We start from the raw sequence: 256,800 nt of genomic DNA, 5'->3' as shown, positions 1-256,800 counted from the left end.
GTAAGCTAGCTAACAAACTGATTTAGCATGTTAGCTTTAAAACGGCTCAAATCCAAGCTAACATCTCTGTCTTTCAGATCAGTCTCTTTTGTTTAAGGCACTAACTTAAGGAAAGCTCTCACTACAGAAATAACCCAAACATTAAAGTTTGGGAAAAGGCATATAAATAATTCATCATATCTTCAGTCTAAATGAGAAAATTATTATTGGAAGAGAAGAGGAATATCAATACACATATCATATATCAGTACCAGCGTACAGCGCCCTCTAGTGTGGTTATAAAAAGCAATGTGATAAATTACCCCACGTGACAAATAGCCCCGGTCTCCCCTACTATATGGCTCATTCATAGAGAAATCATCTCCAAACACAATTGACTCTACACCAGGAAAACAACTTGCTTTGGAGGATTTGTCTTTTTGTATTGAGAAGTTATTTCTCAATGGAAGAAGTCTTTACCCCCGTACTAGATAATTCCCAGTGCGTATAAACTAAACTTTCTTTTCTTTTCTTTTTTTTCTTTTTACCTTTCGGAGATAAAAGGCCAATGTGTTTGCAGAAGGCAAAGCATTTTGAGTTCATATTTTGAAGCGTCGACGCCATAATGCCTTCTGAGTGGAGTTTAGGCATCAAACTTCCGCGCCGGGGAGTTCAGTTTTATGAGGTTATACGACTTTAATATCATCCTCTATATGTGATTGGATTTTTTAGTTGCCCTCGCCGCTGTCTTTTATAGAATCAATCTTGAATTCTGCAGCCCACTGTATTGTAAATAGACCTCATCTCCTCGATATCTGTGCACCCCCGCCACAAACAATAAAACCAACTTCCTGTCGGCAATTTTCAAATTAAATAATAAAAGTGATTAGCATTGATCTCTCTCCTCTCCGGTCAGATCGGGTTGAATGGCTCAGAGAAGACGGCAAAAAGGAAATTATGCATTTTAGCATTCCAAGCGTGTTCCGTTAACCTGGCTTATTGGATATTTTGCTCTGCGATGACGTCACTGGAAAAACATCTACTAACTCGTCAACATTGCTGAAAACAGAAATAAGATTCTTAATTCAAATCATTCAAAATGTAGGCATTCCTTCCCTGGACAGGAGTGATATAATCATGTTGGACAACACTTAAGCACAACTTTATTGATCTGTTTTGCTACAAGTGTATTTTGACCTGTTTTTGTAAGAGATTTTGCTTGGTTTGTCCCATTTGTCTCATTTCAAGCGGCATATTAAGCAACACTGTTTGATGTAAAGAATCTAAACAAAGAAACAGCTCAAAATGTGATAAATATTCTGAATGCAGATCATGCCATCAAATAGGTATTGCTTCTCATTGACACAGAAGAGATAGAAAGGCATGTCTGACCACACAGATCTAGTACATCTATCAAGAACAACATAGAGGCGATTCGCTCCAGTGGCTGCTGTTGTATTGGCTGGAGGCGGCCGCACTCACCTGTGATGTGTGGCTTCGTGTTGTTGGATTATAGAGGTTCCACTTCATTGAGATCCTTTCAGGTCAAAAACAGTAATGGAACAAAGAGGTGCCGCGCCAAGTTGGAAACACAATTAATTACAAAAAAAGTACACGCTAGCTTTGTTTGAACTCACGGACTGTGTATTATTGATATGGGTTGAAAAAAATCCGAAAGAGGATTGTTTTTGTGTGCCATAAATCACTGAGCTGTAGTGAACAATAAAGCCGGACCACTACAGCTAATAGATCACCGATAGGACGACCACAATGGTATATTTTGACTCTTGCTAAAGAGTTAAATATCTAGATGAAGAGAGGAGGACGATGGTTCTCCTGGTTGATTTTAGAATCTAATCTTTGCATTAGAGCTTAACCTATTATATATTTATAGTAGTAGGGGAAACCAAGTAGAGGAAACTCAGGCAGATGCAGGGACATATAGACGGACCCCATCCAGCCATGAAAAAAATCAAACATCGGTCCTTCTTGCTCTGCGGAAGAAACTTCTAACCACTATATTGGTGGTGGGCCGATTTTCTTCATCATCAAAGAGACCATGGCCTGGACCATCCAATTGTAAGCCAAAGTAAAGCGTCTCTTTCTACAGATGCCACTATTGTACATCGTGGCCTATACATGGGTGTTCTGCTTTGAAATTTTAAAGGAATTGTCTGTATTCTAGAGGAAAAGAGGCAGAGTGCTCGCCTGGATCACCGTGGTCAGATGGTAAATGCTAGAAGATAGCAAATACACTTACAAAAGAGGTGCTCTTCAAGCTTGTAGGGCCAGGCATACCAAATAGCTGAGTTATGCTATTAAAAGTTTTTTTCTGCAAATTCAGAGTGTTCAATCTCTTTTGCTATTTGAATTGTCAGTATTGTTCACATTTTTCGAGTACCATATTTTATGGACTATAAGTCGTACTTTTTTCATAGTTTGCCTTGGGGTCCGACTTATACTCAGGTGCGACATATATCAACATATAAAATCCCACAATGTTATCTTCACACTGACAGCCGCAGCTAGAACAGCTTGAACAACGTGCTGCCGGGAGAGGCTTGTCAACGGTGCAGTTACGCCTCCATGCTCAGGTAGTTGCCAAGGCTGGTGCGACTTATAGTCCAGAAAATATTGTACTTTAACAGCCATTTAATCTCATTTTCAAGGCCAGAGGTTAATGTTGTATAATAGCAATGGAAACAATATACAATGTTAGTATTTTCGGTGCGCAGCTATTTGCAACAAACAACAAAAAAGTGTTTAAAAAAAAAGTTGAATTAGCATAATATGGACAGGATCTTCATGCATGCCACGTTTTTTCCCTGTGAGCTATAATCAACATAATAAACAATGCATGTACAATTCCAAAAGTCATAGTAAATGAAAGCATTCGTATAAACAACATCACACAATAATTTCTCCACAGATCAGCCTCGCTCTCTCCTTCAGCTATAGAGCTATTGTGGCTCTGTCTGAGGCTATTTCCACCGCTGTCACAATGTCACAGTCGCCACTTTCTCCGGTGACATGACAATTATCTGCCCCAGCCGCCAACAATACAGGCAGGCCATGTCATCTGCAGCAGGTAATTTTACAGGCCTTTGCCATTCGGATGAAACGCAATGGGGGAAAAAAGCAAGGCAGATGACGGGAGAGAGGGAGTGAGAGAAAGATAGTGAGAGAGAGAGAAGGGGGGAATGTAATTTTCATGACAAAATTAGCATTGGATTTTGACTTTGTGGCAGTGTGGATGTCGCTTATAAAATCTATATTACTTTAGGACTTTGGGGAGGTGACGCCGGTAGAACGCAACTATAATTTCCCTCGTAAAAGTTTTAGTGTCAGTTCAGAAATCCAGGCCGGCTTTTGTTATAAGAAAGCCATACTCCCGCCAAAGCTTCTTCATGGCTTCTTTGACTTGAGGAAAATGACAGTTTCACAAAATACAGCTATAGACAGACGCACTTTGGCATTTCCACCCCACAGGAAATTGGCGAACATCGTGCAGGCCCTGAGTAATCACATCTGGGCGGACGACAACAAAACAGAGAAGCGGAAAAAAGGTTTGGCAGTGATTCAAAAGGGGGATAGACAGGAGGTAAGATGCATTTACTTTTTTAAATTTACTCATTGCTATTGCAAAATGGTTTGGCAATAAGGCTCTACAATATGTCGCCAAATTATTGTTATTGCAGTATTGGGTGATGAGCAAAAAAGAAGTGTCCACCTGGATTTAACTCACTGTTATGATCTGGGGTTGCTGCAGTTGGTCAGGTCTGGGTTCTGCAACACTATGTGCCCAAAGAATGAGCTCAGCCTGAACATCCTGAAAGACCAGGTTATTCCATCAATGGATTTATTCTTCCCTGATGGACATATTCCAAGATGACAATGCCAGGATTTATCAGGCTCACATTCTGAAAGAGTGATTCAGAAAGCAGGGAGACATCATTTTCACTCATGGATTGGCCACAGAGTCCAGATCTTACCCCCATTGAGAATCTTTGGGATGTGCTGGAGAGGGATTTGCGCAGTGGTCACACTCTCTCACCATCAATACAAGATCTTGGTGGAAAATGAACGCAACACTGGATCTTTTGACAGACATTGCAGAAGCTTATTGAAACAATGCCATATGCTGTAATCAAAGCTTAAGGTGGTCCAAACAAATATTAGAACATGTGACCCTTTTGGTCCAACTCTGACAGTGTATGTATACTGTACTGCTAAAATGGTCTGTGAAAACACTGCAATATTGTTACTGCAATATACAAGGCCGTTCTTGAATATCACAATTTTGAAGATGAAGTGTCGAACATTTCGCCTCTCATCCAAAAGGCTTCGTCAGCAACACTAAAGTTTCAGCCCAGCCCACAGCCCAAAGATAAAGACCATAGGGAGGAGTTCAGCTTGGCTCAGTCCTTCTCCTCTTTTAACAGCTACTCTCACCTGTACGTAAACATCTTTGTAGTTATAAGTCTTTGTAGTCCTAAGTCCTAACGACCCCGTGTTAAAACGTTCAAGACTTCAACTACAGAGTACAGAAGATGATTCAAGAATGAGTTAAGAAAGATGGACAACTCCTGTATGACTGATAGCCTACACAGACAAATAATTAAATACTTTTTCATAAGCAATTCGACTACTTATATTTCTACTGTTTGTACAAAATTCTATTCAAGTAACAAAACTATGATTTAGGCCAACTTTACTAATGTCTGGAGTTTTCACAGGGGACATTTTTTCCCTGGCGCTTCAAAAAAGGCTGTAAAATAAAAGGTAATTTTGAAATCTATTATGTGCTCAGTTGGATTATTGACTTTTCGCCAGCTGGTCATTACAGCGTGTGAACAGCATGACTTTTCTTTGGAACTTCCATTAATTTTGCTGAAATGGAACACTGTGCTGCGGCTCACACAGAGATCAATGGAGAAACCACAGAAAATTCCAGATTGATTCCTCCGACGCAGTGCACCTCCATGTGCTGTCCGTGGGCCGTAACATAATTAGGATTTGAGACCGATTTGAGCAGAATTGCTGAACGCAGGTTACTTTTGCATGAGTTAGATTCATGTTCAGAGTAACTACTGTATATTAATTAAACAAAATGAAGTATTCTAAAACAGAGGCTATCAGGTGATCCTGGTGAGGTCCTTTGATTATTAGCACCATGCACAAGGCAACAGATGTTTTGTGTTTGTTTTTTGAGAAATATGATCTCATTAAGGTGAACAGGTGAAAAATTAAATATGAGGGGGGAAATGCACGCCAAGTTTTCTATAATTTTAAGTTTCCAAATACTGTATTAATAATGGATGGATTCTGGTTTATGGTTTTATTTTGTTGACATGCTAGTTACAAAGACTAGCTCTGAGGGTTTTTTTTTGTTATCTCTTGTTTAGTTTTTGGATAAGCCAGTTATTATTGGAAACAAGTTGCCTTGTTTTGGGGGGATTAAAACTCAATGAACCAGGCAGGTATTAGATTTAGAAAAATCCCTTCAAAATATTGTTCTGTGAAAGAATGGAATTTTGTTGTTATTAAAGTGGAAAGTTGGTTTTAAGAATGTAATGAGACTTTTGAGAAAACTGGCACCTAAGTAACTCATGCCCCTAGAGGCCATACACGCCACCGCAGGTGTCGTAGCATGTTGTTGTTTTTTACTCATTAATTGTCCGTGAGAGTAAATACTACACTAACAGAAAAGACAAAGGGAGAGTGGAATATTGTACATCCAATTACACAATGGAGATTTTAAAAAATTCACTCAAACTTAGCTGTTAATACAGCTTAAGTGGCGCTAGCCCGCAGTTAGCTTTGCCCGTTAGCCTGTTAGCTTCCTCTTTCAGGATTCCAATAGTGTGTATTGGTGGCTCCGACCCGGTGGCAGGAAAGTTGCAATTGTGTTTTTCTGGCCAGAGACACCAGGGGGAGATGAAATACTCTCCAATCATCCTTTTAACACTTGTATTACCCCCAGAGGGCCCACAAAAAGGATTTATTATGCTAAACAAATTACTTAGTACTGCTTTAAGTTTTGTAACATACAGATTGGGAATGTACAGCAGACTTTTGCGACTGCCATCTTTCCAAAAGGAAATGACCATATTAGCATTACAGAGTCTTGTCAAGCTTTCATGTGCATCACCTGGAAAACAAACATGTCAGTATAGGGGTATACGTGTGTGAAAACAGCGTTCGACCACTGTGATGGAATAGTAGTGACTTCCTGACCTAATCAGACACGCAAGCTGACAAAATGTCATAAAATAAACATTATTAAGGGAGAATTTGGTCTGTTCTTTTGTTTTCCATTAAAGACACTATTTTAAAGCAGTACTAAGTAACTTGTTAACCTTAATAAATCCTTTTCGTAGTCCCTCTGGGGGTAATACAAGTGTTAATGGGATGATTGGGGGGTCTTTCATCTCCCCTGGTGTCTCTGGCCAGAAAACCACAATTGCAACTTTCCTGCCTCTGGGTAGGTGCCACCAATACACACTAATATAATCCCAAAGAAGAAACTGGCAAAGCAAACTGTGGGCTAGCACCACTTAAACAGTCTTTACAGCCAAGTTTGAGTGAAAAATATCATCTCCATCGTGTAATTGGATGTACAATATCCCTCTCTCGCTTTGTCTTTTCTGTCAATGTAGTATTTACTCTCATGGATAATTAATGAGTAAAAAACGTAACATGCTATGACACCTGCAGTAGCGCTTATGGCCTCTAGGGGCATGAGTTACTTAGTACTGCTTTAAAAGAATCTCAAAATTATCCACTGCATGAAAAATGTATGTTTTCTCCTGCCGAGAGAACAGAAAATATGATTAATTACTTTACAAATGTTCCTGGTGAAGACTCCCAGACCCCATGTTTGGTACCATGTAATCGGACATTACCATATATACTAAACAACGATTGAGTTTGGGTCAACATGGGGAAGCACACTTTCTACTCATTTGGCTACTGTATCTATGTGGTGACATCACTTGCATTCCCTCTCAAGTAAAAAGGTAAAATGTTCTCCAGAAAGGGTTAAACTATCAGGAACGGTTTGGCATATCCCCTTTCCTGACAGCTTTTGCAAAGAAACTCAAGTCAAACAAAACCTGTAATTGCGCCTCTATCTTGCTCACACTTCTATTTTCACCCGTCGCAAAGTCCAAGTTATTACACCCATTTCCATATAAATCACAAAGGAAGTGTTTGCCCAATGCAGAGGTTTGGAGACTTTTTCCCCATTACTCATTCTGTGAACCATAAGACTTTTGTTTGTTGTGAAAATAGCAGGTGAGAAGCATCAAAAGTGGCAAAAACAAATCTGAAAATGTATTAAACCATCTTCAATCACAGGTTTCTGTCGGGTCTGGGTTGACACGTGGCAGAAGGATCACATTTGGATCGGCTTCACCGGGACTGTAGAGTTGTGCTGATCTTTCTTTATGTAATGAAGAAAACAGAGATGTGAACCCTGACCTGAATGTCTTTGCCATCCACTTTAGCACTAAAGTCTGAAGATTGGCACTAACTTGGTTGGAGACATGGTTGGAGTGAGAAAGAATCTGTATTTAACATTCATCTGTAGCTTACGATAGTTTGTACTTTAAAGGGGCTAGATGCAAGTTGGCCATTTATACTCACTACTGCCACCTTAGGTCATACTTGTAACTGCACCTTCTATATTAAGCTTGTGCATGATGGCAATTCAGACCCGAAGCAACCACTTTTTGAGTGACAGTGCAGGGATTTTAGAGGCAGTTGTGGTGAATAGGCCTGGGCTCATACTACACCTTAGGACATGGCTGGAACATGTAGGGGGAGGAAAATACTTAATTTTAACATTTTTAATCTCTGTATAGTCCATTTAAAGTTTGAAATACACATGGGGGTACTTTAACAAGAGGTTCTACAGTATCAGCAAGTAACTCAAGACATGTGTGCGTAAAAAATGCACTAAAGACTTTTTGCACATATTAGTTTTGCACATGAGAAAACGTAAGTGACTCCCTTTCAGTGTATACTTCATCTTACTGTATGTCTATTTATTTGACTTTTATTTAACCAAGTTCTGCTAAGAATTCACAAATCAAAAGAATTCTCTTTTGGGGAAGTTGTAGTCCCAGAGATGACCCTATTGTACATGTTTTAGTTGTAGGGGAAACCGGAGCACCTGGAGGAATCCTTCGCAGGTACAGAGATAAAGATCAGACCTGCAGAGTGCAATAGGGCAATTATTTTTGTAATTCGATTAATCTACCAATTATTTTACGATTAATCGCTTGGCTTTGAATGTTGTATGAAAATTGTGTTTAAAAAAAAAAAAATCACATAACTCAAAAGTGGTGCCACTTGAGGACATGTTGATGGAGTAAACCTAAAGTAAATGTTTGTTGGAGGCTCTTAGTGCTAATTCTGCTTTCTGATTGGATGAGACACAGGCAGATATGAAATTTACAATGTACAAAACACTACAGGGCCTCACTATAAAAGCAAAGTAGGTTTTCATAAAAAAATACACAATTGTCAGGTCATTTTTGCTCTGAACCAGATAGTTGTCAACTATTTCAATAATCGATTAGTTGTTTCAGCCCAGAGTTCAACTGTTCCATTTACACTATACAATATGCTGTACAATTTTATGCAACTGTGAAGCACTTTGAATTGCCTTGTGTATGAACTGTGCTCTACAAATAAACTTGCCTTGCCTTCCATTTTGCTTTAAGAAGAGGTAAAGATACATTATTTTTCCTGTAGGGGAAATTTGTCCTCTGTAATAGCAGCGGTTTGCAGTGACTGCAGTGCAGGGATATATCTCTAGATCTTAAGCGAGATTCATCGTCAGGAGCTCCAACCTGTGCGTTGTAAATGTTTTAGGCTAAAGAGGGACACAGTGGAAGAACTTGCAAACTCCACACAGGACCAGGAATTGAACCTGGGACCTTCTTGCTATGCGGCAAGAGTGCTAGCTTATGTGCAGCAAGTTTATAATGCAACAGGTGTTTGTAGATATTCATTAAATTCCGTATACATTCACCCCATGAGGTTCACCACCTTATTCTGGAGAAGCAAACCAAACAAGATTCATTATTAATTATATTTTAAAGTAGAGGTCAACAAAGGAAAATAAGTTGAAAATCCATCAAACAAAAACGCTTTTTTCTAAAAGATTACCCAGTCTTTTGGCGTGGTGTTGTTATTAATAATAAAAGTGAGTTCTTTTATGATTCATTTATCCACAGAGAGCTACATTTTTCACCTGGTTGCATCACTCCTTTTCTTTCGCGTCTGTCCTCAAGGGCTTCCCGCAGGAATACACAGTGTTGACAAATAGGAATAGTCACGCCATCTGGGGATTTTGCCACGATTCATAATTTGTGTCAGATTAAATAATGTACTAACCAGCGTTGTTGTGCGGCTGACCTTAGCCGCTGTCGTCCCTGCGCGCTGATCCATGGCTCTTCTATTGGGGCAGTGCATTAGGTGATATACAGCAGGTGATAGCAAGCCAACGCTGAGTGAAATTAATTTGCAAAAAACAAGCATGGACACAAATCACGGCTAACACATCGCCGGAGTCTACAATGGAGATTTATCAAAGGCGCTCTTGTTGTTTTGCAAAAGGAATGGACTTCATAATGTGAAACACGTCTCACTTGAAGAAGAATGCGCACTTTGTAGTTTAGACTGATTGGCTTTTTAATCTGATCGGCTTTTGATATGAGTTTATGAAAAGAGCGCTGCAGGATTTGTGGAAAAGAATATCTCGAACAGGATCAGTGCCCACAGCAACAAAGATTTATATGTAAAGCAAATATTAAACATGTCCATTTGAAAGGACAAGGTCAACATAAAAGGCTGTTCTGTTAATGGGGATTTGTATAAAACAGCATAAGAGTAAAGAGAACTTCTAGCGAATCATAATCCTTGAAAGCAGTCACCAAGTTCAGTCTTCCCTCAAAAGGGTTCTTCAGCTACTGAAATAGTGGGGATTTAAATCATCATCAATTGAGTTGAGGATGTTTCGCTTCCATCAAAAGTTTTGACCTTGACCTTGACCTTGACCTTGAGGATATTTTCTCCAGTTCTGCTTTACGCACATCTAAACCCACATCTCTGGGCAGGACCCTACGGCCTTAGTGTAACGTCTCATCTGAAAGCTAAGACCATCACCTTCAAAACTGATTCTTTTTTTAAGCGTTTTGTGTGTTTTGGTCACTTTTTGATCGCATATTTTTCACCTTTGTGTTGCTCTTTCGTGGCTTTCTTTGTCACTTTTTTTGTTGCTCTTTTGCCGCATTTGTTTATGTTCTTTTTGTTGTATTTTACACTATTAAATCACGTTTTCTGCTCTTTTTTAATTGTGTTGTTTTTCCAGCATGCTTTACTCACACTTTTGTCACTTTTTTTTGCTTTTAGATTTGGGTAATGCCAAACTGGAGAAAATGTGCTCATTGGTTCATGTGGGGGTCAAGAGGTTAAACACACTGAAGGTCTATTTAAGCTCTAGCATCTCCACTGGGGGAACTATAAGAAGTCGCAGACAATCTCAGCAGAGTCCCCTGAGCAAAGATCTCTGTCGGGACTGGTGTTAAATAGTAACACTGGTGAATCTCAATAGTCTTCTCAGGGAATGCAACACAACTTAGATTGATGGATGTTGCTGCTTTTTGGGAATGCGCAAAGTGCCGTATAGAAGCCAAGACCAAATTGTAAGGCACTTTGCCCAAATATACATTAACGCAAGGCCAAGGCAGACTGATTGTACTGAAGTAAATCATGTCAGAGTGAACTTTTGTTGAATTCTTTAAGACTCTCGCATAACGAACTTTAAACATTGTCGTTGCCTAATGACTTGTAGCTGGGGACTTCACGCTCTCTCTGTTATTTTAGCTCATTTCTACCTGATAAAGTGCGGCCGCCTGTCACTGCTAACATTGATTTATTCCCACAGGTGTGCATTGCTTTCCGAGCCGGTCCTTTTTATGGCCCACTGCCAGAGATTAACTACGGCACATCAATAACCTTCTATAGAGACATCCCCGCTACGCAGCTTTACCGTATACTGCTCATTTCGATTGGATTTACCGGAAAAGTCAATTTCTCTGTCGCTTGCTGGAATTTAAAGAGCAAATTTTAGGTCACAAATAACAGGGGTAAGAGCTGTTAAGTCATGCACATAATTGTTTAATTAAGTTTTCCATAGTTTGTTTTGGTGTTTACAGTATTGAGTGGGTCTGAAGTGATGGGGAGAGATTTCAATTAGTGGCCAGGATTATTTTTGTGTAACCAGGTGGTTAAATATTGTTTTACTGCGAGTTTCAAAGTTCCTATCTGCCCGTGAACGCACCGCCACTCTCCGCCCGTGCTACTGATTGCGCGATTACAAAAAGGTGCGCGCGTGAGTTGGTTAGTGTCGGGGCTGGTATGCTGGCGTGTGGGCGCCTTTTTCGTGAGTACTCTTCCACCTTGTGTTATTTTAAAGCTATTTGTTTGTGCACTGGTATAATTTAAATTGTTTGGCGTTTGTTCGGCAGGATCTGGTGAACCAAGCAGAGTGTAGTTTTAATTTGTAGAAGAGCTGTTTTGGTGCTTGTAGTGTGCTTTATAGCAATTTAGAAGTTCTGGTAAAACTTTATAAAATTCGGAGCTTAATTGAGCAGCAGCTGGCGCGCCGTGGGACGGGGTCCGAGACCTTCGGCTACCGACGTCCATTCTACCAACCATGGCGGAAGAACTACAGCAGCTCCGGGACCGGATCCGCGAGTTGGAGACCGAGCGGGACCAACTACAACAGGAGCGGGATGTCGCCCAGGCAGGGCCTAGTCAAAGAGGAGCAGAAAACATGGGAACTACGGACCGGATCATCTACCTACCACGGGAAAGAAAGTGCCCCACGTTCCGAGGAAATCACGGTATCGGGATTGATGAGTGGGTTGAGGAGATTCGTGCAAGCATGCGTGTCAGGCATGTTGGACTGGCTGATCAGCCTGGGTTTATTTTTGATCATTTGGAGGGTGAAGCGCGGGATGAGATCAAGTACAGAACTGTTGGAGAACGTGAGAACCCTGAGACTGTTTTCAAAATTTTAAAAGAGCTATACGGGTGTCAGAAGCCTTATATCTTGTTGCAAGAAGACTTTTTTTCTAGAAGACAGTTAGAGGGGGAAACTTTACAAGAATTTTCACATGCACTGTTTTGTCTAATGGAAAAAGTGGTTGCCAATGCTCCCCATAGAATGACCAATTCACCAACATTGTTGCGCGATCAGTTTGTTGAAAATGTCAATAACCCTAATCTACGGCGAGAGCTCAAACGCTTAGTCCGGGAAAATCGAAACTATACGCTACTTGATGTCCGGTCAGAGGCCATTAAGTGGGAACGTGAAGGGGGTGTTGTTGATAGTAGGGCAAATTTCCATTCGGTGCCATCCTTGTGTGCGACTCAAAGCGCTAAAATGCCACCACAGGCCCCCTCTACTGCCGATACTGTTGCGCAACTGGCCGCTCTTACTGCTTTAGTTCAGAAGCAACAGGAACAACTTGCAGAGATTACTCAGGCCCTTACTGCTGTAAAATCGCCTCCACCGACTTCTTTGGGTCCCAATAGTGTTATTTGTCATCGCTGTCAGCAGTCAGGCCATATAGCTCGATACTGTAATGCCCCTTTTCGTTCCAGGCCCCCTCCTGTTTATTCCTCTCTGGCTGCAGCCCCCACTACCCTTCAGCAGACGGAAAACTAGCACCCCCTACTGTCAGGAGCCAGACATTAGGAGGGGGTGGGTTAGGCTCATCAGTCCCAGTGGTAGATGTAGAAGTGGAGCATTTAATTGCCCCTTGTCCCCAGGTTACAGTCAAATTGGCTGGGGTTCCTGTTCCGTGTATCCTAGACACTGGGTCAATGGTTTCAACCATTTCAGAGTCCTTCTTCAGGCAACATTTTCAGGATAAATTAAAGTCATGTAATTGGCTTGAGTTGAGGGCTGCTAATGGGTTAGCTATCCCCTACCTGGGTTATCTTGAGCCTGATGTAGAAGTGGGTGGGAGAGTGGTCTCTAGAAGAGGAATCTTGGTTGTAAAAGACCCCCCAGGACAGGATAGCGCTACTTCTGTGCCAGGTATTATTGGCATGAATGTCATAAAAGCGTATTACCAGCAGCTTCATCACCAGTACGGCCCTGATTTGTTTGACCTTACCCTTGGGTTAGGAGTCCCCACCCCTTGGTTACCTGCTCTTCAGTTGTGCCAACAGGTCACGGTGCAGGATGGCTCAATTCGAAGTGGTTTAGCAAAGGTTCGGGGTCGGAGGCCTATCGCTATCCCTGCCGGAACTACAAAATTTGTTGCCGCCACTTGCTCTGCGGTAGATGGGTCTACGGTTGCTACCCTTGCGGAACCCCTGGGGTATGGGTTTAGTCTGCCACCCGGGCTGTTGGTGTCGCCCACCCTAGTTAGTGTTGTTAGAGGGACTGTTTATGTACCGGTGACCAATGTCGGAATGTCCACTGTAACTTTAAAGTCTCGCTGTCCCTTGGCCCTGGTGTCCCCTGTTGAGGTAGTTAGTCTACCGTCGGGATTGCATGAAGTTCCCGGTGAGCGCGAATCTACTATTGCTACAGTTCGGTCTCACACAGCGAAAGAGGGTTCGGTGCGGGAGAAAATATTGGGGCTTGATCTTTCCATGTTAACGGAGGCTGAGCAGCCAAAGGTCAGGGCGCTGCTACTTAAATATGTGTCAGTATTTTCCGCGTTCGAAGGCGACCTAGGTTGTTCTGGGCTTATTTCTCACGAAATCCCTCTTTTGGATAATGTTCCGGTGCGTCAGCGCTATAGACGTATTCCTCCATCAGAGTATGAGTCGGTTAAGGCCCACATAAACCAACTGTTAGACGCCCAGGTAATCCGAGAGAGCAGTAGCCCCTACGCCTCCCCCATTGTCATCGTACGCAAAAAGGATGGCAGCTTGCGCCTCTGTGTGGACTATCGGCAACTAAATAAGAAAACCAGAAAAGATGCATTTCCACTGCCCCGAATTGAGGAGTCCCTGGACTCGTTGTCTGGAGCCCGGTGGTTTACCACCATGGACTTGGCCTGTGGCTACAATCAGGTACCAGTTGCAGAAGGCGACAAACAAAAGACTGCTTTCTGCACCCCCTTTGGGTTATTCGAATTCAACCGAATGCCCTTTGGGTTATGTAATGCGCCAGGGACTTTCCAGAGGCTCATGGAGCGAATGTTTGGCGCCCAGCACGGCCAGTCACTTCTACTTTATTTGGATGACATTGTTGTTTTCTCCTCCACTGTTGATGAACACTTAATGCGTCTGGAAGTTGTGCTGAACCGTCTGCAGCAAGAGGGACTCAAGGTGAAATTGGAGAAATGTGAGTTTTTCAAACAGGAGGTGCAATACTTGGGACATCGCATTTCGGAAGAGGGAGTGTCCACTGATCCTGGGAAGGTTTCTGCCGTGTCCAACTGGCCCCGTCCTGAAACTGTCTCTGAGCTGCGGTCCTTCCTTGGCTTTTCCAGCTACTACCGAAGGTTCGTGGAGGGGTTTTCCAAGCTGGCCTCCCCCCTTCACCGGCTGGTCGCGGAGCTGTCTGGTCCCAACAACCGTAGAGGAAGAAGAACTCGCTTGCATGACGCCTGGTCGGAGGAATGTGAGGGGAGCTTCCAAGAGCTGAAGTCCCGCCTTGTGAGTGCACCCACCTTAGCTTTTGCTGACTTCTCTCTGCCATTTATTGTTGAAGTAGATGCGAGCCACTGTGGACTGGGAGCGGTACTATCGCAGGAGCAAGGAGGGAAAGTGAGACCTGTTGCCTACGGGAGTCGCAGCCTGCACCCTGCAGAGAAAAACTATAGCTCCATGAAGCTGGAGATGTCGGCCATGAAGTGGGCCCTGGCCGACAAATTCAAGGACTACCTGTGGGGCCACAGCTGTGTCGTATGGACGGACAACAATCCGCTGAGCCACCTGGACACTGCCAAGCTTGGAGCCACGGAGCAGCGCTGGGTTGCGGAGCTGTCTGCATTTGACTACAGCGTGAGGTATCGGCCAGGACGGATCAACCAGAATGCGGACGCCCTCTCCAGGCAACATACTCTTGCGGGTGGTGATGGGGTCGAGTTGGAGTCCTACCTACCTGGCACCCGGGTTCCGGAATCCATTGCAGAAAATGTCTGCCAGCGTCCACAGTGGGAGGCCACTCAGTCTGCCATTACCGCTCTTCCGTCCCGCAGTCCAGCCGACCTGAGAAGACTCCAGAGGTCGGACCCGTCCATCAGTGCTTTCCTGCCCTTCTGGAGCCAACAGAGGGTACCGAGTCGTGCCGAGCAAGAGAAGCTAGGTCCTGGAACGAGGGGTTTGGTGAAGCAGTGGGACCGTGTTGTGCAGAAGGAGGGGCTGCTGTACCGTCGTCTGCTGAGACCCGATGGAGGGGAGGAAGTTTTCCAGTTGCTGTTGCCGGAGTGCCTGCGGCCAGAGGTGTTGCAGGAGCTGCACCAGAACCATGGCCACCAGGGGATCCAGCGGACTACGGAGGTGGTGCGGCAGCGTTGTTACTGGTCAGGAATGGACCGTGACATCAAGGACTGGTGCCAGAACTGTGAGCGCTGTGCGGTTGCCAAGGACACCCAACCAAAGGTCCATGCTCCCCTTGGCCACCTGCTTGCGTCCAAACCCAATCAGGTGCTCGCAATCGACTTCACCCTGCTTGAACCAGCCCGTGATGGAAGGGAGCTGGTGCTGATCATGACTGACGTATTCTCCAAGTTTACACAGGCTGTACCTACCCGTGACCAGAAGGCAGAAACTGTGGCAAAAATGTTGATCCGAGAATGGTTCTACCGGTTTGGCGTCCCGGCACGAATACATTCGGACCAAGGAAGAAACTTCGAGAGTGCATTGGTCCAGCAGCTGTGTGCATTGTATGGGATCCAGAAGAGCCGCACAACCCCTTACCATCCGCAGGGTAACGGCCAGTGTGAACGGTTTAATCGGACCCTGCACAACCTGCTCCGCACCCTTCCCCCGGAAGAGAAGTCCGATTGGCCTAATCACCTCCCACAACTGGTGTTCAACTATAATGCCACCTCCCATCAGACCACTGGTGAGTCGCCTCACCTATTGATGTTCGGACAAGACCCCCACCTACCTGTGGATTTCCTCCTTGGCAACCTGCCCGAGCCTGAAGCCGGAAGAGTGTGTGATTGGGTGGTGGAGCATCGGAGGCGCTTGCAAGTGGCTATGGATGTTGCACGGAGTCGGATGGAGTGTGCAGCGAAGCAGAGGAAGGAGAGGCATGATGACAGAGCTTTGTGTGCGTCACTGGTGGAAGGCCAAAGAGTGTACCTCCGGGGTGTGGGCCCGGGACGCAGAAGAATCCAAGATGCCTGGGGTTCTACCATCTACCAGATCGTGAAGGCTCCTACCCCTGGAGGTGTGGTCTACTCCATTGCCCCAGTGGACGGGCTAGACCAAGTAAGGCAAGTGCACCGTACCGCCTTGAAGCCTGCGCTCCCCCCACCAGACACTGACCAGGAGGTCTGGCCACAAGGACTACCTTCAGAGGAGGAGGCCAGTGATGATGAGGTTGAGTTGGGGGCTTGGCTGAGGGTTAGAGAAAGGGTCAGTGCTCCATCCACACCAGTTGAGATGCTCACACACGAACTGCCTCAAATTCCACCTCCATCGGTTCCCGGCGTGCCTCACAACTCTGGGTCTGCACCAAGGAGGTCAACACGGACGACCGCTGGACAGCATACCAATCCGCATCGCCTCCCTGCTCCGGTCCGGGGTGAGGAAAATGGGGCTGCTGCCTCTCGGACCCAAGGTGCTAGCAGCCTAACCACTGCAATATTTCGCCCATGGTCATAGGTCATTTTCTAATCGTTGGGCCACCGATTCATTTGGGGGGGGTAAATGTAACCAGGTGGTTAAATATTGTTTTACTGCGAGTTTCAAAGTTCCTATCTGCCCGTGAACGCACCGCCACTCTCCGCCCGTGCTACTGATTGCGCGATTACAAAAAGGTGCGCGCGTGAGTTGGTTAGTGTCGGGGCTGGTATGCTGGCGTGTGGGCGCCTTTTTCGTGAGTACTCTTCCACCTTGTGTTATTTTAAAGCTATTTGTTTGTGCACTGGTATAATTTGAACTGTTTGGCTAGGGTTTATTTTGTGGAGTTTGCTGGGCTGATGCTGCTCCTCAGAGGTGCCCTGAGCCCCCTGTTTGTGTTCCTCCTGTCTGCCTAAGGTATGTGTCCGTCTTACAGCCTAGGTTTGGCCAATTGGCAGTGAACTGACGTTTTTCTATGCATTTCAGTCATGTCCACGCTGCTCAATTAAAGCTCCGAATTTTCCAAACAAACGAATTTTACCAAGAAATAATCCTGTAACTTAAAGCACTACAGCACCTTAGCGGGTTTTTGGGGGATTTGTTTGAGTTTGTTTCCTATTAACGTTTTTCTTTTGTTTGAGTTGATTTAACGTTTGGTTTGTTTTTTTTGTGAATATTCTCTATTTGGTTTAAATTCCCCATTTACTTTAGCTACGTTTTAAGTGTTTGTTTTTTGGGTTATTCGAGGGTTATGTTTTAAACCACTTTAATAAAATTGAACTACAAATGTAAAATAAAAGATTTATATTTTTACTACCTCTGCTTTGGTTCCTTTGTTACCAGACTTACCTCGGGCATTGGGTTGGTTTAAATGGGGAACCCCTAGCCTAGCCCTGTGGTTACATTTGTTTGTAATTTTGCATTAAAAATCAAAAAGCCATTCCCAATTCCTTGCACAGAATTGGTTATTTGTAGGAGTTAGTAAACCATATAATGTTGACTGAAATAATCACAATAGAAATCTAAACAACTAATGAAATTCCTAATTCTTACACCCATATGAATAGTGAGAAACCTTTAAACAAAAATTTAAATGAGCTGCTTTAATATCTGAACATATTTAGATATTTTTTCCCCCTCAAAGTAGCCTCATAAGATTGGATTATTTGTGGAAATTAGCTATTGAGCATAGTTAATCATAGACTATTAATGATGAACTTAAAGCAGAACTAAGTAACTTTTTTACCTTAAAAAATCATTTCCATAGGCTCACTGGGGTTAATATAAGTGTTAATGGGATGATTGGGGGGTATGTCATTTCCCCCGGTGTCTCTGGCCAGAAAACCACACTTGCAGCTTTCCCTGCCTCCGACCCGACAGCCCTAGTACACAATAATGGAAAACTTTTGGCTCGTATTTCTGAGGTTTATGACATGGTACAGGTAAGTCTTGACTGTATTCTGTCAACAGCTTTCGGTTTGTTGATGACCATTTCGCAAAACATTGTTACTTGGTTTATCCCGAACAGAAGAAGCTAACAGGCTAACTGTTTTATTCATTCTCCATTGTGTAATTGGGTTGTAGCACAATGTACAATATCTCTCTCTCCATTTTCTGTCTTCTTTTCTGTCAGCGTAGTATTTACTGTCACGGACAGCTGCAGTGGCGCTTGTGTCCTCTAGGGGCAAAAGTTACTTGTTCACCTTTAACAAAATATGTAGTAGCAAACAACATCTAGCCAAAACAAGCCCTTCTCCCTCTTCCAGCTCACACCCTGATATTCATCAAACAGAAAAATCCACGAAGCTCGCCTGTGTTGTAAGGTCTGCACACCTTCACAACTTCAACTTCGTCATTCCTTCCCCGCGCTGACAAGCATGTTTGCTGGCAGTTCTTGTCTTTTGCACTGCCTCAGCCCTGGACAAGAGAAAGTGCACGTTCTGCCGGTGTGTTGTACTCCACTACTCCACTACTTTAAAACATCTTAAAGGAACAGGCCACCGTTTTTAAATACTGAGATGTTCTTACCTGAGCTCCGACGAGTTGATGTGTACGTGTCTGGTTCTGTGTGCGCTCAGTCACGCAAAGATGTGGTTAGCATTTAGCGTCTCCTCCTCTCCTCTATGGAGCCAAACAGTGGTGAAGTTAGAAACGACCAAGCTCTTCCTAGTGATTTTGTGTATAGTATCACAAAATCAAACTTGTCGATTTTCTAAGCAGATAAAAGGGGTAAGGTGTCTAAAGTGAATAAAGAATCAAATGAAGCTTAATCACAAAGTCCAACTTGCAGCACTCATTCATTGCCTAAGCTCCGGCTGCACCTCACCAATCATCCAATCATTGCTTCATCTCAAGCCACGCCTCCGTCACAGCCTATCACCGCAGTGGCACGTTCCTGCTTCAACCAATCATCGTCCAGGATTCCCCTCTTAAACTCCTCGTTCACTGCCTCGACCGATTCCCAGCGTGCTGTGACCCTCCTCCGCCCCTCCTCCACTTGGCGTCATCTCTATTCTGCTCGAGGCTCATCATGGGATCTTTGAACTATAGTATGGGGTCAGCCGCCTATTTTGCCTCCTCCTGCAGTCACAATAACACAGAGTAATTCCACTGATAATGAGATGTGATGGCTTCACTGTTTGGGATTCAGCCCACACTCCTCTCACTGTCACTGTTCTCAGAAAATTAATCATTCCAGCTGTTATTTACATCCCCACTGTCCAACGTCGTATCGGCTAAAGTATCCCTATAAATCTCACTCAAGTTTCTAGGCACTTTTATTCAGCGGCGAACTTGGCCACGGGATAACTTTGAAGTCGAGATATGCTTTTGTTTTCAATTAGTATGCCAAAAAACAACTCCCAGAAGATGATAATAAGCATTTTTTTTTCCTTCCTCGAAATATCCCGGATAATTAGAATATACCGTACAAGCCCTGGAAACCCGCTATATATGTAGATGCTCGGTATGAAATGCAAATGCTGGCTCCTTTGCACAAGAAAAGCCAAATCTTGACACGTTTAATTGAAAGGAGCAGCTCTCAATGTTTATGTTGTAATTGATTGAAAGTCATGAAAACGTGTTATATGTGGCCTGCAGTGTTAGTGCTCAAGTGTTATTCGAGATGTGAAGATTAATCACGACGAGAACGTTGAGATGGCTGAAGTGCTGTGGCTTTTTAAAAGTTAATTTCCTGTTTGTATTGTTCCCGAAAAATACTGATAAATGAAAATGGAAAAAAATTCAATGTTTCACATGTTTTAATTTTGAGCTGCGGGTATAATTACTGCAAATTCAAGGACTGTCATTCAGCTCGCGAGAGAAACAAATTAAATTTTGTTCAGTAGGGACTGTTTTAGCAGAAGATGCACAGTGCAGAATATAACCAAGAATTCAAGAATTCATTACACATGTAGTGGAATCGGTAGTGGCTTGAATGTAAGATAGAAAAAGGTCTGTCATCTGAACTGCATTGTTTCATTAGAGTTCCTCAGCTTCTTATCTACAGAAGCTGAGGAACTGTACACTTCTAGACCATCTACAATGCTTGATCTAAAATCTGCTCTAATCTTGTCAAATGGTCTAATTGTTTAATCTGTGTTGATGTGCCTGTTGTTCTGAGCTACTTTGTGTTGCTGAATACATTATCATTAATATACATATGGTGCTGTTTGGATTTGGGTCAGAGAAAGCCAAATTAAACTTTTGACCTCCATTTCTGTTGAGCGACTTGCTCTCTCCTCTTCACAAAGATGGCGTCTTTCACAAGTACTGCAGGGGGTGAATGCTGATAGAACATATCAAATGGTTCTGAAATTGCCTTTTATTTTATTTATGTCAAATTTGTTAAAGGGGCTGGAAGCAAGTTTGCCATTTTATACTCACTACTGCCACCTCAGGCCATATGTGTAACTGCACCTTCTATATTAAGCTCGCACATGACGGCAATTCGGGCTGAAGTGACACATTTTTGAGTGACCGTACAGGATTTTAGAGGCAGTTGTGGTGAACAGGTCTGAGCTCATTCTACACATTAGGACATGGCTGGAACATGTAGGGGGAGGAAAATACTTAATTTTAACATTTTTAAACTCCTTATAGTCCCTTTAAGACATGTATATAATATTACAGCCTTTTGTGCTGTGTCACAGGCAACCATACACGATTTCAAGTGGATATGCTTCTCCCCTCTTTCTGTGTCTCTCCCTCTTACTTGACTCGTTCGATTGATTAGACTATATATAGACTGTTTTGTGACTGTGGAGATTTCAAACACCTACTGTATGCATGGAAAGTGTGCTAGTCCACAGTTGGAACTTGTGGGACACCGTTATTGACTCAGCCTTTGAAGAAGCTGCATGTTTTGTGCAGAATTTATGTCAAGAAAATGCAGCCGGTTCGACTGATTGGACTGTAAAATCCCGCCCTCAGTGTCTGGAGGAGGCAATTCCTTTTCGGTGTTTGGGAATAGGAAAAAGTAGCAAAGAAATACAGAAACGTTTCATCCTTTTTGAGTCCTCATGTTGAAAAATCATTTCTTTGAGAAATATTGCGCAAAGAACCACTCCACAGTGCCATTGTGTTTGAAGAAAAATTACTGAAGCATTGAGTGTATTTGAAATTAGCTTTGTTCAATATTTTTACATTCCTCAATACATTCTGGACAGGGCCTGCAGTTATAATAAATGTAGCACGTTTGGTGTAGCTTGAGCATGACAGAATAATAGAGGAAAGTTGAATAAGATAATCGAGGTTGTGAATTTCCTTGTCCTTTTGGGAAGATTGAGTTTTTCCTTTGTGTGTTTAAATGATGATGTTGATGACAGTAGCATTAATATATGCAGCTCATTCATTCTTGCAACAGCAGTACAGTTTTTGTGAGCAGCCCTTTTGCCTTGGTGTTGAGCAAGAAAGCTACTCCTACCGCTACTCCACCAGCTGCTTTGAAAAAATGTAATGTAATATTGTAATTGATCCATCCATCCATATATTTTCTTCCGCTTTACCCGAGGCCAGGTCGCGGAGGCAGCAGTCTCAGCAGAGATGCCCATAGTTTTGGGGGCACCCCGAGGCGACACCAGGCCAGCTTGGAGACATAGTCCCACCAGTGTGCCCCGGGCCTTCCACGAGGCCTTGTCCCAATAGGACATGCCTAGAACACCTCCCGAATGAGGCAACCAGGAGGCATCCGACACAGATGCCCGAGCCACCTTAGCTGACTCCTTTCAACGTGAAGGAGCAGCGACTCTACTCCGAGCTCCTCCCTGAGAGCTCCCTTCTCAGATTTTTTAAATTGTCAACTCAAATGACAGTCAGCATAATTTTCAAGTCTTTAATTTTCAAGTTGAAAACGAGTCTTCATGTGTTTCCTGGCACATGAGCATTCAATGAACCGTTTAGGGGAGGCCGGATAGAAAGTTTATGCACAACTGCGAGCCTCTGGAGGGTCCGACACCGTGATGTTTAGGAGACTCCAGAGGCACCAGCAGCTTTAAAAACCTGTTTGCTGCTTTGTAGCAGCTATTCTATTAATCTGATGTATTTGTCTGGCAGAAACCATCCTCATTGTGCCTTTATCTGCACACACCTGTGTGTGCTCTGAATCAGTCACAAATCTCTTAACAGTACGATGATGAAATATCGAAAGGTTTTCATTCCGAGTCCAAGGCATTTCATCAGCAGAGAGAGCTTGAAAATGATGGTCTGCTTACTAATGTGGAACGACCTTCTTCAGTAGTTTTTCTCTTAACTGGGCTTACTTGACAAACTAATCATCACAGGTGTCTGAGATTGACGTGAGTGATTCAAGGGACACAATGCCATCCATGAGTTTAATCAAAAAACAAAAAATGTACCTTATGACACATGCATACAATTTGCGTAATAATTTGGGATGTCGTACACTTGTCCACACTTAATGTCTACGAATGACTATTTGGTCTAACAGTCCAATTCTGTCTAGTTCCTGTCAAGATGAAAAATTCTCCCTCTGCCTCCACATACACGGCTTCCCCCTTCAGCTTGCGATCCGTGTTTGTGGGGCATGGATTTCGGGCGGAGGGACATTATGAGGATGGACCGTCACAATCCCATAGCGCACAGTTAGACCCACCGGCGCCATGACAAGACTAAACAATAAATCCCCAAATACAACTCTCCTGATATTTTGAGATGACGAGTTGTAATTTTCTCCTCAGTACATTGCCGCATTTCTGCACATCCAACAATTTCGACTTGTTTCTTCGAGCGCTGTTCTATAAAATGACTTTTCGCAAGCAATATAAAGCAACACAGGCGAGCTGTTGTGTGTGAGAAAGAGAGAAAACTATACAGTGTTCAGAGCTATATTGCATTGCTGAAAGTCTAAACATAATATATTATATATTCTCTTGAATGACTGTGATGTAAATGGATTTTTTAATAGCCTTTGAGTCAATACAAAACAGAAAGGAAAAAAGCTGGCAAGAGAATATTCTTCCGCACATAATTTGGACATAAAACCCAGCTCCATGCCCAGGACAGTGCTTGCATTTGACAATGTTGCATCGGTTTTAGATTGCATTATCATTTTAGCCATTGTAACCACTTGTAGCTGCCCTGGATAGGTGGAAGCGAGGTTTTAATACAGAGCTGTTAAAGTACTGGGATGTACTGTAAGAACTCTCTACAGCTCTCATGCCTGGATACTGTCAATTAGTTTTGTGGGGGAAGATGAATCTGTCTGATTCATCTTTTAAAAATATCATCGACAAGAAACTTTGGACAATCTCTTGAACATACTGTCCTTGGAGATGTCTGAGTGCAGAGCGGAGGCAGTAAATACTCACCTCCAAGTGGCACATTCCAGTCATAACTCAAACTGTAAACTTTGAATGACTTTCAATGACTTCCACAATTTAAATACTTTTCCAAGCAGATATTCCCAATAACATGTTTCATAACTGAAACTATCCCACGTATTTAGTTTTTACCCTGGATTTATTTAGCCATAATGGTCTTGTTGAGAAGGAGATTTACTGGCAGGTTGAAACAGGTATTTGAGAGGCTATTCAGTAATGTCTTCATCGATTATTGTAGCACAACTGAAGCATTGTACCTCTCTGTAATTAATTGAAAAAGCCAATGGGGAAATTCTAATGATATCCATAATGGCATGTGAACCACAGGTCAATTTGTTCATTATGTACAGTAGTTAGCATTACTCATAGCTTTCGGCGAATAGGTCATAGGTCATTTGGTCCACAGCTGGGGAGTGCAGTCAGCTCTGCATCATTTAGGGCTGTAGTGTGTCTGTCTTTATAAGCCTCTAGTTCTAACTTCAACAAGGACTGTAATTCTTCTACTTTCTCCTGTCAGCCGCCTCAGCCTCTTCATCTCTATCCCTGCACAAACTTCACTGTCTTTAGACCTCAGGGCAGGGATCATTTTTCCTCTAACAAATAGTTCTGCAGCACTTTTCCTGCATTGCTTTGTTGATGTCCCTATTCGGTTTCTAAGCACAAAATGTTGTCAATTTAATAACAATGGATGCCCGATTCTCAATTTCACATAAATGCGCTTTCTGTTACACTTGTATATCCTGCTATATTTTCGAAAGCGACTCCTGATATTGAACAAATACCTTGACCAATGACTGTGTGAAAAGATGCTGAAATGTCCACCTCAAAAACTCGCTCTGGCTCCAGAAATAAAAAGCATAAATGTTCTCAAATTTAAAAAGTTTACATAACAGTTTGACTCACTCATTTCCAACTGATGGTCATTGGTCAATTTATACTCACTACTGCCACCTCAGGTCTTATGTGTAACTGCAGGTTCTACTGTATATTAAGGTCGTGCATGAGGGCACTTCGGACCCGAATTAATACCCTTTTGAGTGGCATTGCAGGATTTTAGAGGCAGTTGTGGTGAACAGGTCTGGGCTCATTCTACACCTTAGGACATACAGTAGCTGGAACATGTAGGGGGTGGAAAACACATGAACATTTTTAAACTCTGTATAGTCCCTTTAAACAAGTTATTTCCAGAAAAGTTAGAAAATATGAGAATAAGTGAACCATAATAAAATATGTATCAACAATGAAAGAAATACTGTATGAGGAAAAAACTAGAAGAAGAAAATGTAATCATAATCTGATTGAGTTTCAAAGTGGGTCGAACAGTTGAGCTCTAGGTGACAAGGTTGAATCGAGCAGTCAATAACGTTGCCATCCGCTGTGCCACTGTGTTAACCTGCCCCATTATAACCCAACATAAAATAAATAATCTATATTTTTCCCCGCACACAGACTCCTGGATTGCAATGACAATTTTCAAAACGTTAGATGTCTAAAAATCATTATTCCGGAGGCTGCTTATCTGGCCCAAACAGCTCAGTAAATATATGCAGGCAGGAGGCAGGAATGCTCCACTGTCTTCCAGCGCGCCGGCTCGTGAGGGGTTCGAGTCAAATTTCATCTCATCATTTCCCTGGCAAAAATAAATTACACACTCAAGCTAAGAATCTTCATGCCTCGAGTGCAGCGGATATGAACTGGGTAGGAGAGATGCATCTGGCTGCGGGGCTGTGAAACACTCTATCAGGTGCGTAAGAAATCAGGCTAATTCAGCAACCAAAACTTTATGTAAATCGAAAGTGGGGAAAGGTGCTCGTGACACTGGGCTGTTACATATGCCCACACCTGATCTATGAACTACAATAAACACTTGTACACAGTGTAGGATGAAAATAACACAGCAAACACAATGTCACTTGAGGACACTGTTGACCACAGCGCTGGCTCAAGTCAAAGCATTGTTTTAAAATGCGCTAAGGGAGGCTCCCCGTGGTGTTCTCCGAGGCAGCCTTGACTTGCCTCGGGGCCAAACTTTGTCTTTGCCTCCCGCCCTTTCTCCACTTCTGAAATCCTCGGTGTGCGCTGTGCATTGAGAAGTAGATCATTGAACTTGTACCCCGCTGTTGTTCTGACAGCGCGACAGTGTGTGCTAACAACAGGCTGCAGCTCGGCGCAACTTTGAAGCATCCTCATAACTTTTGCTCCTTCCTTGGGAAAGACTCGAGAAGCACAACTTTAACACCAGAATCAACAGAGAAGGTTATGTATACTTGTTTAGATGTCTTCCCCTCACTTCGTCCATCGAGTAATCCTCAGACGTAGAACCAGTAGCGTGCAGGTAACAATGACCCTCAGTCTTTATGCAACAGATTGTTTAAAGCTTGCAGTTTTGTTTAGCATTTTTGAGTCAATTCTTACTTAAAAGCCACACAGTGTAGCATCTTGCATGACATAATATAAAAGTAAATCAAATTCATTTCGGCGTTTTTGATTGGTGACAAAAAAGAGTTTGGGAGATCCGCCATGTTCTACAGACTAACAAACAGTAGAAAAAGAGGAGGAAAAATAAGCCGTGGAACAACTGGTAAACACATCTAACACACAGCATTGTCCAAGTGTTTTAATGTGAACAGTAACTCCAGCATTTTACCAAAATCTCCATTCGTTTTTTGCTGCAAATCTCATGATGCTTAGCGATGTGACATCATGATACTGAACTATATATACGGTACGGTGGCGCAGTGGTTAGCGCTTAAGCTTCACAGCAAGGAGGTGCAGTGTTCGACCCCTGGACGGACGGAGCCTTTCTTTGTGGAGTTTGAATGTTCTCCCCGGGGCTGTGTAGGTTTCCCCCAGGTACTCCGGTCTCCCCTACCACGAAAAACGTGTACAATAGGATGAATTGTGTGTGGGTGGGTGTGTTCTTGTACATACGACTTTGTGAGGACCAGTTTTAGTTTTTAACCAACTGAGTGAGGACATTTTTGGAAAGTGAAGACATTTTGGGTGGTTCTCATTTGTTTGAAGGACTGTTTGAGGGTCAAGATGTGGTTTTAGGGTTGGAATTGGGTTTAGATTAGGGTTATGATTAAGGCTAGGGTTAGGGGTTTAGAGTTAGGGTCTGGGTAATACATTATGCCTTTGAGTGTCCTCACTAAGAAAGAAGTACAAGATGTGAATGAATGGTGGTGGTCAGAGTTTGTCACAGATGGAAGCAGCAGCGCTTCTGTTAGTCTACCCCAGGGGAAACTGTAGCTACAAACGCTGTGTGTGGAGTGAATGAAGTCCAGTGGTTCTCAACCTGGGGGTCGGGACCCCAAGGGGGTCGTGAGACAAATTAGGGGGTTTGCCAGATCATGTAGATAAAATATACAAACTTTTTTTTAGCTTATATTATAATATTTTATTGTTGCATGTGTGATATTTTACCAGAGGGCCATTATATGTTCGTAATTTGATGAATTTTATTTTAGCCATTTGTTTTTTTCTTTGTTTTTTAATAATTATCTAGGCTAGATTTCTCACGGTGTGACCCAAACGGGTCTGTTATAATGGGGGTCGTGGATCCAAAAGGTTGAGAACCACTGCACTGTATGAAGAGCTTTGGGTGACTCGTGTCATGTGAAAAGCGTTAAACAAATACGTTTCCATTCCATTTAATAACAGGTGTCTTCATCTTTCCTCAAACCTCACTCATAACTTTGCTGAGCGCGGTATATCACCAGCTCGTCTCAGTGGAGATGTCGCTTGCTTTGCTTTAACAGGTAGCTCGATATGAGGTCTGAAAACAGTATTCTTCCAATATTATACTTGGAAAGTTTTGCAGTCAGGCTTCACAGGTCAAAGTGATGTAAATTATGAGGGTCATGGCAGGGTCTATTTGCCTCAAGTTATTAAAATATAATACTATACTTTCAAACCCTGATTTATTCTATTTTTAGACACAAAACGCGTTATACCCCTTTAAAGAGCAGAAACTATAAGGCATGCATGATCAAGGATTCAATGTGCTCCGTTCCTTATCTGTAGCAACTTTCAAGCAGCCTGGCGGGTTGTGCTCCGCAGCATATGCAGGCTCCGTCTCCCTTTACCATTCTCATTAGTTTGTAGCACATGACCTCATGCTAAACACAAGAGGGAGATGTGCGTTCGGTGCTCACACTATCTTTCTATATGAAAATGCATGTGGTATCGTTAACTTCCCTCATCCTCGCCCTGGATAACAATCACTTTAAGATACACGTGCTTCGTTCTGGGCCCCAGGCGAGGTCACTAAAAATCCCCATGTACATAAAGCTTTAATCTTTTACTTTGAGCGGGTCACCTTTTCCGTCAAAGTCTTCTCCTGAACTAGAGATGAGTTCGCTGCATTACAAAGGGAATTTTATATTATTTTCACATAGAGAAAAGAACCTTTCTTTTCCAATTTGACTGACAGCTATTGCAGAGACAACCTTTGTTCAACAATTATCTGCAGAACTTAAAGGTGAATATCATCTTTAAAGGCTGGAAATGGTTCTGCTCTGACTTTTTGTCAGTGTAGGACAATGTTGTCCCCTGATGAAAACATACCTGGAAATTTGCTTTGTTTCATTCATGCATGTGTAATCCTGCTCATTCAGTCTGTGTCCTTACTCTCATAACACATGGGCCCACCTACAATGTCATGAGGTGGAGCTTCTTTGTCCAGGAAGCACTATCTTCAGATGCTGGAATTAGTTTGTTTATTTTACACAAAACAATCACAAGTTGATGTTCTTTGCTGACGGACACCCACTATTGGTAGCTGCCTTCAGAACAATTAATGGTTTATTCTCACATGTTGCACTGACTGTGAAGTTCATCCAACCCTTAATGATTCTGCATGATCCCTAATGTGCGGCTACCAGAGCCACATTATCCAATGGGCTAGCAGGGGCTGGAGCCCAGTCAAGGGCCTATCAGAATTAAGGGAAGGGAAAAAAAAGAAAATAGGTGATTTGTTGATTTTCATGTCAATCACTTCACTTTGCGGCATGACTAACCGTATGCGATGATTGCACTGCGCTCCATGTGTGTACCTGGAGTAGGCCCGCCCTACCTGGCCCAGAGGGATACATTTAAGAGTAGCAGGGTTAGGATTTTTGTGGGATTTAGGGTTAGGGTTATAGGTTAGCTATAGGGTTTGGGTTTGTGCTAACCCTACAGCTTAAACAATTTTGGGCCTATGGGTAAATTAAGGTGGGCCTGGCAGCTACAGCATGCACCCGACTGCTATCGATGCTTGATCATGACAGACCTAGCAAAAGAAAAACAAGTTCTTCTTTTAAAAACTAGTAAAGTTATAGTTAAAGTAATAGTTATCAATATTTGACAACAAATCTTATTGGACACTTAGAGCAGAACTAAGTAACTCAAGCCCCTAGAGGCCATAAGCACCACTGCAGGGGTCGGAACATGTTGCGATTATTAATTGTCCGTGAGAGTAAATAATACGCTGACAGAAAAGACAAGGGGAGAGGAGGATATTATATTGTGCCACAACCCAATAACACAATGGAGATCATTTTCACTCAAACTAAACATGGTGGTGCTAGCCCGCAGTTAGCTTTGCCTGTTAGCTTCTTCTTCATGATTCTCTCAGTGCGCACCCAGAGGCAGGGAAGTTGCAAGGGTGGTTTTCTGGACAGGCACCAGGGGGAGATGAAAGACCCCCAAATCATCCCATTAACACTTGTATTACGAAAAACTAGAAGGATTTATTAAGGTAAACAAGTGACAGTTCTTCTTTAAATCTATGTATATGCACAGAGAACATCTGAATGTCTTGTCCCTCACTCCACATCTAGCCTCGGTGCTGTTTCGCTAAAAAAGCTCAAAACAAAACTTCGTTCTGCCCATGTGCACAAGATGGAAGGAAACGTCTGTTTGTACGCAGAAAACAATAATTTCATTGAAAATACTGATATTTCAGCTTAAAGTGAAGCTGCCTGGATCAAAATATCGATAATTTGGTATCGATCTGTCCATGTGCATTCAGCGCTCATGTTGTCTTTACTGAATACTTTGGTGTCACTTTACTTTACAGCACCGTAATAGCAATAGGATAACACAACCTTCATCCACTCCCTTTCTAAGCCTGCAGTAATCACAACTTTTATTTGTGATCATTCATCTGTGAAATTTGGCCTGAATCAATTTGTTTCTTTTTTTAAATCTGTAAAACATGAAATAATGCCAATGCCAAGTAGTACATAGGAAAGCACAAGTATCCCCAAAAGCTTTCTTAAAACGTTTGCAAACATGCTTGATGCATACTAAAAGGGAGTTAATAATGTCTATCAAAGAATTGTTTGTCTTGCTGCCCAATTTAGATGTCAGATAGATTATGCAGAAGCTGTGTAACACTGTGAAAGGGAATTACTTATGAAACCTAATCTTAATGAGAAAAATTCAATGAAATGTTGAAGTAAACAATGGCAAAACTCTACCCACTCGTCCAGACGAAATAGCAGGTTTGTAACTGGTTTAATCAATGCTGAGTAGTGTATTGGGCCTACTTCATGGGCCCTTTGTCGAGATTGAAATAGGTGTAATTTTGCCAAACCACATTATTGGAGGACAAAGACAATATTTGTTCGGTCTCATCAAAATTAATGGAGAGATGGATACGCTTCATTTTGGGTCTTGCATTTCCATGAGAAACATTTCAATAATCATGTGCTTCTGAGAGTAGACTTTGCAACGATATCTTTTCTTACCTTTATCACTTCGAAGTTTATCATTGCGAAGTAATCGTCGTGCAGGTGCCGGTAAGATGTTTTTCAGGTGAAGAGTGCTTTACTGATTGTCAGAAATGGACAGGGCTCAAGAAAGAAGAAGCCACGGGCCGCACCTGCAGCGATGCCTGGAGATAGTGTCTATGAGAGCTGGGCTTCGAGCGAACGTCAGCGAATGAGCTAAGAGCTGCCGCGCGAGAGGGAAACTTCACCAAACCTCTGGATACCTGCCAAATGCAAACAATATATTTCAAATGATTTTACGACCAAAACAATTTTTCGACCACATGCACCCTCGGAGGATCATGAGAACTGTTATGCCACTAATACTGAGGGTGCAAACGTTTTAAAATGCAGATAATGTAAAGATCTGTGGAGATGACAGCAGCAGTGAGTGAACATTTCCTGGCTGCTCTGATAGCGGACTGAGCCCCCAGTAACTCATTAACAGCAGTGTTTCATTAAGACAGGCCACCTCTGCTCTGTAAGTCTGTAGCATATGCAGACTTAACATGCAGCTCCAGCCTCTGACCGCAGACAAGTGTCAACCGCTGACAGTGTGTCAAGCACAAGAGCCTCTGATGAAGCGCTAATCCACTGAGATATGATTGTCCTTTTAAGTGCAGAAGCATCTCTCTATGAGTGAGAGCGCGGTGTGTTGAATAAACCATGGTGAAGGTAGATGTGTGTTCTTTGTGCCATGTGCAGGGACAGTGGTGTTAGTCCCCCGGGGCGCCCTCTGCCTGCGGCGTTTAAAGCTGTGCTCTGCCAAACCTCTCCGAGCTGACAGCAACACTCAGCGCTGAAGCACAAGGTGAACGCTAACTCTCCAACACTTATCTTCAGCTGGAGCTGCCACCGCTAACAATTAGCACGCTAATAGACACGGGCGCATTGTTAGCATTCCCCAAACTCAGCACAACCCAGGCCTGGCTTTCAGCAGCGCTCTCATCTCTAAGTGCAGCTCGGAACAGACGCACAGGGATTCTCCAAAGATTAAAAAAAAATGCTTTAATTGCATGTTGTCTTGTTAAAGAAAGTGTGATGTAATTTACCGCAATCTAGTGCTGCTTTTAAACTGTGAGTGAAAGTTCGTGTTCCGGCTTTCTGATTCAAACATTTTTTTGAAGTTATAATGAGGCAGAAAGAGAAGTTGCTGAAATGAAAGTTATTACGACAACTCGGCATCAAAAGAACCACCATTTCTGCAGTGGTTTTGAAAACCAAGATTGAAAAAGTACAAGTTGTCATAGACGGACTTTTCAAACTGTTCAAAACAAGCAGTTAAAAGCCACAACAGTATTTCAGGAACAAACTGAAAACACGTTTACTTTATTATACACATGTCAGTGGAGTCATGAGTGGAGGTCCTGCCCCGTCATGTACATTATTAACTAACCATGTCAAACTTCTGTGACTCTGTGATGATAACAGACTACATACAGTGCCTCTCGAAAGTATTCATACACCTTGAACTTTTGCACATTTTGTCATGTTTACAAGCCAAAACATAAAGATTTTATTTAGATTTTTTAACTGAACGTTTACACACAAGCAACAGACAACTGTGAAGTGAAAGCAAAATGATACATGATTCCGTTATTTTTCAAAAAATAGAAAAGTGAAAAGTGGGGCGTGCATAAGTATTCATACAGCATTTTCTGAGTGCATTAAATTGCCTTTATAACATTCCGCATGACTCCAGAATGTTCACACCTTGGCCTAAGGTTAAATAGAGGCCACCTGTGTGTAATCTGCTCTCAGTATAATTTCAGCTGTTCTTTTAGGCCCTCAGAGCTGTGGTCGGAGTGTATTGGTCACTAAACAGCATCATGAAGGCCAAGGAGCACCAGAGAGGTCAGGGATAAAGCTGTGGAGAAGTTTAAAGGAGCGTTAAGTTACACAAAGATTTCCCAAGATTTAAACATTTCCCGGGGCACTGTTCAATCCATCATTCAGAAATGGACAGAGTGTAGCATCACTGCCAACTTACCAAGACACGGTCGCCCATCTAAAATATTAGATCAAACAAGGAGGACACTGGTAAGATATACAACCAAGTGCCCCAAGTTAACTCTGGAGGAGCTGTGAAGTCCTGCCGCTGAGCTGGGGGAATCTGTACATGGGACAACTATAAGTCGTACTCTACACAAATCTGGCCTTCATGAACGAGTGGAAGAAGAAGGCCATTATTGAAAGGAGGCCATAAGAAATCCCGTTTGAAGTTTGCTAGAAGTCATATGGAGGACACAGCTCCATGTGGAAGAAGGAGCTTTGGTCAAATGAGACAAAAATTGAACTTTTTGGCCCAAATGCAAAACGTTTTGTATGGAGCAAACCTAACACTGCTCATCGTCCTGAGTGCACCATCCCCAGTGTCAGATATACGGGGGGGAGCATCATGCTGTGGGGCTGCTTTTCCTCAGCGGGGACTGAGGAGATTGTAAGAATAGTTGGGAAGATGAATGGAGCCAAATACAGGGACATTTTGGAGGAAAACCTGCTGGAGTCAGCAAGAGAACTGGGCTGGGGCGGAGATTCACCTTCAGCAGGACAATGACCCGGAGCACAAAGCTAAATCTACAATGTAATGGTTCAATAAAAACATATTAATGTGTTAGAATGGCCCAGTCAAAGTCCTGACCTAAATCCTATTGAAAATCTGTGGAATAATCTGAAAACTGCTGTTCACAAACGTTCTCCTTCTTATTTGACAGAGCTTGGGTTGTTTTGTAAAGAGGAATGGGTTAAAATGTCAGTCTCTACATGTGCAAATCTTGTAGAGTCAGACCCCAAGACTTGCTGCTGTTATTGAAGCAAAAGGGGGTTCCACAATTCATGCTGTATGAATACTTATGCACGCCACTCTTTTCGGTTTTCTATTTTTTGAAAAATAACAGAATCATGTATCATTTCGCTTTCACTTCACAGTTGTCTGTTACTTGTGTGTGAACGTTCAGTAAAAAAATCAAAAGAAAATCTTTATGTTCAGGGTTGTAAACCTGACAAAATGTGCAAAAGTTCAAGGTGTATGAATACTTTCGAGAGGCACTGTATGTGCATGGATGTTTTCTATCTGATGAATAAATTGGAAACTTTTGGCAGAAGTGTAAGCTATTACTAAACTTCCTATTAATTTAAGCATTTAATAAGTATTAATGAGTTATAATGAAGTTATTTGTACTGTAGTTGATCGACTGCAGATTTAATCACTGTGCTGCTTTTTTATTCCACCTGCTCTATTTTCTGTAGTAATATAAATATGTTTGGGGGATCTATCTCCTTCCTTTGAATGATGATGGAGGGGGTGGGAGGAAATCAATGCTTTCAGCCAATATTTTTTAGTTAAAGATTTCTGAAGATGACCTAGATATTTTAAATGTGTTTGTGTGTTTGTTGTTGTCTATGGCATGAATATAAAACAATTTATTATGTAATTAAATTTTGTCAGAGTAATTACATGTAATGTGTCACAAGGAGGCACTAACAGTGTAAAACACACTGTGTTGTGACCTCAGGCCTATAATGAGAGAGGTATTGATTGAGAGAGTTGAATGCAGAAGGAAAATCAGTACAGCTGCCGTCAAATAGAAATGTGCACAATAAGCTAATCTTCCAGCTCTGTGGTTTGTACAAAACAAGCTCAAGATGTTTAAGGGACTGTCTCCACTGCCCCAGACAGGAGGCCTCTGTATCCAACAATTTCATGGGACAATAAAAAAAAACAAAATCAGTTCAACAGCATCATTCTGCTAGTTTACTAAGATCTTACTCTGTTAAGACTCAGAGCAATTTGTCACTGGGGCAAAAGTGGCTCAGGTTAGACCGTTTGTCCACTGATCCAAAGGCAAGGCAAGGCATTTCGTACACAAGGCAACTCAATGCGCCTAAAAGGGTCAGTGAATCCAACTTCGACTTTGACTATTGTTGTGTGTTGTGTACAAGACACTTCTCCCACCCCTGGATAGTAAGTAGTATGTGTGGGACAGTGGTGGTCAGAGGAACAGAATAGTTCTTATTTTTGCCAAAAGGTAAATGTGGCTACAGCAGTCGCTTATCACCATCAAGTGCAGACTAAATTAATGTAATGCGGGTATTTTGAAAGGCAGTATACAGTATACTAAGCAATTCCTCTTTCACTCTTGTCTTACAAAAGGGTTTGTATGGGATATGTGCAGAAAAGAAAACATACACTTGTAATTTTAGTCAAATCGCTATCAAGTGTATGTACAGTGGGGAAAAAAAGTATTTGGCCAAAATCCAATGGAAAGTCTATGGGAAACTGACCAAATACTTTTTTTCCCCACTGTATGTTATGCAATTATGATTATCGCTGCATCTTACTGAACGGTTTATGGGCTTTTTTCGGGCACAAACGAATAGAAAAAGAAATGTGCTTTGAGCCTTAACTCTGCGGCAGATTATATTCAGAACCTGCTGCTTGTATTTTCCATTTCACCACAAAGGGGTTTATAAAATGAGGACCTCAAAGATCTACCGGAGATCTGTCTTTATACTGAACAGACTGGTTTGAACCCATGTAATCCACGTTGGAAAGTATGATTGCGTGACCCCATACAATAACCTCACTCTACGTGCGCCACCATAGCTTGATGTTTGAGGAAAGTGGTGTATTTCGATTTATAGAAAGAGGAAAGTGACAGGGACATTTGCATAATACTTAAATGCCATAACTGCATCTCATTTGTCCTAATCTTCTCACGGAACATCCCGCCGATTTTCTCTGCATTTAGATGGTAATGCATGTTGTTTGAGCACATACACATCACTCAGGAAATGTCAAGAGCAAAATGGTTGTTTCACTGGAGCAACATGTGTCCGACTAGACTTTGTCAAATGTCGCCAACCAACGACTGATTTGAGCCATTTATTGTCTGTTTCTATTTATTTGCACAAGCTCACAGTTACAGGTTTCGTTTTATGATCCTTTTGATGGGTTTAAATGGTAACGCTTATCATCCAGCTTTTGTTTTCATTTTTATTTAGCCATGTGTGAAGGATTAGTGGAGGGGACTCTTACGCCTGTGGTGCCAATAACTAGTGCACAACCAAAAAGCTTCAAAAGAAACAGACAATTTTGTTCTGGAGCTGCTATTTCGTACTTTTAGCCGCATTTCTAAGTTTGGGAGAGGCACGCTGTTACTCGGTGTCCTTGTGCGTCTCTGGTCCTTGCTGCGTCCTCTGATTCCATTCTGCAGTCCCCATTTAGAGGCTCTTGTTTCCAGCTGCTTATCTGATGTCTGACTGCTCCGCTCCTTTCACAACTCTCGCATCGTTTTGCTGCTCAACACGGCTGTGGACTGGCTATTCTTCAGAGTTTCTTCAAGAAATGCATTACTGAATCTGGTTTTGGCTGTGAAAATAAATGTTTTGAATGTGTTGTTGGCATAATGTAATGTACTCAAATTAGTAGTACATAAAAAGCTTTTGAAAATTAATGGATCTGTTCATCCAAGTAGTCAAATAATGGATCCTTCTTAGGTTTCAGCAGGCTCTTTAGAATGTTGTGAGGTCACGTGAAGGCAGCCTAATATGTTTTAGACAAAAAAAAGTTGTAATAGATTCTTCAAAATGGCCGCCATTTACTTTGATTATGCTTTGCACACTTTTGCACTCCATGGGCTTCACAATGTAGTCGCCATGCTTTTCACTTCACAGACCCTGTAAAGAGTGTGGAAAATAAAGAAAAGCCAATACACAAAAAGTGTTTCCAAACTTTTGACAATGTTCAAGATATTTCATTGTGAAATAAGTTTGTTTTTTCTGTCAGTAATGTGACCACAGAGAGAGATTTTGTTGTGGAAAAACCCACACACAAACTGCAGTTCAGAAGTATCCACTACAAAGACGAAAAATGCTGGCAAGATAACCACCCAGACACAAAATCCTGGAATTGTGCTGCGGACTTTCTGCACACGCCAACCAATAAATAATGAAAAAAAGAAAGAAAGAAACTGGCACAATTTCAGAACAAATGTCTCAAGTCAGCCACAAGTAGAAGTCTGTGCTCCGAAACAATCAATAAGGCGATTTGCATTCCTATCTGAAGGCAAAGACAATGATTACTGGGGTGTAAGCTGGAAAATAAGCTGCAAGCTCCGTCTTAAATCCCATACAACTCCGACAACATCAACAAACAAATGAGGAGTTAGACACAACAGATTAAAATCCTGTTTGGAGGCGATAAGCACAGACATCACACAATTAGCTTGGCGTATTTGGAGGCAAAAGAAACAAAACATACTGACCAAACTGATTCATGAGGCGACGAATAGGGGAAAAGAAGATCACGGACATAAGGGGGGGAAGTATTGTGAATTTTCTTTCATTCAATGTTCTCAAGGGCCAAAGATGTACGGCAAAAGTCGGCTAAAATTCAAATTTCGACTCAATAAATTAGGCTAGGGGCTAGATATCGAAAAGTATAGCATGATAGGTTTAAGTAAGACAGGAAGGTTTATGTAGGTGTACACTTTAACATCACTCGTACTGCCATACAGAACTTGGAACCATCATTTCTTCCATGTATATAGCCACATAAACCAGAGAAAAACAAGGTATTTACTGAAAACCCCGGTAGACAAGAGTAGCCGCGGGATAAAAGAGAATTTATAGTCCAATGTGAAGCGCTGGGAGGTTAAGCTGAAGAGACTCTCTCCTCTTCGCTCTGCAATAAAACTTTTATAAGGGCTGCCTCTGACTGCATCACCATCTGCCCGACATTTTGTGAGCAAAACCAATGAAAACAATGATGGGTGAGTTAGCGCTGACACGTCGTAATGCATTGAGTGATTACGGGGGGATGTCCTCTCTCTGGAGCAGCGCTAATATCTTTGACAGTGGAGAAAAGGCATTTATGAGACAGCTCCTTATGAGAGCAGCTAATGTGGCATGTAGTATTCGAGTTGGCGGTTGGCAATGTGCTTTATCAACAGTCTTTACTGAATTGGAAAGAGAGCACTGTATGTAGAGGATTTAATTTGTATTGGATACTTGTCAAGATGAGTAAAATTGTCTACATGTGCATATATTCAGCCTGGAGGACTTTCAGCATCGCCTACCTCCAGCTAATGATCGTGTCTGCAAGGGTCACACCTCCACCTCAGCCTATCAGCACAGAGCCACACCTTTGTCACAGCCAATCATCGCCCTCTGTCCTGCGTTTAAGTCCCAGCGTTCATGGCTCATTCGGTTCCCAGTTGTGCTGCGACCCCCCTCCACCCCTTCACCGCCTCTTCTGTCCATGGCTTCACCCTCCTGCATCCTTCACCGGTCTCCCATACCACCACCAGTGTCCTGGCTCAGGGAGAAGACATCTTTAACTCTAACCTACCCATCCATACTAAATCCAAATATATATTATCCAAACTATAATCTGTATATTGATGTCTACTGCCGGGGTCTGATCCCAAAATATTCATGTCAATAGATCTTTCTAATCGCTGCTTTGTTTCCGGGTCGAATTGTCAATATTGTCGGCATTAAAGTCAGTTTAGAGATTGAAACATGTGGGAGTGGTCATATACAGTAAATAAGTTAGGAAGTAAGTGGAAGTACTTAAAGTTTGCCATTTTACATCAACCTTGTACGTTTTAGATCCGTATTCCCAGAGCACACAACACTTTTGAAAAATCTTTGGACACCTCATTTGGTCTGAACTATTAACAATTTTGTACGTTCTGCATAACTTCCTCTTGTCATAAAATGCATTTTCCAAGTCTACGCAGGTCAACAAAGAACAACAATTGCAACCACCTTTTGCAATTCAGTTTGGTGCAAATGTCAGTGAGTGGTTGTTACGGCCCCAGGCCTCCAGTCTCCCTCCAGTTTGTTTTAGTTTTGGTTGTGTGGCTAATTTCCCCTTGTCCTCCATGGAAACCTGGCTGTGTGAGCCCTGACCTGGGATTGGAGGACTTGTTTCATGCTCAGCTCTGGTTGGCTGCTCGTTCCTTGGTCCTGATTGGTGCGGTATCGGAATCAACCACCTAACCTTTTGGTTAGTTCCATTTTGTGTGTTTAGTTTGAGTAACTTTGTTTTGGTTAACCATTTGTAGATGTTGTACTTTGTTGGGTTATTTTTGTTAACTCCTTTATTAAAGTTACCTTTTACACTACCTTTTATTAAATTACAACTTTTGGCTTGTTACTTCCCTTACCCGAGCTGAGCTGGGTTGTTACAGTGGTCGTCTTCAACTGAGTAACACAGGACACATAAATCATAAAAGAAGTGGCCAAATGAAGGCAGGTTTAATTTTATTTTTTGGCTCAAACTCTTTTTGCCAAATGAAGCCTAGGCAATAGGTGTGTTTGAGATGAGCCAGACGGACGCAGTTTTGACAGCCGACTGCAGACGCACGGTGCATGCCGGTTAGATTTCTGTCCGACTTGCTCCAGACGGGCTCTGATGTCACGGGCACGTGGGGCACGGAAAGATCAGGTGTGTTTGAGATGAGCCAGACGGACGCAGTTTTTACAGCCGACTGCAGACGCACGGTGCATGCCGGTTAGATTTCTGTCCGACTTGCTCCAGACGGGCTCTGATGTCACGGGCACGTGGGGCACGGAAAGATCGTGAGACCCCAACGAGAGCAGCCGACTTGATCAGCCGCTGCATCTCTCCAGAGGCAACTGCAGCGGCTCCACGGCCCCGTGCATGACGGGAAAACGTCCACCTGTCCGCGGCTCGCGCTCAGGTGATTGGATACGAGTCTGCTGTGATCAGAAACGTGCTCCTCGCCCCCTCCCCTCTCCTCTTTAGATCTGAACAAATACACTATGACTGAAACTATTCAAGTTATGTATCGCCCCTAAAATAGAGCTCATGTTTGATGCTTTTCAGAACAAACTCATGATTTAAAAGGACGTATTTTATCTCACAAACTTGAACAAACAAACGAATGGGAAAGTTTTCTCTGATGAAGAATGATGTCTCTGGAGTAAAGGAAACAGAGCAGGAGGTGAATGACTTTTATTTAGGATAAACTTTAAATGAACGCGATATCTGAACGAGACGCTGCGTGATCTGAGGCCACTCTCGCTGTTCTCTGCATGTGGAGCGGTCGGATTGAATTCAGACTTTTTTTCTCCGCCCCCGTTGCGCCGGCTACTCTCGCCGACCATCCAGGCGAGCCGCAACGGCATCTTAAACACACCTAACGTGAGACCCCAACGAGAGCAGCCGACTTGATCAGCCGCTGCATCTCTCCAGAGGCAACTGCAGGGGCTCCACGGCCCCGTGCATGACGGGAAAACGCCCACCTGTCCGCGGCTCAGGCTCAGGTGATTGGATACGAGTCTGCTGTGATCAGAAACGTGCTCCTCGTCCCCTCCTCTCTCCTCTTTAGATCTGAACAAATAAACTATGACTGAAACTATTAAAGTTATGTATCGCCCCCTACAATAGTGTTTGATGCTTTTCAGAACAAACTAATGATTTAAAAGGACGTATTTTATCTCACAAACTTGAACAAACAAACGAATGGGAAAGTTTTCTCTGATGAAGAATGATGTCTCTGGAGTAAAGGAAACAGAGCAGGAGGTGAATTACTTTTTATTTAGGATAAACTTTAAATGAACGCGATATCTGAACGAGACGCTGCGTGATCTGAGGCCTCTCTCGCTCTTCTCTGCATGTGGAGCGGTCGGATTGAATTCAGACTTTTTTTCTCCGCCCCCGTTGCGCCGGCTACTCTCGCCGACCATCCAGGCGAGCCGCAACGGCATCTCAAACACACCTATTAATTCAACCTGGGAGACGATTTCCAGCATCACATACCTCCAGCCAATGATCGCTTCCGAGAGGGCCACGCCTCCACCTCAGCCATCAGCGTAAGAGCCACACCTCCATAGCAGCCAATCATCGCCCTCGGTCCCGCTTTTAAGCCCCAGCAATCATGGTTCGTTCGCTTCCCAGCTGCGCTGCGACTTCTACCGTGTCTCCGCGTGTTACCTGAGAATTCTGTCGTGTCTGGCTTTTGCCTGCTCGTCTCCGCAGTGGGGATTGTCCGGGCGCTGCCGTCCTCGGCCAGGGCCGCTCGGCTCTTCCTCCGTCGTTCGCTCTGGTACGTGTCCTGTACTACTGTGGTTGCGGGCATTCCTCATCGTCCTCTTCCTCGATGGCGTGTCCCCAATGCTTGCTCCTCTGGATTGACGCACGCTGCCCACGACGTGTCCGGTTCTTGCGTGGTTCCCTCATCTGGCTTCTCTTGGACCTGTTTTTCTTCCTCGATGGCGTGTTCCTCGACGCTTATTCCCCTGGATCGACGCACGCTGCCCCTGACGCCGTCCGGCTCTCGTGTTCCCTCATCTGGCGCTTCTCGGACCTGTGTTCTTCCGACGCTCGCTCCCCTAGCTCGACGCACGCTGCTGCTGTCCGGTTCTCGTATGGTTCCCTCATCTGGCGTTTCCACTGGTAATCCACTGTCAATGGGCGCTTCTCGGACCGTGTTCTTCCGATGCTCGATCCTCTGGACCGCCGCGCCTGCCCCTGATGCAGTCGGGGCGGGCGCCCTAGGTGAGCCGTATGTACCCACGCTTGCACGCACGCACGCACGCTCGCTCTTGGCCCTGTAATGATACGCCGTTGACTGGTCGGCCCATTTCTGCTATTATTTTTTTCCATTTGGATTGGTGGTTTTGACTTCTGTTCAAGTACTTTCTGAGTTGCTCATTCACGCTTCTGTCACCCATTACCTCAAGCGTCCTGGCGTGTTTTCTCATATTGAGCAATTAAATCAGGATTATTCGGTTGGTTCGACGTCACGTTAAAATGGGCGTTGGGCGCTATTATGCTGCCTACACACCTAGCGGCACGGACCGCGCTGTTTGGACGCTTGTAAGCAGAGGACAGCGTTATTGCTGCACAATTCTGTGGAAGAGAAGCTCCATGCTAAGATGTGATAACACAGTATCTGATTATATGCTTGTGCTTTGGTTACAGTGGAATAGCTTTCACTGTCTTACATCTCTGACATTTGAGGCATCTCGCTTTTTATTTTTATTTTTATTTTTATTTTTTTTATTTTTTTTATTTTTTTATTTTTCCCCCCTCGGTTATTATGTGACATGTATGGGTTCGAGTGCGTAGTAGCCTACCTGTCTGTCCAGCGATCATGCCACGTTAAAGTTCCCTTTTAAACTTATTTGTAATTTGGCGCCTTGTTTAATGTGCCCACCTATTGTTTCACAAGTTATTCGAAGTTTGATTCCTTTTGATCTGCCTGGACTTGGAAAGGCCGCCCTCAACAGCTGGTGTGTGCTGCGCCAATTGACTCTGCTCATCACCCCCAGGTGTGCGTGCACCTGCATTACTATACACAGGAATCTATTGCCCCCTGCCTTGTGAACAGAGTTTGGTGTGCACATTTATAATAGATCCATGGTGTGCACGCACCATTATTCTACAGTGTTTTGCAATCGTTGTTTTCGTCGTGCTACTGTGCGTTGGTCGCTGTGCTCTCGTGTCTCTAATGTTATTTAGTCATGGCCACTCTTATTCAGTCCTGGTTGCTCTTGCATTGCCTCGCCGCCTGCTGTCCCACGGCCCTGGTGGCCACTGCATTCCTGCTGTGTGTCTCTGCCGGACGCTGTGTCCCCGCTCATTGGCCGGCCGATTGTCTTGGGCCGCCGTGTTCCCACCGTGTCTCGGTCTTGCAGGCCACCGTGTCTCAGCCATGTTGCGCGTGTTCCCACCGTGTCTCAGCCATGTTGCTGCGTGTTCCCACCGTGTCTCGGCCTTGCAGGCCACTGTGTCTCGGCCATGTTGCTGCCGTGTTGCTACGTGTTCCCACCGTGTCTCGGCCTTGCAGGCCACCGTGTCTCGGCCATGTTGCTGCGTGTTCCCACCGTGTCTCGGCCATGTTGCTGCGTGTTCCCACCGTGTCTCGGCCTTGCAGGCCACTGTCTCGGCCATGTTGCTGCCGTGCTCCCACCGTGTCTCGGCCTTGCAGGCCACTGTGTCTCGGCCATGTTGCTGCGTGTTCCCACCGTGTCTCGGCCTTGCAGGCCACTGTGTCTCGGCCATGTTGCTGCCGTGCTCCCACCGCGTTTCTGCTGCTTTGGTTGCTGCATCTCACCCTTGTCAGATGCTGTGTTCCTGCCTCCTGTTAAGGCTCGTACTGCTGCGTGTCCGTCCTCATTGATGGGCGTGTCCTGGCCTCGTCGGCCGCCATGTTCCTGCCCGTCTGCCTCGCTGGCTGCCATGTCCCGGCCTAGTGTCTCTGCATGTCTTTGCCTCGTCGGCCACCATGTCCCTGTCTCATCAGCTGCTATGTTCCTGCCATCTCTCTGCCTTGCTGGCTGCTGTGTCTCTGCCGTGTCCTGGCCTCGTCGGCCGACATGTTCCTGCCCGACTCTCTGCCTTGCTAGCTGCTGTGTCCCTGCCTCGTGTCTCTTCCGTGTCCTGGCCTTTTCGGCCACAGTGTCTCTGCCTCATCGGCTGCCATGTTCCGCCATCTCTCTGCCTTGCTGGCTGCTGTGTCTCTGCCGTGTCCTGGCCTCATCGGCTGCTTTGTTCCTGCTGGTCTCTGCCTTGCTGGCTGCTATGTCCCAACCTCATGTTTCTTCTGTGTCCTGGCCTCGTCGGCAACGGTGTCTCTGTCACTGCCTGCCATGTTCCTGCAGTCTCCCTGCCTTGCTGGTTGCTGTGTCTCGGCCTAGTGTCTCTGCCGTGTCCTGGGCTCATCGGCCACAGTGTCTCGGCCTTGTTGGCTGCCATATTTCTGCCCGCCTCGCTGCCGGCTGTGCCTCTCGGCCTCGCTGGCGGCTGTGCCTCTCGGCCTCGCTGGCGGCTGTGCCTCTCGGCCTCGCTGGCGGCTGTGCCTCTCGGCCTCGCTGGCGGCTGTGCCTCTCGGCCTCGCTGGCGGCTGTGCCTCTCGGCCTCGCTGGCGGCTGTGCCTCTCGGCCTCGCTGGCGGCTGTGCCTCTCGGCCTCGCTGGCGGCTGTGCGCTGGCTTCGTCACTCGCTGTCACCCTCTGCCTCACAAGGTCGCTGTCAGTTTTTGTTTGCTGTGCAGTGTGCTATCTGTGCTCGCCGGTCTTTTGGGGCCAACAACGCGGCTCGTTTTTGGGGGGGGTACCATCTCCTATACTCTAACTATTAAGCTTTTACCAGCACAAGAGCGAGGCTAGACTATCAAGATGGAAGCAGTCCTTTCAATTATGACAACACTCTTTCCGTGTCATATTAATCGGTCTCAAACATTCATAATTGGTCATCACATTCTCTATTTTGAACGCAATCCAGGTGTCCCGTTCATCATTTCAGCTGGCCCATCCAGGCCTGGTCTCGAATAAACTCCAAAGCATTTCATTATCTCACCTACTTGGCATCTCAATTTCTGCCGGGCAGTTATATTTACAAGCTAGTACATCGGTCGGTTAGTCAGTCGTCATATATTGATGTTGGTGGTTGCACCCAAGATCATCTCAACATTTCAAAGCAACCCTCACGCTGCTATTGCCCCAAGTTGCTATTCAGGACACTCATTACAGATGCCGCAACTCGGCTACCGCTAAAGGTGTATCACAGCCACCCAAAAACAGCTGGGCGCTGATTGACCTCAGCATTCGCTCCATACGTTCCTCCATTAGCAGCTCAACGTTCTCTCCATTTTCATATTAAGCTATACACAAATAACTGGTGGTGGTTTTGTCCGTCTATTAACATGTTCTTTGTTATTAAGGTTCCGTCTTCTCTACGCCTCACACAGGCAAGACTTCGTCGCCCTCTCTACGCCTCACACAGGCAAGCCCTCTCTACGCCTCACACAGGCAAGCCCTCTCTACGCCTCACACAGGCAAGCCCTCTCTACGCCTCACACAGGCAAGCCCTCTCTACGCCTCACACAGGCAAGCCCTCTCTACGCCTCACACAGGCAAGCCCTCTCTACGCCTCACACAGGCAAGCCCTCTCTACGCCTCACACAGGCAAGCCCTCTCTACGCCTCACACAGGCAAGCCCTCTCTACGCCTCACACAGGCAAGCCCTCTCTACGCCTCACACAGGCAAGCCCTCTCTACGCCTCACACAGGCACGCCCTCTCTACGCCTCACACAGGCACGCCCTCTCTACGCCTCACACAGGCACGCCCTCTCTACGCCTCACACAGGCAAGCCCTCTCCACGCCTCACACAGGCACGCCCTCTCCACGCCTCACACAGGCACGCCCTCTCTACGCCTCACACAGGCAAGCCCTCTCTACGCCTCACACAGGCACGCCCTCTCTACGCCTCACACAGGCACGCCCTCTCTACGCCTCACACAGGCAAGCCCTCTCTACGCCTCACACAGGCAAGCCCTCTCTACGCCTCACACAGGCACGCCCTCTCTACGCCTCACACAGGCACGCCCTCTCTACGCCTCACACAGGCACGCCCTCTCTACGCCTCACACAGGCACGCCCTCTCTACGCCTCACACAGGCACGCCCTCTCTACGCCTCACACAGGCACGCCCTCTCTACGCCTCACACAGGCACGCCCTCTCCACGCCTCACACAGGCAAGCCCTCTCCACGCCTCACACAGGCAAGCCCTCTCTACGCCTCACAGGAAAGCCCTCGTCGCCCTCTCTACGCCTCAATCAGGCTCTCATTTCTCAGGGTAAGCTATTAGCCTTCCTGCGTTGGCTTTAAAATATTTAATCATTCAATATTTTATGCACTTACTGTACCTTTTTATATCTGCATTGGCTCGACCCCGGCACTCTCTTTTGGGGGAAGGCATCCCTAACTACAAGCTGTTTATCCATACTGACTTTCATACATCGATGTCTACCGCCGGGGTCTGATCGCCAAAACTAATATACATGTCAATAAATCTTCCTAATCACCGCTTTCGTCTGTTTGAGTCTATCCAGGTTGAAATGAAGCCTAGGCATTAATTCAACCTGGGAGACGATTTCCAGCATCACATACCTCCAGCCAATGATCGCTTCCGAGAGGGCCACGCCTCCACCTCAGCCATCAGCGTAAGAGCCACACCTCCATAGCAGCCAATCATCGCCCTCGGTCCCGCTTTTAAGCCCCAGCAATCATGGTTCGTTCGCTTCCCAGCTGCGCTGCGACCCACCTCCACCCCATCTCCGCCTCTTCCATCCACGGCTTCTACCTGCTGCAGCTTCACAGATCTTCCATACCACCACCAGTGTCCAGGCTCCGGGGGAAGGCATCCCTAACTACAAGCTGTTTATCCATACTGACTTTCATACATCGATGTCTACCGCCGGGGTCTGATCGCCAAAACTAATATACATGTCAATAAATCTTCCTAATCACCGCTTTCGTCTGTTTGAGTCTATCCAGGTTGAAATATACCAATGCACGTCTATTACCCAACTCAAATTTCAGACAACTTTGTGTCGCAGCTGTTCAGAGTCATTAAAGTACATGCAAGGTTTCTCTTTCTATTTCGAGCCTGCCTTCATTATAACTGTGCACCGAGGCACCAGGTGTGAAAGATCGCATAAGTGACCAGTTTGAACATGTGTTCTGACCTCATTAGTTACACCTGCACCGAGCACAGGCGCTGGTCTAATGTCACTTTGTTGAAAACTGTATGTATAAGACCTTTCTATTAATGTACTATATTTTTGTTCGCATGTAAATGAGTTCCCAGCAGTAGGTCTATACTGAAATGGTCGAACTGCCAACTTTTGGATTAGTGTCCAAACACTTTGCCATTAGCCGCTACACCTGCTGGTGAGGTTTTATTTCTTTAATAATACGCTACATGCCACAACACTTTGACAAAGAATTGGACTTGTGATGGACAGCCTTAACTTATCATAATAAGGGTTATTCCTTCTGGCTTAAGCTGGCAACCCAAAGCAAAGGCCTTTCTTTCACTCAAGTTGCAAAAGGCCTCCTTAAGTATGTAGAGTCGGTTAGGTGTTTTTGATATTTGTGAATAAATCAACAACTTATTGTTATCAGTAAAGTTAACACTACACGGGGGGACAGATATAAGTTTATAACACCCTCTATTGGGAAACTTACATGTCAAAATATCTAAACTTTGCCGACTGTTGGATCTGCTATATTCTTCTCAGACATACCTGGATCTTAGGGGAGCAGCAGATTATCAGATCTAAACTTGGGTCGACCTCACAACCTCCTCATTACCTCCTCTTAACAATTCATTAATTTTCTCCCAAATGAAATTGAGTTTGTTTTGGAGTCCATTTGAACCACATTAATTCAGCCACGTGTTTCGTTCCACTTCAGTGAATTATAGCAGTGACCTTCATTGATTGTTCTCAAGCGAAACTAATTAACCTGCATAACAATTATTTCAAAACACATCCAAGCCATATGTTTAAAGTTTTACTTTCTTATAAAACAAACTCAATTTATGTTATATTTTGGCTTTTAGTCCAAACTTGAAGCCAATAGAAATGCATGGCCAGTGTTAGTCACGGACTCCCAAAGTAACACAGTGATTTAAATAAAATTAAATAAATAAATAAATAATACAACAAAAATTAAATAATAATAATAATAATAGTAATAATAATAATAATAACAATAACTCAGAAATCTTCAATAATTGTTTTATTTATTTATTTTTAACCTGGTTTTGCGGATACCTGCAACCTACATGCCACGTTGGATCACTATCTCCCCCTACTGGACAAATCACACATGCACGAGTAATCACATGCACCCAAGCATACAAGACTCAACGAAAGAGTAATGTTGAAAAGGTTTTTTTCTAGTGTTTTGTTAAAAAAAAAAAAATGTTTTAAAGATTGTGACCAGTGAATGTAATTTCGAGACTGGATTATGGCACCATGACCCTCCTTGTTAAATAGTGAAGTGTTTCCCTAAAGTTCTGGCAACAGATGTTAATTATACTGTCAAAACAGTTGGACCTGAGACACATTTTACCGATCGCAGCTCGATAGGATAACAAAGGGGAAAGGCCGGTGAAATGATGAGCTGTTTGGAGCATTAATGAACAAAACTGCTGCTGTGTCAAGGGGTGACTGCAGTCCTCACTCACCTAATGAAGACCTGACAGGCTACATCCACGGGACTTGGCAAGATAGATGACACACATGATTATGTTACATTGCACATACATTTAGTTGCTTTACCTTTTTATGAATTGTGAGTTGCACTTGTGGCAGAGGCAACCATAAATAACTCGTCATCTGATGGAAAAAATCATGTATGTAATATCAACATGTACATACACTTCACATTTATAGCCAGGGCCTATTCACACATGTTTATCTCAATACGGCTTTGACAAATTAATCCAATTTGAACGCACATTTTTCAATAGCAGAAGCCCGTGCACCTCATTTTCTAATTCTATTTCACTGCATGCATAGTTTATTCATTAAACACAATCCCACAATTCCCCTTTTTCGGCTATTAAACAGGCATTTGCGCTGTAAGAACCATTGAACTTCGTGAACGCATTAGCCCGAAGGAATATTATATTATCCCCCAGGCAAAACTTTAACACACTCCTCTGTTCAAAGCTTAAGCCTTTAACTGAATTTAAAGGTTACTTGCGGTGAGACAAACTTCATTCAGGACCATATAAAGGTAAAGACAAAAATGATGTCAGCTGCCAGTTGTTCTCCAGCTGTGAGTCATTTTCTACTTCTGGCTCCACTTCTGTTCAATGTGAGCTTCTTATATGGGACACAATAACAAAGACACAAAGCATGAATGAATTATTAGGGACAGGCACTCTTTGGGTGAAAAAAATAACATAATAAAAGCAGGTCACGGATGAAATGAGTATTTGTATGTCTTTTTAGGACCTCTAAAAAGACATGGCATGGATTGAAATACATCTGTCAAAAATGACTTATTGTTGAGAAAGGTTGAGATCCATATTTCAGACCTCTCTCCCGGTTCGGTGCCAACATCTCCTGTGTCCACGCCATGCTTCATATTTGTCTGCTCTGCCATCCATGTCTGTCATCTCTCTCAAACTGGGTCTATTATTATAAGGGGTATACTGGGACTATAAGGTAAAAAACTCTGTCAGCGAAAGAGAGAATGGAACAAATGACAGAAAACAGAGGGGAGTAAACAGAACAGGAACTGACGCCAAAAGCCACCTGTCGCTCCATGTAGACGCCATCGTACGCTCTTTGAAAACCTGGACATCGCTCTCCTCGTGGACTGTGTTAGACACTTGGGTTGAACATCTATTGGTGCCACAATCATTGTTTTTGGCTCAACAGGGCCCATTACCAGGGCTATCTCAGGGGGATAAACAACCCACAGGCTCCTCAGTCCTGCCTCAGGGAGTGGACTGAGGAGTGTTGGGGAGAATACTTTGAAACTTGATTTAGTTACTGAATACTGAATACTTGCCTTAAAATGTATTTTGTAAGATATTCTGTTACTTTGTCTAATCAGAGTACTGTAGTCGGAATACTTTGAATACTTAAAGAATACTTTCACATTGATTGGCATTATAATTAAGGCGTATAATTACAAAAATGAAGGAACTGAAAAACTCTCTTGGCAAATGTAGGAGCAGCAGATCCTGCATCACAGCGTGTGTATGAACTGTGGCATAAGGTGTTTTAAATCTTTTTTTTAGAAGGAACAGGTCAACATTTAAAGTTCCTTCTTCATAATGTGCAATATGGAGCTAACGTTTAATGATTGAGTACTGGGATGTATTCCCTTGATATCTGGAAAGTAACTATATCTAAATACTCTCAAATGAAAGTGTAACTTTTCAGTTACTCAAAATGAGTATTCTAAATACATGTATTTAGTTACCCCCCAACACTGGGAGTCTCAATCTGTGATGGGTCTAACTGACTGAAGGACAGCTTCCTCCACAAGGCTGTCAGGGAGCTGAACTCTCCCCATCCCTCGCACTGCTGCATAAGGCACTCTTCCACAAGCTTTATCTATATCTTTATAGATCAGTCATAATGTGATATAGCAACATGGATAGCCCATACCTGAAGTCAAATCTAGTTATATATGATAATGGGTTTGAGTTTTATTACCTGGAATGTGGCTTTAAAGGCCCTATATTTGACTTTTTGTCCCCTTATTTTTGTAGGGTAACTTCTTTTTGTCGTAAAAGCTGTAATTTGTGATAAAATAGGCCTGATGTGTGAAGTTTGCATTGTATTATGATTTGTTGATGTTGTGTACGGTCAACCCTAATAGTCAATCTGTGACGAAAAGGGGTTTACCGCATTTTTCACTAAAAAGGTATTTTAGCAAAACACCCTTTTAGTCAAAATCTGGTGAAATGGGTAATAAAATTAGAAATAGCCCCCCCCTAATGGAGACATGGTATAATAGAAACGCTTCCTGGCCCTGGCCCTTACAGAAACAGCGTGTCTGTGTGGGATATATTTCTGTGCGGGTCGGTCCCTGGAGGTTCGTCTTCTGCTGACACCACAAAGACCCACAGCTCAACACAAGGCCGGCCCGCTCATAACTCTTTCTGTCTGTGAGGAAACCGTTATAGACCTGCAGCCTTGTTGTGGCGTGCTTTCTCGTGATTACATTACAAACATCTGGTGTACAGTAACAGAGAATTTTATTTTTGGTTTGTCTATCTGTGGCTGAAGTAAATATGTGGGTCATAATAACAAGCACAAGGAATGAGCTAACATTAAGTGAAAGACGAGACATGGGCGAGTCAGGTTACAATAGCAGTTTATGTATAGATGGCTATAGAAGTATTCAGTCTGTTATTTTCCTTATTGTCATCTTCTCAGCATTTGTGTTAGCAATACATTTGACTTGCTGAAAGAAACTCTGTTATATAAGGAAATGTCAAAAAAGCAACAAAACCTGGGACTCGAGGTGATTAATCGGTTGATCAATTAATCGTCATCATCCGCTTAGCCTGATTAAAATAAAGGAAAACAATTACTCATTAAGCTGTATAGAAGAAACAAGATAAAGTACCACCTGAGAATTAACTGCATCAAGGGTAAATAAACACAACATGAAGTAACTGTTTTCTAAAATGTAAAAGTCAGTTTTTGATTATGGTTTATTATTCTTTCTTGAGTTTATGTGAAATGTATTGTCAATGTAATGTCAATCAATGATCTTTCACAAAGGCAACAGATTAATAGTCTTAAGTATGAGACAGACAGAGAGAGAGGGAAGAGGGAGAGAGGAGGAGGAGAGGGACAGTAAGGGAGACAGAGGGAAAGAGAGGGATGAGAGAGGGAAAGAGGACGAGAGGGGGAGGGAGAGGGAAAGAGAGAGAGAGGGAAAGAGAGGAGGAGGGAAAGAGGATAGATAGATAGATAGATAGATAGATAGATAGATAGATAGATAGATAGATAGATAGATAGATAGATGCAGGGGAGAGAGATAGAGAGGGGAGAGGGAAAGAGGGGGAGGGGAGAGACTGAGGGAAAGAGGAAGGGGGGAGTGAGAGAGAGAAAGAGAATCAGAGATTGAGAGAGAGAGAGAGAGAGAGAGAGAGAGAGAGAGGGGTCAGAGCTGGGACTGTCCCACATTGAGGAGGATATAGCTGTGCTCCATGTGAGAGAGGAGAGATGCTTAGCCTGACTTTTCTTTATTTTTAGTCATTTCGTTCATGCCACAATGAGCCGCACCACCTTCTTTGAGGTAAGTCTGTCTGTAATGGATCATAAATGTGGTAACGACCGCTGAGCTGCCGAGTTTGTCTATCTAAGTGTTAATAATTCGATTTATTTATATGCTCTTTATTTATAAGTGTGACAGAGTAAAAATAACCGATGCACTGGTCATTTAGACACTCGCTCTGGAGGCCAAACTTAGAGTAATGTCAGAAGCTACAAAGCAATAAGGCTTATCGGTTTTATTCAGCATTTATTGGTGCTGGGAAAAAACTTCAAGAAAACTTTATGCTCAACTTTGCATGTGTTTGATACCTTATGTTATTGGCTGCCAGCAAGGAACAGATAAAGGAAATGTAAACAGCCCAGACCAGAAGAAGTGTGTGAGTAGATTCACAAGTTTACAAGGCACCTCCACTGTAGCTTGTTTAGAAACTTTTGTCCTTGAATCAAAACTGCCTTGAGTGTTGTCAAAGGAGAGACCCAGGAGAATTCAGCCTGTTCAGAGCTGTCAGTCAAACTCACAGCATGGAGGCGTCTCATGTGTCCCATCTGCACAACACACTGTACAGTAGAGAAAACAAGGTCACAGCATTCGCACGTGTCGTGGAGATCAGCAAGAAACGCTGCAGTCACTATATGCTGATTAAAGAGGTCGAGGGGCCCGGAAGTGGGGCACCGAACCATTCTCAGTGGGTCGTGAGCCTTGACCAGGGAACATTTCTTTCAGCATTTATCTACTGAAAATTTGAATCTGTTCAAATGTCCTTGCGTAGCGCTCTTTTTGACCATTATTTCAGCCTTACAGGTGTATTTGATGCTTAAATAAACACAAATCGGGTTAATACAGTATATTAACAGGATTGTACCTTTATGGGTTTCAAATAAATGATCTTATTTGGGTCGCGGTACTTCATAATTGGGTTATGATGAGTCCCAATGCCAAAACAGTTACGAATTTTCAGGCTGTGACCCCCAAAATGACTCAATCAACAACTTGGGCCCCCCTTATGTAAAATGTTTAAACATTTAAAATCAGGTTCAATGATGCAGTATTTGGCTAAATTTAAAGCCACACCACGTAAAATTTTACCCAATACATAATTTTGAAATACAAGCACAAATTTTATGACAGATATTTTCATCATTAAGAAATGCTTCAAAATGTACAAACAAACAAGAAATTACTGTAACTTTACCAGAGTGGGTATGTCTCCAGCTCGTCTCCATAGAGATGTTGAGTAAAGTCAGCAGAATCTGAGATTTAAGCAGGTTAGATCCTCATCCAAATCCATTCTTTGATTACTCACTGCAAAAATAGCATTTTCTGTGTTGAGCTGGTCATGGTGCATGTTTTGTGTTGATGGCAACAGTATAGTCCAAAATGTTACGCAGTGTGCCTTTAACTAAAATATTGAGTCTTCAATCAAAAATACATCAGATTCATTGTATAAAATATCATCTTGTGACCCCACGTCAGTGCCCCGCGACCCCCACTTTGGGAAACACTGGCCAAGGGTATACATGCCTTCAGTGATGTGACTTTTGTTGTTATGGTGGCCATTTTGAATACTATAGTATAATTACTGAGCTGTTGAAGCTAAATGCTAACCGGTAGCATGCTAGCGTCTAGAGCAGCTTAAACACTGACTCACTGGTTTCTTCATGTGCGTCTCTGGGACCGTTTTTTGCTCTTATCTTCTTGAGTAATGATTGTGAGTACACAAAAATACCACTGTCAATCAGTTGTCTTTCATTTTCATCGTGAATAGAGATATTGCTACATGTTGTAGTACTGCATAATGCTACTTCGGTATTCAAAATGGCCACCGGAACTATGCGTGTTGTCATTGGAAACACATGTATACTTAAAGCCACACTGTGAAATATTTCACCCTATGTACAGGATAAAATACAAAATACAATCAAGCACGGGTGATTTTATTGGTGGAAAACACCCCTAAATCGAGCGTCTTTATTGAAAGTGGGTTTGCTTCTCCTCAGTGACTTTACTAAAGCGGGTAATCGCTATAGCTCGTCTCCATGGTGATGATGCTGCTTTGCACTGAGTCCTGAGAACCAGTTTATTAGCACCTTTTTCAAATACTTTATTATGACAAAAAAAGTACACCATGACGGGTTTGGGTTTTGGGACAGGACCTCCAAACCACGCACAGTGACCTATAGCCTGCTTCTATGATTGAATTATGTAAACAATGTGGTCTATTCCTGGAGTACACATATTTAGTACTACTTTCAGCTTAGGTCGTGTTGCCAGCGTGGCGCATGTAGTACTTTGTCTGATTAAATGTGGGGTGTCTGCTTTGAGTGACCCCAAACTCAAAGAAACAGCATCTTCATTAGCTTTAATTTACTGTTGAGAGCAGCGACTCGGTAGTGCACTGGTCAGCTTTTACACCCAGGCCAAGATGTTAAAAGCCTGTGCAATAAATAAATGTGTGGAAGTAAAAGGATTCAGTGAAGGTTTAAGTAGAGCAAAGAGTGAAGTAAGTAAAAGTCCTATTTCAGACTCTGCATAGTCCAAGATTTGTTATTATTGTACAAGCAATTTTATCAAAACAAGACATAAAAAAATTCTAAATCAGGAACAAAACAAGACCAAAAAAAAGAAAAGAAAGAAAGACATTAGCACAAGGGCACGCCTGTAATGACACTCTCAGGGCATCAACATGTGCCTCCACTGCAGCAGATGGAGAAAGACTGCAATTCCCACAATGCCTTTCAGGGACATGTCAGAGCATCCTAGAGAGTGATTGGGTCCCACAGGGCATGAGCATTAACCAGACACAAGGCATCTTTCGGAGATTTGAGAGGCATTCAAGTGAAGATGCCGTAATTTGGATCGACTAATTGACAGCCTAAGGGGGCACGTCGACAACATGCCCTTGGTTCAGATCTAAAACTTTCATGTAATTATACCAGAGCTGCACCATTTTTTTGGGGAAAGGGTTATTTTCAACTGGAGTGATACGTGTTCCAGCAGTTCAAGAATGTATGTACACTTTTGCGTTTATTAGTGACTTCTTTATCAATATGCCACGGCTTTAACGTGCATAAACATATAGTTAACACAATTACATTTACATTTTTTTTTTTTTTGCAAAAAACTTTACCCAGCTTTCTTCAGCATGACATTTTTTGTGATGTTTATCGTGCCACTTTCTTATTGGGCACTAGGAAGTGACATAGAGGCAAATAAACTGTTGCCGTGCCGACCATGTTAAGTCGATGGGAAATGAATGAGTCAAACTGCTATAGATACAAACAGCATCTCGTCATAGGAGGGGAGTGGCCTCACTGAGGGGAAAATAGAATCTCCAGGGAAACACAATTTTTCACTCTTTTTAGGCATTTTCTGGAGAAATATAAACAAATCTATCACATACAAAATAAAGTCAAGTCTAAATCAGGTCCACGTGGATGTTTATTCACAGCAGATTGTTCTGTAGAAGTGGAAAAAAGGGCAGTCGTAGCTAGTGCTAGCTAGCGTTAGCACGATGCTAACATGAAGCACCATGTTTGCATTCTCCGTTATTTATGGATTTATGGAATGCTGAACCACTTTGCTCCTCCCCATGTCTTTCTTTGTATCTTTATTTAGTAGACAACTATATTCATAATTCAGCAGAAAGTTTAGATTTCCTTTACTGTTTTCAAAAATGACCATATATGGGCAATTCCGGAGATGCCTTCTGTATTTGGAACTTTACCTCTGTCTATGTCACTTCCTGTCTGTAGCTTAAAAAATATAATACAAATAACTTTTCTGCACAACATTTCTTCATTAATCAATTATCACATCCAACAGTTGTTGTCTATCTAAATAAGTCATATTTTCAAATGCATTAAAACATGACATATGCACTTCAACCTTTTATTTGAGATCCTAATTAGTCATTCTAATCCAATGCTATGACCTATTAACTCCTATAAAAGATGTGAAAGCTCACAGATCATTATGAGGTTTGTAAAATGAAGGATTGAATGAATAAATAAATTACCATGGGGTCACTGTATAGCTAAAATGGGTATACTGTATATAATTGCTTGAGTGAGATAGATGGATCTTCTCTGTGTGAGCAGCATTAAGTAAATTAGTCTTAAATCCTCAGAGTTGTTGCAAAAAGTCGTGAGTCCAGGCCCTCTCTGACTGTACACTCAGCAAATCTTTAGGCATCCATTAGTGGCTTATTACACTGTCCGGTGAGGAAGCGCTCAGTACCACGTCCAGGAGGGGAGTGCTTTCGAGGCAACAAAAAAAAAACTGGGCGTCTTGAACAGTCAATGCGCCTACCCCTCCAAACGCTGTACATCACCGTGACAGGGGTAATTAAGATGGAAAAGATGGAGACCACGCAGCAGCAGGGAGGAGGACGGCTCCTGCTGCCCAAAAAGGCTTCTTGTTTGTGAGATTGATTGGATGATGCCAGTCCAGAAAGTGTAACAAGTTTATTTCAGAGTATTAATTGAGGAATATTTTTAACTTGAGCTCTAAAACCCATGAAAATCAAAATCAGATCTGAACCAAATCCAAACCAGCAGTAAGCAGTAGTAACATTTTTTACATTTTTTTTTTAATCACATTTCAGATTTTGTTTAAATACTATTTCATACTGACAGATATCATTGAAAATCCTGAATGGATGTGTCTTCCTCAGGTGGAGATACTCGATGCCAAGACCAAAGAACAGCTTTGTTTTTTAGACAAGGTATGCACATGTTTGTTCTGCCTCATTGACCACAATATAATAAAGATACTTTTCTCTCTTTTTTTCTGTCCAAACAGGTGGAGCCACATGCAACTATAGGAGACATCAAGGGCCTTTTTCACAGATTATGTAAGCATCAGGCAATTGGTTATTTAGATTTAGCCAATTGTGCATTCTTAACTTCTACAATATCGATCCGAGCCCATTTCTCTAGTTCAGCTTTACCCAAAACCATAAGGTTACAGCCTATAAGCCAGAGTGATGCCTCATTTGAAAGGTAAGGCCTACAAAACTAATCCAAATGGATAATTTTTTCTCTCGTTGAGGCCATGTTGATGTCACCTTCTTTGGCATTGTTCTTCAGCGATTTTTGTCACTTTTTCATCACTTTATTGTCACCTTCCCATTACATTTTTGTCACTTTTTCATTCAATTTTTGTCACTTTTTTATCACATTTTTCACACATTTTTGTTGCTTTTTTGTCACTTTTTTATTACTTTTTTGTCACTTTTTCATAAATTTTTTGTCACATTTTCCTTAGTTTTTGTCACTTTTCCATCGTATTTTTGTCACTTTTTCATCACATTTCTGTCACTTTTTCATTTCATTTTTGACACATTTTTGTCACATTTTCATCCTCGTTTTCATTTCATTTTTTTTTCACTTTTTTTGAAGACACTTATAGGTTTGGGTAAAGCCAAAATGAGCTTGGTTCAGGTGGGGGTTAAGAGGTTAACAACAGCCAAAACAAAACTCAACAGGAGTCAATGTTATGATCTCTTCTGAATCCCATTCATATTCACCCTTGCATTGGTACATCCGTTTGCTTTACATCCTCAAATGACAAAATATATCAGGCTCTGGTTGGAGAACAACTTTTTTCCAGAGGTACAGTATTGCCACTTCATATTTTGCCAAGGTTATTTGCGGGTATTAGACAGCACCAGCTCAACTTCATCCCATTGTGATCAATTATTTTGGGGCCAGGGGCCAAAACGCTCTCTCTCCGAGTCTGAGCCTGTGTTATCCTTTTAGATCCTCACTGGTATCCGGCCAGACAGGCGCTCAAGCTCGACCCCAGTAAGTATTCATGCATGCTGCTTTAACTAAGAAGTCAACGGAAATGAAATCCAGTTTAGATACGTAACACTCTAAAGGTACTGCCTGCTGCAAGCGGAAATCTAGTAAAAACCAGGACTGAGTGATGAATTCAAGTTAAGCTATGCAAAATAAATTACACTTTGACTAACTGAATCTTATTGAAGGTTATTCCAACATTTAAATTAAAATCAGGACTGTGAATGAAAACCTGCATGCTATAAAAGAGGCTTATGTACCACACACGGGACCCATAACGCAGTTTGAAAACCACTGATCCAGTTTGATGTTTTATTTGTGAGTGTGACGCAGCGTTTTTCAAGGTCCCTCTGTTCGTATCACAATGCAACCGAATCTGGGACAGTTACTTGTGAGAATAGTCTAAAAATATTGTCCCATTAGTAGGTTGCCTCGCCCGTTCATGCGCTGTCCCGTCATCATGCCAGGACACGGTTTCACTCGTAGACAATGGTGACACATGGCCTTTTTTGTTAGGCATCTTGTCGAGCAGCTGCACATTATACCTTTCTATTTTTAGGAGGAAAGTCACTGCGGGATGATGAGGTCTTACAGAGCCTTCCAGTTGGGACCACTGCCACAATGTACTTCAGAGATCTGGGTCCACAGTTAGGATGGACCATGGTGAGTACATGAATCACCTGGCAGACTGTCACACTATGTCCCATACACGTTGCCTGTAACTCACTCGTGGGTGAAGTGTCTAAATGGCTTTAATGCTCCCACACTGAAGCCAAAGCTGTGCCTTTATTATTCAACATTTTGGATAAGACGTGCATGAGCATCACTGCAACATCAACTTAAAAAAAAAAGCTTTAAAACAATCATGTAAATCATAGCATTTTGGATAGTTCAGTTTCTCTAGTAAGTGATAAAAACTTTCTCCCCTCTGGCCTGAAATGGCAAGAGATGGGACGACAGTGGAGCAGATGATACAGTGGGTTGTCTTATAACCTGGCTCTTGCAGGTGTACATTGCCATTGTGTCACTGGGCAAGACACTTCACCCAACATGCCTCCAGTGTCTATGAACATTTGTGTGAATGAGAGACTGAATGGACGGGTGTTTCCTCTGCTTTGAGTCCATAATGTAGATCAAAAAGTGCTTAATAAAGACCATTTACGCAATATTAACATCTATGACTATTAGTCTTAACCATGCATGTCCAAAGTGCGGCCCAGGGGCCAAATTCGGCCCTTGTTTTATTGGCACTCATGACCAGAGATGTTACTTTCTACAACGATTTTAATAATTCAACACAATGGGCTGGGATTATGGTTCCATGCCTAAATAAAAGGTGTAGGGCACGGTGTAAACCTCTCACCCAGCTGAATATATGAATGCACTGACCACCGATCTGTGGCCCTCCATGCTGTGTACATGTCAATATGCGGCCCTCTGTGGAAAATGTTTGGACACCCCTGCTCTAGGTTAAAACAATGGCTGAAATCAGGCCAGAAAAGTTGTTGCAAACTTTTATATTTCTGTAACCTCTGGACTAATCTTCTAATAAAACCCATACGGATAAGTGTTGAAAATAAGCACATGGTATGTCTAATGTTGTAATACAAATGAACACAAACCTCACCACTCTATCTTGTACTTTAGGTCTTTCTGGCCGAGTACTTGGGTCCTCTGCTCACCTACCTCCTCTTCTATTTCCGAGTGCCGTACATTTACTCCCACAAACACGCCTTCACCGCCAGCCCGCACCCCGTCGTCACGTGAGCCCCCTCTCCTCAAATGACAATCTCCAATTTTCTCCACACTTGATGAACCTCCCCTCCTCTTTGTGCGCAGATTAGCCTGTGCCTGCCACACCTTCCACTACCTAAAGAGGCTGGTGGAGACTATTTTTGTGCATCGGTTCTCGCACGGGACGATGCCGCTCAGGACAATAGTCTGGGTGAGGATATTTTCGACGCCCTCAGCCAAACTGGGTTAGGAGGGCTGCAGTGCACAGAGAGAATGTCATTGTGATTTTGCTGATAAAACCTGTGCTGTGATGTTTCAGAATTGTGCCTATTACTGGGGTTTCTCAGCCTGGTTGGCCTACTACATCAACCACCCCCTGTACACACCTCCATGTAAGTCAGCCAATCTATCTACCTGTAAAACCATGCTACTTTTTTCTCTGTGAACCGAGGGATATGAGCGATCTCAAGATGTCTTTACTTTCGTTTTGCACACCTCTCCCAACAGCATATGGAGATCTGCAAATCAACTATGCTTTGGCTGTGTTTGTGGTGAGCCAGAGTGTCCACATTTTCCTCAATAATAATAGTTTAAAAAAAATCTTACAATTTGACAGTAAAGGATTTTATTTCTGCAGATGTGTGAACTTGGCAACTTCTCCATTCACTTGACTCTAAATGGTCTTAAAAATGGTCAGTACCAATCACTTACTTACTTTATTGCTTATGCATTTTCATATTTTGGACCGATTTCTTTTGTCAAACACAGGAACTCGGAACAGAAAGTTTCCTGTACCAACAAAAAACCCCTTCACGTGGCTCTACTTCTTTGTGTCCTGCCCAAATTACACATATGAGGTATTGCATTATTACTAAAACATTCAATTATGCTTTACTTATTTCCTCTCTTGCTCATTTTGCAGATTGGGACGTGGGTGGGCTTCTCCATTATGACCCAGTGTGTGCCAGGTACAGTTTGTCACCTGTATTTACTTAATATATTTACTAAATATTTGCCAGTACCATGTTTATGTATTCTGTTCTTGATTTGCAGTCGCCCTGTACACTTTGTTGGGCTTCGTTCAGATGACCATTTGGGCCCGAGGGAAGCACAAAGCCTACAGCAGGGAGTTCAAAGACTACCCCTCTCTTCGAATGGCTATTATCCCCTTAATCCTATGACAAAGGCGATTTCACTTTGGACAGTGGTTCCCAAACAGTGGTGTGGTGGTGTGCTAGCTTTTGAGGTTCTTAAACTACGCCAATACTTTACCTTTTGTTTTATCCACTGACAATTGGTTTAGTCCTGCGTTGGTAAAGTTGTTGGATAAGCTAAAAAAAAAAAATCCTTAAATAGGACATTATTGGGTGTTCTAATTATTCTTTTATGGTCATTTAAGAGGTCATTTATTTGTGATTCACTTTTGTGTTTCTAAAAGTGCAATAATAGAGTACTCAAGCAATACAGCTTAGCCATAAGAATTCAACCAGGACAGACAAAAAATCTGTGAGAATCAGGAAGAAAACTGAATAAGGCTGTGAGAGAAAGTTAGGTTCATTAGAGAAATGATTTTACATGAATGGCTTGACGTGTTGGGCTGGCAGGGACAGACAGGAAACAGGAAGTAAAAACAAGAAAACATGGTCGCCCTGGTTGAAAATATGGATCAGCTTCATTTTACATTCTATGCTGCGCATTGTTTAGAGGTTACTAAACTTGGCTGGCATATTTAGTTTGAAGAACGTTTAATAATCTTATTGACCTCAAGCCAATTTGGAGTCATTAGTTCAGTTATAGTGATGTGCCTGCAATGCTTTAATAGCCTAAAATTAGAAGTGCACTATTTAACTTCTCAGGAGAATGTGGATAAAGACGGCAATGGATTTATGCAATATTAAGGGTTTGCCTGACAAATGTGTTGAAGGACAGGCTCAAACTGTACTGTACTGTCGTGAAGAAAGGTCATACAAAGCTGTATGTTTCATTGATTCTTTTATTTGTCAAAATAATTATTTTATCATTATAATAAATTGTTTGTCTATATACAGTTGACATTATAAGCCAAACACATACTTTTGTGACATACAAATTCAACGTGACAATAAAAGGTTCATAGCAGCAGAAATATTGCACTATAACATCTTTATCAAAATGATGCTTCTTTTTTAATAAAAGTGCCAACACTATCTCTGAGTGCTCATTGTCTATAAAGGCATTAAACCACACATTGCTTGGCAGCTTAAGCAAACACATGTTTAAACTTAGAGCAACTTCCTGTCACAAGCCGACGTTGTTCTTCTTGACATTTGCCTGGTTAAGGGCATTTCCTTGTCAATCAACTAAAGCACTGTTTAATTTGCAAGGCCTAAAGGTGAGCAGAGCGAGGAGCATGACACAGGCACATTAAGCTCCAACCTTTCAAAATAAAAGCCCGTAAAACTCGTAGGAAAACATACAAGGTTGCAATCACATTCTAGGAGGAAAAATGACGTAAATGATGATACGCTCAAACATTGGCCGGGTCTCCAACGTGTAACTTATGAAATATTATTAAGTTGCTGTACTATTAAGCTCAAATAATGTGTAGCAGTTAGTGTACTTGCTTGTACACTGTTGCTTTTATCATGTCTCTTTCTTGTGGGACTTCTTAAGCTGTAAATCTTTTTGAAAAACATTCATTTCTTCAGTCTCTTAAAGGGAGAGGTCATCATAGTCCTTTGTGCTCCGGCGGCTTTAGGGTGCAGCACGATGTGTTCATCCTCCCTCGACTGCTGCTTGGCGAAGTTCACAAACACCTGGTAAAAATCAAAATGCAAAATCGCTGTAACATTTGAGTTCATTCCAGCACAAAGCTGTTTTCAGTCAAAGTGGAAAGAGTGGATACTCTGTGAAGATGGTCTAGTTTTACACAAAAACAGAAGACATGTTTGTATCTAGTATTTGATGTGCAGTCATGTAACAGACTTGGTTTGACATGAGGGAGGAGCCAACTTTGACATGGACTGTGTAACCCAGTGGAAGCTTATTTGAAAACTGAAACGTTAAGTCGCTAAAATATGTGAGACAAACAGGTCCATCATATACAATGTGGGGGCAAAGCACAGGTTTAACCTGTTCATTCCCGTAAAAGTTTTTACTACTGGTCAAATATTACTCCAATACAAGTAAAAGTTGCTCAGTCAGAAAGTATTTGTGGTACAAAATAGAATTAACCTCTAAACCCCCGCCTTAACCGAGCACATCACCTTCAATTTGTCTTTGCCCAAATCTAAAAGCTTCTTGACTGGAGTTTACAGCCTATAGGCCAGTGTAACGCCTCATTTGAAAGCTTAGACCAACAAATCTGATCTGATTTTTCCTCTCATTGCCGGTGCATTTTTGTTGTATTTTTACTACCTTTTTAGCCTGTTTTGCTGTGTTTTGTTGCTTTTTTGCTGTGTTTTTCATCACCTTTTTGTTGCCTTATTGTTGCCTTTTTTGTTGCTTTCCTCACTTTTTTTTAAAGAAGTTTTTAGATTCAGGAAAAGCTGAATTGAAGAAAATGCACTTTGTTCAGGCGGGGGAGGTTAAAGAAGAATGTTGCAGCTTCAAAAACATGAATTCTCCATCTATGGCAACCTGTTTATACTTTTTACTTTGGAGTCTTTTATAGAAATGTAGTGAAGTAGACAGTATTATATTGTCGCAAAGTAAAAGCACTAAGACTCTACAGCTGGTCCCCCATCTCAACTAATAGACCTATAAAATGTTGAAACAGCATCTAAAGCCCAGCGATGCCACTTTACCTGGTCTAGAGTGGTCTGCGACACTGAATAGTCCTCTATGTTGAGTTTCTCCTTGTTCGCCAGCACCATTTGGAAAATTCTCGCAAGCGATGAAGAGGAGATCTTGTACTGCAGCGTGTTGTGGTGTTTTTCTCTTTGGATGCAGCCGGGGAAAGAGCTCTCCATAAAGGCTTCTGCAGGGTTCAGGTCCGGGGCACATCCGGGCTTTGCAGCTCTGATCTTCATAGTGACCACATAACCATCCCCAAACCTATCAGCAACAAACAGGGTAGAGAATAATGCTCATGTAAAAAAAGGTCATTTACTGTTTAGATTATAAGTACTTGTATTTCAGGTGCTGAATCGTCCCCAAGCATTTGAATGATCCGTTGACCATGATAGCTAAGCGGGTGCACAGTGCTTCACATTCCTCCATGCTGATTAGAAACGTAAAGGGATAAATAGATTAGATATCTCACTTATTAATATAGGATTTAATGAATGTCCTTGTACCTGTGCGAGGTGAGGACGACGGCTCTTTTGTCCTGTATCACACTCATGATCGAGTTCCACAGAAAGCGGCGGGACAGAGGGTCCATTCCTGTCGTGGGCTCATCCTAAAATGAACAAACATGGTCAAAAATAGCACTAGGAGTAAGTTATCTTTATTATGTGTCCTGTTGAGAGGGCCTCACCAGCAGCACTAAAGCAGGGCAGCCGATCATGGCGATGGCTGTGGACAGTTTCCTCCTGTTGCCCCCGCTGTAGGTCCCAGCGGTGCGACCGGCGTCCTCTGATAGACCCAGTTTTTGGATAGCCCATTCTGCCACCTGTGCGCCAGGCAAAAGCATCAGTCACAAAGTTTTTTAGCTTTCATAATCTTGAAGCATATTGCATTTATAGAAGACGATCCTGTTCCAAGTTAGCCTGGTTTTACCTTCTCAATTGAGCTCCGTTATCAGGTGGGAGTGGTGAACTTCTTTGAAACGATTGGATCTGATTTTCGCTAGTGTGACGCAAAAGCATAAAAAAACGCGACTAAAAATAACAAAAACACAACAAAAACTAGATGTAAATGAGGTTCAAAAGAGTGACAAAAAACAACAAAAACGTGACAAAAAAGCGACAAATGATACGTAAATGAGGATGAAGACAGCAAATAAAAAATCATCACGAGATCGACAAAAAGGTGCAGGAAAAGCGTCAAACAGGCAACAACGTGGCGATAAATGTTAGATCAGTTTTGTAGGCCTTAGCTTTCAAAAGAGGCTGTAAGTTCCAGTCATGAAGCTTTTAGATTTGGGTAAAGTTGAACTTGAGAAAATGTGCTTAAGGCGGGGGTTCAGAGGCTAAGTCCGGGTTCCCAAAGTGTGACCAGAGTGATGCTACTTAGATTTGTGAGCAATATCTACTTTGATTTCTTTGTGCACTGATACTGTTAATAGTGACCATAGACACCAAAGCAAAATAACGGAGTGATAATCTCACTGCAGATCTGAATGCATTTGATCTTTTTCATGCCAAACATATCCCATGACACATATCGTGGGCACACCTGCTACACAATAATATTACAAAAATAATCTTAACAACTGCTTTCTTTAAGGTTTCTTTAAGGTTTTTATGAATCAGTGAACCCACCCTGGTGATCTCATACTCGGGCACTCCTCTGAGCCGAGCGTACAGGTGCAGGTGCTCCCTTCCCGTCAGCAGTTCATCTATGGCATCAAACTGAGGACAGTAGCCCATGTTCTGGTGCACGTCCAGGATGTTGGTCAAAATACTGTTGTTACAGAACATTAAAAAACATTCATTTATGAACGTTGACACCGGAGGCTGAAAAGTTACCTTGTTTCACATCCATATCAGTAGAAACTTGGAGACAAAGACGCACTGACCTGTAGCCAGAAACTGATGCATCCCCAGAGGTAACCTCGATGTCTCCCGTCAGCATCTTGAATGTGGTGGTCTTTCCTGCTCCGTTCACTCCCAGCAAACCAAAGCACTGACAATAAGAAGGTAACAAATAAGGCCTTTCACTTTGCTATAATGTATACAGTTTAATTACAATAAATTAATTACCTCTCCAGGCGAAACCCCAACGCAAATCCTGTCAACTGCAGGATTCACTGTCCCTGTGTATGTCTATGTAAAATAGAAAAGAGAGAGAGCATAGAAAAAGGTACCATAATCAAGTATTGAATATATCTATAACATAGTGCATAAATCTACTGTAAGATTTGTTACCTTGGACAGGTCTCGCACACGTAAAATGTCATTAGTTTTGTCGCTCCTGTAAATTCGCTGCCGCTCTTCAAACACATCAACATCCTCGTCCAAAATGTGATATCCAGGGCTATCAGAAAGCCTGCCAGGAAGTGCGCAAAGATGAATCACAAATAACATAATTGTACAGTTCTTTATCAGTTTCTACAGCTTGTAGTGAAGACAGTTTACATTTCTGATTTTTATCTTACCAGTGATCTAAGAAGAAGCGATACTGGATGAGAATGTTTATAACAAAGTAGAAGAAGCCTTCAAAGGCCATAAAATACAGGTTCTTGCCCAAGAAGTGCCAGCTGTAGGGGTCTGGACTGTGATCTTCACCTAAGATCAAAAAGAACCTAAATGTCAATAGATGCCCAAATACTATGCTCTATAACATGGCAAGAGGATGTTTCATTTTCATTTTTGTATTATTCATAATCATGTTTATTTCGACACTAGAAATGTCTCCATTCAGAAATTCAGCCCTGCAGCTCGTATGGTAAAAAGAGTTTGAAAAAAGAAGCATATAGGGAACATCAAACTTCCACAACCTCCAGCTGTGAGAGCTCAGCGACTGCAAGTTCTTAGTATTCAAATGAGGAAACTTGTGCTCGTGCCCTCATATGCAGCTGAAGGCAACCCAAGTTCAATTGTAGCTTTTGTTAAGAACCACTGAGAGCTCACCATAGATTTTGACAACATATTCTAATTCAGTTTAGTCAAGAATTCTTCTAATTTGTAATCTAGTTTTAGTCGACAAAAGGTCCACATTGATAAATGTAAATTAACGGGACTATACAGAGTTTAAACATGTTAAAATTAAGTATTTTCCTCCCCCTACATCAGGGGTCCTCAGACTTTTTTTCTCTGGGGGCCACATTATTGTTCCTGACTGTGATGGGGGGCCGGACCGGGTTGGCTATAATATAGAATTGACCAAAATGCCTCTTTGTGAAGTAGAGATGACTCGCCTGCACAGTCGTCCCCACTACTATATCCACAAGATTAACACTTGATTCAGGCACATATTTGTTTCGCTGTAGTGGTTTGCAAAAATAGTAATCAAGTCTTCACACTCTTTTAATTTCCATTTATTTTTATTTTCAAACATAACATCATTATGTAATGTGACCAAAGTAATAACTTCTTACACTTGTATTGTGCTTTACAAGCCTGAGTCACAAGTTTCTGAAGGTACTAGTCATTATTCATTCACTCTGTGGTGGTAAGCTTCATTTACCACGTGGCTATAATGTGTTTATATTCTGATCTCTTATGTAAGTGCCCTCTGCAGGACACCTGTGGAATTATTTTTTATATATTCAAATTGCCCCCTAGTGGCTGGAATGAGTAAATTGGCTATTTAGTTAAAATATCCTAACACAAATGCCTCTAAATCCTGAACTGTCACTCAAAAAGGTGTTAATTCGGGTCCTAAGTGCCGTCATGCACGAGCTTAATATAGAAGCTGCAGTTACACGTATGACCTGAGGTGGCAGTGGTGAGTATAAAATGACCAACTTGCATCTAAACAAGTGACAATGTCATGCTTTTTGTACTTACCGAAGCGTGCAAAGACTTCAGTCACAGCCTGGTTCATGGCCATGTCGATGAGTCCACGGCCCAAACAGTAATGCGGGAAGACAAGCAGTATACATTTGAATAACTGGTTCAACTTGTATAAACCCTACACAAAAGAGAGCACAGAGTTTAGTATCCAGAGAGAAGAGAATGGATTATTTAGACAGTAGTAAAAGGAGGCCAGTCTTACGGAGCTGCTCTCAAAAAGGTCCAGGATAAAGGTGATGGCGCTACTGTTGATGCCGATGAATAGGTTGATACAGGACAGAGAGACGTAGGCCGTGCTCGGGACACTGAATAAATAGGACAGTGGGTACATCATGGGAGTCACCGACCACCTGAATTAAGACAAGTTTAATAAGTAAGAAAAGTTTAATTAGTAGTCAATAAGATTTAAAGACAGTTCAACAATTGAAACAAAAAACAAGGTATACACATGTTCAGAATGTAGTCTTTTCTGGTCAGAGGCCACAACAATGAAACATCTGGCCATGTACAGTCAGTGATTTAGATACAGACGGCAATGCATCATACAAGGGGGCGTGGCCTAGCCAAGGGGGACGAAACCCTCTCATGGGAATCACAATTTTTCACTCTTTTTAGCTGTTTTCTGGCGAACTATGAACATATTTATCACACACCAATGAAGTCAAGCCAAAATCTGGTCCATCTGGACGTTTTTTCACCGCAAATTGTTCAACAGAATCACGTTTGTATGTATTTATGGGCTGTTTGCTCCTCTCCATGTCTCTGTATTATTATTTAGTAGAAAATATATTCATAATTCAGCATTTGTTCAGTTTTTTTCTCTTTTTTGTTTTCCCCTCTGGATTGCTTCGAACATGAACTGAAATAAATATGGGCATTTGCAAAGATGCTGTCTGTACCTATCCGAGTATTTTTGTCACCACAGAAAATGTTGATGGTAATGAGAAACATGGTTGGAGTGAACTGAACCAAGTTTGTGAATTCTTACCCATACAGCATCAGAAGAGTGATCAGTGGCTGTAGATTTGTAGGTGATGTGTAGCACTTCTTATCAAAGAACTTGAAAATTTCCACCACCATCAACACGCTGATGGAGTAATTCAGCTAGAATAAAACAGCAGAGTTCATTAGGGCAAATACTGGCGTTTCTTGAACCTTGTAGATACCAGTAGATAATGCAAGGAGAGAGCACTATTTAGGCAACGCTCAGAAGCATTTACATTCGAGAGAGTTTCCCCCTAAAAACACAGTCTGAATACCTATGAGTGAGTAGGACAGAATTTCAAATATATTGCTTTAGTCATTGTACCATGTCCCAGAGGAAGTTGGCCATCCAGTAAACCAGGGGGCTGACGCCGCTGACAAACTGCAGGTGCTTGGCCTGCGTGACCCGCTCCTGGATGAGGTAAAGGACGAAGCTTGCGGGCACGAAGGACATGGCGAAAATAACGCAGATCGCCACCACCGCATCCAATGACGTGGTCAGGCTGAAGGAGGAAAAAGCAGTTTAGAGAATAACAAATGCCTCCGTTGTTGTGTGAGGATAAATTGCAGAGTGTATCTATTGTTTTGGCCCCTTTCCATGAGCAATTGAATCATTTACTTCTGACACATAACAATTTCAAGGGTTATTTAAATAAAATATGTGCATGCACTGTGTGGCTTGAGCTCACTCACACAGTGATTTCAGAGAGCTGCTCTTTGGTGAGGTTCAGGGGGTGGTTGATGACTGTAATCCCATATTCAGCCAGGACAGAGCTTTTGGGCAGGTTCACTCTGAGGATGGCATTGTTCGCCACATTCAGGAAGGACACCATGGAGTGCCAGCCTTTATTATTGTACCACACCTGCACAACGATAGCATTCAGATTCAATTATTCCCGTTTAGGACCATAATAACTGATCATGAACATTGATAGGGCTATTTACCTTAATGTTGTTTGAGGTTTCCATGTATTTGAGGAATGTCCCGATGTCTTTCAGAGACTGTTTCGAGTTTTGACCCTGTATACAGGCAGAAGGTCAAAATAAATGCTTTTTAATGCCATTTGTAATGCCCAGATTCTATATCTTAATTATTTCTTGAAAAACTAGTGACATAACAGTGACAAAAATGAGACAAGGATGAAAACTCAACAAAATAGAAACCAAACAATAGCAAGAGCAACAAAAAAGCAATGAAAAAGTGGCAACAAAGTGACAAAAACGAAATAAAAAAAAATGTCACAAAAGTAACTAGTAAAAGATCAGTTCAAATTAATTTTGAAGGTCTTCACTTTCAAATGAGGCCTATAGGCTGCAATCTTTTGGATTTGGGTAAAGATGAACTGGAGAAAATACACAGAAACCCTGTTAAAGTATGCACAAAAAGAGGGGGGGAATGTTGTGTTGAAACCTACCCCCGTGACATTTAGTAATCGTCCCAGTTGAGAAGCCAAGTCCTGGATGGTTTTGGGATCAATGTCTAAAACAGGAAGTTGTCCACCCACTGATATCCCTCCATACCTGGACACCATGGATGAACAATGTCAATGGACAGATTCAAATATAAGATATTTGTAATTAACAGGTCGACAAAACTCACCTTTGCTCATTAACCCAGTACTTGCTCTTCAAGCTGCAAAATACAACATTCTGTGTTTAGTAAAAGACTGTGCAAATCCTTATTAAAATGCTAATGTTATGAAATATATTGTACCTGGTCCGGATTAGGCTGGGGTAAGTCTTCACCAAAAAGTCAGAGATGTTTCGCCCTGTTAAGTCCATAAGAACATCTCCAGTCGACTGAATCCTCTATTAGGAAAAAAAAAATAAACAAAAAGGCACACAGAAAGAATATAATCTACTTTTGTGGCTCAGTTGCAGAAATGTGCTAAAACGTCTCCCGCAACACTGTATCCAAACATAAGATGATATGACCAACCTGTGGAGGTGGCAGGCCCCCCGCTCCGTCGGGACACACCGGGAGCATGGTGAGTTTCTTGGTCGTGCTGCACTGGCAGTCCGGAGAGGGTCGGAGAGAGTCCCACTGCGGGGTGTCCAGCATCTCTATCAGAGCAGGGTTCACCAGCGGCATCTCCCACTCCGTTGTGATGTTGTTACATGGAAAATCTCTATCCACAGGGGGGACATTGACGGATAATAAATGAGACAGAAGTTAAAGGCAAATAACACATTTTTTTTGTATAAACAGAGACACATAAACTCACTCAAGAGGCTCGTCCACCATGCATCGAGTCCCAAAGCCAGGTTTGTCCAGCAGCACCTCCCCCAAGTACCTCATATTTGCATCTTTTGGCTGCTCGTTACTGAAACCCAACAAATATATCTCAAGGACATGAAAGTGTTTAATATTCATAGTTGAATTTACACTTTCAATGCATTTAAAGTACCTGAAAAATGTGTACTGTCTGCCATACATCCAGGGGCTTAAGGTCAAGCTGGGATATTCTCCAAAAGGTGGAACTATTAGGGTGAATGTCAAAGCCAGAAAGACAAAACTTGCTGGAAGCACAATCTAGAATGAGAAGGAGAGGAAAGGTTGAACACGGGCACACTATGATGAACTTTACTATATTATTATATTATTTACCTGTGCGAAAAAGTCTTTGTAGGACCTGGTCGCGTGGTGCAGTCGTTTGATGAGGAGCGCGAAGAACTGTTTGAGAATCAGACAGAGCCCTCTGACCTGGTATGACCCTCTGCCTCCAGCGCCTTCACACCGGCCCAGGCCATTCGTCTGCGTAATCCCATCTTGATCTGAAGCAGTAAGTCAGTGACGCATAGATCAGACCAAACTGAATATCCATAAATACAAAATTTGGAAACACTTAGCTCATGTGCAAAGTGGGTGGCACATGCAAAAGTGGGACTACCCTGAGATAAATGCGCAGTGTTGGAATCAAAGTAACTTATGGTTGCTCCACTTTAAGGTAAAGTATATGTGGACTTACTGTGATCAAGTGAGTCACTTAGGCATCCCAAATGTAAAACCATATGGGCCTGATGTTGTCTTGCAGGAGAAAGTAGTGTATAGTATGTAACTGGTGCAGTGTTTTTTAGCACAGTGATTGTTCCAATGACTGACAGTTTCGTACAGTATGTACAGTGTCCTTGTTGAAAGTGGTGACAGTTACTGACAGGTGCATAATCAAACTTGTTTTATTGCGGCAATAGTTTTGGTAATACTTTATATTAAGGTGTGCTCCTTGAGTATTGATAAGGTATTAATAAGCATTAATAATATGCCTGTAAAGTATTCAGTTCACACACTGCTTATTATACTTTAATCTGTTAACATCCCAATAGGCCATTAATAATACGCTTATTCATAGCCAACCCTTAACCTAACCCTGACCTTAACCTTTACCCTAACTCTAAAATGATTACTAATGTTTATTAATACTTAATGAGCACACCTTAATCTACTTCTGTTCCTTATAAATCCAAGATGCACTTATAGCAAGCAATGGCATTACAGCTTTTATGTTGTTACATCACAGATCCCCTCCTGGAACCGCCACCTTAACGTGGTGGAGGGGTTTGAGCGCCCGAATGATCCTAGGAGCTCTGTTGTCGGGGGCTCTGTGCCCCTGGTAGGGTCTCCCATGGAAAACAGGTCCTAGGTGACGGGTCAGACAAGGAGCGGTTCAGAGGCCCCTTATGAGAGACCAACAGGCCTGGTTAATCGCGAGGCCGTCCTTCTGTGGACCTGCCACCTGCGGCAGGAGCCATGGGGGGCTGGTGCAATGTGATTTGGGCAGCTCCAACGGCTGCCCCCACGACCCGGAAATGGAAAAGTGGAAGAAAATGGATGGATGGATACATCACAGATATCATGCCAGCAACAATAGTGCCATAGAACAAAGTGGCATCATCTCCATGGAGACGAGCTGGTGCCGCTGACAGCAAAGTTACAGACACATGTGGGGGATTTTCACATTCATGGTGAAATAATTCCTTGAGCTTAATTCTATTTAATTTGGTTGAATGTTGTGCAGTATGGCTTCAGGTGTATTTAGATCTGCAGTTCAGCCTCTTTTATTTTGCAGCAACAGCTTAGCAACAAAAAGCACATTGCTCTAAAAAAAGTCATGCCGCTCTGAATTGTTGAACTCTGTGTCTCTACAAAAGCAGCTTTGTAAAGGCCGTCAGCTTTGTGCCACTTTCACCTTGCGTTTCCTCAACCTCTACAGTCACCCTGTTGAATCCACACACACTAGCCCGAGAAATCTCCTGCAATGATTTCTTTTCTGCAAGTCAGAGGATGGCATAAAGAAGGTCATGTGAAGAAAGGCAGAGGAGACAACTTAAAACAATACAAAGCCTGTGTGTTTAATTACCGTGTGTCGATTTCCTGTTGGTTGCATTCCCATCAGCAGTGACTTTTAGGAAAACCTAGGAGAGAAAAATAACACATTATTTTTGTGTCGGGACATGAGATTAACAGATGCTCCCATTAATCAAAGCAGCCTCATGAAACAAAAGCTAATTGCTGAAAAGGTGAACGCAGCCAATGACTTTATGACAGATTGCCTTGGTTAATCTCTTGTTTTTCTTTTGTGCCGGCGCCTCCAAATATTTGTTTCACATTGAAAATGAAATATCTGCTTGTGTGTTTTCGGGCGGCGCTGATTTATTGCCTCATTTTACGGAATCCAGGGGCCATAACGCTAGATGTAAGTGCAGCCAAGTTCAGTGATGAATCGCAAAGCACCCACCTCCTCCAGCGACGTGTCCGATACACCGAAACTGCTGAGCCCGATGTCGGTCAGGGTCTCCTCGAGCTCCCTGAACAGGCTGGCGTAAGCTCTGGGCTGGAAGTCGCGGTTTGGGAGCAGGAACGTCACCTCTTGGCCGATGGCTTCAATGAGACGCGCCTGCGGTACGTGATGGTGGACCAGAGCGGTGATCCTGTCCATGTTACCTGAAGGAGGGAGGTATTTAAGTTGTCAGAGACTAAAAACATCTTCAAGTGCGATATGAATCATTTTCAGATAAGAGTCCTGCAATTGCACTCACAAAAACACACTCATTCACACACCAGAGTTCATAGACACTGGAGGCAAGTCAGGTGGTGTGACAAATTGCTTAACCTCTTAACCCCCACCTGAACCGAGTGCATTATCTCCAGTCCGTCTTTACCCAAAACTAAAAGCTTCTCAACTGGAGGGCAACAGTGCAACGCCTTTTTCCTTGCGTTGTTGCCGTCACTCCTCATATTAAAAATATTAATAATAATTAATCGCTTTATCTTTATCACTTTTTTATCACTTTCGTGGCTTTTTTTAATGCTCCTGTATGGCTTTTTTGGTCAAGATTTTTTCCACTTTTTCCTTTGCTTTCTTGTCATTTTTTTGTCGCTTTGATGTTTTTTCTTTGTTGGGCTTTCATCCTCGTTTTCGTCTCGTTCTGTGTTGCTATTTTCATGCTTTGTTCAAGAAGCTTTTAGATTTGGGTGATGACAAACTAGAGAAAATGCACTGGCGGGGGTTAAGGGGTTAAAGACTCACAAAGAAGGCCTTGTGAATTATTATGTTATTACTAGTATTATCTCTGTGACAAATCCACATCCATGACATCTTATCACATACATTATAAATGTTAGTTGTGGCCTTACCATCCATTTGTCGCTCTGGGGCTGCACTTTCCTCCTGAGTCGCTTTGAACTTAGAACATTTGGTGCATTTACAGGAGCAATCCTCAGTGCACTCACAGCTTGTCTGCAGACAAAAAACAAATCTTACAAATCTTTCACATTCATGACTGAAGTTGTAGATTTAGAACTTTTAAAATCAAGATTTAAAACATACTTTGTTAATGAAAGCACTTCAATGTAAAAAGTGAAAGCTTGTTTTGCTTTTTTTTTTTAAATAGCACTCATTTGTTTTTGCAAATGAACTCTTTATGCTGAAAACACACTGGATTAGCCTGACCTTGGGAACATCGTGCTTCATGCGTCGCACAAGCGTGAGGTAAAATCCAGCTCCGAAACAGTTTTTTAGGAAAATGGGAGAACCGCAGCAGAAGAGACGACCCTGGGAGATAATGGCCACTCGGTCACTCAGCAGGTCAGCCTCATCCATGTGGTGAGTGGACATGATCACTGTTCGACCTGTTCGTCAGAAAGGAGAATGCTTGTATTGTTGTGAAGCAAATGTAAAAGACTTTTAAAATAAATATATCTCCTAAATATAAAAGTGGCATTGAAACTGGACTAAGTTGGTTATGAGAAGATACAACCAGGCATGACTTGTCTTCTGTAAAACTAGCTTGACCAATACAGGGAGGAGAGTGGCCATGGAAATTTGCATTCTGGGCCAGCAGGGGGCGGTGTTACCTGCTCGATACTTGAGCAGCAGGTCCCAAATGGAGCGCCTTGAGTAAGGATCAACTCCTGATGTGGGCTCATCCAGAATCACCACTTTAGCCGCTCCCACAAAGGCCAAGGCCACGGACAACTTTCTCTGCATCCCACCTGGAAAACAACAATGAAACAGCATATTTTGATTTATAGATTTAATTCCGGGACAAACATTTAACTATTACTCCTTTGACCTGAGAGGTTCTGGGTGAGTTCATCTCTCTTATGGGGCAAACCAAGGTCCTGCAGCATGTTTTCCGCCTCCTCTTCGGCCTCTGCGACCGGACGTCCCTTCAGTAGCGAGTAAAAGAGGATATGCTCTGCCACGGTCATACTGAAGGCCAAAATAAAGGAGAAATGATCAGGAATTGCTGTAGTTGTGATATGGGGAATATATACCAAATAATATAACATCAACTACTTTACCTAATTGCATTAACCCCTTAACCCCCACCTTAACTGAGCACATCTTCTCCAGTTTTACCCAAATCTAAAAGCTTCTCGACTGGAGAGTTTACAGCCTCAATTTGAAAGCTAAGACCTACAAAACTCATCTAAGCTTCTTCCTAGTTTTTGTTATCATGCTTTAGTCATTTTTGCTGAGTTTTGTGGTGTTTTCATTGTTTTTTTTTACCAAGTTTTCGCTGCTTTTTTGTAGCGTTTTGGCCACATTTCAGTCAAAAAGGATGAAACCGTGACAATCATAACGAGGAAGAAGCTAATATTAGCTTTGTGGGTCCCAGCTTTCAATTCTACATAATGTGACCCATGGACACAGATTTTTGCTAAGTTTGGATATTGTAAATGTCTTAGTGATTTGCAAATTGCACTTTTTGCTCTTGCCTCAATGTAAAGTTCAATTCCCAGATCAGGCCTTCCTGTGTGGGGTTTGCATGTTCTCCCAGACAACCATGTTCTCATTCTAGTTTACCCACAAATCAGTATGTTTTTAGGCTGTGTGTGTCGCGGGCTGAGAGCACATACTATTGAAAAAGGATGTTGTGTTGGGGGCACATTCCCAGAGACAGGCGGATCGTGTCCATGTCCGTGCAGATGTCCTTGCCATAAATGGTGGCTGTTCCTGAAGTCGGAGGGAACATGCCGGTCAAAATAGACCTGGGAGAGAGACGCAACACAGATAAACAAAAAGAAGAAATGTGATAACTGCCATGTGATAACTGTGTTGCTATTTTGGTTGAGAGGACGTACATGGTGGTGGTCTTCCCGGCACCGTTGTGGCCGAGCAGGGCTGTTATCTGGCCCTCGTAAAGGTTGATGCTGAGGCCGTCCACTGCTGGTCTGTAGCTGCTGCCAAAGATTTTGACTAGATTCTGAACGCAAACTCCCTTCTCCAGCTCGAGCGGCTCTGCTTCGAAATACTGTTGGCCTGCACACATCATTCCGCATGACTCTTTTGCACAGTGAGTTAAATCTACCAAAAAATACAAGTAAGGCAAGTTCCCCCTCTCATCTATTAGTCCTTTGTTCTTTAAGAAGGAAATGGCTGGTGACATTATGAGATCAGAAATCAGGAATGTGCACAGTGTAAAGAAGCCAATCACATATTAACCAGGCAGGGACATGAGAAACCATTAATGTGTGTGTTCCCATCTACAACACAGTGCAAACACATACCAGGACAGGAACAAGCACAGAAATCAATCAACAGAACATACCATCGTTTTCCCCAGTGGATTTAGTTTGCGTCTTGCTGCCCTGCTGTGGGTGTTCACATGAAGTTGTCTCCTCCTTGGTTTTCTCATCATCTTTTGTCTCATCGAAGCTTTGTTTCTTTATCAGTGTATCTAAAAGACAACGAGATTGATGAGTTGCAATAATTCATGGGTTAGATTTGGTATTCAAATGATTTTAATTGAATAAGTATATTGGGTTAGTTTTACCTGGTGCTGGAGCCACAGAGTTGAACCAATAATGAGGACGCAGTGGGAAGTAAAATGGTTGGCCAATACCATACTGTCCTGCGGAGCAATATTCAGTCAGTTTTTTTCCTTTAATTTTTCTTAACTTGGGCCTTTACGCAGTGTGTCTTTTAAAAAACTGATGTTACAAATATCAAGCTGACCTGGGAAGACACTGTCCAGGTACCATGCCAGGACTCCGTACAGCACGGAGTCCAGAGCCATCATGCAGATAGAGTTGAGGAAGGAGAACTCGTCCCCCTCCAGAGGACTGGTCTGAATATTGTCCCACTGAAGGCCAAGCCCCTGCTCCTCGTACCGGGACAAGTACTCCGTCCCAAAGCCGAACGCCACTTGGGACAGCAGGCTCTGAACGAAAGACAACTTTACCAGTCAGTGAATTGTCAATGAAAGCGGTTTAATATTGATGCTTGGACAATGAAACATTTGAGTTTTATGGCTGTGCAATTAATCAGATTTAATCAAACTGTGGTTAAATCTATGGTAATATATTGTTGTAGTGTATTGTGGAAGTGGAAAGGAAATAAGTTTATATTTGGCACATAAATGTTTACTGGAGTGGACATCATTTACTTGTTGTTTAAACCCAGGTTTCATGAAAAATATTTGTAAAAGCCATGTTTATTTACTTTTATAAGCCATAATCTGTACTGGATTGTTTTAAAATCATGATTTAATTTTTGCCATGATCTCTCAGACCTTTGCCCTCATCATGTGTTTTCTCAGTACCAACCAAAAACAATTTGTGCTTTCTTTGAATCGGAAAGCAATTCAATAATGTTGTTAAGTGTATTTAGGGAATTAAAACATAACGGCATATTTATTGACTAAAGGCTATCGATTCCTGTTTTCTGGGCATCATGACAGATGCTGAAAACAGGGTAAAGATAACCCACCACGAGCAGTTTCATGTCTTTGGTGATGCGCTCCTGCCAGGCGAAACAGAAGATGTGCGGCAGGTACAGGGTGAAGTAGATGATGCCACAGCAGGCGGCAGCCAGATTGGCCTGATTAAAGAACACACTGAGGAGGAAGCACTGCATGATGGTCGCTGTGGTGAAGGTGAGCAGAAAGAGGAAGAGGATGACTGGGTTGCTGTAGTTTAGCACTCGCCCTCCCTGTGGACAGATAAGAGAGTGATGTTACACTAATTCACCACTAGAGGGCACAACACCACACTTCATTACATTCTCTTTCTGAGTCCACTACATTTTTTGGTAATACATTACAGTGACAATTATTATTATGCTTTTTTGTTGTTCAAAATCATCACAAACATCAATCTATAAAAACAAAACAAAAGAAAGATTTATGGCCAAAGTATATTTAGATTTGCTTTCTTTAAAAAAAGGTAAGATAACATAACTTAAGATAGGACTTGATCTCACAATAGAGAAATTCACTGCTGAGATAATTCCACGTACCCCCACCCCACTATGTGCTCCTGTTGCCCCGGGGGTCCCCGTGCCTCTGGTTAGGAAACACTGATAAAGATATGCAGCCTGCTCTAATTTTCTAATTGGACAGTTGGCAGAACTGAAACAAAAGTAAAAGTATAAACCACTTTAACATGGAACAGTGTGCATAATATTCAGGACAATTGTTTGTTGTCTGTAAAACCTATGTGAACATGTTTAGCTTATCTCTCGGTTCACAAATGGGCAATGTTTATGAAATGTATATTTCTTATTTTTTTAACTCTAAGTATTATCTTTGAAACTATTTGGTTATTAACTCTATAAAGTGATGATGTTGGATTAAACTCTGTAGCAGGAGTAAAACCTGAACAGGATTCAAACCACAAAATCCTATTCCAAATCAGATATTGACTGAAATATGCTCCCATTACTCTGAATTTTCCATTTCAAACTCGAGTGTTTGAATATAGACCACTAGGGGCGCCCCAGCTTGATAAGAACCCGCTATTGTCTTTTACAAGCCAGTTGTTAATCATTGACAAGGCCATTCCTGAAAACTCATTCACAGTAGAACAATGATGTCATGTAACTCACACTGCCTTTGTTGATGATTTGAGTTTATGCACACAGGTGATAGCCACCGTAGTAAAAGATTTATAAATGTTCACACTATACGGCAGGAAATCAATGATACGATGATAATTAGCACATGACTAAACACGGTGAGGATGAGTCATAGAGGAGCATTACATTTAACGGTTGGGTGAAGATTAAAACATGGTACACCGAGTTACTCTGGAGTCATAGTTTCCTGGGAATGGTTTGAGTATTTAATTCGATAGTTCAGAATTATACATATATAGGATTTCAGTGCATTGAAACCGTTCCTCACCATGATAATGGCGGTGAGCAGAGCGGTGCTGGTGCCCATCATGAGGAAGCTGTCGATGAACCATGTGGACCAGATGACGCTGTTGGTGACGCCCATGGCCTTCAGAGTCTCCTTCAGACGCAGCTCCTTCTCCAGAACGATACTCTTCACCACCATCGACACCGAGTAGATCCAGGCCAGCACCATGAAGATCGGGAAGCAGCGATTCAGCGTCAGCATGAACCTAAACAAGTCAACAGGACATGGTTTTACCCTGTGGATTTAGAAATATTCAAGGCTAGGCATTAACACTAACTACAGCCAAACAGAGGAATATTAACCCTTCAATCTTTTTTCTTCTTTTATAAAATCAGATTTAGTAGTTAGTAGCCAAGATGAGATTTTTAACACAGCAAAAGAACATTTATTTAATTTTCCTTTCTTACTTTACAATATTTACCTAAATGTAGGGCTGGGTACTGTTACATTGTTTTTCGATACACGATAATTGGTTTTCAATATATATACCTGAACAATACTTTTTCTACCTTTTATACCTACACCAAATTATTTGTCATATAGAACCATAAAACAAATCAATAACAATTATTAATAATAATTTATTCATTTTCCTTACATTTATTATTTATATTTTTGTATTATTTGTATCATTTGTTTCAGGTGAAACTTCCTTTAATGACAAAAGTTTTTCTTATCCCCCCCCCCCATTTTTAACAACTTTTTTCTAAACTTTTCCATATAAAAAAAAAGCTCCTACATTTTCCCAATTTTGCTAAATTTTTTCCAAATTTTTTCTCACGTTTTATCCCATATTTTGTCTACTTTACCCCCGAATTTTTCATGTGTTTTCCCCCAATTTCCCCAAGATTTTTTTTCAATTTTTTTCTTTTTTTTTTCTTTTTCAAATCTTTTTTTTCCCAATTTTGCCCCCAAATTTCCCCAGTTTCAAAACTTGAATATAAAGATTGGAAATTTCTTTTCAGTGCCTGCTTTCGATACTTTTATTTGTTCAATACCAGTAGAACCTATACCTTTTTTTTTTTTGATACCAGACTGGCATCTTTTAACAATACCCAGCCCTGCCTAAATGTAGGCCGATTTGGTCCACAAAGAGAGGCTGCAACTATAAATATGACTGTATGAGTTGTTTTGCCAAGATAGTCATCACATTTGACTCATCGAGCTGTAGTAGAAATGTGGAAAGCCTTTGGGGAGCTAGTTGGAAAATCACAGATTGGAGATCCCTTGACGCAGAATGGCAGAAAGCATTTATGGAAAACTGAACAAACTTTTCTCCTTTGAATTTTCCCCTCTGGAGTTGACCCAGTAGATAAGCCAAATTTGCAGAGATTTGCATATTCATTTGGCAAGATTTCTGTTTTTGTCATACGCACTTACTGACAAATTAATCTCAAGCACTAACAGTTTTCTGGCATGCGGCCCTTTGTGACTTATAACTAATATGCATGATTTGCAAGTGGAGTCATAATTTGTATATTATCAGGCCAACATGTCTAAGCAAATTTGCATCCAATCCAAAATATCTTTGACTATTCTAAAGCGTTATCACAAATGAACACGCTTTCTTCAAGGATCACAACAACAAAAATCTTGCCACTCACAGGTCGTCTACATAACAGGGGTAAGGCATCTGCTGGAGGTAGATGCCCATCGGCCACTCCTTTCCCGTGTGAGTCTTTACAACGCCATGCTCTATTATATCCTGGAGGTACGCAAAGCCGCCCCAAACGTAACGGAGGTCATCCATCGGGTCAGCCCTCGGACCAGGGTCCCAATACCTGCAATTTACACACAATCAGTTCAGTAATTAGTGATGATGCATCGGTTTATTTTTCCATAATGAGAAATTGAACTGGAGAAATAATGACTACTGTTTGTAGAAGCTGTCAGTCTTAAAGGATTTTTATTGTGGAAAAAGGTTTTCAAATGCTGGCCGTGTACCCTGAGTTGCAACCTTTAAAAAACCTTTCCTACAACAGCATAATATTGATTTACTGCTGGATAATCAGAGCTAGTAAAATGGGCGGCGATACCTGAAATGATCAAGGGACACATGTTTTGTTTCAGCTGTGTTTTGCTCTAAAGCATATCACCTTTAAGCCACATGCAATATCACTTTTTTCCTCACCTGTCTTTGATCTTGTTGGTGCGCTCCACTGAATCGATATCCATGCGTATCTTGAACATGACGTGTGGCGGGACGTTATTGGTCCATGAAAACATGTTTGTGAAGACAAGGCCGGCCCAGAACTTCCCCTCCTCGAGCAGGTCCAGGGCTCTGTGAGTGACGGTGTCTTCATCAGGCATGGCCACGAATTTATCCAGCAACACGCACTGCAGAACGGAGGAAAAGCAAGAGATTTCATGTAAGTATTCATGGTGACAAAACAACATCACTTTAGATTGCAACTTTCCCTTTCTGGCCTTGGAGACCACTATTTCTAAAGTATGACAATCCACAGACCACGATAATGTCAAGAAATATAGGCATATCTTTTGTTCTATTGATTTTGTCATTTCTATTTGGCTACATACTTGCATTTATTGTAATGTGCCAATGTGCTGTGCAGCTGACTTCGCATACATCTTTCAGCTATCACTGCAGCTGCACATAGTAGTAGTAGTAGTCCCTCATCATTGGAAGAACTCTATAATTGTTCCCATCCCATAAATTAAAGCCCCCCAAGATATTGAATGACTTGTGAACTGTAGAACTCACTTTCCTTGTAACAAAATTGTTTGAAAAACTGATGAAGACTGCCTTAATGAACTCTGTGCAGGACAGGCGGGACCCTTTACAGTTTGCTTATAAAACGAGTCAGGGTGAATGGGGTCCAATCGGATGTTCTTTTATTGCCAACCGGATCTCCGCAGGGCTGTGTCCTGTCACCGCTCCTGTTTGTCCTGTACCAAGAGTTTTTACTGCTTCCATCTGGGCATCGTTGTTCCAAAATATAACACCAACAGGTTCAAAAAGTCCATGATCCCAAGAGCGATTGGTCTTTTAAATGAATGAGTATATTTCATGTGTAACATTTAATTTTATTATGTGTTTTTTTGTACTGTGTTGATGGTATGTTGTATGTGACTGCTGGCTGCAAACTAAATTGCCCCATGGGGGATAATAAAGCTGAATTGAATTGAATTGAATGTTTTACCTGTTGCTCCAGAGCAGTGTAAGAATAAGAAAGACACAATTGAGATTTGAGGATGTTATACTGTACCAAAAGATATTATTCTATTGTAACACAATCTGCAGGCATGATTTGACTGGTAAATAAAGTGTACATCATCATTGCCCCTTTACGTTCCCCATGAGTGCCACACACACGCCTCTAGCGCACAGCCATGAGCCATCGCGCCCACGTTCATTATCGCCGCTCCACAGAGGACAGTGGACGGAGTGACAGCTGTATCTAATCGGCCCAATCGCTCCCACTCCACTTGTCACACTCAAGTGCTGTAAAGCTTCAACGTGGGACAAAAAAACAAAACCCAACCAACCATCCACCCATCAATGCCCCCAGGTGCCCCCCGTGTCACCCCCTAGCGCGATAGGCCTCTCATCCCGATTAGGCAGCGCTGGAGAGGGGCCCGAATTTGACATTGTTTCAAATGCGCTTAGCCACTTGCGCAAAGAGGTCCCTTTGACTCAAAAGTTGATGTGTTTTTTTCTTCTTCTCCCAAGCCACTCAATAAACACAAAACAGAACATACAAAACAACCCTTTTTCTTTGCCACTATTCTACCTGCATATACAGTATTTCCTTTTTTTTGGGGGGTTGAATGGCAACACCTGTCTAAATATTTATTTCACTTGGATATAAGTCCATTTTGCAGTCTAAAAAAAGTTAACCTCTCTCAATGAACAATAAATTAAAGCATTCAAATCACGTTAACTCTTTAGTACAAGCCTTCTATCAAATACTTCTTTATTTTCCGTGAATGGCAGACTTTAGCGTATATTAAAATGTTAAAATGTTACATAGAAGTCCCTTTGGCAAACTGAAAAAGCTGACATCTTGTTGCTTTCAAATATTCCCTTATTTTTTTGGAAATAGCCGAGTTAAGTGCCTATGTAAATCTACTTCACATTTGGAGCTGTTTTGAGCCCACAAACGTTACACAACCACCGCATTGAAACCCTTTAAACAGGGGGGATTATGTCATGAATGGGCCTGCCCTTGAACTTGGCATTTTAGGCGCAGTGTGAAAAATAGGCTGCATTCCTCGCTGTCCAACGTGATAAAAGATACTTAAAACATCCCAACAAAGATCGTTCACACCTTATTAAGGCCTGGGGCATCCTTTCAATGCCCAGGTTGATTGGTTGCTTCTACCTTTCCAAAAACTCGCCCACACCTGAACCGTGCGTAATTCCTGCTTCAATGCTACGTATACTTACGTCCCCATACTGGTTGAGCATTCGAATGATCCTATCAATGAGGTTGAAAACGTCCCGCCAGTCAAAATTGGGCACATCTGCGGGCCTCTCCTCTGGCGGGCCGTTGTACAGGATGTTGAGGATGTGTTTGGAAGAAAATGGGGCCTCCTCGAAACTCCTATCAATGAAGTCCATGACTGAAGGGTTGCAGATGATGTCCTAAAACAAGACAAAAGTTACTGATATATTAGACACATTAAATTCAAACTGTTTTCTATTGAGATAATGAAGATAATATAATAATTAAAAAGATGCCTGACAACCTAAACTTACTAAAAAATAAAAGAGCATGTCCAAGTTTTTGCAAAATAACTATGTTTCAGGAATTCATTGCTGTAGACAGAGCAAATCAACAGATACTACTGTAAGATCATATCTCCGAAGAAGATAAAAATAGCACTGGGACGTGAAAGTGTCAAAAAGTTAAATAGCAGCTGACACTGACGGGAAACAGAGGTCATGAAGGTAAAAGATGAATACTGGAAACACAGACCAAAATGGACAGGTCTTCATTTAATTTGGAAAAAGGCTCAACATGAAAGAGAACGATAAAGTGAAAAGGGAAAACTCTGACAGATTCACAGAGCAGGAAACTTTTTATAAAAATAGGTTAAGGGTAAGAGAACAGGCTGAAATAACAAAGTAATTAATCTCTTCTGTGGTCTGGCTGCAACAGGTGTCAGAACAGCTACGTGGACAATGACTTGTCTCTATGTTGTGAAAGTTTTACTTTTTCATAAGCATATAGAGCGATTCATTATAGTTAATTTGACACTTTCTTGTACCCATATACAGTGGGAGGAAAAAGTGAGTATACACTGCTTGGAATTTCTTTCATTTCTGCATACATTGGTCATATAATCAGTGTCTGCTTGAATTCATACCACCCAATTGACCATAACATGAAAACATTCACAGGACAGCATGGAATGAGTGAGAACACCCCGTGGCTAAGGCTCCTCTCAGAACTAATTAGACAATTTTTTGCAACAAGACAATGACCCAAAGCACAAAAGCTGACCAAGAATGGTTTCAGAATGATATAATACGCGTTCTGTCAAAGTCAAAGTCCTAACCTAAACCCACGCAGCAGTTTTGTGAAGAGCAATGGTCCCAGATTCATCCTAATCGTTTTGCACGTCTAATCTGCAGTGTACTCCCTTATTCCTCGCTGTCCTGTGAATGTTTACGTGTTATGTCAAATAAAAATATGATAAAATGTAAATGTTTGGGTGGTATTAGTTTAAGCAGACACTGTTTACTCATTCTTGTGATTTGAATAAAGATGATCAGATAATTTCATGAGCAATTTAGGCAGAAATATAAGAAATTCCAAACACCGTACTCACTTTTTCCTCCCACTCAAGGCAGTTTATTGGACACGACCTTATGGTAATCGAGTGAAGTGTGGGGAGAGACACCAGTACAGTGCCTAAGCTATCTGTGCACAGATCAACTGACATGATTCACTTCATCAAAACAAAACAGTCATACCCTGATCATCTTGACCTGGACACCATCTTGGAAGAAAGCCCAGATTTGTGGAGCCACTTCCTCCCAGGCCTTCCCCAAAACCCTCAGCCTCTCCAGCTCCTCGAATGTAGTGTTTGCCTGCAACACATAAGGACAATATTTCAATCTATGGACAAAAATGAACGGCAAATTAACTTCCGGAATCAGAGCGGTTTGTTAAGCTCCATAAACATTAACATTTAGACACCAGAGAATCCATTCAAAGGCCCTAATCCACTATTCCAGAACAACTGGATGTGTCAGTGTGAGAGAAACAGTGACACAACCGCTCACTTTGAACATGGATTTGTTCCCAATGTCAAGTACACAGACTGTCACACGTATAATCTCCCGCTACATACCATTCCCACATTACACCCGAAAACAGGATTTGCAAAGACAACAGGCACATTCTCACACAGGGCGCCGTTCCCGTGGGCCTGTCCTGATAACCAGCTGCAAAATACTGTGCACCAAACTGTCAAACATTTACTCTGAGGTGTGTAAACCAGACAGAAATTCAAACTGAAGTGCATTGTGGTGTATAAATAGGAGTAATATATATCTAAACAATTCCTGGAGTAAAGGTTCTCATATCATGCAGCACTAGATAAGAATATGATTAAAATAATATCAACAGATGAAGAAAACTCTACACACTTTGCTTGTTGTGGAGGTTACAGTGTTTTGTGGGACCTGCGTTAACTACTGGCTGTTTTGGTATTCAGGCCTGTGCAGTGGGGGATGAAAGCGGCCTAGGAGTACACCCAATTAAACGCCTTCCTCTTGTGTGTGTCTGATTTTGGGTGACAATGAGGACAATGGGGCCGCGGCGACAATGGAGGCGGTTGGTGAAAACTAGGCCCAGACCATTCAGCGAGGCCAGGGCAGGTTCCCACAAGTGAGAGCTTCCTCGTTCCCAGAAATAGTTAAGAACGAGCAAAATCTGAGAACAACATTTTGGTATTTTGGGGCGTTTCTGGTGGTAATTGGCTGAAGGGGGCAATCCTTGACACGAGAGCAATTTTGTCGAATGGATTCAGTTAATTTACTTGTTTAGACACAGATTTACCCATCAATGTGTCTGCATGGTTTATACAGCGAACCGCAAGTCAAATTTTGTGTTTTTTCTTCTTAAAATTTGTAAATATTCCATCAAAAGAAGAATGAGGACAGCTTTTGATATTCAAAAATGCAATACAATCGGCGACTTTTGTAGTTGATCGTGTTTTAGACCTTATGAAGTATGCAGTAAAATTGTTAAGCAATACCATTATTTCCCAATAATGTTCGATTTAATTCTGATTTTAATCTATTTAATTGCTTTGTAATGACATGCCCTGATTTTGGCACAATTCATTTAACGCTGTTTGGTTTTGTTGGATGTTTACAAATCGAGATCATTATCAGGGCCAGTACAGAGAACGTTTACAGGTATTTTGTAATGATTCTTAAGTTATGCAACGTCCTACAAACATATCTTCCTTTGCGCCAAACTGTGGCAGAAGCAAAACAATCCCATTAAGACAAACTCAAGGATTTAATTAAAGGTGTTTTAGTGGTGAAAAATTCTTGTGTCTTTGCTATGCGTGGGTTATGTGGGTACGTTATTTTCTCTTATGAATGCATATTATATCATATTATAATACCACATTAAGAACATGTTTACATTTGCTTTCTTCTTTTGACACAGCGACATGGACAGATCTGCAGTGGGAAGTCCGAAAGACTTTCTGCGTTAAAACTAACCCAGGACTGTTGTTCTTACCGGCATGGAAAAAGGCCTATCAGTAAGGATTTCTGTCGGATGTTCTGAATTAGATTTTCAGCAAATTTCTTACACAACTTCTCTCATCCTTTTTTCTCAGCACCATTAAAGGCTCAAGGGCCAGTAAAACATACATCTGTGTTTAAAAGTACGTGATAACAAGCAGTGGTAGGCTGTGCTGCATTAAAAGCATTGCATACGTAGCTAAAGGTATTCACTCTACACTGCGGAAAACAAGGGCCTTTTAAAGGATATGTTTACAATCTTTTAGAGTAACAGATTAACCTCTCTCCGTCATTACTTCCTTGGTGCAATTAAGATCCCAATCTCTTCCACAAATCTAAGCAAGAGCAAAACAAAGAGGGCATTAAAGGTCGTTAAAGAGGAAACTTGAGTGTGTACGTCTCTTTGTGCGTCCGTCTTTCAGAACAGTCACCACTGCTTACATAACAGTGGAAAGCTATGGCGCCACTGGACTGTGCCCTAGTCGCTACAGCCGATCAGCTTGTGCGCCTCCATTGCAGCTTAGCCACCCATGACCATCTATCCCCTATAGGGCATTGAGAGGCACGGATCGACATCCACTCACAAAAGGGCTGGACATGGCGTGAGGAAAGACGATCCTCTTTTTAGGACAAAATGTGTTGAAGTGTGTCAGCTGATTCAAGCGCGGTGGTGACACTGAGTACAATAGAGAAATGGATTTTTCACCATTCAGGACCACACAGTTGGAGAAAAAATGGGATATTTGATAACTGTCCTCAATCTTACTTTAACTTAGTTTTTTCCATCAAATTGTGAATATACATAAAACTTCAAAATACTACACAGGACCATAGCAAAGTTAAATAGGTGCTAATTAACCTCTTAACCCCTAAATTTTCTCCTGTTTAGCTTTACCAAAATCTAAAAGCTTCTTGACAAAAGTGTCAAAATAGCAACAAAAATCTGACGAAATTGAGGATGAAAATGCAACAACGTGACAAAAAAGTGAAAAACAAGTGAGACAAAATGCCACAAAAACAGTAGCAAAAATGCGGCGAAAAAAGCCATAAAAGAGTAGGAGAAAAGTGACAAAAAAGTGATGAAAAAGTGACAACAGTGAGTGACAAAGACACAACAAAAAAGTGACACAAGCATTGTGGCAACAATGCGAGGAAATTTATCCGTTTAGATGAGTTTTGTAAATTTGGGTAAAGCTGAACTGTTTTAGATAGATTACTGAAATGACAATCCAAGATATTAAGAAGTAAAAAGAGTTTACTGAAAATGTGTTCTAATTTGTTGTTTGCTTCGTATGCCCTCCTCTCACTAAAACTAAAAGTACTAGACCACTAACATTTGAGTTATTTTATGTTACTTTATCCATCGATGGCTAATACTTACATTGACACTGATAGAGACTTACATTCTTTATGATCTTCCTCGTGGCCGGTGAGTCCGGTGCATAGAGGATCTGTCCCATCAGCATCGGCTTCACTGAGTTCCACACGATCCTTGTAGCGGGATTTGACTCTAGTTCTCGCATCATGTCATTGCAGAAAGGAGCTGGAAGGAAGATAGGAGAAGATGAAGTGCACCAGATCATTCAAGATGACAATAACAGATTTAAAGCCAAGAGTTTAGAGTTAGTTAAATATATTTCAGACAAAAATGAAACTATAGGCTATCATCTCACTCGTGCTGTTGTCATAGCTGTACTCTCCGCGGGCACTGCGGCTGCTGATGCCCAGAAAGGCCTTGTAGTTGTTGTCTTCGTACCAGTTGAAGGAGGTGACCCTGGAGAAGGCGCCCTCCGTGTATCCGCAGATCAGACTGGAGGCCGCGGACATCACCTCTCTGAAGGAAAGGTCGCTTTGGAAGAGAGGAGTCAGAACCTGCAGCAGCTCCTGGCCACTGTTCCTCTGGGAAAACTGCCGGGACAAAGGTTGACAAACTTGTACGATCATAGCAGTTTATTCCTACATTCCTACTTCATTTCCACATAACTTGTGTGTAGACCAAAATAAAGGGTATCCAGGAAGACCAAATCCCCTTCTGAAAACCGCATTTGAGTGATTAGCCATTAGTCATTTCCATGTGATCCTATCTGAAGATTTCACTTGTTTATTTTAGCCCTGGTGTTGTCTCCATTTGATCTCATAATGTTGATGTATCTGTTTTGCACGCCACAGAAGGCAGCTCTGGATTTAGCCTTCCTCATACGCACCAAACATGCCCCCACTGTCTGTGTTTACGTAAAAAACCCAGGAGAGAGGAAGCAACTGTTTCCTGAGCGTCTAAAAATAGTGGGAGGTGAACTTCTGAATGAGGCTGCGACCGGCCACACTCACCTCTCGCAGTTTTTCTGAGACGGCGGAGATGACACGCACCCACACGCGAATGTCTATGCCGCTGGAGTGGTTGTCCAGCACCCGGGGGAGCTGAGAAAGACAAATCATGTTCATTCATAGGGAGAAATAATGTGTTGTTTTTGTCTGTGTTTAAAGAGGCAGAGGACAACTTGATTTCGACTAACGAGAGACCAAAGAAAAGACAAATTCTTAAAGCAAAAGTATATGCTTATCTGCACAGGACTTCCCTGTATGCTAAATGTCTGTTACTTGAAAGAAAAAAGTCTCCACACTGTCAAACAAAACAATGAGACTTACACAATGCCTGACCAAAAGAAAGTTGCCACAAAAAACTGTGGCTTTTGCAAAGTCAAAAGATCCAGTGTTGCCTTCATTTTTCACCAAGAGTGTATTGAGTGTGAGCACTGTGCAAAGCCTTCTCAAGCACATTCCAAAGACTCTCAATGAGGTTAGGAGATGTGGACTCTGTGATGGCCAATCCAGGTGTCTCATGCTCCCTGAGCCACTTTTTCACAATAAGAGCCTGATGAATCCTGGCATTGTCATCTTGGAATATGACCGTGCCCTCAGGGAAGAAGAACCTGGTCATTCAGGATGTTCAGGTGATCTCATTCTTTGGGCACATAGTGTTGCTGAAGCTAGACCTGACCAACAGTTAGTTGAATCCAGCTGGTGATTTTTTTTTGGTCATGCAGTATATTTAAAAAAGATCGGGATAGACGGGGGCAGTGGGTGGTGTCCTATAGCTTTCCATGAACCCATTGTAGAAAACATTTATTCATTATAATTCAGAGCATTGTTTATTCTTGTCTACTTTGATTTGGATTAAGCTTATTTGTCATTTGCAATAAAGAATTACAGTGAGAAAAAAGGTGCAAGTAGCTCAACATACACTGTCATGTTCGCACCAACAAAGTAAAGTAAACATATTATGAAAAACAGACTTAAGTTAAATCAGCTAATTATGATAAAAAGTGAAGGGGAAGAAAAGAGATAAATGAACAATTAAGTACATGACCAAAGATATGCAAGGCTGTGTCACACTCTGTCACACTTTCACTCATTAGTGGGTCAGGGTCAGCATTTCAATATGGCGGTATACCATATTGAAACTTGCAGTAAAAAGTATTTACCCATGCCGAAGAACTTGATCCCCGGGCTGTGGTTTGAACACCCCTCGGTCTAATTTGAGCAGATTGTACTGTATCCACTGTATGCATGTTTGTTTAGTTGGACGGTTGGAAGGAAATGACTGAATCCCTCCATTCAAATACTCAGTGTTTGTCCCAACAGCGGGAAACTTTATCTGCTGAGTGGTGCTTTCTCCTGAGGATCTGCTGGTTTACTCAGAGATCTTCCATTGACCGCAAACACAATGGGGTAAAGGTCCAGGAAACAGAGCAAGGCCGAGGGAGAGAAGGACAGGGAAAGACATCCTTCCTTTGGACTTCCTTACGTATATGTGGGAAAGATGCAGGGGCTTCTTCTATGAAAAAGTCCACAAGGTTTATGAGTAAGGTGATTGAGACACCCCGACTTTAAGAAATAAAATGGATTTCAATCAATAACATGCATAAAGAGAGACCTACTGGACCTCTTTTTAAGGAGCGCTTCCCCTTTCCAGTCATTGATTAACTGGTTAATTTTGCCTGTAAAGAAAGAGTAATTGAATGGAAATGTGGGGGATTTAGTAGCAATTGTTCACCAATTTGCACCTATAAAAAAACTTTGCTGTTTTGGCACAACATCCTTTATTTCTAAGCTGTGCACACAATAACACAGTTTAAATATAAACTGATTTCAACCAGATACAGCCAAAACGGAAAATACTAGACACTCTTTTGGCCGATTTCCATTTCATTGTGTCTCGGTGAGGCTGATCCAAAGGGCAGGAGGAGCACAGTAGCCTGTATTTACCATGTCATTACTGAAGGAGTGAGTCTGCGCTAAGCTAATTACAGAAAGAGGGCACGTCTGTTTGCGCGAGTAAAGCCGCTGTTTCACAAGTTCACTGTCACTTATGCCTAACTTTCAGTAATGTTACCAGCCGTTAGACAAGAACCTTAGGTAGATCAATTCTAATTACTGAATGAGTCTTAATGAGCCGTGTTTAAAAACAAATTTCTGCTCTTCTGAACAGACAGTAAAGTAAAATTGTATTCTCTATTGATAGATATGTTCCTGTTTTATAAAGGGAAAGGTGTTTTCATACAGTTTACAACTTTCTGCATTCATATTGCAATAAGTAATAAGTATGCATGCATGTTTGAATCTACAATAATTAAAGTGTTATTATAAGGCGTTATTGGGAAAATACACAGTCCAGATGGGACTCAAACTTTAAGATCTAAGTCAATGCAGCTAAGACTTTTATATCGAAAAGGTAAAACAATGTAACTAAACTAAACTAAACGTTGATATATGGGGACGTGAGATTAGACAGCCCCTAGAATCCATCATTATACTCCTGGTTGAAAACACTGATCTGAATCTACAACAAAATGAATGCCATGTTACGAAATTATTATTTTTCGCTAATAATAATAAAACGCACTTAAATGTTGTGTTTATCTAAGCACTCCTTGTTAACAGTTGTTTTTATAGTTTAACATTGGTCTCACGTGAGTCACAAGCCACTCACAGCTGCTGCCAGTTTTTATGTGTCTTTTGGCCTGGCAAACAGGCCTGTCGCAGCGAGTTCAGTTTTGATATAGAGGGAATCAGTTGACAAGTCCTTGACATGACATCAGACCTGAGCTGCAGCCAGGGCACAAAGCAAATGTCCTAAAACAGACAATAAATATGATCTAAAATGCCATATGGTTGTTATGTTTCATTTGCAATTATTCTGACTTATCTTACTGTGAGTTTTTGGTTGCTACCTTTTGTACGTGATTCAATCTGAACCACTCATGAGTAAAAATAGAAGTTGCACAAAAGGAAATTTGGCTTACGCTATATCTGTTTTCATCATCAGACCACATGCTGCCCATTTACATTTACCCACACTCAACTCAGATTGGCTTAGAACTTCAAGTCTGAGCTAAAAATATTTCTTGCAAGAATGAAAAAAACAACAACAGGGCAGTGGTGCAACTACAGCCTCAATAACTATGGTAATAATGGCTCAGTGATACTTCCAGGAATCTCTAAATCTCAGCCAGAAATGAGATTTGACTAACTGAATGATCTGCATTTGTTCTGCCGCCAACTGCAACTACTAGCTACTGCTTCTACATACAGTACGACTTCCACAGGTCTATAATAAAACTGTAGACAGGATGTTGCCATGGTAATCCAATGGAAATAATGTGCAGCCATGTAATGATTGTCTATTCTCCTCATGAACTCATGTCATCATCATCAAACAAGAGACTTGTTTTAGTGATTTTCTTTTAATTTACTTTATTAATTTGACTTTTATATAGCTTTCATATTAACTGAATGTGTGTTTTTCTTCAATTTAAAGCTCCAAAAAGTCATAATTTTTCCTATGTGGTGTGTATTAGTCAATAATGGATGGATTCAATCAGTGTGTTGACATGCAATGATTATGTAATTATGTAAAGATCAAAGCCCAGTTCTGTGTTAATAAATATGAATGTTCATATTTCAGTGAAAATGTGTCCTGACACAGACAGCTATACTTCCCTGCGTTTGAAATAATATTCCTTCACTGTAATTTCCATTAGAGTTTGGCTAATCAGACTATTCCAAGATGGCTGCCACATATGTCGCAATAACGAGTCTTAATATCTTAATACTATCTCAATTAGAAATAGTTCAATTCTATCTGTCTGTGTGCTGAGAGTGTTGTACTGACCAGCTTGAAGACTTTAAAGAAGTCCACGTTGGCGTAAAACTTGTCCTCTATGATCTGCAGTCGCTGTGGGGTGAGGATGCACATGGCGTTGCGAACAGCGTAGAGGCCTCTGCGACTCGAGAACACGAGAAATCGCTCCAAAAGATTAAGACTGCACGCGATGTCCTTTAGATGGAGGGCGGGAACTCCGAAAGCAAACTGGAAAGTAGACAGAATATACAATATTTAGAATATACTGTGCAGGGCTATATATAAAGTCAATGTGGTGGGTATGTAGAGGGCATGTACTAATTTTCATTGTAAAAAAGAGAGTCAAAATCAAGAAGAGAGTCAAAACCAATAACAATCCACAATCTGCTATAACATTACTTCCATACCCTCTATAACGAAGACAGGGAAGCACAAACTCCGCCTTAAAGCTAACTGTTACCATATAGCATATATCTTCTTGACATGCACTCACTCATTGACTTTACATTTCGAGCATAGTTGGAATACATAACGCTGAAGCCGTTATTGGCACAGAAGAGCTCTTTGTATGGATCACGTCTGTGTGCAGTTTCAGTGTACCTGCTCGGGCCTGATCTCAGCAGTGACCAGATGGTTCACCACGGCCTGCGTCAGAGGGATGTCTCTCAACAGAAATGATGTCAACATCTCGTCATCTTTCAGTATGCTCTCCACCTTCACTCCTCTGCCTGAGAGATAAAGACAAATGCAGATAAAAACATGAAATGATACATCCAGAGGTTCTCAAAACGTGTTAAAGCAAGCACCTCATGAAATATTTGACCTTCCAAATACAATCAGGCCTAGAACAAATCAGGACTAAACAAGATAAAGAGAATAGGCTTAAATCCAACTAAATGGTGTCTAAACTGGGTGTAAACTTAAAATGAAAAAAAAAAAGATCTGGAGATGGGTCCATTGTAGCTGACCTCTGACCTTGACCCACAGGCTTAAAAACACGTCAAATGCAGACGATTTATTTATGATATATGGGTGACAGTAGAGCAGTTGGTAGAGCGGCTCGTCTCATGATCAGAAGGTCAGGAGTTCGAATCCCAGCTCCTGAAAATGCACACTGTCACTGTGTCCTTGGGCAAGACACTTCACCCACCTTGCCTTCAGTGTCTGTGAACGGGACAGGTTCCTTTCCTGTAAAGCCTGATTAAGATAAAAAAAAGTGCTATAAGAGACCATTTATCATAAAGTTTGTGTGGCTTAGCACAGACCTGGGTTGGAGTTACAGCTGGGCGATATGACGCTTATATTTCAATCATGATCTGATTCCTGTGACAATCAGCTAATTTGAAGACTTTGCCATATCGTGTCAGTGTTTCTCTATATAATGTTATTAATGTTTTACATATCACCAGCCCCTAATTGGAATAAACAAAAATAAACTATAATAAGCCTTATGTAATAATACAAGTGTCAACAAACTGTATTTTGGTGAAAGCTGGGATTGAACTGCCAACCGACTTGTAGTACTATTTCCATAGTTTTGGCATAGTACAATGAGAGCATGGGCCTGATCACTAAATGGGCCATTTCATCATTGGTGGATTTTCCAGGAAAAAACAAAAAAACAGTACTTGTACTTGTTGGAAGGTGATTTTATTGTCTTGCAGCTCCAGGAAGGATGGGCTTCTACAGACTGTTTAACACATTGTGTCTTAATAAATCTACGGCCCTTTTTGTAGTTTCCTGTCACTGTGACTGTTTTAAGCTTTCTTCTATTGTCTGCCTGTCTGTTGCTCCGTTGTTGCCAATGGGAGCTGTTATCTGGGCTTTATACCTGGATAAACGCCATACAAGCACTTTGCCTGGCAGTCTCCTTCGTGCATGGACTTGCCACTGGAAACTATGACGCATTTTGACATACTCACATGGCGTTTGCTTTGTGAGTCCTGTTAATGCAGCTGGTTTCATAACGTATGTGCCCTTCACTGTATATTATACACCCCAGGCTTATCCGGGGGTTTTACGGTAACCAGCTTCAAAAGCATTTTTTAATGTGTTGAAATAGTTTAAGATAAGATAAGCCTTTATTGACTCACAATGGAACAAATCATTAATTATGTCTCAAGAACACTGAGGGGGTGCAAACAGAGAGGAAAATAAGCTAAAAGTTACATTTTGGTGCACAAATGATTAGTAAGTTGCTCATCTTGCTCTGTTATCCATCCATTTAATAGCATTATGAATATCAGTATAACAATAAACTTTGGTGTAGGTTCATTGCACAGGCAAATTGAGAACATTAGGTAAGAAATTTTAGGTAACTATAAACTGTCTATGCATAAGATATAAGGCAATTGAGAAAATCAAGCCATCAATTTTGGCATCTGTGGAAAATTTCACTAAAAGGTAATAGAATAGTATTTAATCATGTTACACCCTTTTTTTAAAAATCATATTATCTGTTCTCTCAGGACTGGGGAATGCAGCCGGAAATTTTCCAGTTAACCCTGTTTGCCCAATTGAGTGGCTGCACTAATCATTCACAGATTGGAATGCACCAAGGGACACCATTAAGAGCCATCCAATTCATTTTACTATTAATACGAATAAATATTTACGTGAAAAAACAGGGAAAACAGGTTCTGTAGTTTCTTGCTGCCTGGGGAAAAGAACAGAGCTATGGAGCGTGAGAACCGTTTTACTGCTAAATAAACAACAGAGTGGCCAGAGTAAGGAGCTTAGGTTACGACGAGTCTTTCTAAAACCCAGGTGACGTAATCTGGTTGGGCAGACAAAGATCCAGACAGATCGGTAAAATGAGAGAACAAAGCATGTTCTTATGAAGTGAATGTTTTCAGGCAAGTTGGATAATGTAGTAGAATGATGTAGCGCAAAACATAACCCAATTATTACTTATTTGTTACAGCCCAAAGAAAAACTTGGCAAAAGTGCACAAACGGGCACGACTTAAAAGCTCATCTGTTTCAAAGACAATGCTGTAGCTGAGGTTTTCAATCCGCTGACCTGCCACGTGCTCCGGATGTGTGCGCAGAGTGTCCATGAAGTTACTCATGGTGCTCATTTCCCTCCACAGCTGTCCGAGCCGCTGGAACTCGGGGTCAGCGAAGAGCAGCTCCTGGGCGTCCGAGTACATCCGGGCCAGGCTGAGGGGCCATAAAAATGTATTTAGAAAAAAACACTGGTCAGGACTACCTTGTTGGAGGATAACCCTGTATGTAATTGGGTTGTAGGGGCTGATTGGAAACCCATACGATCAACATGATAACAGAAAGGTCCACAAAATTAGGGATGAAATGATTGCAGTTTCTTTCCCAATTACTTTCATCTCCATCTTACCATAACAAAAAATCTGGTTTCCATTTGTGCTTCTGCATCGTAAAGGTTCTAAATTATCAGACCCAATTTTTGAACACTGCATCCTAATGGTTTAAATAGCGCCACATTTGTACATTTGCATCCCGGGACAACAGTGCAAGCACAATGGGGTTGTTTACATGGAGTTGTTGTAGTTGGACACCAGGCCGGGCGACTCTCCGCGGGTGGGGAACTGAAAACACGGATTGTTGGCGTTGCAGAAGATCCCCTGGATCCACGGCAGGACCCCGGTGGACGGCATGGCTTTGTTTGGGAAGTGGCCTAAAGTACAGAACATACAGAAGTGTCAGCTATCAGTGTTGGACAACCAAAGGTATTCAACAACATTTTGGGAAAGGGTCACATAAGGACAAAGCGCTGTTCCTGTAAAGTCTGGCTTTACTTACATTCATGTTGACGGTAAAGAGGATTCACCCTTCTGAGCCAAACTAGTCCCATGAACAGAATTACAGGCCACAGGATCTCCATTACGAATCGCACCTGTGTGGAAATTGGGCACCATGTTACAAAACTTAAAGCTGCATTACGCAACTTTTGAGGCAAAGCAAAAAAAGGTGATATGTGTGCATATTTTATATTAACTTAGAGTGACCCAGCGGCTGTATGAGTGGTCAGCATGGTGCCTTTACTTTCCATCACAGTGGTATCTGGGACGCTCCGGGATCAATTGTTTGGAAGGTTTTCCCTACTCACCATAAAACCTACAAAACAATTGATCCTGGAGCTTCATAGAGACCACTGTGATGGAAAATAAAGGCACCATGCTGACCACTCCTACAGCCGCTGGGTCACTACAAATATTAACTTTTTCTTCCACATTAAAAGTTGCATAATGCAGCTTTAAACTTTGCATCACAAAACTGAATAAACTGTCAAAATGCATTTTCCCATTTGTGGTTGGCTTTGTGAGGTAAAAATGCATTAACTGGGTGAATATTGATAGCTTTTACCCTCTGTCTCCTGCGCACGGTCCAGTTCTTCCACAGCAGGAGCCAGAGCTGCCCTCCTGCCCCCATGGCTGCCCTCTTCACCCCGGCCGCTGGGGCAGGGATCTCCCGGGAACAACCTATTCAACACGCGCCTATTTACATGCGATATATTGCAGGACATAAACAGTAGCTTTTGGTGTAGGGAGAGCTAAATTGTTCTGCCATGGCTTTAGCTTTAGCGCACACGTCAAAAGAAGGTTACTATTCAGAGAGTAAAGATAGCAATGGCCTAATGAGCTCAAGAAACTTTACATGGCCAATGCTGCACTATTTTAAGGTTTGTTCGTACCGCATTTAGAAATGTGTAAATACAAGTGTCTGTAGCCTATGTCTCTGTTTGCAATAGCTAGCTAACAATATCCATTTACCAGATTTGCATAGCTTTATTACTCAGTTAACCAAAAATGCTAAAGACTAGCCTCCCCATAACTAAAAGTAGGCGCTATTATGTTGCCATCATGTGTGAGGTAATTGCTCACCTCAGAGGAACAGGTGTGTCCTAGATCCCTCCGCGCGCATTTCTTCAGTAAACGTCCTCATTTCTGTGCCTCAGTTGCAGCCAGCTAACACAAAGCATGTAGTGAATAGCCAGACCTTGTGAATAGTTAAGCAGATTGATTTAATCTTCTTTCTCGGTGCAGGCAGTCTCCTAACACCTCTCATCCATTTTGTTGAGACCTACATGACCTAAGCAGCTGCCTTGCCTGGCACTGTACAGTTATTAATACTATCAGAGCAGAAAATTCTGTGCAATAAGTTGATCTACTTTATCAAAAAACGTGACTGGAAAAAAAGTCATTTGCATGATTAAGTAGCCAGAATAAATACTCAAGTAAGAGTAAAAAGTACTTGGAGAAAATGTTACTTGAGTACTGTGAGTATCTGTTTAAGCGTGAAAGGTCTAGTTTCAGTCGTGACATAAATTATGAGAAACAGAACACGTACTAACCACTTCACCCCCCGCCTTAACCAAGTGCATTTTCTCCACTTCAGCTTTACTCCAATCTAAAAGCTTGCAGCCTATAGGCCAAAGTAAAGACCTACAAAACTCATTTAAACTGATCTTTTTCCTTGCGTTTCTGTCGCGTTGTAGTCATTTTTTTGACATTCCTTTTAATTGCTTTTTTGTCACTTTGTTGCCACTTTTTTGTTTCTCTTGTTTTTGTTCCTTTTTTGTCACATTTACATCACTTTTTCATCACTTTTTTGTCACTTTACTGTTATTCTTTAGTTGCGTTTTCGTGTCATTTTTGTTGCTATTTTGTCACTGGTTTTTTCAAGAAGCTTTTAGATTTGGGTAAAGCCAAACTGCTCGGTTAAAGCGGGGGTTCCTAATATTTCCTTATAAAATAGAATGGAAATGTATTGAAATCTATACTGCTCAAAAAATTAAGGGAACACTTGAACACAATGTATCTTCCGAGTGTTCCCTTTATTTATATAAAATAAAGGGAACACTTGGAGTTACATTTTTGTGTAAAGATTCTTCATACTTCATTACTCAAGTAGGAGTAAAAAGTACTGTATGATATTTCAACCTGAAGAGACTCACAGAGACAGACTGCATTAGAGACCCGGGGCGGCCGGTCAACCCGATAAGCAGGCCTGAGGAGAGGCCAGGCAGGGGAGGGGCGGAGGAGGGTCACAGCGCAGCTGGGAAATGGCCGGGGGGCTGAAGAAGGGACCCTCGCCGATGAATGGCTGAAGCAGGAATAAGCAGCTACGATGATTGGCTGACGATGAAAGTGCGGCTTGAGCTGGGGCCGTGATTGGACGATTAGTGAATGTTGCCGTTGATGAGGCGATGAATGAAGGCTGCAAGTACGTCTTCAAGGTTGAATTTGTGCTGAAGCTTCACAACTAATGAGTAGTTTCTTCATCTACTACCCACCTCTACGTGGGAGAGGGAGTGAAGAATGAATACAATGCATAACTGTAAATGAGTAAAGTAGTCATATTCAAGACTATAACGTAATCTAGTCGTAGACATAATAAAATTGATATCAGCAGTTAAAGGTGGGCAATACATCGGCTCCAAGATCATATCGAAATAGCTGTTTGGAAGATAGGCCATACAAATTTACAATATTGAGTCAATCTCCAATGTCAAGAAATGAGGGAAATAAAAATGTAAATAAGAGGAGTACAAGACAATATATCAATATGTTCAGGGCAATTCTCTTTTTGAGCAACAAAGTAATGTTAATTAAGATGTTTGCAGCATATTTTTGCATATTTCTGATTTTTTCAAACATACCACTTCATCTTTATCATTATCAAGAAAGTCCCCAAAAATATTGAGATATTATTTTTTGTCAATATCAATCAGCCCTATTATATCAGCAGTAGAAAATGAAAACACTTTGGGTCAGAAATTGTCAAAGTCTTTTTTAATAAGTTACAAAAGGGTGTGTATTTTCATGTACCTGCTTTTTTACATAGACATTTTTCAACATTTGGCCAAACTTAAAAAAAAAAAAAGACATTAAATTATGCTTTTGATGATACTTACATAGGTCTGTAAGGTTTTTGTTATAAAAACGAAAGTGGTACAAATCAGAAAAAATAACTTTGGCTACATACATACAGTATACATGTGTAAAAGCGAGACAATGCCGCGCTGAAGTCCTGAAAGTGTGATCCTTTTAGCTGACACACGAGTATAAAACAGTGGATGAATTAAATGTAATGCCTTGTGCTTGTTACTCAGCACTGAATGTAACAAATTCAACAAAGGTTATGAGCAAAATGATTAGTTATAACCCAAATGTAACAGTTCATAATACTAATGTGAAAGTATGGCAGGTAAGTGCATCAAACATGTTTTCATATTTTACACTGTTGCAGCTACATGCACTACTGTGATGAAACATACTTTTTTGGTATATAGACAAAAATATCGACAAAACGAGTGAACTATTTACAAATTATACACAATCAAATGTAATAAAAAATTGCACAGGTCATTTAAAAAAAAAGGAGGATTATAAATATTCTGACAGCGCGCCAGAGTGTAAAATGTAACAAATGATTGATAATGAAATGAATAGTTATAATAAACCGCTTTGTAAGTGCATACTGTCCTTTTGAGAACCAATGATACAAAATATACAAATAACAATGCCCACAATTCATCTGGTCTGAAGTCAGTGCAGGATTCAACAGATAACGCACTGTTGCCGGTAAAGTTGGAATAAAATACGCTTTGTTTCTCGTCATGTATTGGAGTGAGTATGGAAACAGTGTATCTGCCTATGGTCATTCAAAATGTAGTTTCGTGGACTTTGTTGAAATGTCGCCACAGGAAAACCTCTAGGATCAAAGTAGAAACCCCCTCAAACTCAAGATATTGCAAAAATCACATGGGCCTTTCATTCGAGTTTTACAGATTTTTGCTGGGGTTAAATTTTAGTCCTAATTTTCCTCATTTAGTCTTGTTTTTGTCCTGATCGGACAAAAAGTCAAATTGCTCATGATTTTCGGAGAATGTACTGTGTTTTGGTATGGTAATATGACCAAGACAGTTCTTGAATATTGCCATTTTTTCTTATTTTCTGCAGCACTAGACCTGATGAAACTATGTTAAAACACACACTATTATTATTATTCCAACTTCATCAGCAACAGCGAATATTCCCAGCTTGTCCGTCAAACAAAGTCCGTACACATCACACAAAATGCGCCTCTCTGTGCTCCACTTCCTGCAGCCTTCGCGTCCGGAGTCTTGGATAGACCGGCTTGGTCTGGTTTGGACCCAGCTCCTCCGGACTCGGACTAAGGGACTCCGAAGAGGCCGCTTGGTCCACCTCAATGTCCTCTTCCCCCTCGAGGGGCTCGTCCACTGAAACCTCGATCTCCAAACCCAACTCTTCGTCTTCTTCGTCATCGTCGTCCTCGTCTTCATCCTCTGCACTGTTTCTTGAATTGAATTTTTGCAACACTTTGCTCACAGACGGGGGCTTGTAAAAAGTTCCCGGGGGAGGCTGTAGAGTCCTAGGCGCCCTAAATCCACTGGAAATATGGTTGCCTTTTACATTGTCGTCCCGTTTTAAACTCCTGCTGGGCCGCACTGCGATGGAGTAAGGTCTATTGGGGTAAATGGTTTGCGAAGAGTCCAGCTTGCTGTCCTCAGTGCTTTCCGCAGACACGATTTTAACAGATCTAGTCGACACGTCGTGGTGTTTATACTGTTTGTCCCAAGTTCTCCTCAGAGTCTGCGTGTCGATAAATGTCCGGCGGTAATGCGACGACACAGTCCGCACTTGGGTGGCCTCCGTTTCGTCGACCTCTTCGATGGACTGGGCGCAGCTTCGGTCGTCCTGGCTGTCGTCCGATTGTATCCGCTCGGGGGGCATGCTGACGGGGCGCGTGAGGATCCCGGAGGAGAGCTTGCTGCGCGGGTGCCGGAGTTGGACCCTCGTTACGGTGACGTGTTGGGAGCGACTCAGGGCTCGCTCTGGAGTTCTGGGGACATCGGGGACACTGGAGGACAAGATGCCGTTGAAGGAGTCCACGTCATCAGCTTTGAAAGAAGAGAACAAGAGAATTAGTCAGAATAATAACTCCCTAAAACAAACAGTCCAATATTGCTGAATTACTGCAAAAAATGTATAGGGGGAGTTCAATCGGTCACTTTCGATCTGGAATCAAAATATATACTGTTTTACATTTTTACACTTTTTGATAAAAGGAACTAATTTCTCATCTTAAAATGCAGTATGTAAACAATGCATTAGAGGGAATTACATTTTTCCTTATTTAATCAGAAAAGTCCTACTGTGATTTCATTTTGGGGGTTTTTAAATCTAGGATGTTCATCTTTTTGGGGGGATGTTTGTCTGCAAGCATGTCGACAATCCGACTAGCACAGGTATTCTGAATTTTCACCTTGAATGGATTTTCTACTGACAAAGTGGTGAGTAGTATCTATGGGAGGGATATACAGTTTGTATTTCCTCCCATAGATACGTAATATTCCAAAGACTGCATGTTTGGGCTTAGCAACCACATTCCTGACAAATAAGTCTCTATATCTTAATGCACTTAATACGTTTAGTTACTTGTTGCAAGTTGGGCATGTGCTGAAACGTTTCAAATGTAATTAAATAAGAAGCACACGCCCTCAGTTGAAAAAGATAGATGATTTGCATCCAGTATTTGTTAAACTGCTAACACATACCAGGCTCAAAGTCACTCCCATCGAGGCTTGGCGAGCTCTCTTGGACTTCAGCCAGGAGGTGTGAAGAGGGAATGATGGAGGAATGCCTCTTGTAGACCTTGGAGCTTTGCTGAACAACAAAACAAAGAACTCTTAGTCATAATATAACACACTTTGTGGCAATAAAACATTTCGTTCTCTATTTGCAACAGGACAAAATGTTCTGTGGCAACATCTGTGATTACCTTCTGTTCTTATCTTTAATAAATCGTAAAAATGTATATGTATCAAATGTTGCTTCCAATCAGTTATCAGGGTTAAAACTGTTTACTTTGGTAGTCATTTTGTACCACACTAAAATGGCTACTTCAGTTGTGTAAGTAGTAACAGGTGCTTGTCATATAATTAGAATACCATGAAAAAGTGCATTCCCTTCTGTTATTCAACTTAAAATATGAAACAAATATATCATATAGACTCACTACATGCAAAGTGACATCAAGTTTGTTATCATTTTGATGATTATTCCTTACAGTCTGTTTTTAAAACATGTTAATTTTCTGAGATTTTTAATTTGGGCTTTTACAAGCTGTGAGCCATAATGATCAAAATGATAACAAATAAAGGCTACATATCTCACTTTGCATGTAATGAGTCTATCATATATTAGTTTCACAGTTTAAGCTGAATAACAGAGGTGAATGCACTTTTTCCATGATATTCTAATTATATGACGAGCACCTGTATTTGTATTGCTGATACAAAACAATTGAAAAGTGTTGCTACCACATGTAAAATACTAATTATCCCAATTTCATTTACCTAAATCCCATTACTTAACTCTAATCCCATCCCAGCTCCTTTAATACGCCATAAATCACCTCCCCTAATTAACCTGTCTTGTCTGAACTACGCGGCATTGTCTTACCTCTTTAATGTCTCCCATTGACTTTGAATGCCGGCTCAGCTGCTGCTGCTTCTCCCGTGGGGTTAGTCTCGGCCGGCCCTTTATCTCCATGGGCGAGCTGCTGCCCAGGGGACTGAGCGGGGTGTCGAAAAGCATCTGATAGTGGCGAATGAGGAGCTCCACTATCAGAGCCTGATAGGGGTAATCCACCAGAGAGGACAGGGAAACCTCCGCGTCCGCCTGCCTGGGTTTGATCAGGGTCGGCCCGAAGATGATGCCGAGATTGCTGGCGGTCATTTTGTTTTCGTCTGATCTTTCGGTGACGCTGTAAGCAAAGAAAGACAACAAACATAAACATAAAACACAGAAATAAAGCAATAAAAGCATCAGATTCTGCTGGTTCTTTATTTTTCTTACCGGTGCAGATGCTGTATCAAGAACTGCAGTGTCTTGTAATGCGTGGGTGGCAGCTGTCTGAGGAGGTCTTTTATTTTGAAGAGGGCTCTGTTGAGCTCTACACTGACTTGGGTCTGGGGCACCGGAGTGGGACTGAGCCTCAAAGCCTCCAGCTCCTCCACAATGATTCTCTGGCTCTCTTTGGCCAAACCGATATAGTCGTTGTAGTAACGAAACAGGATGAGTGGCTCTGGAAGCTGCAGAGAAGAACAAAATGAATGTAGAGTAAATAAACAAGAAAGACAGGATTAGAAATAAGCATTTGAAGTATTAGCAGGGGGCTGATGGAAGCTACTAAAAGCATAACTTTGTGCAGAAGCTTGTACATAAGTAATGCCATGAATCTCGGTGCAATCGCAGTGGAAAAACGTACTCGTTGTGCAACTCTAACTCAAGATAGACCATCCAAAACACCAAATCAACATTTAAAATACTTCATACTAGAGGCTGCTCAATTGTTGTGCCAGTAGCTGACAAAGCTGACACTTCAGAAAAAGTAAGATTAGGAGTTGGGGAAACCCATGAGAATAACTACAGGTTATTAAGAATATGTAAAGCATCATGTGGTTAGCATTTATATATATAAATATATACATATCTGAACCTAATTTGGGGATGGCGTCATGTCACTGGTATGCAGGCATGACCCATAGATAATTCCTGGATGACCCTGATCTTCCCTGACACAAAGACGTTCTTCTAGCTCACCTGTCTAAGGTACAGTTTGAGTACGTTGCTGATGTCGTGGGGGTAAAGTTCGGAAAGCTCCACCAGATCTTTGCCATTTTCAAACGCTTGGCACAACTTCTCCACCCTCGATTTGGCCCCGTTGACCCGATAGATGCCCTTCAAGTAGACCAAAAAAAAAAAGCTATTAGTACAAATGACACAGTTATTCTTCATTCAGTTACCGTTTCAAATGAGTAAATTTACCTTCATGTTAAGCGCCCGGTTCTCAATCTCTGATATACACTTCTTTAAAATGAAAGGGATGCCGTCCGGACAGTTCTTTGCAGCTTGCGTGAAGTCAATGCCAAAGAGGTGAAGTTTTCCCTGGAGCTTCTTATGCCCGCATTGAATAGCCAGGGTTTCCAGACACTTCTTATGGCAAGCCAACGAGCACTAGACACAGACAAATGGAGAATTGCATTGTCAGATATGAATGCAGTTAGTGTGTGGACAGAAGGATATGGCTCTAAAACCATAAGCTGAAGACTGGTAACCTTTTTGAAACCGCTCGGTATAATAATAAGCTCTGGTCACATTCCTATGTCAGTCACTCGTCAGCGTGCAAAAGGGGCCATTGCATAATCTCAGGAATTCCTGCGCCGTTTTGTTGTTGTCTTTATGAAATTTGGACAGAAACTCGAAGCTAAAATAAACAGTTGGGAAGGGACATCGGCGGCGACTCTTTGGGAGATGCACAAAAGGTCCTCAGTTTCCCCTGCCCCTTCACAATGCTGAGAGCGGTGGGTGCATTTTGTGTCCCAGTGGAGCGCGCTTGTGGCCAGATTCAACTTTCCCTTTTATTGGCTTGTTTTGATGAGACGCGAGGTGGTCCGGCCGCTTTTGTTTTCGCTTGATTCCGACTCGACATGAATGAGAAAGAGGCGATTGTGCGCAGCGTTTGGCAATGTTCAATTTAAAGCTTCAAAATCCGCTGAATGCCTGTGTGGACACCTCTCGCGTCCAGGCGGGGGATCGAGATTCTTTTAGCATAAAAAAAAAATAAAATAAAAAAAAAAAACATAGGAAAAAATAAAAGAAACCTTGGTTACCTCCTCGCACTCTGCCCCGTGAAACACCACCAGGCTGTCGCACTCTCGGCACTTGGACGGGGCGCGGAGTTTTCGGAGCTTGTGTGTTTGGGCCGCCTTGGACATCTGCGCGTTCCGAAAGGGTCCCGGGGAGCTGGCAGTCTCGATTACTATGTCATTCAAGCCTGCGAGGGACACCGGGAGCATTGTGAACTTTTGTCCCCGAATTACATAAGAAAACAGCAATGTACAGCATGTGCATTGTAATATATAAGAGGTTAGAATGTGTATGACAATAAATCAAAGAGCAATGACAACAGACTGAGATGCTAAGTGCTAAATCAATACGAGACTTAAGTGCACTTATGTAAGAAGTAGACTTTATCAAACCCAGTATATGAAAGTTAGCACATACTGTAAGTACATGTTCAACAGGGCTGTATACATTTATCTGACAAGTAGTGCGATTACATCTGCAATTTTGTGCTAAATTGATGTTATTTTGTAGATTTTAACCTCTTAACCCCCACCTAAACAGAGCATGTTTGGTTTTACCCAAATCTAAAAGCTTCTTGACACAAAACAAAACTGTGCTGGCAAAGCAACAAAAAAGTGACCAAAACTCGATAGATAAGTGAGAAATACATGGTGAAAACACGATAAAAAAGCAATGAAAAAAGTGACAAAAACATGATGAAAAAAGTGACAAAAACGTGACGAAAACGCTACAAAAAAGCAATGAAAAAGTAACAAAAACTCGATAAAAAAGTGACAAAAAAACGAGAGAGATGATAAAAACATGGCAAAAACTAGACAAAAACACATCAATAATGCTCAAAAAATGTGCCAAATACGTGACAAAAGCTTAACAAAAAGTGACAAAAACATGGTGAAAACACGACAAAAAACAACTATAAAACTCGATTAATAAAGTGACAAAAAAAGAGACGAAAATACGCCAAAGAAATTCTGATCACTTTTGTAGGTCTTTTGTAGGCTTTCAAATGAGGCATTACACTGTTGCTCTCCAGTCGAGAGGTTTTTAGATTTGGGTTCAGGTAAGAGGTTAAACAAATTCGGGGGTGTTTGACTGAAATATTAACTGCTAAACTAATACAAAAATCACATGCATTTCCAAACATGATTTTAGGGGTTAGAACTAAAAAAAAAATCGAGTTCGGTGCAGAAAAAGACCCCATAGAGACAAGATATTTGTGTTTATGTTTTGATTGAGATTGATCTTACTGCTCAAATATTTGATTAACCACTGATGCAACCTTCCATAAGTGTCACGTGCCTCCAGTCAGTGCCACTCACCATTGTCAGACGGGGACGGAGGTTCTCTCTCATCCAAATCATCGGCAGATGACATTGTCCCGGTGGAAGGGGTTCTGGGCAGCCTCCTCTTGAAGTCCCCTGCACAGTACGGCACAACACACAAGTAAGTCCACACGTTGATCTTCATGACTCCTGCAAATACCTTTCCTTCTGGCTTTTGCTACTTTCCACACTGCTTGACAAACTGACCACTGCTCTGAGGCAGCTTTCTGAATTTAATGCTCGGATTTGAGGTGTGGTCTCGGTCCGTGTTGTTGTTAGTCAAATTTGAGGAGATGGCCGGCGATTCACACTTCTACTCACAGTCTGTTGATTTGCAAACTGACTGGATTTTAATACCCATTAAAGGTGCTCATGCCGGAATAGCTGTGGTTGTTGACAGTGGGGGGGTGAGTGATGAGGAGCTTTCTGAACAAATGTAGGGCCTTCTTTTTAACAGCACAATTTCATTTAGTTAGAAATTCGTACAATTGCTATAAAGATATTGGTGATATTGGTGCATTTTCTCCAGTTCAGTGTTACCCAAATCTAAAAGCTTCCCAACTGGAGAGCTTAATAGCCACGTTTTTCATCACATGTTTTCGTCTCATTGGATCGCCTTTTCTATTGTGTTTTCACTGTTTTTTTGCTACATCTTTGTCACATTTTTTGTTGCTCTTTTGTGGCTTTTATGTTGCTTCATCGCTCTTAAGTCACATTTTTGTCGCTCTGTTGCTTTTCCGGCACGTTTTTCTCGCTCTTTTGCCGCCTTTTTATGTTGCGTTTTCATCCTCGCTTTTGTCACTACTTTGACACTTTCTTCAAGAAGCTTTTAGATTTGGGTAATGCCGAACTGGAGAAAAGGTGCTCGGTTCAGGTGGAAGTTAACAGGTTAAAGAGACTAGGCTCACTACTGCCACCTCAGGTCTTACCTCAGGAGTAACTGCAGCCTCTATATTAAGCTCGCGCATGACGGCACTTCGGACCCGAATTAACAACCTTTTGAGTGACAGTGCAGGATTTTAGAGGCAGTTGTGGTGAACAGGTATGAGCTCATTCTACACATTAGGACATGGCTGGAACATGTAGGGGGATGAAAATACTTACTATTAACATTTTTAAACCCTGTGTATAGTCCCTTTAAGTCAACTGACTCTCAGACTATGTATGTCTGAGATAGGACTGAACCAGAATGAAATAGTGGTCTACAGTTCCCCATCATTGCCTTTCCATCAGTATTCTAGCTCTGTATAAAATGCTTCATTAAAAAAAATCTGAAACCAACCAGTAATACCTAAACCACAATTTGGTCCCCCTCTGCTGCAAATCCCCACTTGACACATCGAATTGCAAGGTCAGCACTGTTGTTTTGAGTCTGTTGTACAGTTGCTTAATGTCCCACAATCATCACGGATGTGTTGCTATATAGTTTAGATTCCCAAATGACATGGCAACGTCTGGACGAACACCAAGTTCACTGTAAGTATGTGAACATGCCCCGGGAGCACGTACCGAAACAGTGAGCAATGTCCCACTGTGGTTGTTTTATCAATGACATCAAGCCCAACGCACTTAGTATTACAAGGATTAGCTGCACGACAGGTTTTTTCTGACAAGTCCATGCACATGAAGAATTTGGAAAAAAACGTTCGGCAGCGGCAGGCGTGTGAGATTTAAGTTGATAAACTGTGTTCCTCTATCAGCACGGTGTATGTTTCGATTGTGTAATTGTGTCTTGTCTGCTCGTCACATCTAATTAGTGTCAAACAGAGGATTTATGCGATATTTACCCGGGCTGGCGGTTGGGGAGTCCATAGACCGAGACTCGCTGCTGCCTCCGGCGCTTTCGGAGTCGCTGCACATCCCGCCGCCCTGATTGGTCGACGTCCAAGGGCGATAAGGCGCCTGCATCCGAAGGGCTAGACACAAGACAGAAACGAGACACGGTTTGACAGCTTTAATATTTGTAAAAACAATGTTATCTATTATCTTGAGTGATGATTCGTTAAATATATTGGCAAGCCCTAATGGATCTTAATGACTCAATGCACTACTTTCTAAGCGCTGAAGACTGTTGGGAAAAATGTTGCAATACTTTTAAGTTTGAGAATGAGGACATACAGTAATATCCAGGTAAGTTTATGGTCAAAATTAGATTATTTTTTCCAGTTGTGTACCTTGGATGTCGGCGCTGCTGTTGGATCTCCTCTCTGCAATCTTGGGATGCTGAGCACTGGAGGGACTGTCCACTTCATCTGGACTTAAGATGTCAGAGGTGACCGAGTTCTGGGACAGGTTACTGTGGGACGAATGGCTGCCACTGAGCGACCGCTTGGTGTAAGTAACACTGTGGGAGAGAGAGACAATAACAAGTGAATAATAATATGATGACCACAAATACTGGGAAAAATCCACCAATACTTTTTAGAATCATTTGTGACAGATTTTTTAATGTTATCACCTACTGTACTGTATACACCTACATGGTAAGTGCTTGTAAAATATTCTATATAAATACAGTTTGTAGAAGCCTTGGCCACCCAAACAATTCAACTTTGATTTGCGAAGAGCAATTGGATGCTCCACAGCATTTACTAACAAAATATTACACTAATAAACACAACAACATCAAAGCCCAATCCCCACTGTGATAGGGCTGAGTGGTATGGACAAAATTTCATCTCGATATTCATGGCAGATATCTGGATATTGATTTGCTACGATGTAACTACGGGTTTGGTGAAAACCAAGCATTTTTCAGAAAAACAAACAGCATAATACAAAAGACTGCTTTTTTTTTTTCATGAGAATCGTTTATATATTCCTTTTTCAATATTAATATCTTGAATGTTCATATCTCGATATCGATACGACAACGATACATCTTTCAGCCCTATTGTGAAGTACGGTGCAGGGAGCATCATGGAGTGGGGCTGTTTTGTTGCCTCAGGGCCTGGACAACTTTCTATCAACCCTTGTATAAAGTATCTGGCTGATCCTTCTTTTGCAGCTATAACTGCTTTTCTGTAGTTGCAGATTAGACGCTCACAACGATCAGGATGAATCTTAGACCATTCCTCTTTATATAACTGTTTAGTGAGATTCTTGGGTTCAGTTACTTTTTGCTCCCTGTCCTGTGAATGCTTACTTGTTATGGCCAATAAAAATATGATAACGTGTAAATGTTTGGGTGGCATTAGTTTAAGCAGACACTGTTCACTAATTCTTTTGATTTTGATGAAGATCAGACCACATTTTATGACCAATTTAGGCAGAAAAACAAGAGTTGACATACATTTTATTCCCACTGTATACAGCAAGGTGGATTGATAACAACAATGGGACTACAAAACAAATATTGTTCCACATCTAGAAAAAAAAAATCAGGTACAGTGCCTTTTTATTGCCATTACCAAGCGCTAAGTCAAATAATGTAAAATAATTTAAAAAAAAATCCACATGTAAAGGCTCCTAAATCCCATAATCAGCCCTGTGTCTCCATCAAAGACTGCAATTGATGAAGGCTTAGCGTTGATTAGCAGCTGATGATAGACTGGGAACCGGCTCAAGCCCTGGCCATTCATTAGAGTCACAGAGTCACATGTCACACGTCAGGGCCTGACTTTATCCCACAGTATGTAAAATGTAGGTCAAACGTCTAATTTTAACCAAAGGGTGACCTGTTGCGCACGTGTTATTGTGAACCAAATTTCATTTCCCCTCTCCCAGGCTGAATCCTTTTGATCACTGAGATCAGAGATGGGGGCGGGGATAAAGAGGGAAAACTACGACAAGAACAAAGCGCCCACTCATAAGCGGCTGATGTGTGTGTGTGTTACCGCAAATCTGAGTCCAGCATCTCGAAAGGAAAGTGGCAATTTTGACTAAATGCCAACATGGGTGGGTTAAGAAAATTACAATGTCAACTCTACCGATACGCACGTGAGTCTTTCTTATTTTTAGCCACGGTGTAACTTTAGTTTTTTTTTTTTTATCAAATTGTCAAACAAGGTTATAATTGTACAAAATTAGAAAAATCCTGATTAAAACTGAACTTTATGAATTTGTAATATTTTAACCCCTTAACCTGTTACCCGCTTCAGAAGGGTTAGGGTTAGTCAACCCTAATCAAGATATAATTAGGGTTAAGAACGACAAATGTAACGTAAATTGTATTTCACTCACACAGATCTCACACATATTTTGAGAAACTAGAAGGTCTTGGCTTTCAAATTAGGTATCACACTGGCATATAGGCTGTAAGCTTAACCTTAACCCTAATCCTAACCCTAAGGTGGCAGTTGTGCTTAACCCACACCTTAACCAAGTGCAGTTCAGCCTTACCCAAATCTAAAAGGTTACAGCCGAAAAGCCAGAGTAACGCCTCATTTGAATTTTAATCACTATTTTGTTGCTGTTTTGTGGCTTTTTTGTTGTGTTTTCTTTTGTTTGTTGTAGGGGGGGTAAGAGTTTTGTTTTAGGCTGTGTTAGCCTAAAATGCTTAATGAAGTCAGTTGAAGACTTAAATGATTTTGCGATCAATTTGTGAAACCTTATATTGCAATAATGACGATTATTAGGACTCAAGACGTGGTTTAGTTCCCACTTTAAACTGGTTTAGACACAGCAAAGTTGGACTAGGTTCTTGTCAAAGGGTGCCTTAGTTCAGAGTCTTCTGACACTATTTTCTTTTTTCTTTTAACCTCGGGAAGCCTGTTTTAGACTTGTTTTTGGAGGTACTACTAAGCATCTCAAAAAGAAAGGGGCCATTTCAACTAAATGCCAAACACTGTTGCCAGGAATATAACTGAACAGAGGTCTGCTGTTTTAACCTAGTTTTGAAAGAAAAAGGTCATAATGTGCAATAACAACTAAAAAGGTCACTTTGGAATGGATTTTGTGGGACTAGTCCTGCTCCTCTCTCCCGTGACCAGAGCGTTTCCGCAGGAAGCTCTGACCCACTCGATTGTTTTACACTTTCCAAAACAAACTCGATCACTCCACCTCTCTAAAAGCGGAGTACAGTAAAGAGGTGAAAAGAAAAAAGTCACTTCCTTGATCTGATCTGACACTACCAAAACATAAATAAATGAACAAGAGATCTGGGGGTATTTTGTACTGTAATGTTTACACAGCGTCACATGCGATGGCATTTTTAGCTTGTTGGCCTCACCCTGCGCTGTGTGTGTTGGTGGATTCAAACGAGTGGGGCTCCAGCCGGGGTCCGTCAGTGGGTAAACTCTTTACAAAGTCAATATAGCGCTGTCCCGGCTCGTAAAGCTTGGCATTTTCACACAGGCTCTGATGGTTGACCGGAAGAGAAACCACCTGCGCCTGCTGAAGCTGGAACCAGTTCACCGTCACCTAAAAGGGCATCAAAAACAGATTTAAATTAATATACTGTATCTAGGGATGGGTACCATTAAACGACACCAGTGTGGTATTGCTTTTTAAATTTTATTCCACTGTTTACCCCATTTTTATTTATTTTTTAGACATTTTTTTCTTATTTTTTCCCAATTTTCTGTTGTTTCTTCCCCTCATTTTTGCTCATTTTTTACATTTTCTTCACCCAATTTCCCTGCATTTATTTTCCCATTTCCACCCAATTCTTGACATATTTTCTCCCTCATGTTTTTTTTTGTGTTTATTTATTTATTTTTTACAAAATGTTTCCTTATTTTTGCCACAATTTCCCCCCATTATTATTGTAAATATATTGTAAATTTGCAGATCTTCTATTATTGTTCTGGTTTCTGGATCTAGATGACAAATATTTTAGTATACAGTAGGTATCGGAAAAAGTATCGTTCAGGTATCGGTAAGTAAAGTAAAGTACTGGTATGAAAAAAATAAAAAAAATGCTTTATGCTACCCAGCCCTAACTGTATCAACCAATAGAAACAGGTATCTATGATCAAATAAAAACTTACAGCTTTAAGGGTGAGGTCGCACTGTGAGATCATTTCTCTGACTTGGGTGACGATGACGCTTTTAGTGTTTGCCAAATCGACCCTCTTCACTCCGACATCCACCTGACAGGCTTTGCAGTGCTCTCTGGCCTCTTCCGCCTGAACAAAACAGGACATTGTTAGTAAATTAAACGATCATTTTGGACATAACTCTTAAAAAAACATAGGAAAAGACAGTATGGTTTTATGTGGGCTACTACTGTACTCAATGCCTAGTAAAAAAAAAATATAATATGGTAAGTAGTCTATAAATAAGAAACAATGCAAGCAAAAATACTGCTGTGATAAAAATATCAACTGGAATCCAAAAGGTGGATGGTTGTGCAACTGGTTCGGGAATATATCAATCTGGCCTTGCATCTGCAGACTGTGATAAGCCAAAATATTGAACATTTGTTAGCTTCATTGTATAATTGCAGTCATAGTTTAAGGTTTTCGGGATAATAGGAAAAAAATATGCCAATTCCTCTTAAGAATGACTAGAACAGAAGGTGTTTCTATGGTTGTAACAAGCCTGAAGACAGAGCCGGTGATGTCTAAAGATACAGCAGTGTGTTCATTTTTAGGCACTTTCTCAAGGAGGCTGACAATATGTAACATAATTAAGTTTTACATATGAATATTTTTCTTTCTATACCACATTTACTGACCTTTTGCAGAGCCTCTTCCTCCAGCCTGCGCCTCTTCTCCAGTTGTTTGGCGCCCGCTGCCCCTCCTGTCCCGCTCAGCTCCTCCTCCAGGCGACTCGTAGACCCTTTGGCCTTCTCGTACTCCTCCTGCCGCTGGGCCTGCAGCAGCCGAGCCTTCTTCAAAGCACTGTCCGCCTCATTCTGGGGGGGGGATAAAAAACACGGTTTGTCCATAAACGCTCATGTGACAAATATGCAATTAGTTCTGCAAAAAAATTACGACAAAACAATTTACACGGCTCCGCATACCAGGCTTTATAAGGCCGTTTAAACCCTCAAAGGCATTCTCCTCCTAGTATCTACCGATCAGAATTGCTGACATAGCTAAGAATGATCGTTTTCATGTTTGTCTAAGCACTTAAAATGGCACTCAACTCACCATTTTCTTTAGCTCCCTCTGCCACTGCTCTTTGACCTCTTTCCGTAGTTTGTCCAGCTCATTCTTTCGGGCCACGAGAGGCTAAAACAAACAAAAGAGCGCTCAATGAACCCAGTCACACACAACATATTGCCAGTCATACTTAGATTTCATTAAAGTGGACGTGTCATGCAAAATTGTGGTTGTATGTTTTATGGTTAAAAAACTCAAGGATTTCGATAATGCATGACACGTCCCCTTTAAAGATCTTTCAAGAAATACCTGGATGAACTTGTGGCTTTGCAGAATGGCCGCCGTTTGCAGTACCAGCTGACTATACTCGACGTCGTTCTTGAAGGCGGTTGTGTAGATCTCACGAAAGGGCATGAATTCCTTCAAACATACAAGGAAGTCAACACCAACAGGTAAAGTAAGTCATTTTAATTGACGTCTATTGTGGCGGCACCCAATTTATAATACCTGTTGACTTGCAAGCACCTTGGCAGATTCAGCCATTTTCGCGTAGCTCTTGGCACACTCGATATCTGCAACAACAACAAGCCCATTTACTTCAGTCATAAAAAAACTATAGATATTCTTTAGATACAGGAAATTGTTGCGAAAAGTTTCCACTGTAAACTAAAGAAACAACAAAATATAAAAAGTTTATATGTACAAAGAAGTAGATGAGAACTGTGCAACACTGTGCAGATTCACTAAGTACGTTACTGTATATCAAAACTCCATCATGCAAATAATATTTAACCTCTTAAGCCCCACCTGAACCAATTTTGGCATTACCTAAATCTAAAAGCTTCTTGAAAAAAGTGTCAAAATAGCGTCAAAAACACGACTAAAAAGACTGACAAAACTGTGCCCAAAAAGCAACAAAAACACACAAAAAAGCCACAAAAAAGTGATAAAAAAAGCAACAAATGATATAAAAGCAACAAAAAAGTGATAAAAAAGCCACAAAAAGTGATAAAAAAGCGACAAAAGAAAGAGTCCAAAAAGCAACAAAAAAACGTCAAAAACACTGAAAAAAAAGCCCTACGAAAACTCTACAAAAAAAGAGGAAAACACACACAAAAAACTCTTCAAAATGTGACAACAAGAGGACAACAAGGCAACAAAAAAGTTACGATCACTCTGGTCTAGAAGCTGTAAACTCTAATCGAGAAGCTTTCAGATTTGGGTAAAGCCAGACTGGAGGAAATGCGCTCGGTTAAGGCGGGTGGTAAGGTTAAATGTACACAGTACACAGTTGCAGCAACACTAAAAGCACAGTAGTAGTCATAGTAATATCACTTTCACATGAACCTTAGTTTTGTAGACATACCAGTGTATGCATCCAGCCAGTAAAGATAGTGTTATCAATATAGGCTTCTTGTAAAACGAACAGCCTTGAAGTTGACACTGAACTTTAAAGCAATGCATTACCGTTGTTGCCCTATAATGAATTATAACATACAGTTGCAACGGAGCTCGTCTTACCCACGCTGAGCCTCTTCTCCACCCAGGCCAGCAGCTCCTTGGTGTACTTGGACCATGCTTTGGCGTAGAGCAGCGCAGACTCCACTCCACTGTCCTGTCTCTGCAATGTTTTGTCGACGTCTTCTGGTCGCACTGGTGGAGATGGTCCTATGAGAGAAAACAGTGCAATACAGGGTGAGGATGTAAATGACCTTTTTCCAATTCGTCACCATACAATTATAACTTATAAACTTATAAAAACCTCCACAATTACTACAACTCCTCCGCAATGTGACCCGACACATCATAGAGCAAGTTAGTCAGCAATGCTAAACTGTGATGCATGATTAAGAAAAGGATTAAGTGACTAACTGCAGCTGAGTGAAAGCTTAGATGACTACACTTGATCCAGTTAAAGCTCTTTCTTCCTCATATAACCTCCCAGACAAGGCTCCTATTCTTTCATAGTTTAACGTACAATCTCCCAGCCATAACTATTTGTGCTTTGTAAACGCTTCTAAGAGATTTTCCTGGATCGCTCTGCCCTTGGGCCCTGTCGGAGCGGGAGTACAGTAGCCGTGTGTTAGAAATGAAGCTTCCTTTTACCTGGCGGATCATCTTTCTCGGGACCGGATCCTCCAGATTCCACGGAGAGGTTCTCAAAAGACTGGAATAAGAAACGAAACACAATGACTTTGATTTCCCCTTTAAAGGCTGAAGACACGGTTCAAAAACACTTGTTAAAATTAGCTTATCAGAAATTTGACTTCCTCAAAAGCAGTTATACAACGAGGGGCAGGAAAACCACAATGCATCAAATCAATTCTGTGTGAGCGGAAACTATTTTAGGGACATGCGTCAACCTGCAAGCGCTCACATGAACTTTGAACTGTATGTGTGGTGTGGGTGACTATTCATATCTTTGGCTTAAACAATATGAGGGTTTGTGCGGCGCTTCCTTTATTGATTTCTGTTTATGGATCAACAGAGGTGGAACAAAGTAGTCACATCAGCACTAACATCTGCAACTGCTGCTCATTTTTCTAATACTTTGATAATAAAACAACAAAAACAAAACTTTATATAGGAAGGCATGTGCATTGAGAATGATAGTTTGCACCTCTGTGACTGGCTGCGTTCAAGCAAAAAGCTGAAGCTAATATATATCTCTATATTAAGCTCTTACCGGGCACATTTTCTCCAGTTCAACCTGACCCAAATCTAAAAGCTTCTCGACTGGGGAGCAACAGTGAACATTTGAAAGCTAAGTCCGACAAAACTGAATTTGTCGTCACATTTTTTCATTGCTTTCTTTGTTGCTTTTTGCTGCGTTTTCATCACGTTTTGAGTTACTTTTTCTCACTTCATTGTTGCTTTTTTCTCACTTTTTTGTTGTGTTTTCACCCTTGTTGGTATTACATTCTTGTAGCTTTTCCGACACGCTCTTGACGCTTTTCTGTCACCTTTTTGTTGTGTTTTCATCCTCATTTTGTCGCTATTTTGATCCTTTTTTTTTTTTTAAGCTTTTAGACTTCGGTAAAGCCAAACTGAAGAAAATGTGCTCGGTTGTGCTAATTGAGGCTAAAAAACATTCTGTTAGGTACCTTAGCAGTGATATTTTACATTTGATTATTAGAATAATGTCTTTGTAAAGAAAAGACAATAAGGAGTGAGGGCTGGTCAGTTTAAAATAGTTAAGACAAGCTTTCACTTTCAGTTAATGGCGTGTTTGCATATCAACGGTGCCACGATGAACACACATTCACAATGGCCACAGTGAACAGGATTTACAGGATGACTCAAAACTGTGTGTATTAAGAAATATTCCAAAGTGGCACAAATTGAATTCAACTAAAAGCAGCGTTTTGCGTTTACTATAAAGCCTCGTTTGTGTCAGTTCTCTTACCCTGCTTCTTTTAGTCAGGGGCAGCCCCAACACCGATCCATTCTCTACATCGCCCATAAGGAAGTCAGACACACTGTAGGAAAACACAGATAGTCATCCACAAAGCGGGTTCAGGAAAAAGGTCAAAAAACACAGCTGTATTGGAGAAATCAAAACTTGAGCTTAAAAAGGAAGTCGGCCTATTCCATTACACTTACACATTTCCAAAGGTGAAGGCCAATGTGTCGATGGCTGTGTAGATCTCCCCGAAGAGTTTCTGCTTGTTGTCTTCGTTCACCTCCTTGAAGTTCACTCCTGCGGGGAATGAAGAAGCAAGTTTCAAAATCACTGCAATCAATATCAACCAAACAGGTCTATAATAGGAATCCCCCACAGAGGAATCCAACTGCTCTGTACCATAATTTGGCTGAGATAAGACGTGAATGTTTCGGAGCGTAATCTAGAGAGGCAGTAGTTTCCTGAGGCAGAATCCAAACAAAAGCGAACGATTGAGGACAAAATGAGCCCAAAACGCCAGGGTAAATATCTGCGTAATCAGACCGGACAATAAACTTCCTGCTTTCGACCAAACAACGGGGGAAAATAAACAGGGAGAAAGAGATGCGCCGTGGACCGTAAATCTGTGATGTCACGGAGCTGTGCCCCCGTCATTTCCCCGGCCCTTCCTTTGCACGAACAATGGCGATTTCTCGAGTTCAAAGAGACTTTGAATGAGGAAGAAAGTAGTTAGAAGTAGTAGAAGTAGTTCAAACATTCCAAATACTATAAAGTAGCCTAGGTACTGAATAATTATTAAAATCAATATTTAAAAAAACTTCTATGGCCAAGCTCTTACAGGCAAAGTTTATTCAGTTTTGTCGATTCAGAATAAGCGCAAAACTTGAATAGCTCTGACCGTTAAAACCAACAGAAAATGGTGCGATCAAACATCTTCATAAGTTAATATAAAGAGAATAAGTGGAAAATAAGTGCCTTGGTTTTCAAAATTAGGGCAACAGGTGAAGGGAGGCCTTAAAAAAAAAAAGGTAATTAAGTTTCATTCAACACATAAGTTTGTGTTCATCTTGTAGTAGGCTTGGAAATAATAATATGATCAAATAAAATAGGAGGTTACCAACCAAGGACAGCTTTCTTCATCAATAAATCCAGTTTAGGAAAGAAAAAAAGTCCAGCTGTTAAAAACTGATGACGACCACCAGTGGCCAATAAGATCTTTTCTTGGTTCAAAACTCAGAGCTCAAATGAAAACAGTCCAGCTCAGTATGAGAAATGTTTTCGATCGATCCATCGCCGAAACGTTTCTTCATATGCATCAATTTTGAAGAACTCCAACGATGTCCCCAGGAGCAAATGTCCTCCTAAAGCTCTGACTGTAGCTCGCAAAATTGAACAGTCCAACTCTCCCATCGTCCTGTTGCCTCCTCTGGTGTCCAGCCCCTACCCCCCAACAGGACATCCTGAGGCTCCAACACAATGCAGCAGCAGTGGCTCAGGCCCCAAGCAGCGGTCCCAATGTGGAAGTTACATCATCGGGGAAAAATGGTATTGTTTCACTGGAAAAGCACCAACCACTCTCCAAGCACCCATTAGCTGCATCACTTTGGGGGTCACTTCTCATACATCAGTGACTAATGCGGTCAGGCAGGATACGTGACTAGACACTGGACATCACAGGAAGTACTGCATATCATGTGAAAAAATTCCAACCTATATGAACAATCCAACCATGGAATATTTTTGGCAATATAGTCATAATTTTAATTTGAAATCAATTATAATACAACTGGGTTATCTCTTTCTCACGCTGCTTCTATTGCATTAAAACACTCAATGGACAAGGTAATCTGATATCACAAATACTGTAAAGTAGTATTGGCCCCCTAGTGGCTGACATACATTAGTGCAACCACATAATCAAGATCATTTCATTTCCATTGCTTTAACCAACTATTTTTTGCAGCAATTATGAGCAGTGTTGAAATTGTATTTAGTTACTGAATACTGAATACTAGCCTTAAAATACATTTTGTAGCGTCTTCCGTTACTTTGTCTTATGGGAGTACTGTATTTGGAATACTTTGAATACTTTCATATTGTTTGTCCAAAAATGTATGTATAAATATGGCGTATAATTTTTTTTAAAGCAGGGAAGGGCCTGATCGGTACTTTGGTAACACCAGGAAGCCTGGCGAATGTGGTGAGTGAGTGGCAACCAGTCTGCACGCTTTTGTCAGTCTACCCCAGGGCAGCTGTGGCTACAATAGTAGCTTACCACTACTATTACTACTACTACTACTACTACCAAAAATGAAGACTGCTGGACGATTGTTGGAACACCTGTTATGAACTCATTAATTAGGAACTCAAAATATCTCTTGGCAAATGGAGCCGCATCATGTGACGCACATGTGCAGTGTTTACATATTCTAAATACATTTATTTAGTTACTCCCCAACACTGATTTTTACAATCTACTTCAGGGCAATACAAGAAAAAATCTGATTTTGCGATACATTGACAATGTTCCAATCCAGGCTGAAAACAGTTCTTTGTACCCGGGCATATGACAACTGAAAGTATTTCATCTGCACTCTTAAGTATGTTGATGTTTTATGGATTGATTTTATCTGCTTTCTTGTAATTTTATGCAACTGTGTACGAATTGTGCTCTACAAATAAACTCACCTTTGCCTTTGCCATTGTGGCTTCTTGTGGACATGGCAAATAACACTGCCATAATAATAATGTAACAATATATTGTGTCCAGCCATTACAACAGAATTTACATATTAAAGCATCTCTGTGTACAAATATATAATTAAAAAATATGACAGCAAAGCTGTAATTGCGGCAACATTCCAATGCAATAGACAAAAGTATTTGCAAATTAAAAAGCTTAAGCCAACATCAATGTGCCGACGACAGCTTGAAGAAAGTGCAACTCTTATTAGTACAGGTCAACAGGTTTTGCTAAATGAAAATATGTTGCTTTAATAAGCTGCCCTATTAGTCAAGTTGCTACATGAGCCACAACATGTACACACCTTCTAATTATTTGCAAAGAAAAAGGCGGTATCCACCCATAGTGAAAAGTGTATGGCTTCCGTCCAAATATTTCAGTCAAGGTAAACCACGAAGAAGCAGAGCTGGGCCCGTCTTTGTTCACTTCCCCGTGTCATCGTTGCTTATTAAGCGAGTGCTTTCAAAGTGCAGCGCAGCCCCTCCGTGTCCCTCTTTCCGATGCAAATTGAGAAGAGAGGGGTATACTCCGGGGATTCTTGTGTGGCAGCCAAGTTAAGAATTGACCTGCATGCCAGATCATAATCTCAAAGAACTGGAGGCTCAATAGGATTCCTCAGTCAGTCCCTTTGGACGGCCAGCACAAAGGACACCCTCAGCTTTTTGAATCCGCAACCACCTGATTTTCAAATATCATTTTCATACACCAGGAAAAAAAACAGGTCTCGAAACTCACGCTGTTGCACTTCAAAGCAGAGATTTCAGAGGATGTCGAGCAAAAACTCCACAGGACATCTTTGAGGCATTTAAAACACTTTTGGATAACTTTCTGCCTGTTTTGCATGCTGTTATTCAAACCATGGGAATCCACAGACTTTTGAATATATTTTGTCTAATTCCTCTTTGATGTTTGGTATAGAGAACATAGAGAAACATAGAGAACACAGAGAATCTTTCTTACGTTCGGAGACAATTCAACCTCAAACTATCGAACAACAAAGCACTTAGGCTATGAATCAAATTGCATGTCTCTTACATACCTAGAAAAGTACAATTTCCAAGTTTTCAAAGGGCTCATGTAATTCAAAATCTCCCGCTGAGTTCTGGGACGTGTGAGAAGATGCCAAGTAATAGTTTAAAAAAAAAACAAGACAGGGATGATGAAGATAAGAAGAAGGGAGTAAGATAAGCAAAGACAGAACAGACGCACGGAGGAGTGAAGGAGGAGGTGGTGTAATTCACTGGGAGGCTGTGTGGGGGCATGTTTTGGGAGAGCTCTTTGGCTTTAATATAAGAAAAAACATTTTTGACATGGTCAAGTCCTGCTTTTGAGTGTAGGTTTAAAACTCCACAAGTTGTATTCCAATTATAGACCTGGATCAGCCCGTTTTGACCTGGTGCAGTCCTGTCTTTGTTTCAGATGATGCTTGGCACGAAAAGATCGAGAGCTACGCCCTCAGTGCTTTATTAGTAATACATTTTTGGCAATTTGGAGATTATGTTGTTTGGTATTGGGTTTACAGCCCTGGACAGTTCGTCTCACCTTTGACAGATGCGATGACAGTTCCCGCCGTACTCAAGATGTCCACCGAGTTCAGGCTCTGGTGTTTGTTCATAATGGCCTTTAAGACGCGTAGGAGCTCCCCCAGACGCTCGTGGACCGCGTGGTGGAGGCTGTCCTGGTGCTCTGGAAACACAGAGAAACAGTGGTCCTTAAGAAATCAACCTTCATAACACGGTCTGAAAAAATGAGTGATGTTCTTTGCAATCAGGGGAAACAAAGAACTACAAAATTAAGACATTACAGCAGTGGTAGGCAATGTCAGGTGCTCAAGCACAGAACCTCTGGCCCTTAAGATGATTTCAAGAAATATTATTCCAGAATTCTGAGCTCAAATAAAGGTAAAGTACTCCAAAAATTAGGAAAATCCCTGTCATAACACCCCATTTAGTCATATAGGATGTTCAGCACTGGTATTTGTGGAAAGTGGTGCTTTACTTTGGTCTGCAGTACTTAAACATCGGCCCTCCTCCTAAACAAACCTGCCTATCGCAACATTATACCATCAGCAAGAATTAAAAAAGGTGATTTTCTAGATGTCATGTCGAGATCTCTGATTTGAAGTGGATTTATAATGCCTCCTCGACCTGGCAACGGACGAGTGGAAGAAAATGAATGGATGGTATAATGCATAATTGTCCCTTATGAACATTAAAGCAGTACTAAGTAACCCATGCCCCGAGAGGCCATTAGCGGCACTGCAGGTGTCATAGCATGCTATGTTTCTTTACTCATTAATTGTCTGAGAGAGTAAATACTACGCTGACAGAAAAGACAAAGGGAGAGAGGGATATTGTACATCCAATTACACAATGAATACATTTTTTTCACTCAAACTTGGCTTTAAATACTGTTTAAGAGGCGCTAGCCCGGAGTTAGCTTTGCAATTTAGACCCCCCCAATCATCCCATTAACACCTGTATTACCCCCAGAGGGACTACGAAAGGGATTTATTAAGGTAAACAAGTTACTTAGCACTGCTTTAATTTGGGCACCATAGCATAGACCTTTTTAGCCTGGCTAACACCAGACTAAAATCACAAGTGATATTTAGTCTGGGGACCAACAATTCATTTTCTCGTAGGAGAGGTGTGGTTTACGATCGTCCATACTCGTTTATTGGGCGATACGAAGAAAAAAAAAAAAAGTCTATCATGCGTCTGCACGTAGCCATGGCCAATCGTATCATCGTATGAGATGACATATGACGTACCCGCTGTAAACTTTTGAGCTAAATTATTTAGAACAAGGTCTAAAGCTTGATCGAAAAATACCATTGTGTCTGCTGCTGTCATGTTGGATCCGTAAATAAACTTCTTTTTTTTTATCTGTAAAAAAACTACAAGCTTCCGTATATCGAATAGCGCGTCATCGTCTTGCCGTCCCTCCTCGTTCTGTGATTGGTTCCCAAATCCACCGGAAAATTTGGGCCATGGTCCCCAGGCTGTTGTGCAGTTCGAAATAATTTGAGCGCACACAGCAGCATGGCGTTAGCCAGGTTATAGACTTTTATACATTTTAATATTAATGTATGGTTAAACATTAAGGAGTGAGAGATGTTGTAACATGGGTAAAACCTTTTCTTTCTATGTGTTGTGGCTTTTCCACTATGATCACATGAAGTCAACACAGTCAATATGCAGCGTTGTCAAATTATAATCACATCCTTGGTCAACAAAACAGCTATTTCACGAAGCCAACCAATGTTGTTTAGCACCGGAGCTGCTTCTTTTTAAATGTCCCTCGCTCGTAGTAAACGGTGCGACCTCACTGGCAACAGGATTACTACATGACATTCGTGCTCTGTTGGTTTAGCAGCGTGGCCATGGCAGCGATGTCAACCTGCCGCCATTCAGTGAGCAGTCAACTCCGTAGCAGTCAATGGTCTGTCTAGGCAACTGGACCGCGAAACAAAGACTAAAGCTAAAGTGAGCAAGCCCGTACTCAGCCACTATAAACATGACTAAACCAAAAGTGACCTAATCTGTAACTAGCACAGGCTCATGGAGGAAAACACCGCTGTCCTATGTGAACGTGGTTATTAGCGATGACTTTTATGGAGTGAGTCATACAATGTTTACAATGCCTCTGTGCTATCAGTTAACCTTGGTAATAACAACTTTGTATCATAGCTGGGGAATGAGGTCATGATTACAGTATCAGCTAACAAATGCAATCTAGTTAAATATTTTAATGCAAGGACGACTTAAATTAGGAGAAATTGAGAGGAATGCTAATTGACTAATGACAAGTAATTATAATATACAGTAGATAAATGCAAGTACATGCATGCTCAATCAAGCATGACGGGATTCACACTGTTGTTCTGTGTTATATTGTTATGCCACCATATTTTATCTTAATCTATTTTCATGGATGACCTTATAGTTTCATAGTTTTAAAGTTTTTATAGTTTATTTTTTAGTAGTTTACTATTTATCTACGGGAAGTTTAATAAAACCGATTCTGATCCTGATTCTGAAATGGAACATCAGGAAGGAAACATGGATTAATTTAAAGTACTTAAAGTCACAATCATTTAATAATTGATAGAAAAGACCATTCTTTTGTGTTTGTGTTTATAGGATAGAACTTCAGCGACAGGCTGAACTCTCTCCCTTCCTTTCCCTGTGCTTCCACCTGCATTACAAACAGTGGTTCTTCCCAATGATGCCTCCTAAACCCTCCACTCCAAAATATACACATGTTGCTTGAGAGTGATGCAATTGCTTCTGCACATGCATGCGACTCATTTCAAGGTTAAAAAAATATGACCTCCTTGTTTAACCTGTTCACCGGTAGCCCGGCAGATCGGGCGCCAAATAATTACATACACAGGATTATTAGGATGTGCTCCTAAGCTATAATCAGGCTAAATATACAGTACAGTGGCTCTGTTGTTTGGGTTTTATTCAAATGCCAGTCATGCGTACCTTGTCACGTTTTGCTCCTTATCTTTCAAACTAAAGATTGAAAAAAAAATATTGTTGTCCGCCACAGTCACGTGCAGAGCGTTTGGGACGGTCAAAGCCACAGTTTGTGCTGACGAACGCCCCTGGATTACCTTTTCATGCAAACAGGGATCAGCAAGACTTTAGCCGTCCACTATTTTGTCTTTTATTCGTTAGGCCCAGTTTTTTTCACATGGGAGGGGGGCAAATAGTGTCACCAGAGGGGCTAGTAATGCCTTTGGCTTGGGAGGCCGCGGGGACAATGCTATAGTCCAGGCGTGAATCCGGATATCCAGCCAACTAACCAGCAGGTGACGAGCGGAGCAAACAGGTCAAAACATCACAAAACCAGCAAAAGACACCCAACAAAAGAGTCCATAGAATTAGGCCAGACAGTGCCAAGCGACATGGGACCACACTTAAAGCGTAAAGAGTACAGCATGTCTTCTTATAGGGGTCTGCCGGCGTCGCCCTGATTGTAAAAGACAAAAGAGCCGTATATTCCTGCGATGCTATACAGACATCTTCAATACAAGCAATCAGTGAAGCCTAAATATTAGCCATGCACCACTGGGTCCAAATTCAAAGCCTGCAGTGACTGGCTCTGGACTGGAAAATAGCGCTGCGGCGGAGGTCAGGAGGTGGCTGCAGCTCGGAGCCAAACACGTCCCAAAATACTGGACTATTGCACAGTTACACACCACATGAAGCAAATGAGAAATGGTGAAGCTTTGTCATTTCATTTCATTGAGATAAATACATTGAGGTGCATTTCAAATAAAGTAGAGATCTTTGAGTCACATTTTAGTGCTAATTATTTGCTGTGTGATAAAATGTTTTGACATTTGGTAATCCTTATGCCATGCATGAGTTTCCAGCAACATTTTCACTGCTTTACCCCAGATTTTTTGTTTTGAATTCTAATTGTAATGAAAATGGCCGCTATATTTCATCACTTTTGTGGGCAACTCCAGGTGGTACTGGTGGAGACAAGTTTCATGTTTAGAACTTAAAGAGACTAGACGGAGTTTAAAAATGTTTAAATTATGTATTTTCCTCCCCTACATGTTCCAGCAATGTCCTAATGTGTAGAATGAGCTCAGACCTATTCACCATAACTGCTGCTAAAATCTTGCACTGTCACTCAAAAAGGTGTTAATTCGGGTCCAAAGTGCTGTCATGCACAAGCTTAATATGGAACCTGCAGTTACACGCAAGACCTGAGGTGGCAGTCGTGAGTATAAAAACTACAACTTCGATCTAGTCCCTTTAAATCATGGTTTGGTCCTGATATGGTCCAAGTTTAGAACTGATTAGCCCAAGGTTGGACAGTGTGCAGGAAGTGTCTGGGGACTGGGACTCCTTGCTGAGACTTTTGTCTCCACATATGATGGATAAATAGAGCTGGGTACTGTATTTTTCCGATATCAGTACTTCAACGATACTTGGTTTAGAATACCGATACATGAACAATTCTTTTTTTAATATATTTATACTAAAATACTTGTACTGTAGAACTTGAAAACAGAGCCATAATGTGCATTTTCTTCCATAAAAGACTTTTTAAAGCTGAAACGACCATGTAACTTTCTTTAATGATGTCACTTCTCCCTTGTCTCTAACGATATCATTTTATTTTTGGTACTCGTTTTCGATGCCTTTATTTTTTTGATAACTGTAGTATCTAAACTTTACGTATACAAATATAGTTTAACAGTACAGAGCCCTATGGATAGACATGATTTAGATTTGGTTGTTCTCTTAAAGCCAAATCTTTTCTTTTAATTAATGACTTGTTTTCTAGCTTCTTCAAAATATATAGTTTCCATTGGGCCATTGTAACCATGCTTTTAGCTTCTACTGACACAAAGCTGCAGACAAACCAAGCAACAAACCACGGCTAAAACATAATCTCGCTGATTTAATAAGTGTCTAACTAATTGAGTGAAGAATTCCTAAGTCCTTTAATAGATGATAGATTAGGTTGGTCAATGGACTGAAAAATACTATAAAATTGCATTTTAAATAGCTTTCAAGTTCATTAATTGATCAACAACATTGCACATCCTTCATCTGTTCCCTTAAAACTACACTACCTGCTCAAAGCCAGCTTGCCCCATTACTTCTGTCCTGCCAAAGCCTCTCCACGGGACCTGGAGAGCCCTATTCTCCAACACAGCAACCATTTTAATCTATCTTCATCAGATGTCATCCACAGCTCCTTCCAGCGGTGTCTCTGACGTCAGCGGCCTGTCCTCGCGGAGGCAGGGAGGACAGGCTGTTTCGGACACGGCTCTGCATCAAAGAGACAAGTCCTTTCTGTACAAGTGGTGCTTAAGCCTCAATGTATACAGAAGGAATATATTATGTAACCACTCGAGATTTCCATATCATTACGAGTGAATGGGACAAACAGTGGTTCCCAAACTGTAGCACAGGGTCGTCTGCAAATTTAGACTTTGACACTTTGGCATTGAAGTGTTTTTTCTAGTTTTGTCAACCAATGAGAGTACAAACAAGAGATTTGAGGAGAGGGGTATGAATACTTGCTGAAGGCACTGTAATACATAGAAAGTGTTGATTTAAAACTCTACAATAACACTGAACAAACAAAAATACACAGTATGTCAGGACCCCTTAGCTTTCCTCAAAAAACAGCAGATTCTTGAACCAATTGCTACAATGTTATTTCCTCTCTTCCCTGAAAACAGCTGTCTTGGTATTTTTTAATAAAGATTCCCCCCCAAAAATGCAAAATCACTGTATGAAGTTAAGTTTGTTATTTAATATGAAAACAACCACAAGAAGTTCAGAATACACCCAGAATTTCTTGCCCATAAATAATAAAGTCCTGTTCCCATAGAGAGCAGAGGACCCCAGCTCACAATGATCTGATGAGGGTCACCGTTTACAATGGGCCTTTTCAGCCCCACAGCGCTTAATTGGTGCTGCTCCGTTTAGATCCTATTTGTGGATATTACACAAACAATGGTCTAAATCATCTCCATACAGCCTATACAAGGCATTCACAAAATCCCGTAACCCAATATTGAGTCTGGAAGGCATCAAACATGACCGAGCGGGACATTTGTAGAGCAGTGAGTGAAACCATGAATGGCCATTTATACAGAGGGGATCTTCCATTGGGGTTTTGATATGCAGTGGCAGTGGTGTGGCCCGTTGGAGAATCCTAAATGGAGGCTAATTAGAAAGACATTATGGTTGTGTTCACAGGCCCAGCAGGACAGGGGATAATGCAGAGGCTGAATGTTTAACCCCCAAACTGCCTCATTTTACTGGGGAGAAAATGTATTATCTCCATATAGTTATGTTTTTGTTTGCTGTAGAGTAAATGGGAATACTTTGCTGTGCTTCTTTGTTAGGAAAGAAAAAGCCTATACATTAGTTGTCAACTGTTGGTTTGAAAATCCACATTTATTCAAGGAAACGTCATAATGTCATTATAAGAGTAAGGCTGGGGAAAAAATCTATTAGATTTAAAAATCGAGGTGGTAGGTCAAATCAATTCATATATTTAAAAAAAGTCTTTGTTTTAGCTCACTGCCCTCTGCTCTGAGGAAGAAGGTCCTGCTGTACAAATGTGCCAACAAGAACTGAGCCCACCTCAGGATTTTTTGTTGTTTTATCGCTCAATCCAAATACAGTATGAATAATTTGGACGTTTAACAATCTTTGTTGCACACTGCTCAGTGACTTTCAGTTAGAGAAAGGGTTTGCCTTTGCAATTTTGTTTATGTTGATGCACTTTAATAAAATACAATACATTTATTTACAGATCGCAGTATTTTGGTTTAAATGGTGGAAAATCACTGATTTTTTTTTTTGGGGGGGGGGGGGAATAATAATCAGCCAGGTCTATATGAGAGGCTAAACAATGTTTCTTTAAAGAATACATTTACATTCCAAATAATAATACAATAGCATTAGAAGTAGTTAAAGTTATTAGAAATCAGTCTTCCCCAAGGCAAATCCAACAGTCTCGATTGAGGAATTTGTTTCTTCACCATTGCCCAGGGGGCCAACAGCTTGAGCAGCAGTCGTGCAGTAGTAGTAGTAGTAGCAGTAGCAGTAGCAGTAGCAGTAGCAGTAGCAGTAGCAGTAGCAGTAGCAGTAGCAGTAGCAGTAGCAATAGCTACAATAGTATAAAAGTAGGCCTAGCTCACCAAATGCATTTCTACATGCATTTACCTTTAGATAATTCTAAAAGAATAGTGGAAATTCAACTCCTTTTCTTCAGTTATCATCATCTGGTACCATAATGGACACACAGAGACACGAGTTTCATCAAAGCATTGTAGCTCTCTGCCATTTTTGTTACAGAGAAGTAGGTAACAGTGTACTTTATATATGGTTGGAGACCCCTGTAAGTTGCAGCAGCAGCAGAAGCAGTAACAGTGGTAAATATTAGTAGTTACTAGTTAACAATACAAGTGACATGAGACGTTTGAGATAGTTCTCCAAATTCAAATCTAACACTCACTGCATACAAGAAGACTGAGCCGACACAAACTAAGGGTTAATTTTTTATCATCTTAACATCCACACAATCTTTCCCACTGCAGCGCCCTTCTAATTCACAAATATTAGTCTAACACTATCTGAAAAGCAAAAACACACAACAAGCCGTGCTGAAGGTTGTCTATTTTTTCCCAAGGGAATACCGCCGAGTTTTGAGCCCGGATTTGTTTGAGAGTCTGAAAACTCACTTTTGTCCCTGGGGCCAATGGCAAACAGCGGGGCCGGTCGCCTCATGGGCTCAACACACGAAGCATTTATGGAACAATAAATCACAACGGCAGCCTTTCTCCTGAGCGGGACATGACGGCCGTGTGGATATGCACGTCTTTGTCCGTGCGCGCAGGTCATAGGGGAGGGAGGGAGGGCGTCCGGGAGTCGATCAAGAGGGAGTATGACTGCGCCACTGCAATTACTTCTCTCTGACAGGTATGGTGCTTGCAATTAGATTTGTGTTTTAAAGGCAACATTTTAAATATAACCATAATATAAGAATCACATGCATTTCAGAAAAGGTATGCATAGTTTTTCCTTTAAGAGGAGTCATTGGCAGCCATTCAAATTGCAATTTCGATTCAATTACGAGTAATTGCACAGACCAGGGGAATAAAACGAAATACTAAAAAAAGAGGGGGGGGGGGGGGGTTGTGTCCCAAATTACCCCGGCACCCCACTACTACCCTTCTCCGCAGTGGGGGCTACGCATTCCTGTGCATAATAAGCCGCTAGTGAATGAAGGCTACACGGGGGGATCAGACTATGGTTAGGGGAGAGGAGCGGGAGCATTGCCAGGTTTTTACTTCATCAGCGTCATGGAAACCCGACATTCCTGCCTCTTGTTTGGGATGGGGAGGGTTAGGAATGAGAGCCAGAGGGAGGGGTAGAAGGTGTGTGTGTGTGTGGGGGGGGGGTTCCAAAATGAAAACATGCTGTCAGATTGTCCGCTATCAGGATGACACTTTTGCACCAAAGTGTCCTGCAAATTCTTACGTCAAGACGGAGTAATATTTACATAAACCTGAGAGATAAAGTTGAATTTTTTAAGCGGTTGTTGCCATGGGGATTTTGCCGTGATTGACGTCACGCGCAAAACACACCTTTTAAGGTTTTAAGCTTGGTGCTTTTATTCGCATACCTGACAGAGACAGATGCCAGAAGTGCTGCTCATCCCAGAGTCTGCGGCCAAAAATGTCGTCTAGCCCAATTTAAGGCATTTTTTAGAGATTTACTAGAGGCTAAACAAGGTTATACGAGTCAAACTCTTAGAAAGCATTGAAATTCTGCACTTAAGACAGCCAGCCACTGCTTCAATATATTCCTTTGCCGTCAATTACAAAAGCATTTCACTAATTTCGAACCATCCCCTGACACAATATGACTTGGCAACATTCCTTTCGTCGTGACCCCTGGCTATGCTCAGTCATGCATTGCAAATGATGGGAGCAATGTATTATTTATGCACCGCAACATTTGGGAGAAAAGGAGGGCTCCGTATGGCCACAAAGCCAGTGTGAAATCGCCAAACATGTCACAAGTGGGGCTGGCGGAGGTCTGGCGATCGAATGGCAGACGCTCGCGGGCAGGAGGGAAACGAGGGAAATGGGGACAGGGCTGATGTCAATCCAAAAACCTTCAGTGATTGTGGGACCGTTTTGAGGCAGATCCAAGCTCGGCATTCTTGCAGAAACCTGAGGTGGCAGGAATGACACTTGATGGAAGTTTTTGGACGGAGGGGAATTGGAAACTTCCTCAAGGTATTGCACATAGAATGATCAAATGAAAACATGATTAAATATAAATATCCATTAAATATTGTGCTTTTTAGGATGACATACTATTTTGGTGTCCCTAGTCTACTCACATAATTACTCATGTAAAAGTGTTTGGAGAAAATGTTACTTGATTACTGTGAGTACGAGTAACTGTTCTGGTGAAAAAGTCGATTTATTTTCAATGAAGCCATAAATGGTCTTAAACAAAACTTAAAACCATGTGGAAATCGTGATATTTACAAAGAAGCTTTTTATAGAAAATGGCAGAAAATACAGAAAAACAAAATAATTCTATAGAACAAGGTGCACGAGACGAACTACATCTACTTTATAGATCAAAATGAAGCACTTGCAGCTTTAGCTCTTAACCGAGCGTGTTATCTCCAGTTTAGCTTTACCCAAATCTAAAACCTATACGCCAGAGTAATGTTTCATTTGAAAGCTAAGATGATCTAATGATCTAAATGGATGTTTTTCCACATGTTGTTGCCGTCTCGTCGTTGCTTTTTTGTCACTTTTTTTTACTGCTCTTTTGTAGCCTTTTTGCATTTTCATCTTCATTTATAGTATATGGAGTTTAAAACTGTTAAAATTATGTGAAGAATGAGCCCAGACCTATTCACCACAATTGCCTCTAAAATCTTGCACTGTCACTCAGAAAGTTGTTACTTCGGGTCCGAATTGCCGTCATGCACGAGCTTAATATAGAAGGTGCAGTTACACGTAGGACCTGAGGAGGCAGTAGTGAGCATAAAATGACCAAGTTGCATCTAGACTCTTTAAGTCACATTTTTCATCCCTTTTTCAACTCTTTTTTTTAAAATTGTTTTTTCAACACCTCCTTGTAATGTTTTTGTCACTTTTTAGACATGTTTTTAATGCTCTTTTGTTGCATTTTTATCCTAGTTTTCAGCAGCTTTTATTTGGGCAAAGCCAAACTGGAGAAAATGTGCTCGGTTCAGGTGGGGCGATAATAGGTTAAATATTTAAAAGAAAAAATAACTATGATTTTTACTCAAGTAAGAGTACGGATACGTCATTATAATTTTACTCAAGAACAAGCAAATCGTATGAAAAAAGTACTCTAAGAAGTACAAATTCTTCCAAAAGTGCATGTCAATTGAGTAAACGTAAAGTATTCCCCGACTAACTCCTTGGAGAGACAAATCTGGCCCCACTTTCGGTACCACTAAAGAAATACAAGGGTCTATTTTCATGTTTTAGACTTATAAAAGGGGTATAGAATTCAGTTTAACCAGGATTTACTACGAAAAACCCTAACTTCACCAGCAGAATGTCCTGCTTGGAGGCGCACAGTGTGAATGTGGCTCATGATCGTCCTCGTATTCAACATGGCGTATCGAAAGGTTGAAACTTGATAATTAATCACTGGTTGACACAGTAACGTGTGTTTTGTTCAAGTGGATTCTTATTTAATTGGTGGAGGTGAACCGCCACATTCCTGCCTTTTATGCGCACATACATAAGGGCCTTGTCAATGATGAGTCCACTTAACCTTTAACATCTGGGCTGTTGTCATTGCTATGGGTGGCCTATACGTGCCTGGTCTCCCCTCCTCCCCCCTCCCTCCTTGACCTGCTTCCTGCATGATTCTGGCGCACCTCTTTCGTCAGATCACCGGTGGTCCCCCATCCGGATTAGCAGATTACAAGGAGTCAGGAAAAAAAAAACAGGGGAACTTTGCCTTTTGCGGACCTCAACGCTTATGACCGCTACAATCCCCGCTGCTCCGGCTTTGAAGCCTTCTTTCCCATGACTGAGTGCACAAAAGAACAGGGCAGTTAACCGGAGGGCGCTGGGGTAGACACACACAGCACCTTCTGCCCAGGTGGGGGGCTTTTATGCGCCCCTCTGCAGGCAAGTGCTATTGTTGACACAGGAAACCAAAGGCCAATTTAAATGGCATCAAATTCGAGTTTTGACAAAGAATTTACATCTTAAAATAAGATGAAGGGAAGCATGAGGTTAGCCTCTTACCCCCCGCCTGAACCGAGCGCATTTTCTCCAGTTCGACTTTAGCCAAATCAAAAAAGCAACAGTGTAATGCCTCATTTGAAAGCTGGGACCTACAAAAGCGATCGTAACTTTTTGTCAAATGGTCGCTGTGTTTTTGTCACATTTATTTTTGAAGCGATTTTGTTTTGATTTCGTCGCTATTTTGTCATGTTCAACACCTTTTGTTGATTTTTCACTGCTTTATTGATTTGCTTTAGTCACGTTTTTGTCACCTTGTTGTTGCTTTTTTCGTTACTTTTTTGACGTGATTTCACCACGTTTTTGACACTTTCTGTCATGTATATATATTGCCTTTTTGTTGATTTTTCATTGCTTTTTTGTCACTTTGTTTCTTTGACACTTTTTGTCATGTTTCTTTTTCTTTTTTTGTCACTTTTTTGTCATGTTTCTGTTTCTTTTTTTGTCACTTTTTTGTCATGTTTCTGTTTCTTTTTTGACACTTTTTTTGTTATGTTTCTTTTTTGATGCTTTGTCATTTTTTTGTTTCTTTTTTTGTCACTTTTTTGTCATGTTTCTGTTTCTTTTTTGACACTTTTTTTGTTATGTTTCTTTTTTGATGCTTTGTCATTTTTTTGTTTCTTTTTTTGTCACTTTTCTGCATCTTTTTTTGTCACTTTTTTGTCATGTTACTGTTTCTTTTCTTTTTACTTTTTTGTCATGTTTTTGGTTTTTTTTGATGCTTTTTTGTCATGTTTTTGTTTCGTTTTCATTCTCGTTTTCATCCCTATTTTGATATTAGCCTTTTTATTAAGCTTCAGGAAGGGCATCCAGCTAAAACACAATGCCAAATTAAGATTGAAATCTCTATAGGCTATTGATTACTATTCGCGATGGGAACTTTGAATGGGGAAAAGCAGGAAGGGGAGTAGACAGTTTTAACTTTGGATTTTATTTGGATTTACCACTATACACTTAAAGACCAAGTACAATTTATTGAGCTATACCTAATATTTACCACAGTAATCAAACAGTTTGGTCTTAGAATACATAGTACATGCTTCAGTTCTCCCTCTTGATGCTTCTCAGTGCTGTCAGTCATGGCTGAAGAAATCCAGGCCACCTGTCTATCCAAGATCCCCCCCTCTTGTTTATCCAGTGTGAAAAACCCTGGCATTCCAACTATGCTTCTTTTCAACAAAACTACAAAATGTGCGTTACTTTTAATCTGGCAGCCAAACCGATTTCCGAGGGTCTGGGGGTAGACATTTGTCCCACCAAAGATAAAGGAGGTCCTCAGCAGTGGCCTGGGATGTGGAGAATCGACCCAACAAGTGTGAAGTTGGGCCCCCTTTTGGAACACACCTGTCGGGAGGCGGGACGTGAGGTGGGCCGTAAACACTGTCCCGAGAACAAAAGGATACTGTTAAACTGGAGAAGCATAATCCCGAAAGAATGGCCTCTGTGTGCTTAAACAACATAGGCCTTAAGAATGGAGGATCTAGAACAAATATTTGGTTAACATAAAGGCTGCGGCAAATGATTAAGAATATAATGTGTTTAGAGAATTGCTGTACTGGCTTTGCACTTGACCAGTTCACTTAACATATCAGATTATAAAGTTTTTAGAAATTACAGCACGAAAAGAGAAGACTTGCAATATTCGATAACTAACTTTAATACTTTGATGATGATTTCTGGCACTTTTTTCTGGCTTTTATTGCTTCTTTGTTGTGTTTTTCATCATGATTTTTGTCCCTTTTTCGTGACTCTTTAGCTGTATTATTGTCGCTTTTCTGGCACGTATTTGTTGCTTTTTATTGCTTCTTTGTCACTGTTTTTTATCACTTCATTGCATCCTCATATTCGACGCTATATTGGCACTTTCTTCTAGGGCTGCAACTAACGATTATTTTGTCATCGATTAATCTATCGACTATTTTTACGATTAATCGATTAATCGCTTGGCTGTGAATGGTGTAGGAAAATTGGATTAAAAAAAATCACATGAAGCTAAAGTGCCGTCGCTTGAGGACGTGTTGATGGAGGAAACACTAAAGTAAATGTTTGTTGGAGGCTCTTGACGCTAATTCTGCTTCTGATTGGATGAGACACAGATGGATATTCATGAAAATTACAATAACAAAACAAAACACTATAGACCCTTGCTATGAAAAACAAAGTAGGTTTTCATCAAAAATACTACATTTTCATGTCAGTTTTGCTCTATTTGAGTCTGTGTGAACCAGAAAACGATTAATCGATTACTAAAATAGTTGTCGACTATTTCAATTATCGATTAGTCGTAGATTAATCGATTAGTCGTTTCAGCCCTACTTTTTTTTTTTTAGATATGGGTGAAGCCATATTGGAGAAAATGTGCTCAGTTCAGGTGGGGTTTAAGAGGTTGATATCACCATAATTTGGCAATACATCGTTCAGTCCTAATTTAAAGGAATGCACTGACAATTTTCAGCTTGAAGAAACTGTCATGAAACAACTGCAGAGAATCTCGCCCTAACACGTTATGACCAAAGCAGACTGCATCGACAAAAAACATGTCCACAGTCGTCACCAATCAATGCTGCCGTGTAACAGTCTGTATGGTATGCCCAACTGGCGAGCTTAATTGGGCCAAGTCATGTCTTTAAATAGGTCGGCTGTGACAAATATTTGATGCCCACTGATGCACAAAATTCTAAACAACTGAGCAATGCCTATTGTACTCCAACGGGTGATTTAAATGACACGTGGAAGTATGGGCTGCAGATTTGGGGGCTACTTAAGATGGGATAACTTTGCCATCTGCGTCTCGTATGTCTAATCCAAGCAGGCTGACGCTCGGACCACAACAAATCTGTATCACTGGTCCAGCATCCAATCAATGGTCTGAGTAAACCACCAGCCTATTTGGCAAATACCACTAATTTTGTAGTCTTCTAACTTTTTTTCTGCACAATAAAAAGTAAATCCTTGTCCTTTGCGGCAGGTTCATGGAGTGTCCCTGCACCTCTCTGGCCTCCCCCCTGGGTCCTCTTCTCGTAGCCCCGGTGGTCGTCTGGTGTTTGGCTACTCGTGTGTGGGAATCCTGGACCTAAATCAAAGTGCGCAGCAGACACTGACAGCCGCCTGGAACAATGCAAACCCGAGCAGAAAAACACAAGCGCCCAGGACTGTAAATCTTTCCAAAGAGATGGAAAAAAAAAAAAAAGTAGGGAGAAAGGAACAGGGGGGGAGCTCCCTTGTAAACAATGTACAAATCTGCTTTGCTGCTGGGCTATTAAACTTGAAAAGATGGCATCGGGATCTATCGTGTTGTGCTATAATTGCAGCATTGTGCTTCACTTAAGAAGCCTCTGGTGGTTTGGGAATAAATATGATGAAGGGCTGAAGGATTTGGGGATTCTTTTTCCTTTTAATTAAAGTTCCCAGCGCACATTTAAAATATATCTAGTATTGACATTTGAGAGAATTCTTGCTATTTTTATGTACCGTATTTTCCAGACTATAAGTCATAGTTGGGCTGGGGGTGCGACTTAAACTCAGGTGCGACTTCTATATCAAAATATATACTTACACATGTTCACATTGACAGCCGCTAGAGGGCGCTCTGGGCTTGTGCACCAGTATCTGCTACTCCTGAACCATTGAAGATTTAAAAGACGGCAATCGAGCAGCAGAAAGAAAGTTTGTAGCGAGCGAGAAACTTGAAAAAGCGGAGGTTACTCTTGCAATGAAGAAAGCAAAAAAAAGCTAATAGCGGGCTAAGAGATGGCCACAGCCAGAGGAACGAGTTTGCAGATGAGAGCTTGAACAATGTGATGCCGGGAGAGGCTTGTAAACGGTGCAGTTAGGCCTCCCATGACCAGGTAGTTGCCAAGGCTAGTGCGACTTATACTCCGGAACGATTTATAGTCCGGAAAATACGGTAAGCATTGCAATTATGATTTGTACGAGGATGTAGCTCATAGTTAAGATTTTAAAACTTGTCCAGGAGCTTTAACAAAGAAGAAAGACTGAAATATCAAATGAACAGTATAACCAATACAAGAATCTAATGTAATTTAGTGCATGTTTGTAGGAGTCTAACTGTAGGAATAGCTAAATACATACATGAATAGATTAGTCTTGATCTTTAGGAGGGAAAAGCATGACTAAATTGTAAAATAAACTACTAAGCCTTCTGTTAAAGTTACCTATTTGACAGTATTATGAATGGGCTGTAAACACAATTAAGAAGACATGAGTTCACTGCATATGTAGGATTGCTATGTCAATGTAGCTTTATGTTACATTATTTGCAACAATAGTGTCAAAATCTGTATCAAGTTCAAAATCAAGTTTTGAGTTTTCGAGTTTCAAGTGTGAGCATCATGACAAGCCTAAATTGCACAGTGTGAACTTGTGCTTTTGATTCAATTGTGTAGCCTTCATAACTTTAATACTAAGCGTGAAGGAGACATACAGTAGTTTGCCATGTGCAGATCCAAAGTATTAAACATTCAGACAGAGCATCGAGTTCCACCTTGTACTATATAATTGCATTATCGTGGGTCACTAAACAAAGTCTCAAGTGGTTTGGGAATAATTTGAAGCCTTGTTATGGCGCGGGCCGAGGGGATAAGGGCATACCATATGTCACAATCAAGCACACTTTAATCTGTGAGCGCCAGCCGCGCTGCTACGCTTTTAAACAAGGAGCAACCAAATCGCTTAAGATAATGTAATAAATCCAGTTACGCAGATTAGTTAACAAGATAAGTGGACAAATGATTAAATCTAGAGCTTTTGCAGGGAATTTAATTTGGGACAAGAGAAACGCTAGAGGTAACCTGATCTTCAAAAGATGACTTCAAAGTAATGGAGTTGTCTTAGGGCCTGGTGTAATTTACAATGGCTGGAAAAAGGACCATAAAAGGAACATTTTGGAGGCAAGAAGAAGCTCAAACATGTTTTACAGCAGATCCCAGACCTATTGGGCCAGACTCTCCAAACACAGCATAGTCAGAGTCATTAAGACAGTCTGGAGTGGGGGCAAAAGACCAAGTAGGGCTAATTTTAGGCTGGTATTGCACAAGGGGCACTTCAAAAAACACGGTTGCATTTCTCTGAGGACCCGGGCAAAATCCATTTTCCCACAAACCTTTTACGTCATCCCTGGGATTCAGAACGAAAACAATCATTTTCCCACATCCGGATGGTGTAACCTAAAGGAGGATACCAGGCTTTTTAGGATTACTTAAGGTCTTTCCTTGGAAATGCCTCAGGAGTCAGTAATTTCTCAAAATCCGTGCAGCCATTTAACTCAGGGACAAACGCTAAGTCAATGAGTGTATGAAGTCTTGTATTGCGAGTGTATAGGCGTTTTAATTGTTCAAAGTTGTTACTCTTTGTTTAAATTACCCACACTGTAATGCTAAAGGCTCCAGTTCCACTTATAATCATCACAGCTGCAGCCAAACAAGCGAAGACATTTAAAAGCTTCATTCAATGTCAATGTGCTCGGGTAGGATTCCTATGAGCAACTATCTGGTTCATGGGTATAGGCTAGGTACCTTTATTTATTTTTTGATACCAGTCCTTTAACGATACTTGGTTTTCAATACCAATACCTGAACGATACTTTTTTTCGATACCAGTAGGCAACAAAATTATTTGTCATATAGAACCATAAAACAGAGTAATGTTTATTTATTCATTTTCCTTCCATTTAACGTATTTTACATTTGTATCATTTGTTTGAGATGAAACTCCCTTTAACTACAAAAAAACTTTATTTTTTCCATTTTAACCAAATTTCCACATTTCCCCCCCCCAATTTTTCATTTTTTTTTTCCGGATTTTTTCCCCAACTTTCCCAAAATATGTTTCCCCATATTTTTTCCAAATTTTTATCTATTTTTTCCCAATTTTCCCCTCTAATTTCGCCCCAATTTTTCCTCTTGTTTTTCCCATTTTTTCCCCACATTTCCCCCAAAATTTAAAATTTTCCCCACCGATTTTTTCATTACTTTCCCACATTTCCCCCCCAATTTTTCTCAAATATACCTTAATTTTTCCACTTGTTTTTCACATTTTCCCTCCATTCAAATTTTGATCAAAATTTTCATCAAAACTTGAATATAAAGATGTAATATTTCTTTTCGGTACCTGTTTTGATACTTTTGTTTTTTTGCTACTGGTAGTACCTAAATCTTTTTTTCCGATACCACACTGGTATCACTTAACAGTATCCATCCCTATTCATGGGCAAATCCTCAACCCACAGACCTGCAGTTTTACGCTTTACACCGGTATCACATTCCACTGCTATGAGTCCTGGTGGTCCATCTAATTCAGTCTTAGTCATTATGAAGTGATCTTACATAATATGGCCCCAACAAAGTAACCTTAAAAACCACGAGTCAAGTATGTTAGTCACTCGGCGGCCGATACTTATGTCTTTTATTATTACGAGTGACATCACGCTTTTGGAAAAACTATTTTAGTGACCAACGGTTAATAATTACCAATGTCCAGCTAGCCTCAAAGCCAAACACTGATTACCGAAGGAGGACACTTGTGACTCACCTCTTGTGACAGAAAGAGCAACACGCTGCTGCTGACAGGCGCTTCTTGGGGAACGAGGCGGGAAAAGGTGGGGGGGCAACTTGGAACAGTCATACATCATCAAGGATATATTACAAGAATGACTAATGATGATGGAGGTCTGACAAAAGCGCCCTATTGTGCACACATGGATCCTTCCAAGAAAGACTTTGATTGTGCAATATATTTTTTTTGAGAGCTTTTACAACCGAGTATGGGCTGAAGAATGAGGCCTATGTGTTACGAGACACTATGTATGAATTCCTAGGAAAAAATGTACGATTTAAGCAACTGTTGGTGTATAAGCTCATAAGCAAGAGAAAAACATTTGACAGATTTTAACATGACCCTTAAATTTACTTTTTCTCCCTTTGATGCTGATATACTCACAGTTCATGTTCACTTTTTCATTTTGTTCACCCAATTAAGTCCTAGATTCCATTCCTAGCTGGTTCTTTAATCCGTCTAATCTTTCCTTTAGCACTTCATTCTTGCCAAGATCCTTCCTTCCTTCATTTACCTCTTCATCCAGATTCTCTGCTCCCTCCATCGGTCAATCCTTAAGTTCAATTTTTATTTATTTTATTTATTTTACACGATTTGTTCAAACAGATATCAAAGACTTTTTTACGTTTTGTTGGCTAGAAAATACCTCATCTTGGCTTCTACTTTTTAATAAATAACATTGTAGCTAGAGCAAAGGAGGATTTTACCGACGTTATGATAAACCCATCAATCTCCAAACAATTAGCCTGTCCTTGACTTTGACCTGCCAACCGCTCTGTCGTCATTAACTAATCCAAATATTCAAAAGCTATTAAATGTAATTGCGCACTCCATTCACTGCTCCCTTCGCTCAAAGTCTTGCAGCACCGGCCTTGTTCTTTAATCTCGCTCCTTCGCAGACGTGCAATTGTGTAGTTAAGCCGCTGACACAGTGAATTGGTGCTCATCTTGCTCGGTAGAAGTGAGGCATGAGAGCCGATGACACACCTGTCCCTCCTATAGAAGAGCAGCACTAACAACACGACTAAAAATAGGCACTCTACGGGAAAAATAATAATCAGAGGATCGTCACGCAGGCAGTGACACTTCGTATAAAAGGTTATTAAAATGCTCTGTGTGGTGCGGCCATGAATCATAAAAGTATTTGTAGTCAGTGTGTTTTGGCCAGCAATATCTCTGCAATTATTGAGACTTTACGGCATCAACTTATTTGTCAATATCCAAAATGAGGTCAATCAGACAGAAATCTAGCCCTAAGTCGACTTTGTGTGGCAACAACAACAATATGGACTATATTGGCCACTATATTGTACAAAAAAAGTGGCTCCTATGTGTCAATATATTGTTTCTTGGCATGAAAAATGAACAACATCCCGGTCTAGTAGTTAGAAACAAAAACAGTATAGACCCTCTACTGGCTTGGGCCTCTCAGTTGACATCATAATATTGAAGGCCTTCAAAACAACCCAAGTCAAAACAGTTCCAGCAGCCTGTTATTGAGGGGAATGAAGACATGCTATGAGGCCACATGTTTGGGAGCCTAATCTTATGATGAAGAGGCCCAGCTATTCACCATAAGACACAAAAGGCATGGGGGGGGCACCTTCTCCATCAAAGCTCTCCTGGTCTTCAAACGTCCTCCGTGACCCCGCTCAGAAACCCACCCTCCCAATAATAATCCGCAGCAATTACCGCCGTGCCCGTCACATGCGGTCACCGGAGCGGGTCGTGAACTTCACAATCAGTGTAAATAACAGGGAGGTGGTAATAGCAAAAGCTGACAGTTTTTCCTCGGGCACATGACCACACAGGACGCCATGTTGGATGAGCCAGAGGAAAACAAATCATTATGCTTCATGTGTGGTTGTACAGGCAGAAACAAGTGCTAGTTGATTTTTCAAGTTCAGGAGGTAAACAGTGGACAGACAATAGGTCAGAGTAAAGCATCAACAAACAGTAAACACAGCCATTACAATCAGTTTATAATAATGCCATGCAAGCTGGTAGGATAACAAATGGTAAGTAGGTGCATTGTTTGTTTTTTTTACACTCGAATCTCACAAATTAAAGGAAAAAACCCTGCATGAACCAGGCATCAACAGCTTCCATTTAAGGCTGGTATGAGGAAACCCCAGGGGAGCAATTCAAAAGCTATTTCTGTCTTGGGAATGGAAAATAACATTTTTTTGGAAACTTCTGAAACTTGGCCGATTAGCCACAATGCACTCATTTAGGGAGAGTCTAACTAACTGTGAATGCGGGCACTGATGGGTTCACCGCTCCAGAGACCCACTTTTGCCCTTTGCCATTGGCTCGGTGGAGTTTAAAAGAGGTTTTCCCTTCAGCTGCAGTGAATGACCGGAGTAATGAGCGGTCTGAACTATTGTGATGCGCGGCCCGGACAATATGGCCATAAATTAGAGCCCGGATTTAAATCGCATCCAATCACGTCGCAAACCGGCGGCACTTGACAAGCTGTTAGCGCGCTCTGCTAAAGCCCTGAAGTGCTAAGCCTCGACAACGACAAAGTACTGCAGATGTTTACTCGTGACAATAACAGCTGATTTGCTTAAGTCTGTACTTGACAGGCATTTTCTGTGGGGATAATGCTTTCAAATAAATTACCACAGTATTAAAGTTCTCTTTTGTCTACAGCCTTCCATTGAATACTTAATATCTCTGCTCTGCATGATCAGCACAGCCACTTTGTTACTTTACTTTTGTTACTGCATTACCTGGTCATACTATTTGTAAAACTACAGTACATACATACACCCATCAACGTCAATGTTTTTTATTTTTCTCTTATTTGCATTCCTTTATCATTTTTGTTATTATTATTATTAAAAATGTTTACAGACTTGGATTTTTCTTTACGGAACATAGATTAAAAACAGCAATAATATTAAAAACTATCCAGCTTCAAATGCATATGCATAATGCTAATAATAACTGTGTAATGTAAATCTATGCTAGCCTGTTCAGAGCTCTAAAGAAATGCATTTTATGTGTTTTTAAACTGAATGAAATACAGTGTTGTGAGTCAGACTGTGCATTGTTGTCTCCTTGAAGAAAATGTTAATACTGTTACAGCTTCCAGTGAGAAAACCGGTTCTTAATAACACATTAGGCGAACTGTTTGCTCATGTGAGCGATGCAGTCTTGTTCTATGGCAAGAAGTCAAGGCTGTTTGTTGTGGACTTCAAATTGACTGTCACTAACGTGAAACAAGCCCTGTTGTAATTTGAATGTTGAATTTCAGATGACAAAATGACAACATTGTATGGGCCTGTAAGGTTTAGATAAGATGAGTCTTGCAAACTATCAATGATTGATATGCACATTTTTTGACACACGCATAGCAAACTAATAAATTATCATGTTCAACATTTGTGGATTTTCCGCTTGGACATTTCTAATTAAAATGTGGAAAAATATACAGGAATAGTGGCACCTGCTCCAATCTGAGAATGTGCTCTCAAAATGTAGAATCTATAAGCAACAATTTGATTCAAGTTGCTGATGTGGTCTACACTGATAAAAACACATCGCCATCTCTTCAATTATTCCCTGCTTTGATCTGAAGCTACTGACACAACCCACTACAAAGGCTCTCAAAGCTTAAAAAGAAAGTGCCTGCTGCAATTCCTGCTGTCTTTAACGCCAGCCTGTCCAGCCAGGTCAAGCACCTTCAGTGACCTCTCCGGACAACAATAAGAACGCTCAGGATTCCTGCTTTCAGAGTTTAGCTGTCACGGATGGTATAGAGGCAATGGTTGGAACAAATCTGATGATAAGTCTAAACACACCATATCAGGAATGTTGCAACCACCCACGTTAGGCGCGCGTGGACGAGACAGCAACATGTCTAGGCCCAGTCTGTTCCATTTATTTGGTAATAGTCAGTTGCAATACTATTGTACAAGGCGTAAAAGTCCCTAAAATAGGACCATTGACCCCCAGATCCTGGTTCAAGATCTGGAGATGGGAGTCACTGTGAGCGCAAAGCGATCAACCGTGGCTCCTGACACTCGATGGGTCAAATTCAGAGAGCAAATTCTGTATTAGAGCAATACATTTTGCCAGAACCTAAAGAAATACGCTAAAAGGTCTCATCTTATGCTTTAAAAGAACTTGGTGAGAACCATGGAAAGATTTAGAGCTAGGTTGACTGACCGCAGAGCCAAGGCCACAAAAGGACAAAACTGCCAGATAGCACTGGCACTGTGTACATTGTGGTTAAAGCAACATTATTTACACAAGATTTCGCTAGCAGCAAAATTCCATTAAAAAGCCCTTTGCCCATACTTACACTATTTACATGCTTACTTGCTTTGTACCCGTAAAGAAAAGCCTGAGAACTTAAGTACACTTTGTGCTTCTAAGCTCAAGATTGTGAAACAAATTGTATTCTTTCCAAGGGGGGCAGGATTTTAGCGAGAATTAATCACATGTCTATCGAAAGGAAAACCAGCATCCAAAGCTATTGTGGCATCACTGAGACAGGTTACTCAAGACAGAGATTTTCCAACATACAGCAATGGATACAAAGAGATTAAGAAATGTGCTTTAAACATGAGCTGGCAGAAATTGACTGACAGCTCTGTTTCAAGGTGATTGTGTTTTGAGTTTTAACAATCCATACCTTTGGAGTTAAAGACCTCCTTGAGCTGCAGCAGCACGTCCGCAAACTTCCGCACATCGCTGACCAGCTGCATGATGTACTGCGGGTCCGAGACAGGCGTGTCCGGGGCATCCGAACTGACCGAACCGCTCTTGTTTCCCCGTCCCGGCACCCATGGTCCCGCATTTCCCGAGCCAGAGGAACCCAGGCTGGAGCTGGAAAGCCTGGAGATGCCCAGGGATAGTTTAGTCCCACTCCCACCACCACCACCGCTGCTGCTGTTACTGCCTCCTCCTCCTCCTCCTCCTCCTCCTCCGGATGATCCATTGGAGCTCTGGCGAAGCATTGCTGCCAGCATGTCTTCTGAGTCCAGTGGCCCTAAGGCCGGGTGTGGATTTATTCCAGTATTCAAGCCAACGTTCAGATGCCACGCTGCAACACTTCAGGGGTGGATGACACTGCCAGATGGAGAAGAAAACAAGACTCAAATTTCCCTTGTTGTTGCTGAATGGGGTCATTGTTCAGTGGTGTTATTAAAAGCGCAAAAACACTTCCATATAAGTATGTACGGCTTTCAAAAAACATGCTTTAGAAATTGTACCATGAAACTATTTTGATTAAGTTAAAAAACACATTTGTACATGGGATCATGGTCACACATACAGTATGAATGATAACCCACAGATTGTACAGCTGAATAAAGTAAACAGCCTTGTTACTGATGGTCTATTCTATTCTAGGGTAGACTATAAGAAGAATACCCTGAATAATGTTGAATAAATTACTCCCAGTTGGCAAGGCAAAGTTGGCTGAATCTTTCCTTTCCACCTGAAATCCACTTAGATGCAACACAGTGTAGTTTTCATTAGCAGTTTAACATGTAGCCTACAATTAGGAGGTCGAGCTCGCCATACCAGATTATAAAACGTGTTACTTTCAACTCAATAGACAAACAAATTGACTTTATTCAACCAAAAATAAATCGGGACAGCCACAGGAAAACATTGTGAACTACACATTAAAAGACATGATTAAGTTAAGAATGTGTAAATAATACAGAAAACTACTTTAAGGTTGAGATTGATCACTTTTGTTTGGATGTAACCACGGCTCGGCTCGAAGAAGAAGAAGAAGAGGAGCAGACAACGCGTTTCTTCCATTCAGTCCGCGATTCCTCAACAAGTGTCAGGCAAAAGATTCACCGCAAGCAGGCAACAAATCCCCCAAGTAAGGCGACAAACTTACCTGACGTGTGATTTACCATCGCAGCCCAGAAAAATCCGAGATACAAAAGCGTGTGACCCAAAACCGGCTCAAAACAGAGGTTTAATCCGCGCTCGGTGCCTGGTGTCCCGTAGCCGTGTCCACACTCCTCTCTCTGCGGCTGACTGCGCTGAACAGTGTGGGGCTTCAGGAACCACGTGAGCGCTCTGTGACTTCTGATTGGTCCGCGCGGGGCCCCCCCATCCCCTCCACTTATCCACTCCTCTGGTGCAACAGGTGTAGAGAGCATCCACGTTTCACAAAATAGAGGCTGTTTATGTTTGTTCTTCTTTTCCATTGTTAGTTTGTGTATCAGGAAGTAGCGTTTTCTGACTTTCATGAAATGGTAGCGCTGTTTATACTTTACTCCCCAAGGAAATGTGTATGTGTATTTTTCATCTAAAATGTGTCTATTTTGCAGAGGTGGGTGTAGTACTCACTGAGCAACATTTACGCACAAGAACATGAGTATTTGGAGAAACCATTCAGGACTTTTCACTTCTACTTGAGTAATATTGAAATGAACTATATATTTACTCTTATTTGAGTAAAGAAAAGTTACTTGTGCTACTGTTATGGGGTGTTTTCTTTGGAAATATTAGAATTTTCACATTATTACAAGTTTTGTTTCTCATCATTAATGTCACAACTAAAATAAATCAGAATTTTGCACAAAGTCACTTGGTACTCACAGTAGTCCTACTCAAGCAACATTTTCTCCAAGTACTTTTTTTTTTAACTTTTACTTCAGTATTTATTTTGGTCACTACTTTTCTAAAATAATTGAGAATACTTGAGTTAATATTTTGGCCACTCAACCCACCTCTGCTAACAGGTGGCCTCATAATAATTGTCCATGTGTTATCATGCATCACACTCACGCTGCAGATAACAAGTGATAAAGTCACAATTGGCATGAAGTAGGGATTATCATAAAGCCATAAAGATAAGGGTTTTAAAAAGACCGCCTGCAGTTACTTTAGGGCTGATGTCTGTGTGACTGCCAGTAAGTAAGATACTGTGAAACCTATTTGGCAGATAGGTACAAACAGGCAAGAAGATTTGTACAGCACAGTTTCTGCACATGTGCCTTTCAGCACAATTCTGTGTTAATTACATTGAGGTAAATAATTTTGGTCACTTAAGTTTTTCTAAATTTGGACATTTTGACAAATTGTGTTTCAAAGGCAGTAAAAGTCTATGGTTGTGATCCAGCTACACTGCAATGCATTGATGATGTGACATTGTTATGTTCTGAGGTTATGAGTTATACACAAAACAATCCTGACACCTGCTGGTGAAAAGGTGTAGTGCCATGAAAACACACACCTCAAAAATCAGGAGACACCGACAACCAAAAGACTTTTTCTTCAGTTTTAGTAAACTTAAATTTAGGTTTACTTAATAGGAAGTTATAGCTACGTATTCTGTGCATGTACTTCTTTAAGCTTTTATTTAAACGTCAATTTCATGCTTTTAATTTGAAATTGCCAGTGCACATCCTGTAGTCTTCCTGGTGTTAGATGTGTGCAGATTTTGGAAGTGGTGGCGGCGAGTCCAATACATTTCGATCTCTGCCTCATTTGTTCTAAATAATGCACTTGTGTGTCCTCGTGCTGCTGTAAACAGGCGCAGTCATGTCTGCGCCTCCGAGCGCCGCTGCGGGAGGGATTCAGGGACTTCTCCTCAAACTCCACGAGTCACTTTCGGACGAGGATAAACGCGCTGCTGCTTTGAGATGCCATGATATTGTTGGAGACTTGGGGCAGGAGTGCATGCTCACCCCGACTGACAACGAGCTCGGTAAAAACGATATTATAATAAATCCATGGGTGAAACAATAAAAAGGTGCTGGTGCGCTGCGGGAAATGAAGCCAGACATGCCCCAACTAGACCCGCACCAATACACCTTTATTCTTTTGAAATTATTGGGACTTGTTTCACTTTCATCAGTGATATATTTGTCGGATTACTGGTTTTCCCACAATTTTCTGTTGCTCGTGTATTGTGTATTCAAATAATTTCTTCCGCCAAAGTTCATTGTGGTTACTCGCGCGAGGGGGCGGTGACGCTGTTTTAGATCGTCTGGTGCTAGGTTATCTGGTCAAACAGCTGGCGCGTCAGCTGTGTTGACGATAGGCTACCACGCTACTTAACGAGACTCAACAACGCTTATATTTCGTCTCAAACAACATATCCGATTGTCTCCTCAGTGCTCACCACTCCGATGCACCCTTACCTTGACATCGATTCAGTTAAATGGACGCTGGCGCTCACAGAGAAGCCGTGTGTTCGGTTGAAAGTATACGAGCATGTCCCAGTTGATTCAGCCAAAGGTCTCAGCTGGTAATGCAAATTAGGAGCAAAACAGCTGTTTGTGGGCGTGTCCTTTTGGGCCACCTTGATGAAACCAGTCAATGAAACAACATTTCTTATGTGATCTGTCTGATCATTCTTCCACATTATGCTTCATTAAGAGTGTAGCTGAGTGGCTGCTTCCTTTAGACCTGTGCAATTTCCATTTTCATTTGCAAAGACAAGAAAAACGACGTGTAGAATAAATGCAATTGAGAAATATTGGTTTTAGCCACGCATGTTCTGTTGTTAGTTGGTGCGACAGCTAAGGTCATGGACTCTGATGCCAGAGGTCGCTGGTTCGAAACCAGTAAAGGAAGATCACAAAGATTTATTGATTTCAGATACAGTTCATCGACAATTGGTGTATTTTTCACCAGCTATATGCGAATTCTACAAGCACACACGCGCCATTCTATGCAGGACATCCACTGATATTATTCTTTGTGTTCAAATAAAAGTGCATTTCCCTATGTATAAGACAAAAAAGGGCTCGACCGATCTCTCCCTGCTCTACAAGCATCCACAGCAGGGCACCTGTGGCTGTGTTGCCTGGCCTCCACTCTGACGTCTGTGGGGGTGGGGGTGAGGGGTGCTCTTGGGGATAGGTAAAGACAAATCAATTGTCGATGAACTGTATCTGAAATCAATAAATCTTTGTGATCTTCCTTTACTGGTTTCGAACCAGCGACCTCTGGCATCAGAGTCCATGACCTTAGCTGTCGCACCAACTAACAACAGAACATGCGTGGCTAAAACCAATATTTCTCAATTGCATTTATTCTACACGTCGTTTTTCTTGTCTTTGCAAATGAAAATGGAAATTGCACAGGTCTAAAGGAAGCAGCCACTCAGCTACACTCTTAATGAAGCATAATGTGGAAGAATGATCAGACAGATCACATAAGAAATGTTGTTTCATTGACTGGTTTCATCAAGGTGGCCCAAAAGGACACGCCCACAAACAGCTGTTTTGCTCCTAATTTGCATTACCAGCTGAGACCTTTGGCTGAATCAACTGGGACATGCTCGTATACTTTCAACCGAACACACGGCTTCTCTGTGAGCGCCAGCGTCCATTTAACTGAATCGATGTCAAGGTAAGGGTGCATCGGAGTGGTGAGCACTGAGGAGACAATCGGATATGTTGTTTGAGACGAAATATAAGCGTTGTTGAGTCTCGTTAGGTAGCGTGGTAGCCTATCGTCAACACAGCTGACGCGCCAGCTGTTTGACCAGATAACCTAGCACCAGACGATCTAAAACAACGCACAGGCGCGTAACAACAAACAGCAGGTGTGGAGCACTGCTTACTGTACGTGCAAAGTTGGATAGAGCAAGAATATGTGATAAATGTGTGTATATACTTTGTAAAAATGGATTGTGTGAATGGGCCACATCGTTATCGCGATATCATTTTTTTTTTGGACATGACATAATTTATGTTAGGCTCAGCTCCATCAGAGCAGCATAAACACAATGTAGAACACGGGGACAGGTGCTTAAAAAGTACAAAATGTGAACTGCTTGAGATCATATTTGCAAGCAAATAAGTATGCTGTTAAAAAAAATATAATAATAATAATAAAAATAATAATAATAATAAAATATCACAGGATTAATCAGTGATATTGAATTATTGAATCAGGCTTGGATTATTATATTAAGTAATTTGTCCATTGTCAATTATATCATCAAATATATCGTTATTGTGATATTTCTTTTTATTTCTTTTTATTATTGACGTTTACATACATATCACATCATATATGACATTACAAAACAAAATTTAAGTTGACAAGACATGTGTGGCGGTGTGGTGCGTGTGATTCTGCATGCATTTGGGAGTACTAGGTAATGTACTTCTTACAGTATGGGCAGCTAGGTGGCTTGTGGGTTAGCTCATGTGAGGCACTACTGCAGATACATAGATAAATAAGTACTTTAAGTAAATTGCAGTAAATATAGAAACGAGCAACATCAAATAAATGAGATAGTGGACACATAGTTTTAAGATATAAATGAATAATGATAGGGAGAGAGAGAGATGGTAGAACAACAGAAGATGGGGGGAGGTACAGGGGGTGAAACCAGACAGACTAAAATTATAATTAATTAATGACTAGTAAGCACTCACATTTTACTTAGTCTGACTTATTTTTCCTGTAAGATAAGTGAGTAGTATAAGTAGATTTTGTCTCCTCCATACTACACTGCAAAAAGTATCTGTTGCTTTTGCACCAACCCAAGTTTTTTGTTCACTCTTTTCCTTTCTTGATTTGAAATTACAGCCTTGCAGATATCTTTACTCTTCAATAAAGACTATGGACTGCTTTGCTTCCTTAGAAAAACCCTGTCATCTGATGAGGTAAAAACACCTATCCCTTATGTATTCACTTACTTTCTTTTGGTAACCTGCAAATGTTTTGGCTCACAAATCATGTGTTCCAGCTCCGTGATGCCCGGGTGGACATTTTAAGCTTTTTAGAAAAGTTTTTGGACAAAGTTTCGCCAAAAGTCAGAGGCTGGGAGAAGACCTATGCAGTTGACATCAGAGTAAGCTTTATATTGACTAAACACTGTGCAACAATGTCCAAAAAAATGACATCGTCGCCTTACACTGATGGTCTGCCTTTGCACAGGACACTTGTATGGTTGCGTTTACGAAAGACAAAGTGGCCAAATGCAGGGGTCCCGTGCTAGAGCTGCTTATCAAGGTTTGCTTTCTGTCTTCTCTCTTGATGAAAACTGTGTGCTGTTTTGATAATAATGGGAATACAGTTTCTTTATTTAGCACAAACAGTGGACAATTACAAAAAAAAAATATATATTTTATGGTCAATTTATTGTGCTTTCTTGCAATATGGATCTACATTGCTACAGGTTCTCCAGTCAACAAGATCATCTACTATCGTGGCTGAATTCAGAGTCCCTGAGATTTTTAAGAGGTTTTACAGTGAGCTGTGTCAGAAAAACAAGCTCCCAGATTCAGGTAAATATTTGGATGGTATCATGTAACACATACAGTACCCAAAAGTATTTCCTGTTCGTCTCTTTTGATTCTTTACAGTCCTTGGTAAAATCTATGAGTTGCTGGGAGTGCTCGCGGAGGTCCACCCGAGCGAAATGGTCGATAATTCAGACAAACTCTACAAGGCTTATCTTGGGGAGCTAAAAGAACAGGTGTGCAGTCCATAGGATACAATATGACACTGACTTGGCAGCGATCTAACCTCTTAACCGGGCACATTTGATATTAAAATATGTTTGTTCCAGATGACCTCCTCAACAAAAGAACCAAAGCTAATCGTTGTTGCTGGATGTTTGAGAGGACTAACCGCTTTAATGGTCAACTTCACAAAGACAATGGAAGAAGGTTTGTGTGGTGCAGTAATTGCATTTGAACTTGTCTAATCAGAAATGCCTCTGCTTTTAAAGGGGTGATTGACATTACAAATACAGTACGTGGACAAAAACACATTACTACCAGATTCTCCTATTCTATTTTTCACAGATCCAGCCACAGTCAAAGATATCTTTCAGTATGCCTTTAAAGCCATAAGCCCTCAGGTAAGCAAGATTTCCATATGAGGTCACCAGAGTCATCGTGTCACGTGCTATTGTTTATTTTCTATAACATCTTTTCACTTTGTGCAGATGGAAATGACTCGTTATGCTGTCACATTCGGTAAGTCTTTAATTGACCTGCAATACTAGATATGGCACGTAATTCAGTGGGCTTTACTAAACATGAAAGGTGTGTTAACTTAGAATACATAAAATTACACATAGAACTCAATGATTTTTATGTAATGAACTTGTGCTTGTTATTTAATGAACAGCTGGGTTGAGACTGATTGCCAGACACGCCCCTCAGTTCAACACCTGCCTCATGGACCACTACAGAACAATATTTGAGGTGATGTCTAAACTCTGCGGACACATCAATGCAGAGATGAAGAAGACCAGCTATTACGCACTGGAAGCCTTTCTCAAGCAGGTGAATTTATTATTACGAACGCACATTGGTCGTATTTCTCTCGTCTTTATAGTATTAAGTTGTCGTATTTTCCAGGTTTCTCTGCTGGTGGCTGAAAATATTGAGGAGCACAAAGGCAAACTGAAGTTCTTTATGCAGAAGTTTTGTGGGATTATAAAGACCATGGACTCTACACATAAGGAGTTGTCCATCGCTATACGAGGATATGGGCTATTCGCAGCTGTAAGAATGAATTTACAATAAGTATTTTAGTTAATGCCCCCCCTTTTTTTTATCTTTTTAATGAGATAAACTTACCAAATATTGTTTTTGTGTAGCCATGTAAGAAAGTTTGTCCCCAAGACGTGGACCTGATGTACACGGAGCTGATCCAGCGCTGTAAACAGATGTACCTCACAGAGTCTGAAGGAGAAGACGACTCTTTCTACCAGCTGCCCAGCTTCCTCGACTCCATCGCCAGTGTCCTCATACATCTGGACAAGGTAACACTAGTCTGTAATCTATCCAAAGTAAACCTAGCTTTCAGATTATGTTTGGCATATCCATATATGAAACATCACTTTTTTCAGATCCCAGAGGTGTACACTCCACTGCTAGAGCGCCTCCTAGTGGTGCAGATAGACAACTTCCCTCAGTACAGCGAGCGAATGCAGACGACTTGTTGTAGAGCGATTCTCAAGGTGCTGGTTGCCATGGCTTCCAAAGGACCAGTGCTGTGGAGTTTTATCAGCTCTGTGGGTGAGTTAAATGATACAATTATTTTTTTTTACCATTGCTGCGGGACCCGTCTCAGGGTAGGCATCTGAGCCCCACAGTCGAGGCTACAACAGAGATAGTACGACTGAACAGCTTGACCCAACCCAATCACCCAACCCTAGTGATGATTAATGAACTTCGAAAATGCGGAGAGTTCTATTTATAACGTCACAAAATGCAGGAAGTCCAAACTGGACACTTACCATTTGCATGATATGTGTCCTGTAGTTTATTTTTTTATAATATAATCTATAACATTACTATGATTGATGTTTCAGTTCACCAGGGTTTGATCCGCGTCTGTTCGAAGCCCCTTAAGCTTGAGGTAAATTTACAATGATTGTCTATGTACAATAATTAATGATTAAACATTAATGTGTATTAATAATATTTCAGGACAAAGAAGCTGAAAAAGCATCAGACAGTCAAGTGCGATCTGGAAATTGGAAAGTTCCCTCCAGTCAAAATTACCTGGCTCTGTACAAAACCCTCCTGGACTGTGATGTGTTAAAAGTCAGTTCATGCAATGTATTTTATTTACTTAAACATTCAACCTGGCTACTGTATTAACAAATGGCTCTTCTGCATTTGAAGGATACGGGATTTTTGGATGGCGCCTTCGAAAACCAAAACCCTGCTCTTAGATCTTTGAGTCGCTTGATTTACGATGAACTGGTGAAATCCATTCTTCGCATTGTAGAGAAGCTCGACTTGTCTGTTCAGAAAATCACCACTGGAGAAGAGGTCAGCGCTAAATAATTCTCAATAGCTTATTCCGTGTTTCGCTTTTTTCTCTCGTTAACCATTTTGCGTTGCTAAAATCTATTTACTTTACCTCAGGGTTCTGAAGATGTGGCCCACGCTCTGCCCTCCTCTGATCCTGCAGCGCATCTCTTGCCCAACAAGGTCAAAGACTTTACAGCATTCATCAACCTGGTCGACTTCTGCAGGTAAAGAAAACGCCACCAAACACCTTGATCTGTTCTAAACTAAGCTTTTGTCACATACAGTTACTTACATTGTGTCATTTGTTTGTAGTGAGTTGTTGCAGAGTAAACACGTGGAGTATTTTGAATCGTGGATGTACCCTTTGAGCCATGAACTTATCCTTCACTCCATAAGAAATCCCCTTGTCAGCGGCTTCTATAAACTCTTGTCCGTTACTATGAAAATTGGCCAGAAAATCAGATATTATCAGGTAACCTTGTGTTGCTAGATGGCATTAAACAAATGAAAAGGTAAATTGAGGTATATAATTGTGTTCTTACTTTATTCAGGGAGTGGGTCTTAAGAGTGGTCCCAAAACCGACACTGTGAAAAGTGCCTGTTTTGCACTTTTCTCAAAGTTTGGTAAAGAGGTAATACCACAAATATTTTAAACATACTGTACACTTAACATACATTGGTTAAACTTGACATTGTTGTTGCCAGGTTTGCGTCAAAATGAAGCAGTACAAAGATGAACTCCTGGCTTCCTGTTTGACTTTTGTGCTGTCGCTGCATCACAACATTGTAGCGCTGGACATCAAGGCCTACTGCCCGGCTCTGGAGGTATTTTACTGGCTTTCCAAGCTTTTGGCATCAAAGCCTTTTACAGCTGAAACACTGAACAGAATTTTTTGTAAGATGACCTCAGCTGCGACTCTTCTACTTTCTTCTCTATCTTCTATTTCTTCCCCAAAGCACCAATCTAACCATCACAAAAACTGGTCTCATTGCTCTCTTCTACACACCATACTGTATATCTCGCTAATCCCTTGAAGGTCTAAAACAGGGGTGTCAAACTCGTTTGGGTCATGGGCTGAAATTCAACCCCCGCCACGTTCCGGGCCGCATATATATCATTATGAATGACTGTGGCCTAATAAATAACAATGGCTTACACTTATCAGCCATGTAGTCATTACTCATTCACACCACACTCAATGGCGGTAAGTTACTATTTTATATCCTGATCTCTTATTATGTCAGCGTCCTCTGCTGGACACATGTGGCATTCTTTCCTTTTTTAAAGGGGGGGTATTATGCAAAATCGACTTTTTCAAGCTTTACATCATGTTATTAAGTCATTCCCTCATTAAAAACATGCCTGAAGTGTTGCCTTAGCACATTCACGTATTTTCGAGTAATCTGTAAAAACTCCGATGGCAGCCATTTTAGGGATAAAACGCCTGATTCCTTCAGGAAACGCCTCCGACCTCCAGGATACGCCTCCAACCTTTCGTCACCAGCCGAGTAACCAACCACTGCTCCTCAGCAGAACCCCGTCCCCGCAGTGTCTAGCCCTAAGATGTAAACAGAGTCATCATGGAGGATTAGCTTCATGTGTTGTGAACCGGAGCCACAGCAGACTTTTACAAAGACACACATCAGTGTTTCTGTTACCGAAACACCCAGGATTAAAACCGGTGACAAGAACGCTTATTTCAGTGTCTGGTTCTGCGCTGGGCCTTGATGATGCACAGAGCCTCCGGAGAAAGCTAATGTTAAGCTAAACCTCGAGTCATCACGTGAAAACGAGAAATATGCACAAATAAAGTCAATAAAACCACCACACACATAAAGAACCGTTTAACAATGATCACACACGGAGCCAGGCTTGTTGATTTGGAAGTTTATTGCTCACATTTCATCTACAATGGGTCATAGCCGAGTGGCTTTCTCCCGGAGCTAACAAGCTAGCCGCGACAAGCTAACGGGAAAATTCACTGAATACAAGCAGCATATTATGCATTGAAAACGTCACTAAAACAGGCAACTGCTTGAAGCAGCCTTTATGATGATCACACACTGAGCCTGGCTTGTTGATTTTGTAGTTTATTGCTCACATTTCATCTACAGTGAGTCGTAGCCGAGTGGTTTTCTCCCGGAGCTAAGGCACTATTAGCCACGACAAGCTAACAACCTTCACCTTCACAACATTCATTGAAAACAGGCAGCATATTATGCACAAATAACGTCAATAAAGCAGGCAACTACTTGAAGCAGCCTTTACGATGATCACACAATGAGCCTGGCTTTACACATTTGTGGTTTATTGCAGACTTTTCATCAACAATGAGCTGTAGTCGATTATAACAAGCTAACGGGTAACCTCGAAAAACCACTGTCCACCTGCACAGATAATGTCCGTCTTTTGAATTGTATGGGCTCCTGCAGATCCTGGTGTCGTCCATGGGGGTATAGTTAGAGATCCATAGGGCATGGCAGATGCAAAGAGATAGCCTCCAAACAGCAGTTATTTTTCAGGCAAGAGCCCCTTCCAAGCGTCCGGTGTGGAAGGTTTGTCTCCAAATAATATCCTGTGTGGCCATTGTTCACAAAGTGATAAACAGTAGCTCCTTTCCAACAATAAAAATTAAAATGCACCGATCGTAGTTTCAATACAGTTGAGACAACGAGCGCAGTGTTGTTGTGATGCCACAGACAGCGTGTGGAGGGGGCGTGTCGGAAAGGGTCAGAGGTTCTTAAAGAGACAGGGGCCTATTTCAAGTCTTTCGCTACCGCCATTTTGAAAGAGCAATTTTATACAAGGCAGTTATTCTAATTTACTGCATTGACAGACCAACAGAAGGTTTCGTCATCATTGTAGTGTGCCATAGACTGGTGCTATGTGGCTGAAAAAAGCATAATACCCCCTCTTTAAATTTAAGCTGCCCTTAGTGGCTGCAGTGATGTTTATTTCTTAAAAAGTCCATAACGCTACACAGGAATCGGCTCGAGACATACTTTTTTAGGGGGGGGGGGGTGACATACTCAGATATGCCTGCTCTACAAGGGGCCACATTAAATCATCTCACGGGCCGGATGTGGCCCGCGGACCTTGTGTTTGACACATGTGGTCTAAAATATCTCTCACACCCTGAATTATTCATTTCTTTGTGAGAAAAATGGGCACAAGGCATTATGTCCATGCAAAACACTGTGTCCTTGATCATCCGCTGACAGTTGAAATAAGGCTAAAAACAACCTCGTCATGACATCACCAGGTGGGGGCGGGGCGTAGGCATTTATAGCTCTTTAGAGAAACACAGAATATGAAGGATTACTACATGCAGTTATGAAACAAAACTCCAACCTTCTTTTCATTGACATAAAGAATAACAGAATATGAAACCTTTTATATAATGTCGACATAATGTTGATGCCTGCTCCATGTTACAGGCAGCTCTGAAGCTGGGCCTAAGCCACGTCCCTTTGGCCAACACTGCCCTGGACGCCCTCGAGGACTGGTCCAATTATATTCCTCTGGAGACGATGCAGCCGTGCTACGCAATCATCCTCCCTCTCCTGGACGGATACCTCAAAACCACCTCGAGTGACAGTAAGCTGAGCGTGACAGGTCAAATATACTACAAGATGTTGAATAAACACGCTGAATTTCATTACAGATAAAGATGACAGCAACTGGGAGGTGATCTCTTCTGTGTCAGCCAGAAATGACAAGGGATACAGCCGAGTGATGACCAGACTGCTCAAGCAATCAAAGCAACTCGCTGTGGTATGAAAACTTAACTTTTGTACTTGTGCTTAAGTTACCATGCACTTCAGTTTTGTCTGTTTAAAGGGGGGGTATTATGCAAAATCGACTTTTTCAAGCTTTACATCATGTTATTATGTCATTCCCTCGTTAAAAACATGCCTGAAATGTTGCCTTGGCACATTCACGTATTTTTGAGTAATCTGTAAAAACTGTGATGGCAGCCATTTTAGGGATAGGTTTGCCTGAGTCCTCCTAGGAACGCCCCCACCTCCTGGAGACGCCTCCGAGCTTTCGTCACCAGCCGAGTAACCAACCACTGCTCCTCAGCAGAACCCCCTCCCCTCTGATGCCACAGACAGCGTGTGGAGGGGGCGTGTCGGAAAGGGTCTGAGGTTCTTAAAGAGACCGAGGCCTATTTCAAGGCATTCGCTACAGCCATTTTGAGAGAGCAATTTTATACAAGGCAGTTATTCTAATTTCCTGAATTTACAGACCAACAGAAGGTTTGGTCATCATTGTAGTGTGCTATAGACTGGTGCTATGTGATTGAAAAAAGCATAATACCCCCTCTTTAAGCAAAAATGTGCATCTAATTAATATGGAAGACCTCAGTGATTTTTGCAATATGTTGTGGCTTCTTGGATATGGATATTGTGATAATGATAGTTTGGCATGTAATGTGCAGCCCTAATGTATAACACACAATACCGGAAGTATTATATTTACTCTTAACGAATACAGGAAGAAGCTCCCCTGGTGACTGTGAGGCTCAGAGTGGTTAAGCTGCTTGGCCACTTGGGAGGAAAACTCAACAGAAACCTTGTAACTGGTAAAACATGAATAATCAACACAGTTTCTATATTTACTTTTTTCTAATTTTATCTGCAATAACCTAAATGCTTGCTTTGTGACAAATAGTGGTTTCGCCTGAGGAAATGATGAAGAAGTTTGTGGCCTGGGACTCAGAGAAGAGGCTGAACTTTGCCGTGCCTTTTTCTGACATGAAGCCTGTTGTTTACCTCGACCCGTTTCTGCCTCGCATCAGTGAACTGGCTCTTTCCACGAGTGACAGGCAAACCAAGGTATTATTACTAATGGCAACAGACAAGACTCAAAGTAATACATGTTTAGTTGTTTGTACAATGCCATAAACTAATCTGAGTAATGAGTAATGAGTAGTGCAGCAATCAATGATTTTTGCATTTAGTTTTCATCACAAAAAAGCCCAAACTGTGTTTTGTTGTGTAATGTTATCACTGTTGTGATGAATCTGTTCAACCTCTGAATCTATGTATAGAGTAAGTAGCAGAAGCAGCATTAGGCAACGCAGCTGGAGTCTGAAACAGTCTTTGATCAAATGAGCGTTTCATTTAGAGAAATTTCCTTCCCCTGAAATTAATCATTTAGCTTCAAACTGCCTTATAAAAGAAGCGGTCTAATGAACACTAATAGTCTTCAAATTGCCTTACTTTTTATTTCAAAAATGAGGAGAGATTCTACACCAAATAGATCAGGACTTCCACTTCATAGTCTATGTATTTAAAGGTGCAAAGGTTTTAAGATGCAAAGGTTTTATGTATCTGTCCATGCATCGATCTATCCTTTTTCTTATGCTCTATCCGCTTTTCTGGGGTGATTCTGACATCTAAACTGCATCTATATAATGTTTAACGTGCATATCCTTTGCTGTTATTGCTACTATGGTTTTACATTTTGTATTTACTAATTGTAATTTTGTATAGGTGGCTGCATGTGAACTGCTGCACACTCTGGTCATCTACATGGTTGGGAAGAGTGCTCAAATGGCCGAAGGGGAGAATACTTTGCCCCCAATGTACAAGCTGCACAAGAGGCTGTTCCCCGTGTTACTGCGGCTGGCCTGTGACGTGGACCAGGTTCGGATTTTAACAATGATACAATTTAGGTTGACTCTGAAATCTGTGTTTAAACGTATTGCCGTCTTTTTAGGTGACCCGACAACTCTTCGAGCCACTTGTCATGCAGCTCATTCACTGGTTCACGAACAACAAGAAATTCGAGAGCCAAGACACAGTGGCTGTACTGGAAGCCATTTTGGTAAAAATGACAAAACTAAGCAAAATGTTTTAACACAGTAGTTACCAAGCTTTATTGTCCTGCCAGGATGGTGTAGTGGACCCGATGGACAGCACTCTGAGAGATTTTTGCGGGCGCTGCATTGAGGAGTTTGTCAAGTGGTCGATCAAACAGACCACGCCCAAACAACAGGAGAAGAGTCCCACCAACATGAAGTCCCTGTTTAAGAGGATCTACAGTCTGGCTCTCCATCCCAGTGGCTTCAAAAGACTCGGAGCGGCTCTGGCCTTTAACAGCATCTACAGGCTGTTCAGGTAGCATGAAAAGTACAGTTATTGCACCCCCTCTTACAGCCCAAATTGGCTTGTTGCACAGTGTGGCTATGCTAGTTCCTCTGACCTGAAGTTGTGAGCGCCAGTACTTCCTGTCTGTATTCTTTAAATTAGCTCAGACTTGCTGAAATAATAATCATATTTTCTAAAGATTACGTGGTGGACAGTGAGTTTCCCGGTAGATGATCATTTACTGTGTGTTCAAATCATGATGTAACGAGTTCAGAGGAGACGCCTGTGATCATAAAGGATTGATAGTTTGTCTTGAAGCTAAAGGCTAACATGCTATAAGAAATGCAATAAAAATATATAGCGATAAAAAAATTAAAGTAGGACAAGATGGTTTATATGCAGATTAGTTTATATTTGAGGCACTATTTCAAATTTTAAAATAAAAATATAAATGAAATGAATGTTAGCCTTTAGCTCCAAGACAAACTCACTGATCCTTATAAACATAGACGTCTCCTCTATGGAAATTTATACACTGTACAGCAACTCATTAACCTGAAGTCAGTGATCATCTACCAGGAACTCACTGTCCTCCACAGAATCTGTAGGAAAAACGATGATTCGAACGAGTCTAAGCTAATCTTAATGGAAATTAATACGGACAGGAAGTGCTAGCGCCCACAGCTTCAGTTCAGAGGAACTAGCGTTGCCACATTGTGCAACAAGCTAATTCCTCTAACTGCAGCTGTTAACCTAAAGTACAACTATAATCTCAATATACAACATCTACACAATAAGCATTTGCTTGATCATTAGGATTACATGGATAACATGATCAGAAGAAATGTGCTCCGTTAAGAGAGGGGTTGAGGTTAAAAAGTGCATGTGCTAGACCAAACCGGTTACCAAATCCTTTTTCTGCACATTATGCTAATCTTTTTCTTACAGGGAGGAAAACGCATTGGTGGAGCAGTTCGTATTTGAAGTTCTTGTGATCTTTATTGAAAGTTTGGCACTGGCACATTCAGATGAGCGCTCATTGGGTAAAGATCATTTCATAACCGGTGCAATAAATATAAATAATAATGACTCATACAATGCTTTCTTTCTTCTTTTTTTTTGCACATTCAGGTACTATACAACAATGCTGTAATGCCATCGACCATCTGAAAAGAGTCATCAAGCATAAAGCGCCGAATCTCAATCAGCACAACGCAAAGAGACGTATCCCCAGGTCGGCTACTTGTATTTGTCTAATCTCAAATGCCATACACAGCAGCTGACTATGAAGAAATAGCCAAAAACAAATCACGTTAGTTGATATTTTGCATGTGCATGTGTTGTGCTGATTAATTGTTCTGTCTTTTATGTAGGGGCTTTCCGCCTGATGAAAAGTTATGCCTGTCCCATGTTGTTTTGTGGCTTCTCGAACAATGCGGTCGACCACAAACTGAATGTCGCCACAAGTGCATGGAGCTCTTCTATGAGTTTGTCCCACTTCTGCCAGGTAACTCCAAAACGTGCTTTATTGACACATAACTAAGTCAAAATGTACATGTTTATTTTTATTTGGTCGTGCCATATGATCAGGTCTTATTTGATGATTCTGACATTGTCCTGTTTCTTGTTCGTAACCACTTTAGAAAAGAAGTCTCCCCCTCAGTGGCTGGAGGGCATGCTGAAGCAGCGTGGAGCAGAGTTTCTAGTTTCACATTTTGAAGGTGGAGGTCTTCTCTCTCAGCCCACGCTCAGAGACCTGTCCAGTCCGTTCAGCGTCAGGGCGACTCTGCAGTGGATAGACCTGCTGCTGGCTGCACTGGACTGTTATAACACCTTCATCAAACTGCACATCATCAGGCCCCATCACATGCTGGGTAAGCTTGGCTGTGGCCATTATGTAGACTGAAATATGTTGTCATCATTTTGGTCAATGTAAATGTTCTGTGTGGAAAACCCAAAGCTTTACCCAAATTTAAAATCTTCTCAACTGGAGAGCAACAGTGTAATGCCTAATTTGAAAGCTAAGATTAAAGATTAAAACCATTAATACATTTAAACATGTTATCAAAATATTGACTCCATCCTTAGATGTTTTTAAATTGTCCTCTACTGTGTCAAAATGTCACCCTGACCTTTTTTCTCTTCCTTTGTAGCTTCAAAAGACAAGTCAAGCTTCCTTAAGGCTGTAAGCTTCTTCCTCTCTGAACTGGCAACCCGAGATCTGGCAACCGCTGAGAGCTTTTTTGAGATCAGTGAGAAGACGTCCCACTTCAGCCCGCGAGAGGTCGACCAATACAACTACAGCAAGTGCACCATCATCGTTCGGCTGTTGGAGTTTGCCGCCATGATTCTCGTCAAAGGGGATCAGGAGTTTTGGAAGGTAATGCAGTTTTTGAAATTTTCTTCTACTGATTATATTCATAGTTTCTGTTTTGATACAAAATTACAGACCTGAGAGGCATACAGACTGTATTGTTTTCCTGTTTACAGGCCCTTGAACAAGATCTTTTCAGCCCCATGTTCTTCGAGCTCATGGCATTGGTCGTGTGTGAACCTTCGTCAGTAGGATTCAACATGGCGGATGTGGAGGTGATGAGCAACTTGCCGGAGGTGTGCGTGCCTCTGGTCAAAGCCCTGCTGGCCTCACCGTACCAACGCAGAGTGGAGAGCAGCTTACGGGCGAAAATATCACGGAAAAGGTAAATCACACACTAATATAGAGGCGGGACAATGCTCATATACAACAAGTTATTTTTAGTCCTCACTAACAGTAATAAAAATAGTGTATATGTTCATGTTAAGATGCATTTTCAATGAATCAATGTGTTGCTTTAGTGTGGAGGACTTGTGTGCTGTGGACTTCTACAATTCAGAGGCACTAAAACATCAAGACCAAATGGAAACACTTCTGTCGTCTTGCAAGCAAATACACAAAGCCGGCTTCCTCGGCTCACTTCTGCACAGCCAAGTAAAGACACGTGTAGTGCAATGTATAAATTGTAGAAAATGCCTGTTTGGTTGTAATTCGTTGTATTTTACTGTTGCAAAAGGATGTAGCTTATTCAAAATCCATTGGGTCCAAACTCCTAATGACGGTGTACAAAGGCATTGCCCCGGGAGAAGACAGGAGTGCTCTGCCTTCTCTGGATGTTAACACGAAGAGACTGGCAGATGGGCTGCTTCAACTCAGCTTTTCTCTCAGTCAACAAGTGAGATAATTAAATTACACTACAAGTTTGTTGTTTTGTTGTGGTCTCAAGACTGGGTGTGTGGATAAGGTGTCAAGCATCTGATTTAATTTACTTACTGTGGAATTAAGCATGAAAACATATCAGGAAATGTGTATAATTCACTCAGCTAAACTGCTTCTAACATTGAAAAAGAGCTGCTTTTGGATGGAGTGAACTTATATTTCAGTTTAAAGGACATGTCTAGTCTTCTCCAAATACATATTTTGTGTTCTCTACAGAGTGAGGAGCTTGTGGAGCTGTTGTTGAATACTATCACACTTTCGGTGCCGATATCTGGGAGCCACAGCTACAACTTTTTGAACTTTTCTCACGGAGAGTATTTCTACAGCCTCTTCCAAACGACCATTAACGCTGAGCTGCTGAAGAGTCTCTCTACCACAGTCCCTCGTCTCATGAAAGCTGCCTCTCAAAATCCCGCAATGGTAGCACTTCACTCAGTATTTAGTGTTAAGAGCCTACTTTAATAGCCTATTACTAATCAGTAGATAATCACCCCCACTGAAATACTGTCACGCCATAATGTTAATTTATTTCCCCAGGTAAGTTTGCTGCTGAATGGGATGCTGGACCACACTTTTAGGGAGCGCTCTGTGAGAAAGACCCAGGGCAAACAGCTGGTGGAGGAGGTGCTGAAACGATGGGACAGTCTGAGCTCCTGGTGGGACGGATCCTCAGCCACTCCTGAAAGCAAAACTGCCACTTTAGTGCTGCTCTCTAAGCTCCTACAGGTACAATTATAGAGATTGTGTTTTGATTTTCGCATGCACTTTAATGCTATAGTTTGTTAATACTATTGCCAATAAGCAAGACATGAAATGCATTATGTAAGCGTACTACTCCCTAAACTGGAAGACGTTGTGGCTTTATTTCCTCTCAACAGATTGACTCCTCCTGCTCCACAAACAACCACGATGCTTTCAAACCAGTGTTCACTACATTTACTACTCTGCTGGTGGACATGAATCTGCCCCTGAATCTCAAGGTTAGACTAAAAATACTTCAAATTGCCGTATGAATTCGTGTTAAGCACGTGTTCCTTTTGATCTGTTCAGAGCCAGGCCTTGTTGGTGCTGCCGTTCTTCACGACCCTCCCAGATGAGACATTGGCAGAGCTGCAGAAAGCGCTGGACGCACTGGTGGCCTCTCATTTCCCCATGCAGTCTGATGAGTTTGCGAAAGGATCTCTCCATCGAAACAATTACATGGACTGTGTACGAAAGGTAAATATGGCATCAACACATGATTTGTTTTATATTAGAGTAACTAAAATCTAAAAGGTTACAGCCTATAGGCCAGTGTAGCGCCTCATTCGAAAGCTAAGACCAACAAAACTTATCTAAATTAAGCTTTTTACTCGCGTTGTTGCTGCGTTGTGGCCACTTTAAAAAAACAAATTCTATTGCTTTTTTGTTGGATTTTTTGTCACATTTTTACCACTTTTTTATAGCTTTTGTCACTTTTTTGTTGCTCTTTTGTGGCTTCTTTTCATCACATTTTTTCGTCACTTTTCTGTTGATATTTTTTGGCCTTTTTTTTGGTCACACATTTTTATCACTTTTTTGGCACGTTTTGGTCGCACCTTTGTTGCATTTTTATCCTCGTTTTCATTGAATTTTTGTTGCTATTTTGACCATTTTTACCAAGAAGCTTTTAGATTTGGGTAAAGCCAAACTAGAGAAAATGTTAAGAGGTTAATGAATTTAAATTCTGTTTTGTAGTTATTGGATGCCTTGGAGCTTTCCCACAGTGCTTTGCTGCTGAAACTGATGGCAAGTATTTTGTGTCGGGACAAAAAGCACATCATGGAGGAGCAATTCCAGACTTGTTTCCAAAGAATCGCCAAAAGGTAAGTCCAGAGATCAGTCTCTGCCATTTTCTATGTGGTGATAATTTATTTTTCTGTAAAGGGCTCCCAAGGAAAGGCAGCTGGAGCACCTGTGTGCCATTTATGGGGTGATCCAGCGCGGAGATGTTCCCTCAAACTCGATGCTTCAGGCCATGACTGAGCGGGTCCTGCTGCCTCTGGCCTCTCACTGCAGCCCCGCGGCCCTCAACGACTTCTTTGTGGCAAACGTCTCGGACATGATTAACCTACTGCTCAGCCGCTTCACAAAGGTTCGTCGAGAGAAGAATATAATATGTCTTTTTTTGTTTGAATCCAGCCTTTCTTATCTGGGATTTCCACAACAAATTACACTCTGTAGGCTTTGCAGTGATTGATTATATATAAATGTGTATCCTTGATAGTAGGAGTGAACAGTGTTAGAGAGTAAAAAAAATCACTACTTGTGGTGAAATTTGATTTAGTTGAAAATCACTTACCGGTAGTTAAACCAATGGTCAGTATTGGTATCTGTAGATTAGATACAATCATTAATTTATTCATCATTTAATAAAGAAATAGTAAATATTTTCAACTCTCAAAGAAGAGCGTGGAAAAGTTGAGTAGGGGCTTGGGCTGGGTACCGTTACAATATTGTCGATACCAGCTCTTTAACGATTCTTGGCTTTCAATACGGATACCTGAGCAATACTTTTTCCGATACCTATAATAAAATATTTGTCGTGGACAACCAGAAAACAAAACAATAATGTGTGGAAGATCTGCAAATATCAGGTTCATCTCCAGTGTCAGGAAATGTAGGAATAATGGGGAATAATGTGGGGGGAAATTGGGGAGAATTTGACAAACAAATGGGGAAAAATTTTGATAAATAGGTAATAAAAATTTCGGGGGAAAAATGAGGGGAGAAAATGGGAAAACAAGAATAAAATTGGGGTAAAAATAAAGGGGAAAAAATTGGGAAAATGGGGCGGGACATTGGGCAAAATAATTTGTAAAAAAAAAAAAAAAAAAACTGAATGGGGAATAAAATGGGTAAAAAAAATCTGCGAAGAATGGGAGTAAATAGGAAAAAAAATAAAGTGGCCTTAAGCTTTTTTTCTGATACGAGACGGTACCCAGCCCTAGTTGGTGCTTTCTATGTGGAGTTTGTATGTGCTATTCCCGTGTCTGTAGGTTTCCTCTGAGTCGTCCACTATCCCCCACCACTAAAAATATGTACAATTCTGACTCTCAAGTGTGGCTATTCAGGTTATAAAAAGGTCATTAAAACAATATTTTTTATCCTTTTTTCAGTCAAGTGAAACTGCATTTGAACTGCAGTTGTTCAAGAAAATCGGCTGCTACAAACTGATGGAGCTGCTCTACTCTCGCCTCCCCAAAGACGACGTTTACTCCAAGGATTCACGCATCAACCAGGCTTATTGTCGCTTTGACAAGACCGAGGGGAACGAGATGTCCAAAGCCCTTATCAAGTAAAAAACGATGGAGATTTAAATCCAAGTTATACTACATTACAACATGATTTATTCTTTAGGTCATGTTTTGAGTCCTTTACCGAGAACATGGCCGGCGAGACTCAGTTGCTTGACATCAGAAGACATTTCCACTGCGCCGCTTACAACTGCGCCATCGCCGCCATCAGCTGCAGTTTCAGCGAACCCAAATTTTACCAGGGATTTCTGTTTAGCGAGAAACCAGAGAAGGTACGCCCATTTTGTGACTTATATGTGATACATGTGGTGATGCTCGTACTGTTTTTAAATAATCTACTTGTGTTCTTTTTGTAGAATCAGTTCATCCTGGAAAATATCATTGACGTTACGAGGACCTACAACTTTCCCATAGAGATTGAAGTAAGTTGTTTTATTACTCCATTAATAGGGTGGTTGGGGGCTTAAATTGAGAGCGATTGATCAGAACATTGAGGTAAATTGATTGAAATACAGTCATAATCAGTTTTGACTTTTGCTACTGTAGGTGCCTCTTGAGAGAAAAAAGAAATACGTCATGATCCGGAGAGAGGCCAATGAAGAGAATGGAGGTATTAGACGTCATGACTTTGATTAAAAAGAACAATATATGCCTTTATAAAATGTAAAATTACAAATTGTCTGTTGCAGAAGAGCCAGTGTACCTCTCCTCTCAGTCGTACATGGCGGACAGCAGCCTGAGTGAAGAGATGAGCCAGTTCGACTTCTCAACTGGAGTCCAGAGCTTTTCCTACAGCTCCCAGAACCCAGAGGGACGCAGGCGCACAGCTGTGAAGAAAGTGAGATTTAGTCATGACTTCATAGTACCTATGCTCAGGGGGGACCACACTTTTCATGCCACAACCCCCACAATGACAAAAACCAGGGACAGCCATTGTAAAACGTATTGTGCCTCAGCAAACCTTACATTAGATTGCTGTGCTTTTTGATTGACTTTATCCTATAATTTTTTTGTTAACTTGAGATTTTTCCTTTAGTGAATTAATAACAATGTGCTTCTGCCCATAACTGCTGGAAAATACAGTGGGTTCAGGAAGTCATTCATACTTATTCTCTAAATCCCCTTGGTCCTTTCAGTGGTCGTCCTTATACCTCCTAATTCAAGGATGTTGCAGTTTATTTAGAAAGCAATTTTGGAGCTTGCAGCCTATAGGCCAATGTAACGCCTCATTTGAAAGCTACACAATTGATCGAAACAGATTTTTTTTCCTTGTTTTGTGTTGTCATTGCGTTTTTGTCACATTTTTGCTGGGTTTTTGTCACATTTGAATCACTTGTCACGTTGTTGCTGTTTTTGGTGCTTTTTTCAAGAAGCTTTTAGCTTTTTTTTAGAGCTTTTAGAAGAGATTAAAAGCACTATATAAATAAAAATACAATGTTGTGTTCAAAATAAAGTTGGGATAGTTGGGATACAGTCTGAATACAACCCTTCTGTGGATGCTTACAAATTCAGGAGACGGAGGAGGCGCCTTCCTTCCAGGATGCAATGGTGGATTTGGAGATGGATGAGCTCAACCAGCATGAATGTATGACCGCCATGACGGGCCTCATCGGACACATGCAGAGGAACAACATCACGCCTAAAGTGCAGCAGGTCTGTGGCTTCTCAACTATATTGTTTACTTCGCATCTTAGTCCTGCAACATAAGATTTACTTATCTTTTTTAATTTGCAATAGGGAAGTACTCCAAGTGATCTTCCGCCATGGATGAAGTTTTTACATGGGAAACTGGCAAATCCCTCGACACCTTTGAACATTAGACTTTTCATCTCGAAGCTCATTATCAACTCAGAGGAGGTTGTTTCATTTCCATCTCTATCCATATGATCACTTTGATGTTTATCATGTAACAGTGATATTCATAACTCTGTTTTTAGGTGTTTCAGCCATATGCAAAGCACTGGTTGGGGCCGCTCCTTCAGCTCGTCGTCTCTGAGAAGAACGGAGGAGAAGGCATCCACTTCATGGTGGTGGATATCGTGGTTACTGTACTTTCCTGGACGAGCATAGCAAACCCTAAGGTTATTTTATTACAGTATTGTTTTGTTTTAGATAAATTAGTCAGTTGGCCAAGCTTTTCTGAAAGTTCACTGCTCACTGCTTTACGAATATTGCAACATTTCAATGGCTAAAAGTAGATAATATACACATTTTGGTCAAGGTAGAGAGAAAAGGCACAGCCACAAGAGGGTTGGTCCCAAGTAGGGCTGGGTACCGTTAGATGATACCAGTCTGGTGTCAGAAAAAAAGGTTTAGGTACTGATGTTATCGAAAGCAGGTACTGAAAAGAAATATAAAATCTTTATAATCAAGTTTTGATGCTGTTGCTCATCAAAATTTAACAGGAAAAAAAGTGAAAGTGACAAGTTGAGTCCCTAGTCCCAAGCCTAGATCAATAAAAGTGTGTGTCAGAAAGGGCATTCAAAGTGAGAGAAATAATTTTATAAATCATCAAGGCGTCCCTATTATAAACACTAGTTGTGAATGCATCATTGTTTTTAGGGAAACCCTAGAGATGAAGTGCTGGCGAACCGCTTGTTGGAGTTCTTGATGAAGAACAGCTTCAACTCAAAAAGGGCCGTTTTCCGCCACAACCTGGAGATCATCCGGACTCTGGTCGAATGCTGGAAAGACTGTCTCCATGTGCCTTACAGGTGAACACCACTCTAGTTTAGACGAGACATTTATTTCTGTGGCTTATTTTTAATTTCCTTTTTGTGTGTCTAGTTTGATATACGATCGATTTTGTGGCACGGACCCGAACAGCAAAGACAATTCGGTCGGACTTCAGCTGCTGGGAATAATCTTGGCAAACAACCTTCCTGCGTATGAAGCGGCATGTGGCATCGACTATGATAAGTAAGTTTGGTACACAGTGGTTCAAAACTACTCGCAAGTTATTGTGAGAGTGACTTGACGCCTCATATAAATAGTGGATTTTACATACATATAATATCTGTTTACAGGTACATTCAGTCCCTCACCAACAATGTGACTTTTGTGCGATACAAGGAAGTGTACTCAGCTGCTGCCGAGATTATTGGGCTTATCTTGAAGAATATGACTGAAAGAGACGAGGTAAGAATTTAGAAGTTATTAATTACACATGTTTTGTAACTATGGCTAATCTTTCCAATATTTCAGCAACATCAGGCGCTCGTCGATTTCGCTGCAACAAAGATCACGAGTCTGAAGAAAAAGGAAATGAATGACAAATTTATCATCTGTGTCAACAAAGTCTCCAAGCACTTTCCTCCGTTCATGGACCGGTGAGTTTCACTGATAAAGTTGTGCTGTATTTTTAAACTGTTTTTAGTCTCTCACTGTTTTTGTTTTCCAGTTTTGTGAACTTTGCGTTCTACCTCCTGCCGAAGCTTCACGGTGTGCTGAAAACAAATTGTTTGGAGTGTGTTCTGAGTCGTGCGGACGTCATACCGGAAATATTCATGCAGCTCAAGACTTCAGGCTTCATTCAGATGATGGCCCACAGGTGAGAAGGAAGAAGAAAAGCAAATAGTGCAAAAAGTGCATTTCTTATTGAAAATGTGCAACTAATATGATTTTCTATATTTGTTTTTCATCCGACATAGTGATAAGTTGTAAGTAGGGTAAAACATTGCGAGGAACAACAAAAACAGACGTAAAATGTCATTTTCTTCAGAAAAAAAAAAAATCAAAATAGTGGTGAAAATGCAACAAAAAAGTGATGAAAAAGCAGCAAAAAAGCAACAATAGTGACAAGAACATGGCAAAAGCAATAAAAAGCAGCAAAATAGTTACAAAAATGTGAAGAAAACACAATAAAAAAAAGAGATTAAAAACAAGGCTAAAGCATGACAAAAAACAACAAAAAAGGTTAAAAAAAAAAAGTGACACAAAAATGTGCCAGAAAGCAACAAAAAAAAAAAAAAAAAGCAATGAAAAACATCAAAGTTACGATCACTTTTGTAGGTCTTAGCTTTCAAATGAGGCATTACACTGTTGCTTTCCATTCGAGAAGCCCTTAAAGCCGAATTGGAGAAAATGCACTGGGTGCTGGCGGGGGGTAAGAGGTTAAAACATATCGATACAATATGGTTATAATCTATATGCAGCCAGGTTAATGATGGAAGTATTGGTGTTTTCCTACATTGAAACTCAGGGATGAGGCGAGGCAGAGGGTGTGTCTGGACATCATCCATAAGATCTTGTCGGTGCTGACTCCAGTGGAGCTGCAGGAGCTGCTGGAGGCCGTGACCGCGTTCGTGTCTCACCCTTCACCGGTTTGTCGAGAGCGAATGTACGATATTCTCATGTGGATTCAAGACAACTACAGGTCAGTAATCTTTAGCAGGCCTACTTAAAAGTGTGTATTTTTGCTTTGTATTGTGGAGTTGTGATTCCACATATCATGTATATCATTTGTTTTTCCATCAGTGATTCAGACAGCATGGAGGACAACACATCGGTAGAAGTTTTAAAAGCAGCCAAAGAAACATTACTTCAGGGGCTGGCGGAAGAAAATCAAGGTCTTCAGTAAGTCATTTGTCATATGTAAATGAGCACAGAGCCATCTCTATGTTATCTTTTGCTACTCTATCTTTGCATGGGGCCTGACAGGAAATATTTATATAGGAAGTCAGAAACAGGACCAGCTAAAAGGGTTGAATTGGGCATAAAATTTAAAAACCCTGCAAATCGCTTGACTCTTGGGAGCTTTTTTTTAATCTTCTGGTCTTGTTTGTAGGCTTTATGTCCGTAACTTCTGGAGTCAGGAGAAGCGCCTTCCCACTGCGACCTTTGAGCGGATGACGATGGTGCTGAGTTCGCTTTACTCGGCTCAAATTGAGAGGTGCTTCTTGAGTTTGGCAACAAATCTGCTGCTGGAAATGACGAGCCAGAGCCCAGACTTCCAGAGAAACATGTTCGAGTACCCACTGTCCGAGTGCACCTTTCAGGTAAAAAAAGAATTCCTCTGAGTCAAATCTTGACAAAAGCACTGAAATTTGCCATTGTTTTTACAGGATTATGTGATCGACTCAAACTGGCGCTTCAGGAGCACAGTCATGACCCCGATGTTTGTTGAGACCCAAAGCTCTCAGGGGACAGAGAGTGTGACGTCCTCTCTGTCGGCCTCTCTGAAGGGCCAACTCAGAGCTACTCAGTCCACCCTCGAGTTCAGCCAAACGCAGGCTCCAGGTACAGGATTGTTTGCAGGTTGTATTGTTTCTGAATTGTTATACTCATCATTTTAAAACTTTGAACAATGAGGAAACCAACTATAGAATCGCCCTCATAAATGAAGTTAAATTTCAAGCTGTGGTTTTGGTTCTGCTTTATCTAAAAGTGGTGCTTTCAAGATTAAATGAAAATAGCATGGTAATTAGAAATAACAAGGGATGGTGAGTTTTGAAGCTCTTATTATACCAAGGAAAAAGACTACTAATAATAACTGTTTTATGCAACTTGTTTTTCATGCAGAGAATATCAACAATTATAAGCCTTCTTTAATAGATATGTTTTCAATTTAACTCTAGACCTAATCGTGTTTGCAGCCTTATTAGGTCTGCATCATGACTAATGAGATTACAGTGAAATAAATGATATGTGTCCTGTTATGACACTTGTATGTATGTACTGTTTCCAATTCCATTACTATTGCTATGCTGTGAAGTTCCACCCTTTCAATGTTGTCTTCATCTAAGGTGCACACTAGAGCTTGTTTTATTTGTATGATTGATATAATTCACTCCTGTTTTGCTCCCAGGTCGGCGGTCGGCCTATAACTGGCTGACCGGGAGCAGTGTGGACACCTTGGCCGAGTACTCACTGGGCTCCGAGTCTCTGTCCTCGCTGATGGTGTTCGATAAGAAATCGGAGCGACAGACGGCAACCAGGAAACCGGTCGGAGAGGGCTTTGGCCTGAAGCGCCTCCCAGCCCCCACAGACGAAGTAGACAGCCGCACTCGAGGTTAGACCCGGTACAAAATATCTGGACATGCCTGTGTAAATTCACTTGTACCTCTGTAACATTCTTTTTACTATAGTTATATTCTATGAGACTCTTTTCTGTTTAACTGCTTAAATACGCATACTGGCTTTTGTTTACCTCATACTAGCACAAAATGAGCAACGAAGAAACATCTTGAGACTGAAGCGCCGATTCCTCAAAGATCAAGAGAAAGTCAGTTTGAACTACGCCCAAAAAGAAATCCAGCAGCAAAGACTGAAGAAGGTAAGTCTTAGTATTACACTTTCTGCGCTGTTAGGCAACTCGGTCATTACTTTTTTGGTGTTTTGTGTAGGAAGAAAAAGCTGACCAAAGGCTACGCAAGGAAGCTCAAGTAACACTGTATCGTAACTACAGAGTTGGAGACTTCCCGGATATTCAGATCCCTCATAGCAGCTTGATAACCCCACTACAGGCACTGGCACAGGTATCCATAATTTATACAACCTTGGCTACAGATGTAACTCTCGTTTTACAGCATACATTTCATAAAACAAAAAAGAGCAACCTGCCCTTTTTTTTTGTTTTAAAATTCAAATGTCAGTAATCATAATATTATCTGTTTGTCTTGTTTTGTTATTTATAGAAAGATCCTATTTTAGCCAAACACCTCTTCAGCTCTCTGTTTACTGGGATCCTGTATGAAATGGAGAAGAGCAAATCGTCAGGAGAGAAGCAGAAGATTAAAGAGGAGCTAAGATGTAACATGAGCACGTTTCTGACCAAGAGCACAATATGCTTTCCTCCGTTTGTGGCGTGTGTGCAGGTAATGAAAATCATACCATTCCATAGCATTTATGTATCTGCAAGCACTGTGTAAATGTTAGATATACATGCATTGCTAATTTTAGTAGTAGAGATTGCTATAGAACATCCATTAGGCTCTATTATCCCTAATATTTTCTCCTCACTATAACAACAAATGCCTTGAGATTACTTACCTTTTTGAAATATAAGGGTTTTGAGTCAAAGACTGTGGGATTTAACCCCATTGCTCATCCATGGAGGAATATAGGTTGTCTTTGTATCAATTAAAAGAGAAAATTGGTGTTTGAAGGAAATAATCATTGTCCTTGCCCAAGTGTTTCTTGGCTTGGTTCCAAACAAATATAACATGTGCAATAATGGGCCCATAACGATTCTTAATAGTGGCAATAGGGTTTTATCAATTCTGCTACAACTCAACCCAAAAAGACTCACTGAAACAAAGTGGCATTAGAAGAGTTTTATTGAAATGCATGGGCGTGATGAATTTATGTCACTGGGGTCTGAGCTTTGATGATTGTGCGACACGAGGCCGCTAACCAGAGTGCTGATTGGCGGGTAAAGGAGTGATGTGAAAGGCTGCGAGCCTGAGCTTGGAATTAAATGCAACAGCAGAGTTAAGGTTGACGCAGTGATGGGGTTGTAAGAGGAGTTAGAAAATCCCTCTGACATGGGTGGCAGAGGCAGAGGAGCCCGCCGACATGGGCACCAGTCAAATTGTCTTTGACAGATTAATATGGACATTCAGGAAGAAAGTCTTATATAAATCTAATAACACATGTCTGAAGGAATGGATTCTTGAATCTTTTAACTATGCCGAAGAAATCAAAGCACAATAAGACGTAGACGCCCAAACTTTAAATACAAATGTGAATATTTATTAAAAATTTGAGGTTACACACACAACTTAAGCATCAACGCCACATAGGTGCCCCTACCCCCCATCGTGCAGGACTCCGGGGTCAGAGGCTTCCAAACGCAGCTGCAGGTCCTCGCTCTGTGGCCTGCCATCGTTCGAGCAGCATCGTCCTTGCATCTGCATTAAGTTGTTTCCTCAGCTCAACGTTGTCTGGGCTCTGGTCTCCTGTACGGGACGCTCTCCTCCTGGGATGGCCGCCTGTTGCCACAGTGCTCCGGCCTGCAGAGGAAACAAATGGGAACTGAGATGTGTGTGAAATGAGCCCTGAGAAATACTTTGAACCCCTCCACAATAACCTTTTATTTTTTTTTATTTTTTTTCATTTCAAACTAAGAGTAATATTATGAATTTTAGTAATTTAGACCTATTTACATGTTAATTTCTTGACGCTTAGGTCTTAGTGGCGCCATTCTACAACTGTCACTGAAGGATCATTCAGAATTCGTTCTAGCTCTGGGGGAAAATGCCCAAATGTTACCAAAGCGTGGTTATTGTGGCCATTGCTCATTTTGGCACTGTTCGCTGGTTCAAAATATGTTAGCTGGACGTTGTCTGCCCCTAATTCCTGCGTGTCCGTAGTCTGAGGGATTAACATTTCTGACGTTTTTTCAATTTCGATGATCAGATGCCCTTTGTCTTCTTTTAACACCTTTAAGAGCAGCTCCTCACGCTCTGCAGACTCGTGTGCGCCGTTTTCGAAGTCTTGAAACTGCTGGTCACGCAGGACTTTCCACTCACACCACCTTCTTTCATTTTCAAATTGTGCCTCGGCCCACTGCCGTTCTCTTGCATGAAAGGCCCACAACCAGAGCCTGTCACGGTCCTGTCGCCATTTTTCTCTCTGATGGAGAATTTCTCTTTCCGCTCTCCACTGATGTTCTCTGGCACAGATTTTTCTCAGATTTCTCTTTTTTATTTTCGGTCTGGCCGTTTCAGACTGCACAACTCTCACGGACTGTACCTCAGAAGGTCTTGGGGGCACCATTTCTACAACTGTCACTGAGGGATCATTCAGAATTCGTTCTAGCTCTGGGGGAAAATCCCCAAATGTTACCAAAGTGTGGTTATTGTGGCCATTGCTCATTTTGGCACTGTTCACTGGTTCAAAATGTGTTAGCTGGACGTTGTCTGCTCCTAATCCCTGCGTGTTCATTGCCTGAGGGAACATTTCTGAAGTTTTTTCAATTTCGATGATCAGATGCCCTCTGTCTTCTTTTAACACCTTTAAGAGCAGCTCCTCACGCTCTGCAGACTCATGTGCGGCGTTTTCAAAGTCTTGAAACTGCTGGTCACGCAGGACTTTCCACTCACACCACCGTCTTTCATTCTCAAATTGTGCCTTGGCCCACTGGCGTTCTCTGGCATGAAAGTCCGATAGCCAGAGCCTGTCATGGTGCTGTCGCCATCTTTCTCGCTGATGGAGAATTTCTCGTTCCTCTCTCCACTGACGTTCTCTGGCACAGATTTTTCTCAGATTTCTCTTTTTTATTTTCATTCTGGCCGTTTCAGACTGCACAACTCTCACGGACTGTACCTCAAAAGGTCTTGGGGGCACCATTTCTACAACTGTCACTGAGGGATCATTCAGAAAACGTTCTAGCTCTGGGGGAAAATCCCCAAATGTTACCAAAGTGTGGTTATTGTGGCCATTGCTCATTTTGGCACTGTTCACTGGTTCAAAATGTGTTAGCTGGACGTTGTCTGCTCCTAATCCCTGCGTGTTCGCTGTCTGAGGGAACATTTCTGACGTTTTTTCAATTTTGATGATCAGATGCCCTTTGTCTTCTTTTAACACCTTTAAGACCAGCTCCTCACGCTCTGCAGACTCATGTGCGGCGTTTTCAAAGTCTTGAAACTGCTGGTCACACAGGACTTTCCACTCAGACCACCTTCTTTCATTTTCAAATTGTGCCTCGGCCCACTGCCGTTCTCTTGCATGAAAGGCCCACAGCCAGAGCCTGTCACGGTCCTGCCGCCATCTTTCTCTCTGATGGAGAATTTCTCTTTCCGCTCTCCACTGATGTTCTCTGGCACAGATTTTTCTCAGATTTCTCTTTTTTATTTTCATTCTGGCCGTTTCAGACTGCACAACTCTCACGGACTGTACCTCAGAAGGTCTTGGGGGCACCATTTCTACAACTGTCACTGAGGGATCATTCAGAATTCGTTCTAGCTCTGGGGGAAAATCCCCAAATGTTACCAAAGCGTGGTTATTGTGGCCATTGCTCATTTTGGCACTGTTCACTGGTTCAAAATGTGTTAGCTGGACGTTGTCTGCTCCTAATCCCTGCGTGTTCATTGTCTGAGGGAACATTTCTGAAGTTTTTTCAATTTCGATGATCAGATGCCCTCTGTCTTCTTTTAACACCTTTAAGAGCAGCTCCTCACGCTCTGCAGACTCATGTGCAGCGTTTTCAAAGTCTTGAAACTGCTGATCACGCAGGACTTTCCACTCACACCACCGTCTTTCATTCTCAAATTGTGCCTCGGCCCACTGCCGTTCTCTTGCATGAAAGGCCGATAGCCAGAGCCTGTCACGGTGCTGTCGCCATCTTTCTCGCTGATGGAGAATTTCTCGTTCCTCTCTCCATTGGCGTTCTCTGGCTTTGAGCACCTGTATCTCTTATAAAAGCCTCTCTTTTTCAGAAAAGGCTTCAACTCCTGTAACGCTGCAGGACGTGCCTTGGGCGTTCTCCATTTGGCTAATGTCACACATGTTTGTACAAACAAACTAAAACTCGATAAAAACGGTCAGAAATGTGCTGTGTGCTTGCTAAAACAACGTCGCAATGTGAACTAATGAACAGTTAGGCAGAAATGACCCAGACTGAAACCATAGCAACATACCACAAATTTCCATATGGAATAGTATGGAATCGTGTCATGTGATTTAGAACAGTCACATGGGTACATTTTGGAATATGACCTGTTGCTAGGTTACGTGGTAGATTCCATTCTCCCAGGTCAAATAATTATTCTTCTCAAAAGGTGCTCCCTCTCCTGGCTTTGTCCCTGTTTCAAAGCGCTAAAACTCAATAAAAATGAACACTGCATGAGTGCATGTAGTAGTTGTAGTAGACCGGGCGATTTTGGACCAAAAAATAATCACGATTATATTCCTCATATTTATCGATCTCGATTTTCGATTCGATTTTATTTAATTTTTTCATCATAAATTAAATACATCTTGCTGATTCATAAAATTAGAGACATCTTTTATTGAAACCTCAGCTCACACAAAACTAATGCTTTCCTCCAGTTTCATTTAACACGCAAAAGTCTTCCATTGTCCCGTCCAAACTCCCAAACTAGGTACTGTTAGTGGTTAAGAAATGGATGTAAATCTGTCGATTATAGACATTACGATTTCGATTAAATTTCGATTAATTGCCCGGCCCTAAGTTGTAGATTTTGATAAGATGTTGTTACCGTAGCTCTCAAGAACACCCGGGGTGCAAATAGTCAAGAAAATGGGCAAAAAGGAAAACAGGAAAATAGTTTGTGTTCAAAATTTCCTACATTTCACCCCATTTTTCCTATTCCCAAATTTTCCACCAATTAAAAAAAATGTTCCAAATTTTTGCTTTTTTTTGCCCCAAAGTGACCCATTTTTTTCATGTTTTTTCCCATGTTTTTTTCTTTTTCAAATTTGCCCAAATTAAAAAAATAAAAAAATAAAAAAAATCCCAAATGTACCCAAATTTTTTTCACTTGTTTTTCCAAATTTTTTTTTTTTTTTTGCTTGTCTTTCACTTTTTTTTCCTTTTACCAACAGTATCAAAACTTGTAAATATAAAGATTTTATATTTCTTTTCAGTACCTGCTTTCGATATTACCTCTTTTTTCCAATACCAGACTGGTATCATTTAAAGGTGCCCAGTCCTAGTATTCCCACACTCCAGCAGATGTATAAACTTATAGGCATATAAATGTAGTTCCTCATGTGTTGAAATCTATGTATCTTATGTTCCTCAACGTTTTCTTTTTGTGTTTTACAGGACATGTGTTACCAACATAAAGAGCTGCTTGAGATCAATCCAGCATCTATAAGCTCGTCTTGTCTGGTCAGTCTCCAGCAGCCATCGGGCATCTTGCTTCTGGAGGAGGGCTTACTGCACACTTGTGTCTCCAATGAGCCGCCTTCCAAACGCTCAAGAGGACTCAAAGAGATCCCCCCTGACACCAACAAGTGGATCCACCTGGCAAGGTTTACATATTTCAATGCACAGTTTCTCTCTATATTTTATTGAATGCACTATTGTATACAAAACAAAATATGATCAAGCTGTACAGTCGTACTATCTCTGTCATAGCCTTGACTGTGGTGTTCAGGCGCCACTCTCAGCTACTGAATGTTTGTTTGCCTATCAGTATGATGCTCTGAGAAGGTATTTATCCCTTTTCTGTGGAAGCACAGACAGACTTTAATGGTAAGACTAGCACAATGTCTCCAGTTCATGTCTCCGGGTCCCGTATTGATGGTAAATAAACATCTCCTGCCTATTTTTCACCCATCCTCTCGAACACCAACGTTAATTCTTTAACAGGGGGTGCGACTTATCCTCAGGTGCAACTTATATATAAAAATATATAATTTCACATGTTTGTTATTTTCACACTGGCATCCGCTAGAGGGCGCTCTAGGCTTGTGTACCAGTATCTGCTACTCCTGTACCACTGAAGATTTATAAATCAAGCTGTAATCAAGCAGCGGGAAAAGAGTGTGGAATGAGTGAGGAACTTGTGAGGGAGTGGCGAAATGTGGACGTTACTCTTACTGCAATGAAGAAAAAAAAAAAAGTTAATTGTGGACTAAAAGCTAGATGACCACAGCTAGAGGAACACAAATGTAAGCTGCCGGGAGAGGCTTGTCAACAGTGCAGTTATGCTTCCAGGCTCAAATAGGGCCTAAGTCTGATTCGACTTAGGCCCAATCTCAATTCTCTTTTCTACCCCTACCCCTTCCCCTAGCCCTTGCCCTTTCCCTTTCCCTACACCCTGAAACCAAGGGCTAAGGGCGAGGGTTGAAAAGACCGCTCTAAGAAATGGGACAGCCCTCCATTTGACTGCATTTACTAGGTTAGTATGTAAAAAAAAAAAAAAAAAAAAAACAAGCCTACATGTCTCTATAGCACGTTTCTACTGAACCAGTTCATCACTTGACTGATACTGTTTTGTAACACCTAAACAACAGGACTCCTCTCATCCTAAATCCAACAGATTTTCATCTGTTTCTGCTTCATTCGGTGCTACATTCTCCTTCCCCCGTCCGTGTGTTGCTGCTTCTACCGCGGGCCGCTGTGGCTGCAGCCAGAGCTGCGAGAGATCAGCCGCTCCGCTGGTGTAGCGCACTCAGCGGGGACGGGCAGAGGTAGACCCGCTCACAGTGCGCACAGGGCGGGGACAGGCACCCGCAGCCTCCGCTATGAGCCCGGGGCCTGAGTGGAGGCTGCCGAGGTGCGCTCAGACTGGGGACAGACAGCCTCGGACCCGGGCTCAGAGCACAGTGGCGCGGGCCCGGGCTCAGAGCACAGCGGCGCGGCCGGACAGACAGTGCCGCAGCGGCGATGAACCCCGTGTGTCATGGCATTAGCGACGTATCGAAAGTTTGGAAAGAAATGGCAAAAGTCGCCAATGCAGCACAAATAGCATTTGCAGCAGCAAAGCGAAAACGTAGAACTGACACGTTTAACGCAATGGACTGTTTTAATTGTTACACAAAGCGAATAAAGTCACAAACGAAGAGTTCTGCAACTTTATAAATGTAAGAGTGATTAGTGATGATGTTCGTGAATTCATTTCGCAGCTTATTTCCGTGTTTTGTCAAACTCCTCCTACCCCTTCGTCTGATGTGTGCATCTTAAAAACCCTCGCTTGAAGGGCTATGTGACCTCTCCCTCACCCCTACCCCTCAGCACAAAATAGAATTGGGACACCCCTTTGTCTCTCGTGAACGCGCAAAACGAAGGGAAAGGGCTAAGCGGGGGGCTAAGGGGGAGAATTGAGATTGGGCCTTATACTCCGGAGAAACTTATAGTCTGGAAAATATGGTAATTCATTCATTTAATTTAAGAAAATGTTTCTTTCCAGACTGTATAGATCTTTGGAGGACTATGACGTTGTGCGTGGGATCTTTGGGAGTAAAGTTGGGACCAAAACCATCACTTCTGCTGCTCTTCAGGCTGAAGCACACACCGACTACGCAGAGGCTGTCAAACTCTACAATGAGGTAAAAGTGTCAAAGCTTTAGTAAATACATAGATGTTTAAGCCTAAGGAAGACGTACTATTACCATCTCAGGCACTAAACACAGAGGAGTGGAGTGACGGACCGCCCGCTGATGCAGAGAAAGACTTCTGGGAGATTGCGGCGATGGAGGCCTACAGTCACCTGACCGAGTGGAACTCCCTGCAGTACTGCTCCACTGTTTACATCGACGAGGCCTCTCCACCGGATCTGGAGAAGATGTGGGCTGAACCTTACCACCAGGTACATGAGGTTTCAGTCAGCACAGTGGCACAGCGGCACGTTTGACGTCCTTTTTGTGTCCTAGGAGATGTATCTGCAGCACATGATCCGCAGCATGTTGAAGCAGCTCCAGCTCGGTGCGGCCGACCAAACGCTCCTCAGTTTCATCGACAAAGCCATGAGGGTCGAGGATCGCAAAAAGCTGTTGGAAAACCACTACAGCCAAGAGCTCAGCCTGCTCTACATCCTGCAGGAAGATTACGACCGCGCCAAGTACTACATCAACTGCGCCATGCAGCTGTTTATGCAGGTATTGATATATTTTGTCAGGCCCGTAAGATGGGGATTGGCAAAACTAATTAAATTATTCTGTAGTGTTGCTGGATAAAAAATAAAAATCCTGTCCTTGTAATGTGTATTTATTTTCCCATCTGAGAGACTGGTATTAAGTTGTAACATCTGAGGACATTATTATAAGAAAATAGTTAAATGTCTTATGTATTTGGACTTCACTTGGACTTCTCTCAACAGAATTACTCCAGTGTCGATACACTTCTTACCAAGAGTCGCTTGACTATCCTGCAGTCAGTGCAGGCCTTGACCGAAATACAAGACTTCCTGTTGTTCATTAAAGGAGAGGGTAAGACATGGCTTATATAACCCTAACATAGCTTCACAAAGACTGTTGGAAAGTATTGCATTGTTTTTCTTTTATTGTGGCCCTCAATATTAAAGTAGGATCTACAGAAGCGGGAAAAATGCAAACCTAAGAATTTGATGATTTATATTTCTAGTGTCTGTGTCCTCCCTGAAGCGCCTAACACGACTATGGACCGAACGCTATCCCGATCCTAAAGTGGACCCCGTGAACATCTGGGATGATATCATTACATCAAGGTACAGAAAATAATAAAATAACCTTTTGACGTGTCTAACTTTATAAAAAAAAACACAGGTTGACATGTATTTGTTGTGCTTTAGGTGTTTCTTTCTAGATAAGATTGCAGAAAAGGTAAAAAGCCATGGACCCACTGACGATATGGAAGTGGATGGAGAGGCTGACGTCGACTCCATGGTGAACAACTGCAAGTTTACCATGAAGCTGCACATGGCTGACAGCGCATGGAACCAGGTAAAACGACTCACAGTCAACATGCTAGTGGGTCTTGAATCTCATTTCTTTAGTTGTAGATAAACGTAAAATAGAAATAAACAGAACAAGCTGACATGAAAATCTTAAAGTTATAAGGAGATATTGCACAATAACAGAATAGGGTAAAAGGTAAATAAAAATGAGTTAAACTGAAAAACAATAGATTAACAAACATTTCACCTTGCATAGCAGTAGACAGTTTCTCCAGTTCAGTGGAAAGGGTGTGCAAGTTTAGAACACTTAAGTAGTTTATGGTGCTTCACAGATAATTGCAGGATAGATTCAAATTATGTGAAATTACCGGTACTACAACGAAATATTCAACATACTTGGATTACCAATATAGATATTATCTGTACAGATGAAAGTTGTTCTTTCTAGATCTTTTTAATTAATCCCCATACATCAATCCCATATTGTTGTGCAAAACATGCATCTAGCAAGAAACGTCCATATTTACAATTTTATCAAGATAATTCTACCCTCTATGTTTCTCATCTCTTTGCTATATGCCCATTCTGTGTCAACAGAATAACTTTCCTGTTGCGACTAAGCTGCTGAAGGACCTCCACAGAGAGGCCAAATCAAACAGGAGCTGGTTACTGCGCTGGGTCCACAGCTACAGCCGCTACAGCCACAAACGCAGCCACACCCTGAGTCCTCTGGAGCAGGTCAACACGATGTTGAAGACTATTCCATTGCTGGGTTCGTAATGTAGTATGTGCTGCTGTATATTATCACCGAAAAACATGGATATATAAACATGTGACTGAGTCTCCTTTATTCCCTACAGAGGACCTCCAGTTGGATTGTCAAAGTGCCTCAGCTAAAGTTTTCAGATATCAGAAAATACTCCAAGGGAAGTCGTTCCACGTCCTGGCCACCGCTCTGGGCAGCAGTCCTTCAGTTTTGGGAACCATTGATGCAGAAAAGGCCAAGAAAGTAGTGAAACTTTCAGGACAAACATGGCCAGCAGAAGATCCAAAGGTAGATTTACTAAAGTACACATCAAGCTTGTTTTTTAATAGGAAAACTTTCAAATTCATTGTCATTGTCATTGTCTCTGTATCGTCCACCAGCAGGAGTCGTAGCAAGAATAGCCTACATTTGATTATTACTTTTGTGCCATTGCTCTGTTTGTAATTAGATAATGTGTGCAATATTTTCAATTCAAAAGTTAATTTTTTTAGTACTTCAACTTCCAAAGAGCACCCCAAGTTTTGAGTGTTTTCTACTTTTTCCTAGAAGAAGGAAGACATTTTGTTTTTTATGATTTTCTTTATGACAGAAAGTTGAAGTGGGGCTGCATCTCCAAGCCCTGAAGTTGTTCTGCGAAGGCACCAGGAAAGCAGAAGAGGAGCTGCAGTCGTACAGCCAGGACTGTGTGGAGCCCGCCAGCCTCATAGAGACGTACATGGCTCTGGCAAACTTCTGTGACAAACGCCTACGGGAGGAGGAGCAGGAAGAGAGCGGTGAGGAAATATAATGACATTTGACTGATTATGCCATCATCATGCCACCTGGATATCATATAGTAGCTAATCTTTTCCCATTTCATCTTACAGAGAGCAAGTTCCCAGACCTCCTCACCCTTCCTGTTCATATAGTTGAGAGCATGTTAAAAGCTCTTAAACTGAACTCCGAAGAAGCCCGTCTGAAGTTCCCACGGCTGCTGCAGATCATTGAGTTGTACCCGTCTGAAACGCTGGACGTCATGACTAAAGAGGTACTGTTTTTTTCTTTGTTTGATCAAGAATATACGCTTGAAAGCTGATTTAAAATTGCATTTTCTAAAGTTCATATTTTGTCATTGTAAGATAAACCCTGGAAATATGGGTCTTGCAAAAGAAATAGTTGTTAGAAAATATGAAAGCTATAATCCTGCATGTATGTATTTGAAGATGACGTCAGTCCCTTGCTGGATGCTGATTGGCTGGATCAGTCAGATGGTGGCTCTTTTGGACAAACCAGAGGCAGTGGCGGTTCAGCATTGCATTGAGCAGATTGCAAAGTCCTACCCTCAGGCCCTGGTCTACGCTCTCATGATCAGCAGTGAGAGCTACCAGTTTGAAGACTCGGCCACGGGGCACCAGCAGCAGGAGTTTGTCAACAGGTAGAGGAACAAAAAACTGCAGTGACTTATAAAATCCTGGGTAAAATCAATGTTGAATTGAAAGCTAAATTGACACTGTATTGGCTGGAGGATTAGGATCAGTTTTGTAGGCCTTAGCTTTCAAATGAGGCATTATACTGTTATTCAGTCGAGAAGCTTTTAGATTTGGGCAAAGCCGAACTGGAGAAAATGTGCTTGGTTAAGGTGGGGCTTAAGACGTTAATTGTGGGTACATAAAAGATAGTCAGAGAATAATGAATTATATTCTCTTATTAGACGCCAAGATAACACAGTATTTTTAGATTATGTTGGATTAAGATCTGCCCATTCTAAATATAAATACATGCATTGAAGTTATTGTTCTGAGTTTAAAATGTGTAATCTGTGTCGCTTTATAGACTGAAGAACACACTTGACAAAGGGGGAGCTGTGAAAAACTTTGTGGATGCGTTGCAGCAGCTCACTAATCCAGACATGATTTTCAAGGTAATGCTTTTAAAATGTACCACATGAAATATTAATTTACCTTATTAAATATTCATTTATTTGACCTTATTTAATTCTTCCTGTAGGATTGGTGGGACAGTGTGAAAAACAAACTGGACAAAACGTGTTTCGATAAGAAGCAGATGAACGAACTGTACAACGAGATGTACTGCTCACTCGGAAATCAAAATTCACAAGGGCACGGGGCATTTCGCAAGAAGTTCATTCAGGTTTGTTCATCGGACTGGGAAGTTTGATGAGACAGATGATGAGATTTTTGTTAAAATTTCACTACTTAAAAGGACCATTTAGATATAGGGCCATTAATAAAGTCGCTTCACTTTCTGTCAGAAATTTGCCAAGGACGTGGAGAGCCTTTTGGGAGCCAAGGGCAGTAAGCTTTTCGAGAAGAGGAAAGATAAGAGTTTTGTGAAGAAGGTGGAAGAGCTGGCGCAGTCCATGCGTGGATTTCAGAAGGAGCCGGGGAACTTAAAGGAGTACTCTCCCTGGCTGAGCGCCTTCAAACAGGGCCCACTGAGCAACGAGCTGGAGATCCCTGGTTAGAGTCAACACAAGGGGACACGTAAGGCTCAATGAATGTGGATGAATAACATGTTTTTTTCCTGTAGGACAATATGATGGAAGAGCTAAGCCTTTGCCAGAATACCATGCCAAAATCACTGGCTTTGATGAAAGGGTAAGCAGCATTTCTTTTGCCTAATCAAAGAAATGTGTAGTATATATATACCGTCATGCACAAGCTTAATATAGAGACTGCAGTTACGTGTAAGACCTGAGGTGGCAGTAGTGAGCATAAAATAACCAACTTGCATCTAGGGTGCAAAATTTGAACGCATATTACAATATCTTGAAATAGCTTTACAAATTTAAATATAAAGAAAACAGTCAAAAACATATAGATATCCTTTTCAGCCATTTTCCATGTTTTTAAATTTGCCCTCTGTACTTGCTTACATGAGTAATGCATAATATTTCTTCACATTGCAGGTAAAAGTGATGACCTCTATCCGCCGTCCCAAGCGGCTGATCATTCGAGGGGACGATGAGAAGGACCACCCGTTTTTGGTGAAGGGGGGAGAGGACCTGCGGCAGGACCAGCGCATCGAGCAGCTTTTCTCCGTCATGAACATCGTACTCAGCCACAACACGGCCTGCACCCACAGAGGTTTGCAGCTGCGCACGTATCAAGTCATTCCAATCAACACAAGGTAATGCACTACTAGAGTTATACACATTTTATCATAAGTAGACCTGTAAGCATGTGACTTCTTCCACTCTTTTTACCATATTATAATGATGTGTCATAATCAAAGTTGGAGTTATACTATTCCCACATTTGCAAGTTATTTGGTTTGCTAGGGTTGTACCCTTGACAGTCACTGTTAGGCTATTTCATCCAATACAATTTGCTTCACCAAACCTTTTTACATTATTTTAAGGCTATGTCAAAGTGCCCCCAAACATAAAGGTCATAAAAAGCTAAATCTCTAAGCATGTGTGTCAGAATAGAAGTATTAAGAAATGTCAGAATTCACGATCTCCTTGGTTTGCTATAACTCTGTCTTGTTTTGTGCAGGATTGGTCTTATTGAGTGGATGGAGAATACCTGTACTCTGAAGGAGTTTTTGACCAACACAATGACTGACAAGGAGAAACAATCAGCTGGAAGGTGATATAACTCTTTAATATGATATATTTGTTAAATACAGTTCCCATTCAAATTTGAACGCATATTTCAATATCTTGAAATAGCCTTACAAATTTAAATATAAAGAAAACAGTCAAAAACATATAGATATCCTTTTCAGCCATTCTCCATGTTTTTGTAGGGACAAATTTCTGTTTTTGTACAAACAAAAATTCAGTTAATTGGTATCACACATTGCTTGCAACTACACTTGGATGTTTGCTACATTTAATCAATTCTAATTTCTGTCCCATTATGTCTAGACCCGGTGAAGCCTTCCATAACTTTCTATCCAGTGTTGGTCTAAAATATGAGAGAAACACAAGTGGTATTGCTTTGTACAACTTGGGCTACAGGTGAGTTCTACATATGTATGTTTACAAATAATGCAGTTTATAAAACCCATGTCTATTCTAGATGATTCATCCATTTACTTTAACAGGAAAGCCAATCGCTCTGAGGTGGTGAACAGCTTTCAGAAGGTGTTGCAGTTGGTGCCCCGTGACCTCCTTAAGTAAGCTCATCTTACAAATTAGATTTTTCTTTTCAAAATAAATATTGAACATTGAAATCCAAAGTACTTTCTAAAATTGTTTTAGGAGAGCCTTCATGAAGATGTGCAACAGTCCCGAGGCCTATCTCTCTCTGAGGTCCCACTTCATCAGCTCCCACGCTCTGATCTGTGTCAGTCAGTGGGTGTTGGGTATCGGGGATAGACATCTGTCCAACTTTATGATCAACACAGAGACGGGAGGCATGATCGGGATCGACTTTGGACATGCTTTTGGTTCGGCCACACAAGTAAGATCACATGTTTTACTTAACATTAAATGACCATATTACACTGGCTGAGCAAAAAAACAAGTCACCACCTGGATTTATGATCTGGTGTTTCTGCACTTAGTTGACCTCATTATTTGGGCACATAGTGTTTCTGAAAACTGACCTAGACTGACTAACTGCCTGAACATCCTGAATGACCAGGTTATTCCATCCATCCATCCATCTTCTTCCACTTGTCCGCTGCCGGGTCGTGATCACATTGCACCAGCCCCTATGGCTCCTTCTGCAGGATGTGGGTCCACGGAAGGACGGTCTCACAATTTTAACCGGGCCTGTTGGTCTCTCATTGGCCTCTGAACCGCTCTTTGTCTGACCCGTCACCTAGGACCTTTTTGCCATGGACGACCCTACCATTTGGGTGCTCAAACCCCGTTAAGATAGCGGTTCCACGAGGGATCAGGTTATTCCATCAGTGGATTTCTTCTTCCCTAATGGCACTGGTCATATTCCAAGATGACAATGCGAGCTCACACTGTGAAAGAGTGGGTCAGGGAGCATGAGACATAATTTTCGGCCACCACAGAGTCCAGATCTTAAAGGAATAGGCCACCGTTTTTACATACTGAGATATGCTCTTACCTCACTTTAGCCGAGTTAATATATCCCCGTCTGGTCTTTGTCCGTGCGCTCTGCCAGGCCTGCCAGGCCTCTCCCACATGTCACATAGCTCCAAAAAAGCTCACTATAGAAGCTACCAAGCTCTTCCACGTGTTCCCTATTTAAATAAAGTTACGTGAAGTGTTTTCATGCGAAGTATATTTACACAGAAATGTAGCGTGTCGATTTTATAAGCAGATAAAAAGGGGGACTATATTGTGAGGCGTAATGATACGAGGAGTAAAACGTCCGCGCAGTAACTCCTAAAGGTTATTGACGGAAGTGAGCGGGGGGAAGTCTTTAGGAGCTATGTGACATGTGGGAGAGGCTGCGTATGTGCTCCGTTTGCCTGGCAGAGCGCACGGACAAAGACCAGACGGGGATATATTAACTCGGCTAAAGTGAGGTAAGAGCATATCTCAGTATGTAAAAACGGTGGCCTATTCCTTTAACCCAATTGAGAATCTTTGGGGTATGCTGGAAAAGGCTTTGCGCAGTGGTCACACTCCCCTATCATCAATGCCAGATCTTGCAAAAAGTTTAAATTAACTGAAATGATGAAAACAATGGATCTTTTGACATTGCAGAAACTGACTGAAACCATGACCAAAGCTGTATTAAAAGCCAAAGATGGTCCAACAAAATATCAGAGCAAGATTTAATATATCTTTATGTGATATCAAACATGTTGTCTTCTAATATTTAATTGTAATAGTCTAAAATACCATATATATAGTTCCTCTGTCAATTTCATATATTATTCATTCATTTATGGGGTCATTCTATGGTGGCAATCGATTGCAGTTGCCACAGCTGCCCTGGGGCAAACCAGTAGAATGTTTTTTTTTTAATTTCTCTATTCTTTGGTGACAATCTCTCAACATCTGCCTTCACAAATGCTTTAAAAAAGAGACCATCACAATGTAGTCCTTGTAAAGTAAGTAATTCATTCATCTTTATTCATTTGAATCTTACAATGATCCACAAAGGCAAGATATCTGGAGAACATTCCAACACCAAACAAAAGGAGTCAGCGGAGGAAAGCAGGGTTATTAAAGGCTACTCCCATCCCAAGTGTAAAGTGGGTAATTGTTCTTTCTCAACAGTTTCTGCCTGTGCCGGAGTTGATGCCTTTCCGCCTCACGCCCCAGTTCATAAACCTGATGCAGCCTTTGAAGGAGTCTGGTCTGATTCAGAGCATCATGGTGCACTCGCTCAGAGCCTACAGAGCCGAGCCGGACCTCCTGCTCAACACCATGGACGTCTTTGTCAAAGAGCCTTCACTCGACTGGAAGGTGCTTATTATTATTGGCTAAGCAAAGCCCCAGTTAATGTCTTTCACCCAACCACTCTTGTACCATTCACTTCTAAATGACACAGAGAATTTGTATTGCTTTCCATGTCCTATTTTTCCAAATTAAAGTTGTTGTTTTTTTATTTGTAATCCTGTTGCTTTATGTTGTGCTACATTATTAAAATCTTTGCTCTGATGCAGAACTTTGAGCTGAAACAACTGAAGAAAGGAGGCACATGGACCAAGGAGGTGGACACCAAAGAAATCAACTGGTATCCCCTTCAGAAGGTGAACTTCGCTCGGAGGAAGCTAGAGGGCGCCAACCCAGCCGCTATAACGAGGTAAATCTGAAAAGGAGTCCAGTGTTAGACATAACAGGGGCATAAATGTTAGGATCTACTGATTATGCCTGTGTTTGTTTCCAGTGATGAGCTGAGGCTGGGTTTTGAGAAGGACCCAGCCTTTCAGGGCCTGCAGTCCGTGGCTTTGGGGGCGAAGGGAGTGAACGTGCGCGCGGATCTGCCTCTGGAGGGTCTCACCGTGGAGAAACAGGTGGACTGTCTCTTAGACCAGGCCATGGACCCAAACATCCTGGGCCGAGTGTACGCCGGCTGGGAGCCTTGGATGTAATTATTCACTTTTCTAGTAGCGCTAAGTGCGGCTCAGATCATACCGTCCTTTTGACTTGTGTTTGAGATGGAGCGAAGAGTGTCCTATCAACACATCCTAATATGTATTGTACTGTATATTAATAAAACTGTTCAATTCACATTTATGTGGTTTGTTTTTTCAACAATACATATTTCTCTTCAGATATTTTAGTGCAACATTATTTTATCTCTACTATTTATTTAATGTTTTCAAGTGTTGACATTAAAAAAACAATCTGCATATTCTATATTTACCAATATAATATAGTTATCGTTGCAAGAAATGACGCTAAAACCATTTTTTAAAGACAAGTTACCAATTTAATGTATGACATCACATGAATAATTAATTATTCGTATGCTTTCACATATTTCATCATCAATACATCATACAGTCAACTGCCCATGTTTTATTCTGTTTTGAAAATTACAGTGTTCAAATGAGACTTGTGAGCCCAGTGCTGAAATTTATTCCACTAATAATAGTATTATTTGCGTATGTTATAAAGTGGTTATATCCTGTAGTTGTTGTAAGATTGCACTGACTCAAAACTTATCTTGCAACAAAAAACATCTAAAAATCATAACTATGTGATATATATTATTGCCCCTGCAATGTTTGTAAATTACAAACTGAACTGCTATATTTCACATCTTCTACCATAGTGGGCGTACTGACATTCACACATTGGTATTTTTGTATATGGTGCCAGCACACATTTGCCTTTATTCTCACATGGGAAAGTCTTGCAGGGATCCTTCCATCCATCCATTTCGTCATCACTTTTAATAAGGATCAAAAACTTCCTGTAAGCAAGGTCTTTCATATTCTTGAAAAGTTTATGTTTTTCCATCCATTCATTGACATTGTCTATTCCTCTCGATATTGCCCTTCCAAAACTGGTTTTGCTCAGGTCAATCGTATCAGATCTCTCTTCTATTACAGCGTTTTTTCCTGCCAGTTTTTTATTTGTATAACTAACACTTGTGAGAGGGCATTTTTCTGAATAAATTTGATCTTGATTTTCATCAACGCTTGCAAAGCTTGCAGAGTATGAATCCTTTTCATTTTCATCAGAGGAACTTATGTATGTTTGATCATGGTTTTTAAAGATGTGTATAGCAGTGAAGGCGTCAGACACTTGAGCACACTCCCGAATTTCTTTCTCTATGGCATAACATGGCACATTCTCTAAACACTTTTTAATCTCCTTTTTCACTTCCTTAGCTTTTTCATACTTGCCTTTAATCTGACTGGCTACAGCGACAGTCACAGTTCCTCTGTCAATCTCAGTGAACCCCGAGAAAACATGTCTTTTTAACACATCAAACAAATTTCGTGAGAAGTGTGACGTGAATGCAACCACCATCCAATCATATCGGTCATACGTTCTTCGCAGGAAGTCGCCAATGTTATTTGCGATTCGCTGATGATTTTTTGTGTCATCAATGCGTTCAATTATATCTCTCTTTATGTAAAGTTTACTGTTGGAGACACATCTTTGTTGTGTTCTGAACAACGCAGAGGCAGATTCAGATTCAATTTTCTTTGACATAGTTTTTCTGAAATTAACATCTACCCCTTTGTACTCGTAGTACTTTTCATCCATCAAGTTACCCTTGCGTAGAATTTCTATCAAATGTAGAAACTGGGCTTCCACATCTTTTTCATGGCATCTAAATCGCTTGGCAAGTACATCACCTAGACTCTGAGTGGTACTGGATTGTGTATTGGCTACAGGATCAGACATCAATAACCTGTGAATGACCAAAGCGCTGTCCGATAGTGGAGTGTAAAATGGAAAAAATATTTTTTCAAGCATGTCCTGTTTTTCTGCCATTTCAGAATATTTTAACCAACTATTTTCAATATTGTCAATGGCAATTTAATAGTGGCTATATGCCCATTTTAGTTGTTCATTGAAATTGTCAAACCTTGCATTAAGAGCATTCATTTCAGTTTTAATCCCATCTATTTTATCTGCTTCTGGTATAAGAATTGCTGCTAACTGGAATGCTGGCAGAAGATAATGTCCGGCGTTAGCCAGTTTACCAATGTCAGGAATATTATTGGTAGCAGTTCCAACTGTTTCAAGAATTTTTTTGGCATTTTTCTTGAGCCACTCAAATTTTATCACCATGTCTTCTTCAGTTATGTTATTCTCCATGTACTCCTCTTCGATGGAAAGGCTGCGCTGTGCGGGAACACTGAACACAGGCTGCAAGTCCCAGGCCAAGAAGAGCGTCAGCAGGCACACGCCCCACATGGCTGAAAAATCATACACAACAAAATCTATTTAGTCATTCATTGTTTTGTCATAATTGAAGAAACCAAGTCTAAACAGTCAAACTTCAAATGCTTGGGAGGTTTATGTCAAATGATTGTAACAAAAGTGCTCTTTAGTGACTTCTTAAAAACTTAAGTTTTATATAAAACAAAAAGCTTCCTGCTGGCTGTTTCTTTATCACACATGAAGCAGTCAACAAAAAGCCTTCTTCAAGGAGTGACCAAGTGAAATACATGATGCAGGTCACCCAGACATAAATGTTTACTTTTTAAAACATCCAGTCTTCTCAAGATCTTAACAGCTCAGTATAGCCATGTAGAACATTCATATTGCTCAAAAATGCCCCTCAGTTTTACATACTATGTAAAGTCCAAGATATATATTATATTTATATACTGTATCTCTCACCTGGGAGATGGAAAGGTCCCCTGCTGTTGGTCATTGCTGGATACTGGTCTTTGTAGCACTTTTCTTTACTAAAGAAAATAAAATTCAGTTCAAGTTTATTTGTGGAGCACCTCACGGCACCGTGAATGGTGCTCTAGGGGCTTCACAGAAGACAATAGGAAACCGATCATAAACACATCAATAGGAATAAAAAAACAAAACAAGATAACATAATCCTTTATTGATCTCGAAATGGAGAAATTCAGGGTGCAATAAAAAGACAGAAAATGTGCATCAATGAAATAGTTAGTAAGGGTATCTTACATACAATGAATGCAAAGAAGAAAGTGCAAAGAAAAGTTTAGATCAGCCAAAAGAAGTTAGTTGTGTGAAAACTTCAATGACTTAATTCTCTGCTGCCTTAAAATGTGGACACAACCATCTCTGTGTCTTGGAACGTTCCCTAGTTCACATTCTGCATTTTGTTTACTATTTACTACTAAGTAATTTTCAAGAACATTTATTTGGAAATTAAAACATCTGTATATGTTATACTTAAAATATAATAGAAAATGTTGAACTCAAATAGTTTCAGAATGTAAAATTTGCAGTGGGGAAAAAAAAATCACTATAAATATGGAAACTAGAATTATTGTCCGATCTTTTCTTTGAGTGAGATTTACATCTGAGAAAAGTAGGAGTTTAGGCTTTGACGTGTCAAATCTGAGAATTTTGATTGGACTCTTCACTTTCCAGATGAATTGAGGTTGGTTTGACTCACGCGAGATCAATAGCTCATGCCTTGAAGTCTGCCTTGTGATTAGTTTTTGTCCTGCTAATTTCACACTCCGAATTTAGATGATTAATATGTTTTATTTCACATTAAATTCAAAATCTGATGACACAAAAATCTGCCATAAGTGGTTTGATTTTCTGAGTAGTGAATTGTTATCAACATTTTGCATGATGGCCTTTCTTTGGGGGAGAGTAACTTGATATTTGGGGGGAAATCCTTATAAGATACATAAATCTAAAGAAACCAAACTTGTCAAACCTATTGGGTACTCTATTACTGACAGCATGTTCATTATTGATAAAGACAGTAAGAAGGGGACATCTATCCACATAATTTCTGAAAAATGACAACAAAGAAAAATGACAATAAAGTACTTACTAGAAGCAGGTCTAAGCAGCAGTGGACGTGTCTTTCTGCTCATCCGTGGAGCGTCTTTGTGTCAGGTCAAGTCACTCCTTAAATACCCTGTTTCAAGTGCCGTTAAGAGCAGGTAATAAAGGCACACATTGTAAATTGCAGGACAGTCATTGATAGTGTAATGAAGACTTTTTTTATAGGCTAACGGTCACTTTATCGGAGTTTGTTTTAGCCAGAGCTTTGTTTGATTATGAAGCACCGTGCAACAGGCCGACTTTAATTTCCTGACACTGACTGTACATTGTAGACATATCCAAGAGCATTAACATTTAGTGAAGACTCAAATATGAACTGCTGAAAGAATGCATTAGAGAGCATGTTCATATTACAGGGTTGGCATGTTTTAGACGTAAAACCCCATTTTGACAGGATATCTTGTAGTTTGCAATTCCACTTTTATACAATTGCAATTACTACTCAAAACACTACTGCATGAGTAAAAGCAGTAAGTCAATAAAAGAATAAAACATTGTGATAAAATAAATGTGTGGGTTCAATGACCATTTTTATTTTTATTGTACGTTTATTTGATAGTGACAGAACAAAACGCATTACAGTAACTTATGCCATGTTCATTGGCCATATGGCTAAGTGCTAATTCTCAGACCTGGTCCCTAAGACATAAAAAGACGTTTAAACAACACGTATAAAACATATATAACATATTATATATTATATATATAACATTATGTATATATCATATAGATAAAATTCTTAGGTGTCATTATAGACGAAAAAATAAACTGGAAAGCGCATATTCAATATATACATAAAAAAGTAGCAAAAAGTATAGCTGTATTAAGCAAGGCAAAGCATGTCTTAAATTCAAGGGCTTTGCAAACGCTTTACTTTTCTCTGCTCTCGCCTTACTTGACATATTGTGCTGAAATTTGGGATAATAATTATAAAACTACTTTACAACCAATATTCATCCTTCAAAAAAGAGCAATAAGAACAATTTACAACGCTGGTTACCGAGACCACACCAATCCACTGTTTATTAAAGCCAAAATTCTAAAACATCATGACATGATAACTATTAAAACATTAATTAATGTACAAAGCTAAAAATAAGAAACTACCTCTAAAAATTCAGCAGTTGATTTCTGAAAGAGAAGGAAAATACAATTTAAGGGGATCACTTTAAAATTGCCCATGCCTGGACATCCAGAAAAGGTTTCTGTGTGTCCGTTTGTGGTCCTAAAATATGGAATAAATTACACATAGACCTCAAACGATGTCCAAATATCAGACAGTTTAAATATCAATACAAAGAATGGATATTCTCTAAGTATGTATCGGAAGAAAATATATGACTTTTCATGTTCAGCTGTTGTAAACCTGATGTTGATTGGTCGTATTCACACTGTATACGACAGCTTGATTTAGATCACAGTGCTCAAATTATTGTTTTAAGGAAGCCTAAAAAGTAAATAGAACAAGATACTGACAGTACTTAAAAGGTGTGGGACAAAATAAGTGTTTACTTCCCCCCACTCCTTTTCGGACAGCCTAATTTAAAATGTGCAAAAGGTAAAACAAAATTGTTTGTACTAAGTAAGCAAGTAAGTAAGTAAACTTTATTTGTATAGCGCTAAGACTACTAAGACGTAAATGTCTCCACAATCATGGCAGGGTGTATTGTGAGTTCCTATGAGTTTGTGTTTTTATGTTTTGTTTATGGTCTTTGTTTATGGTCCGAATACATACATACATACATACATACATACATGTGGTGAGGCAGGTAACTCTCATTTGCTTTTTATTGGCGGCTTGTGCCAACTGCACATTGGTGTATTCACCGTTCAGCTCATGTCTTTTGCTTATCATTTATAAAAGCTCACTTGTTCATAGTCACATAAAGAAAGCCAGTGACAGTTAAATGTTTTATGAGCAAAGCCGTAAAGATTACATAACAGACCACATTTACAAATTCAAAGTTACGTTGATAAGTTCACGCCTGTAATACAATAGATAAAGCTTAAGGCCTTTTGACCGAGTAACACAACAATTTACACTTTTAACTATTATCCACTGAGGAACGTTTTTGGTCTTGTGTGCTGAGAATTTTTGCGTTTGCCGGTGTGTGTCTTTCTATTATTTCCATGTGTTCTTGGTTCAGCCTGAAGAGACTTCAAGTATTTGTGATTGGTTACTTTTTTCCTTGATTGGGTCTGTGGTTTAAACCAGTGGTTCTCAACCTGGGGGTCGGGACCCCCAAGGGGGTCGCGAGACAAATTTGGGGGGTCGCCAGATCATTTAGATAAAATAGCCATGTTTTCATTAGCATATAATCTGATATCTTATTGTAGCATGTATTTGCTATTTTACCAGAGTGCCATTATTGTTCATAGTTTGATGAATTTCATTTTAGCCATTTGCTTTTTTTTTTTTTTTTTTTAAGAATTATGTAGGCTACTTTTTCTATTTCTCACGGTGTGACCCGAGCGGGGGTCACAAACCCCTTTAATTGTTAAAATGGGGGTCGCGGCACCAAAAGGTTGAGAACCACTGGTTTAAACTATTTGGACGTTCACTTTTCCTTTCAGGCCCAATACTACTCCCCCTGCCTTTAGAAACAGTCCTTATAAGCTTACAGCCTCATGTGTCAGCCAAGACCTTCTAGTTTCTAAAAATATGTACAAGATCTGTGTGAGTAAAACACAACTTGCATCACATTTGCCTTTCCTAACCCTAACTCCTGACCCCAACACGAACTCTAACGCCCAGATCAGAGAGGCCGGCAGAAAACAGTTTATACCATATCGGTAACACTTTACATTACGGGCCGGTAAGTCTGTGGTACTTATAGTGGTAATTACTAGTAATGACAGTAGTACTTACAGTGTTAATTACAGGGTAATTACTAGGTTATTATTGTGGTACTAAGTCATAATTACTAGTCGTTAGGGGTTAGGGAGACACAGAGTTACCACTGTATCTCTCATTACTAAGAGATACAGCGGTAATTCTTAGTAATGCAGGTCATACTTCTATGTACTTTGGTACTTTAAATGATAGTTTCAAGTAGTTTCAGTGATACATCAGGACTCCCCTGAAAAAGAGATTCTTAATCTCAGTGGGACTATCCTGGTTAAATAAAGGTCAATAAAAATAAATAAAATACATCTATGGTACTCATTGGTAATTCAAGAATACTATAGCAGCAATTCATAAGTAGTAAATGTGGTACTTCTACGTACAGACGTAATTTCTAGGATTGTGTGACTATAAAACAACCTAAAACAGCATTAGGGAAAACAAGAAGTACAACCTTCATTACGAAAAGTTACCACTGTATACCTACAAGTACATAACTTGTAATTGTCTATAGTATCCTTTAAGTACCACAATAAGTACCTAGAATTACCACTGCAATTACCACCATAATTACCACCGTAAGTACCACTGTAAGAACCACAATAAGTACCTTGAATTACCAGTGTAAATGCCACCATAAGTACCACTGTAATTACCACTGTAAGTACCAAGGACTTACCGGCCCGTAATGTAAAGTGTTACCCATATATCTTATAAATAGGACTACCAGCTAATCATATTGAATATTTATGAAAGAAAAGTCTGATTTGAACACACGCCAACCATTGTTTGCATCATCAACCGTCAATAATGGGCCCGCCTCCTTCAGTTCAGAAATTATCCTTTTTTGGCCCGGTGTTGTCAGTTGTCAGTATTATATAAAACATGAGCATTGCTGTGCTTTCAAACCTATCATTGAACAAACCTTTCAAACACATTGACACACGCTCACCCCCACATTTTAGTTTCACCAAAGAAGAATTGAAATAACTGCATGTTAACCCAGTCTAGTAGTTTTTGCAAGGTGCCTGAACCTGTTGCCCAGGACGAGAAGCGTGGGCAGCAAAAGCAGAACCTTGTTGCAAAACCTGTACATTATTTCACAAGGTGTGTTGCGGCTAAAACCCCAAACAAACTTCCATGAAATGTTGATTTCACAATAAGGCTAAGTGTGTACTCATCTCCGCTTTCAGACCTAGAGTCTTCCTAAATTGTAGTACACAGTAAAAACGATCATTACCTCAACCACTTGTACTGAGGTATGGAAAGTGCAATGTCGTAGTGCCATACAGTTGAAGCATTTTGCACAAGACACAAAGGCAATACACTGGAGGAGTTGGGAAATTGAACCATCAGTCATACAATTTGAGGTCAACCCACGTAAACTTGCGCCACCATAATCCCATTTAAGTCATTTAAATATTCCACTGGGTCAAAAATACACACCCACCTCTTGAGCTTTAGTTAATCATTTTAATACAATGCAATCAATACAAAAATGAAGACAGAAGTTAGAACAAAAAGTGTAAGATTTTCTGTAATTCTGACCAACACTTGAAAATAATTATAATACTATGAATCCCAGCGTCACTGTCATTTTCCTGTTTTGAGATGAAGCATATTATTCAGTCTTAAAACCCAAGACTGTAATGCTGTTTTATACTGTGGGGTTAACACTTCTGCCTGACGTGGCTGTTGTCTAGTGATTCTCAAACTGTGTTGCACTGCCAATGGGACTTTTGGGATTTAGCTGCACTTATTTCCAATTGAGTAGTTCTGGTTTTGGTCGTTTTCAGATGTGATTTAGATCAAAGAATTCCACTTCCTGGTTTAGAGTTCAGTCCCGGATTAGTCCCAGTATTTGTCTGTGTTTCGTCAGTTTCTGAAGATTAAAAAGGAACATGCCACCGTTTTCCCATACTGAGATATGTTCTAATCTGAGTTTAGATGAGTTGAAGTGTATCTGTTTGGTCTTAACGTGTGCGCTCAGCAAAAAGACCAAAGATGTTCTTAGCATTTAGCCGCTCCTCTTCTCCTCTATGGGGCCAAACAGGGTTGATGTTAGAAGCGACCAAGCTCTTCCACATTTTCCCTATTTAAATACGGTTATGTGAGTAGTTACACGATCCAAGTATAGTTACAATATAGTACCAATATAATCAATGTTTCATTTTGTATAAGGCATTAACACCTTGGGAGCACTTTGACCTCCGCGCAGTAATATCTTCACTTAACAGTGCAGACGTTGAAGTGCTCCTAAGGTGTTGTTACGCCTTACAATATAGTACCTCTTTTTATCTGCTTAGAAAATGTTTAATTTTGTGTAACTAGACTTGGATCGTGCAACTACTCACGTAACCGTATTTAAATAGGGGAGGAGCTTGGTCGCTTCTAACTTTACCCCATTTGGCCCCATACAGGAGAGGAGGAGAGGCTAAATGCTAACGACATCTTAGGTCTTTTTGCATGACTGAGCACACGCGTAAAGACCAGACAGGTACGCATCAACTCCTCTAAGCTCAGGTAAGAACATATCTCAGTATGGGAAAACGGTGGACTGCTCCTTTAAGAAGGCCTCTTGTAGAAGTACTAAAACCACAATCTAGACCTGTTCTCAGTGCTATTTAATCCTAGCCTGGCCAGACGGACAACACGCTTTTCCAGTTCATTAAAACGTGTGGTACCAAGTAACAAGAAGTATCGCACTGAAAATGTTAATCTTCTGCAAATCAACAAGTGAACTAAGCTATTTTAATGACAGGTGGGATATGTTATAAAGTGGCTACAGGATTTCAAAATTTGCATCTTGACCGAGTCCCAGAGGATGGCAGGCTAGACGAATATAGTCCTGGTAAAGATCTGGTTTTACTTTTGGTTTAGGATTATTCTTTGACACAGTGTAGAGAATGACAGGATTAGTGCCTCGTCCAACTGCATAGGACATAATAACCTGCTACAAAATACAAAAACAGGAAAACGACTTTGACACACGGCATTTTAGTATTAAACCTTTGTGCATGTAGTGTGTGACTGCGACTGACCCATTAAAACAATTCACTCACATTAATGAATACACTCAAAGTAGTGTACAAGAACAATAACAAACATTTGAACATAAGCTTTTTTTTTCATTAAAATATTTCACATAAGCATTCTTTAAAAAAAGGACAGTAAAATTTGTATAAACATAACAAAAATAAACATACATATGTAACACCCCGATACAAAACTGAGAAGGGGGAAAAATAAAAATACCCACCTTTAAAAAGAGTTAATGCATATTTTAAATTACTGCATAAATAAACTGAGTTATAGCATTTGGCATACTCAAAGAATCCAAAAAAAAAATCTAAATAACATTGGTTTAGAAGGTACTATATAACATTTATCAACAGTTGGCTACATTCTGGATAATTCAGGTTTTGGAAACTGGGGTTGTATGATGCTTATGGCTTGGATTTTTCTTTAAATTTTGACAATTTGGGAATTAACAAAATAATTGGCAGTGACTCAAGTTTTTCCATATTTCCTCCAGAGTTGGATTTTTTTTTAAGTATACAATGCACCTTTAAAGATCAAGTTTTTCTACTACTGCTTTAAATAAAATCGTCATCTAAATTTTCCTTGATTTAAATTTTGCCGGGTATTTTTAATGACTTTTTGGTAGAGCTTGCATATGCCTCATACAACCACACACTTTACAAAGTAAGGTTTCTTGGGTTAAGGCATAGGAAGTTTGTCTTTACTTCCTTTAGGACACTTGGGACAGATTTAAAAGCATGTAGTGAAACTCCTACCGCAATAAGTAATTGAACCAAAGTGCAAACATTACTTTTCTGTATAAAAGTGTTACATTTAATTGTATCACTTTGGATTTTAACACACTGTAGCTGTGGTAAAACAACACAACACATTTGGCTAAAAGACATAAAAAAAATAAACAATAATGGCAAAAAGATGTTAATTTACTTAACTTTTATATAGCGTTACTGGTATGAATGAATACAACATGAGGCTAAACTTATTTCACAAGACTTAATTTATCCTCATGTCTGTTCCGTAAACTTAGACTTAACTCCAAATTTTAAGGTATGACTAAAGTTTTTCATGTACCGGTAAATACTTCCCATGGGCTGAATGTTCAATAAAGCTAAGTTTTTTTGAAGGACATCTTACATTACTGTTCAGAGGCACCAACTAGAGAAAATTAAGTGCAAAAAGTGTTTGAAGCTTCAGAGTCAAAGACACTTTGGTTTAGTCAACATGATGTGAATTTAAGGTTATATGTACCAGGGACTGTGTGCTGTTGAGAAAGCCCTCATTAAACATTTGGTGACGTTCTCCTTTTAAAGGAATAGTTCACTGTTTTTACATACTGAGATACAGTATGTTCTTACCTGAGCTTAGAGGAGTTGATACGTGTCTGGTCTTTGTGCGTGCCCTCAGTCACACAAAAAGACCATAGATGTTGTTAGCATTTTGCCTCTCCCAATGTGTTCCTATAGCTCCAAACGGGGGTGAAGTTGGAAGCTACCACGCTCTTCCACGGGCACAAAGACCAGACGGGTCCGTATCAACTCGTCTAATCTCAGGTAAGAACATATCTCAGTATGGAAAAAGGTGAACTATTCCTTTAAGAACTGAATATTTAGACAACTTTTAACAGCACATCAAGAAATTAGTATATTGTGGTAAGCAGGATTATTCTAGTGGTACAATTTCAAAAGTGAAACCCTGTCAAGTTTGGCATCATATCAAATTGTTTTAAGTGCTTTGTCATTGTACAGCTGTTCTACAAAATTATTTTCAGGTTTTAGGTTAGTCCTGTTAGGCAAGTCAGCCTTAGTAACCGTAAGGAACAAAATGTCTTGAGTTTTATCATTAGTGTTCTAAAGTTTCATCATTAGTGTACTAAATACAAGTAATATTTACTTTGAACTGCTAAAATAAAAACTTCCACAATATTCACATTTTTGTCATTTGTACCATTCAAACTATTAGCATTACTAATGTGTTTTTTTAATCTGCATAATAAAGTCTGTGGATGAAAAATATTATTGTTTAAGTAAATAAAAAGTGCCATGTTTCCACTTCACATGCGCTGAGGCGAATAACCTCGCTGTCCTTCCCACGACGGACGCAGTAACAAAAGTAAAATAACGCTTTGTGGCCTTTTGTGCATAGAAGACAGACATTATACTGAAGGCAAAAACACTTCCCCCAAGATCCAAAAATATTGGGACACTATAAAAACATAAATACTAACAGACTACTATAAATAGGTCATGAGATTTACCCACTTAAGAGGAAACCAAAACAAATCAGGTAAATGTTCTGATGTTACTTTATAGACTAAGTAATTATTTGGCCTTCCTTTATTCACTTCCTTCCTTCAATATAAAGTGAATGTTCTTTTGACAGTAAAATATGGTTCATAAAGTGTGAAAGCTATTGCTCTGTTTCTATTTAAATTCCATTAAGTGTCCCAACATCTTTGAACTGGGTTTGTAATACGCGTCACACTCACACATCGTCATATCTTCGGCCTCCATCCGTTAATAAACTGCATGAGTTTCTTCACCTGCAGTTTGCTCAGTTTGAAGTCCTCCGATAAAATCTCCTCCGTGAGCTGCAGGAGCAAGTTCCCGTCGATCTTTTCCGACACAAAGAGAGACACGATGTCATCCGGTAGCCCGATGAATTTCAAGGATTTGGACACCTCTTCGATAGAAAGACCTGCCAGGCTGGACGGAGGCTGCCAGTCTGATTCCGCGAGAAAAGCTGGACAATTGGGGCTACTGAGACCATTACCGGCGCCTTCTGTTGTGCCTTCGTCAATAAAAACATCAGAAGGGCCCTCAGTTTCATCGCAAGCCAACTCCACCGTCTCTGTACCCGTCTTCACAGCATTAGGCTTAGGTGTCCTTGGTGGTAGAATAGGACACGATAGACTTTGCTTTGTGTTCGACTCCTCGATCGGCTTGTCCCTGTGCATTTCTGAGTTGTAGCTTGAAGATTTGATGCAAACTTGATTTAGAGACGACGTCTGCAGTCCGGCGCTTGTGCCGTCTTGTGATTTATCGCGTCCGTCGAAGTCAGTCAGGCTGGACGTGCAGGATTTGTGGCTCCTTTTTCTTGGATAGCTGTAGTAACTGCGGCAGCTCGACGGTAGGAACTCCTCCATGCACTGCGAGTCTTCCCTGGTGAAGTTGTTGGGCCAGGACAAGCGAGAGGACATGGTGTCGGAGGGGAGGGGGGAGAGCAGAGCTGGTGAAGTGGAGGCTGGTGGTTCCAGGCTGTGGGATTTGGATTTGGCCCAGTTGCAGGGGTAACACACCTGGCTTTGGTCTGCAGGCTCAGGGGGCTCTTGCTCGGTGCTTCCAGCGCTTCTGCAAAAAAGTATAAGAGAGGAATTAAAGCACTGCCAACCTTTGTGTCTAAAAAAAATAATAACTAAAGGCAAAAAACAGCTTTTCTGCAGCGGAGTGGACAAGGTATTCTCTGACTCTGCTGACCCCTCATGTGTACATATTTTTGATATTGCTCAGCAATTCTATTTAAAGGTGCATTATGCAACTTTTTTTGTGGAAAAAAAAAGTTAATATTTGTGCATATTTGACCTTGTGGTGACCCAGTGGCTGTATGAAGGATCAGCATACTTTCCATCACAGTGGTCTCTAGGATGCTCCAGGATCAATTGTTTGGAAGCTGACGGATCCTCTCACCAGAAAATCTACAAAACAATTGATCCTGGAGTGTTGTAGAGACCACCGTGATCGAAAGTAAAGGCACCATGCTGACCACTCATACAGCTGGGTCACTACGCACAAATATCAACTTTTTTTTCCCCACATAAAAAGTTGTATAATGCAGCTTTAATATAATATTCTTTATCACCCTCTGTACATGCCCCAACTATCATAATATTGCTTCTCTTAATTTCCAAAAGATGAACTTATGTTCTTTTGATCTTCATCATGAACAAACTACTGTTGCTAAGATGTTGCTAAGGACAGACTCCTGTTAATGTTCTTCACAAACTGATATTTTAATGGTAGGAAACTATGATTTTTACTTACCACAGGTATTATACCACCTAAATCAGAAGAATTACATCAACCTAACCTGTCATGTGCACTTCAACACCCATCATGTTGCCTTATATCTGCCAATTTCTCCTAATATTGTCCTAAATATGAGCAGTATTGTCTTATTCTTACATGTTGTGTAGACCAGAGGAGTAGTAGGAGAGCGTGGGACTTGGCGAGCGTGTTTCTTGTTGCCGAGGCTTGGATAAAATGGGCACTGATGGCATCTGCTTTGAGCTCCGCGGAGGAATCGGAGGAGCATTCAAAAGGCGACATTCTTCTTTGACCTGCAAATTGATTGATAGTTTCAACAATGGTAAAACAGACACTGATCAAGTCAAAATTCAACTATTCATATATGACAAGTACTACTTTAATGCAATACTTACAGCTTCAGATTTGGGCGGCACTGGCGGTGGTGTAAGAGAAGCATCTGCACTTGTTATTGCACCGACGGGGCAGGTGACTGGGTAAGGCAGGGCCGCTGACGTGCTACATCCGTTGTTAATGCCTCTGACGCCTTCTGTTGTGTTGGGGATTTGAGCGCCCAGTCGGTCTAACCACAGCTCTTCATACGGGATGTCCGACTTGTTCAGGGCGGGGGGCGGGTTTGTGTTCTCCATAAGCTCGGAGAAAAAGTGCTCACTCTCCCCCGATTCGGACGGGACGCAATCGGACGGCAGCAAAGTCCAGTCCCCGCACAAAGTCATACAACCTTGCAAATTCACCTCGCTGTTGCCGTGCAGGTTGCTGCCGTAGACACAGACCGAAAGGCGATGGAAGGACTGGGTGAGTTCGTCCCGGGCGTACGTTAGCGAACTCGGGACGTGCATGTGATTAGGACACCCATTCGAGTTACCGTTGCCCCCTCCGCCGACGTTACAGCTCCCATTCCCGGTGCTTTTCTTGGGACTTTTCCCTTCATCCGTCCAGTCGGTGCGCACGTCCCGGACCGCTCTCGAGTAGTCGTCAATGTCGAACTGGTCTTGGCAAAACGAAAACCACCGGTGCACCATAGTGTCCAGCCATAATTCACCTTGGAGGAGCTCTTCTGGGACAATAAACTTCGGCATTGACATGTGAAAGGGGAAGTGAGTCGGGATGATTTTGTTGCTTCGTAAAATGCAACAAACGACCACCGTTTTGGTTTGGATGTTGACCAATTTGTACCGATGCCCTTCGCGGATTAAGTGCAAGTCGTGATGATTTCGGGGCGGGCTACTTGTGACCGTAACATTGACCGGAAGACGCGTTTTCTCGACTATATTCCGAATGGTGTGCTCCCCGTCCTGCATCTGCAGCTCCAAGGGACTGCAAGTGCTGAAGCGGCCCTTGCACTGGAAAGGCAGACTGATGCTTTCGTTGGTCCGGTGGTTCATGCAAATCAAACACGGCATCTTTCCCCGACAGATCTTGCTGATGGAGTTGAGCTTCCCAATCTTTTTGAATATAGTGTTGAAACGTGATTTTTCCTTGGAGGACTTGGCGTAAAGGATCTCCGCTTGGCCCATCAGAGTCAGCTCATCACCAGTGCTTAGTGTTATGTTGTAGACTTCGGTGTCTTCATTGCACTCACCAGACGCCATCTGAAAAACGTCCAAGACCATTGGGTTTTTTATAATACTGATACTTGGGCTCAGGCTAGCAGCTGAAGCAAAATATCAGCCCGATTAAATGTTCTTCTGCTCTAATAACTAAGTGAAAGCATTAAATTAGCAATGGAGCAACTGGTAGCGGCGGGGTCACTACTGGTACACACTGTAGTCAGAATACACAATGTAAATGATAACTTTAATGTTGTACATTTTAAAATCTCCATACATTCATTGGTTTATGGATTGTTATATGTATTACAAATTCAGAGCACTCCTAATCTCTACAGCATTTTCCAGTCACAAGGAGGATTGACATTATGCCTTTAAGGCCCTATGCCTGATTTTTTTTGTTTTGTTTGCAAACAATGAAAGAGGGAGCAAATAAATTAACTTGTTAGCTGTGGTCCAAACTCATTCACTCAACATCAAAATTCTTAACAGGGATGAGATTACGGGCATGTTTCACAAGCTGATTTGATGCATATTATAAGATCATACACGAACCTTGACATTAAAAGTGATTTCTTCCATGACGTAAACTCTTTCAGGAAACGCTTTGGCCACTTCCTCCACACTGTTGAAGTACTGCACTGGCTCCTTGACATCTCTGTCCTGCTCCAGAAGCTTGAACTGACCTAACATGGATCAACAGACATTATGTTTGGGATTGTATTTCAAGGTTAAGATTTAACAAATACAAGAGCAGAGAGTTTGTTTGTTTGAAAGTTTGTTTCCCATTTCACTGTAATAAATTCAAAGGTCAACAATTACAATACTCTGTCTTTGGACACAACTGCAAGACTACTTTGTACCTATAAGTTAATACCACATATCAGTATAATAATATGCTGTTCTTACTGACCTTCATAGTGAACCGGGATCTCGATCTTCGGCCCAATCACGTAGTGTCCCTCCTCGAGACTGTGGGCAGTGATGGTCGTCCATTGACGGCAAGAGTGGACCAAGAGGTAGTCGTTTTCTCTGAGGCCTTCGGCCAGTTGGCCTGCATAACATAAAATACATGGTTATTGCCACTTGGTTAGTACTTCTATGACTATCCCAAACTTTGATAGCCATATGATGTAGTGCAGCAAACAGGTCCCAATCACCAGACCAAACAGGGCCTTTCTGTAGGTTTCCCCCACCTCTAAGAACATGCTGGTCACGTTGACCCATAGTGGCTGCGTGTAGAGTCGTAGTGGCTCCAGACTAACCATATATCTGATCCAAATAATTTCATGGTATTCGTGTAATGACCATAGCATTACTCTCAAACCTTCGGTGCAAGCAAGTTTTAATAGTATCATAACATATTTGTACAAAAAGGCAATAGTCTGGTTACTGTTCACTGTCTTTGGAAATGTGTGAATGCAAGGGGCAGCAGCTGTTAAGAGAATAATGTTTAGAGATTACTCGATAAGAGTGTGCAAAACATAACAAGCAAATCAACAATAATCACTCTCCACGGTGCTTGCTAGGATATTTCAATTTGTGCAACAAATTCTGCACAACAGCCTCAAACAATGCCCATGTTGTGTCAGCCTGATGGGATGCACCAGCCGGGCCCCAGCACCGGATTACTCAGCACACTCCCAATCTACTTCACTTATTGACAGTGTCTAATGGTTTAATCTATATGGCTCTAAAAGGCATACAGCAGCATTTAGATGAAGACGGGCCAGCACAGCAGTTCATCAGCGTTTAATGCCATTTCACTTTATATTCTCACAGTGATATGGTGCAAACAGAATATGACATGACTGTGAGAAATGTACAATACTTTGCAATTCGATATGTTGTGGGTCCATTTTTATTTGAATTCACTGCTTTTGTATATTTCATTTTTCTGATATCTTACTTTGGTTGTTTGGGAATGTAGCAAGTCAACAGTGAATTGAAATATATTACATAAACTTTTCCAGTTCAAATAACAATAAGGTACAGGCTCAACAAAACATACACTTGGCTGAATATTGGGTCTTTTTTCTACTAGAAATATATATCTATAGCCTAATCCTAAAATTGCCTTTACTATATCAAAGGCAACATAAATAGCATGATCATTAGTGAAAGTAATAACAGAAAATATAGCAGAACAAGCAAACAATACATTAAGTATTGCAATGAATAAGTAATCAGTTTATTGTCATGTTTATCTAGTGTCATTTAAATAGCTTTACTAAGTCTTGAAAGGCTGGAGACCAAATATTGAAAACACCAGAGTGACTTTTGCTCACCAACATGACATTAGTTACACTTAGCTGCAACTTAGCAACTTAGGCTAGCAGAACTAGCAACATGCCCACTTGAACATTCAAAAGTTGCTTACCGCTGTCTAATTTCGCGATTTGAGGTAATCTGTAGGAGCTGACGAGTTGATCGAGCGGCAGGGACGTCGTACTCCATGTAATATCTTTTAAGTTATTGTACAACATTGATCCAAGGTCCATTTTTGCTCGCTGCTTACATTAGCCACCGAGCTTACCTCTGTGTAAACACGGCCGCAAAAGGCAACTCAAACTCGCCCGATTTAGAGTTACATCCAGTACGGATTGAGAGTTGGATCGTTATTGATTGATCGTCACATGTTTTCTCCGTTTGTATGCCAGGTAATGCTAAAAGTTGTTATTTCACAATGTTGCAGAGCCATGTTTGTTTCAGCCAAAGCTTCATCAAGGCACCGCGAGTCAAGGGAGACCGGAAGTGCACCACATTACTACAAAATAAAAGCATTATGTGACGAAAGGTTTTGTGGTAAAGACAAAAATCATTACTAACATTACATTATCATATGGTTTATTGGTTCCAAAAAAATAGAAAATCAAAGGAATATGATCTCATAATGGAGAAATTCACTTGTTAACCATATATATTACAAGTAAATTTAGAATAACAGGTTACTTGAGTGTAGTGTCATAAAATACATAAGGAATGTAGGAAGTATCTAGCTTTGCAAGTACCACCATTGGGAGTGCAAATAGCGAGAATCTTGAATAAGCCAATGCCCCAAATGCATTGATTTGCACAGACAGGCATCATTCAGTCAGGATTAAACTGACTGTAGCTTAAACCAGGACACAGCAGTGACAGACACTTAAACGGTAGCATGAATGTTTTCAAGTTACTACAATACAACCTGACTTTAAATTCTAAAAATCTACCCTGATGTAACTTCAGTAGAAGTGATGCAAATGTTAAAGTTTCACCCACACAATTGCAATCACTCACTTCCTGTTCTCCATGGTACACATCACTAGAGCTTCCTGATTTTTACTTTAATATGAGGTTTGTGAAGGTGCTACACAGACACCATGTCTTTTCTGGACACTCTGCGCCAATGGGACGAGGCCGTCACTTGTGTGGACAAAAAGAACCAGACAGAAGCGCTCAGGATTTTCTTGGCCATAGCAGAGCCCAACTCCAAAATTTATTTCAACATTGGGTGCCTCCATCTTCTCAACAAAGACTTGGATGCTGCAGAAAAGGTACAGTGCAATTGTTTTTTGAAAAAATGATTTGGCCACATAATCAAAATGGTTTATATTGAAACTTTGGGATGCATGTGATAAGGATAAGAAGGAACACTGTGAAAGTGCAAATCGCTGAGAAACAGGAAGTAGCATTTTCTTCTCTATTCTTCTTCAAGAAATATCCATTTTTAAATAAACGTATTGTTCTTTTTTCTCCAGGCTTTTGATGGCAGCATTCGCAAAGATGAACACTTGGCTGTTGCCTTCTTTCAAAGAGGGATCACTTTTTACAAAAAGGAAAGGCAAGACAATTTGCTTGTTTTCCGATGCACTTGATTAACAATTTATATACTTGCATCCATGGTGGAGACTGCTCAAAAGACAGTTACTTCAAAATATTAAGCTTTAATTCTATGAAATGTAAAAATGACCACCACCACTACTATTACCATTGCTATAGTGACTAGTGGCATTACTACCACACAACAAAATGTCTATCTTGAAGGTTACTCACATTCAGGAAAAAAAATCTGTAGCATTTGTTAGTTCAACCCCCACTAACTAAACCTGTTGCTTTTCAGATTTGAAGAGAGTTTAGGGGACTTTGCAAATGCCTACAAAGCACTTCGAGCAAACCAGCTGATCGACTACAAAGCCCTGGGTCTCAGATACAAGCTGTTTGCATGTGAGGTACATATTCATTGTAACTTTAGGCTGTTTGATGATAACTTGGTATCTGGATTTCATAGAGATGATAGGTTGTTGATACAAGTCCTACAAAACTATCATTGAGATCCAATACACACAAAATATCAGCTGTAACATAAACCTTGGGAACATCTTCCAATACCATCTCTGCTATCTAGGTTCTCCACAATATGGCCTTGGTTGAAGCGCATTTGGGAAACTGGAAAAACGCCCAAGAAAACCTGATGAAGGCCCGGGACTACAAGACAGAGAGCAAACTCAACCTCATTGACAAAGCAGTACAGTCTATTCTGGTCAGTTCCTTGTCCCCTTCCACACACTAAGGTCCTTTGTGTGCAATTATACAGGAAATTTCATAAGTAATTAGATTATGTGGCTCTGGTGTACAGCTACAGACAACTTGCATTTCCCATTCATTGAGCAGCATGTATAATAACATTGAGTGTCCTGTTGAACTTACAGAGACAAAAGCTTTTTAAACTTGTGGAGTTCCCAACCAGCGAGCTCTTCAGGCCCAATAAAAACTATGTGGCCGAGTTGGAGAAGAAAGATTATCTGGGAAAAGCAAAAGTAAAAAACACAATATACATAGCAATTTCTAACGCAAGCAAAAATGACTATAGTTCTATTGCTTTTTTTCCCCAGGTTGTTGCTTCAGTAAAACCTCAAGACCAGTTTTCGGGATTTGCACCACTACAACCACAGGTACTGCATATTGCCTCTTGATTTATGAAAGCGATTAGAGTCTACTTTTCAGAATAACTCAGTCAACCAATCATTCAAAGGACTTTACAATCAAATTATTGTAAGACAAGGCAGTTAAGAAGCACTGTGTTATTAGGTGACACAAATGTACTGTACATAGTATGTGTATCATCAGCATGTCTGTGAAAGTGGGCTCCATGTCTCATGACACTGCCAGGAGAGGGCATATAGCACAAAAATCTGGGGAACTACTAGGACTGTGACGATAATTACTATATCAATTTATCTTTCAATAAATGACTGATAATACATTTTTTGGCTCAATATTTATCATATGTCCATTTAATTGTCACATTTCCTAATGTAACACTTAATTTTTTACCCAAAGCAGGTTGTATTGTAAACTGTATTTCAGGTTTATAGTGAAAGATTCTAAGTACTTTTCAAACAAAGCTCTACTCAAACTTTAGAGTTAGTTTCTGTGGCATTAAAAGGTCTTCAATTATATCTTTTATTGCAATATTTTTGAGGCTCAATATATTTAAACTTCAAATTATGTTTTCATGACAGGCCTAGGAACAACACATGTGATTTTGACACAATAGTGCATTTTATTCATTAAAATTGGTGCTGGTCCCAAGCCTAAATAACTAGGACTGGTAGCGCTAGGAAGCGCATTGGGCATGTACAGTAATCAAACTAAATTTTTTGTGAAGTGGCATTGCACAACTGTTTCTGGGAATATGATTGCTCTATGTGAGAGAGAATCTGAGAAGAGTGCAGGATCCGAAAAACAAAAAAGCAAAAAGATCCGTACAGCTCGTTAAATGCTCCCAATTTTGTACTTCTTGAACCACTAAAGTGATGTTTCACGCGTCAAATCAGCCTTTTCATCAGACGTCTTACAATAACATTGCTCTAAACACTGGTCCAACCTGTCAAACCATTATAAAATGTCTCTGAATGTGTTGCTTCTGACAGGTGCAAGATGGTCCTGTGACTCCAAAAGAGCCTGAGGTTTTCAGGTATTCTAACTACTCTTCACTCAATTGAAGAGTGAACTTGACAATACTTCAAACACTTTTCTTTGCTCACAGGGCTTTAGAGGGAAAAGCTCACATGGTTTTGTTTGAGTTTACTCCTGAAACCAGTGATGAGTTGGCCGTAGTGCCGGGGAATATTGTCTTTGTGCTGCAGAAGGGCGCGGACAACTGGGCTTCGGTGATTTTCAATGGAAGAGTAAGAGCAGTGTACAATTTCTCACCAGCTTCAAACTGTAGCATCATATTCTAAACTTTTGTACTGAAAAAACATCGTCAATTTCAGAAGGGACTTGTTCCTTACAACTACCTGCAACCACTGGACATCTCACCAACTTCTAAAATCCCTGAGGTACTTGACCGTTAAATCACAAAATATAAACATGACAGGCTCCATTACATTTGTTAAGTAAAGTAAAAATAACTACTAATTTGTATTTTTTTTAAAAAGGGCATTACTCCACCACCAACACATGACCCGCCGATGAGACCAAAGAGGACTCCTGCTACTGAAAGAAGACTGGACAATGTGAAGAAGGTACAAAAACTATAGAATTCAATACAACAACAGAAGAAAATTGTGTTTTTTGTGTGATTGGTAAATTTCAGGAGTCTAAAGACGATCAGTGTGTGGTCAAAATCCACTTTACCTTCAACTTTGCAATCTCAATTCCAATGGGGTCCACCTATCAAGTGCTTATTGGCAAGATAAGCGAGAAGGTGAAAATGGAGGCAACGTCATTAGTCTTAAGGTACAATACACTCCTGGTTTGTTAAGAGCATAAGGAATAGGCATTACTTATCCTGAAAGTTGTAAATTGTGAATAAGCAAATGTAATGGTTTCAATGGGTGCAGCAAGTACAATAATAAAAGGTAACATAAAACTCCTCTCAAAGTGTTATTGATCAACTACCTCAACCTTTGCTTTAGTTTAACCCCAGAGGCGACCGGAGACAGTGTTATTGGTGCAAACACAAACATGGAGAGCGTGTGGGGCCGAGCCAAAGACGGACACCTGACTATGTGGTGCAAAATCTACGAGGTGAACAAGTCCCCTGTTCATTTGTATGTGTTTAAATTAAGGCTCATGCAATGTTGTTTATGTTATTATTCAGCCTCCTCAGGAACCGCAAATCTGCTTCACTGCCCTTCACACCTACGAGTCCTCAAATCCAGAAGATCTTAGTTTTGAAGAAGGAGATAAGATTATTTTACTGTCTAGAAGTGAGATACGATTCCTCTGCAATTGACTCTGTGCAAAACTTCAAAACATAACGCCGCCCATGAATTGCCTTCCTGTTTCGATCCAGCACGTCAAAATAAAAGCAGCTGAACTAATCGCCTCATTGATTAGTTCAGCTGGTACTTGCAACATTACAAGAATATAGTGTTTTATCTGTTTATCGTTAGGCAGAAAGAAAGTTGAACTAATGAACTGCTGAACTAATGAATAAGATGGTGCTTTTATTTTGGTGTGCTTGATCGAAACAGGAAGTCATTTCTTGGCTTCCTGTTATGATTTGAAGTTATGCTCAGAGTGAATTATATCAATTTTTTTTTAAATGACTATGTATGGGGAATTTCTAAATGGTGGTTTTGTCGTTTTAGTTACACAGGACTGGCTGGAGGGCCAGTGTGGCGAGAAGACAGGCATTTTTCCAGCGTCTTTTGTGGAGGAGCAACCCGTCAAAGAGCAGTGACCGGAGGCAACTTATTTGTCTATTTGTCTGAAAGGTGGATGCATTTATCAACAAAAGTATATGGGACCAATCATTTAAATTACAGTGGACATATTTTATTAAAACATCTCATGTGCAAATACATTGACACTTTCATTGTGTGCACTGTTATGTGCAAGTTATATATCAATATTTAAGACAGCGTGTGCATGTATATAAAGTCAAGTGATGCAGATACCAGAGCAAAGATTATTATGACGTTCCCTCCTCTTCGTAGGCGATAGCGATCCCTCTCCTGCCTTCCACTGCCTTTACCACAGGGGTCTCTCCCAACTTCTGCTCCAACCCTTGCCAGCTGCGACCAGCCAAAAAGGACGCTGTGACACAAAACAATTAGCAGATGTTCAAGTGGCATCGAATGGTTAGAAAATACAGACAAAACCTAAACCTATTTAAATGAATCTTTTAACCTCTTAACCCCGCCTTAACCAAGTGCATTTTCTCTCTGACCTTCGTTTTTTTCATAGCTTTTCCTCACATTTTTGCCATATTTTCATCATGCGTCTTCTTCACACATTTTTTGTCTCTTTTTCATTACTTTTTTGCCTTTTTTTTTTTGCTCTTTTGTCGCTTTTCTGTGGCATATATGCATATTTGACCTGTCAGTGACCCAGCAGCTGCATGACTTAGCATAAAGCCTTTATTTTCCATCACAGTGGCCTCTTTGATGCTCCAGGATTTATTGTTGTTGGGTTTCTGGTACGTTTTCACTGCTGACGGGACCCTCTTATCAGAAAACCAATACAATTGATCCTGGAACGTTGAAAAGGGCATTGTGCTCAAAAGTAAAGACCACTGGGTCACAAAAAGATAAATTCCGCACACATTTTTCTTCTTTTTCGCATAAAAAGTTGGTCTAAGGTCTTATATTGGGTGCCATGGTGGTGCAGTGGTAAGTGCTCTCGCTTCAGGGTCCTGGTTTGATCCCAGGCTGTGTGGGGCCTTTCTGTGTAGTGTTTGTTTTATGTTCATCACATTTTTAGGTGCTCTGGTTTCCCCGACCATGAAAATACAGTACAATAGGCTCCCCTAAAAGAGAATTTCCTGGCTAAGTAAAGTCAAATAAAGACTTTATGTGTATTGATGAATATTCTTGGGAGCACATATGCATTAGTATTTCCTGTTTGTTCCATGCATACACAAAACAACTTTTAATGTGTGTGGGACACCTCTTTTACTTGTAGCCACAGCTCCCTCTGCTGGTAACAATGAGGATTGGAGTGTGTCAAAATAATTTCTCCTTTTTTTTTTTGCAATATACTGAACGCTTTGTCAACATGCTTTTTTAGTGAAGGCAAAGGGGAACAGAATGATTGAGTAAATGCATTTGAAAACATTGGAAACAAAACACTACTCCAGGCAAGTTTGTGATGCCCAAACATGGAAAAGCAAGTAAAAATAAATACGCCATTCTTGACAGACGACCGCAAGTGTCTCATACCAGCATTGTTGTTGGTGGCTACGGTCATGGTCTGATTCCTGAGGACCAAAGAGGAGCTTCCTGAAGTCTGGCCCTGTTCACTGTCCAAGCACTGGCGTCTCAAATCCCCCGAAATTAAAGATACATCTGCCTCCCTGTATTCCTGCAGCTCGGCCAATGGTACATGGCTTTGTCCACCTACACACAGGAAACAGCATTTTTAGAGATTGTAATGAGCAGACATGTCCAGCAATGTCTGCAACAATACCCACCTGGAAGCAGATGTCTGAAGTCAGTGATGTAATCCTCAGACCACTCTCTGCCGGGGTTGCAAGCCACCTCCATCTCGTAAGGTGTCACTACGGGCTTATAAAACTCACTCGAGTCCAACAAGGAGTTCTCGGGACACGCTATCAACACAAAAATGTCTATTTCCAGAAAGTTTGCAAGTTTGGGCACATTCAGCTTTCCCATTGCGAACATGTAGCATTTCTTCCCTGCTTTGTGGATGGCCTCCTTTAGCTGGGGTATTATGGAAAGGTAGTCAGCCACTCCTAATGTCCCAACAAGGATTCCCACCACCGCAGCGTCTTTGGCTCTTTCTATGGCGTAGTATCGCTTCATTAAAGCACGGTTGATTTTGACTGATTCTGTCCTCCCTGTCCCGGTGGACGGGTCAAAGGAGCAAAATGTGCTCCGATTCCAAGTCATCATGAAGTTGGTCAATGTTGCCCCCTCTTGGCCAATGTAGAATATACTGTAGTCTTTGATGCTTAGTCCACTTTTTAAGGAAAACTGTCTTCCAAATTGATAAACAAGCGGAGTGTCTGAGGTAGAGTCTTCTTTGCGTTTGATATAGTCGTGGCTTTGGCACAGCTCCCCTTCACAAACCAGGTCCGAGATGCTGAGGTTTGGGTAGTCTGGTAGTAGGACTGTTCGAAGATCACCTGGAATTATTGTAAAGAAAAAGAAGGTTTATTAGGCACAAAAATATATTATGCTATACTGTACAAGCCAAAATGAAGCAATAACCAAAAAAACGTCACTGAACATCCATCACTGAACAGACACAGTTCAATGATGGCATCCTCCTGATCACAGAAACAACAGGGCCTCGGTAATGTAAATGAGCCATAAGTGATCCAACATCTTTGGTTTTATTCCAGCTCAGAAGAATGACAAAATTGATGAAAGAAACCGAGGAGAGCTTAAAAGCCAGGATTCAGGATTAATTCATTAATTTGTCTACCAGCGGAGAAATGAAACTTTGAGGAGATTCAGTTGTAAGCATTAATATAAAACCAGCAGGATTACAGAGATTGAACTGAAGTCCTTAGAGATTGAGGTTTGGCCAATGCAAATACGATTTTATGCAGTAGTTCATCTGCAATTGTTTTAAGTGCTTTGACTCTGAGTAATTCATCAGCTGTTTTTGTGCTAGACTGTAAAATAATACATTGAGTCTCTATTTTCAACCAAGCAGTACAGCAACATTTACCTTCTAAATATAGAGCATAAATGGGGGCAGGAATTAATTTTCTAATAATGTACATATTCAGAGAAAAGATATTGTCAAGTAGTCCAAAAATGTGTTTCTTTAATAAAGCATTCATCATTATCTCCTATGAATCGCTGTTACTTACCAAGGGCATGGACATAGTTGACATCATATAAGAGGATGACATGACTTTGTGAATCTGTGTAGAGCTCCCTGAATGCAGACACACACTTCTCCACATCAATAGGCCGTTTTTCAAAGACGTACATCAGCGGTAACCTTTTGGAGGGACTGAGACAGGAGTTGCCATAGTGCACCATGCAGTCTGCTTCAACGTGTTCTGCTGCAACCTCATCCACACAGCAGCTGGAAAAGCAAAATACTGCAATATTCAGCACAGTTATTGAAGATTGCAATTTTTTTCTGGATGCCGTGTAACTTACCTGCCGTAGGATGTGTCTCCCAAAATGTAAGCCTTGGCTTTGGTGCTTTTCTCGATTTTGGCCGCAATAGCAACTGAATCTACTAAGAGATGGTCGGGAAACTGAAGGGCGACCTGGGAAAATATAAAACAGTCAGACTTGACATTGCCCTGAATGCAGTAAGTGTGTAACATCTTTGTTTTTGTGATCAAAACCAAACTTTAGCTCCTTAGCTTACAATATTGTAAAGATTTTAATACAAATATTATTTTGCTTCAGTATTTTAGAGTATCAAATAGAAGTGGTAAAAATTACATTCAAACCTCTTTACCCCCAACTTAACTGAGCAAATTTTCTCCAGTTCAGCATTGCCCAAATCTAATCTAATCTTCTTGACTGGAGTTTACAGCCTATTGGCCAGAGCAACACCTCATTTGAAAGCTAAGACCTACAAACTTAAACGTCTTTCTTGTTATGATTGTCACATTTTCGTTGTTGTTGTTTTTTTTTTTACATGATTTGGTCACTCACACACAAAAAGAAAGAGGCACAAAAAGCAATGAAAATGTGACAAAAATGTAGCAAAAATATGACAAAAACAACTAAAACATGAAAGCAAAAACAAAGAAGAAGCTTGATGAGTTTTGAAGATCTTAGCTTTCAAAACAGCTATTACACTGGCCTATTAGGTCTCAGGTCACGAAGCTTTTCGATCGGTTAAGGTGAGGGTTAATGGGCTAACTATGACCCACTGCGCAAAGACACGTTGAAACAACGTCTTTTTTCGGTCATTTTTGGACGTCCAATTTCGGTCCCCTGAAGGTGCAGACTGTTACTCCAGATGACGTCTTTTTTCTGACGTCTTTTGGACGTGCAACGTTAACGTTCCCAGGACCTCCGAATGAGGGCCAATACTAGTCGAAATTAGGTCGTTGTCGACGTCATTTCTACGTATAATATTTACTAATTTTATATCACTTTTATAGACCATACAAAATACAAAATACTTCCAATGTCTGGAACAGACAATTAATTCCATGACCAGTAGGAGCCATGTGCTTTACTAATCACAAATAAAGCCCAATTCAATTCTTTTTCTCTTTTTATTGAAGACAGGGGTACAGGTACAGGTCCAACAGGTCCAACAGGTCCAACAGGTCCAACAGGTCCAACATGGCTTAATAAAGTGCATTATTTTTTATTAAACTGTGTCCCGATTCCCACCTCCCCGTCTTTGTGGCGCATGTTTCAAATGCTCTGCGGCATACAGCCTTATGGAGGCCTCTTTTGCAGTTTCATCAAATTTCATTACTCCATCTGCACAAGTAGAACAGAACGAGATATGAAGGCAATGTGCTGTCATACAGAATCCCCATGTTTGAACCCCAAAATAGGTTGCTTATACATCCACTACCATAGTCGATTAGCAATGTTACAGACAGCTATGTTTAACAGTTGGTATTGCATTTTCTACAACAGGAGATTAAATGTTTTGTCCAATTAAAAGGAATAGGCCACCGTTTTTACATACTGAGATATGTTCTTACCTAACCTTAGTCGAGTTAATATATCCCCGTCTGGTCTTTGTCCGTGCGCTCTGCCAGGCAAACGGAGCACATACGCAGCCTCTCCCACATGTCACATAGCTCCAAAAAAGCTCACGATAGAAGCTACCAAGCTCTTCCACGTGTTCCCTATTTAAATAAAGTTACATGATGTGTTTTCAAGCGAAGTATATTTACACAGAAATGTAGCATGTCGATTTTATAAGCAGATAAAAAGATAGCTTCTATCGTGAGCTTTTTTGGAGCTATGTGACAGGTGGGAGAGGCTGCGTATGTGTGAGCGCACGGACAAAGACCAGACGGGGAGATATTAACTCGACTAAGGTTAGGTAAGAACATATCTCAGTATGTAAAAACGGTGGCCTATTCCTTTAAGTTAATTACTTCCAAATTGGAAGGGGACCACTTTCTTTCCCTTTTCAACATATGTGCATACCTTGTATCGCTTTATAAAGAAGGGTCTTCTCCAAAGGCTTCTTTTCCTTTTTCCCTTTTCCCTTCATATTAAAGTTGGCCATCAAGCCATTGGTGAAGAGCCTAAATAAAAATGATATTGTAAATCAATGTCAATGATATATTTAGAAACAAACAGGTCATCAAGCCTATACTAAAATCGAAAGTGTAGTCAAGGTTGCAGAAGAGCTGGTCTTCACTACTAAAATGTTGGATGAACTTGTCAAAATAGAAAATTATACAAAAAAAAAAACGCCAACAAGTTGAGAAGGATCAGACAATTATGCTATAATGCAAAAAATGTCTGACAAAAAATGGAATGCTTTCTTCTATATGCCTCCAATTATATATCAAACATTAACATTTTCATAGAAAAAGAAAATAGATAAAATGTGTGCCATGAGCTACAGAAGGATAAAGCTAGGGGGAAAAATGAATGCAAGCAGGCCACACCAACTGTTCACACAGAGCACCCCATCAAGCACACAAACTTCAGTCTATGTAGAAAACATACCTGTCGAGGACTTTGTGGACACAGTCCTTTGTGTCCTTTCCCCCAATTCTAGAAAGGCGGAGCACCTGTTGAAATAAGTCCAAGATAAAATTGATCCCAGAGTAGTGTAACAGTTTGTGAAAGCACTGTATTTTGTCATGCTACACTATCCATATAATTTTAGACTTGCAAAACTTACCAGGGCATCAAACGCTTTCTTGTCACAGAGGCCTTGCTCCTGCCTCTCGAAATCCTCCATAGTCTCCATCCTCTTAATGTGGATGGCTGAAGACTGATGTTGCGATTGCTTGAATTGGCTCTTAAGGTCCACCAGCATGGTCAACACCTTTTTCTGATACACTGAAATAAAGTTGATTTCCATGATTAACTAAATGGCAAGGCTAGTTTGCTGGTTTGCAATTATAGTAATCAGCACTGTAGATAGTATTAAAAAAAGATAGAAACCCCCTCCTTACCATTAATGGTAGAAAAAAAAAGATAAGTAGATAAAGTTCTGGAATTTGATGGTATAGATTTTTTTTCCCCCCACAGGATATTCCTGCACGGCTACTAGCTCATACAACATACATTTGCACAATTGTAGCATCAGGTGGAATATAAAAAAAGATGAAAGTTGCACTCTTGCACTCAGTGTGACCTGTCGTCTTGCACTACCAATACATCAATACTTACCATCCCAAGGCAATGGAAATGCCCATTTTCCATTGGTCACTGCATCTGCAGAAAGTTAGATTAAGAAATTAACAGAGGACAAACTAAACAGATTTGGGCAGCATGAGACGAGAAAAATTAACCACACATCAGTACAAAAACAATGGAAGACAAAGTACTTTGCAATTCGACAACTCACCACATCTTGGCCTGTCATAGGGGGGGCTGTGGCGTGACCCGTCAGGCCCGGAGCTCAAAACATTTTGGTGTTGTGAGCTGGACCTGCTGGTGAACCTAGAGCCTCCCCTGTGCTGTGACCTGGACCTGGACCTGCTGGTGAACCTAGAGCCTCCACTGTGCCGAGGTCTGGAGCTGGATCTGCTCCGGCGACTTGAGCCTCCACTGTGCCGAGGTCTGGAGCTGCTCCGGCGACTTGAGCCTCCACTGTGCCGAGGTCTGGAGCTGCTCCGGCGACTTGAGCCTCCACTGTGCCGAGGTCTGGAGCTGCTCCGGCGACTTGAGCCTCCACTGTGCCGAGGTCTGGAGCTGCTCCGGCGACTTGAGCCTCCACTGTGCCGAGGTCTGGAGCTGGATCTGCTCCGGTGACTTGAGCCTCCACTGTGCCGTGAGCTGGATCTGCTATTGTGCCTCGCGCCTCCACTGTGCCCTGACCTGGACCTGTAACTGGACACATTGCCATTTCTGAACGCGATGCTGGATCCACTGCTGAACCAAGTACCAATACAATAATTTAAAAATCACCTGGATAAACAACATGTCATACTTTACTGGCTGGCCAACAAGAAGTGCTGGTGACTAACTGATAGAAGCCAGCCACTACTGATGCTGTGCTTTATCCTGTCAATTTACCTTGAGCGAGAGCCATTCCTTGAGGTACCCCTTGTCGCATCATGTCGAGATCCTGAAAAACACACACAAAAATGTCTTACAAATACTGAATCCCATTTCTACCACTTAGCTCTCTTTTCAGCCTCCTCATTTTTTTGGCACATTCACAAGGAGAGGGGTTGACCCAAAGTAGTGTGATGTGCCAGAAAGCCACGAGTTGCTTTAAAGGAATAGGCCACTGTGTTTCCCACACAGACATGTTCTTATTTGAGCTTAGAAAGACCAGACAGGTACGCATCAACTCGTCTGTGTGGGCACAGCAACGCAAAAAGACCAAAGATGTTAGCATTTAGCCTCTCCCCTCTCCAAATGGGGGTGAAGTTAGAAGCGACCAAGCTCTTCCACGTTTCCCTATTTTAATAGTTACACGATCCAAGCCTACTTACAGAAGAAAAACATTTTTTTTTTAAAAAGGTACTATATTGTAGTGTTGCAATACCGTAGGAGTAAAGTGAAGACATTACTGCGCGGATGTCAAAGTGCTCCTAAGCCTTACAACAGTTCCCCTTTTTAACCGCTTAGAAAATCAACATTTTAATTTAATTTGTGTGACTATGTTCGCTTCTAACGTCACCCCCGTCGGGATAGAGGAGAGGCTAAATGCAAACAGAAGCTTTGTTCTTTGTGCATGACTGAGCACGCACAAAGATCAACTCGTCTAAGCTCAGGTAAGAACATATCTCAGCATGTAAAAACATGCATGTTCCTTTAAAAAGGAAAAGTAGTCAATCATCTCATATCCCTGTTCTTTATGCCTGCCAAGTGCCATCGGTAGGTATCAAAACAACAGCATTTGGCACATCATAGACAGAATTTGCGCACTGGCAGCTAATGCTAACAGATGAGGGCATATGAAAACTTATTTTTCATGCCCTCATCTATTTATTTGTTCGTTCATTTCATGCCATCATCAGTTAGTGTTGGCTGCCGTTTCGCCATTTTGTCTTAGTTTCCCAAAATGATGTCATTCTCAAATCAACAGCACTTTGCACGAAACTTAAGGAAGATGAGTTGATTCACAAAAAGATATTTCATTTAAAGGTCCTATATCATGCTATTTTAGCCATTCCAAAGTTAAGTATAGGCATGTATATGATATATTGTACCTCTACCACTATGGAGCACTCATTTTTGTGATAAATATAAGTGTTTTCTGGAGGTATTTTTCGAACCCGGAAGACACAACGCTTCGATTCAGTTAACTCCGCCCCCTCTCTCCGCACATACTTTACTGTAATATAAATAAACAGCAATAAGTGAAATTGCTTCACGATGCAGTTATACGGAGTTGTCATCTGCAACACACACGCTAACACGCGTTTGGACTGACTCACCCTCTGGTCCATCGCTGTTTACATTATGGGACTCGCGTTGGTTATAAAAGTTAATCCACTTTGATTCAGGCGAAGGTTCACCAAACATCCATCAAGAGACAGTCACAGAGAAACAATATTTTGGCTGATAGTCGCTGAATCCCGGAGAAAAAAAACAGCTGAGTGGCCTCTTCCTGAAAAAGGTTGAATAAACTCCTCGTCCTCGTAGCCAAACGCGCTTCTTTTTCTCCGTCCGTGACATTATCGTTAGTTAAGAATAATAAAACAGGTGTGTTCAGAATAGATGACAACGAGCTCCATCTTCAGCTGCAGCGCAAACATGACTGATCTGTTCAGACGCTCAGGGGTGTTTGTTTTGGCCTCAGCTGACCTTGAAGCACCTCGGGCACATCCTTTTTATTATTATTTTTTTTTCTCTTTGTTTCTCTCTTACGACAGAAATAATGAAAACGCTGTTTTACAAATTAAAATCAGGCCGTAAGCATAGAATTAAGACATTACATTACAGACGTCGAGCACTTCCGTTCCGCTGTTACGACACAACTGAACACTCAGTCGTTCACCAGGAGAGGGCGGAGCCTCAGAGAGCAGGAGGGCGGAGCCTCAGAGAGCAGGATTCAGGAGGATTACTGAGAGCTGCGTGAATGAAGCCACAAACCACTCTGGGGTGTTTTTGATAAGGAAATAGCATAACAACATGGCTAAAAGCTCCAAAAAGTCGATTTTGCAGGATATAGGACCTTTAAGTTTGAGCAGTAGGAACTAGAAATTAATTCTCACGTGGAGTAGTGTTGTACTTGTCCCGAGATTTGTCACCAGGCTTCAACGGGTGACACGAGGCTCGATTCCCAAGTGGAGTAACGTTGTCCTTGTCCCGAGATTTGGCACCAGGGTTCAACGGGTGACATGAGGCTCGATTCCCAAGTGGAGTAACGTTGTCCTTGTCCCGAGATTTGGCACCAGGGTTCAACGGGTGACATGAGGCTCGATTCCTAGAGTCTGAAACATCAAACAAACAACAACTATGATGGTAACTAATGCTTAAAGGGGGGGTATTATGCTTTTTTCAGCCACATAGCACCAGTCTATATCTCACTACAATAATGACGAAACCTTCTGTTGGTCTGTAAATGCAGTAAATTAGAATAACTGCCTTGTATAAAATTGCTCTTTCAAAATGGCCGTAGCAAATGGCTTGAAATAGGCCTCTGTCTCTTTAAGACGCTCCCTGACCCTTTCCGACACGCCCCCTCCACACGCTGTCTGTGGCATCACAACACTGCGCTCGTTGTCTGAACAGTATTGAAACTACGATCGGTGCATTTTAATTTTTATTGTTGGAAAGGAGCTACTGTTTATCACTTTGTGAACAATGGCCACACAGGATATTATTTGGAGACGAACTAACATGATGTAAAGCTTGAAAAAGTCGATTTTGCCTAATACCCCCCCTTTAACTCACAACCATCTTTGTTGAATGGGATTGTAGATGTGAGAGGAGCGTGCAAATACTCACGAGTGGACATTTCGCCATCCTGAGATCTGGCCATACTCTGCACTGTAACAGTCATGGCTTCATTTTCAGAAGCTGCAACACAAAATAGCTTGTAACTATCCTACTGTGTATACACCAGACATTTCCATGTTTCATTAGTTGTCATCAGCACCCACAAGCAGAGTCATTAATGTTGGAGTCTTGAATGGCCAGCTTTTCCGGTACCTCAGGGTAGCTGGGCGGTTTTCCACCTACACAAAAGCAAATAGAGAAAAAAAATTAAAAAAACAAATCATCCATCTACAAGCAAAAAAGGCACAATCTTAATAATGTCAATAGTGAAAATCACCTGTGATGCCCTCTTCTGAATCTGTCGAGTCTGTAATTTTTAAAAATAAACATTAGTCAAAAATTTGAGGCCCAATGTGTCAATAGGTTACAAATGTAGTCATCTATAAATGCAAGAAACATCTCACTATTCATGTGTGAGTACCATGCATATCTCTCAATTATTCTGATTGAGCTAGATAGTACAATGGTAGGCATTTTTTTTCTAGAGCAGTGTTTTTCAACCTTTTTTGAGCTAAATCACATTTTTTTCTTTGAAAAATCACGAGGCACACCACCAGCACAAAATGTTAAAAAAATCTAACTCTGTAGCCTATATTCACAATATAAAGTGGTTCGCTCACAAAAACCACAACCTCAGGTATGATGTATGAAAAGATGTTTATTTTAGAACGTTGGCGTTGTCGTTTTGGGGCTTCAGATAGGGAAGCTCACGGGCTCTCGTCCCCAAAGAAGTCTAAGAGAGAAGCGTGGAATGAGCTTCCTGTAGATCGCCAAGGTTGTGGCGTGTGTAGACCTCGTATGCTGTGGATGACCAACGGACTAAGATCTTGATTAGGCGGTCGGGCTCGCCTCGGCTGGCACCCACGTGAGGAAGCCTAGCCGAGCTGTGCACTAGGGAAGGCGGGGCAAACTCGGAGCAACGAAGAAAGCCGAAGAAAGCCAGCAAGAACATGGACTCGAGCGTGCGCGATATGTGCGGGGGCAGCACGAAATCCGCAGAAGGTCGGCTAGGGCTGGTCACAAGACGAGGATCGTAGCTAAGAATGGTGGCACAGGAGTCGGAAGAGGCTCTACATAGGGGGCCAGCATCCTGAAGGTCGGAACTGCAAAACGAGAGAGGGAGTCGGATATGCTGTTGTGGTGACCCGGAACGTGCTTGGCTCTAAGGATAAACTGGTTAGATATGGAGTGCCAAACTAAGCGACGCAAGAACGGCATGATTCGCTAGGCCATGGAGCTGCGAACCATCTGCCCCGGTAGAAACCCCCAAAACCGGCTGAAGGGGCAGCGGCGGTATACAACCGGGACGTCGGCGGGACGGATATCATGTCCCGTGGAGTGAGGGAGACGACGCGGCAAGGACCAGGAGATACGAACCGAAAGCGCGACCCTAGGGAATAATCCTTATGGCGAAATTCAAGTGACCTAAAAGGGACAAAAGCTGCCACTTAGAACACGAGGGGCGACGAGGAAATTGCGCTGCAGGAGCGCGATGCAATCCCGCTTCTCGGTCGGAAGCAAAGCCTGGAACGCAACGGCAACCCAAACCCAAGCCCAACCTTGAGAATAGAAAGAAGAGGGCAACCCGGTGCCTGAGGTAGATGCAAGAGGAATAGAGCCCGACGCAGTGCCAGGTGACGAGGCACGAGGGTCGAAAGTGAAAACAAGCTGTGAAACCATAGGCAAATCCGTGGTGAAAGAGATAGGTGGAGAGATATCAGGCAACACGCGGCCTGTTGTTGCAGCGCCAGGGGCGCTGTTGACGTGGCTCCCGGTGGCTGCGACCTGGAGAGAGGTCAACCCGGAAGTGGAAGCTCGGGAGCGGTGATCGCGAGGAGGCTGGAGCCAAACAATAACCTAAACAGCGCGAGACGGTCCGCAGCGCTCTCTGCAATCCCGCCACCGTGGTCTAGGCGCATGACGCTTTTGACAGTAGTACGAGGAGAGTACGAGGAGAGCTCCGAGTCGGCGGAGAGCGGCGGCTAGGCTGGCGGCTAGCCCCGGAGCTAACCCTGGAGCTTGCGCTAGAAGGAGGGGAGCCGTCATGCTGGCATGGATGAGTGCGGCGGGGAGAACGTGCGGGAGACCTGGGAGGAACAGATTGCGACGTGGCGGGGTGGAGAAGGACAGAAACGACTCCTCCGGGCAGGCCGACGCCGGAAACGGAACAGAGACGGGACGGAAGCTGGACGGCCGGAAACTCCAAACAAGAGGACGAGGTTAGTAGTCGGGGGGCTTAAATAGGCCGGCGGGCAGAAGAGGCGTATAGGAGGTGTGGTCCGGCTCTCGAACTTCAGATAAATATAAATACTTATCTACATTTCTCATCAAAGTGTGAATTGAATAGGAACACTGTCTGGCTAGCCACAATGACACTGTCACATCTATGCATCACTAATTCTCTTGTCTCAAAGAAATGAACTGATATGGAAGAGTTTTACATGGTCACTCTGCTGATCATTACACAGCACAGAGACTTGAGAATGCCACATTATTTGCAGATAATAATTAATTTGTTTTCAAAAAATATTCTTTAGACCCACTAGGTCAAATTGGATAATTTCCCACGGCACACCAGACAATATGTCACGGCACACTAGTGTGCCCCGGCACAGTGGTTGAAAAACACTGTTCTAGAGTGTGAGAAACATACCATTTACAAAACCCTCTGGAAGTCCTTTTTTGGTGCGGTCCCTCTTCTTTGATCTAATCGGCACATCCTCCTCATCCTCCTCCTCCTCCTCTGCATGGCTTGTAAAGTTGTAGATGGCGCATTCACGCCGCTTAGCTAAAATTCAGAATTAAAAAAATATATATATTGACTTGCTTATGTTATTACACACACACACTAATACTTGCCTGATGACATTTTTATCTTAATTAGAGGGAAAGTCATCCAGTCCTCCTGGGGATTTATCCTGTCCCTTATCGCTTTTTCTGTTTTTGTGGCACTCAGGTCATGTGGCCATCTGACAGTTTTTTGGTGCCTGTCAATCCAGTCTTCTGGAACAACACCCTCCTCCACTTTGTCACCCTCCTTCCACACAGCCCTTGTATACATATCTGGAAAAGACAGCATACAAGTTAATTGCAGTTAGCATTTTTATTTAGCTCATGCATTGACTACAACAATGGTTCCCAAACTTTTAATTTGAAAGACCCATGACTCTGAATGTCCCACTGGAACAAAATGAACCTTTACAGTTTCATTATATTACATCTATACAGACCTATTCACCTTATTCCGCCCCGCCCACTTTTGCGTTGTCTTGGCACTTCCGGTCGAGCACGAAGCCCGTTCATTTAAATGAAGAACGAGGGAAAATTTTCTCTGCTCAAATCTGATGTTTAGTCGATTGATTTATGTAAAATGTCCAATGTTCATTTGCACCAGCAAGTCAACACTGCACCGTTTCTCTGTGTGGCCGAAAAACGGCTTTGTTTTCATGTAGTGACTGATTTTATTTGGACTTCTCCAGTCCCATGTTAACTGATAGGAGAAAAGGGGCCAGCACATTTCATGGTGGCGCCCACGCAAACGTCCGGAATAAGGTGAATAAGCGACCACTATAGAACCAAATGAAGGAATCCCGTAAACCCATTTTTAGAACCACTGTGGCAGACATAGTTGTACAAAGCAAATTATAGTGCAATGTTATTGAAAAGGACACACAGCCCATTTAACAAATCACCAATTGTGAGGTTAGAGGGCACAACATGCAATGATTTTCATCAATAGCAGCAAGATCATTAGACAGTCAGCCTGGGTGACGTTAGTGGATAAAGTGACAGGTGTGGTCAAGACAGTTTCATCATGTGCAGAGGAGGGATGAGGGGTTACTTTGGGAAAAGCATTTTGTGGCAGGAGGTGAGAGAGTTTAATTGTGGCAAGAAAGAACATGCAGAAAAAGACAAACAACAACAAAGGGAAACAGGTGATTAGCCGTGATCCCTGCGGGGTTATAGTTATAGAAAATTTCACCTTTAACATTTGGGGTCCACACCATGGCGAAGGGGTATAAGGACAGAACCACCCGTTTCTTGAGGGAGGCAGGCCACCTTCCGGAAAAGATCACTTTGGCACAGCACTTTGTTTTTCATCCTGATTTGACCACTTCCTATGCACACTATATTCAGAAGTCCAGAGCTACATGGTTTGTGAAATAATGGGGAAGTGTGACGCTGGTGCAGGATTTCACAAGCAAAGGTACCATCTGCATTTTTTTGTCGAATGAAAGCAAATTTGTCGTCTCTTAAGAGAAAACAACAGTCCCTTTCTTTAACAGAAGCAAACACTTCAAGGTTGACTTTGCTTCTGCCCTTTTGTGAATGTTCAATTTCAGACAAACGCCTGGTGACTTGTTCCAGGGGACTTCGACCACTCCTCACATGTTTCTTAATTTGTTGCAGGTAGTTTTCAAAGGGAAAACAGGACAGGTCATTTAAGGAACAGTTGAAGTGGCTTACATCTTCGTGGAGATGAATTAGTCCATGTACGTTGTACACAGCAAAGGTCTTGCCATAAAGGTCAGCACAGCACATGACAAAGTGTTTCATTAGTTCCTGAGCATAATGGAGATAGGCATTGCGAATCCTATCATCTGACTCCAGCATTATTGACATGGCCACTGTCAAGGACAAGAAATGTGTGTATCTCTCTGGGGACAACACAGTTTTCAACACCACAGGTCCTGTGTATAGCAAAAACTGCCGTAATTCAGTTGCTTTCCACCTGTCTAGTTCATGTAAAGACCGTGGCTGCCGTGCAAACTCACTTGGCATCTTCCCTCTCAGTGCTATTAGTTTTTGAGAAATTGCATCTCTTTGCTTTGGAGATAGACGGCAGATTTTCGGGCCTCGTGTCATGTAAATCAACAGGCGCCTCACTACTCCCAAGCACACCATATGCATGTAGTCCAGGACAAATGAGCTAACACAAGGAATTCCTGCAGCTATCAAGGGGCTAGCATCATTTTGGTGGTTCTTGTATTCCACTCTGGAGAAACTGTCATTTGTCCGAGAAGTGCATTCCTGCCCACTGAAAACAATTCTTCCCTCAACACGAGAACCCCTTACTACACATCTTTCACAACTCTCATAGGAAGTGTGGCCCTTAATACATTTTAGATATGCCCTTGCTGGCGCATCGCAGATCATAGCATCAATATTGACCGAGTAAGTCTGGCCTTCATGAATAATACCATCATCTTTGAGATGTTTGTACTCTGTCAGGAAGTCTTTCAGATAGTCCTCGATTGGACTTGGCTTCTTTTGGCCACTAAACATCGCAGCAATAAATGGATCAAAATGGCCACACTTCACCAGTATTGGCCAGAATTGGACACCACTACTTTTGAAAAGTGGTATGCCATCAATGTTTACACTAAGGTGCACATCATTACTCTCCATCTGGCTTAAACAACAGCGGATCCCTTTTTCCAAGCCATAGTACTTGTACTGTCCGCCACATTTAGGCTCCGTTGTATTAGACTGCGGTGTAGCAAGCAGTGTCCGGCAATCGACAGGCAATAAGTGCCCTTGTGTCCTTAATATGGGCAATAAACCATTAAGTGCTCTGTGTGTCAATTTGTGCTCCAAAGCCCACTGTCTCAGGTCATCCTCCAAACTGCTAGTTTCCTCAGAGTCACTTGGCTCCGTTTCTGAGTCATTACAATAAGATTCCACATCGGTGTCCAAATGAAAAGTATCAGATGTACAAGGGATACTGTCACTGACAGAACTACTGACAGAACTACTTTGACTCCTTGTCTCAATCTCGTTCAAATTTTCAAAGTCCTGTTCATCGTCTGAACACTGGAGAAGTTGATCAAGTTCTCTTTTGCGTTTCCGCCATTTTCTCATTTTCAAAGCCATCTGTAAATGCAGACGCGAGTCCGAGTTATTTTAGTTTTACTTTCTATTTCGCTGGAACATTTGTAAGGGGTATAGGGAGGTCACAACACTTACTTTGTTTTGGGTTGTTTCCACCCAGTCCAAACACACAGTCCTGTACACCACCTAAAAGAAAGACAGGCCCAATTTAGAAACACAAAACTAAAGCTTTCCAACAATTACTCCAATGTATAAAAAAAAGCATTGTTCATCAAAAAGCAGAGATATTCTCTTCCACTAGCAATATCAAGCTCTGACCCAGCGGAGAGGGCAGGCTGTGTCTGCACTCGCAGATGCAGAAAATTATAAAATTTGAACTACTTTATAAAAATATATTACTCATAAAATACACAAAATGGCAAAAATTTCTGGTAACTGCTAACAAACTAACTGCTTTTGTTACCGGCGCCAGCCCTAGGGGAAGCTGGGCGGTTACAAGTAGCACACAACTAGCGTGTTGCCTATGATCATGCTGTGGACAGACGTAGAGGAGACGTTGTTAGTCAGGCCACAGCTCGTTTACTTCTCAATTCAATATTTACATACATGAAGACATACAATTATTGACAGTTGACAAAATAAATACATAGCCATCTCAAAAATATGTCTCTCACGCACACACACACACATACTCCTTCACTTTACAACTCCATGTGACTGCGGTAGTGTATAAAAAACTCCACTAAATGTCCAACAGTTCATCTCCCTTCAACGCCTTGCTCCGTCTCATCTCTCCCACATGCACGCACGCGCACATACATACACACGCGCAGCGCGGCAACATGAAAAGAAAGCAACTGGCGACAACGGACTTCATCACTCTGAAACTAAACTTGAATTTGGATACTATTTAACGAATTAGACATGAAAATGTTTTACAAAGGACTCTAGCACAAAACACTGCTTGGATCATTGACAGTTTGCTTCGCAATACATTCATTCTACAACGACATTTTTAACTAACGTTTTTTTGTTTAACCGTTGAACAACGTTCGCAACGTAAAATACATCTTCTAATTAAACCAAATTATCTTGCACTTTCACAATTCGTTCAGATCATACATTCAACACTTCGAATTGGATTAAAACGATTTTGGACCAAGATTGAGCTACAAAAGTAACTTTTTACCGTACCTGTGGACAGACGTAGAGGAGGTCAGGCCACAGCTCGTTTACTTCTGAAGCTGCGCCTGCGCGAGCCTCTCTAGTCCCCACAGTAGCGCTACAGCACCATCTACTGGTAAGATGTATAACTCAAAACTTACCTTATATTCACTAAAGACGACGTGCGTAGGCGAAGCGATGAAAGAAAATGACCGTCTTTGAGAAGAGGAAATTGTTTAGGTTGGGTGATATTTCATCCAATCAGAGTGCTGTTGACTGGTTTAACTCGGCCCAAGTATAACGGTTGCTATATGTGACGTCACGTCACATATAGCAACCGTTATGTGACGTCACGTCACATAACGGTTGCTATATGTGACGTCACGTCACATATAGCAGACCGGCAAGTAAATACGAAAAAATAACATTTAAAAAAATCTTATAAACAACAAGCAATATTTTTGAAACTCACCGTAGAGTTACTAAACCTATTTATTTACGGAATTAGAACTATGACGACACTACTTAACATATTGCATTTCCAAATAATTATAAATAAATACCTATATTAGTAGAACATATCACATACTGAAATAAATGATTAGTAACACATTTTTAATCATAGTTAAAAAAAAAAAATAGAAAAAATAAAACGTGTCCTTTTCCTGCACCTGTGTTAGACGTCCCCATGACATCCAAAAAAGTCACATATGTTGACGTTCAAATGTTGAACTGCATATTGACGTCCAAATTTAGTCATAATTAGACGTCCAAATTGTGGACATAATATACACGTCATTTAGACGTTCAGAATTGGTCTTGGACCGACGGACGCAATATAGACATGATTTGCACGTCCATACGACGTCTAATGTTTAGTGGGGAGCAATAACATGAATGACTGACTTTTGAAGGCATGGACAAGGAACATTAATGCAACTACACCCAAAAGCATGTTCTTAAAAATAAAAGAGTAGCAGCAGCCTTTTCCCTTACCTTTCCAAAGTGGCCCTCGGTTATGAAGTCACAAGTCTCACTGATTTGATAAAGCTCTTCAAGTTTATCCAGAGCGGAGGCTGTGATCTGAGGGACGTCTATGACGCGCTGAATCACGTCCTCTGAGCTGCTGCTGAACGGGTCAGCCATGCTCACTTAACAAAACAGACTCTAAAAAGGCAAAAGACAAAGAAATGACCATCATAACATTACAGCTCACTTCATTCGATACGCTTTAGCTACTTGTTCTGACAGCTGGATAAACAAAGGCATGATAAACCTACCGTGGTCCACTTGATAGGCAGGGGAAATGTTGTGGCCTATGTTGGCAGCATTTTAAGCACGAAAACAGGGAGAAATGTTGTAAAATACACTGACATCAACACACGTGCGCACCAAAAACTACTGATTGCGAGGACTTCCGGTTCAAGGTGCATGTTGTCCTTTCACAATAAAGCGCTTCCTCTTTAGTTGAGCGATTGCCATCTTGTGGTTGTTGCGTGCATTGGCATAGAAACAGTTTAATACACAAATGTCTTTTTAGAATGATACACGCCGTTTTAATGCATTAGTTTGAGAAAAAATATCTTTATTGAAAATACACAATAAAATATTTGTGTTACAAACTTCAAACCTTGTGCGCCATTGCACTGGTAATAAACTTGCAGTCTTCATGTAGCTATTTGCATCACAAATTTAACATCTTCTACAAGTTAACATTGTCTGTACATAAAATACATTAATATCAAACATAGTGGTTATTTTGTGGACAGCAAGTGAAATTGTGCGCATTTCCTTTCATTGTCGGTTATTCTGCGAAAGCCTTTTGTATAGCAACACGTTCCCTTTTCAGGAGGAGCGTGCATACAACTTTGCATAGATTTTTGCATGCAGGATTTTGCTGCAGAGTAGACTTCAGGCAGGCTTTTAACATGTACTATTGGGATAGAGGAGAAAAGCAAAATATCAAGTACTTCAAGTATTTTGGACTTCTGAGAACTGTAACTTCTTTATAGATCAACATAATGGCAAACCTTTGGTCCTTGGGATGACACAAATTCACTGTGTGTTGCCAGAAATTTGATCATTGATACTTCAAATCAAGGCCGTGGGAACCCAGGGTGCTGAGGGGGCTGCAGCACCCCCGGTGGATAGTTTGGGAACTGCGTGCAATATTAATAAATAGGAAATATGCACAGAAAAAGTGTTTTTGGGGTAAATTTTGTCCCTCAGCACCCTCTAACTAAAATATGTTCCCACGGCTCTGCTTCAAATTGTTATAGAAATTATTAAAACTGTAACTCTCCCCCAGAGGCAGCATGTATTGTTTTTGTTTTTTTAAATATAAGCCACTCTGCGTCTTCAGTCTGTGTCACAGAGAAAAGACCTTGTGGACCTATTGACGCGCGAACGTTGAACAAAGCAAGTGCAATTTATTCTAAGTGTCAGTGCTAAATACATACATCCCGTTTTAAGTGTGCAGTGCTTCAAGTCAGAATAAAATGCCGTTTACATCCAAATACGGTAAAAACCAAGCACCACAGTCATACAGGTGAAGACTGAACCTGGAGAGGGTAAAACAGAGAAAGCAGTAGTTATGAAATGTTTGGATAAAAAAATATATTGTTGTTGTGTCCTCCTACCTGCCAAATATTTGATGGTGTCCAGTTTGTGGGACTCCAACATTGTTTTTAACCCGGCAACTTCAGTGTCGATCTTCATATTGGTCTGAGTGAGGTGACGGTCGTGTTCAGCAGTCTGTGGAAAAAAGTAAAATCTTTGTTTTTCAAATACATACATCGATATTAGAAAGCGCAGGGAAACACCAACCATTTCCATTATTTCTGTTTTGGTTTCCAAGAGTTTCTTCTCATGTTCAGCTTTCTGCAAATGTATAAACACAACATGAAATTACATTTAAAAAGGGCAAAACTGATCTCCCTTTTTAAATACACACTTGTTTGCACATGTTCTTGCTTTGTCTAATGTCTTTTGACTGTCAATTGTCATGCACCTTTTGTTGTTTGTGTAATCATAGTGTTTGCCTACAATAAAAAAGTAAAGAAATGAACAAACAAACACTCACCAGTTCTTTCACTCGGCTTTTCTCTAGGCTCATGTCCAACAGATTGTCCGCTTGTACTTTGTTCATCAAGTCCTGGAAGACACAATGTCAATTCTACATTATAAACACTAGAAAGATACGTTTAACTTTCTCCTTTGATTTAAATGAAATTGTAAATACTAATCCACATATTAATTGGAGTAGTGATATTTGAATACATAAGACTTACAGCGAGCTGGACTTTGAGCTGCAATAACTGGATTTGGAGTTTCTGTGGGAAAATACAAAGCACTCATGTTAAATGACCAGGACTGCCATTCTATTAAGTGTGAGCTTTCTGTAACCGTCACTGACCTCATTTTCAGCCAACAGAGTAGAGAACTCGCTCTTTTCGAGGATGATCATGTCCTTCTTCACAGATGCAATTTGAGACATGACACGCTGCAACATGATCTCCTGCCAAAATCACAAAAAATGCATAAATGAAAGAATCAAAAGAGGATGCGAGTGGTCTCAAAAATCTCACCTGCTGCACTTTAGTGACCATGTCTGAATAAATAACTTCCATATTAGAGTTTGTCATATGGACCAACACATTCACTAAAGCCTCAGACTGCTGGGTCGAGAAACCTTAGAAGAAGAAAAACTTTATTAATGACTTTGACTTTTGTATTCCACTTCACAAGATTGACAAGCTTCTCATTCACACCACACTCGGAGGTGGTGCTTCCATTGTAGTCTCATCTGCCCTGGCAGCAAAAATATTTTTCCTAGGATAGCTGATAGATCAACTAGTCACAAGTCATGAGATTGAAACATTATACATATATCAACCAATCAGCCTAATCCTGACCCTGCCCTAGCCACGAACCTTAAAAGGAGCTATACCTGATTGGACAAAGAAACAGGGTCACTCAAATTTCAAATTGCTATTTTCTGGTCCAAACTCATCTCACACTTTCCTTATGCATTTACAACATCAAAATTCGTCATAGGGACTGAGTTTAAACCAGGTTTCACAACTTTCAGGGAGTCACTGTAAAAAATTCCTAGTAGCCTGACATTTTATGACTGTTTAAGAGGCTTTAAAACCAGTGTTTTTTGGATAAATGTCTGCTTTTACCATATACTAAAGCACAAAACCAATTTTATTCCAATAACAGAAAATTTTAAAATCAAGGATAGCTCCTTTAAGGATAGTGGGCTGCTGACCAATCTTAATAGGTCTCTGATTGGATGATGAATGTCCACCATTTACCAACTATCCTAGGAAAAGTATTTTTGCACCCTGGCATGGCCTGACAGATGAGAGACTGCTAATCAGCGCCATGAGCTCCTTAGACCCCCACCATTCACTCACAATCATATACCACATTCACACAGGCAAGGCGAGTGAAGTGTCTTGCCTCAGGACACGACACCCTGCACAAGCTTGCCGGTCCGGGCCTTTCAGTGTGCAGCAGCTTGCATGTTTTCCCAGTGTTTGCCTAGGTTTCCTCCGGGTGCTCCGGTTTCCCCTACCACTAAAAACATGTAAAACAGGCCAGGATGAATGACGCGTGAGTGAATGGAGGGTGGTTGTCGTTAGCCACACCTCGGTCAGCCTGTCCCAAAGAGCGTGTGGAGTGAATGTAAAATTGTCTCATGTAAAGAGCTATGTCGGTGAAAGGCGCTGAGCAAAGAAATTCCTTCATTCCTTTTATCTAAAATTACAAGAGCAAATGAACATAATCACCATTTTCTTCCAGGAGCCGCACCACAGCATGCGTGTCAAAAAACAACTTTCTCCCATCCGTCCTGGGCACGTCTGGGCTTATATTGTAATTGAGCGTTTCGGTAGTGGTCGATGAAGAACTTTCTGTCAACACAAATGGTAACACGGTGACATTTTTATAGACATTTTGAAACCTCAGTGTGGCTTAAACGCAACATAGAGGGCAGTGTACAGAGCACGAGACACCTGCAAAACTGGGACACCCTCTAGAGTATTTTGTAAACACATGATGTGGTGTGATACATTTCCATAAAAGCATGGTGGTCACAGACAATGGAGCTGTAGGATTACAATAACATCAAACCTTAACAGACAAAATAAATCATTATGACACTTACATATAAGCTTCATCTACATTAACATACATAATCAAATAAAATGGAGTAGCTTCTAGTATTATTTTTCGCAGAATCAGCTCCAGGATACAAAGTTAGTGTCAGCCAAAGCATGAAAATTTAATGAAGACACTCAGGGGGATAAAATGACCCCTGTTGTTCTCAAAGCTTTGTTTCACGGCTGAAATAATTGACTTCACGCAGCGTCAGAAGCCTCATTTTCTGCTCTGGGTCACATTTACCTCTTATGGATGTCCTGTGGGTCAGCCCAGATGCAGAGAGATGCCTCAGCTCTCCGTAATTCAGTTTTTCCGTCCTCAAACATTGTGGTGGAAAGCGTGCGCCAGATGTCAGAGCGCACGATGAACGCTTTGACAGATGATCTACTCCGTGTCGACAACAAAGCGGGTGATAAAGCTTGTCTGCACTCCTAAAAAACACTTCTTTAATTCGTAGTTTTACGAGTTTCAGCAACATTGTCAGACTGTAGCCTTCAAACAACCGTGACACTACTTTGAACTATGTGCCATCGCTGCTTCACCTTCCGGACTTTTCAAAGTCAAGTTGCAGGAAATGAAGAAGAAAACAGACTTTCATACATCCGGTTGGACATTTCAAAACAAAAGTGGAATTTGACTTAACTACTTTGAATTGATAAACTGCGCGTAAAAGTTTCAGTAGTGACATTGTGAGAAACAAAACATGAAATAATAATAAAAAAATCTAAATGAGAATTTTTTTTACAGCAACTCATTCATTCACACTGTCATTCATTCACCAACAGTGTTAATTTTAGTCAAAGTGATATTTTTGACGACTAAAATTGGACTAAAGCTAAATTAAACGTTTTTCATGAGACTAAAACTATGACTAAAATATCCAGATATTTTAGGTGACTAAAGTAACACTAAATGAAAATGAAAAGGAGCGACTAAAATCATCCAAACTTCTATTGACAGACTTAAAGAACCTCAGATCATGCAAATCCTCTGTTAAAGGGACAGCTCTGAGCTTCGTTCATGTGGGAGAAGCTCCATGAAGCAGAGGAACAAGATTAAATATGATTATAATGAATATTATAAATGCAAAGTCGACTAAAACGAGACTAAAATTGAAGATTTTTTTTTTTTTTACAAATCCCGTCAAAAGATTAAAACTCAATTAAAATATGTTGTCAAAATTAACACTGTTCATGAATGTATGCAGACACGGAGGCAAGGTGGGTTAAGTGTCTCACCCAAGGACACAACAACAGTGTGCACCTGAGCGTCCTGCTCCTCCACCTCCTCCTCCCTCCTGTGCAGCTCCCATTATGAACAATTAAGTGAACAAAAAACAATATACATCTATTTTACGCATCAAAATTAAGATTTTTCCCTATTTACGCACTGTCACGAGTTACTATTTGTTTTTTTTACTTTACTAAGTAAAAAGTACTGTTGCTTAAGTACTTGAGTAAATGTAACTGAGTACTAGCCTCCTCTATAAAAAGGTCAAACCAGGGGAAAAAGTTTAAATTTATGGACATCTATAGCTACCTTTGTAAGCTTAAATGCATCAATAAAGTGGAAATAATTGGTTTGTCTGTGATTAGCCTGACCAGACCTGATGATCATCAAGAGAACTGGTGACTCTCACATTCAGAGACAAAGATCAGAGGAGACGAGACAATATACAGGGGAATCCTGTTGTCTTCCTGATAGAGCATTCTCATGAATAGATCAGCCAACTTTTCGCTATTTCAGCTCAAGTTGTAGCATGAATTTGGTTTTCCTCTCTAACAGGGCTTCAATCATATTACTTTTTCCTGGGTGTCATTTCTATGACTTTATATAATTCAGTAGATAGAATATATGATTTTGAATTAGTGTAACGATCCTCCTTTCACATCACTTGGGACCCATGTGAAAGTACGTTTGTGGCTCAGAACGAACCCTCCATCAGATTGTAGCATGAACAATGATCTGACCTCAACTTTACATCATCATTTGAATTTATTTCCCGTAGAAATCTGGCTACACAAAGATAAGCAAACAGTCAAATCAGAGGCAAAATGTCTGTGTGAGGTCTCAGCCATCCAGAGCTGCACAATAAGGAATACAAAAATAAAATAAAATACTCTAAAACAGCTATTCCCTAAGTGGGAACACCTGTGGGGCAGCAGGACAAAAATGATTTTGAGACATTTTCAACATTTCTGACACTGAATTGTATGTATTTTTCATCGAAAATCAGTATATTTTTGTGAAAATAAGTCAAATATCAAAATACAGTATCCCTACTAACACAAAACCACACTTTAAATGCTTTGCACTTTGAATTATTATAAATGCTAATTACATTTGTTTTTTGAGTGGTTTGGGGGGAGATTATTGTCATGTCTAAATTATTATGGCTTATATGCAACTATTAAAATTGGGATTGCCATTTGATTGATAAGTCAATAGTCTGTAATAATTCCTGACAATTGCACACAATAATACTTCTATTGTTTTGTGGCTGACACCCTGAAGTCAGTCATTGACCACAAGACCATGAGTTCCTAAGCAAGGTGTAATTGATTTCAGGCTGATTACTTTTGGCCTGTTTCCATATAAAGAGGAGCAGTGCTGGAGTCAGTCACACCATCTTTTACTCTCAAACCACAGACATGAAGACTCTGCTGCTGTCTGCTGCTCTCGCGGCCGCCCTGCTCTGCTCTGTGAGGGCTGTCCCCATCCCAGGGCCTGTGCCCTACCACGCCTTCTGCCGCTCCATCTGGTGAGGAGGGTATCTTCTGGTTTGATTTTTATTCCTCTTCTGTTTATCATTTAAAGCTATAATCTTGGTTTGCAGGCTGTTTGCGACCCCGTGTGCAGCGATCAGCACCGTCCTGGAGCAGGAGATCACAGCCCTCAGTCCTGCCGTCGGGTGTGCAAAGTGTCACTACAATGTAAGAAACTACAACTGGGCTTCAGGGATTAGATCATCTACTAATGGAAACTATTATCATTTTTTGTGTTCTTGTTTCTAAATGTGTTTAGTATATAGGCATCTCTTTTCTTTATTCCTTTCCATTCTTTTTGAGTCAGAGATAATGGCAAAGTCCAAATGTATCATGTTTATGCCACGTGCATTTGGTTGTATTGTGAGTTGTGAAAAGCTTTGACAGCCCAAATGAAGACACTGACGTTTATCTTTTGCTCTCTTCCTTCTTAGTTGATATCAGCGACTCCTCTGGCGATCATGGCTAACCACACCTCAGCGGACGAACTCACAATGGAAACCCTCAGCTTCAAATTTATGCCCACTACTTTGACCGGAGGCTGCAGGGTCTCTGTAAGTCCACTACTATACTGCTGATAATTGTCCTGTTTGTTTTATACATTCAGATTTCTGTTTTTGTAATATTTCCTTGTTTTTGTCAACAGGCCAACTCCCAGTCTATTGCATTCACCAGTCTGCTTGACAACGGCCTCAACTACTGCAACCTTTATACTCTGCTCACAGGTATATATCATCTTATACCATAAAATAATGTTGATGATTAATGTTTTCTAATCATTTATACAATTTGCAGCGAGTGGTCTTGCTGCACAGCCAGACTTCATGGAGATGACCAATGAGTGGGCCTGTCTCGGCTACGGATTGGCAACATGTAAATGAGAATCTTCATAAAATAATGAAATTTCTGAAAAGGATTTGTACTCAATCATCTGAACTGTGAATAAAATGTTGAAACTTTTATGGAATGTTTTCTTCTTAAAAACAAGTGATACAAAAGATTTGCATTGATAGAGCTCTTGATGTGGAAACCAGCTGTGAAATGCTCACATCTGCCACACACTGTCACTGTGTAATCATATTATTATTCTCATGCAAGTTCCCCATTCCAGCGGGTACTGCAGGAACCAGCCGCTCAGTCCAAATGTAGTGCTCCCAGAAATGCAATAAGGCACAAAAGATAATGGCCAATAAGCATTTGCCTTAAATAATGCTGCACCTAATAAATGCACCTGCACCTCTAAAGTCATGTTGAATTATGAGCTAAATAGCTATACCTGAAAAAAAAAAGTGTCACTGCTGACCTGACTTGCAGGAAAGCGGGATATCACCAGCTCTGCAGGCAGCTGACCAGTGGGTTTCGAAGTTGTTTGGGTCGTGGGCCGAAATTCAGCCCCCACGGTGGGTCCCGGGCCGCATATATTATAGGGCTGTGGCCTCATAAATAACATCTTACACTTATTGTGCTTCATCAGCCTGTGTCACATGTTTCTCAAAGTGCTTCATGAAGTCATTATTCATTCACTCCACATTTGATGGCGGTAAGTTTCTATTGTAGCCACAGCCGCCCTGGGGCAGACTAACCATTTACCACGCAGCTATGATATGCTGTTAATATCCTGATCTCTTTTTATGTCAGTGTCCTCTGCTGGACACATGTGGAATTCTTTCCTTTTTTTAATTTAAGCTGCCCCCTAGTGGCTGGAGTGAGCAAACTGGTTATTTCTTTAAAAATTAAAGATATATTTTTTTTTTTTGACACGCTCAGGAAGTCATGCTCCTCAAAGGGCCACATTAAATCATCTCATGGGCCGCATGTGGCCTTGACCTTCACCTCGTGGTTAAACTAAAAATTACAACCATTTCCAAATGCTTTACTTAGCATCATAACAAGCCCGTTTGGTATCACTTGCATGTTTGAGTATATGTTTAAATGTGACATTTATAACCTAGAATGTTCCGCAGTGTGGCTTTAAGCTGCTGAATTATTCCGTAAAACGCAATATTGACTTGATCCTCTGACCATACTTAGCTTCAGGCCCCTCTTTGCAATTCCAGGCCATTCTTCTCTAACTTTGTGTGTCAATACACCAATATTTAGCAGTTATGAATGAAGGTGGAATAGGGTACATTTATTGGGTACATTTATAGATTTATTAATATAACTTTTGTCCTCTCCATGATGTGGTTCTCCGTCTTGCCGTGGTCGAAAATGGCTTCACCTCTACTTGTTTACTTGTTTTATGGCTCATCCTTTCTGTGCATTTACCTACAACTTGAACAAACAGCACTAGATATTGTCGGACTAACTTGTGACCTTGCATAGCCTGATGAAAACCATTGCAAATCATTTAGATTTAATAACAATTGTGTTCAGTGAAAGATGAGTCATGTGCAGAAAATCAGTTAGATGTATGGAAAAAACTGTGATAATTGTCACAGTAGTGACGCACAGCTAAAGGCCAGTTTTGTCAGAATATGTCAAAAATAAACTTTAAATGAATGAGTTGACAAATTAATTCACATGAAAGCAACAAATCCAGAAAATTTTAATTTTGAGTAACATCAACTTTAATCACACAATATTGATTATCAGAATGCAAGTCTATTTGTACTTTCTTAAAAAAACAGAAAAGAGGAAGTCAACAGGATTTAAAGTAATGATTATGAGTTGAAATCATAAAATGATGAATGAATACTTTTAAACTCATAGTATGTCAGATCATTCTTTACTCAAGTATTTCCTACTTCACACTTTGAATGATACTTCAAAATCATTGTTTTCTTGTAATTCAACCATGAAGTCAGTCTGTGACCACAAGACCCGAGTTCCTGAGTGAGGCCAAATTGATTTCAGGCTCATTATTTTGGCCCCATGTTTCCATATAAAGAGGAGCAGCCCTGGAGTCAGTCTCAAACCACAAACATGAAGACTCTGCTGCTGTCCGCTGCTCTCGTGGCCGCCCTGCTCTGCTCTGTGAGGGCTGTCCCCATCCCAGGACCTGTGCCCTACCACGCCTTCTGCCGCTCCATCTGGTCAGCATTGTTTTCTCATGTTTGTTATTGTGATTGTGAGTATGGCCTAAATCTAAACCATACATTAAAAAAAGGTTAAACTATGTAGCCACACCAGGGGCTCACAGACTGATTGAATCTGGTACAGCGTCCTTCCGATTTAACTTTTCTTTGCTTCTTCGGATTATCATTGTGTCGTCATGACTCACTGCTAGTACACCTTGCTCTTGTCTGTAACTGACTTCCCTATCATTTCGGCAGGCTGTTTGCGTCCCCATGCACAATGATCAGCACCGCACTGGAGCAGCAGATCACCGCCCTCAGCCCTGAAATTGGATGTGCGGCTTGTCATTACAAAGTAAGTGTGGCCTACGTGTCCTTATAGATCAAAGTATACCAGTGACCCAGACTCCAGGAGAACAAAGAAGGCCATCCCACTCGAGAAAACAGGTCACAGTGAAGGGTCAAGGTCTTACAGTTAGTAATGAACCTCAGAGAAGCGTGATAAACAGTGTCAATCTTATGAAGACGACCCATTGTGACTCATTTAAAAACAATTGTTCATGTCTATATCAATTTCCCACAGTGTACCCCACCTCATGACTAGAGCACAAAGGTTTTGCTCATGGACTTGAAGAAAGACACTGCTGTAGAGTGAATGAAAATGAATGACCAATATCTTCAATTGTCTTTGTACACTTCCATATAATGTATTGTAAGAATTACTGATATGTTTTCTTGTCCCTTCAAAGCTGGTATCAGTGACTCCGACGGCAATCTTGGCCAACCACACCTCAGCGGACGGACTCACAGCAGAAACTCTCAGCTTCAAATTCATGTCCACTGTTCTGACCGGGAGTTGCAGTGTCAGTGTAAGTACCTAATGTTTCAGTAACCAGGGGAAGCACAGTCAAAGCCAGAACCAGATCTGTGGAAAACAACGCTAACCACTGAACCACTTTTGCCCTGTTGCCAGTCTGTGGGTACTAATTATACAATATTGTTTCGTCCTCCAGGCCCAGTCTCAATCTCTCGCCTTCTCCAGCCTGCTCGACAACGGCCTCAACTACTGCAACCTCTACAATCTCCTCGCATGCAAGTTCACATCACTAAAAGATTATGGCCTTTTTGTTTACCTTGCTTGGTTTTTTAATTGTTTCCCGTTTCTGTTTTAGTGAGTGGTCTCGCCGCTCAGCCGGACTTCATGGAGATGACCAACGAGTGGGCCTGCCTCGGGTATGGACTGGCAACATGCAAAGTCTGAACATGTGGAAGCAGAATGAATGTGCACTTTAAATGTGGTTGTTACTCTTTGAGCGACAAATGGAAAACAAAAATAAAAGATTAGATGAGACACCTAAATGGAAGTCTGTTATTTTGTGGTTTTATTTTGCCCTAGAACTGACTTCACTTTCTGAATATGACCACTCTTTGAAGAGAAAATGTGTGGATTTAAGTGTATAAGCACAAACACAACAATATTAAGAAATTCATCTTTTATTCAGCCCAAATTTACATTCTCTATGACACTGCTTGTTATAGATATTTAAATATACATAAATTAGTTAAAAGCAACAGCAGCGATGTCATTGACACATACAGTAAGCTTTGTTTTTTGCACAGTTGTAACAAAAAATACTGAGGTTATTTCTTTTCCACTAGCTAATAATCCTGCATTCCAAAGTTACTGTTATTTCAGCAAAAGAAAAGCCTTACTGTCGCTGAAGGATTATTTGCCTACTTTCTACTGTTGCACTTTGAGCTGCTTTAAAATATTGTAAACAATTAGTCAGAATCTTTGTGACAGTACACAGAATTTATATTGATGTACTCCAACACATTTTTTTCAAAGTGATTTACCAAAATAAGCATGAAGATAGATTGCATCTATCATAAAGGAATTGTATTTAATATTAATATCTGACTTTTTAAGCAACAGTGAATTGGGGGTGGGGGGGGTTTGTTCATGTGAGGAGGACGATGCAGACAGACAGAGTAGCTGCCACCATGATCACGACACTCAGCAAAATCAGCGCAAAGATGTGACTGCGCTGACACAGAGGCGCGGGTTCTGCAGATTCCACGTCTGTCCCGGGGCCGGGACACTCCTCGTCAACGGACAGCAGCGCCATAGACATGCTGTCTGTGCTGCCGACGGGGAACAGCGTCCCCTGTGGCTCCACCATCCACCGCAGCACATTCACTTTGGACTCCATGTCATCGATCATATGGTCCATTCGGCTGATGTCCTGCTCCAGGTTGCTGCGCTCCTGCCCCTCCAAACCAGCAGGGGGCTCCGTGCTCTCAACCTGTTGCAGGTCTTGTAAACTGAGAGCTCTGGCAGCCACCTCAGTCCCCCCTCCTACGAGATACTGTCACCAGTTAGTGCACATACAATTATTCACCGTCACTCAACACAAGAGCAACTATGGGCTTTAAAGGTGCATTATGGAACTTTTTTATGCGGAGAAAAACCCTTGATATTTGTGCGTTTGTATGACCCAATGGCTGTATGAGTGGTCAGCACGGCGTGGTGGTCTCTACAACCCAAGAATCTGTCAGCAGTGAAAACCTACCAGAAACAATTGATCCTGGAGCATCATAGAGGCCACTGTGGTGTTTTCTTTTACCCACATAAAAAGTTCCATAAAGCACCTTTAAGTGTTACAAATGCATGCTTTTATTTCTTGTCATGATTGAATATGCACATGAGTGAGAAGTTGTCAGTTGTTGTAGCATACAGAACACAATTGTAATTTAGACTTGAACGCTTATATTTCAGGATTCTGAAAAACTTGCATGCACAGAATTGTCTTTATTTAAAGGCAATAACTCCCATAGACACATCTATATACATATAACTATAATTGAATTAAACTGACTTATTCCAAATATAGCCATGTGTGGAGTAGCACCTGGGGGTGGCCATACATACTGCCACCCATGGATATCATATTAAAGGATGTCTAGATGTCTTAAGGCGGAGTCACCTCCGGCATCACCGGCGGCCATCTTGCCACAGGGAAGCTTTCTGGCGAGCTCTGTGGTATCCGAAGTAAGGTACGAACACAAATCCTCTTATCTTGCTGAAATCTTGACGGATTTACAAACGGTTTGGGTTCTTACAAACATTAACTTGGCTATAATTCTGAATGCTGGAACATGTTGAAATCGATTTTCTTTTTTATTCATATGTATGCAGTGTCATAACTACATATGGCGTTAGTAACAAACCAACCCATTTGAAAATTGGTAGAAGATTGAGCAAGTTATGGTTATTTAAAAAGTACATGCACCATAAAACACAATGTTAGGAGTGAGGGAGCTCCTTGTGGCAAGATGGCCGCTGTGTGTGAATGTCGACCTCCATTGGCCAGCAGTGTGTACGAGACATCTAGCCTTTATTATATGATATCTTTGCTGCCACCTCCCTGACACCCATAGCAGGCAGGAGTCTAGAAGTATCAGCTGAGCTCAAAATGTTTTTTTTTTTCAAAATAATGGCTACATGCAAACAAATATAAACTATTACTTTACCTTGAAGCCCTGTGAGCACCAGTGAGGTGTTCTCGGCGATGGTGAAAATGTCAGCCATTTTGAAGACCTTGCACATGTCGATGTGCAGCAGCTCGAGGCTGGAGGAGAAGCTGACCCACAGCAGCTCACTGTCCTGCCGCTGCTCCTGAGGCAGGCTCTTGTCCCGCAGAGTGGTGGTCAGGCGTTGGCAGATGGATATGGCCAGTGTCAGCGCCCGCTCTCTGGTCTGTCTCAGCTCATCCCTCAGCTGTAAAGAGTCAGTGCAGCCGCCCATACACGAGGCCAGGTGACGGTGACATGCCACCACCTGCAACAAGTGAGGGTTCTCATTGACTTTCTTAAATTCAACGGTCATTGAACAGTGGTGTCTGAAGCATTTTGAAAAGACAAATAAGCAGCATAACTACAGTGCAGTCAAGAAACATTGGCACCCCTGAAAAAGCTTCCAAAAGAAAGCTGCTGTTCTCACCTAAACACTGACAGAAGTGTCTGGAAATTGCCCAAACATCTCATCATGTGCTACATTTTGGAAAACATTTGTAATTGTGCTGTTGTCAGATGAGAGTGGGATTGACATAAAGATAAAGATGTAGCCAAGTTCAAGTCTCCTGACCTGAATCTTATTGGGAAAAAGTACGGTATAGAGAGAAATATATGAATGATCCGTTTAGTCCATCCCCTGGAACAAGTCTTTTTTTTCAGTCCTCAGTATTTTTGTAAATATTCTGAGTATAATATTAAGAGCTTAAATTGAAATGAATGAAATGTTCTTTCATATTTACCAGGGGTGACATTGACACCGTCAACATGATGCAAAGAAGCACTGCTTTGATTTAAAGACAATTTGACAAAGGTGTTTGTTTAGGAAAAATCACCAAAGTTTCTAAATAAAATGCAGTTTATGATGACTTTATGCAAAGTTTCACTTTATGGTTCATACATTTTATCAAAGCAGTAAGATTTACCTCCTGGGGTTGCCACATCCAAATCAACACACAGTAACTAGAAATTGCTTTCAAACTTTGCGATTTTGGTTTGACACGGGCGCAGAGCTTGTGTCTCAATTATTTGACTTTTCTTAGTGCAATAATTACAGATCTTTGTATAAGATTATGCATTAGAAATGCATTATAGCCAAGTGCATCATTCCTGTAATGACGCCAACAATGAGGCAGAAATAATTTGACATAACACACACATTATATATATATATATATATATATATATACACACACACACACACGCATATATTATTCATATTCCTTTGCATACCCTGAAGGAATATACCTGGGATAATGAGAAATGTTATGAATAATCTCATTATCTGTGATCTATTTCGGGGATAAGCCATGACAACCTTGTGCAGCCGCAGCCCGTGGCCCAGTTGTAAGTTAGAGATGGATGCGAGATCCGCTTCATTCATCTCAATATAATTGTACAATGTCCCAAATTCAAGAACAACTCATTGTCCCCTCTAATGTTTTGTCACATAAATGTGGTAAAAAATAAAATCTCCAGTCTAAGTGCAAGAGAGGCTGTGTTAGTACCACAGCAGAGGGTGAATGTGTGTCATTTATAAGGACTCAAAAGAATCAGTGGACCAAGAAATGTTTCAGAGACAGAGTGCTTTTTTGGCCACAGGGGAGAGAGGTTCTCATGTCTAGCGTGGGTTTGGTTTGTTTTTAGTGCAACTACTAAAACATAATCAAAGCTGCTTGCCTCAATTGCTTTTAGTTGGCACTGACGTTATAGCAGTTACTTTCCGAGAATGCAGTCAAATTTTCCAAATATTTAGTCAACCTATTAATATAGGTTTATTTACAATATATTGGTGTCTGAGGGTCCGCCTTAAATTGATTTGGGATGCTTTTACTAATGCAACATTTTTTATCCGGGCTTGGGACAGTAACTGACATGTCTTTAGTTTTGTCTTTAGAGTTTGAGTTAAAAGTCCAGACAATTACTTTCTCAATAGCAATGGCAGAAAATGGATAACACTTTAAGAGCTTACTGTACCTTGATGAGGGACTCCACCAGAGCCTTCGCATCAGTCAAAGACTTGCCTGTGCTGACCGTGCTTTCATCGCCCACTTTGTTATTTACAAGTGGCATGAGGGAAAAAAAACTCTTTTCCCCAAAGCTGCTTTTTTTACTACTTCTCCGGCCGCCTCTGCTGGTCCTGTCCCGCTGAAAGATGCTTCATTCAGCAGGCGAGGGTCCAACGACGCTCACTCCCAAGTCCCCATGGTCCCTTTATGGCACTCCGGTCCATTTCCCAACCTGCAAAAGTGCTCAACATCCTTTTGCGACAAAACAAGGTGCTAAATCCAAAAGAAAAATGTAATAAAGTGATGTAACTCTGAAACAAGGTGCTAATCCTGTGATTGACCCCTATGCAGACTACTGACGCAGGCTAAGAAGAATATCTAATCTTATTAACTAGCGCTGGGTCGAGGGAGAGAGGAGAGAGAGGCAGCTGCTGTATCGACGACAATGGTCCTTTAACTAAGTGAGAGGTTGGGCCACGCTACTTCACTCATCTGCACTGTAAGAGGTCACTGAGCCACACACCCGATTGGCCTGACAGAAGCAAAAGATTGAAAAAGACACGCCATTGGCAATGAATTTAGGAACTTAAGTGTAAAATGCATTAATTACACAAAAAAGGAAAGAAATGAATAGCGGTGCACTTAAGGCTTTCGTGCTGGAGCTTAGTCTTTTGTAGCTTTTTGTTCCCCCCCAGGTCTTAAGATAATGGATAACCTTGTTTGACCGGGGGTGACGCATGTTCAACATATACCAAGCGTGAAATCCTTGTCGTGACTGCCATAGAGGTGTACAGGCCCATGCATAAGAGCGAGGGACATTTTGCTGAAAGGAAGTTGTACGCCAAAGTTATAAAATGCTGGATTAAAAGGTGCTCAGTAGTGACCTTCCCCTGACACTGAAAAGAAGTGGATACACTAAATGGCTGAAAGTCACAGGACTGTTTCAAGCTTTTAGGAGGGCCGAGGCAAGATGCTCCCCGTTTGGGGCCCTAGGAAGATACAGTTTCAAAGAACGAATAAAAAAAATGGAAAATATTTAAAATCCAATGCTATGTCTTACATGTTACACGGCTTACCGCTTAGTCATGCTTTTTCTTGAACCCCCCAGTGCAGGGTTCTCCCGGATTGTAACAAAGTTTTAAATTTGGGTGCATGCTGGGAGCCTGGGGCATAATTTAGGTACAAAAATCAAAATATTTCAATTCATCTATGATATACAGTTAAAGCTGGGTACCCATTTTTTCCGGTTCAAACTGATATTAGTTTGGGCCCAAACCTGTATCTAGCACCTCCAAATTAATTTTGTTTCACGCCCGTGTAGAGCTTTTGAGCAGGCGGTAAAGTGAAGCAGGGGGGAACCACCCCAAAATAAATTTCATTAATTTAGATTATCGCTCAAAAAACATTTGGTGAAGACAATGCAACAAGGTCTGCGTTTTGCTGCTTTTATAGTACATTCAAATTTACCACATAGGCCTTTGTATCAGGCCATTACTCAACTACTTGGATCTATAGCCGTTTGTATGCACCTGTAACATTTTCTGGTTGACATGCACCCAATTTTAGTCAAGAGCTCTGCCCCAGTGGCGCCTGACACCTGCAGTTGTGTGTTAACTGCTTACTTACAATTAAAAAAAATTCGTAGGTAAAATGCGTGACTCTTTCACTTAGATCTATTCATTTTTATTAAGAATCTCACAAAAAGTAAACAAAATAATTTATACTTAAAAACGTGCTGTAAAAACTTAAAGTTTCACAGTTCTTGAAGTTTTCCTCAGGGTTCGGGGCGTAGCGCTGGTCTTTCGTGGTGAAGTTACGGCCTCTTTAATGTTGGCGAGCAGGCTGCGTTTGGTCTTGAGCTGCACCGGGGGGGACGGTATGGACTTCTTCTCGAGTTCTCGTTTTAGACTCTCAATTTCTTTGTCCTTTTCAATGTTCTGCAGCAGGACGTCCTCCAGGGATCGGGACTAAAAATAAACGTTTATACAATTTATATTACTGTAATTAAATAGAATTTTGAAGTTTAATTTGTGTGTGAGCATAGTTTCAAGCCTAAAGCCTGTCCGAAAGACACTGTATATATATATGACACTTCACTGCATATCACCCAATACTCTGAGCTGTACCCATCGTACAATAATCTTTTACCTACCATATCCTCAGCTTTCCTCTTTAGAGTTTCTGCCTCCAGGGACCGCTCCAAAAGGCTGTTTGAGAGCGTCTGGTGCCTCTCATTGAAATCTTGTAGACTTTGGTCCAATGACACGATCAACTGGAAACCAAATATTTTGTGAGTACATTGAAATAAAATAAACGGCTACAAATACAGTTAAATTACCTCTTGTTTGCTCACACACATGATTTCCAAAGCAGACTTTTCATTACAAAGCCTTTTGCATCTTTCTTCTGTTAAAACAAAGGGAGATTGATAGATAAAATTGCATGTTTGGTGCAGGTTTGAGACGCTGACGGCACAGCTGCCAAGTCTGTCTCCCAAAGATGAAAGCAAAACCACAAAAAGCAACCTACTATGCAAATTTATTCCATAAAAATGTCTAAATTATACATTTCAAATCATTATTTAGATCCACTTCAAATTCAAAAGCATGTCACTAAACATTGCACTTTGACACTTAACCAGTGTTTTTCAGACATCTCCGCTGTGTAAACTGATTTCTGACCAGTCACTGCTAGGTTGAAGATAAACTTGGCAGGCAGAAAGCATGTTGTACCTCTTGCTTCTGTCTCTTTGGAGTGATCGGTCTGAGTCGACTGCTCCGTCATTTCAGCTGATCGTCTCCCGCCTTCAACACTCTCCAACTGACGCTTCAGTTCCTGCAACAAGAGCCAAGAAACACAAATCAATCCACAACATCGCCCTGCTGAGCGTGGAGAATGGTCAGTTTTACAATGTACCAAGTGGAATATCAAAATGCACATTTTCTATTTCATGTAGTAAAAGCATAACCAAAGATTATTGCAGAGTGTGGACCTGCATATACCAGTCCCAACATTGTACACAAAGCCTTCTGTGCATACAGGATTGATTTAGACCATTAACTCAGTTCAAATTAAAACTGAATTGGGCCTAATATTTAGGGGAAAATGCAGAATTCCTACATTACTAAATGTCCAAACAGTAGCTACAACGCTAACAAAAATCTTTTGCAGAGACCGCTAATAAGTATTCACTAGTCCTTTGCTTTTAAGCGGAGCTTACCCACAATAAGAGTTAGTCAATCACAGGCTGCTTTAAGAGAGCTTCAATAGGATTTCCCAATGCGTTTGTGGCAGCTCTAGGGGGACGGAGGCGACAGGGAAGACCAAGCTGAAACACCTGATTAACCACAGACATTCTCACAATTTAACACTAGTGGATTTATCATGACATTTAATGCCTAAACAACCTTTATCTTACACAGCATTTTTTTTTAAGTCACATTTTGGGGGAAGTTCAGTGTAAAGGATCTGCCACTGGTCCATAGGCAACAATAAATGTGTTTTTCTGGCGCAACACTTAGACTAAAATACTATGTCTTCTAAAACAGTGATCCAGTGTGTTTAAGAACCAATTGCGAGTGAGTGGCTGGTGGTGGTCGGACGATCCATTGACATGGATGTGTTCTGCTCCTCTACTGTCTTCCCCAAGGGCAGCTGTGGTTTTATGTAGCTTAACACCAGAGAGAATGAAGTTAATATAAAACAGTCCCTCATAGCTATCAGCAAATTGTGACAAATTAAATCAAGCCAGTTACAAATACCATGATCAGAATTATTTTCAAATTGACACCTGCAGACTAGACACCCCCCAATGGCAGAATCAAAAGAGCAGTCTGCCGCTGTAAACCAAAGTCCAAACATAAAAGTTACATACCTCCACTTTCTCTTGCTCAGCTGTAAACTCATCTAGAGGAACATAATCGTCCTCCAGGTTTCTCATGGCGCTCTGATAGGCGTGCTCTTTGATGGCATCCTTGTACATCTCAAAAGTGTTCTCCAGTTTTTCCTGGTAGCCTTCCTTCAGTTCCTCCATCTCTCGGCTAGCAAGGAGAAACAGCATTCCCTAAAACAGTGCACAGGCTCAAAGAAATTACAGGTTTGAATTCATACCTGCGAAGCTCTTCACTCTCCATAATCTGCTGCATCATGGCGTCTCCCATTTCATTGCGGATTTCCATTTCCTGAATCAGGTTTTTACGACGTTCAGCCAGTAATTTGCTCCTCAGATTCTCAATCATGCTGAGAAGCTCCTAAAAAGGCAAAGGGTCAACGTGGGTTAAAAAAATGCTTGTAGAACAATGATTCTCCACAAAGATGATCAGTTGTTTTGATAGATAAATCAGCCTTATGAGTATTGCTGAAGATTCAACAGAATAACACAATTGTGATACTAAATATACTTAAACAAGGCACTTTTTTGAAATATCGTAATTTAGGTTGCGGCTCCACAAAGCTTCAATGGTCTAATGCAGAAAGTAACAGCAGAAAAAAAAAAAAAACAGTAATTGTTGGCAAAGGTCTGTGACTGAATGAAAATGGTCCCATATTTCACTTTTGAAACCCAAAATTACAGTATAGAGATTAAAAATTCCAGTGGGAACAAAAAAAACATACATTTTGTGGCATGAAAGACATGTCTGCTTCATCCTCTTCATCGAGCAGCTCCTCCTCAGACAGGTACCCCTCCATTGCTGGGCTCTCTGTACCAGGGCACACCAGAGGTTTCCCATCTCTTCCAAACAAACACGGAGACAAGGCATGGACCGACTTATCCGGGATCACCTGCACCACCTACAGGCAGAGAGGGGGAATTATTTTGTGCTGTAATTGATCCGACCCACTAACAAGAGTTGTGCTTGCACAATCATGAGAGTTTAGCAGGACAAGTGAACTTAAAGGAATAGGCCACCGTTTTTACATACAGAGATATGTTCTTACCTAACCTTAGCCGAGTTAATATATACCCGTCTAGTCTTTGTCCGTGCGCTCCGTCACACAAACAGAGCACATACGCAGCCTCTCCCACATGTCATATAGCTCCAAAAAAGCTCACGATAGAAGCTACCAAGCTCTTCCACGTGTTCCCTATTTAAATAAAGTTACGTGAAGTGTTTTCATGCGAAGTGTATTTACACAGAAATGTAACATGTAGATTTTATAAGCAGATAAAAAGGGGTACTATATTCTCCTAAAGACTTCCCCCCGCTCACTTCCGTCAATAACCTTTAGGAGTTACTGCGCGGACGTTGTGCTCCTCGTATCATTACGCCTCACAATATAGTACCCCTTTTTATCTGTTTGCGTGACAGAGCGCACGGACAAAAACCAGACGGGTATATATTAACTCGGCTAAGGTTAGGTAAGAACATTTCTCAGTATGTAAAAACGGTGGCCTATTCCTTTAACAGTCAGATCACCCCCGTGTATATAGCACTTGCCTGTTTTGCCACAGCAGAGAACTTCATGACATGGAGGGTCTCGTCGTAGGTGGATGCACACTGGTTGATATTGACAATCATTGAGGCTTTTCCTTTGCCACAGAAGAAAGACTGGAAGAGCTTTGTGAGCTTGCTCTCTCTGAAGGGGATGTAGCTTTTTGACCTGGTTAAAAAAAAAAGTAGTTAACATTTACATTTCTCAGTTGCTGTGGTTGAGGGAACATAGGTACTCTCTCATTCTGACAATGGGTTCCAAGCAAGTTCCCGCCTCCACTGATAGCTCTGATACTCTGGCACCAACTTTAACCTTAAAAATAGATACCTCCAGATGCCGGATGAAGGTGAATTATGTTTTACCATTGCTATTATCCCAGATAGGCAGCCCAATATCTACATACACTTGGGCAAGGTAATTTAGAGCAACTATTGTTCAATTAGTCTAACAAAGAATAAACCTGTCGTTCTGGTTGTTGCGCAGAGCGGTGATGCACTTTCCCAGGATGAGCAGCGAGTTGTTAATGTTTGCAGCCTCTTTAAGCCTTTCTCCAAATGTCTTTGTCTTGTTGCACCTTTCTGAGCCAGCCAAATCGCACAGAGAAAACCTGCAGAAATAAAAAGTGTTTAACAAAACCATCATCAGAACAAAGACAACAATGGCAGAAATAATGACTGTCATGTCCAACATCAAAATGAACACTTATTGTAAATGTTATCTACTTACTCCGAAATGCCCTTCACAGAATCGCTGTCCATCTTCAACAGCTTCATTGTAAATATGCTGTGGCTATAATGTAAAAAGCCCAAATTAACCAAAGAAAGTGGAAAACCTCAATTTAAATGTATTAAGATGAGACTTACCTTCTGCTGGATGACTGGTTCATTTTGGTCGCAGCAGCTCTTCTGTTCTTGTTCCCAAATTGCATTATCTTACTTGCCTCACTCAGATTCATGATGTTGATCCAACTCAGATCTGAAATGTTCCTGAGGTTTAACTACATCTCACAGTATGTCATTAACTCCATCAGAAGTCCTACCTTTTACGTAGGCATTTCCAGCTCCGTCGTCACAGACTCTTAAAACAGAACGTTTCTTGAACTTGCCGCAGAGCGAAGGCTGGAGCAAATCATAGACGCACTCATTGTAGATCTCGAAGAAGGCGACCCACAAGGCAAACTGCCCAGTGTCCGCTTTTGTTGTGCTGTCTGCAAACACTAAAAAAACAAGAATATCTGCCAATTAGGAAGAAAATGTGTTGCTTTTCAGACAAGAGACGTTCCATTGAATGTAGACACATGAAGATCTATCAGTGGGCACACAAAGATTCAGTATAAACTTTTAAAAAAGACTATGCAACTTAGTCATTTTATACTCACTACTGCCACCTCAGGTCTTATGCAAAACTGCAGCTTCTATATTAAGCTCATGCATGATGGCCCAAGAAATGACTTCCTGTTTCGATGCAGCTCGCCAAAATAGAAAGCACACAGCTTGTCTCATTGATTAGTGCAGCAGGTACTTGCAACATAAGAATATAATTAAATACACATATTTTAAGTGTTTTGTCTGTTAATAGGCAGAAAGAAAGTTGAACTAATGAACTAATAAGATGCTTTTATTTTGGTGTGCTGGATCGAACCAGGAAGTCACTTCTTGGGCGCTATGCACGGACCCGAATAAACTTTTTGAGTGACAGTGCAGGATTCTAGCAGCAGTTGCGGTGAACAGGTCTAGGCTCATTCTAAACCTTAGGACATTGCTGTAGGGGGAGGAAAATAGATAATTTTTAAAACTCTGTATAGTCCCTTAAACATTGCGACATCCCTAAATAACAAAAATTATAGGCGGTATTTGCTCTGCCCGATCCTGTCAAACCTTGGAAGCTAAGCAGGGAAGGGCCTGGTCGGTACTTGGGTGGGAGACTGTTTGGGAACATCAGGAAGCACATGTAGTGAGTGAGTGACTGGTGGTGGTCGGAGGGGTCGATGGCGCAGACTGGTTGCCTCACTTCCATCAGTCTACCCCAGGGCAGCTGTGGCTACAATAGTAGCTTACCACCACCAAGCATGGAGTGAATGAATAATTGATCGTAAGGAGTCTTTGAGTGTCCAGAAAAGCGCTATATAAACCTGATGCATCATTAAAAAGCATTATATGACTTACTGATTTCCTTGAAGGATGAACAGGAGGCTGACCGGCTTCTAAGAGTTTCTCCATTACAGCTGTTTCTATCACCGTCCTGAAATAACGTATAACACATAAATGTTAACCACCTAACCCCCACCTGAACCAAGCACATTTTCTCAAGTTTGGCTTTACTCAAACCTAAAATCAAATTCTATTTTCTGTTTCTATCTCGAACCTCTTTACATGAAGCTAAAACCGCCGCCTTGACGCTCTTCTCCTGCTTGACTTGCTCCGGAGAGAGAAACTGGGCGTCATTTCTGAGATGAGGCTTCACATCCATAGCTTCATACTGGTGTCCCCTGATGTGCTGGAAAGTGGCGTTCAGCACACGGGGAAGGATACCGGGATCCCTTGGAGATCCTGAAGCATTGTGCAAAGAAAAAAAACAAACAAACTTAAAAGCCTGACAAAATTAACCTCAATTTCTTTACATTTACCTTGAATGGTGTGGGTTTTGCCAGCGTTTGTCACACCGTAGCTAAAAATAAGGGCATTGTTCCCATTCAAGAAGTCGGCCATCTGACATTGGACGGTTTCCTCAAACAGCTGTGCCTGGTTAGTGTCTGGTCCAAATATCTAAAAACAGACTAGTTAACCTATTCATTCAGCCTTTGCTTTATAATAAACATCTGTACTTAATACTAACTTGTGTGAATGAGAACTTGTGGATGGACATGCCAATGCCCCTTTCGCTGCTCTTCATTGTGGCCGAGCCCTTTGGTGCATTCAGAGTCACCGTCTGGTCATTTTCAATCACTACACACTCCTAAAAAGGCATGACAAATAAACACATTAGGAAAGGGGAAATTAAATATTGTAAAATGGTGTAGCTCTACCTGATCTTCATTACTGCTGAGCTCTTCTTTAGAGAAAGGCCTTACTCTAAGGTAGACGCTCATGGTTTGTGGCTCAAAGTCTCTTGGCTCTTGCACCTAGGAACAAGTGCGATTGAAAGTCTGACTGGGTTAGGCAACAATTCGACCCAATCGTAATAGAAACTTAATTGCTTTTAATGGTACAGGGTTTCTACTGGTAGCAGCATGTCAAATGTAATGCTTTGTAATCCATGTATTTGACAATTTTTTGATTAGCTTGAATACAAATAGTTAAACTGAATTCTTTTTAATGATATTTAAAGGTACTCATGATTGTTTTAATGACGACTTGACCCTGTGGTCTTGTTAAGCAAATCACAGGCTGCTGCTATTTTCTGCAAACAACAATATTCATGTGATGTTAAGTGTAAAACCCGTCCCCTCTATAAACATTGTCTGAGCCATTTATATTTCAAGCTTCTCTCAAAATGTTAACATACCCAGATGTGTTTCATGCCATGTGGACTAAATATTGCTTACAATAGGCTACATAATTTGCAAAATCACAATTACTACCCTTATAAATGATCACATATGAGTAAGGAAAAAAATAGTAGTAAAAAACCTTCAAGGACATGTTCTTAACTGTTACCTCCTCTGTATGAGCGAGAGTCATGTCCATAGTCTGTTGGATGAAGCTTTCATCACAGGTTAGATCAATAACAGAACTCATCTTGAGCAATGAATTGGTAAAAGTAATAAACTCTTGGACAATGTTAAAAAACGAATAAAAATAAGTCCAATCCCAATGATATGATGAGCAGATGTCCAGCAGAGAGCTCCACACCGGCCTGAGAAGTGCAGAGCAGGCTGTAATTACAACAAATTGAATGCAGGTGTTTGGTGAGGAGTGCAGTGTCGGCTTACTTCAATAGGAGTTGAAAAGGAATACTATTGTTTTGTTATGGACAGAAGTTTCATTTGAGAGATTATAAAAGTATTAATTAAAATTGTTCAAATAACACTCCTTTTCCTTTTAAATCAACAAGACAGAAATGTGTGAAGTTCTTCTGACATTCTTGTCCCAATTATTATGATCTTGAATTTATGTGTTTATTTTGGATCTCCCATTATAATACGTTGTTTCCCTCCCAACAAAATCCATTATTCTGGCTGATATTTTAGTAGCAATTTAATTTTATAATCATGGTGGTGCAGCGGTTGGCACTTGTGTTTTACAGCTAGAAAGTCCCGGGTTCAATTCCCACCTGGACAGGGCTTCTCTGTGAATTTTGCATGTTCTCCCCGTGCCTGCATAAATTTCCTCTACCACTCAAAACATGTACAATAGGCCAAGATGAATGAGTGTGCAAATGGGTGACAACAGATGCAAATTAGCCAGTGACTACTATCCGGTGTCATGTGCTCATTCATGCACTGCCCCTACCAAATAAACAAAACAAAAAAGACTAGCTGACCATTGCATTTCAACAAATATTTATATTTGTAACTAATATTGCCTGTATTGACCTTGAAACATTAACTTTTTGATTTGCCAATGAAATATGCATGTTAAAGCAAGAAGTGTCCAATGCCAATGTTTCAGCTACTATAGAATGGGTAAACCAATATTTTATTTTAGCAGAAATCTCATCTTCCAGGAGACCAGGCCCAGAGTGGATCTTTATGGGCATAATTTAAGTGACAGGTCACATGAATGCAAATAAATGGGGACTTATGGACATCCCATTTTACTTCTATAAGACTAATTTAAAACAGATTGACCCCAAGCTCATGTACATTTCATTCTTTTATTGAAAACTGTTGCATCGTTTATGCATCAGCAATGGTGACCTCCACCTCTACACCGGGCTCGATGCTGATGGAGGTGATCTGCTTGACGATCTCAGATGGACTGTGCAGATCGATGAGGCGCTTGTGGATCCTCATCTGGAAACGGTCCCAGGTTTTGGATCCTTCACCACAGGGGGTCTTCCTGGTGGTGATGCGAAGAGTCTAGGAAAAAATAAAAATGGAAAATATAGGTCAAACTCTCAGTTAAAAAAAGTAGCTATTGCCCAATACAGTTCATACTTTTTCATTTCAAAGATGAAATAATTCCTCCCCCAAAAACTACACAAAAGAATGCCAAATTATAATATTCAAGCCAATTATTACCAAACATGGGGTAGTCTTTGTACGCAAGTTTTATAAAACCCTTTTTAACCATTGATATTAAAACACTTCTTAGGTGGAAGGATGATGTTGGTTGTCAAAATAAGTTAAAAAGGTTAGGAACCTCTTCAAGTCAGAAGTGAAACAAAGCATTAATACTGACCCATTTCCAAATAATCAATGTTACTGGACATAAGTCAATCAACACACCTTGGTTGGCATACGGACTGGCCCCTTCACCTTCAGGTTCTTCTCCTTAGCTCCACGGATCAGGTCAGCACAGACTGGTAATGAAAACATTGCTTTTAAAAACTATAAAAATCAAAAGCAGTACATTAATTTTAATGTGTTAAGGCTCAGAATAGCGTATAATTCACCATGATTAATTTCTGGCTAAAGGTTTATCCTCATAGCTCAAAATATGGTAAGCATTGCAAAGATATTGAATATGGAGTCTTACCCTTCTCCAGGGACTTGACGTTACGGCTGGTCAAGGTGATGCGGATGCGGTGGATGGCGACCTCAGCCTCCACAGGTGCTTTACCGGTATCTTTGAATGCCTGCAACACAGACACAATGGAGAATTTAACAATGCAAGTGAAGAGAATATGCAGTTTTTATTATGTAATGCAGCAAATAAATTACTCATGTTTTTTGTTGACATGCAACATCCTGTTTGACAAGGGGTAGACTACAGGAATTGGAATTGCAGGGAGGAATGGCACAAACACGTGGAACATGTTTGTGTTCATAGAAAGTGTAGATCATAGTTTTAAATTATAGGTTTAGGTTTACCACAAATCCAGGTTTGCTTCTTCGTTTTCATTTGTGGCAAAACAATATAGCAAATTACTCTGTCACAAAGTGCTGTAAAGAGTGTGGAACTGTTGTGATGTATTTGAGTAATTTTATTTTAGCCATGTTATGTTTAAGAATTTATTAAGTGTACTGTTTTGTCTACGTAGCAAGGGCTGTAACCAAAAATGCTCTGTAAACTTCTGGAACGAGATATAATGGGAAAAAGCTCTGACAGAAGCATGTCGCCTCTCTGATTTTGAGAACTTGTTTTACCACTGACTAAATTGTCTTTTCTTGAATGCGATCACCGCTACCTCTGCAAGTCGTATTTTTATTCATCCTCCACAAGAGTAACTTGTGGAAAATGCTTAGCAAGATGACGTGCTAAGGCTAAGGCTACATTAGCTAGCGGATTCAGAGCTGCTTTAAACCGGTCTATAAACTTCGTGGTGGACTTTCAACACACGAATCACAAGAACAGCACTTTATTTACACGAAACATACCATTGCGATGCTTCCTGACCGACTTATTCGGAGATAAATCAAGCGAACAGCGGTGAGCCAGGAAAAGGCGCCACCAACAACGTGGGTTAGCTGCGAAAAAGGGACGAGGAAGAGCGCCGATCCAGTATTTATACCGCTGATCCGGGAACTTTAGGGCTCTCTTCTTCTACGGGTAAACATGCACCTGATACTGCCATCTGCTGGTCATCCGAGCTGTTGTTTAGTTTCATTTAAACTCCACGAGAGGGCGCTAAAATATTGATTGTAGCTTGTTTGAAGTTTTTACGCAAACGTGATCAACCCTAATATTTACAGCCTCGGCTTTACTCAAAGGAAACGCAACATACAAGCGACTAAAGAGCGACAAAAAAATGACAAAACAAGAAAAAAAAAAAGACGAAAAAGCAACAAAAACGGGTAAAAAAAAAAAGGAGACCCGG

General features: G+C 41.2%; 14 protein-coding genes across 16 annotated transcripts; 5 read left to right on the top strand and 9 right to left on the bottom strand.

Moving 5' to 3' along the window:
• Positions 1 to 50,876: 50,876 nt before the first annotated feature.
• On the top strand, positions 50,877 to 59,756 carry tecrl2a (trans-2,3-enoyl-CoA reductase-like 2a). Its single transcript, XM_079576473.1, has 13 exons — positions 50,877 to 51,015; positions 55,667 to 55,717; positions 55,795 to 55,846; positions 56,754 to 56,798; positions 57,355 to 57,458; positions 58,443 to 58,558; positions 58,635 to 58,740; positions 58,849 to 58,921; positions 59,037 to 59,080; positions 59,167 to 59,221; positions 59,298 to 59,386; positions 59,452 to 59,497; positions 59,583 to 59,756. The coding sequence occupies exons 1-13, from the start codon at positions 50,992 to 50,994 to the stop codon at positions 59,708 to 59,710; spliced, it is 933 nt and encodes a 310-aa protein (XP_079432599.1). The 5' UTR covers positions 50,877 to 50,991; the 3' UTR covers positions 59,711 to 59,756.
• A 1,448-nt stretch (positions 59,757 to 61,204) lies between these two features.
• Positions 61,205 to 96,520, bottom strand: abca4a (ATP-binding cassette, sub-family A (ABC1), member 4a; the record flags this gene model as incomplete). The annotated part of the gene is made up of 51 exons (XM_079576332.1): positions 96,497 to 96,520; positions 95,979 to 96,094; positions 95,415 to 95,508; positions 95,148 to 95,289; positions 94,657 to 94,796; positions 92,236 to 92,363; positions 91,666 to 91,863; positions 87,822 to 87,911; positions 87,167 to 87,401; positions 86,897 to 87,036; positions 83,703 to 83,819; positions 82,170 to 82,367; positions 79,893 to 80,098; positions 79,366 to 79,542; positions 77,744 to 77,966; positions 76,330 to 76,551; positions 75,577 to 75,781; positions 75,395 to 75,472; positions 75,170 to 75,298; positions 74,703 to 74,880; positions 74,478 to 74,609; positions 73,688 to 73,827; positions 73,470 to 73,607; positions 73,066 to 73,244; positions 72,750 to 72,852; positions 71,851 to 72,056; positions 71,473 to 71,527; positions 71,302 to 71,382; positions 69,723 to 69,889; positions 69,523 to 69,647; positions 69,340 to 69,438; positions 69,054 to 69,243; positions 68,829 to 68,923; positions 68,715 to 68,747; positions 68,530 to 68,635; positions 68,060 to 68,134; positions 67,808 to 67,977; positions 67,440 to 67,617; positions 67,119 to 67,234; positions 66,333 to 66,480; positions 66,125 to 66,248; positions 64,771 to 64,900; positions 64,541 to 64,661; positions 64,376 to 64,438; positions 64,192 to 64,298; positions 63,935 to 64,076; positions 62,989 to 63,123; positions 62,807 to 62,910; positions 62,638 to 62,730; positions 62,315 to 62,564; positions 61,205 to 61,324 (listed from the first exon to the last, which is right to left on the bottom strand). Exons 2-51 carry the CDS (start codon positions 96,042 to 96,044, stop codon positions 61,205 to 61,207), a joined length of 6,891 nt encoding a protein of 2,296 aa, XP_079432458.1. The 5' UTR covers positions 96,045 to 96,094; positions 96,497 to 96,520.
• Positions 96,521 to 99,471: 2,951 nt separating this feature from the next.
• On the bottom strand, positions 99,472 to 143,216 carry arhgap29a (Rho GTPase activating protein 29a). Of its 2 annotated transcripts, XM_079576562.1 has the most exons (22): positions 142,783 to 143,216; positions 120,293 to 120,436; positions 116,208 to 116,304; positions 116,011 to 116,083; positions 114,711 to 114,771; positions 114,126 to 114,272; positions 113,112 to 113,176; positions 112,914 to 113,024; positions 112,653 to 112,733; positions 112,235 to 112,414; positions 111,546 to 111,683; positions 110,786 to 110,976; positions 107,790 to 107,959; positions 107,403 to 107,531; positions 105,613 to 105,711; positions 104,317 to 104,480; positions 103,472 to 103,660; positions 103,247 to 103,384; positions 102,500 to 102,735; positions 102,104 to 102,407; positions 101,197 to 101,305; positions 99,472 to 100,539 (listed from the first exon to the last, which is right to left on the bottom strand). In XM_079576562.1, the coding sequence occupies exons 1-22, from the start codon at positions 143,117 to 143,119 to the stop codon at positions 99,686 to 99,688; spliced, it is 4,017 nt and encodes a 1,338-aa protein (XP_079432688.1). In that variant the 5' UTR covers positions 143,120 to 143,216; the 3' UTR covers positions 99,472 to 99,685. The 2 variants fall into 2 exon arrangements, with proteins under 2 accessions (XP_079432688.1, XP_079432689.1); XM_079576563.1 differs by lacking the exons at positions 120,293 to 120,436; positions 142,783 to 143,216 and adding an exon at positions 117,129 to 117,430.
• A 2,340-nt stretch (positions 143,217 to 145,556) lies between these two features.
• On the top strand, positions 145,557 to 187,582 carry prkdc (protein kinase, DNA-activated, catalytic subunit). Its single transcript, XM_079576559.1, has 86 exons — positions 145,557 to 145,827; positions 148,671 to 148,747; positions 148,831 to 148,935; positions 149,022 to 149,096; positions 149,263 to 149,371; positions 149,450 to 149,562; positions 149,656 to 149,755; positions 149,894 to 149,949; positions 150,037 to 150,067; positions 150,222 to 150,379; positions 150,455 to 150,601; positions 150,697 to 150,861; positions 150,949 to 151,117; positions 151,414 to 151,460; positions 151,532 to 151,648; positions 151,730 to 151,879; positions 151,976 to 152,085; positions 152,174 to 152,333; positions 152,413 to 152,493; positions 152,567 to 152,686; positions 155,300 to 155,459; positions 155,527 to 155,636; positions 156,360 to 156,447; positions 156,537 to 156,700; positions 157,361 to 157,513; positions 157,587 to 157,694; positions 157,761 to 157,987; positions 158,906 to 159,000; positions 159,089 to 159,191; positions 159,331 to 159,464; positions 159,601 to 159,831; positions 160,111 to 160,337; positions 160,448 to 160,656; positions 160,793 to 160,925; positions 161,008 to 161,166; positions 161,427 to 161,630; positions 161,748 to 161,936; positions 162,089 to 162,190; positions 162,261 to 162,428; positions 162,927 to 163,054; positions 163,116 to 163,323; positions 164,348 to 164,526; positions 164,589 to 164,757; positions 164,842 to 164,907; positions 165,032 to 165,095; positions 165,175 to 165,323; positions 165,998 to 166,138; positions 166,223 to 166,342; positions 166,423 to 166,566; positions 167,048 to 167,199; positions 167,273 to 167,404; positions 167,512 to 167,623; positions 167,690 to 167,814; positions 167,886 to 168,035; positions 168,687 to 168,860; positions 168,962 to 169,060; positions 169,272 to 169,482; positions 169,549 to 169,723; positions 170,292 to 170,495; positions 170,644 to 170,759; positions 170,830 to 170,961; positions 171,121 to 171,300; positions 176,217 to 176,425; positions 178,309 to 178,447; positions 178,519 to 178,707; positions 178,772 to 178,996; positions 179,218 to 179,326; positions 179,481 to 179,583; positions 179,668 to 179,818; positions 180,370 to 180,544; positions 180,633 to 180,826; positions 181,128 to 181,311; positions 181,405 to 181,565; positions 181,741 to 181,952; positions 182,351 to 182,438; positions 182,525 to 182,668; positions 182,790 to 182,997; positions 183,068 to 183,135; positions 183,447 to 183,667; positions 184,036 to 184,128; positions 184,410 to 184,502; positions 184,589 to 184,660; positions 184,746 to 184,947; positions 186,693 to 186,881; positions 187,082 to 187,221; positions 187,306 to 187,582. Exons 1-86 carry the CDS (start codon positions 145,662 to 145,664, stop codon positions 187,508 to 187,510), a joined length of 12,324 nt encoding a protein of 4,107 aa, XP_079432685.1. The 5' UTR covers positions 145,557 to 145,661; the 3' UTR covers positions 187,511 to 187,582.
• Positions 187,583 to 198,876: 11,294 nt separating this feature from the next.
• garem (GRB2 associated, regulator of MAPK1) lies at positions 198,877 to 205,597 on the bottom strand. The gene is made up of 6 exons (XM_079575735.1): positions 205,251 to 205,597; positions 203,784 to 203,924; positions 203,426 to 203,556; positions 201,716 to 202,912; positions 201,459 to 201,613; positions 198,877 to 200,627 (listed from the first exon to the last, which is right to left on the bottom strand). The coding sequence occupies exons 1-6, from the start codon at positions 205,369 to 205,371 to the stop codon at positions 199,772 to 199,774; spliced, it is 2,601 nt and encodes an 866-aa protein (XP_079431861.1). The 5' UTR covers positions 205,372 to 205,597; the 3' UTR covers positions 198,877 to 199,771.
• A 568-nt stretch (positions 205,598 to 206,165) lies between these two features.
• Positions 206,166 to 210,888, top strand: ncf2 (neutrophil cytosolic factor 2). 2 transcript variants are annotated; one of them, XM_079576590.1, is made up of 15 exons: positions 206,167 to 206,406; positions 206,611 to 206,693; positions 206,973 to 207,081; positions 207,258 to 207,392; positions 207,562 to 207,669; positions 207,745 to 207,804; positions 208,786 to 208,829; positions 208,902 to 209,043; positions 209,131 to 209,196; positions 209,296 to 209,382; positions 209,454 to 209,596; positions 209,776 to 209,887; positions 209,961 to 210,069; positions 210,454 to 210,551; positions 210,802 to 210,847. In XM_079576590.1, the coding sequence occupies exons 1-14, from the start codon at positions 206,233 to 206,235 to the stop codon at positions 210,543 to 210,545; spliced, it is 1,464 nt and encodes a 487-aa protein (XP_079432716.1). In that variant the 5' UTR covers positions 206,167 to 206,232; the 3' UTR covers positions 210,546 to 210,551; positions 210,802 to 210,847. The 2 variants fall into 2 exon arrangements, with proteins under 2 accessions (XP_079432715.1, XP_079432716.1); XM_079576589.1 differs by having other exon boundaries at positions 206,166 to 206,406; positions 207,562 to 207,804; positions 210,802 to 210,888.
• On the bottom strand, positions 210,634 to 229,300 carry dph2 (diphthamide biosynthesis 2). Its single transcript, XM_079576594.1, has 7 exons — positions 229,194 to 229,300; positions 228,910 to 229,080; positions 213,946 to 214,058; positions 213,648 to 213,868; positions 212,277 to 212,951; positions 212,026 to 212,202; positions 210,634 to 210,901 (listed from the first exon to the last, which is right to left on the bottom strand). The coding sequence occupies exons 2-7, from the start codon at positions 229,057 to 229,059 to the stop codon at positions 210,777 to 210,779; spliced, it is 1,461 nt and encodes a 486-aa protein (XP_079432720.1). The 5' UTR covers positions 229,060 to 229,080; positions 229,194 to 229,300; the 3' UTR covers positions 210,634 to 210,776.
• Positions 215,028 to 217,333, bottom strand: LOC306977813 (uncharacterized protein; the record flags this gene model as incomplete). Its single annotated transcript, XM_079576255.1, has 7 exons — positions 217,307 to 217,333; positions 217,129 to 217,173; positions 216,635 to 216,795; positions 216,457 to 216,521; positions 215,926 to 216,026; positions 215,149 to 215,241; positions 215,028 to 215,101 (listed from the first exon to the last, which is right to left on the bottom strand). Exons 3-7 carry the CDS (start codon positions 216,770 to 216,772, stop codon positions 215,028 to 215,030), a joined length of 471 nt encoding a protein of 156 aa, XP_079432381.1. The 5' UTR covers positions 216,773 to 216,795; positions 217,129 to 217,173; positions 217,307 to 217,333.
• Positions 229,301 to 230,305: 1,005 nt separating the features above from the next.
• Positions 230,306 to 233,620, bottom strand: mcur1 (mitochondrial calcium uniporter regulator 1). Its single transcript, XM_079575712.1, has 9 exons — positions 233,326 to 233,620; positions 232,710 to 232,832; positions 231,501 to 231,604; positions 231,329 to 231,430; positions 231,204 to 231,245; positions 230,996 to 231,067; positions 230,740 to 230,793; positions 230,553 to 230,667; positions 230,306 to 230,474 (listed from the first exon to the last, which is right to left on the bottom strand). Exons 1-9 carry the CDS (start codon positions 233,558 to 233,560, stop codon positions 230,419 to 230,421), a joined length of 903 nt encoding a protein of 300 aa, XP_079431838.1. The 5' UTR covers positions 233,561 to 233,620; the 3' UTR covers positions 230,306 to 230,418.
• Positions 233,621 to 235,733: 2,113 nt separating this feature from the next.
• On the top strand, positions 235,734 to 236,752 carry LOC306977892 (uncharacterized protein; the record flags this gene model as incomplete). The annotated part of the gene is made up of 5 exons (XM_079576331.1): positions 235,734 to 235,843; positions 235,919 to 236,015; positions 236,282 to 236,401; positions 236,494 to 236,572; positions 236,643 to 236,752. The coding sequence occupies 5 exons, from the start codon at positions 235,734 to 235,736 to the stop codon at positions 236,726 to 236,728; spliced, it is 492 nt and encodes a 163-aa protein (XP_079432457.1). The 3' UTR covers positions 236,729 to 236,752.
• A 2,020-nt stretch (positions 236,753 to 238,772) lies between these two features.
• Positions 238,773 to 240,125, top strand: LOC306977891 (uncharacterized protein; the record flags this gene model as incomplete). The annotated part of the gene is made up of 5 exons (XM_079576330.1): positions 238,773 to 238,882; positions 239,123 to 239,219; positions 239,614 to 239,733; positions 239,878 to 239,956; positions 240,037 to 240,125. 5 exons carry the CDS (start codon positions 238,773 to 238,775, stop codon positions 240,123 to 240,125), a joined length of 495 nt encoding a protein of 164 aa, XP_079432456.1.
• Positions 240,126 to 240,822: 697 nt separating this feature from the next.
• rgs9bp (regulator of G protein signaling 9 binding protein) lies at positions 240,823 to 244,517 on the bottom strand. The gene is made up of 3 exons (XM_079576514.1): positions 244,415 to 244,517; positions 242,399 to 242,705; positions 240,823 to 241,223 (listed from the first exon to the last, which is right to left on the bottom strand). Exons 1-3 carry the CDS (start codon positions 244,508 to 244,510, stop codon positions 240,826 to 240,828), a joined length of 801 nt encoding a protein of 266 aa, XP_079432640.1. The 5' UTR covers positions 244,511 to 244,517; the 3' UTR covers positions 240,823 to 240,825.
• Positions 244,518 to 246,184: 1,667 nt separating this feature from the next.
• Positions 246,185 to 253,559, bottom strand: LOC306977889 (kinesin-like protein KIF20A; the record flags this gene model as incomplete). Its single annotated transcript, XM_079576328.1, has 18 exons — positions 246,185 to 246,413; positions 246,599 to 246,718; positions 246,785 to 246,852; positions 247,179 to 247,281; positions 248,321 to 248,486; positions 248,557 to 248,696; positions 249,061 to 249,237; positions 249,885 to 250,047; positions 250,340 to 250,486; positions 250,606 to 250,668; positions 250,743 to 250,854; positions 250,919 to 251,095; positions 252,045 to 252,120; positions 252,244 to 252,428; positions 252,506 to 252,644; positions 252,715 to 252,834; positions 252,905 to 253,000; positions 253,536 to 253,559. 18 exons carry the CDS (start codon positions 253,557 to 253,559, stop codon positions 246,192 to 246,194), a joined length of 2,298 nt encoding a protein of 765 aa, XP_079432454.1. The 3' UTR covers positions 246,185 to 246,191.
• A 1,122-nt stretch (positions 253,560 to 254,681) lies between these two features.
• Positions 254,682 to 256,513, bottom strand: rps20 (ribosomal protein S20). The gene is made up of 4 exons (XM_079576472.1): positions 256,361 to 256,513; positions 255,519 to 255,618; positions 255,269 to 255,342; positions 254,682 to 254,899 (listed from the first exon to the last, which is right to left on the bottom strand). Exons 1-4 carry the CDS (start codon positions 256,361 to 256,363, stop codon positions 254,717 to 254,719), a joined length of 360 nt encoding a protein of 119 aa, XP_079432598.1. The 5' UTR covers positions 256,364 to 256,513; the 3' UTR covers positions 254,682 to 254,716.
• Between the last annotated feature and the right edge of the window lie 287 nt (positions 256,514 to 256,800).

This window comes from Gobius niger (assembly GCF_951799975.1).
Source record: "Gobius niger genome assembly, chromosome: 18".
Classification (NCBI taxonomy): Eukaryota; Metazoa; Chordata; class Actinopteri; order Gobiiformes; family Gobiidae; genus Gobius; species Gobius niger.
This window is presented reverse-complemented; position numbering and strand designations above follow the sequence as displayed.

Bases quoted from the DNA above. Each gene is read 5' to 3' on its own strand.
- tecrl2a (XM_079576473.1), top strand. From the start codon at position 50,992: ATGAGCCGCACCACCTTCTTTGAG. The intron at 58,741-58,848 runs GTGAGGATATTT...GTGATGTTTCAG, and splicing joins CGCTCAGGACAATAGTCTGG to AATTGTGCCTATTACTGGGG. The intron at 59,498-59,582 runs GTACAGTTTGTC...CTTGATTTGCAG, and splicing joins TATGACCCAGTGTGTGCCAG to TCGCCCTGTACACTTTGTTG.
- arhgap29a (XM_079576562.1), bottom strand. From the start codon at position 143,119: ATGCTGGCAGCAATGCTTCGCCAGAGCTCCAATGGATCATCCGGAGGA. The intron at 113,025-113,111 runs GTATTATAAATT...GTATGTTTGAAG, and splicing joins AGGTGCTTGCAAGTCAACAG to GAATTCATGCCCTTTCGTGA. The intron at 112,734-112,913 runs GTATTTCTTGAA...TGTTTGTTTTAG, and splicing joins AAAGCCACAAGTTCATCCAG to CCTCTCGTGGCCCGAAAGAA.
- prkdc (XM_079576559.1), top strand. From the start codon at position 145,662: ATGTCTGCGCCTCCGAGCGCCGCTGCGGGAGGGATTCAGGGACTTCTC. The intron at 162,429-162,926 runs GTAAATATGGCA...TCTGTTTTGTAG, and splicing joins ACATGGACTGTGTACGAAAG to TTATTGGATGCCTTGGAGCT. The intron at 184,129-184,409 runs GTGATATAACTC...CATTATGTCTAG, and splicing joins GAGAAACAATCAGCTGGAAG to ACCCGGTGAAGCCTTCCATA.
- garem (XM_079575735.1), bottom strand. From the start codon at position 205,371: ATGGACCTTGGATCAATGTTGTACAATAACTTAAAAGATATTACATGG. The intron at 203,557-203,783 runs GTCAGTAAGAAC...GATCCATGTTAG, and splicing joins GATCCCGGTTCACTATGAAG to GTCAGTTCAAGCTTCTGGAG. The intron at 200,628-201,458 runs GTAAGAATAAGA...ACTTTTTTGCAG, and splicing joins TCCTCTGGTCTACACAACAT to AAGCGCTGGAAGCACCGAGC.
- ncf2 (XM_079576589.1), top strand. From the start codon at position 206,233: ATGTCTTTTCTGGACACTCTGCGCCAATGGGACGAGGCCGTCACTTGT. The intron at 209,197-209,295 runs GTACTTGACCGT...TTTTTTAAAAAG, and splicing joins CAACTTCTAAAATCCCTGAG to GGCATTACTCCACCACCAAC. The intron at 209,597-209,775 runs GTACAATACACT...CCTTTGCTTTAG, and splicing joins GCAACGTCATTAGTCTTAAG to TTTAACCCCAGAGGCGACCG.
- dph2 (XM_079576594.1), bottom strand. From the start codon at position 229,059: ATGGCTGACCCGTTCAGCAGCAGCTCAGAGGACGTGATTCAGCGCGTC. The intron at 214,059-228,909 runs GTAAGGGAAAAG...ATATTTTCCCAG, and splicing joins CCGAGGGCCACTTTGGAAAG to GTCGCCCTTCAGTTTCCCGA. The intron at 210,902-212,025 runs GTATGAGACACT...TTTGTGTCACAG, and splicing joins AGCCACCAACAACAATGCTG to CGTCCTTTTTGGCTGGTCGC.
- mcur1 (XM_079575712.1), bottom strand. From the start codon at position 233,560: ATGTTGCTGAAACTCGTAAAACTACGAATTAAAGAAGTGTTTTTTAGG. The intron at 232,833-233,325 runs GTAAATGTGACC...TTGTGTTGACAG, and splicing joins CCACAGGACATCCATAAGAG to AAAGTTCTTCATCGACCACT. The intron at 230,475-230,552 runs GTAGGAGGACAC...TACCCTCTCCAG, and splicing joins CACCATCAAATATTTGGCAG to GTTCAGTCTTCACCTGTATG.
- rgs9bp (XM_079576514.1), bottom strand. From the start codon at position 244,510: ATGCCACTTGTAAATAACAAAGTGGGCGATGAAAGCACGGTCAGCACA. The intron at 242,706-244,414 runs GTACAGTAAGCT...CACTTGTTGCAG, and splicing joins TGGTGGAGTCCCTCATCAAG to GTGGTGGCATGTCACCGTCA. The intron at 241,224-242,398 runs GTAAAGTAATAG...AGTATCTCGTAG, and splicing joins GGTGCTCACAGGGCTTCAAG to GAGGGGGGACTGAGGTGGCT.
- rps20 (XM_079576472.1), bottom strand. The intron at 255,343-255,518 runs GTAAGACTCCAT...TTTCATTACCAG, and splicing joins CGTCAAGTCCCTGGAGAAGG to TCTGTGCTGACCTGATCCGT. The intron at 254,900-255,268 runs GTGTGTTGATTG...ATTTTTTCCTAG, and splicing joins CAGTCCGTATGCCAACCAAG to ACTCTTCGCATCACCACCAG.